This window comes from Lagenorhynchus albirostris, chromosome 2, assembly GCF_949774975.1.
Source record: "Lagenorhynchus albirostris chromosome 2, mLagAlb1.1, whole genome shotgun sequence".
Lineage (NCBI taxonomy): Eukaryota > Metazoa > Chordata > Mammalia > Artiodactyla > Delphinidae > Lagenorhynchus > Lagenorhynchus albirostris.
In genome coordinates this window covers 68,186,259-68,432,853 of record NC_083096.1, presented here as the reverse complement: position 1 = coordinate 68,432,853, position 246,595 = coordinate 68,186,259, and the positions used below count along the sequence as shown (strand labels likewise).

General features: G+C 40.9%; 2 protein-coding genes across 5 annotated transcripts; both read left to right on the top strand.

Annotated features, from left to right (window-relative positions):
* Positions 1 to 45,148: 45,148 nt before the first annotated feature.
* Positions 45,149 to 207,731, top strand: DDR2 (discoidin domain receptor tyrosine kinase 2). Of its 2 annotated transcripts, XM_060134332.1 has the most exons (18): positions 45,149 to 45,284; positions 67,404 to 67,551; positions 144,595 to 144,703; positions 169,599 to 169,701; positions 171,189 to 171,420; positions 171,734 to 171,881; positions 172,272 to 172,377; positions 176,376 to 176,559; positions 181,758 to 182,001; positions 185,345 to 185,407; positions 186,210 to 186,340; positions 188,997 to 189,207; positions 190,620 to 190,843; positions 192,084 to 192,211; positions 194,643 to 194,834; positions 195,128 to 195,362; positions 197,267 to 197,416; positions 200,829 to 207,731. In XM_060134332.1, exons 3-18 carry the CDS (start codon positions 144,622 to 144,624, stop codon positions 200,961 to 200,963), a joined length of 2,568 nt encoding a protein of 855 aa, XP_059990315.1. In that variant the 5' UTR covers positions 45,149 to 45,284; positions 67,404 to 67,551; positions 144,595 to 144,621; the 3' UTR covers positions 200,964 to 207,731. The 2 variants fall into 2 exon arrangements, with proteins under 2 accessions (XP_059990315.1, XP_059990304.1); XM_060134321.1 differs by lacking the exons at positions 45,149 to 45,284; positions 67,404 to 67,551 and adding an exon at positions 130,320 to 130,408.
* Positions 207,732 to 211,840: 4,109 nt separating this feature from the next.
* HSD17B7 (hydroxysteroid 17-beta dehydrogenase 7) lies at positions 211,841 to 244,325 on the top strand. Of its 3 annotated transcripts, none has more exons than XM_060142230.1 (9): positions 211,841 to 211,955; positions 214,259 to 214,462; positions 217,611 to 217,703; positions 218,788 to 218,902; positions 224,042 to 224,236; positions 227,792 to 227,896; positions 228,811 to 228,867; positions 232,272 to 232,370; positions 242,483 to 244,325. In XM_060142230.1, exons 2-9 carry the CDS (start codon positions 214,335 to 214,337, stop codon positions 242,582 to 242,584), a joined length of 894 nt encoding a protein of 297 aa, XP_059998213.1. In that variant the 5' UTR covers positions 211,841 to 211,955; positions 214,259 to 214,334; the 3' UTR covers positions 242,585 to 244,325. The 3 variants fall into 3 exon arrangements, 2 of the variants coding, with proteins under 2 accessions (XP_059998213.1, XP_059998212.1); XM_060142229.1 differs by having other exon boundaries at positions 211,858 to 212,000; XR_009539201.1 differs by lacking the exons at positions 218,788 to 218,902; positions 228,811 to 228,867; positions 232,272 to 232,370; positions 242,483 to 244,325 and having other exon boundaries at positions 211,849 to 212,000; positions 227,792 to 227,895.
* The last annotated feature ends 2,270 nt before the right edge of the window (positions 244,326 to 246,595 follow it).

The window sequence follows — 246,595 nt, the reverse complement described above, 5'->3', positions numbered from 1 at the left end:
TTACACATTTGTGGGTGGGGCCCAGAAATTTGTGTTCTAACAAGCCCTCCAGGTGATTTTGTTGCATACTCAAATTTGAGAACCACTGCCATAAGAGAATTCAGGGTGGCTAATCAAACGTTCTGAGATGGTACCAAAAAGAGAACATAAATGAGGGGAGAAACAGAGTTTCCTGGAGCAAGAATAGTTGAGCCAGAAACTAAATAGCTTTATTCTTTAAAATACCAAGGGAACTCTCTTGCATTCCTATACACTAATGATGAAAAATCTGAAAAAGAAATTAAGGAAACACTCCCATTTACCACTGCAACAAAAAGAATAAAATACCTAGGAATAAACCTACCTAAGGAGACAAAAGACCTGTATACAGAAAACTATAAGACACTGATGAAAGAAATTAAAGATGATACAAACAGATGGAGAGATCTACCAAGTTCTTGGATTGGAAGAATGAGCCTGTGAAAATGACTATAATACCCAAAGCAATCTACAGATTCAATGCAATCCCTATCAAACTACCAACTGCATTTTTCACAGAACTAAACAAAAAATTTCACAATTTGTATGGAAACACAAAAGACCCCAAATAGCCAAAGCAATCTTGAGGAAGAAAAACTGAGCTGGAGGAATCAGGCTCCCTGACTCCAGACTATACTACAAAACTACAGTAATCAAGACAGTATGGTACTGGCACAAAAATAGAAATATAGATCAGTGGAACAGGATAGAAAGCCCAGAGATAGACCCACACACCTATGGTCACCTTATCTTTGATAAAGGAGGCAAGAGAATACAATGGAGAAAAGACAGCCTCTTCAATAAGTGGTGCTGGGAAAACTGGACAGCTACATGTAAAAGAATGAAAGAACACTTCCTTACACAAAAATAAACTCCAAATGGATTAAAGACCTAAATGTAAGGCCAGACACTATCAAACTCTTAGAGGAAAACATAGAACACTATATGGCATAAATCACAGCAAGATCCTTTTTGACCCACCTCCTAGAGAAATGGAAATAAAAACAAAAACTAAAAAATGTGACCTAATGAAACTTAAAAGCTTTTGCACAGCAAAGGAAACTATAAACAAGACGAAAAGACAACCCTCAGAATGGGAGAAAATACTTGCAAACGAAGCAACTGACAAAGGATTAATCTCCAAAATATACAAGCAGCTCATGCAGCTCAATATGAAAAAAACAAACAACCCAATCCAAAAATGGGCAGAAGACCTAAATAGACATTTCTCCAAAGAAGATATACAGATTGCCAGCAAACACATGAAAGGATGCTCAACATCACTAAACATTAGAGAAATGCAAATCAAAACTACAATGAGGTATCATCTCACACAGGTCAGAATGGCCATCATCAAAAAATCTACAAATGCTAGAGAGGGTGTGGAGAGAAGGGAACCTTCTTATGCTATTGATGGGAATGTAAATTGATATAGCCACTATGGAGAACAGTATGGAGGTTCCTTAAAAAACTACAAATAGAACTACCATATGACCCAGCAATCCCACTCCTGGGCATATACCCTGGGAAAACCATAATTCAAAAAGACTCACGTACCAAAACGTTCACTGCAGCACTATTTACAATAGCCAGGACATGGAAGCAACCTAAGTGTCCATCGACAGATGAATGGATAGAGAAGGTGTGGCACATATATACAATGGAATGTTACTCAGCCATAAAAAGAAACAAAATTGAGTTATTTGTAGTGAGGTGGATGGACCTAGAGTCTGTCATACAGAGTGAAGTAAGTCAGAAATAGAAAAACAAATACCATATGCTAACACATATATATGGAATCTAAAAAAAAAGACGGTTCTGACGAACGGGGCAGGACAGGAATAAAGATGCTTACGTAGAGAGTGGACTTGAGGACACGAAGAAGGGGAAAGGTAAGGTGGAACGAAGTGAGAGAGTAGCATTTATATATATACATTACCAAATGTAAAATAGATAGCTAGTGGGAAGCAGCTGTATCCCACAGGGAAATCAGCTCGGTGCTTTGTGACCACCTAGAGGGGTGGGATAGGGAGGGTGGGAGGGAGTCTCAAGAGGGAGGGGATATGGGGATATATGTATGCATATAGCTGATTCACTTTGTTATACAGCAGAAGTTAACACTCCATTTTAAAGCAATTATACTCCAATAAGGATGTTAAAAAAAAATATACCAGTACAAATACTGGTAGAAGAATGGAAGATGGAATTTGCAAGGCCTGACCAGTACAATTGTAATCGCTAGAACAGTGGTTTCCAAGCCCTGTAGTTTCTCTGAATCACTTGGAGAGCTTTAAGAAAAACATACTCCAGTCCTAGAGATTATGATTCTCAGTCTGGTGGAAGGCCTGGGTAGCTAATTTGTAAAAAACATTCAATGATTGTAAAGGGCAGCCAGAAGTGAGAATCACTGACTTGGAGATGTTGACTTAATTTAGAAATCAACAACCAAGGGTGAGAGGGGAAAAGTTTGAATGTGTTCTGGCTTTGGAAAAATAGACAAGGGGTGGGGCAAAGAGTGAAGAAGATTTCACTTGACAAGAACAGCACAAACAGGATGGATGGATGGGGCCGGGAAACAAACATTCTGGAGACGATTTGATTTTGCAGATATCTCAGACTGCTAGAAAGGAACCACCCTAAATAGTGCTCTTTTTAAATTTTATCCATCTTTGGCTTAGCGTTTCCTAAAACAAGGGATGATAGGGGACAAGAGAAAGTTAATAATTTTGTTTAAAAATATTATATTTCAAGCTGAATGAGAAGTGAAAAGTAAAATGATGCATTAAGGTGATGGCATTATGGGTGGGGTGTTTTTCTCTCATAAATTTTTGGATAATTCATTCTTAGTAACTATGATGTTTTTCCTTTTATGAAGGCTCAAAGGATAAACCATGGGTATTCACATTAACTAGTTAGGTACAGCTGTGAGAGAACTTGGAGGTAAAATGGGCTGTGGTAAAGTTGGGGGGATATAAACGTACCTTCAGATAATGGAATATAGACAGTGCACTACTGTAGCGTAGAACAACATGGTCTTCATATGCTGTTCTCTCTGAGCTTGGGCATTACTTGGAACGTCTTTGTGAAATTTGATGATGTAATTCAGACTGATGTATGAAGCAAATATGCTATAAGAATTCAAGGTAATCCACTTGGAGTTAAAGCTTTTCTGCGAGAGGCTTAACATGAGTCCTGTAGCGTAATACATGAATTCAGTATTTTATTATGGCCTCTTAAAGATGAGAGGCCTAATAGGCTTGCCAAAAGCTCAGTGAGTCAGTGTTGACACCAAATATGTTTATATAGACATAGCGTTTTCAAAGTTCTGAACAAAGGACAATGTAAGAATGAAAAGTCTATCGTCATAGCTTCATGACTCATTGTTTCCACATCAGTTTTCTTATTTCTATCTCAGTGACTCTACTTCTCAGGAAGTGTTACTTCACAGATTTTCTTCTGGCAGGCAAAGTTTTTTTTTTTTTTTAACAAAATGATGTGTAGAACTCATAATATATATATTTTATATGGTAAAATAAATAACATAGGTGATACGAATAAGATTGAAATGAGACTTGACAGATTTCGTTTTAAAGTTTAAAATTTCTCCTAATTTACGTATTTCTAAAAGATCTGAAATTTGACAGAAGGGAGATTAAATCTCATGAACATACAAAGTGAGTAATTAAGTAATGATAACTATGCCCAGCATTTCATTATGGTGCTTAACCGTGAGCCAGGCATGTATTAAGCATGTTATGTACATTGTCTCATCTAATCCTTATTACTTTCCTATGAGGTGAGAACTCTTACTGTTTGGTCCATAAGGAAACTGAGGCTTAGAGGTTAAGTAAATTGTTTAAGATTTTATATCTATCCAGTAAGAAGCAAAGCTGGAAAGTGAACCCAGTCTGAATCCAGAGACCCACTCTTTTTGTTAATTTTTTAATCAGAAAATTTCAAACATACACAATAGTAGAGAACAGAATAATGACCCTTTGTTACTTAGTTCCTAACAATTAACATTGGCTAATCCTGTTTCATTTAATTCCCACTTCCCAAACCCCAGTGAGTTACTTTAAATTTAATTCTACATAAAAACCTTAATATAATTCTTTTATGTCATCTGCTATAGACCGGATGTTTGTGTCCTCCCAGAATTTATATATTGAAAACTAACCCTCAGTGTGATAATGTTAGGAGGTGAGGCCTTTGGAAGTGATTAGGTCATGAAGGTGGAGTTCTCATGAATAGGATTAGTGCCCTTATACAAGATACCCCAGAGAGTTCCCTTGCCCCTTCTTCCCTGTGAGGACACAGTGAAAAAAGATAGCCATTTATCTATGAACCAGTAAGTGGAAACTCACCAGACAGTAAATCTGCCAGCATCTTGGTCTTAGACTTCCCAGCTTCCAGATATGTGAAAAGTAAATTTCTGTTGTCTACAAGTCACCCAGTCTATGGTATTTTTGTTATAGTAAGCCTGAATGGACCAAAATATCATCTAATATCCAACCAGTGTTCACATTTCCCCAAGTATCACATATTTATCTTTTTAATATTGATTTATTTGAATCAGGCTCTGCTTGAGTTCATTTATTGCCTTTGACTATTTGTCTGTTTTTAACCTATCCAGGTCCTCCTCCCTCTTTTTTAAAAAGTATTTATTAGTTGGAAAAAATTAGTTGTTTTTCCAGTGTCATTTTGCAGATTTTGGATTTCATGTTCATGGTGTCCTTTAGCATTTTCCTCTATCTTCCATATTTCCTGAAAATTGTAGTTGAATCTGAAGTTTGATCAGATTCAGGCTTTTTTTTTTTTGATAAAAAATACTTTGTAGATGGTTCTGCATACTTCCAATACAACTTAAATCTGGATAATTCCTCCAGACCTCACTGAGGTCACCTTCAAATGAGATTGCAAGCCCTTTAAAGATAGAGGTACCCAGTGGTGCCCAGCAGTGGGAAAGGAGTCCAACTTGTCAAAGGAAGCCATTTCTCCAAAAAGCCTTGGTTCCTTTGAATAAAAAATGGTATTTAGATACTGTAAATATCTAGGCACTAGTAGTATTTATTGCTAGAGGTTCTAGACTCTTTTAGGAGACTGAGCTAGAAAATACATTTTGTCTGTTGTGAAAAGAAAAATATGATGTGTTATACTGATAATTCCAATTTTTAAAAATCAGGTACTTTTTGGACTTTATATTTGTGTCCCTTCTTAAGCTGAAAATCTTGGTTCCTAACAATCAGTGTAATTATTTATTTTCTTTATATTACTGTGATGGTTAATTTTATGTGGCAACTTGGTTGGGCCATGATGTACAGATATTTGGTCAAACATTATTCTGGATGTTTCTGTGATAGTGTTTTTGGGTAAGATTAACCTTTAAATTATTAGACTTTAAGTAAAGCAGATTGCCCTTCTTACGTAGGCAATCCCTTCAACTCCAATCACAGTTGAAGTCCCTAATAGAACAAGGACTGACCTGTCCTGGGCAAGAAGGAATTCTGCCAGCAGATGGCCTTTGAACTTGAACTGCAACATTGGCTCTTCCCTTGGTCTCTAGCTTTCTGGCCTACCCTACAGATTTTGGATTTACCAGTCTACAATTGCATTAGCTAATTACTTAAAACAAATCTCTCAATATATACACACATCCTATTGGTCTGTTTCTGTGGAGCTTAAGAGAGACTAACTGGGTTTGCCCTCCTACCTGAAACAACTAAAAAACCAGATTAAATAAATGAAACAATGGCACTGAAGACATTGGCCATCAGGCAGTGAAGGTCAGTAATCCCTGGGAGACAGGACATAAATGAAGTAAGCCCTGTGATTGTTCCAGATGGCTGCCTGGAGAGGATTTGCAGGCAATAGCGCAGGAAGGAGGAACTAGGAAAAATATGGCTGTCTCCCTGAGTTGAGGAAATAGAGCTAGGAGTTTGGGAAAGCCAAAGTAGCTGGAGTTCACAGCACAGCATACTAGAGAAGAGAGAGCTGCACAAAGAAAACAAGATCTGCAAAGGCACTTCTTTGAGTATTCAGTTGAGTATGATCACATGTGTGCAGAGAAACTACTTGAGGCTGAGGAAAGAACCATCTGAAAGGACAGTGCTTGGAGTGGAAAACCTCGTAATTCACATTATTGGGTAGAGTACTAAGAAAGTTCTTGTTTAGACTAAGTGCAGTTCCTGTGCAGCCTAACAAAGCTTAAAAGCAAGGCCGAAAGGATCAAGCTGTGTCCACATAATTTAATGATGTCTGTATTATTTTTTTATTGCTGCATAACAAAACCATATATATTTTCTTATAGTTTCTGAAGATTCAGGCTTAGCTGCATGGTTCTGGCTCAGGTTCTCTCATCAGGTTGCAATCAATCTGTCATCCAAGGTGGAAATCATCTGATGGCTTGACTAGGGCTGGAGAATCTGATGCTAAACTCACTCATGTGGCCATTGGCAAGAGTCCCCAGTTCCTTTGCTATGGAGCCTCTCCAGATTGCTGCTTATAACAGGGAAGCTGGCTTTCCTCAGCATGAGTGATCCAAGCAAGAGAGAGAGCAAGCAAGATGGAAGCCACAGCTTCTATAAGCTAATCTCAGGAGTCACACAGCAACACTTATTGAATTTTGTATTGGTCATTTATTGTGCAATACTGGAAGGGACTGCTTAAAGGTGGCAGAGATCATTAGGAGTCATCTTAGAGGCTGGCTGCCATGAACATAGGTGTAAAATTCTTAACATTTTAGCAAATTGAATCCAATGATATATAAAATGGATAATGTATTATAACAAAGTGGGATTTATCCTGGGAATGCATGATTGGTTTAACATTTGAAAATTAATCAATGTGATTCACCATACTAACAGCCTAAAAAAGACAAATTATAGATTAAGAAAATGCATTTGACATAATTCAACATCCTTTGCTGATAAAAAGTCTTACTGCACTAGGGATAGAAGGGATGAATGAGATAAACAAATGTCATGTATGTAGAATCTACAGTTTAATATCACAATGGTGAACGATTATATGCTTTCTCTCCCAAATCAGGAACAAGGCAGTATGTTCATCCTCACCACTTCAATGTTGTATGGAAGTTTTAGCCAGTGTGATAAGGCAAGCAAAAGATATAGAAGGCATCCAGCTTGGAAAGGAAGAAGTAAACCTGTCTTTATTTGCACATGATATGACCATCTACCAAGAAAATCCTATGGGATCTACATAAAAGTTATTAGAACTGATAAGTTGGTTTACTCTTCGAAGTTGTACCTCAATTAAGAAGAAAAAATAGATATCTTACTCCCTATGCGTTTTGAGTTTTAAAATACATTTAAAAATAATTCATTGATCAAAGAGAAAGTTTAAATAACATCTAAAATTCCGTAACTTAGTAGATGGAACAGTAGGAATGAAAATCCACCTCCATCTGACTCTAAAACCCCTGCTTTTCATTACTATGCTATCTGCTTCCTGCCGTGCCTTCTCCTAATCCCAACAACATTCTAAAAAATGCTATGTGCACCAACTATAGCTTTTGAAAGAGAAAAGTAATGTAATAGTTGTGTGTTGCAACTCCTAAGTTGTCAAGGTTGAGGAGGAATGGAAAAAACTAATAGTGAAGGGAGAGCAGTTGCTCTCAGTGAACTTCACAATTAGCAGTTCAATTGAAAGGCAACTTGGTAAGAGATTGGTTTGGCCTACAGTCTCAAAGGAGGAAGGATTTTAAGCACAAGAGAGATACCAGATGATGATCAGAACCAGATGGCTGTCGCCAGGGCCGTGCTCAAGTCAGTGTGAAATAAGGGGAATCACGACAAGGTTATGCAACACCAGTCCCAAGCCAATTACTGTTCTTGAGCCTACACTACATTTCCTCTTTATAGGAAAGCGTGTGTGTGTGTGTGTGTGTGTATGTGTGTGTGTGTGTGTGTGTGTGTGTGTGTATGTGTGTGTGTAGTTGCGGGGAATAGCAAAGAGCAGTTCTGGGAGTAACTAACCAACATTCGAGAGTAGACTTGGGCTATATTTAGATAAGTGTAGTTGTTTCAATGGAAAAGTTTTTCTCATACTTTTTCCCCCCTCCCTTTCTTGTATTCTCAGCCCACATCTGTCCACTGCTCATAAAAGCCATACTAAGGGGCAGTGCATTTGGCAGGCTGAATTTGGCACTGGTTGGGTTGTCTCAGCAGAGAAAAAGGCCAGAGGACACTAAATTCTATTCAATCCCATTTACTGAGCTGTTGGGAAATGGAATGGGAATCTTGATAACTTGCTTCTGGGGAGTGAGAAGAAAAACAAACACAAAGCTACAGTTGTACTTTGGGTTGCAGGTGGAAGTTGAAAACTTATCCCCGCAGAGAACAAAGTTGTAAGACTAACTACTTTGCTTATTGGCCTATTCTCAGAGATGAGAATACCCTAATGGTGATCAAATTAAGGGCCCATAGTACTCTTTCAACTAACGACTATTAGGAAAGTGCTTTTTTGCCTCACCCTATCCTTGTATCCATCTTTCAGTGGCCTTCCAATAGTGACACTCCCAGGGACTTGTTTCTGGAGTTTTCTGGAGTCCTCTGGAATGCGGCAGCAGCCCTTGGCCCCCTTGCTTGCCCTACCTTAATTTGCCCGGCTATCAGGGGGCTGGAGTAAGCAAAACTTGAGGGTAATGATGAGGTCATATCTGAAGTACTGGAGCAGAATGTATTTGCTTAAGCAGATTTTTATAGCTTGATTTTTCACTTGTTTTCTGACTGCATTATAGGTTAGTTCCTGTGACTCACTTGCCTCCCAGAGGGCCTTGTCCTGGCTGGCTTTGGTTCTTGGAGGCCTCCTAGCCTTCCTGGTGGGATTTTTTCTGTGCAGTAGAGGGCAGCAGTTTCAAATGCTCAGCCATTAGGAGAAAAGTGGGAACTTGAGGTTCCAGAATGTTGGAATATGTATGTGTATGTCAGAATGCCAGCATAAGTGCTCCGTGAGTCCACTTCCCGCTCCAGATCAACATTTCAGGAGGAGTCCTACCACAACCAGACCCACACAAACGTGTCTCCTTCGTTACCACTCTTATCTGCGGAAGGCATAAGAGATCACTCATCCGAGTACTTCACTTTACAGACAGGGCAACCCAGAGCCAAAGAGAAGTGACTCCCCCCAGGTCGCATGTCTCATAAGTGACAAAGTTCAGACTAGATTCTAGGTCTGAGCTGGAGTTAGGATTTGGGGGTCATCAACTTATTGAGAGTAATTAAAGGTCTAGATGTGGATAAAATGGTAATGACTGTAGAGTAAGACAAGGAAGGACAGAGTAGGACGGGGCCCGGACCGCGTCCCAGAAACAGTACCAACAGTATGGGTTAAAGAAATTTGTGAAATTTTCTTACTTTCATATGCTCTCTCCAGATTTCGCTCCAACAAAAGCCCTTTTGCGAAAAGGATCCGATAAATTTATTAATACTAAAATGATGCTTCACGGATTTCATTTGTTACTTCCCTTGATGTGTTTAGAAAATTAAGTGATAGTAAAAGGATTATTAAAACAATACTCATCTTCTGCCCCACTTCTACTGAACCTCCCTCCCAGTCCTGTTCTGTAGAAGTAACCACTTTAAATTCTTGTAGCTTTTTCTTCTGGTATTTACTTCCATATTTCCGTATACAGATTTTCCTCAACTTACGATGCAGTTACGTCCCAATAAATCCATCTCAGTTGAAAATATTGTAAGTTGAAGTGCATTTAATACACCTAGGCTACCAAACATTATAGCTTAGCCTCACCTACTTTAAATGTGCTCAGAACACTTACATTAGCCTGCAGTTGGGCAAAATCACTTAACACAAAGCCTATTTTGTAATAAAGTGTTGAATATCTCATGTAATTTGTTGAATACTGTACTGAAAGTGAAAAACAGAATGGTGGTAATTATATCCATTGTTTACCCTGATGATACTGGCTGACTGGAAGGTGTGGCTCACTGCTGCTGCCCTGCGTCACAAGAGAGTATTGTACCACATGTTGCTAGCTGGAAAAAAAAAAAAATCAAAATTCAAAATTCGAAGTATGCATTCTACTGAATGCATATTGCTTTTGCACCATCTTAAATTTGAAAAACCGTAAGTCAAACCGCAAGTCAGGGACAATTTACACATGTATTTGTATATGTATATACTATGATTTATTAATTTATCAATTTTAGATGTTATCCATTAACTTTCTGTTATTGTAGATGAGGAACTAGCTTTCTAACACCTTCTCTTAATTATCTCCCCTTCATTCTCTTAATATTCTCCTAATATAATTATATCACAATATTTATAGTCTTATGTTTATATAAATGTGTCCCATAATTGCTCCAAGTAGTATGCTGTGATTATGCTTTCTTTTATACGTAAGTTTTGTTTAACCTAGGGTTAATAATTTCCTCATTTTTTCCATTTGCTTTGCTTTCTACTTACCTACTGCTATTTTATCTGAATACTCCAAAAAAACTGTAATGTACAAACAATAGTATTTTCAAAATTCTCAAACACCTCAGAACTCCCTTCCACTTCCCTCTATGCTCCCACATGAACTGGTTGTTTTCTAAGCCTTGCTCATGGCTTTTGTCCAGGTTCTTTCTTTTGCACCTTTTTATTGTTGGATTCTCTGTTTCCATGTCTTCTTCACTGACTTACTCCCTTGCAATGATAGAGAACATACTCCAGTACCTTCCCAAGAAAGTGTGTATGACAGGTAAATTTTTTGAATCCTTGCATACTATAAAATATTTTTCTTTACTGCCATACTTGATAGATAGTTTGGTTGGGTACAATTTTTTAGGTTAAAAAGGTTTTTCCTTCAGATTTGGGAGGCATTGATTCATTGCCTTCTAGCTTCCAGTACTGCTGCTGAGAAATCTGGTGCAATACTGATTCTCAGCATAGATCTCTGTGTGTATTGTTTTCTCTCTATAAGCTTTGAGAATCTTTTATCTCTGTTGTTCTGATTTCATGATAAAATTCCTGTTATTGATTTTGCTGACTTCTTGAGGATGCTTTCAAACTTGAGATTCATGTCTTTCAATTCTGGGAATCTTTTGTAGTATTTCTTTGGTAATCTCCTCCCCTTTAATCTCCTTGCTCTTCCTGTTGTGAAACTCCAGTGAGATATTGGACCTGCAGAATTTATTCTCTAATTTCTCATATTTTCCAATCTATTTTTCTTTTCTTTTTGTTCTACTTTATGGGGGATTTCCTTGTATTTAGTCCCTAATCCCCTTTTTCCTGAATTTTTTATCTTGTCTATCATATTTATTTAATTTCTAGGAGCTCTTCCATAATCAATTATGTTTTAAAAAAATATATAACATCTTATTCTTATTTTATGTATATTCTTATTTTATGTATTTTCTTCCATAAAAACAAACTTTATCTTGAAGGTTTAAAGTTTTGTCTGTATTACCTCTGTTTTCTGCATTAGGTATATTTTCTCCAAAAACCCTTCTTTTTTGGTTTATTTTAGTGTATTTCATGTTAGAAGTTTTCCTCTAACATTTATTTATATACAGTAATTGTACTTGTTTTATTTATAAACATATTTAAGAGTAGCTCTTAAAAAAAAAGGGAAACTCCATGTGCACAGCAAGGCTTGTGTCCTTGTGAGTTTGACTGCAGGGTCTCGATGGGTTTTAGCTGGCGGTTTGGTTGGTTCAGGCTGTGCAAACAACTTCACCAAGCTCACTCTGCTTTCAAATCTGTGCTTTCTGCTGCCCTGTGCTGTTCCTGTTGCTCCTGAGCCCAGAGCCTATCTGATTAAATTTCCCTGAGAATGAACGTTGGTTCTCCCCTGGCAGAGTGGGCGCAAATTGGAGATCCTGACTGCTTGGGTTGTGGAGGAGAGTCTCACTCTCCTGTGAGCCCTGTGCCTCATCCCTGCCTGCTTGGCTACATGGGGCTTCTCAGTCCTAAGCTTTTCCAGTGCTCTCTGGGGACAATGTGGCCCACTTTTCATCCACATTTCCCTGTGGAGGCACTTAAGCTTTATGATACTTCAGCTCTGCTAAGTGTGTTAACAAATCCTAATTTATCTTCCTAAAATTTGTTGAAATCCTTGTTCACTATTGCTTCCTGTCCCACATGATCAACCCACCATATTTAGTTAGGAAGTATCATGTTTATATTTTAGAATTAGAACTTTAAGTCAGAGAAACAAATTCCTAGTTGTGTAATTTTGGATATAATGACAGCTGTTTCAGAGATTTTTGTGTTCGGGAGGGCAGGGAGATGGAGTGGGATATGTGTTGGGAGACTATAAAGAAATCTTTATTGAAAACTAAACAAGACACAGTAAAATCTTTTCTGTTTGCTGCCTCTTAGTAGTTTAAAAGGAAAAAAGAGTCTGTCTTTAAAAAAAATACAGGTGAATGAGTGAGGGCAGTTTGACTCAGAGAGGAACTAGTAGAGAATTATAAATGAAGAATATCATATGCTACTTTTCGAAAAAAATAAAATTTTAAAACACAAATAAAATTCCTCTGTAGAGAAATAAGCTATTGATGACATTTGGGAAGAAGAGTTGAGACTATTTCTAATCATAGAGAAATAGAAAAGTATTTTAAAAATACCTTCTCAATAGAAACTGCAAAGACATTAGGATTGCTATAAGATCTTCTAGTAGTCTCAGAATTGAAACAAAGATTAGAGCCTTTTTATAGCTATAAAGAAAGTGAAGATGTAGATACGTGAAACTTATAAAGTTACGGTAGACTGAGTACCCGTAAGCACACCCAGTGTCAGATCTTGGTTTCTAAATACCATTCCTTAGGGCTTCTTGGAGAAACAGCTGATTCTATGGCTGGGACAGGGAAAACACAAATGAGCATCTTGTAGTACCAGGAAGAAAGTACACAATCAACCAAAAGGATGGGGCATGTCAAAGGAACACAGGAGTCAACTTGAAAGAGCTCCTGATGATCAAAGCTGGAATAATTTGAGTAACAAAATAAATAATGAAGTGTTGGATTATAAACTAAGGTATGAAATAAAAATACATGAGTCCATACTGATATAAATGAGTGAATGAATGAATGGGGGAGAAGAGACAAATCTTTCTTAGAGAAGAATTCTAGGTGAAATATGCAGATACATCCTTCTCCAGGGGGTGAACCTTAATTATCATCCACCTGCCCTTGAGAGTGGGCTAGATTTCATGATTTATCTCCAAAGATTAGAGTAGGGAAAGGGGACACTACTAATTTAACAGTGGAACCCTGGCTTAACCAAGTGATGAAGGTTAACATCACCAGTGATGTCATGTGTGTGTCATCTATCATCTGATATGCAACAAGGCAACTTCAACTCTGTGCTATTTCTTCCAAAAACTTATAACCTCAGTATAGTCATGAGAAAAACATGAGACAAATCCAGGCATTCTACAGGATACTTAGCAGTACTCTTTTTTTTTTTTTTTTTTTTTTTTTAGCAGTACTCTTGAAGACTGTCAAAGTCATGAAAAATAAGGAAGGATTGAGAAACTCACAAACCAGAGGAGACCGGAGAGACATGACAGTTAAATGCAATGTGGTACCATGAATTGGATGCTGGAATAGAAAGAGGATATTAATGGAAAAACTAGTGAAATCCAAATAAATCTGAGGTCTAGTTAATAATGTTCCAGTGTCAGTTTCTACTTTTTGAGAAATGTAAGATGTTAACAATGGGGGAAACTGTGTGAGGGTCATATAGGACATCTGTGTACTATCTTTGCAACTTTTATAAATTTAAAATTATTCCAAAATAAGTTTATCAAAAGGAAAAAAATTAAAAGTACAGTAGAAAAAAGGATACTTTTATAATTTATACTGGAGCTACCTGTATGTCCCCTGCTCTCTCTACTGCTTTTGAATAGAATTGCTTTTGAAAGAAGTCAATGTATTTCCTTGGGATTTGCCAAGCCAAGCATTCCTGCTCTATCTTTGTTGTGTGAAATGCCCACAGGCCTTCCTGGTTTTTCTTACATTTATACTATGGAGAAAGCTGCCTAATTCATCTACCCTTAAAGCCAGGTCAAGTTACATGTAATGAGTAAAAACCCACCCACCGTCGGAGAGGTGCTAACATCATCCATGCTTGCACTCATCTGCCTTATTCTAGCAGATTAAGGGAATTCACACTCATTAAAGGAAACTCGGAAATGCAGAGGAATGGAAAGTGTATTTAAAGTCACCCCTTCTCTAATGCAGATGCTACTAATGATTTTGTGTTTTTCTCTCAGATATTTTTTCTATGTATTGATACTTTTAAAAAGTCTTTAAGTAATTGACATGGCAGCATATTATTATTTAATATTTATAAACCTAATTTTTATTTGCTGGATAATGTTTCTTTGGATGGATTTGTTGGTCTAACCTTTTCCTTAGTGTTAAACATTAATATTTTTCTTCTAGATTTTTGCTACTATAAATAATGCTGTGACAAATATTTTTTTTAAATAAGAGGTTTTCCATATTTATGACTATTTCCTGTGTATGTATTCCCAGAAGTAGAATTATTTGGTTAAAGGATATAAATACTCTTAAAGTTCTGATTACATATTTTAATATTGCTTTCCTACAGGATTTTGCCAATCTATACTTTTACCAACTATGTTAATTTTCTACTGTTACTGTAAGAAATTACCACAAACTTAGTGGTTTAAACTATATACCTTTATTATATTTCTGCAGGTTAGATGTCTGGTATGGCTCTCACTGGCCTAAAATCAGGTTGTTATTGGGACTTCATTCCTTTCTGTTGGCTCTAGGGCAGAATCTATTTCCTTGTTCAATCAGGTGGCAGAGTTCAATTCCATGGGTTTGGTCTGAGGTCCCCGTTTCCTTGCTGCTGGCAGCTGGCAGCTGCCCTTAGCTCCTAGGGGCCTTTCTCTGCTGCGTACATGGCCCCTACTTCTCAGCAGCAGCAATGGGTATTGAATCCTTCTCATCCTGCCATCTTCCAGCTGACTTTTCTGCATTCCATTGTCTCATCTCTCTGATCCAGCCAGGAAAAGCTCTCCATTTTTAAGGGCTCATGTGATTAGATTGGGTCCACTTGGATAATGAAGGATAATCTCCCCATCTCAAGGTTCGTGCTCTTAATCACATCTGCAAAATTGCTGTTGGCTGTGTAAGGTAATATATTCATGAGTTCCTGGGATTAGGGCATAGACATCTTTGGGAGCCATTATTCTACCTATCACACCAAAAATAGACAAGTTGTTTATTTCACCCAATCTTAACCTCACTGGGTAATATAATTCCAAACATTTTTGTGATAATCTGATAGGTTAAAAAAATGGTATCTTGTTATTTAAATGTGTATTTTTTATTTACTTGTGAGGATGAACAGTTTTCATACTTCATACAGTTATTTTTGTCTTTTGTAATTTTTGTTTATGCTTCTCTTGTTAGCAGAAGAACATATGCCTTTTCTATAATATTCCTACCAATTCTTCCTATTGCTTGGAATTTATTACATCTTTCTTCTTGAAGACACATCTACCTCTTTCTGCCACATTCTTCTTGAAATCACAGCTGTTATCTTTCTTGGTTTTCATTCTCAGTTTGCTCCAAGTGTCCTCAAGCAACATCCTCAGAAAGTGTGAATGAGAATTAAACTTTCTGAGTTCTTACAAACTTTATTCTCATACTTGATAGATATTTTGTCAGAGTAGAAAATTCTAAGTTGGAAAAAATTTTCCTTCAAAACTTTAACAATCTCACTTCATCATCTTCAAACATCTATTGTTAATGAAAAGCCTGATGCCAATCTGATTCTTGTTTATTTATAGGTAAATTATTTTCTTTTCTCTCGAAGATTTAAGAATTTTCCCTGTATTCTGGGAGATGAAATTTCACCACAATATGCCTAATAGAGGGTATGTATCCTGATACTCCCCCCCCTTTTTTCTGGTAGTCTTTTAAAATTAAATAGTTAATTTAAACTTTTTATTATGAAAAATTTCAAACATGTAAGTAGAGAAAATAGTATAATGAACTTACATGTATTCATGTACCCCTCACCCAATCTTGACAATGATCAATTTATTGCCAATCTTGTTTCATTTGAACCCTTCATTATCCCCCCAACTGAATTATTTTGAAGAAAATGAAAAGCATTATATCATTTTATCCTTAAATAATTCATTGTTTCTTTAAAAGGTAAGGAATTTAAAATTTATAAACCACACTAATAAAAATTCCTTAATATCCTCCAAATATCCAGTGTGTGTTAAACATTTCCCTGATCTGTCCTTTCTTTTGTTTTGTGTTTTTACAAGTTTTTTCCAATCAGGATTTAAGTAAAGTCCATATACTGCAATTAATTATATGTCTCTTAAGTCTTATTTAAGCTATAAATTTCACATCCCACCATCTCTGTGTGGGTCTCTCTCTCTTTACTCCCTATGTAATTTATTATTTTAAGAAGATGGTAAAGAGAGCTTCCCTGGTGGCACAGTGGTTGAGAGTCCGCCTGCCGATGCAGGGGACACGGGTTCGTGCCTCGGTCGGGGAAGATCCCACATGCCACGGAGAAGCTAGGCCTGTGAGCCATGGCCGCTGAGCCTGCGCGTCCAGAGCCTGTGCTCCACAACGGGAGAGGCCACAACAGTGAGAGGCCCACGTACCGCAAAAAAAAAAAAAAAAAAAAAAAAAAAAAGAGCTTCCCACAGTTTTGATCTTATTGATTGCAACCCTAAGTAACGAACTGCAGTATTTTTTTGTGAATTGGAGTGAGATGAGAGGCTTGATTATATCATATTCAATGTTTTTTTGGCCAGAATATGTCATAGATGGTGTCTGCCAGAAGGTATATAATATCTAGTTCTCTTTTCTGTTTGTTTTTTTTAAACTTGATCCTTCCTTCCTGCTGCAGCTATTCCTCACATTCTGGTAGTCAGCTGTTGATTTGTATTTAAGGGGAGGAAAATACAGCTGCCTGGGAACTCTGATTGTTTCTTTCTCCTAGTAGTCTTTATTTTAGTACAGATAGGCAAAGAGTAAGCTGTTACAGTAGTACCTCCCAACTGCCATAATGTGAGAGCTGTCTTGAGTACTGTTGCTTTTTAGTAAGTTTTGAAATTGGGAAATACGAGTCCTCCAACTTTGTTTATCTTTTTCAAGATTGTTTTGGCTTTCCTGGGTCTCTAGCATTTACATTGAATTGCTGGATCAGTTTGGTAATTTCTGAAAAAAAAAAAAAAAGCCTGATGGGAATTTCATAGGGATTGTGTTAAATCTGTATATCATTTTAGGGAATACTGTCATCTTAATGATAGTCTTCTGATCTATGAGTAAGGAATACCTTTCATTAGGTCATTTATTTTTCAACAACTTTTTTTTTGCAATTTTCTGTGTACAAGTCCTGCACTTCTTTTGCAAATTTATTCCTAAGTATTTTTCTCTTTTTGTTACTATTATAAATGAAATTGTTATCTTAATTTCATTTTTGGAGTGTTCATTGCTAATGTTTAGAACTACAATTGATTTTTGTATATTGATCTTGTATCCTGCAACCCTGCTGAGGTTGTTTCTTAGTTTTAACCATTTGTGTGTGCATGTGTGTGTGTGGATTCCTTAGTATTTCCTATATACAAGATCATGTTACATGAGAATAGAGATATTTTTTCTTCCTACATACTGAGCTAGATTCCTTTTATTTCTCTTTCTTATCTAATTGCTCTGGACCTCCAGTGTGATGATGAATCGAAGTGGAGACAGTGGACATCTTTGTCTTGTTCCTGATCTTAAGAGGAAAGCTTTCACTCTTTTACCAGTGAGTACGATGTTAGCTGTGAATTTTCATAAATGCCATCAGTCAGATTAAGGAAGTTTCCTTCTACTCCTAGACCGTTGAATGTTTTTATCATGAAAATGTTGGATTTGTTAAATGCTTTTTTGTCATTAATTTAGATGATCATGTGCCTTTTCCTTCGTTCTACTGATGTGATGCATTACATTGAATGATTTTTACATATTGAAGCACTCTTTCGTTCCTGGTAAAAATAGCACCTGGTAATGTGTAAAATCCTCTTAGTATATTGCCATATTAGCTTAAATTTTTTTAATTAATTAATTTGGCTGCATCAGGTCTTAGTTGTGGCACACGGGATCTTCGTTGTGGTGCGAGGGCTCTTCTTGCGGCTCGTGGGCTTCTTTCTAGTTGTGGCGCATGGGCTCTAAAGTGCGAGGCTCAGTAGTTGTGGTGTGTGGGCTTAGTTGCCCTGCAGCATGTGGGATCTTAGGTCCCTGACCAGGGATTGAACCTGTTTTTCCTGCATTGGAAGGCGGATTCTTAACCACTGGACTTCCAGAGAAGTTCCCATTTTACTAGTATCGAGGAATTTTTCTGTCTATATTCATAAGGGATATTGTTCTGTAGTTTTCTTTCCCATGATGTCTTTGTCTAGCTTTAGTATCAGGGTAATGCTGGCCTTATCAAATGAGTTATAAAGTGATCCCTTCTCTTCTATATTTTGGAAGAACTTGAGAAGAACTGACATAAATTCTTCACATGTTTGGTAGAATTCACCAGTGAAGCCATGTGGGCCTGGGCTTTTCTTTGTGGGTAGCTTTTTGATTCTTAATTCAGTTTCCTTTATTATTTTAGATCTATTCAGATTTTCTGTTTCTTCTTCAGTCAGTTCTTGTACTTTGTGTTTTACTAAGAAATTGTCAGTTTCCTCTAAGTTATCCAATTTGTTGGCATACAGTTATAGTATTCTCTTATAATTTTTAAAAATTATTTTTGTAAGGTTGATAATAATGTCCTTCTTTCATTTCTGACTTTAGTAATTTGGGCCCTCTCTCTTTTCTCTTGTCAGTCTAGCTAAAAGTTTGTCAATTCTGTTGATCTTTTCAAAGAATCCACCCTTGGTTTTGTTGATTTTCTCTATTATTTTTCTATTCCCTATTTTATTTATGTCTGCTCTAGTCTTTATTATTTACTTTCTTTTGTTCGCTTTAGTTCTCTTTCCTTTTTCTAATTTATTAATTAGAAAGAAGATAGAAGTAGAAGTTAGGTTATTTTCAATATTTCTTTTTTAATATATACATTTACAGCTGCAAATTTCCCTTTAATCATCTTTTTCTGTCCTTTAACTTTAATCTATATGTGTGTTTGAATCTAAAGTGGGTCTCTGGTAGATAGTGTGTATGTATATACAGACACACAAATGTACATACATATTTAATTTTGGCCTTTTAATTGGATGTTTAATCCACTTACATTTAATGTAATTATCAATAATGTAGGATTTACATCTGCCATTTTGTTATCATTTTCTATTTGCTTTATGTGTTTTTTACCCTCTGTTCCTACATTAATACCTTCTTCTGTTGGTTAAATAAGTATTTTCTAGTGTATCATTTTAATTCCTTTCCTTTTACTATATATTCTTCATTATTTTTTAGTGCTTTTCCTGGGGATTACAATGAACATGTTAACTTAAAAGAATCTGGTTCAAATTAATACTAACTTTATGTTGGAGAGGATGTGGTGAAAAGGGAACCCTGTACACTCTTGGTGGTAATGTAAATTGATGCAGCCACTATGGAAAACAGTATAGAAATTCCTCAAAAAATTAAGAATAGAACTACCATATGATCCAGCTATTCCACTTCTGGGTATCTATCTGGTTGAATATGGAAATGCTAATTCAAAAAGATTTATGCACCACATGTTCATTGCAGCATTATTTACAATACCCAAGATATGGAAATAACCTAAGTGCCCATTGATGGAAGAATGGATAAAGAGATGTTATACACACATACACATACACACACACACACACCAGAAGACAGAATACTACTTAGCCATAGAAAAGATGAAATCTTGCCTTTTGTGACAACCCAGGTAGACCTGGAGGGTATTATGCTAAGTGAAGTAAGTCAGACAAAGAAAGACAAATATCTCACTCATATGTGGGGAAAAAAATGAACAACAACAAAAACAACAAAAACAAACACATGGATACAGAAGGCAGATTAGTGGTTACTGGAGGGGAAGGGGGATTGGGGAAGGGCAAAATGTATGAAGGGGATCAACTGTATGGTTACAGGTAAAAACTAAACGTTTCCTGGTGAGCACACTGTAGTGTATACAGAAGTCAAATTACAGTATTGTACACATGAAACATATAATGTTATAAATCAATGTCAGCTCAATAAAAAACTACCAATTTAATTTTAATAATATACAAAACTTAGTATCCGCTATTGCTCTTCTCCTTACCCACTCCTTTCTGCTATGATTATCTATGCAAATTATATTGTTATATGTTATATAACATATTTTTATAATTCTTGCTTACGTAGTTATCTTCTAAATCAACTAGAAGAAAAGTGTTAAAAACAAAAATATGTTTATAATGTTTTCACATATACTTGTATGGTTACTTTTACCAGTGCTTTTAATTTCTTCGTATGGTTTTGAGTTTCTGTCTACACATATACTTGTATGGTTACTTTTACCAGTGCTTTTAATTTCTTCATATGGTTTTGAGTTTCTGTCTACAATTCTTTCATTGGAGCCCGAAGTACTCACTTTAGTATTTCTTTCAGAGAATGTATGCTAGCCAAAAATTCTTTCAGTTTAAAAAATACCTGGTAATATCTTATTTTCTTTCTCATTTTTGAAGGATGTTTTACAGGAGATAAAATTCTTGGTTGGTATTCTTTTGGTTTCAGCACTTTAAATATGTTATCCCACTGCCTTCTGACCTCCATGGTATCTGATGAGGAGTCAACATTTAATCTTAATTTTGATCTCTTGTTATGATGAGTCAATTTTCTCTTGATGGTTTCAAGATTCTTGAGTGTTTTAGTCTTGAGTGTTTTAGTCTTGAGTGTTCAATAGGTTGACTATGATGTATCTAGGTGTAGATCTTTTACGTTTATTCTCCTTGGAGTTCATTGATCTTGGATGTGTAGATTAATTTTTGTCATCAAATTTGATATGTTCTTGGGCATTATTTGTTCATATATTCTTCTTGTCCCTTTCTCCCTTGTTTTCTTCCAGGGTTCCCATTATGCATATGTTGGTACATTTGATAGTATCACACAGGTGTATGAGGCTCTGTTCCTTTTTCTTTATTATTTTTCTTTATATTTCTCAGACTGGGTAATCACAATTGATCTCTCCTCAAGTTACTGATTCTTACTTCTACCAGGTCAAATCTGTTGAGCCCCTCTAGTGAATTTTTGATTTCAGTTATTGTACTTTTCAAATCCAAAATTTCTACTTAGTTATTTTTGTAACTTTTATCTCTTTATTTATATTATCTATTTGATGAAACATTGTTCTCATACTTTTAATTCTTTGGATATAGCTTCCTTTAGTTCTTAAAAAATATTTATAATAGCTGATTTAATGTCTTTGGCTAGTAAGTTCAACATTTGGTCTTCTTCAGGGATAGGTTTTGTTGACTGCTTTTTTTCCTTTGTGGGCCATACTTCCCTGGTTGTGTTCATGTGTCTTTTTTTAACTGGACAATTCAGATATAATAATGTGGCAACCTAGAAATCAGGTTCTCCTCTCTCAGCAGGGCTTGTTGGTTTTTTGTTATTACTAGTTGTTTGTTTAGTGACTTTTCTTGACTAATTCTGTAGTCTGTATTCTTTGCATGTGTGGCCACTGGAATCTCTGCTGTATTAACTTAGAGGTCAGTTATTGATTGGACAGAGATTTTCTTGAATGCTTTGAACAAAAAGTCTACCACTCTTTGCTGAGGGGCTCTGTCTTGCACACACCTTCAATACATTGGTCATCAGTTTACAATTCTCCTTAAGTCTTTAGTTCCTACTTGCACAGAGCCTTGATGTTAGTTAGAGGAGAGAGTTTAGGTCTTTCTCAGATCCTTCCTGGGCATGCCTACAGATTTATATATGTGTGTGGCCTTCTAGGAATATTTTGGGACTTTCCAAAGTCCACTATGGACATAACATACCCAGATTTTCCTTTTCAGTTTTTTGACCAGCCTCTTGTTTGCCTCAACTAGTATTACTGTCTTACATCACTGCAGTGTTAAATCATTGCCACTGATTGATTTTTTTTTCATTTTTTTTTGCGATACGCAGGCCTCTCACTGTTGTGGCCTCTCCCGTTGCGGAGCGCAGGCTCAGCGGCTGTGGCTCACGGGCCTAGCCGCTCCACGGCATGTGGGATCTTCCTGGTCCAGGGAGCGAACCTGTGTCCCCTGCATTGGCAGGTGGACTCTCAACCACTGCGCCACCAGGGAAGCCCTTTTTCTTCTTTTTTTAAATAAATTTATTTATTTATCTTTGGCTGCGTTGGGTCTTTGTTTCTGTGCGTGGGCTTTCTCTAGTTGCAGCAAGCGGGGGCTACTCTTCATTGTGGTGTGCAGGCTTCTCACTGCAGTGGCTTCTCTTGTTGTGGAGCATGGGCTCTAGGTGCTCGTGCTTCAGTAGTTGTGGCATGTGGGCTCAGCAGTTGTGGCTCGTGGGCTCTAGAGCACAGGCTCAGTAGCTGTGGCTCATGGGCTTAGTTGCTCCATGGCATGTGGGATCTTCCTGGACCAGGGCTCGAACCCATGTCCCCTGCATTAGCAGGCAGATTCTTAACCACTGCGCCACCAGGGAAGCCCCCACTGATTGTTATTTATTTATTTATTTATTTAACATTTTTATTGGAGTATAATTACTTTACAATGGTGTGTTAGTTTCTGCTTTATAACAAAGTGAATCAGCTATACATATACATACATCCCCACATCTCCTCACTCTTGCATCTCCCTCCCACCCTCCCTATCCCACCCCTCTAGGTGGTCACAAAGCACGGAGCTGATCTCCCTATGCTATGCGGCTGCTTCCCACTTGCTATCTATTTTACATTTGGTAGTATATATAAGTCCATGCCACTCCAAAAGTCTTAGGGATAGGGTTTTATTACTGATTGAGATCTGAGTCAGATCAAGCCCTGTGAATGGACCTTTTCCAGAGAGCTATCAGGTAAAATAGTGACAGTTTTCTGGAGATGTTGCTTTTTGGAGAGCTCCAACCCACCTCTGTCCCTTCTAGTGGCTACTAGGGTGCTTTTTTTCACAGATATCATGGTTTTGAGGCTGCTGGGTTTTTTAAGGGTCACCACAAAGCTGGGCAAAAGGGAATGAAAATATAGCAAGTTAAAACTCTACAAAGCTCATTTACCTGGTTTCAGCCATTTTTCTTCAACAAGTACTCCTCAGATTGTTGCAAGCCTGTGGTTAATTTCCAGTTTTGAAAAAGGTGATTTGGACAATTTTTTCAGTGTTTTGTTTCTTTTCTGAAGTAGATTTTTGAAGGTGCTTACTCCACCACTCTGGAAGTGCTTTTCCTTTTCCTAACATTTGCATGCAAACTCAGGTGGAAGAAGGTACAAATGCATGTAAATACATCATCTTGAAATGGCTAAATTTATTTTTTAATAATTGAACCTCTATATTACTATTCCTCCTGAAATATACTGGCCTCAACACATCTCACACAGGCAAATTATTTTATAATCATGTCTCAAGGTTTGTGAACATAACCTTAAAATCTGGAGTTCTAGCTTAAAAGAGAACACATATCATGACTAATCTAGTGACTTTGAATTTTGGAGAGAATACAAACTGGTGGATGGCAATGCATCCATATGCCTTTTTTTTTTTTTTTTTTTTTTTTTTTTGCGGTATGCGGGCCTCTCACTGCTGTGGCCTCTCCCGTTGCGGAGCACAGGCTCCAGATGCGCAGGCTCGGCGGCCGTGGCTCACGGGCCCAGCCGCTCCGCGGCATGTGGGATCCTCCTGGACCAGGGCACGAACCCGTGTCCCCCGCATCGGCAGGCGGACCCCCAACCACTGCGCCACCAGGGAAGCCCCATATGCCTTATTTTTAAAGGATACCAGGTAAAAGATACAAATATTTTTCTCTCTTGACAGTTCCCTTAAATATATACAGACATTGTCCTTAATGTTCATTTTTATAAGTGGACAAACTGAAGCATTAAATTTTATGGTTCAGACCAGAATAATTTATAACCTATGGTTAGCTAAGAACCATTAATCTTTGAGCCTTTGTTCATCTTACTTGGTTTAGGTGAATGAACCAAAAAGGATTTAATGAGTAGTAAAGTTGGACCCAGAGCTTTGCTATACCTTTATAGGAATGCAAAAGATGAGACCCAGAGGCCTCTTTCTCTGCTGTCATTAAAAAATCTCCCAACACGTTGCTTTTCTTACTTCCCATACTCTGCAAAAGATTCTCTATAGAAAAAAGCTGTTTAACTCATGGAGGAAAACTCTACCTAGTATTTACAAATAAACCCTTGACTGAAAGCATAATGAAAACATCAATTTTCAGCTGGCAGACGAAATAAAAGTTCTATTTTAGACATTTTTTTCTTATTGTTTTTCAAGTGTGCAGCTGAAATTATGATGGTAGTTTCACATTTCTATAATCTATTTTTTTCTTTTTTTATATTGGGCCTGTTTAGGTCCCCAAACCCAGAACACCAATTTTATTTTCATTTGATTCTTCTTTTCTTTGAAAACTACAAATTAAGTCCCTTTATATTATTCCAAAAACAGGCTTCCTTTCTTTTCTCCATCCTGGTTTCTCAAATAATTGCTCCTTTGTGAAGAACCAAACAATAGCAAACCACTGGTAATCTGTTGTTGGTTTAAGTCCTATGTTTAACCAGCAAGTTGTTTAATCAGAAACATAATCTGACCCATTGGGTAACCAAATTTTGTTTAATATATCTGAGAATAATATATCTCCATTTCTAACTGAGACATTCTCATCTAGTTTTCCGTGGACAACAGAGACTTTTTAGTACAAAACAAGATATACCAAAATTATATCATTTGATAAAATTTGAAAGTGGAAAATTAAAAGTTTAACCAATATTTTGTTTTTATTTTTATCATTCCACAGAAGGTTTTTGTGTGGTTGCTTTTTCTACTTTTGTTTTCATTTTCTTTGAGACATTATTCTCAGATGTACATTTTGGGATATGATTATGATTATACAATATTGTGTTTCAGATTTGGATACTTTGTGGGTTGTTTCTAGAGCCACTGTCTTTTAGACTAATTTCAATATAGAAATAAAAATGCTGGAGGATTGAAACTGAGATATAGGAGGCCAGTTCAATGCAGCCGGTCCTCAGTAACCTTCACATCTTAACTTCTCTGAGTCTCCCTCTTATTCTACTAGTAAGTCACTTCAGATCTTGATCAGCTGGTTGGGTCACCTTTACAGCATTTTCTGTGAGATGGTTGCTCTACACTGGATTGGGAATCAAGATCCTTAGGTCCTCATCCTGCCTTGTTATTAACCAGGGTGACCTGGGATCAAGTTATTTATTCTTTCTGAACCTCAGGTTTCTTCATCTATAGAATGAAGCAGAGTGTGTGGCAGGGAAAGAGCTGGGTTCAGTGAGCTTTAAGTATATTATTCTATGACTCAAAAGAGAAATATTTCTAGTTATGCAATAAAAGCCTTAATTACCCAGTGCCTTTGACTTTTCCCAATTTCCTTGATAATCATCCTCTGTCTATATATATATGTGTGTGTGTGTGTATGTGTATTTCTGTCTTCTGTATTCTAGCTAGTTAACATTTATTGAGTGGTAACTATGAGGCAGATACTGTTGTAACTGCTTTATATTTATTAGCTCATTATTCCTCACAACAAGAATCCAAGCTCTATATCATGGAAATGGGGCTCAGAGAGATTAAATAAGTTGTTCAAGATCACTCTGATAGCAAGTAGCTTACCTCAAGATTTAAACTCAAATAGCCAGGTACCAGAATCATGTTCTTAAATGCTGCATTGTATCACTTTTGTGTAAGAATCCTATGCTACATCTTAATACAGCTTCAAACTACTATCTTTTTATTCTTTGCCTTTCACTATAAAATTGTAGAAAATATTATTCCTCATTCAGTGTTCTTTCTTTCCTCCAAATACTCATTCCTCAACACCTGGCAAGCTGACTCTTCATTCCCATTTTGAAGAGTTGTAACACCGAATTCAGTATCTCTTTCTCCTCCACATTCTGTTACCTTCTCTAACAGTACCTGGTTTTTACTTTTGCTCTGCCTGTCAACCACAAATGCCTTCCTCTCTTCTCTACTTCAGATACACGCAGGCATATTTGGGACCTTGTCATCGTTTCTTTTTGCCACTAAAATGTGGTCTGCACTTTCTGGCCTTGATATCTCTGTTGGCTTGGTTCTATCTGCCTGGAATTCCAAGTTGTATTTGTTCTCCAAGACCTTAAAAACTGCTATTTTCTCCATGAAGCCTTTGTGATCCATCCAGCAGGTTGTTCTCTCTTCTAAAATCATATAACATTTGATATAACCCTCACTAATGGCATTTATTTTCTACCATGCATTATAATTCTGCTGGCATGGATTGAATTCCTACTATGAGCTAGAGATACTGGGAATACAAAGATGAATAAGGCACAATATTAATTTTCAAGAGGTTTTGAGGATGGTGGAGGTGACAGTCATTTGAATATTCAACATGGAGATGTGGGAGGGGAGGGAGAAGGGACTATGCTAGGTAGGGGTACTGAAACTGAAGCTTCCCTGCAAATATGCCTCTGTGGGAGGGTTTCCTGGAGAGACTAATGGACCCCAGTTAATCATCATGTTCTGTGACTGTGTAGAGGACCCTTCTTTCTTTGGGAAAATTTCTGGCGGAGACACTCAAGGCTTATTGTAATCATTTAGGAAAGTAACTGTTATATTTTCCAGGTGGGAGCACTTAACACTTGAGAGGGAATTAAGACACTGATGGACTTAGATCTGGGTAGGATTGAAGGAAATGGTATTTGGGAGCCTGGAGTGAGCAGAAAGATCATTAAAGGAATTGGTCAAGCTTGCATTTAAGAATGATAATTATATTATAAAGGTAATATATAATGGTATAATTATAATTGTAATAATGGCTAATACTAACTGCGGAATTCCAGCACCATTATAGATTCTTGAAGTCTTGCAGCACCAACTCATTTATACCTATTAACATTTCCACAGGATAGATACTATTAACATCCCCATTTTACAGGTAAGAAAACTGAGGCCCAGAAAATTTAGGTCATGGGTAGAATGGCTTCCTTTTAAGTTGCACAGAATCCTAGAATGAAAACTTGCCTTGCTCACTGTGAGAATTTTGGTAAAAGTCTTGCCCAAATTCTCATTGTTAATAAGTGGCAGAGAAGATAAAGGGAAATGAGTCAAGGGAAACAAAGTTTTAGTTGTGCAAGAGGTGTAAGTTCTGGAGATCTAAGCTACAGTAGTATGAATATAGTTGATAATACTGTATTGTATACTTGAAACTTGCTAAAGGCTATATATCTCAAGTGTTCTTACTACACACACAGAAAATAACTATGTGAGGTGATATGTTAATTAGTTTGATTGTGGTGATGCTTTCACAGTGTATGGATATATGAAAATATCAAATTGTATACCTTAAATATGTACACTTTTTGTCAATTGTACCTTAATAAAGGTAGGGAAAAATGGTGGAACATGGATTAAAACACTGTAATTCTCAGGGACCAGCTAAGTCACCTGATGGGAGCATGCTCAGGGACTTGGCTGAAGCCACACACAACTGCACCCCTGGTGAAAGGCCTGCCAACTGCAGACTTGACTGCAGATCCAGCAACAGCTATAAGACTTGGGCCCTGCTTGACCGCAATTCTGGAGGCAGTCCCATTAATCCAGGGACCCAGCAGGGAAAGGTCTTTCAAAACCAGTCTGTAAAGACTGGAGGAGGTGTCTGCTCTCATGCATAGACACCAATGCAAGACTACATGGATCATGAAGAATGAGGCAAACAAACATAACACCATCAAAGGAAACTAATAAAGCTCAAGTAACCAACCCTAAAGAAATGAAGAGCCATGAACTGCTAACAAAGAATTCAAAATAATCATCTTAAAATCGCTAATGAGCTACAGGAGAACACGGATAAGTGAACAAAATTAGGAAAACAATACACAGACAAAATAAGAAGTTTAGCAAAGAAATAGAAACTGTTAAAAAGACCAAAAAGAAATCCTGGAGCTGAATAATACAATGACTGAACCAAAAAATTCAATAGAGAACTTCATTAACAAACTTGATCATGCAGAGGAAAGAATCAGCAAACTCAAAGACAAGTAATTTTTTTTTTTTACATCTTTATTGGAGTATAATTGCTTTACAATGGTGTGTTAGTTTCTGCTTTATAACAAAGTGAATCAGTTATACATATACATATGTTTCCATATCTCTTCCCTCTTGCATCTCCCTCCCTCCCACCCTCCCTATCCCACCCCTCCAGGCGGTCACAAAGCACCGAGCTGATCACCCTGTGCTATGCGGCTGCTTCCCACTAGCTATCTACCTTACGTTTGGTAGTGGATATATGTCTATGCCTCGCTCTCACTTTGTCACAGCTTACCCTTCCCCCTCCCCATATCCTCAAGTCCATTCTCTAGTAGGTCTGTGTCTTTATTCCTGTCTTACCCCTAGGTTCTTCATGAGAAGACAAGTAATTTGAAATGATCCAATTAGAGGAATAAAAATAATAAAAAAGAGGGAAGAATGCCTACATGACCTATGAGACAAAAGGAAAAGAACTAGTATATGCATTATGGGAGTCCCAGAAGGGGCAGAGAATAAGGAAGTGGCAGAAAGTGTATTTAAAGAAATAATGTCAGAAAACTTTCCAAATCTGCAGAGGGAAATGAACATCCAGATTCATGATGCCCAAAGAACCCCAAATAGACTGGACTTCAAGAGATTTTCACTGAGACGTATTATAATCAAATTTCCAAAAGTCAAAGACAAAGAGAGAATTTTGAAAGCAGCAAGAGAAAAACAACTCATCACATAGAAAGCGGCCCCATAAGACTAACAGCAGATTTCTCAGCAGAAAGTTTGTTTGGTTTCTTGAAAAGATAAAGTTGACAATCCTTTAGCTAGACTAAGAAAAGACTCTAATAAGATAGTAAAAGAAAGAGGATACATTACAACTAATACCACAGAAATACAGAGACTACTAGGAGCAATTGTATGCTAATGAATTGGATAACCTAGAAGAAACAGAAAATTTTAACAGACCAATAATGAGTAAGGTGATTGAATCAGTAACAAAAACTTCCCAACAAAGAAAAACCCAGGACCAGGTGACGTCCCTGGTGAATTCTACCATACATTTAAAGGAGAATTAACACCAACCCTTCTCAAACTTCCAAAAAAATAGAAAAGGAGGGTTCACTTCTGAACTCATTTTATGAAGCCAACATTACCCTCATACCAAAGCCAAACAAGGACACTACAGGAAGAGAAAATTACATAACAATATCCCTGAAGAACATAGACACAAAAACCCTCAATAAAATACTAGCAAACCAAGTTCAATAGTACATTAGCATGATCAAGTGGGATTTATCCCTGGGATGCAGGGCTGGTTCACCATCTGCAAATCAGTAAATGTGATACATCACATTAACAGAGTGAAATTTAAAATCATATGATCACCTCAAAGGCGCAGAAAAGCTTTTGCAAAATTCAACATCCTTTCATGATAAAACCTCTCAAAACCTTAGGTATAGAAGGTATGTATCTCAACATAATAAATGTCATTAAGACAAGCCTACAGCTAACATCATATTCAACAGTGAAAAGCTGAAAGCTCTACCTCTAAAATCAGGAGCAAGATAAGAATGCTCATTCTTGCCACTTTTTTTCAGTATAGTGCTGGAAGTCCTAGCCGGAGAAATTAGGCAAGAAAAAGAAATGAGGCATCCAAATTGGAAAGGAAGAAGTAAAATTGTCTGTTTGCAGATGACATGATCCTATATATAGAAAACTCCAAAGACTACCAAAAAACTGTTAGAACTAATAAATGAATTCGGTAAATTTACAAGATACACAATCAACATACAAAAATTGTTTGTGTTTCTATACACTGTCAGTGAAATATCCAAAAAAGAAACTAAGAAAACAATCCTAGGGAATTCCCTGGTGGTCCAGTGGTTAGGACTTGGTGCGTTCACTGTGGAGGCCTGAGTTCAGTCCCTGATTGGGGAACTAAGATACCACAAGCCACATTGTGTGGAAAGAAAGAAAGAAAGAAAAGAAAGAAAGAAAGAAAAGAAAAGAAAGAAAGAAAGAAAAGAAAAGAATCCCATTTAAAACAGAGTCAAATAGAATAGAATACTTAGAAATGTATTTAACTGAGGAAGTGAAAAATCTGTATACTGAAAACTACAAAACATTGATGAAAGAAATTGAAAAAGACAAAAATAAATGGAAAGATACTCTGTGCTCATGAAGTGGAATAATTAATATTGTTAAAATGTCCATACTACCCAAATCAGTCTACAGGTTCAATGCAATCCATGTCAAAATTCCAATAGCATTTTTCATAGAAATAGGATAAACAATTCTAAAATTTGTATGGAGCCACAAAAGATCCTGAATAGTCAAAGCAATCTTGAGCAAAAAGAACAAAGCTGGAGGCATCACACTTCCTGATTTCAAACTATATTACGAAGCTATAGTAATCAAAACAGTATGATATTGGCAAAAGAACAGATACATAGACCAATGAAAGAGACTAGAGAGCCCAGAAATAAGCACATGCATATATGGTCAATTGATTTTAGACAAAGGTGCCAAGAATATACAGTGGGGGAAGTATAGTCTCTTCAATAAATGGTGCTGGGAAAACTGGACAGCCACATGCAAAATAATGAAACTAGATCCCCATCTTAATACCATATACAAAAATCAACTCAAAATAGATTAAAGACTTAAATGTAAGACTTGATACTGTAAAACTAGTAGGAGAAAACATAGGGGAAAAGCTATTTGATATTGGTATGGATGAGGATTTTTCGGATATGATCCCCAAAACACAGGTAACAAAAGCAAAAATAGACAAGTCTGATTGCATCACACTAAAAAGCTTCTGCACAGCAAAGGAAACAACAGAATGAAGAGACAACCTATGAAATGGGAGAAAATATTTGCAAACCATACATCTGATATGTAATTAATTTCCAATATGTATAGGAAACTAAAATACCTCAATAGCCCAAAACCAAATAACCTGATTTAAAAATGGGCAAAGGATCTGAACAGACATTTCTCAAAAGAAGATATATTAATGGCCAATAGTTATATTAAACAGTGCTTAACATCACTAATCATCAGGGAAATTCAAATCAAAACCACAGTGAGATGTCTGCTCATACCTGTTAGGATGGCTTTTATCAAAAAGTCAAGAGATGACAAGTGTTGCCCAGAATGTGAAGAAAAGGAAACCCTTGACTACTGTTGATGGGAATGTAAATTGGTACAGCTATAATGGAAAACAGCATGTAGGTTCATCAAAAAATTAAAAATAGAAGTACCATATGATCCAGCGGTCCCACCTCTGGCTATATATCCAAAGGAAATGCAATATGGAAACAACCTAGTGTCCACTGACTGATGAATGAATAAAGAAAATGGGATACACACACACAATGGGATATTATTCAGCATTTAAGAAGAAGGAAATCCTGCTATTTGTGACAACATGGATGAACCTGGAGGACATTATACTAAGTAAAATAAACCAGACAAAGAAACACAAATACTGCATGATCTCACTTATATGTGGACTCTAAAAAAGTTGAACTCATAGAAGCACAGGGCAGAATGGTATTTTCCAGGGACTGGATGGTGGGACAAACAAGATGGTCAAAGGGTGTAAAGTTTCAGTTATATAGGATAAATGAGTTCTGGGAATCTAATATATAGGATGGTGACTATAGTTAATAACTCTGTATTGTATACCTGAAATTTGCTGAGAGAGTAGACCTTAAGTATTTCCATCACACACACACACACACACACACACACACACACACACACACACACACACGGTAACTCTGAGATGATGTAAATTTTAATTAGCTTGATTGTGGTAATCATTTGACAATGTATATGTAAATCAAAGCCTCACATGTAAACCTTAAATAAATACTATTTTTTATTTGTCAATTATGCTTCAATAAAGCTGTTAAAAATGAGCTCTGTAATTCTCACTCTAGAGCCCCTGCTCCTTACTGCTCTGTTTCCTGTACTGTTTTGGATTTTTCCTGCTGCTGGTGAAATGAGGGGACCATTGCTACATAGCCATAAGCTTTTATTCCTCCCTGGGTAGAATGCATTGGCAGGTGAGGGAGAGATGTGAAATTTTGGGATGCAGAGAAACGAGAACAAGGGTTCAGGGATAGCCCCTTTAAGGAAGTATCAGGATCGGGCTGGCCCCTAGTTTGGGTTCCCCCATCTCTATGAGTCTCATAAGGAGCGCATTTCCTAAGAACTGCTGGGATTTCAGGCTCCAGTAGCACCATGTTTTTCTTCAAGTCATTGTGACTCATCCTCCAGTGATGGAGACATAGCAGAGTGAATGATGCCTGGAATTCTTCATTCCTGAGTGAGAAAATCTTATTCTCTCCACTTATGCAAGCATAACTTGTTTTGAGGATAAGGAACAAAGCTCATAGCTAGCCTGGACCTATACTGGGATTTTCTGAAGGGATGGAAAGACTGCCAAACCCCAAAGTCTCCATCCCGATGTCCCACTGCTCCCATACTGCCACATACATGCCCCTGCTTCATCTTTATCTTTTAACAGATTATCTTTCTCCACTATGAGGTTTAGATACCTCATGCAGCACCAGCTCATTTGGCTTATTGGAGTAAGAGCTGCCGAAAGAGCTGGGTACCCTTTTTTAAAAATTTTATTTTGTTGAAGTATAGTTGATTTACAATGTTGCGTTAATTTCTGCTGTACAGCAAAGTGATTCAGTTATACATGTATATATTCTTTTTCATATCTTTTCCGTTATGGTTTATCACAGGATATTGAATATAGTTCCCTGTGCTATACAGTAGGACTCTGTTGTCCATTCTATATATAATAGTTTGCATCTGCTAATCCCAAACTCCCAATCCATCCCTCCCCACTCCCCTTCCCCTTGGCAACCACGGATCTGTTCTTTATGCCTGTGAGTCTGTTTCTCTTTCATAGATAAGTTCATTTGTGTCATATTTTAGATTCCACATATAAGTGATATCATATGATATTTGTGCTTCTCCTTCTGACTTAGTTCACTTTGTATGATAGTCTCTATGTCCATCCATGTTGCTACAAATGGCATTATTTCATTCTTTTTTTATGGCTAGGTATATTCCATTGTATATATGTACCACATATTCTTTATCCATTCCTCTGTTGAAGGACATTTAGGTTGTTTCCATGTCTTGGCTATTGTGAATAGTGCTGCTATGAACATAGGGGTGTATGTATCTGTTTGAATTATAATTTGTTTGGATATATGCCCAAGAGCTGGGTACTCTTGACCCCTACCTTGTTCATTTTAGTCCTCATTCCAGAATGGCCCTGAATGCTCTAGGAGCTTTGGTGTTTATCTCTCTCCAGGTGACTCCTAGAGGTGACTTCTAGGATGGGCAAAAGATATTCTCTCTGTTTTCTTTCTGTCTTTTTTGTTTAGAACACACACATTTCCAGCCCTCTCAGTTCTTACTGTGGGCATTACTTAATTAAGTCATTCAACATTCAATAAATATTTATGAGTTCCTACTATATGCCGAGAACAATTATAGACATTTGGGAATATGGTAGTAAACAAAATAAATAGTGTTTACATTCTAGTGGATATGAAGAAGTATATAGTGTGTTAATCAGTTCTAAAATGAAAAAAAAAAAGAAATGGCAGATAGAAAGTATTAGGGTAAAATATTAGAAATGGTGGTCAGATTTCACTGAAAAGTGGCATTTGAATAAAGTCCTGTAGGAAGTTAGGGAGAAATCCAGGTGACTAGGTGGGGAAGATTATTCCATGTAAAGGGAATAGCAAGTGCAAAGGCCCTGGGGCTGGTTATCTGATCTAAGGAGGCATACTGGCATATTGGAATAGTTGAAGCAAGTTGGAGCTGCCTTAGAAAGGCCATGGTTTAGGATTAGAAACATTCTGTGGAGAGGAGTGGTGCCTGGCACACTAAACCAGGTATAGCCATTGAAAGAAGGTTCAGGTGGCACAGCAAAGGCTGGCATCTAAGTAAGGAGGGCACACGTGGGTGGCAATCTGGACAAGACATTGGTAATGGGTGGAGAGTGTGTCCAAGTCGTGGTGATTTTGCCTGTTGTCTCTCAGCTTTAAATCCATTCTTCTATGCTCTGTTCTGTGACGCTGGAACTGGGTCTCAGAGATTCCTTTACCAACAGACCTCCTTTTAGATTCTGCCAATAAGAGGCAGGAGATGAGTGAAAGCTGGGAGGAGGAGAGAAGAGAAGAGAGTCATTTCCTGTTTCTTGGTATCAGAGTTGTTACTCCAGTAGTGGCCCTTAGCTCCAGCAGTAGCATTTCATGCCATCAGGGCAGTTTGGTCCAGGTTCCAGCTTCTTTCCACACTCCCATAACGAGCCTCAACATGTCATATCAATGGTACCATAAGAAACCAGATTATGAACCATCTTAGATATGTGAGCTGTAGTTACGTGGTGCCCCCTCCTTCCAGCTCCTAAGTTCTCATAGCCCAAACCCCTTTTTTTCTCCCAGTGTTAGCGTGGTGGCTGATTTCTGCAGTTATTATTTCTGATTGGTCAGTCCTCCAACACTTTTGTGGCCAATTCCTTATGTAAGATCCCTTCTGTTGAAATAGCTAGTGTGGTGTGTTTTCCTGACTGGATCCTGACTGATACAGGAGAAGAACTCAGACCACAGAACTCAAGAGGGAGATATTACTCAAGAATCCAGGCATACAAGTAGTTGGTCAACAAGTAGTTAGCCAAAAAGTTACTGGGAATGCCTAGGTGAGACTCTGAGTGGGTTTTCTTGTCAGTTATAATTGGAATAAGGATACCCACCTTCTATTCTTGTTGAGGTGTTAATTTACCAGAAGAGATGCCTGTGCAGAGGCCTAAAAGGAGTGTGATTTCAAGTTAAAGAAGCCCACTTGATGCAGTTTGAGCAATACATGTGAATGTATTATAAGGATACAGAGTGTCTTATGGGATCCAAGAGCAGGAAATGCATCCTGACCTTGGAAGGAGCTTGGGACTGGGAACTAGAAAACTGCCAGGATTCTCAGTTGCCTTTTCATTTTCTGTACATTGACTTCATTCTTTTCTCCCTGTAGACCAGCTGTCTCTGCTTCCGTGGTCCATGTGATGCAGAGACTATTACCACCTAGGGTTTCAGAGTCAAGATCTCCTCTTTCTAAGAAACTAGTTCAGACTGGATTTGCAATCCCTTGATGCATTTTCAAACTTTATGGAATGATTTCTTGCATTTTATGAAATATAATTCAAAAAACAGCTTGGATCACTAGCTTGGGTCACACACTATTCAGAAAATAGCTTGTATATTCCTGATCCCTTCAATTATGGCCAAGGAAGTGAAGGTTATGTAATACAAGCATGGATTTTGGTAGTCCACCCCTGTAGGAGAGAGGGCAGTACTGAGGTCACTGTGGATTGAGCAGACCTACAAATATTTACTATCCTCGTCCTCAGATAAAACTTGGAATCAGGGCCATGACAAGATGTAGGTCTTTAATCAAAGACAGACCAGCCATGACTGCACAGATCCTCCTATATCAGGCTCAGAGTGATTCTAACAAGGTCGGGGGAGAAGGGGGTGCAACCGAGTCTGCAGGTGAGGATCCAGGGGCCTCCATTGTAGGGAGTGGAAGGGATGCAGACTTAGGATCCATCTCTCCATTCACCTCTGCCACATCTCTCTCAAGTGTATTTAGATTTCTCATGACAAAATAATTCTACCTCTATCTAACCTTCATCCTGTTGAAGGAACTGGGGCTGCCCATGGGCAAAGCAAAAAACAAGAGATTGTAGGACTTCATCTGTGTTCTCAGAGACTGCTGACATCTCATGAGGTGATCTTCTCCAGACTCCATTCCCATCTGGCCACTCCCCTGGCCTTCACTTGGTCTACAGATGCTTTACCTATTTTTTCCTATTTATTTTGTTGGCCTTAAATATTTTAACTGTTTAAAGTAAAAAAGTATTCTGTGCAATTGCACGGTGCTTTGGAAAGAGTAATGAATAGGGACTCAAGAGATGTGAGTTCTATGCTGTGCTTTCCCCTCCTGTTTTGTGTGACCTCAGAAAAGCCACTTAACTGTGCTGGGACTCAGCTGTAAAACAAGAGCGCGAGGCTTGTTGACCTCGGAGGCTCCTTCCAGCTTACGCTGAACTGGGGTCAGCGTAGAAGAATTTGCCCGTGCTTTGTGTCGCACGGGTTTTACAACTGAAACTTGTCTTGCTAGTTGTGAGAGCTCTGTCAAAAGGCCACTGGAGAATTCTGATGGAGCCTGGCTTGGTGTAAATGGTTCCTCTCTGGGATGTGAAGGGCCCTGGAGAACGTGGATTCCATCCATAAGACTAACATCTGAGCTTTCCCAGAAGCACACAAGGATTACATGGAATCAGAATCTGGTCTTTATCTTGAAAGGCAATTTGAGTGCTGCTGGACATTCCAAACTGGAATTGTACATGGAAAAATAACATTGGCCTATAAATTCCTTTCCGCTTTGAAATATGTTGTGTGTTAGAAACAGAAAGGTGGTGTTTACGGTGTAACTCAGGGCAATGGGATGGAGTTATGCATTGAGAGATGAATGATAGGGCGTTAAGCAAACAAAGTCTCTAACGTGAGATATTTTAGAGGATAAAATAATATTTGATAATTCTGTAGAGCCTTCCCCCCACAAGAACTCAGAGATACTAATCTCTGAAGCTTCTCAGTGCCCTCCATAGATACATGAGGAAAGGAGGATGAATCCCTAAAAGCAAGACTCAAATAACTAAAAGTCCTTTGATTTTTCCAAGTTTCTTGGATCCCTAACAGGACAGTCAGTGGGGATTATGTTGTTCCTCTTCCAGACGCCGGAAAAACCCCAGCCTGGACGAGAGGCAGCTGAGGGTCTTCAAATTTCATAAGGAGGGTTATCATTATGTATAAGATGATTGCTCCAAACTGGGCCTGAGCGTGGAAAAATAATACTGCTGCTCAAACTCCACTCTGCTCTGAAATATGTGTGTATAAGGAGCTGGGAAATAATTTAGCTGAGGGTTATTTTCACTGAGTGCAGAGAGGAGGAGGTAACATGGTAGCAGGGGAGATTTGGGGTAGATAAAAAGCAGAACTTTTGACCCTGAGTGTTGGTAAACACGAAGGCTGTTGAGAGATCCTCTTCCCTTGGAGATATTAAAAGTAGGTTACTTTCTTATCTGACAAAGACAGTTTAGGTTTACAGACTTTAGCCCGGAGAAGGGTTACATTCCTAGGATGAGGCTGTGAAATGCATTGTTTTAAAAACTCTTTTTGTAACCCTCACTCTCCTTAGGAAATCTAAGGCTGAGCTACACTTCTGAGTTCTCCATGTCTGTTTTCTCACCCCTCATCTCAGAATTTCTACCGAGGTGAGGGTTTTGTTATTCTTTCTCCACGGTGAAAAAGGAAATGGAAGAACAGTAAAACAGGGAAACCAGATAACCTAGTTAACTAGAACTGGGTGTAAATCAAGAGGCTAGAGGCTCTCAGGTTTTTTGTTGATGGTAAATGGGCAGAAAGAGAACTGCGAAGCAGAGGAAATGGATTCAAACTCAGATTCTGCCATTTACCAGCAACAACTTCAAGTAAGTTACTACTTCCCTGAGCTTCATTTTCCTTATTTGTCAAATATCTGCACTGAGTACATATTGGGGCTGTCTGAGGATCAGATGAAGTCATGTCTGTGAAAGCACTCCTTTAAACTGTGAAATATTATATGTGGCATTGTTAAAAACACAAGTGAATAAGAACATTATTTTGGCCATTAACCTCAGCTTCCTCTTTACTTGACTTTTCAGCTCGTCCATGGAAGAGTCACAGACAGAATGATTTTAATTTTTAAAAAATTTCTCGGGCTTCCCTGGTGGCGCAGTGGTTGAGAGTCTGCCTGCCGATGCAGGGGACACGGGTTCGTGCCCTGGTCCGGGAAGATCCCACATGCCGCGGAGCGGCTGGGCCCGTGAGCCATGGCCGCTGAGCCTGCGCATCCCGAGCCTGTGCTCCGCAGCGGGAGAGGCCACAACAGTGAGAGGCCTGCATACCGCAAAAAAAAAAAAAAAAAATTCTCATTTCTTTCTCTGGTGGAAGTGCTAAGAAGCAGTGACACAAAGATGGGCTTCAGGGGAGAAAGAATGGAATGGAAAATAATGTAGATGGTTCTCCACATGGATTACCAGACTTCAATCCCTGAATAGCTAAGAATTGACTCTTTCCCACGCACTGTACATCTTTCCTGTTCACCCATAAACACACACACTTTACTCTCAACAAAGCACATATATACATACATGTGGTCTAGCTCACCAGGTATGATCCTGGGCAAGTTAGGATTTTTGTGCATTAATTTCCACATATGGACCTTGGGGAAATAATAGCACGTACCCCATAAAGTTCTTTTGAGAAATGAAATGATAAATGTAAAGTTCCTAGAGGAATGCCTGCATACAGTAAGTACTCAGCAAGTGATTCTTTTCTGATCTCATTTTATTCTCACAACCCTGTGAGTTGTGCATTCATGTCATCCTTCATTTTATAGATGGGAAAGTTAATGACTTGTTCAAGGTGACTCTGACCACAAGGGGTTTGGACGTGGATCCTCTTCCACTAAAGTCCATCAGAGAAGAATAGCATCTAGTAGTATGTAGAGTTAAGACCCAGCCCATTGAGGGAAAGATCTCTTAGGGTTAAGATTATCTTTGAGACCTTCAAATCACTCATAAATGTAGTATTCATGCTTTTGTGGATACAACTCCATAGGATAACTATTAAGCACCCTAAGATTCTTGAATCATGAGCTAAACTCAGGAAGAAACCAAATGAAAGTCTATATGCAGCTATCTGGACATTAAGACCACTCTGCTTTTAAGAAAATCAAAGTATATCTATTGCTTACAAGATTTCCTCTGTATTGATTTTTTCAAAAATTAAGCCTTTCTGACTTAATACATGTCAATGGATTTATCTGTTATGGACAGATTAACCAATAAAAAGACATCTTATTTAAAGGATTAGGTTCTAAAGTTGGTACTTAAGTTAAATATGTACACAATATGACTTCGCTGTATTCTTTGTCCTCTTGTTTTGTTTGGTGAGGTATAATTTCTTTAAAATCCAGGGATTGCTTTTGCGCAGCAAAGGAAACCATAAACAAGACCAAAAGACAACCCTCAGAATGGGAGAAAATATTTGCAAATGAAGCAACTGACAAAGGATTAATCTCCAAAATTTATAAGCAGCTCATGCAGCTTAATAACAAAAAAACAAACAACCCAATCCAAAAATGGGCAGAAGACCTAAATAGACATTTCTCCAAAGAAGATATACAGACTGCCAACAAACACATGAAAGAATGCTCAACATCACTAATCATTAGAGAAATGCAAATCAAAACTACAATGAGGTATCATCTCACACCAGTCAGAATGGCCATCATCAAAAAATCTAGAAACAATAAATGCTGGAGAGGGTGTGGAGAAAAGGGAACCCTCTTACACTGTTGGTGGGAATGTAAATTGATACAGCCACTGTGGAGAACAGTATGGAGGTTCCTTAAAAAACTACAAATAGAACTACCATATGACCCAGCAATCCCACTACTGGGCATATACCCTGAGAAAACCATAATTCAAGAAGAGTCATGTACCAAAATGTTCATTGCAGCTCTATTTACAATAGCCAGGACATGGAAGCAACCTAAGTGTCCATCAACAGATGAATGGATAAAGAAGATGTGGCACATATATACAATGGAATATTACTCAGCCATAAAAAGAAACGAAATTGAGCTATTTGTAATGAGGTAGATAGACCTAGAGTCTGTCATACAGAGTGAAGTAAGTCAGAAAGAGAGAGACAAATACCATATGCTAACACATATATATGGAATTTCAGAAAAAAAATGTCATGAAAAACCTAGGGGTGAAACAGGAATAAAGACACAGACTTACTAGAGAATGGACTTGAGGCTATGGGGAGGGGGAAGGGTAAACTGTGACAAAGCGAGAGAGAGGCATGGACATATATACACTACCAAACGTAAGGTAGATAGCTAGTGGGAAGCAGCCGCATAGCACAGGGAGATCAGCTCGGTGCTTTGTGACCGCCTGGAGGGGTGTGATAGGGAGGGTGGGAGGGAGGGAGACGCAAGCGGGAAGAGATATGGGAACATATGTATATATATAACTGATTCATTTTGTTGTGAAGCTGAAACTAACATACTATTGTAAAGCAATTATACTCCAATAAAGATGTTAAAATGAAAAAAAAATAAAATAAAATAAAATCCAGGGATTGTCAGGCTTTGTTAATTATTGATGTAGCAGATACTTTTGGCTTGTCTTTCTTTTTTCTTAAATGTATTTTTTATTGAAGTATAATTGATTTACAATGTTGTGTTAATTTCTGCTGTACAGCAAAGTGACTTAGTTATACGCCTATATACGTTCTTTTTTATATATTATTTTCCATTATGGTTTATCACAGGGTATTGAATATAGTTCTCTGTGCTATACAGTAGGACCTTATTGTTTATCCATTTTATATGTAATAGTTTGCATCTACTAACCCCAAACTCCCAGTCCTTTTCTCTTCCACCCCCACCCCCTCGGCAACCACAGATCTGTGCTCTATGTCTGTGAGTCTGTTTCTGTTTCGTAGATAAATTCATTTGTGTCATATTTTAGATTCCACATGTAAGTGATATCATATGGCATTTGTCTTTCTCTTTCTGACTTAGTATGATAATCTCTAGTTGCATCCATGTTGAAGCAAATGGTATTATTTCGTTCCTTTTTATGGCTGAATAGTATTCCATTGTATATATGTACCACATCTTTTTTTTTTTTTTTTTTTTTTTTTTTGCGGTACACGGGCCTCTCACTGTTGTGGCCTCTCCCGTTGCGGAGCACAGGCTCCGGACACGCAGGCTCAGTGGCCATGGCTCACGGGCCCAGCCGCTCCGCGGCATGTGGGATCTTCCCGGACCGGGGCACGAACCTGTGTCCCCTGCATCGGCAGGCGGACTCTCAACCACTGCGCCACCAGGGAAGCCCTGTACCACATCTTTATCCATTCATCTGTATGGACATTTAGGTTGTTTCCATGTCTTGGCTATTGTGAATAGTGCTGTTATAAACATAGAGGTGCATGTATCTTTTTGAATTATAGTTTTGTCCAGACATACTGGCTTATCTTTCAATGTATGACACCCCTTTTCTGAGAATTGACCCACCTGTGAACGTGATGGAGCAATTTTCGTATTACATGACCCATTGCCCTCACAGTTTAGAGATAGAGGATGAATACATGAAACACACCTGACCAATAGCATTCTTCATCTCAGGATTCCAGAACTGGGCTTCAAAAAACTAGTCATTCTTTCTCATTCACTTGAAGTGAGGAGATATATATGTATTTGAGAGATAAGACATCATTTTAGGGTAACCACATTTAATAATGTGTGAAAAGAAGTAGAAAAGTCTGGTCTGCTGAAAAAGAATAGGTTAAAGCAAGATGTGTAGAGATAAGGAGAGAGAGATGGGAAATGAATGAATGAATGAGACAGAGAGATATAGGGAGGGAGGGAAGAAGAGAGGGAGGAGAGGGAGAAAAGAAGAAGGAGGAGAAAGAGAAGGAAAAGAAAGAGAAAACAATTAATTAGGCATTAGGTTACTGGTGGCTAATTTCTGATTTTAATTCCTTGTGAAGCTTAAATGTACCAACTGGGTTTGGTTTCTGTGAATACCCATATAGCCTCTTAAGATTTGTGTGTGTGTGTGTGTGTGTGTATTTCTTAAACTGAGTTAGTTACGTTCCTTTTATTTCCATCCTTTATTTGACTTCCTATGGCACCACAAATGTATCCAACCCTTGTGAATTTGGAGACAGAAATACTATAGTTATTTCAGCTCTTAACACTTGTATTTACTTGAACCTTGGTTTGTAGACTAGAAAAGATCTTGAAAAGTAATCTTGCACATTTCTTCCAGTTAATCCTGCATCCTGACCATTCCAGATAGATCTATCCTATTTTTAGTGAAGTCCAGGTAATGGAATTCTATACTGTTTGTCAGTAATTCGTTTCTAGTGTGAAACAGTCCTCATAACTAGGATATGTTACCTCCCATGGAACATAAATAATTCTGATTGCAATGACTCATGTTTCCCAAGCCAGTCCAGGGGGCAAAATCTGTTCACAAAAGAGTAACGAAATCATATTTCTCCACATCTGTTCCCACAATTTTAAGAATTCCAGCCTTACTCAAAACTCTGTCAAATAATTATGAGAATCTCCAGGAAATGTTTTCTGTGTATTCTGCGAATCACTGCTTTCAACTTTGAAGTGGCATTTGCCATTGTCTTTCTTTTCAGCTGTGGCTTCGTGCAGCCGTGGCTGTTGTCATATCTGAAGGAGCATACCCCTCTCCCCCAACCAGATCTGTAGACTCAAATCTGATGCTCCCTCCTGATGCTTTCAGTATCCCTCAAATATTTTAGTAAAATACTGCTTTCAGCTTTTCCTTACTCTATTTTTGGTAGCATCTTCTTCTTAGAGTTCATGATTAGACCCCAGATTTGCATAAGAATAACCTGAGTTATAGACATGGTATTTTTCTTAGAGCTTCTCCTTACTTTTGACACAGCTTGGTTGCACTTGGTGCCTGTCTTTTGTCCCTTGGTTCTTTCTTCACTGAACGAGTTCTTCCCAAAAGTCTCCTTGGTCTGCATACCAGTAGACTCTTGACAGGGCTACCCATCCTTCCTCAGACAGACCCCAGTGTGTCAGTTTTGGAGTCAGCATCACTGGCTCAAGCTGGATTCCTAGTTATACACATACACAGAAAAACAACCAACCCTGACTATGGAGTAGAACCACCTTAAATACTGGTGTTTGAGGATTCATACTTTATCTGTCCTTTATTAGCTTCTGGCTTTATGAAATTATTATACTGTTTTCCGTATCTGACTTATAGTCTCACCATTTCTGTGAAATTATAGGTCAGGCTATCAGTGCGTTCTTCATGGTCATGCCAAAGAGGTAAGCAATTACAGGGCTAGATATTTGGGAGGATTCTAGGACTATTTCGATAACAAGATGTCTGTAGTTGGTTCAGGCAAGCACTCAGTAAAGTGCCTGATAAATGCTCAATATATATTTATTGAGTTGAGCTGAGTTGGTCACCCTCAGCTAACTTTGGGCTTTCTAAGTTATTTGAAGTCTTCTTAATAGGTTTATCTCTGCACTGTTTCTTCTCTTTGTAAAATAACCCTAGTTCTAGTGTTTCCTCTTAGGTCTTGTTTTCTAACTTTAATCATCTCTGTGGCTGCCCTCTAAGAACTCTGCGGATTCTCTGTGTCCTCTTCTATCTGGAAAGTACAGATATGAAAGGCCACTTTCTGACTGAGCTTAAGGGCTTTTTTAGGGACTGAACACTGGCAGCTTGTCTCCTCATGGCATCCCAGTTGGAGGTCTTCTTGCCTCCCTGCTCCTCGCCGGAAACACCTCTCGCTCCAAACTTACCATGGGGACGTCCTTCCATGATCTCTTTCCACTCTCCTCTTCCTGTTTGTCACACCTCTCTTCTTGCTCCTCATGGGGGCATGCAATCCCAGATTGCCTGCCAAAGTACAAGCAGAGAAGAGTTGGGGATAGCTTAAGAGCCCAGAGGCAGTAAGTCTCTTTACGAGGAGGCCAACTCTCAGAGGTGGGTTAGGTCTTTTTTTGTGTGTGCGGTACACGGGCCTCTCACTGCTGTGGCCTCTCCCGTTGTGGAGCACAGGCTCCGGACGCGCAGGCTCAGCGGCCATGGCTCACGGGACCAGCCGCTCCGTGGCGTGTGGGATCTTCCCGGACCGGGGCACGAACCCATGTCCCCTGAATCGGCAGGCGGACTCTCAACCACTGCGCCACCAGGGAGGCCACGGTTAGGTCTTCTTAACCTCTCTTTTGCCATCTACCTTTCTCTACAGATCTCCTGAACTTGAGTCTCTGCTTACCCTGCATTTCCTGTACTCACAGAGAATCAAGACCTCTAGGGCAGACCAAGCCTGTGCTTGGTAAAGAATGATCCAGGCTTGGAAGGGTTAATGCCAGGAGCCTTGATGGATGGGAAGAATTATTAGTTACTCTTTTTAAAGAGCCAAGGAAGGGTTCCTCCCTGTCACTTACACTCCCCTTTCACATGATCTCTCTTCATGGCCGTGGATAGGAAAAAAAAAAAAGAGGAAAATGAAAAAAGTTTCAAAATAATTTAGAAAGTCCTCACAAACGCTTGTGTTTCCATTTAGCAGCATGGATTCAGGACAGCCACAGACCCTCAGAGGGAGCAACCAACTGGGAATTGAGTGGAAAAAAATAGGAATCCTAGACTCTCAAACTATCCAGTTTTTTTTTTTTTTTTTTTTTTTTTTTTGGTGGGAGAGAGAGTTCCGGAGCAGGGAGGATTAAATCAAATCTTTTAGGGGAAGGGCTCAGCTCTGGGCTTTCATGGATAAAACACTAAAGATCAGCTCCATGTGTGTGACCCAACTGTCCTGGAAGCGTCAATTGGAAGAGAATCCAAACCTCAAGTTGTGCTCGTAGCTTCAGCTCAAGTAAGAAAAATGAGGTGGGGGTCACAGGGTGGGGACCAAGTCTTAGATGGAAGAAGGGGAGGGCTTGGGGATGGATGCGGTGGGGATAAGGCGGAAGGGAGCTATGTCTTTAAGTCTGTCCTATGGTTATACATATTTTTTCTTCTATGAATGGGTTTTGCTGTAAATTATAGCTTTGCCCGTGGTCCCTTGGGTCAAAAGAAATAGTCTCTAAACAGAAAACAGCTCTGATTGGTGACTTTCCTTCTTCCCTCCCCAACCCCCTTCCTAATTGAAACCAAATGTGCAATATATTGGATGCTGGGATCCCTGGCGCTTTCCCAGGAATCCTCAGAATGTGAGGTTTCTCTCAAAGGCATCTTGCATCAGCCTGTGGATGTATGCCTACCACCGGGCTCCTCCACCGGCAAAGTGGAAAAAGAAGCGTTTCACAACAGATTCTTCTTTTTGGGTTGGGGGAACGCAGTGGATTATAGCTCTGTTTTCTTCTTTCCCAAACTGTGCACTCCTGGATGAACGTAAGTTGTGTGTTTTGGGGCTTTTTTTCCCTTCATTTTTTTTTTTTTTCTTTCTTTTCCGAAAACGAAAGCTCTAAATATCCTTCTCCTGGTGTCTCAGGAAAAGTTTTAAAAAGGAGGCAGAAGGGGGTTTCAAGTCAGGCGAGGAAGGGAAGGGAATGCGGCACCCTAGGCACGAGAAATCCAAGACTTCACGTTTTGGGGGGGCTGGATTTATGTTATGGAGAGAAGAATAAAGCGGGGCTAACCAAAGAAGACTGAAGCATAATAAACGAATCCATCGCAGCTGCAAGATACAATAAACAACGTTCGCAGGGTTGAAACTGTTGGCAGGCAAGACAGGCCGATCACAGAGCTGGTTAGGTTTTCGGCATTTAGTAGCGGCGTTCGAGGGTCCTGAGTTTGGGAGAGGACAGCTTTTTGTATTTTTGATTTTTCAGGGGAGTCGTTGACTTAACTGTGAGAAGGACAACTTCGGGTGACGGGTGCCTTCACCTTGAGGTTTGGGGTGGTTGGGGGTCTGGGTGGATGGGGCATTTTCCAGTTGGTGATGATCCTTATCTTCCCCATTTCGCTGGCCTGGGTGCCTTTCCCTTTGTTACCGAATGACTTGGGACTGTTTGCAGTTGGGACCTCTGAGTCCTGGCTGAAGTTCAAGAGTCCCATCCAAGGGGAAAGAGAATTTTTCCAAGTGGCTGAAACTCTCAGGCCAGCCATTTGAGGCGGGAGTTCGCAGTGTTCAAGCCAGGAGGGGTTCAGCACCATTTTGCTGACTGCTTGCCTTCTGCCTCGTTTCCCTGGAGGAACGACAGAGTCAGAGTCTGTGAAGAGCCTTAGAGATCTCTTCTGACCTCCTCATTTCACAGGCGGTGGAAGTGACAGAAGGGGGGTTGACACATTCAGGGTCAACACAGCACGTTAGTAGTGAAGTTGCAGATGAAATCCAAGTTTTCTTTACTGCTAATCAGTGCTCTTTCCATTCCATACCTCTATGTTCATGTTCATTTCTCTCGAGACTGAGGTGATAGAGGCAGTTTAATTAACAAGTCCCCACAAGGACGTTAGTTATCAGCAAGAGAGCATGCTAATGGCGGTTCATCAGCAGGTGGTATCTATGGTCATATTTAGTTTTGTGTCTGTGTGTAAAATAAGAAAAGCTAAGTGCTTGCTCTGCATCAGGCTCCATGCTCAGAGCTCTACGTACATAATTTGATTGAATCCTCAGAGTTCCTGAGGCATTATTCCTATTTTATGAATACGGGCATTAAAGCTTAGAGAAGAAGAATGATTTGCTTAAGGAAGTACAGCTAGTAAGGTTGAGACTCATGCATGTCTGACTCTAAACTCTGTGCTCTGAATCACTCTGCAATAACACTGCCCTCCCCCACTCCACACACACGTTTGACTACTTTCCGAGTCAAGTTCCACGTTTCCCTCAGTGACTGGTGACTAGGAGGTGAAGGTGTCAGGCTAGGGGAGCAGTGCAGATCCTCTCTTGAAGGCCACTTCCGCACTTGGATGGGTATTTATCTGGATACCGGAAAGGGGCTGCGGGTGGGCAGCTCTCTGCATTAATTCTGGGTGTTTGGTGTATACTTACCTTTGTTCTGCAAAGAGCCTGGGATTTAGATTCCGAACCCAAGTTCAAGTTCTGGCTCTACCTTTTATTATTTGGCAAAGTTGCTTTACCTTCCTGCACGTAGGCCTCTGTGTTTATTACACGGTAAAAATAGCGATACTTTCAGTATCGTTGTTGTTGTTGTTTTTAAGAATTTTATTTATTTATTTATTCATTGGCTGCGTTGGGTCTTCGTTGCTGTGCGCGGGCTTTCTCTAGTTGCGGCGAGCAGGGGCTACTCTTTGTTGCGGTGCACGGGCTTCTCGTTGCGGTGGCTTCTCTTGTTGTGGAGCACGGGCTCTAGGCGCGTGGGCTTCAGTAATTGTGGCACGTGGGCTCAGTAGTCGTGGCTCATGGGCTCTAGAGCGCAGGCTCAGGAGTTGTGGAGCATGGGCTTAGCTGCTCCCCGGCGTGTGGGATCTTCCCGGACCAGGGCTTGAACCCGTGTCCCCTGCATTGGCAGGTGGATTCTTAACCACTGTGCCACCAGGGAAGTCCCCAGTATTATTGTTTCAAGAGACATTGGATGTGAATGCGTTCTGAAGGCTGTGAAGGCCTTTCCCATACCAGTTCTTGTGACAGTGACCCCTGAACACTGGAACAAAATGTGAGGCAGCCTCTGCCATGCTGGGTCATGCAGGTGGTGCTGATGCTGGCGTGAGGGTGGCTGTATTGGGCTGTGTGTGAAACCCTGGAATGGGTGGCCTTGGTCTTAGTGCCCATCTCTTTTGAGTGGAAGCAATCCCTCCTCACAGGGAATATTCCCAGGTTTTCTTTTTTAATTAATTAATTAATTAATTAATTATTTTTGGCTGTGTTAGGTCTTCGTTTCTGTGTGAGGGCTTTCTCTAGTTGTGGCAAGCGAGGGCCACTCTTCATTGCAGTGTGCGGGCCTCTCACTATCGCGGCCTCTCTTGTTGCAGAGCACAGGCTCCAGACGCGCAGGCTCAGTAGTTGTGGCTCACAGGCCTAGTTGCTCTCTCCTCCCAGACCAGGGCTCGAACCCGTGTCCCCTGCATTGGCAGGCAGATTCTCAACCACTGCGCCACCAGGGAAGCCCTATTCCCAGGTTTTCTATCTGAAACTTTCCTCTGGTGCCTGGCTTGGCCATGCTTCCTCACCCAGTGAGCTCAGTGGAAGCTGAAGGACACCATGGTGTTCAAGCTTCCCTTGCCTGGGTCTGTGTGGTCTCTGAACGAGAAAGGTTTAGTTAAGATCAGTCCACAAGTCTCTCCTCAAAGGAGATGGCTTTCGAGGAGCTTCATATCTAGTTGAGGGTAGATCCTTGACCCTGGATCTTCCTCATGTTCCCTCCTCTGTGCCTGTCATCAGAAGGAATGCAGCTGCTCCTGGGGGTGGGGTTGGAGGCCCAGCAGGGGGTGGGGAGGCCCCTGCCTCTGCTTCTGCTTAAGATCTGTTTGCTTTATAAACACTAAAGGTAAGGGAAGTAGGGAAGGCGTTTCCAGATTCTTTTACTTAGAATCCACGAGTTGTGACTCCAACAGTATCCATGTCTGTGACATATGCAAAAAATATATATTGGTCTCTTCCCCTGGCTCCTGGCACAGAGCTCCTGAAACTCTTGTAGTTTCCTAAGTGATAAGAGCACTAGAGCATCTTTTGTTCTAATATTTGGTCTCTGACTCCCATTCCTGACATAGAGCTCTTAAGTCCCTTGGAATTTCCTGGGTGAGAGGAGTGTCTTTTGTTCTAATGAGGTGATTTTGGGTGGGCTCCTGAATGGGGGCTTTGTCCCCAGAAAGACCAAGCCATGCTTAGAAGCTAGGAATTTTCAGCCCCACCTCTTCCTTCCAGGCAGGGAGGCAGGGCTGGAGACTGAGCTGATGATTAATCATGCCTACATGATGGAAATCCCCAAAGTATCAAGTTGGAGGAGCTTCTGGGTTGGTGAACACATCCATGTGTTGGGAAACTAGTGCACCCCAACTCCACAGGGACAGAAGATCCTATGCTGGGGACCCTTCCAGACTTTATATATCTCTTTGTCTGGCTGTTTATCTGTATCCTTTATTATATAATAAACTAGTACACATAAGTGTTTCCCTGAGTTTTGTGAGCTGGTCTAGCAAGTGATTGAATCCAAGGCTGGGAGTAGGGGAGGGGTCATGAGAACCTCTGATTTGTAGCCAAGTTGGAAAGAAGTTGTGGGTAACTTGGGGACCTACTACTCATAATTGGTGTCTGTGCTGCAGGGACGGTCTTGTGGGTCCGAGCCCTTAGCCTGTGGGGTCTGCACTAGCTCCAGGCAGTGAGTGTGTTAGTAGGGGAAAAAAGTGAGTTTTTCCTAGACGATGTCCAAGCACAGAGTGGGAGTGTCGTCCAAAGGAGTCTCATCACCTCCTCACTCTCCCCTCGCCTCTCTGTTAACTCACTGTTTTCTTCCCTTCTTATATAGTCACATCCCAGACTTTGTCATATGAACTATCTATCATATGCAACAAATCTAGTTCAGACCTTTCCATATGATTACACTTTTAATAGACACACTAAAAAATTAGAGGTTCCCCCCTTATATTAATGTCACACCATTTTAAATTAGCATTAACTCTCAGGCACTTCCTCCCAAGTTTCTTTGTAAGGTCCACTTTCAGGCGCTTTACATCACCCTCTCCTCAAACGCACATCTCACAGGCATTCAGAAAGCTAACGCCCCTCTGAAAACGGACCTCCACAGACCTGCTGATGTCACGCGCCTGCTGACATAAATGGTGACCTGCCCACAACTCAGACACGCTGGATTCTTTATGCCCCTTGCCCTGTTTGAAGCCGCGCAAGGTATGAGTGGACCCTCTCCTAACACTGACTACTCAGTCCAGATATGTGTCCTACATCCCCAGGCCTCCCAGAGCTTCTCTGAAGTCAGCAACCGTCCACAATGAGGGCTGCTCACCACTACGTTAGGAAGCTCGGGTAGACCTTAAGGATCAATTAAATTAGAGTATCTGAGGGTAGGGGTTGAAGTGAATACACTTCAGTATTTTGAAGTGTTCCCCATGTGATTCCAACCTGAACCTCTGCTGGTAAGTCTCCAAGTTTGTTGCCTCAGCCATTCCTCAGTGGGGAGTAAGGGCGCCCTTTATAGGACAATGCCACCCCTGTTGTCCTGTAAGGAATTTAACGGTCAGTGCCTCCCTCCTCTAGCTGCCTTCTTTGATCTCGGTCAGGACCACCTCATGGTGTCCACAACCTGCCTCTTCCCCTTAACACCTGCCTTTTCCCTGGACACTTGCCCAGGCCTCAGCCTCTTTCTGATGTGAAGTCAGACCTGATTTCCACTCCCAGCTCTATACGCACTGGCTGTGTGACCTCGGGCAAGCCGCTTCAACTCTCTCAGTTTCCTACTCTGTAAAATAAGGATCATAATTCCCATCTAATAGGTATTACAGATACCTCTTGTGAGTACATAGCATAATGTTTGGCATGTAGTTAATAAATGAAGTTGATGATGATTGCTTTTATTAATAATTTGGCACAGATGTTCAGCCACATAGCACCAGCCCAGCTATTTTTCCATAGCCTTAGTCCAAAAACATTCTTCCAGGCAGCAATGTTCACCCACCAAAATCCCCTTCTACAAATAATGCTCCTCAAAGTACTTTTGCAGTGAAAAGGATATGGGTTTAAATTCTGGCTTTGCCACCACTTACTAGCCGTGTAACCTTGGACGAGATCTTGAACCTCTCCAAGTCTCATTTTTCTTACCTCATAGGTTTGGTATATGAAATAGGGGCCATTAGATATGCAAAGAGGCCAACACAGAGCCTCATACGTAGCAGATGCTCTGAGTAAGTGAATGCTCACTCAGTGTCACTTCTCTTTCTTCTTCCGGTGGAATCTTCAATGCTTTGTGGTTTAAAAGCCTATCATGTGTGAACCATCGAGATTGTTATCTTGGATTGATCCCTTTCATTTGAACACTTTGGTTTGATCATGGATGCGATCTGTTGGAAATTTGCCCTCTTTGATTTGAAAAGACAGCTGTCCGTTCATCTCCTTGCCTCCACTCCCTCATCCATTCCCACCTCACTTTTATCCAACCTTTCTCTTAATGCTCAAAACACACTTGTGCATAATGCTGTCTTTACAGGGGAGCTAAACACAAGAGTGGATTACTTGGCTAGGGGTCTGTATAACACCAGAAGAAAAAAAGGAGTTGGCACTTCGGGGCAGGTAGGGAAGAAGGGATACTATATATTATATATTAGAAAAGATAATCCTATTACAGTGGAGAGATTTAGTGGGCAGTATAAAACAGTATGGGTCACAATTGCTACTGCTGTTGTAACTAAATGCGAAATGCATTCAGGAAAGGGACAGATGAGTTAACAAAAGAGAAATACAGGTTTTGTGCTTCTGTAGAAGTCATCCAGCAACTAGCTCGTCTCACCAAGGCCTCCAAGTTGGAGGGACCACTGGGGGAAAATTGGTCTTGACTTATGTTCACCATTTTTTTCTTCTCCTACTCCTAATGCCCAAGTCTCTGCCCCTTTTCCCCATCTGGCTACATTTCTCAGTAGTTCCTAACCTGTTTCTCTCCCTGATTGTTCTGGAATCCCTTGGCAATTCAATTTTATTTTACTTGCCTTAATTCTATTTAGCAAGGATTTATTGACTGCTTCCTAGTGTAAGGTACTCTGCTTAACATTTTCTAATAACAATAGCTTAATAAAGGAACTGAGATGTCCAGATGCCTGCCCGGGGATATTCATCAAAACACCAATCACCTAATGGCTAAAGTGATGGTCTCTCTAAACTTTCACCATCTCTTTAAATTTTATTTGCATGCATTTGGACCTGTTATGATTGAGCCTATGTTATTCAGATATGGTTTGGCTGAAAATAATTCTCTTCTTATTTTGATTTTCTTTCTTATTTTAGCTTTCTGTCCTTCCTGTTGTGCATGGAACTATTTGATGTTTCCAAGTTCTGTAATTCTCCAAGCAATGGAGATCCCAGCCTTTGACAAGTTGTATACTTATTAAATGGAATCTCACTTTGGTCTCTAAGCACCGAGAAAGGTTAGGTTTGAGCCAGCCCAAGTATCACTGAGGCCTGGAAGAGCAATGAAAAGGCAGAAGGGTTTTAAATGGTGTTTAGACTTACTTTGAAACTCCTGGGTTCAGCTAGGCTTCTCCAGGAGATTGGCATTGTCTATAATGGATTCACTCATTCAACTGTCTTGTGGCTTGTATTCTGTGCCTAGCGAGACCCCAAAGAAATGTTTGAGGAGTCCCTTGTACCTGCTGGTCAGAGGTTAATGCTGTGTGCTACGTGGTGTGGGTTTATAAGAATAGAACCTTGTGTGCAAAAGGTAGTGAGGAGAATATGCAGTAAGTTTTGGTCTCAGCACCATCATTTTCTAGATTTTTTACCTCAAAGAAGTCTTTTACCTTCAGTGGTCCTCAATTTCCTCATCTGTTTCCCTCATATACTTTTTAAATTTTTTTGCGGTACGTGGGCCTCTCACCATTGCGGCCTCTCCCGTTGCGGAGCACAGGCTCCGGACGCGCAGGCTCAGCGGCCACGGCTCACGGGCCCAGCCGCTCCGCGGCATGTGGGATCTTCCCAGACCGGGGCATGAACCCGCGTCCCCTGCATCGGCAGGTGGACTCTCAACCACTGCGCCACCAGGGAAGCCCCCTCATGTACTTTTATATCCTTTTTTTATGTTCAGAGAAGGTAATGTGTCAGAAGCTTTGTAAAGGGGAAAGCACTGTGCCTATGAAGATGGTAGGTGGGGATGCCCTTTTGAACGCATTTCATAGATAGCTAATCCAGCAAAATTTACTGTGCGCAAGGTTGCCTTGGAAGTGCTTATGCGAGCTATACCAACAACATGCCTGCCTTGCAGGACTGTAACTTCCCAGAAGCATATAAAACTTAGACGAGTGGTGAAGTTTACAAAGGCTGTTGGGGCTTGTCCTTTAGGATGTACTCTCTTGAGATTCGGGGGAACAAGTTGATCTAGAGGAGAGAGTAGTGGGAGTTAAATTCACTCAAGAGTAGCTAATCGTTCCTCAGACAGATGTAGTTCTAATTCTAGAATGTGTACACTATATAGATTTTTAAAATTGAGATAACAATGTTAAAATAATATCAAAGGAAATTAAAAATAAATCCTAATCCCCCCCAAAATCCTAGCAAGTTATCTTGTGAATACTGACAAACTGATTCTAAAGTTTATATGGAGAGGCAAAAGACCCAGAAGAGCCAACACAATATTGGAAGAGAAGAACAAAGTCAGAGGACAGAAATTACTTGATTTTAAGACTACTGTAAAGTTACAGTAATTAAGACAGTGTGGTATTGCTGAAAGAATAGATAAATAGATCAACAGAACAGAACACAGAGCCCAGAAATAGATCTATGTAAATATAGTCAACTGATCTCTGTCAAAGAAGCAAAGGCAATAAATACAATGGAGCAAAGATAGTCTTTTCACCAAATGGTGCTGGAATAACTGGACATCCACATGCAAAAAAACACAAATCTAGACTCAGACCTTACAGTCTTCACAAGAATGACCTCAAAATAGATCATGGGCCTAAATGTAAAATGCAAAATCAGGAAACTCCTAGAAGATAACATAGGAGAAAGCCTAGGTGGCCTTGGGTATGGTGATGACTTTTCGACACCAAACGCACAATCCTTGAAATAAAAAATTGATAAAGTGGACTATGTTAAAATTAAAAAGTTTTGCTCTGTGAAAACTAGTATCAAGACAATGAGACTACAAGCCATAGACTGGGAGAAAATATTTGCAAAAGACACATCCAATAGAGGACTGTCACCCAAAATATATAAGGAACTCTTAAAATTCAACAGTAAGAAAATGAATAGCTTGATTAAAAACTGGGCAAAAGATCTGAACAAACAGCTCACCAAAGAAGATATACAGGTGGCAAGTAAACATGAAACAATGTTCAACATTATATGTCATTTGGGAATTTCAAATTAAAACGACAATGAATTACTACTACCTACCTGTTAGAATGGTCAAAATCCAGAACACTGACTATACCAAATGCTGGTGCTGATATAGAGCAATAATGACTCTCATTCATTGCTGGTGGAAATGCAAAATTGTACAGCCACTTTGAAAGATAGTTTGGCGGTTTTTTATAGAACTCAGCATATTCTTATGCATGATCAAGAAATCGTGCTTCTTGGTATTTACCCAAACAAATTGACAACTTACGTTCCCACAGAAACCTACATACAGATGTTTATAGCAGTTTTACTCATAACTTCAAGACCTGGAAGCAACGATGATGTCCTTCAGTAGGTGAATGGATAAATAAACTGTGGTACATCCAGACAATGGAGTATTATTTAGCACTAAAAAGAAATTAGCTATTAAGTCATGAAAAGACAAGAAGGAACCTTAAATGCACATTGCTAAGTGAAAGAAGCCAATCTGTAAAGGCCACATACTATATGATTCTAACTATATGACATTCTGGAAAAGGCAAAACTATGGAGACAGTAAAAAGATTAGTGGTTGCAAGAGGTTACAGGGGAGGTGGGGATGAATAGGCAGAGCACAGAGGGTTTTTAGGGCAATGAAGCTATTCTGTTGGTGGTGGATACCTGCCATAAAATTTTCCAAATCCATAGAATGTATAATACCAAGAGTGAACCCTCATGTAAACTATGGACGTTGGGTGATAATAATGTGTCGGTGTAAGTTCATCAATTGTAACACATGTACCACTGTGGTGAGGGATGTTGATATTGGGGGAGGTTGTGAGTGTACGTGTGGAGATATATGTGAACTCTCTAATTTCTGCTCAATTTTTCTGTGAACTGAAAACTGCTCTAAAAAAAGTCCCAAATTCCCAAAACTCTGATTTTATCCTGGCTATTTCTTTCTTATTTGATGTCAGACCTTGTAATATAGTTATATAATAGACTCATAATTATTAATTTTGTTTCTCAGTTAAGTATTGCCAGTTTATCCTAAACTTTAATAATATTATTTAATCTAATGGAAGCAGAAACTTAAAATTATCGAGAAAGACTAATTCAACAGGTTAATAGCAGATATTTGGGAAATCTCTTAGTCACATCATTCAAATTAGAATAACTTATCACTTGAAAGAATATTCATTGAAATTGTTTTAACTAATGCCACGTACAAACATTCTCACTTAAAATCATGGTATGGTGGAAAGAGTGATGGGCCAGGAGTTAACAGGGTGAGATTTAAATTTTAACTTTGCCACCTACTAGCAGTTGAACTTTGTGCAACTATATTTTTTAACCTAATTGCACTTCAATTTTCTCATCTGTAAAGGACAATATAAAATTTCTACATTTTCCAGTTCAATTATGCTAATCACTGCCTATACCAGCACCCATACCCCCATATTCACTTTCATAGTTAAGTGTTGAATCATTTGTCTCCACTTCAGTTTTCACTACCCTTCCCCCCGCCCCCGCCCCATACTCTAAGTATTCGCCTCTCTCCTCTCATGTTAGCCAAATACCACCGTTCCTTAAAGGTTAGCTTAAGTTTCCGACCCTCTGGCCAACTTAGATCTTACTTCTTGGAATCCCTAGTTCTTTTGGTCAGTATCACCTAGTCTAGTAAAGGTCATGTCTTAGGCGATCTCTATAACTCATCTTAGAACATAACCCATAAATATTTACTGAGTTCTTAAGATATAGTATGTTAGAGACTTATTACATGCCTCGCATAGTAATTACTTGTTGCCAGAAAAATTCTTAGAGGGGAGTAATTGAAGCCTCACATACTATACTTTTTGTGGATTTAACAGGGCTTAAAAATTTTCTATTACTTGGTTATTCTGTAAGATTGGAATCTCAAGAGAGCCAGGTCATGGAGAAATGGTGTAAGCACTAGGTTTGCTATCAGAAGCACTGGGTTCAGATCGTGCTAGTTTTAGTTGTGAAAATTGCAGGCAGTCATGTCTTCATGAGTACAAATGTGGAGGAATAGATAAGCTCACATATGAATACTTGGTGTGTACTGGGTATAAAATGCACACAGGGCTATTTTTCTTTAAGCAGTAAATAGAAAATGGTTATTCCCAGAGGGTGATGATTGTCATTCTAGGTTTTAGGATACAGCTGCAGATTTGGTTTCCTGGTTTGACCATGGGCAGAGCTGGTGTCTTTCTCCTCGTCATGCTTCTTTCCTTATAGGTGTGTCCAGACCTCTGATAGTAGAAGTGCTTACCTTTCACTCTTCCCTTTCACACTGAGTGGTCTCTCTTCCCTGAGACCACTTTCATTAAAAAGAAAATTCTCATTTGATCATTTAGTGTCATGTAAAGAGTAAATTAACTGCTATTTAATATCATGTTTGGAGGTAAAGATTTTTCTAAGCCTTTTGTTCAGTCATTCATTAGCAAAGGGGTGTCAAGCTTCGATGTCAAGCTAGGATGTAAATTCTAGACTTACGTGGATCCCTCGAGGGAGTGTGAAAAGTTACTTTCTAATCCTTTTGTATTAGCTGTATTTTTGGTGATGGACTTGGCCTTTGCAGGGTAAAAGTTGATTGAAGCTCTTCCCATTATCTCTCCTTCACAACTGTGATGTTTACTTACATCTTTCATTTTCATGACTTAGGGTGCTAACTTCTTGCCCTCTCCTAGATCCACAGGCACCCCACACCCTCTATAAAAAGGGGGCTGTGCCGTGCCTTTTGCTCAGCTGTAGGGAGTTCCCCTTCTAGGCTCTCGGGTGCTCACTTTCATTTCCCAACTGATCAAGTATTGCCAACATTTACAAAACATATTCTGTCAAAGACCTCAGGCTGTCTAATGTTATCCCATATATATATGTAAACTTCAGTGACTGCATTTCCTGATGATCCTACAAGTACCTTCTTGCCTTGGGCATAAGTAATCTGGAAGAAAAAAAAGGAGCATTGCTTTAAATAGGGCAGAAGTTCTAATTTCCAGCCCTAATTTACTAAGTAGTACGGATATTGAAATGAATTTCCAATTTTTTAGATCTAAGTCCTTACTTGAGTTGGGTAGATTAGGGCAAAGAGAAGTCTGGTGAAGAAGTTCTTGGGCAGTTAAATAGGAAGAAAAGAGTGTGACACATAAAAAATGGCTGCATATTTGTTAGCAGACTGGATGCAACAAATGAGCCTTGGTTTCAAGTGAAATGATGCAAGTAAGGACCCTGAATTCACTTACAATGTTGCTTTACACGAAGGTGTTTAAGGCACTAGCAGGGACACCTCCAATTTCTTTTGGAAATAAATTGAAATTGGGTGTTCCAAAAAAGTTATTGAAACAGTCATAATAAAAAAAGAGGAACTCTACTGAATATTCTTATAGTTAATGCTACATTTAGCATTATTTTTTATAACAAAGTACTTGGTGAGGTGGAATGGGGAGGTTGCTATAATATTTTCAGCGCTTGGAGCCTCTAAAGGTCTGAATCCAGCCCTTTGTAGGAACAGAAGCTATTGTCATCCACAACTTGTTCCTAAATGTACTCAGTCACCATTCCTCAGAGCTACTGGGAAAAGTACTATGATGCTCTTCAAAAATACGTTCAAGGGCTTCCCTGGTGGCGCAGTGGTTGAGAGTCTGCCTGCTGATGCAGGGGACATGGGTTCGTGCCCCGGTCCGGGAAGCTCCCACATGCCGCGGAGCGGCTAGGCCCGTGAGCCATGGCCGCTGAGCCTGCGTGTCTGGAGCCTGTGCTCCACAGCGGGAGAGGCCACAACAGTGAGAGGCCCGCATACTGCAAAAAAAAACACAAAAAACGTTCAAGTCCATCCTTACCATGAGGATGTTATTATGGTTACCACTGCATGATTCAGTAATTGGTATTGGGGAAAAATACCCACCCCACTGATCATGGGGTGTTAAAATACTTTCTCGTGGATAAAGGAAGGTTAGATGAGAGTGGTGACAAAGAATTGGGATATTTAGGCCCATGTCATTTCCTTTCATCACAGCTCAATAATCTCCCCCCCATCACCAACCACACTTCTTAAGGCCAAGTAAATGGCTTCAAGTGTAAGGTAACTGCTGTTCCACATTCAAAGAAGTACTATCTTCCCCACCCCCACTCTCCCCAACATAGTAGCTTTGCTGCTGCTGATGGAGGGTCCACTGGGAAGATAGACAGCTGCTGAGGCTGTAGGAAACTGACATCTTGTAGCCATGGTTTTAGTCATGGGTTTCTAAATGAGCAGGTTCTCTACTGCTTCCCTTGGTGAAAAGGCAGGACAGGCTTTTTCAAGAGAGACAGAATAGACTCAGCGCTCTAAAAGACTTCCCTTAGGATTATCTAATTGGGTATTACCCAAACCTGAACAGTACATGGACCAATTTTATACGGAAATTTTTTTCAGCTCCTTAGGATGATGGATCGTTTGGACACTATTAAAACATGTACAAACATAAAGCTAGGTATACACTTAAATGAGGTTCCTGGACCCAATTTCCACATGCGTGTTGTGTGCGTGTATGTGTGTGGGGGTGTGGGTGTGGGTGTTCCCACACAACACCGAACAGTTCTCTGGACACCACCTGGGTGTCCTACAATTCAAATGAATTCTGACACTACCCAGAGATAGCATCAGATTCCCCAGGTTAAGGGTTCAGTCCTACAAGACTGCCCCCACCCCTTTACTACACCTCAGTTCAGAGGCCATTTGCAGGCTCAGGCTGCTATACCTGTGCTTCTGATCGACTGGCTACAAATCAGAGACTCCCAAGACCCCCTCCTTGGGTTTGATTAATTTGCTAGAGCGGCTCACAGAACTCAGAGAAACATTTTATTTGCTAGATGACAGGTTTATCATAAAAGGATTTAACTCGGGGACAGCCAGATGATGAGATGCATAGGGCAAGGTATGGGGAAAGGGAGAGGAGCTTTTGTGCCCTTACTAGGCACCATTCTCCCCAAATCTCCGTGTATTCTTCAACTTGGAATCTCTCTGAACCCTGTCCTTTTGAGTTTTTATGGAGGCCTCATTACACAGGCATGACTGATTAAATCATTGGCCCTTGGCGATTGATTCAACCTCCAGCCCCTCTTCTCCCTGGAGCTCAGTGGAGTGGGACTGAAAGTTCCAACCCTCTAATCACAAGGTTGGTTTCCCTGGCAACCAGCTCCCATCCTTAGGTGGGGTCCTAGAATCACTTCATTAACCTAACAAAAGGCCTTTATGGCTCTTGTCACTTAGGAAATTCCAAGGGGTTTGGGAGCTCTGTGGGCCTGCATCTGTGGATGAAGTCCAAATATATATGAGAAATATATTTTGGTCCTCTGAATGACCAGATATTTATTTATTTATTTTTAACATCTTTATTGGAGTATAATTGCTTTACAATGGTGTGTTAGTTTCCGCTTTATAACAAAGTGAATCAGTTACACTATATATTTCTTATAACTCACAATATCACAACATCTCTTATGCTTTAGTTCTTGTGCAACTATAAATCCAAAGCAGATTTATAAGTGAAATCAAATATAGTTATAAACTCAACAAAACATTATTTTAATGCGTGAGATGATTTGGTTTGTTGAAACTAACCACTAGTGTGGAGGTTGAAGATAGAGTGGACACATGTGGCCCCAGGGCCTGGTCTATATTTTATTTGGGTCTGTTTAAGCAATTAATACTCATGCACAAAATGCCTGTTGGAGTTAAACAGATAGTTATTAATAGCCTTAAGGGGTTATGCGTTGAGGGGGTGGGAATCAGACCTCATACTTACTTAACCAAAGCTCTGCTGGTAGGCAATAGTCAAATGTTAGTTTTAACTTGGTATCATTAGATAATTTGTTAAATTGTCTATTCACTTGAAGATAAGGTTAGCATGGGGGTGATAATGAAATAGCTATACAATGGGTATCTAATCTAATTACTAATAGAATTAGTGACAGAACCACTGTGCTTTGTGTGTTTATGCCTTATAGGTTTCTGCCTATAAACTGATAGGCTTCGGTATATAGAGTCAGAGCCTGCATGACACAGCTGCTTGCAGCATGAACACGGCACTGACCACAATGGCTGAGCGGATTAAACTGCCCTGTACCACCCAATGACTCAACTCTCCCACGGCCCGGCCCGTTTCCTCTGTTTCTAGCTTTGACTTGCTCCGGCTTTCATTTGGCATTTGGACGATTGTAAACACAAAGAAAAGGCAGGCCCTGAAATCGCAGGGCAGTGCTTGGTTACCATTAGTATGAAAAGTTCCAAATTATAGAATCAAAGGTATAAACTTTAAAAAATTCTAGAAATGTTGAGGACTGAAAGAATACATTTACACTTGGAGATACTCTGTTTTAAAACTAAATTCAAGCTACTATTTTTTTCAGGAAAACCTTTCTGATCTGCCCTTGTTTCTTTAAATTTCATTAATAATCAAAAATGTCTAGGGAATTCCCTGGTGGTTCAGTGGTTAGGACTCAGAGCTTTCACTGCTGGGGCCTGGGTTCAATCCCTGGTCAAGGGAACTAAGATCCTGTAAGCCAAAAAAAAAAAAAAGAAAAAACATCCATTTGTAAATTTATATATATAATAGAACCTATCATGACAACGTAGTGATGAGTGCTTATTGTGTACCAAGATTTATGTTAAGCACTTTATATACTTGATCTCATTGAAACCTTATAATAATTGTGTGAAGTGGGTATTTTTCTTATGTTATATATGAGAACACATGACACTAAGAGAGGATCGCTTGCATAGTGAATAAGTAGCAGAATAAGAATTTGAACCTAGGTCTTTCTCACTGCAACACCTAACTCTTTACCACTGCTTCGTTACTCTCCTTGAGCCTGTGTCATACCTTGTGGATATCTTTTTTTGCAAGTAGGCGCCACTGTTTTATAATCTTCTTCTTATATGCCTGTCCTTCCATGGAACCAGTGAGTCTCAAACTTCAGTATACATCAGAATCACCTGGAGTTCTTTTTAAAAATGCAGATCCCAGGGCTTCCCTGGTGGCGCGGTGGTTGAGAGTCCGTCTGCCGATGCAGGGGACGCGGGTTCGTGCCCCGGTCCGGGAGGATCCCACATGCCACGGAGCGGCTGTGCCCGTGGGCCACGGCCGCTGGGCCTGTGCGTCGGGAGCCTGTGCTCTGCGACAGGAGAGGCCACAGCAGTGAGAGGCCCATGTACCGCAAAAAACAAACAAACAAGCAAAAATGCAGATCCCAGGCTCCATCTCAGACTTGGTTAAATTAGAAATTTTCTGTCCACCAGAGAGCCTGTGTCTTTTTAACAACCTCCCTTGGGTGATTCTGTTGCAGGTGTTCCTCTGTCTGCATTTAGAGTAAAACTGCATTTGACTGTGGGTGCCTCGAGGACCATGATTGTTTTTTATCCACCCTTGTAGCTCACGGATTCACTCAGTAAATGTTTGTCAAATAGTTCAAAGAATGAATGAAGGAAGGAACAATTGTCAGTAGAGGATATGTTCTTGGAAAAAACATTCTTTTGGCTAGACCCGTGGAGAATTTAGAGATACATGTTTAAATATCACTTAATGTACTCAGTCTAGGCTGTCTCCTGGAGGCCAAGCACTGCAGGGAAACTATGAGAAGGAGCAAGAAAGCACAGCTCTGTCTGTAAAAAAAAAGAATGAAAACTCGCCAGCTGCCCCAGGATGGGGTAAAATCAATCTTCTTCCCCTTTCCTAAAACTAAGATCAATTGAACTAAAAAGGTAGAAATGCCTTTGAGGCGCAGAAAAGGGTTCGTTTTCCTAGTGTTTTGTAGGCATGAAATTTTCTGCTTAACTCTTTGTTCCGAGGTCAATAAAGGATTTATTCCTTTATGCAGCAAAAGGTTTGTTTTGTTTTGTTTTGTTTTTTGAGCATTTGCTAAGTGCCTTGACTGTCATAAGGCACAGTCATTTCCTGAGTTTGTTATCAGTTAGAAAATTCAGGAAATGGTAAAGGAAACGTGGGGCTAGTTGCTCAGTGTCTGCAAGCACAGGAGTGCAGGGACGGGGTTGTATTGTCAGGGGACTTGAGCTGGATGCTGGAAGTGGAGTAAGAATTGGATGGAATTAGATAGGCAGGAAGCAAAGAGCAGGAAGAACAGAGGCTTGGTAGTCAGACTGCTTATGACCCGCCGGCTCTGAACAGTGAGGATGTGAGCCTGGGGTGGTGGAAATTTGCACTGGAGAGCATGGAGAAATAGCCTTGTATAGATGTGTTTTATTACATTAAGGAGAGCTGTGGATGTCGTGGAGTTTTGAACATTTTCCTTTATCTTAAAGCAGGTGCAGTGCTGTTTTAAGAAGATTAATGTGACGGCAGCATGTCAGGGAAGTTGCAGGGGAGAAGGAGTTAAGTCGGGGAGACTCACCCAAAGGCTGCTGTCAGTCCTCCAGATGTGAAGTGACAGGGTTTCGACCAGGGTGGTGGAAGGAGCAAGGACAAGCTAGAGCCGCTGTGGATGTAACTTGAAGGACACTGATGAGAGAGTATTGCTACTAATGGTGGGGCTAGAGGCAGGGTGAAACCCGCACGCTAGCTGATGTGGAGTGTTTGAGAACCTGGAAACCCATTTTCCCACAAGAAGTCAAGGTTGGAGATGATTTCCACTTCAACTGCCTTAAGCTTATAACCAGGATCCTGAGTCAAAACTTCTCAAGTAGCTGTCTCGCCCTTTGATGTTGGCAGGGCAGATGGCTCTGGATGAGACTGGGGCTCTTTGTTGTTTCTCTTTCCTTCTCTGTCTCTCTCTGCTACCCCACCCGGTTCACACAGGGAGGACCTCAGTATTGGCACCACTTCTTGGGACCTAACAAAGGAAATCTTGCTAACTGGGCAAAGGTGGTGCTTCCCAAATTACAATCCTTGGAAACCAGTGGGTTTTTAAATGGAGAACGATAGGGACAGGGCCAGGGCCAGAGTTCTGTGGCCAAATAAGTTTTTGGGAGTATTCTTAGAGAATTGAGCAGGTTTCTTTACTGCAAGGACTTCCCAAGGTCTTTAATGTGGTAATAAGCATTTTGACCATCCAAGAGAGGTATAGCTTATAGCACTCCACAAACGTTTTGGACCATGGAGCTCGTTTTTTAAAGAAGCATCTTGAGGGGAGAGGGCTACATAGCATAATTTCAAGAAATTAAAGACACGAAACATTGTCTTAAAAATAAGTCTCTTGCACTAAAGGTTGGTAGTGTAATGGAAAGAAAAAAAGAGTTTGGAATTTTAGTCTGGGGTCTACTGCTAACTGGTCATCTGGTCATTGAACTTCTCTGGCTCTGTTTGCACAGGGGCTATACTAATACTAGATGAAATCTTAAGTTCTTTCAACTCGGAAAGTCTGTGGTCATGTGCATATTCAGAAGAGGAAAATAATCTGATTTTCCTACTCTGTAATAACGACGGTAGCAGAGACAGTGGTAAGGAAAGTGAGGGCAGAGGGACAGTGACAACAAGATGAGTAAGATGTGGTTTGAACCCCTGAGCTGATTATATGGTTGGGCAGGGTCACAGTGCTGAACTGATGGAGCAGAGGTAAATGAAGCTTCTGGTTTGCTGTCAGGCTTCTCTGAATCCAAGCATGTCATACGGTGCACATGCAAGTATCCAGTTGCTAAGGCAAGACTAATTCCCAAGTCCCTTCATTTGTCTAGTCTCAGTTTTGCTGATAAGCAGCTGTGAGGCCTTGGATAAATCAGTTAACTGTCTGGGCCTGAGTCTTCTTTATCTGTAAACTGAGGGAGCTGGGTTAGATCAGGGGTGCTGATGTTTTGTGAGGAGGAACTGTTTTTAAGTTGTCTTGAGTCTCACCCAGAGGGTAGTAGGGGAAGCAGAGACGTTCTTCCACCAGTCCGTGCAGATAGGCCCCAGGGTTCTGTCTTTAGTTTTCTTCTTTTCCTTCTTCCCAGATCATCTCATCTTCTCAGACTTTAATTATTGCTTTTATGGACTTGATGTTCAAATATGAATCCATAACACCAAACTCTCTCCTTTTTATGGCCGAGTAGTATTCCATTGTGTGTGTGTGTGTGTGTGTATTCTTTATCCATTCATCTATTGATGGAACCAAACTCTCTCTTGAAGGCCAGACTCAGATTTCTACTCCTCTGCTCGATGTATTAATCTGTTTCCATTGAGAGGAAGCCAAATTCTTTATGTTCAAAACCAAACTCACAATCATCCTTTGTGAACCAATTCCTCTTCCAGTTTTCCCAGGTTTTGTTAATACGTAGTGACGTGCTCCTGGTCACTTGCAGGCTGGAAATGCAGGCTTCCTTGACTCCTTCCTTCTTCCCTGCTGTAGCTAGTCGCTGAGCGATCCAGTCCTCGCCACCGGATTATTATCATACCTCCACGTTATTTCTTTTCCCTTCCTGATGTCATTGTTCTAGGTCAGGCTCCCATTGGTCACTCTGCCCCTCTCTCTCCTCTAAAGCATCCCACATGCCAGGTTAAGCCTTATAGAGCCTCCCTCACCCCGTCATTCCTCTTCCAAAGCTTTTCCTGGGTCGCCTGTTCTCACCTCTTGCCGGCATCCGTAGCCTCAACCATCTTCCAGCTCTAGCTTCAATTACTGAGCTTTTCCTGTCCTCCAGCAACTATTTATTGATATCCTCATTCCATAACTTGCCTATTCAAATTGTTCCCTTTTCTTAGACTTTTATTTTTACTTTTTCTGACAAAATCCCAGTTATATTTCAAGAGTCCACTTAAATGATGCCTTCTCCCTCCTTCAAGTCTTCCCTGAACATTCCACTGGCTTGATTTCTCCTTCTTTTAGTATCTTATTCTTTTCTATCTTATTATCTCACCAGCCCAAATATATATATTATGTATATATATATACTATATATAGTAATTATATCTATTATATCTTATAATATCCACTATATCTTCTTCTTCAAGGACAAGGAACATGTTTTCTTCATCTTTAACACTTATAGTAGTTGATGTATACTAGGAGCTAGAAATACTATTGGCTAAATTAAATTATTAATCTATTTTTTAAAATAATAATCTATAAATTGAAACAACCTATTAATCTTAATAATTGATCTAATCAAATGCAAATAAAATAAGATAATCTACAAATCCAAAACTAATAAAATATTGGTTTTGGTGTCCTGCCATTCTATTTTGCATCTAGTTGAGGTATGATTTTCTGAAGAATTTTGATTTTGATTTTTTACACTATTGGGTTAGTAAATCCTTAACTTACAGTTAAGGATAATTTCTCCCTCTGTGAGACCATTTCTGTGAAGCTGCCGGCCTTGCTATGTCGTGACAGGACTGGCTTCCTTTCTAGTTAGAGCATCATATGATGATGTGGTTAAAAATTTGAGCTTTGGAATAGGACAAACCTGGTTTTGAGTTCCCACCCTGCCCTTGTTAGCTGTGTTACCTTGGGGAATTTACCTAATGTCTCCAGACCTTAGTTTCTTCATCTGTAAATGGAGGTCATAATGATTCTGTCTGTAATTATTGTAAGTGCTGCTTCTACTCCCGGGAATTGTTCAGAAGTAAATCTCTGCTCATCCTCACCTGAGGGGCTCCTCCAAACCTGATGGATTTTTTGTAGATTCTGTGGGCCTAAAAGTGCAAACCATGCTGGCCTATATAATTTCAGAGACAGATGGAAAAGTTGAAACAGAAATGCCGGAAGTGTTGGTACCAGTTTTCCTGGCCTAGTGAGGAGGAAAGCAGACCTGTGTCTCTCATTTTGAATCAGACAGATGACAAACATATCACAAGAGGAAAAAAAATCTCCATCATCTTCTCTTGTCCCAGTCTCTTATAGCTCCAGACTTCCTAAAAGACTAGATTATTGGGGTTCCCTGAAAAGCCAGCTCAGTCCATGACATAAGATCAGTCTCACACATTATTTCTGCTCATGGAACAATAAAGGGAGAGGGCTAGCAGTTACTGAGCATTGAGCACCTACTATGTGGCAGGCACATTTAATAGAGAATTACAATTCTTCTTCTTCATAACTATGTGAGATAGTTATCATTATCTCCATTTTACAAGTAAGTAGAAGCTAAGTAACTCCCAAGATTATACAGCTAGTAAATCTCAGAGTGAGGAAATGAACGCAGGTAGTCTGCATACATTTTAGCATTTGAAGCCTGCAATGTAATTAGACCAAATTAGCCATATGAGGTGAGGGTTTCCTTCAGATGACAGGTTTTCTATGTCAGGGAAATTGTGATCTAACAGGGCTAACCTTTGTAACCTTAGTACCACAGGGAAATAGTTTTCAGAAATACTGTTTGGGGACCCTTGGACCCTGATCCTGCTTTCTTCCCCCATGATGATGTGGCACTGATGATAGTATGTTTCAAAAGAGGTTGATGTTTGTAAACATTCTGGTACAAACAGGCACAGAGATATTAGTACAGGTTTTTCTGGAACACTGAGGTAAGCCCCAAGTATAAAAGGACAGTAGTATTGCCAAAGTTGGGATATTTTCTCAAATTTTGAAGACTTCAGCTGCATGCCTTGTTAGGGAACTAGAAGTCAGAGGAAGGCTGTACTAATATATGTGACATTCATTCTTGCTCCATGTGGCCACTTTATTTGCATTAAGTTCTAAATCCTTCACTGAAGAAATTGGCAACTTATGGTAGCCGTTCAGCAACCCACTTGGACCCTGTGGCACTATGTAGAGTTATATATCATTGTATCCATTGAGTGGAATACTATAGACCTGTGAAAAGGAATGATGTAACTACATATGCTGAAATGCAACTGCCGCCAACATGTATAACAGAAAACCCAAGGTGAAATATATGGGATGCTAATACTTGATTTTTTTAAATTAAAAAATCCTATCCATCCATATATTTTTATATATGTTTAGGATAGTTCTAGAAGACTACTCAGGTAACTGATAACTAGCTGCATCTGAGGAAGGGGACTGATAGTCCGAGGTGGAAGCGTGACTTCTTTTGACCGTATGGAGCACTGGTTCCTGTGTACTCGGGGGATCCCTGCAAGTTCTTGAGACCCTTTCAGGGGGTCCACAGGATAAAAACTGTTTTCATAATAACACTAGGATGTTTTTGCTTTTTTCACTCTCATTCTCCCACAAGTATATGGTGGAATTTTCCAGAGGTTAAATGACTTGTGCTATTACTGCAACAAATTGAATCCAGAAGCAGATAGAATCTGTTTGATTAAGCCAGATATCAAAGAGATTTTTAAAAATGTAAAACAATGTCACTCTTCTCACTAAATGTTTTATGAAAAATTTTTATTCAAAATTCTTATTTGTGTTAACATGGAATTATTATTTTAATGAATTAATAAGTAATAAATTAAAAATTCAGTTTTTTAATTTCTAAATTGATAAATATAGATAGCATAACCCCCATAAACAAAAACTCTGAGGATTTGTCAAATTCCTTCAGTGCCAGGGGTCCTGGGGAGGCTTCTCTTCGATAGTGGTGGGCAGAAATGTCAAACAGGAAAGAAAACGTGAATGAAGAAAACGTCTGTAATAAAACATTGCTTTCTGTTTTTTCCCCCTCTGTAAAGGGAGATCTACAACTAGTCGGGGGTTCAATGCTCTAGAAAGTGCTGAGACTTGTGACTTGAAGCAAAGAAGCTACGATCACTGAAGCGAAGCAGAGGCCAGCTGTTCCTGAGGATCCTGCCCCGCAGAGGATGTTCTGCACCTGTTGATGTAAGTAGGGCAGTCACTGAAGCTGGGTCACCACAGGAGATTGGGGGTGACAGTGTGGCTCCCCTCGAGCCCCTCCCTTACCCTGGTAGGTGTCATGGGGGAAGGTGAGCCTCGGGTTCTGTCCTAGAGCTGACATCAAATGAAAAGATCATGGATTTGATTGTACAGGGAACCTGATATTGAATGTCTGTTTCCTCTTTGTACTTCATTGATCCAGTTGTAGCCAGCCCAGATTAGAGGCCCATCCTGGGGTGTCCTGTGTCCCCAGCTCCGAGTGACCCAGGATCTCTAGGTCTTCCCTGTCCCTATAAGACCCACTGGAATCTCTGGAGTTCCTGGATCAATCTGGGCCTCTTCTAATAGAAAAGATCATTTATAAATTTTTAAATAGATTGCCCTCTTCCAGCAATAATTTGAGGTGGTTTAGAGAAAAATAATACTTAACAGAACTACTAAAATCAGGGTAAGAGAACCAGAGCCCTGAAATAAGTTTTGGGAGAGTTAAATGTACAAGAAAACCTAGCCCAGGGATGCTTATTGCAGTTAAGTGTACTACTTAGCTCTGGGACCCAAGGCAGAAAGAGAAACATGATACACTGCAGAGCTTTCATGAGGAAACCAAAAACATTTGCACAGGTCTAGGTGGTCTGCTGTAGGTGAATTTTGGTCTGAATGGGACTTCTCAGTTCATGCTTTAGGAGACTCAAATCCCATCAACAAAACTAGAACGGTAGCAATTGCACGTGTCTGAGACCTTCTCAGTCTGGAGCTTATTGAAGGCAGAAACCACATCTCCTTCATGCCTGCATCCCTAGCATCTAGCATGGGGTCTGGCATGTGGAAGATGCTCATTGAGGACTCAGTGCCTTGATTTAGACTTACATCGCTCACAGCTTCTGTAATACTTGTTAAGTGAATGTGCAACTGAGTAAATAATGTGGACCATGTTTGGGATGAAGGATGAGGATGGGAGGGTAAAGTACTATTTCCTCACATTCCCCAGGAGATTTCTTCTCACTATCAAATGCTCCTGGGGTTATATACTCCTTTCTGTTTATTATCTAGGTCATCCTACCCACCCTCCCTGCGCATTACTCCTTAGCTTCCTTGTGGTGATAAAATATCTTGGGTCCCTTTATTCCCATAGATTGCCTTGAAACTAATTTCCTCTCTCCCTCCCTCCCTCCCTCCCTCCCTCCCTCCCTTCCTTCCAATAGACTCTTGATACTGGAGAGTTAAGCAGTCTTAACTTGAGCCTTCATGGTGTACATTTCAGAATGAATAATCCATAGCTACACTTAACCACTAACCAGAGGTTACTGCAGGTTACTGCAGGTTACTGCAGAGTTTCTCTATTCCATTTGACTCCTCAAACATTATTTATCTGTGACCCATTCTGCTTTACCTTTCAGAAGGGTAAAGTTACCTATCATTGTGGTCTTTTCTTCCCCTGCCACCCAACCTTAAATGACTAGTTCTAGAAATTATTATTATTATTATCTAAGCAGAGGTCTTCTTAGAAGCCCATATGATTTAAAGTTATTTATTTATTTATTCATGGCTGTGTTGGGTCTTCGTTTCTGTGCGAGGGCTTTCTCTAGTTGCGGTAAGCGGGGGCCACTCTTCATCGCGGTGCGCGGACCTCTCACTATCGTGGCCTCTCTTGTTGCGGAGCACAGGCTCCAGATGTGCAGGCTCAGTAGTTGTGGTTCGTGGGCTCTAGAACGCAGGCTCAGTAGTTGTGGCTCACGGGCCCAGTTGTTCCGCGGCATGTGGGATCCTCCCGGACCAGGGCCCGAACCCACGTCCCCTGCATTGGCAGGCAGACTCTCAACCACTGTGCCACCAGGGAAGCCCTAGAAATTATTATTTCAATATCCAAGGCACATGCTATAAATAGCCTTGGCTTGAGAAGCCTAATCTGGGTGCCTTCCCCACCCTTACCATCATAGTATTATGCCTAGAATTATCTCAAGTACTTTGGTTCTCCCAGGAAGGAGTCCTGGTTTCTTCTGGTCTCTTCTGGTCACCAATGCAGGCTTCCTCCTTTTCTGAGAATGATGAGACTAAGTATTTCAGTCTGTTTAGAGACTTAATAAGTTTCAGCTTCCTGTGTCTCTTATTAATAGGAAGCGTGAGTAATTTAACATCTAAACCGGAACACTTGTGAGGGAAAGGGGACAAAATTAACAGAAACTCTGGAACATGAGGCTTTGTCTGTATGTATGCTCACGGACTTTTCAAAGATCTTGCATCTCTAATGAAGGCTGAATGCAGAAATTTAACAAGAGCCTTTGGGGACAGACTCCCTGAATTCTATTCAGTTGTCTGTTTTGGGCCCAGGGGACTCTGACATACGCTTCAGAGCTCTGAGTGTTTCTAATAAGCCAGTGGAGAGCCTGTCCCCTGGTGGATGACACAGCTCCTGGGGGAGAGCGGCAGGGTTGCCGCAGAACTGGTGGCCCGTGTTAGTGAGACCCAGCGGTGCAGGCCCCTCCTCCTCTGCCTTTGCCACCTCCTCCTCTGCTCCCTTCTCCTCCTTTTGTTTTTGACCCTCATTCTCTTGCTCTGCCACCCACCTCCTTCCGGTTTGTGCCCCCCCCCCCCCGCCCTTATCTGTCTTCCCTCTTCTTTTCTCTTTTGTCTCCCTCTCTTTCACTATTTTCTGCTCTCCATTTGTCACTCACACTTCCTTCCTTTCCCTCTGTCTCCCAAAATGGCTCTTTCAACACTGCTGGAGGGCAGCTGAGAAGAGCACTGCTGCCAACGTTACTTTCTCCTTTAAAGGAAAATCTTGTATTTCCAACTGTTTTCCCTTTGCAAGTGGTCTGTTTCTCACGAGCCACTCTGATGGAAGGTTCTGGTTTCATGTGTCCTGGGGGACATGTGTGCTAGGGCATGAAGACAGCATGGGGGGGGCTGTTGGAGGGGGGAGGCCATGGGGGTGGGGGGAAGTTGGGGCCGTGACAGGAGCGAACCTGAGAGGCTTGTCACAGAATGGATTACAGTTGAGACGATTGAGACCCTGTGATCATGACGCTGCATAAACCCGAATGTCTGAGATTTTGGAGTTTGGGCTATGCCAGGATCATTTTAGAGAAGGCAAGGTCTGGGTCAGCATCTAACTAATCAGGGAGCCACAGGTATGGTGGGTGTGCCACCGCAGGACAGGGGAGGGGAGCCCAATAGAAATGGAGGAAGCAAACCTGGCCCAGGGAACTGGGGGTTAGATGTGCCAGAGGTTGATTTGGACGTTTCTGGATGAACAGGGCTCTGAAAATGTTCTGAAAAGGAGAAACAGAACGGACCATGGTGATCTGAAAAAGAACCTATGGGCTAGACAACATGCTCTTTTTTTGTTGTCGTTCATGGTTATCCAAGGACTTTGCATAGTATTTTTACTTACTAACATAATAACGCTGTTTATGGAGCACCTGTGATGTGTAAGTGACTCTGGAAGTGACCTGAAGGGATTCAAATATAAACAAGAGAGAACCCAGCCTGAGTTGCTCATGGCTAATACGAGAGGGAAGGAGCACAAAAGAGAAGTACGCTCCAGGGAGGTAAGGATGTATCAAGAGGGTGATGAAAGGTTGAAGGAAGGAGAGAGCACTTGTGTCCGGGCTGGTCAGAGAACAAATGCCTTGACTATGGAGGGCGTGGAGCTTGGGCCAAACCTTGGAGGCCAGGCAGGGATTCGATACTCAGAAAGGTGTGGGTCAGTCATTCTTGGCAGAGCGGACCTAGGCAACAAAGATGCAGAGTGACCAGTAAACAAGGATCGGATTGGGCACGTGGGTGGAGGGGAAGGAGGAAATAGCAATCTCCTGGGAGCAGAGTGTTGGTGTCGAGGAGGGGTGGAAGATAAAGCTGGAAAGGAGGGAGGCTGCCAGCCTGCGGAGGGCTCTCCCTGCTGGCTGGGCTGGGACATCTGGATGCCGTCCTCGGGACTGAGCATCTGTGTGGTACATGCTCTAGGAGAGGGGGATGACGTTGCTTTGGGAGATGCTCATTTCTGATGCCCCTCTTGCTGAGTGTGGGTGCAGTTCGGAGCCAGATTTAAGGTGTCGTAATAATAAGTCTTCGGGGGAAGTATCTGGAGGCCTAAAAATACATATGCATGAAACACTTTGAGCCTGTTTTCTAAAATCTCAGTCTCTCGTTTTTGCTTTGATCTTTGTACCTTTTAAGAGTAGATTTAAGGGTCAGCCACAAACTGTATTGCCCTCAGAGTTTACGTAAGTCTGGTAGAATCTTATTTCCATTGTTTTAATATTCAATGCCTTATAATTTCTCATATTACATCAGCTCTTTTATTCAGAGATTGTGGGCTGAAGGAATCGTGTTGTGTTCCTGGCTGGAAATGTTCACTGAATTTCCTCCTGACCCTGAATCTACTCAAAATTCCTGCTTCCTGGCTTACAGAGCCCCTGGTTCCTCCCTTTATGACGGATGGGAGGGATTGAGGGTCTTCCTGCTAGACATTCATAGCATATGTCAGGGTTTTTCACTGATGTCGTATTGTCTTACAAGAGACATTCATACAACCTCTTGTATTGATTACTTTTTTATTTATATGAGGTCCCCCCCTCAAAAGATTGTGAGACCCTCTTACTCAAGGTCTCAGTCTCTGTCAGATATTTTTGCTTTGGCATAACATTTAGCATAGTATTATGCATGCATTATTCTGTTTGGAGGTAGAGAAAGTGGGTGGGTAGTGGTGGGCTGCTGGTACCCACCAGTTCCCATGTCCTACCCCAGTATTGGGTTTTGTAGAGAATCACCAAAATAGATCTTTGCTAATTAAACATCATCCACTGACAGCATCAGTATCACCTGGTAGCTTGTTGAAAATACAGAACCTCAGGCCTCAGAATCTATCAATATAATTTGATTAGTATTTGAGACACATTGGTTTCCAGATGTACTGTATACAGATCACCTGGAGATCATGTTAAATGTAGGTTCTGACTTTTTTTAGGGGTAATTTAGGTAATGGTAGAACAAGTAGGCCAGGTTTTGTAAATAAAGTATTATTAGAACCCAGCTATGCTCATTTATTTACGTACTGTCTGTGAATTCTTTTGTGCTACATCAACTGAGTTGAATAGTTGCAACAGAATTCTTCTGGCCCACGAAGTCTAAAATATTTGCTATCTGGGCCTTTACAGAAACAAGTTTGCTGACCCCCCCCGCCCCCCAGCATATGAACTGAACCCTGTTTCCTTAAAGGAAAGGACGGTAGCTGTGATCTTTTGCCCCAGTGGCAACATTTGCAAGCCCATTTTAATCCATCATGGAGTAGCTGAATCATTAAATCTTAATTCCCAAGAGGGCAATGAAGGCTCTTGAGCCCCAAACTGATCCAAATAATGGTACCAAAGAGTCTGTGACTTTCCAAGGCCCATTTCATATCTCCCTTCTTAAAGAAATGACTGTGATTTTATTGATGTGACTCTCCTCCACAGACTGATTTCATCAATCGTTCAAAATAAGTTAGACTTTCCTCAAGAATTGGAAAGAGCCAAGAGGAAATTCTGAGTAGAAATGTTTGGGACCAAGGAATAAAGACAGCCTTGTATGGGTTTGGTAGAATCTGCCTTTTAACTACTGAACCAGTAGCCTTAGCCCAACCCACCCGTAGGCTGCTCACTGGGCAGCCAGACTCAGACGGCGTGGGCTTGGAGTCCTTTTAATTCCCTGGGAGAATCCTACCACCTGTCTCTTATTTGGGGTTTCTGAATTGTGCAATGATGGCACACACAAGCTCCAAGCTTGCTGCATGTGTATGCCAAGCACACGAAGACAGAAGGCAGAGATTTGGGCCGAGAAGCAGGAAGTGCAGAAGGGGGGTTGCTGGCACGGAGACATCTGCTCCACAAACACAGTGGAACAGGAGGTTGTGGGAGGAGACGGGCAGCCCCATGTAAACACTTGAGGATGTGGGCACATTGCTCTGATCTTCAAGTCTTCGAGATCCTGGCTTTCCTCCTTGCAGAACCAAATTTCAGAGGACGTAGGCGTAGGAGAATTAGGATCCATTTTCCTTACACAGAGTTATCTGGAGCCAGAGGGGTTTAGTGTGGGATTCTGTGGGAATCTTTGCTGTAGCACTAGGAACTCTGGTCTTACTTAGTTTCTTTTCCCTCTGTCTGCAAAGCCCAGGACACTAAAAAAGGTTTTTTGAGGCAGTGGAGTAGACAAAAGTGGTGCGTCCTCTCCTCAATTCTAGAATCTATCAACCAATTCTGAGAGATTGTAGGAGTGAATTCGGGCTCCATATGTTGAGAACCATCTGCCTTGTTGCCAGGGAGCCCTCCTGGAATTCCCTAAGGTGCATTAGCTGATTAGCTCAGCTGGTCAGAATGTGGGAGTTTTAAAGCCAAAGTTACTGTTTGGGCTGGCATTTCAGCCATTCTCTCCACTGGAAGAAGCATAATGTATTCATTCATTCATTCATTCATTTCTTCTGTTACTCAATGAATATCCATTGAAAACCTACCGTGTCACAGGATGGTGGGAAAAACATGAATTGGAGAGTTGGACAAACCTGAGTTTAAATTCTAGTTTCCCCACCTGTGAGCCAATGACTCAGTCAAGTTGTAGTTTAGTTGACATGTTTCTTCCCTCCTCACCCACTTTCTCTGAATCTCCCTGAATCTGTGGGTTGATCTGGATGATATCTTCTCTCTACTTGTGGTGCAGCTTCTGCCTAATCTGTCCTCACACCGTATTACGTCGAAATTATTCTTTTAGGTATCTCTCTCTCTCCCCAGATTGTAAAGTCATTGATGGCAGAGATCTTTGTGAATACTTGTTCACCCTTAATTTCTGACACACATTAGAATTTAAACATATGTCTGTAGCACAGAAAGGAACTGGCTATGTGACATAAGTTCCCTAAAGCATGGTTTTCTCATCTGTAAAATGAAGATGATAAGAACATACCTCGTGCTTTTGTTGTGAGGGTTAAATTACAACAAGATATTGTGTGAAGAGTTCGGAATGTTTGAAAGAGTGTTCTGTAAATATAAAGTGTCTGCAGTATTGTGGTTGTTCTAATGTCTGGATTGATTGGGATTTGGTAGAAGACCAGTCCAAGAGAATCATGAGGATACATGGGGATGCCCTAGTCCATTTTTCCTAAACTAGATGATTGAATGGGGGAGGACCTGGAGACTTAGGTTTCTGAGGCATGGTTTGGGTGTATGAGTTGACACTGGACAGGGGACACCCTCCTGCAAACTCAATGTCTCCTCCACTAGATTATCTGCTCTTGCAAGTGGGGCATGTCTTGTTTATTTCTGTACCCTTCTGTGTTCCTAAGCCCTCACTACTAGGAAAGTGATTAAGTAGATAGCTGGATTTTTAAAAAAAAAAAATTTGTTTGGCTGCACTGGGTCTTAGTTGTGGCACACGGGATCTTCGTCGCAGCACGTGGGATCTAGTTCCCTAACCAGGGATGGAACCCGGGACCCCTGTATTGGGAGCGTGGAGTCTTAGCCACTGGACCACCAGGGAAGTCCCAGATAGCTGGATTTTGATGGGCACTACAAGGCCGAAATCTCCTGACCCCCATATCTCCCTATATTCCTGGCTTGTATCTGTCTTGTCTTGAGAACCTGGATAGCGGGACCATTCTATAGAAAACGTAGATTGCAGGGGAAGAGAGTAAGTTCCGTTTGAAACAAGTTGAGTGTGAGAGCCAGCCGTCAAATATGCAGGGCTGGAGAACTGGAAGTCGGTGGGAGGGGGAGCCTTGTTATTTAACTTTTCACGTGTCTGTTTCAGCTCCCAGAACCAGACATAGAGCTCATTGTATAGCTCCCATGGTGCTTAGTGCTCACTCATTAACAAGCACGTGCTAAACATTTATTGATCCACTGCAAACTGTTGGGCCCTGTTTCGCATGTAGCTAACAAAGAACTGCTGCAGATGTTGGAGCAGAGTTGTAACACGATATGACTTCTGCTCCAGGAAGACCTGACCTTGCTGCGGTATATGAGAAAGATTGGAAGGGGAAGGAAGGAGGTGGAAGTGGGGAGCCCAGCAAGAGAGCAGGTGGGCAGTGAGGGAGTCTGAAGCAGAACTCTGCCAGGAGGGACGGAGAGGAGGGGGTCTGACTATACGAGAGGTTGGTGACTCATCTCTCTCCCTACCATTAGCCCTAGAGAAGTCTCCCTGCTCTGGGAGGAGCAATGACCAGCCTCGAGTGGCTTTTGGAACGAAAACCAATGACTGCATCCAAGGGAAGATAATGAGAAACACACAGGCCATGAAGATCAGGAAAGCACCACTAATCTTTTTTTTTTTTTTTTTTTTTTTTGCAAAACTTTACTTCCCGAAGCCCTGGGCAAGGGTGCAGAAGCCTCTGTGTGTGAACTTGGCCTCTTTACTGAGGTATACAGGATGGAGTGTCCCTTGATAAATCGCATAACTGATCATATCCAAGAATCTGAGAGGCTGGGAGAGGAGAGGGGTGAGGCAGGTTGTGAGGAAGGGAAGAGGGCTGTAGCCCTAATCAGAAGACAGGAGAAAGCAGCAATACAGAAAATGCCCAAGCGTGAGCAGACATTAAATTTCATGTAAAAACCCTCTGCCGCCCCCTGCCCTGCCCTGCCCAGCAGTCTAATTTTATAGAGATTGTTCTTTTCTTCAGATATGATATATTCTTGTAATTAGAGAAGAGCCATTAAAAAGGAGAAACTGCTTTCATTCCGTTAAAAACTCTAGCCATTCTCTTTATATAAAAAGACCCCCAGAATTATAAATCAATTCAACAAGATGAATGAATGACCTTAAAAATATGTCCATGCTATTTTATGTAGGAATTTAACTTTTATGACTCTGTTCTGAGAAAACATCCTGAAAGGGACAAAATTTACACACAGAGATGAAGCATTAGATGCAAAAAAGAAATAATGTAAGTGGCTAGCATTGAGGATATGGTTAAGTATAAAGGTTTTAAGCTTATGAAATGATAGTTTTGAGGATTTTAGACACCACAGGAAGGTATTTTTGGTTTTATATTAAGTAAAATTAAAAGTCACAAAGTTATATAAAGGTATGGGATCCGTTATATAAAACATGCAGAGGAAAAAAACCTCTAAAGGAAATATACCAGAAGATTAACCATCTTTGATTTTAAATGAGGAGATTACAGGATCATTTTTGGCTCTTCATACAACTGAAATTTCATAAATAAGCATGCATTACTTTTATATCAGAAAAAGACAGAAAAGAAGGTATGTAAGTTTTTAAAAAGGAAGATATTATAAAAGAGTATTTGTTCTTTTCAGAGAGAATATATGAAAAATCTAGGTACCCTCTTTCCTTCCCTGGGATTCAGAGATTATTTTTATTCTCAGGAAGATCTTTCCTTGCTCTAGTTAAATTATCCTCACATGTCAGTCTGTTTCTGGGGATGAAAAATAGCGAGTTTACAATCTGAGCTCTGCTCCAATATATGTGGTAGTTCTGTGTTACCTTCTTGGGAAAAATGGTGTAAACACATTGATATGGTATTCAAGGCCTTTCAGAACAAAACCCCACTCGATCTTTCCAACTTCATTTCCCATCAGTTTCCTACATGTATTTTAATTAATTGATTAATTATTTTTATTGAAGTATAATTGACCTACAACATTATGTTAGTTCCAAGTTTACAACATAGTGATTCGATATTTCTATTCATTACAAAATGATCACTATGATAAGTCTAGTTACTATCTGTCACCATACAAAGATATTACAATATTTTTAACCATATTGCCCATGCTGTACATTTCATCCCCATGATTCATTTATTCCTACCTGTATTTTCTGCTCAAACCAAAACCCCTCTCAGACTTGCTGTTTCTTGCCTGTGTCCCCAACATCCCGTTTCTGAACCTCTCCTTCAGGTTCCTGGGGACATGTTCACAGAACACGTATTAAACAGTCAAGCAGACCAGGGGCCTCTTTCAACATGACCAGGATGCTACTGCTGTGTGGTCTTTACAAGCCATTGCACCTCTCTGGACCTTAGATGGTACACCTGTGACATGAGGTAGGGTGATAGATGGTTGCCAAGGTTCCTTGCAGCTCTAGAGCTTGGCGAGCCTTGCTCCCTCATGGTCCTAGGTGGGCTCATTCACCTGCCTGCACCTTGTCTTGGGTTGTGACTGCTGCCGTATGTGCCCATGGCCCTCCTCTGCACCTGTCAGAGTCTACACTTCCTAGCTCATGTGCCTTGTCCTTCATGACGTGTCCCCCGCAGTTCCAATTAACAATGACTGTGTGTACCAGTCCTTTGGCCACTCATATGTACTGTCTCTTATGAAAACCATGTTGCATGCCAAGGATATAAAAGATACTATCATTTGAAAAATATTCAACTCCATGGGGGAAGAAAGACAAATTAAGTGAACTTTGAGATGAAGGTGCACACTTCTCTAAATCCTTTGTTTATGGTCCAGTAGGGCCCAATCTGTGATTCCCATATATATAAGGAGAGAGACTTATTTGCAATATTTAGACTATTTACAACATTCTGAAAATCCTAGGAAAAATCACCCATGAACCCACAGTAAGTCTGTGTTTCTTTATTTCGACTCAGAGGAATTTTTTCCTTTTTCACCAGCATATAAATGTGAACTTCACAGGAGCCATCAGAGAATAGTTCCCTGCTTCTATCAACCATTTGTTTAACCTTCAGTTCATGTATCACTTCTTCCACAACCAGAGCCTTCCACTCCCTTCAAATTTCTACAAATACATTGCTCCCCTCCTTTCTCTCCACTCACCATATGTTCAAACGGGACAAAAATAAGAGGTTGGTTGAGAAAACTGAAAATATGCCCAAATGTCGAGAGCATCTTTGCCATGTTCCAGCACAAAAGGGCACTTTAGAAGGAGCGGGTCAGAGTCATCTTCTGACTCAACTTCACAAGAGTAGCCGGGGCAGATGGACAGTTCCCCACTGTTTACTCTCTCTCTGCCCACGAAGCATTCCTTTTCCTTCCGTTTCTTATAAACAACAAAAGAGACTGTGAACTGCTGAAGGGCAAAAATTTTGCCTTGTTCATCTTTGCAGCTTCTTCTGGAACCAAGTGTGGTGCTAAACACAGGGTAGGCATTAGTAAGTGTTAGTAGAATGAATGAATGAACAAATGAAGGACAGACAGACTCTGATGGTGACAGGAGCAGTGTGAACTATGGAAAGAGGACAGGGTTGTAGTCAGAGTGGTGGATGGGTCATTGCTCTGACTTACTGGTTATGTAACCTTGGGCAAGCCCCTTCATCACTGTGACGTTAGTTCCCCCAGCTGTTGAAAAAGTGTGAGGGCTGTGTGTGTGTGTGTGTGTGTGTGTGTGTGTGTGTGTGGTTTGTGATGGAAAATGTGTACCTTAAGGAGAATATATGCAAAGTCATGTGGCACATGGTTGCAGCTAAAGAGCAGGCACTTATGTAGCACTGTTTTTCCTTAAATATTTTTAAATTAAAAAACCTGAAAATCACTCAGGAAACGCAACCCATAATCCCATCATTTAAGAATGATGTGAAATGAGAAGTAAAATTTCCCTTCTCAACCATCTCTTTTTTTTGTGTGTGTGGTACGCGGGCCTCTCACTGTTGTGGCCTCTCCCGTTGCGGAGCACAGGCTCCGGATGCGCAGGCTCAGTGGCCATGGCTCACAGGCCCAGCTGCTCTGCAGCATGTGGGATCTTCCCGGACCGGGGCACGAACCCATGTCCCCTGTATCGGCAGGCGGACTCTCAACCACTGCGCCACCAGGGAAGCCTAGCCATCTCTTTTAATTCCCCAGAGATAACTACTTTCCTTAACATTTAAGGTTTGATGCTCATCCTTCCTGATATTTTTGCAAAGTTGCATAGGCATGTCTATATGCACACATACCCACATTTTCAACACAGAACTATTCATATCTATTTGCCTATCAATTATCTATCATCTATCTATCTATCTACCTATCTTTCTTTTACCTACCTATCATTTATCATCTCTAAGCTGATTATTTTTTTAATGATAGCAGAATTATTCATTGTTTGAATATACCATAATGTATCACCATTGCCACAGTTGCACTGTTTTGTGATTACAAACAATGCTGCAATGAACTTCCTTATACGTATACATTTATAAGCTTTTGTTTAGCACTTACTTTATCAACAAGGCACTTAAACTTTTATTATTTTCTTGACTCATAACCACTATGAGAAGGAAGGGTAGATATTGTTTCTCCATTTTACGGATAAAAGAGAACAAGTAACAGCTGAATTGTGGCAGAGCCAGGAGTTCCCGGTGCCTTGAATTCTAGCTCAGAACTCCTCTTATCAAACAGTCAGGTGTGACGAAGCACTCAAAGCCCTAGTCAAGAGGGAACAGCCACAACCAGACAGAGAAGAGTGAGTCAGTGAGCAGGCAGCTGCATTAAAGTATATTAAACACACACACACACACACACACACACACACACACACACACACACACACACACACACACAACAGAAAACACAAGAAAACTCAAGGCTGAACATATTTAAAAGACATTATTTGGAAGAAATGCACTAGCAGCGAGTGGGGGACCAGCATATGATGACCTGTTCTTATCTAGTTATCATCTCTTTTGAAATATTCTCCAGGTGACATCGAAAAGGTGAGGGAGGCTTAGGTTGCACAGATGTGGCAGGAGAATTACAAAGGACACCCCAACAGTTCCAACAATGACATTACTCCCACCCCACCCCACCCCAGGGAAGTATCTAGAAAGGACCTGTAGACTTCAGCTTAGGATTGGCCTTAACTGACATCTTCCTCAATTATCTGCAGGAAATATCAAGTATGTTATTAAAATTCACAGATGCAGTCGATTGTCAGAGTCATTGGAGACCAAGCATTGTTTCACAGGCATCAAGACTGTTGCGGAGGCTGGCAGGAAGGAGAACAATTCAGCCTGGAAAAATGCAGACTAATGGATACAGTGGGAAAAGGCTTAGGGGAGCAGGGCTGGAGACGGGGTGAGTCAGGGAGGCACTCACTTCCGGTAGAACTTTAAAGGGGCTCTAGACACCCAGTGATCAAGATAAATAACAACATATTAAAGTACAGCAGCAAGGGAGATCCAAGCTAATTCTCTGACATGTGAAAGCCTTGGTTAAGCATGTGGAAGACATACCAACCTTAGGCTGTAATTTACAGAAAAAATACTCCGGAAGAAAAAGAATAAGTGGGTTTATTTCTGTTCGTTTCCTAGGGCTGCCTTAACAAGTTGTCACCAACTGGTTGGCTTAAGACAACAGAAATTTATTTTCACATAGTTCTAGAGGCTAGAAGGCCAAAATGAAGGTGTCAGCAGGGTCATGCTCCATCTGAAGGCTCTAGGGAAGCATCCCTCCTTGCCTCTTCTAGCTTCTGGTGACTCCTGCCGTCACTCCAATCCCTGCCTCTGTAGTCGCTTAGCCTTCTTCCCCGTGTGTGTCTCTAGGTCTCGTGCCTGAACCTCCCTCTCCTTTCTCTTCTAAAGATACCAGTCATTGGATGATATCCTAATCTAGTATGACCTCGATTCAACTTGATAACACCTGTGAAGATTCTGTTTCCAAATAAGGCCCCATTCATAGGTACTAGGGGTTAGGTCTTCTTTGGTGGGGGTGGGGACACCATTTGACCTACTACACTATTAAGCACTGTAGGAGCAGTTAACTTAGATGCAGCAGAAACATATTATCTGTTTGTAGGACTCTGGCAGCTGAGGCATGGGCCAATGCCTGCCATGATTTAAATACCTAAGGAAATATTTAAGGAAATATAGTTTGGTTTCTTTGGGGTACATATGTTATAGCCTCTGCTAATGGACAGGGTGAGAAATAGGTGCAGGAAGTTTAAGAGTAGTCCTGATTTCAAATATTCAAATAATAGTGACTGGAAAATCTTTTTGCTCAATTTTATATTTCTTTTGTTGACATTTTATTTTTTTCTATAAAAGCAATTTACTAATTGATTATGAGTATAATATGGATTCATGATATGAATATGATAACTTTTAGAGATTTTTCACATAAGTGCGCAAACTAGAGGAAAACAATCCTTTGTCAGACCCAGCATCCTGACTTTTGGTTCATGAAATATGGCTATTATGCCTCTAAGACCTGCTAGAAGGTGGTAAAACAGTGGGGATCTTTGGATGTCGTTTGCATTTTAAAATAAGTTGAGATGTACGTGGGAACCAAATCTTTTCCTCCCATTTTTCAGACACATCCCAGCCAAGTTCCAAAACATAAATGGGGCATATAGTCCTTTTGTGAACATTGTTGTTATTAACATGCTATATAAAGTATAGGTACAATTCGTTGTATCAGCAATAATAATAATATTAGTTATTTTGATTATTGTCTCAGTAATCCATGATTATTATATAATCAATAAATGTATCATAATTAAGTTAATGATTCAATAATAATAGCTAATATTTGAGTGCTTTTTATGTACCAGACACAGGGATAGATCCCTTTATGTGCATTATTTCACTTACTAATGCAGTAATTCTTTCTTAAGAACAGTATTCTGTTTACTTGGGTTTGAAATGGCCTACATATTTTTTCTGCTTTTGGTCAAGGATCACTAGCCCATTTAGAGATAATTCTGTACATAGGCTGTTTTCCATATGAGAGCATTTAACCTGAACATGTAGGAAGCATGACCAGCAAGGGCTGCTGGTACTGGTGAAGGAGTGAGTCCTGCTGTAATGAACAGAGAGAAGTCAGTTGTCACGAACATGCACATTGTTGATACATTCATTAAACTACTAAAACATTTTTTAAGAGCTTGAAAAGAGTTTACTTTTTCAAAAAGGCTAAACTTCTCTCTGCAGTGTAGTTTATAGAAGTGATTGATTTGCTTTGTAAACATTTTTTTATAGTACAAAGGTAAAATTGAACTTATTTTATTTTAATTCAGTTTATCCCTCATTATAAACTAAAATCAGTAGAAACTAAATAACTACATAATTTTAGAAAGTGTCTAAAGAATGAAGTCCCAGAATTTGAATTAAGTGACTAAAGGAGTTTTTTCTTTTTCACACACACACACACACACACACACACACACACACACACACACACACACTGTATTTTATTTTTACAAGAGATAAATCAACTGACACCAAGCATTGTAAATGGATGACCACAGCAAAAGCAACAATGATTGCAATTACCAAACAGGAAACACACTCATACTATGTCATAATATTGACATTCAGTCCAGGAATCCTTCACTGTAACAGCTCCTAAAGGAGTTTTTAGACTTTCCATTCCTGATGAAAATTTAAATTTGTTTAAATACCCAACATTTAATTGCTTTAAGTATGCACTTGTCTTGAGGCAGGAGAAGGGACTAAAATAAAGATTTGTAAATCTGAGGTTCACACACGAGGTCTCTGGGTAGAATTTGGAGGGGGGTGTTCTAGCCTTGGATAGGAAAAAAATTCTGTATTTGTTTTTCTAAACTCTGACCAAAATTTAGAATTTCTTCCAATTAGTAGAAATTTATAGTATTTTTATATCACATTATAATTTTAGCAACTATCTCAAAATATTGTATATACTCATCAGCCCTTTGAAACTATAGTGTTATTAGACCCTTGACTAGATCTTGTTATTTAATGGATTAATAAGATCTATTATTCTACTATACATTTTAAAATATTTTGATAACTGTATTTCAAATATTTTATAACCAGTATCATTCGTTTTCTTTGTAATCCTATGTTCTTTTTTTTACGCATTTAACATTATTCCTGGAAAAGGCTCAGAAGATTTACCAGACTGGAAAAAGGGTCCATGGCACAAAAGTTCCATGGGTTAGGAACTTCTGGGTTGGAGGAGCCCTGCTGGGCCCTTCTCAGCTTTGATTCTATCTGTGAATTCATGAGGGCTTGGGTGTGATGCTGTATTAGGATGTGTGTGTGTGTGTGTGTGTGTGTGTGTGCGCGTGCGCGCGTGTGTGTGATAGCAGGGTGTGGCCTTATAGATGGCTGATGGGTCAATAGGAAAGAAGTGAAATAGCTGTAAAGTTTTCCATTGCATGACTCCTTACTTAAGACGCCACTTTGCTGTCCACCTTCACCCAGGGTAGTGTGCAGGCATCAGAATGTACATTGACTTGGAGCAGAGAGGCAGGCATCTGATCTGCACCTGGCTGCTTTGTAAGTGTGTGACCTTAGTCTGATCAACCCCTCTGTGTCTTATCTGTAAAATGAAGTGAATAGCATCTCTCTTGCCTCATGTGATTGATCTCAGTGGTGATCGAGCAAGAGAGAGAGAGAGAGAGAGAGAGAAAGTGAAAGAGAGAGGGAATGGAAAACTTGCCTGTAAACTCCAAAGTGCCCTAGAAGCATAAGGGAGTCCTGTAGCAGAGAGCTCATCTGGACGCTGATCTAGTTTGACCCTGCAGCCTAGCACTATGGGACAGGCACAAGGAGAAGTGGGCAACTATACCTGGATGCTCTTTGGCCTGGGATGGCTGAGAGCAGAGGTAATCTAGTGGGAGAGGGCAAGGGACTTTTGGTAGGCTGAATGATGCCCCCTGAAGATGCCCGTGTCCTAATCCTTGGAACCTGTGACTGTGTTACCTTACATGGTAAAAGGGACTTTGCAGATGGATTAAGTTTGACCTTGAAATGGAGAGATTATTCTCTATTATCTGGGTGGGCCCGATGTAATCACAAGGGTCCTTAAAAGAGGGAGTCAGGAGATCAGAGTTAAAGAGAGAAGATGTAAAGATGGAAGCAGAGGTCAGAGAGGAGAGAAGATGCTATACTTCTGACCGTGGGCCCAGGATTGTAGGCAGCTTCTAGAAGCTGGAAAAGGCAAGAAAATGGATTCTCCCCTAGAGCCTTCAGAAGGAAGAGAGTCCTGCCAATACATTGATTTTTAGGACTTCTGACCTCAGGAGAATAAATTCGTGTTGTCCGAAGCCACTAAGTTTGTGATAATCTGTTAACAGCAACAGTAGAAACCGAATACAGGGCCACTGGGCCTTTTGTTGTGGCAGAGTGCTACTGGCTTGTACAGGGCCCTTCTTGCCACAGTGCTGATGTTACCTCAATTTTTTGACTGTCATAAGTTTCATATTTTTCTCTTGTTTTACCTTTGTTTCTTTAGGCTGGTATGGATAAACTTGAGTTACTAAAACAGCGAATAAAGAAAAAAAGTATTTTCTGACTGTCTGCATCCCAATTAGAGAATCACCAACTCTTTCCCTTTCGTGGCATTCAGATCTCTTCTAATAGCTTCAGGGATCCTTAGGGGACGTCTCTCCGGTGGTTCAGGAACACGGGCCTCTCATCTACCCCGAGGCAGCTCCATTTTTCTCCTCTTCTTTCCCTACTCGCGCATCTGCCCGTGAGGGCTCTGATGCCTGCACAGCAGGAGGGAAGGTGTCAGCTCCTGCCACTGCCACCACTGTTTCCTCTACAGCCACACCTCCTGCCCCAACCCAGCCCAGGGAATCACCCATGAATGTCCACCTCTGGCAGCTGTACCAAAGCCGCACTGAGACAACTCTGCTGGACCCCACCTGCCGAGTCTTGCCAAACTCCAACCCTCTTGATACCACATCTGGGTTTTTCACTGAAAAGGAGGTATCCTTTTCATCCAACTTTAATGCCAGGATCCAGCCTGTCTGGTGTTTTCAATGCCTCACAAAGAATATATATGTATGTGAGTGTGTATATATATATTTAAAATGAAAACAGATTTGTTTCAGCCTTAAGTTGAAGATCCCTCTCCCAGGTGCTCAGACACCAGGTGTGTCAGGGGTGGCTGGCGTGAGTATGACACACTGCACTGAACTCATTGCCATCCTCTCCATCAACACGGAGGTTGGTCAAGTGGCCCAAGCTTATAATCCTGATTCTCTCTTCCTTAGGAGGAGCAGTTTCCCTGGTGGAGCCTCGGTCCCTCATCAGACAGACTTCTAGAAAATTCCATCTCAAAATTCCTCCACCCAGGCTAGGACATATCTGAATCCCACACAGAACTCCACACAGGCTCTCTGCTGCACGTGTGCAGTGTGGAATCCCAGCTGGACCTTTGGTTTCAGCTGAAAAATCCGTGGGCGATCCAGAATTGCTGGACGCATATTAAAACGATCGTTCTGTTCTCATTTTGCCTGAGTTTCCAAGTGTCAGGGGTTCAAGTGTATACTCTCGAACTTATAACCTCTAAAATATATGCCTTAGTTGAGGCTAAAAAAAACCATCCACCTTTGCACTATATTCCCCACCCCCAACTGTGAAAAGAACATTTGAAGGTGGGATGCGTGGCAGGGTCGAGGTTTCAAAGGCCTGACCTAGGCTGGGTGGCAGAAGACAGAGTTTGTGTTGGATGCCCTGTTTTCCCTTTGGGCTTCTTCATCCTTTTGTGACTTAGAATCTACTTCCCTGAGCCCTGTGCCCAGGGCTGCTCTTGGCGACCCCTCCTAACTTCACTGCTTAGAAACCTGCTGTTTTTGTAGAGTTCTCCCTCATCTTAGGAAAAACTGTTCAAAGGTTTTACGTCTATCAAATGGATCCTATTCCCTTATTCCCTTTGGAGTGCACATTTATGAGACAGCTGGGAAAGGGGAGTTCCAGGTACTGTACGTGCATTTAAGAGGGTTTGCAGCAACCACCAGCACCAAAGGCGGGGTTTCAGGCTGGCATGAGAGGCACCTCTGGTGAGGCAGGCATCCTGGCGCTCATACACCACGAGATAACAGGCAGCAGCCCACTTCACCTGTCTTTATTCTGTTCCGTAGCCTCTCTGCCATCTAGAACAGGACGTGGCACCTGGTAAATGCTCAAAAAATATTTACTGACTGGGTGCATCTGTTCAGAGGTGATTCCAGATTGTGTCATTCAGGGTTCAAACAGAGAAGCAGATCCAGTGGGAGATACATATCACAAGCTTTATTGCAAGGATTTAGCTTGGATGATGGTGGCCACTGCCTAGGGAAGTCCAAAATCCACAGAGCAGACCATTAGGAAGGGCGGGCTGGAGCTGCTGTTTACAGTGGAATTTCTTCTTCAGAGAAATCTCAGCTCTGCTTTTAAGCCTTCCTATTGATCGAATTGGTTCCCTCCAGATTATCTAGGATAATCTCTAGGATTATCTAGGACAATAATTGATTATGGATTTTAATCAATTTACAAAACACCTTCACAATAACACACACAAAACTTTTTTTTTTTGCTTTTGAATCAGTATATTAAGGAGACATTCATACATTTCAAGAATTGCTTAAATTCTGATATCCAGATTTAAGCTTGTGAACATATGACTTTAAACATACAATTAAAGCTATTCATAATTTGCTATTCTACCAACATTAAATTACAGTTACTTTGGAGCATAAGTTAAATGGTTTAAAGTAATATATGGAATTTAAGAAAAAAAAATGTCATGAAGAACCTAGGGGTAAGACAGGAATAAAGACACAGACCTACTAGAGAATGGACTTGAGGATATGGGGAGGGGGAAGGGTAAGCTGTGACGAGGCGGGAGAGTGGCATGGACATGTATGCACTACCACACGTAAAATAGATAGCTAGCGGGAAGCAGCCACATGGCACAGGGAGATCAGCTCGGTGCTTTGTGACCACCTAGAGGGGTGGGATAGGGAGGGTGGGAGGAAGGGAGATGCAAGATGGAAGAGATATGGGAACATATGTATATGTATAACTGATTCACTTTGTTGTAGGGCAGAAACTGACACACCATTGTGAAGCAATGATGCTCCAATAAAGATGTAAAAAAACAAAGTAAGCCTGTAACATACCTGCAAAACACCTTCCTAACTCATACATGCAAAATGACTTCTCATCACTCTAACCTCTAAGTTACCCTGCTCCAGAAGTGACTACTCTAAGGCTTACTGTGGTCCAAAGAGAAGGAAGAAAAAAAAAAAGTAACCAGGACCAATAGCTAGATATATTAAAAAATGTTTAGTATTTGAATAGTATTTAGTATTTAAATAACTGGGCACTAGAGCGCAGCCAAGTTGACAGATCAAAAAGACTATGAACTGGTGATTAAAGAAACTTCCCTCTAGTTTCCTCTTGGGCACCGACAGCGTAGCTAATATCAACCTGAATACTTCTGATGATGTTGACTGAATTCAGCTTTGTTGCTCTCTCTGACTTCAGTTGCTTTAACCAAAAGTGCAAACCCTGAGCTTCTGTCATCTGTTGATGCTCAAGGGTTCGAGTGGTCTGGAAGGGTAAGTGGCTCCTCTCTGATTTGCCAGAAGCGAGTGGTTAGGTTAGCTGAGGAGCCAGCACACTAATTTCAGTGATTTGACTCTGGTACACGTTCTGCGGGGTCAGAGGGTGGGATGATGCTTTTGCCTTTGGCCTCGGTAAACATTTTATGCTTGTTCTGGTGGTTGAAATGCTGGATTTGATCTTTTATTTATGCGCCAGGAGGTTCACAGTAAATGAGGGGTGTGGTCTGTTAGGGGAAAGTGGCTGTGGCTTGGCCGCTGTGCACCCTGTCAGCACACACGCATATTCTGTAACATGTGAATGCATCGTGCGGGGGCTGCTCCTGAGAAAGTGTGGGCAGTGGTCTGGGGGAGGGGAGGGGAGGCGGTGGAGCATGGTAGAAACAGCACCGGCCTGGGAAGGAGTTCCTATTGCTCACTAACTCCTACTACTTCTCATCAGTCAGGTTTCTCCAATCCTCTAATCATTCCTTCATTCCCTAGGACATACTGAGTTAGTGCCAGGCTAAGCCATAGCCTTCTAGAATTCAATAGTGAACAAGACAGACCTACCCCTGTCCTTTTAGAGCTTACTATCGAGCATATACTATGAGTAATAATGATCCTATCCTTAGTACTTACTGAGGGTTATCCTGTCCTAAGCATGTTGGATGTGATGGAAGTAGCAGGGAGTTAGTGTACGTTAGGTCAGGGAGACTCTGGAAGATGACTAATTATTAATGCTTTTCCTACTTTGGACTCATGTCGTTTCTCTGACCTCATTTCCTCTGCTCTGTGTCCTGTCCCTTTGGCTGTTTCGGGCCACCCCCCGGCTTGTCTACTCTCTTCAAAGACCTCTCTCTGATCATCCTCTTTATCCTGACTTTTTGCTCAGGCTCTTGTCTTGAATCTCCAGCTGCGTGATGGACACCTCCTCATGGGAACCCTCAGGCATTTCAAAGGCATGACATCTGTGGAAGAACTCAACGTTGTCATTATTTTTTTTTCTTCCCTTTTCTGTCTCTGAGAATTTTATCACAATTCTTTTTTTTCATTATGTTAAAATCTTAGTCACCTTTGACCTACCCTCTCTATCACGCCTGCCAGTCACTTAGCCCTACCCTTAGTACCTGGGCAAGTTATTAACCACTGCGTTCCAGTTATTTCATCCGTAAACGAGTCGTGTCCATCTCATAAGGTTGTGATAAAGGTTAGATGAGTCAATGCGTGTGTAGTGCTTATTAAAGTGCCTGATATAAATAATATCAGCATTCCATCCAGGTACATCCTCTGACTCCTTGTTTCTCCATGTTCTTCCTCTTGTTCCTTAACTTTTTGCTTTTCTAACTCTGATTGTCTATTATATTTCTAAATTATCGTTTGCAAAGTAGTCCACAGACTAGTGGCTGGACCTACATGAACTGCATGATACATAATATACTTGTTTTTCTTCACATTTCCCTGAAAACTCTCTCTCTCTCACACACACACACACACACACACACAGGTATACATATAATTATATACATATATACTAAACTATAACACACGTATACACACATATGCATATAGGTACTGAACTATACAAACACACACACATATATATATAGATTCACATATACTCTCTTCTTTGTTTCTTAATTAATTGACTCAATGTTTTGATAATGCTTCAAAAAGAAAAAGACTTATTGTGTGATGGTGAAAGATTAATTTTTCAAAACTGTCCAGAGAATAGCTTTCCATCCCACTCATCATTTTATATATATATATATATATATATATATATATATATACACACACATGTATACATTTTTTCAATGTCCCAATCTTTCTGATAAGGGTGGATTTGCTGACTGGTCTTAGTGAAAATTATCTGGGGTGATATTCTCAGGGACTCTCTGTCCCTGTGAAATGGATCCACTCAAGAGACACAGAAAACGTTCCTTAGATAAGCTCATGTAAATGGTTTCTGTGATGAAAATAGCAATGTGAGGTAGTGCCAGGGATTTCAGGTTCACAGAGTATAGTTAGGATTTTTCCTGACTCATTGCACACTGTGATTTCATCATTATGTACATCTTTTAATTATGGGCTCTAATTGCCTATTTTAGTTCTGTAATTAGATATAAAGATGTTAATTTTGTAGATATTACAATCAGCTCAAATATACTTCCAGATTCTTTCCCCCACCCTACCTTTAAAGGAAATTAATATATCATTAAAAAGTTTGTGCACAGGGCTTCCCTGGTGGCGCAGTGGTTCGAACACGGGTTCGTGCCCCGGTCCGGGAAGATCCCACATGCCGCGGAGCGGCTGGGCCCGTGAGCCATGGCTGCTGAGCCTGCGCGTCCGGAGCCTGTGCTCCGAAACGGGAGAGGTCACAACAGTGAGAGGCCCGCGTACCGCAAAAAAAAAAAAAAAAAAAGTGCCCAGAAGGAGCGTCTCAGAGGGCAGCTTTTGGGAGACAGTGGGTGTTTTCATGGGAAGGATATGGGAGCATTACCCTGATTATATTCCCTGTAGACTGTGCAGCTTCATGTCAGAGAGACCTTGCTGGGTCTAGGGCAGTGAGAACTCCTTTTATTTATATAGAACCAATTTCTCTTGACTGGAATATTTAAGGTGACATCAATTCTTAATGAATCTCAGGAGAGGAAGGAACTAATGTTAGAGGAACTCTGGCTTTTCGTTTCTCTTGTGACTTATTATTTTTTTTACCTTTGTTTTTTAAAACAAATTTTATTAGAGTATAGTTGATTTACAATGTTATGTTAGTTTCAGGTGTACAGCAAAGTGAATCTGTATTACATATACATATAGCCACTCTTTTTAAGATTCTCTTCCTATATAGGCCATTAGAGTAGTGAGTAGAGTTCCCTGTGCTATAGAGTAGGTTCTTGTGACTTATTGAAGATGAAAAAGCATTTTAGATTCATGAAGTTTATAGCTTTTATTTGTGTATGGGCAGCTGATTATCTATCTATGTTTCTATCTATCAGTCTATCATCTCTGTATCATCAGAGAGAGGGAGAGAGAGAGAGAGAGAGAGAGAGAGAGAGAGAGAGAGAGCAATTGCCTTACATTTTTAGCAAGCACAGACCTTAATTAAACTAGAATTTATTTTATAAGAACTCTCAATAATTCAGATCTCTCTTCATTTCTTTCTCTAGCTATAGCACTTTAAAAAAAAGACCTAAAAGATAGGGTTTTTCCCTATGGGCCATACTATATATTCTACATATTTATCAAGTTGCCCCTATTTATAAATTTAAGCAAAAAGAGGAGTTTGGTAGAGTAGAAAGAGCCTTAGTAAGGGTCCTGGCCCTTTCATCTTCTCTTTTTGCATATATAGACTCTCTCTATTTCATCTCACTGGTCTCATACTTTAAATGCTGATTATATGCTTTTGTTCTTCAAATTTATATCTCTAGCCCCAACCTCTCCTCTGAGCTCCAGATTCAGGTAACAGTTAGAACTCTTGATATTCCCACTCGGATGACTCATAGGTATTTTATGCTTCTCGTGTCCAAAACTGAATTTACTTTTCCCCCAAATTCTTTGTTCTTCTATTCTTCCTAGACTCGGTAAATGACAACACCATTCACTCAGCTAGCCAAGCCAGAACCCTCAAAGTCATCCTCAGTGGTCCCTCTTTCTACACGTGAGCCATCAGCAAGGCTTGTTTTTTCTCCAGAAAATATCTTAAATCTGTCCAGTTCCCTCTTTCTCTGTTGCCAGAGTCCCAGTTCAGGCTGCCACTGCTGCTCACCTGGCTGACTGCAATAGCTTCTTGTTTTCTCCTCTTTGGTGCCTGTCCTTCTTCATCTTTCCCCCAATGCCAGCAAAAGCAATTGTTATAAAAACAAAACAAAAGATTGGGTCATGTCACTCCCTTGCTTAAAAAATTTTATGGATTTCCTTTGTATACAACTTGAATCTCTTACCATGGTGTATTAATCATTTCGGGCTGCCGTAACAAAATGCCACAGACTGCGTGGCCTAAACAACTGAAATTTATTTCCTCACAGTTCTGGAGGCTGGAAAGACCAAAATCAAGGTCCGGCAGTGTTTAGTTACTGGTAAGAGCTTCCTTTCTGGCTTGCAGAGGCTGCCTTCTTGCACGTGGCATAGAGAGAAAGTGAGTTCTCGGGTTCTCTTCTTATAAGGACACTAATCCTATCAGATCAGGCCCCCACCCTTATGATCTCACTCAACCTTGTTTACCTCCCTATGCGCCCTATCTCCAAATACAGTCATATTAGGGGTTATGGCTTCAACATATGGATTTTGGGGGAGACACAAGTCTGTCTATAGCCCCTGGCTTTGAAGCTTTCTGTGGTGTGGTACTCTCCACTCACCATGGTCATCTTCAATCTAGCCACTCTTAACCCTCCTTCGTTTCTTCAACAGGTTAATTTCTTTTCTGTTTAGGACCTTTATGCAAACTATTTTATTTGCCTGGAACAACTAGCATCACCCCCAGCTTCTGCCCTTTCTCCTGGTGATTCCTTTATACCCTTCAGGTCTGAGCTTTCACCTTCTCAGGGAAGGCCTTCTATCTGCAGATACCCTTATTATTCTCAGTCCCTGTGTGCTGGACGTTTCTGTCACAGGACTCAGCATGCCTTGTAATTATTTCCCCCAACATGTAAATTCCACTAGGGCAGCAATTCATATACTCACTGATGAGGCTATCCAGCATTTAACACAGAACCTGAAACATATTCTATACTTGATAATATATATTGAGGAATAAACGAATGAGTAACAGACACTCTGCCTCCTAGGAATGAATAATTCAGAGCAGGATTAGTGCATTTTCATAGGTAGTCAACGAACAGGGTAAAGTGTGACATTTACTTTTGGTGAGAGCAGACCATGCCTTTTGCTTTACTATTTCACCAACAAATCTCCCTTTTTTCCAGTTTTTTTCTTGTGATAAACACACATAATATAAAAATACCATTTTTAAGTATACAGTTCAGTGATATTAAATATATTCATAGGGCTTCCCTGGTGGCGCAGTGGTTGAGAGTCTGCCTGCCGAGGCAGGGGACGTGGGTTTGTGCCCCGGTCTGGGAAGATCCCACATGCTGCGGAGCGGCTGGGCCCGTGAGCCATGGCCGCTGAGCCTGAGTGTCCGGAGCCTGTACTCCGCAACGGGAGAGGCCACAACAGTGAGAGGCCCACGTACCGCAAAAAATAAACGAATAAATAAATAAATAAATATATTCATAATGTGCAACCACCATCCACCTCCATAGCTCTTTTCATCTTGTAAAACTGAAACTCTATAACCATTAAATGATAATTCCCCATTTTCCCCTCCCCTCAGCCCCTGGCTACCATCATTCTACTTTCTGTCTCTCTGATCCCCCTTTTGTTTTCACCAGTTCTTCTGAACACATAATTCAGTCAGAAGTCTGAATTTGAGTCCTATTTCTGCCCCCTCCCTCATATTCTGGTGGATAATATTGTACTAAACTTATCATTTGCTAATTACCTTGTAATTATTATTACTAAAGCTAATATCAACGTTGGAAACCCATCTGGATTTTCCTTTCTAGAACCACTTTAACAGTGAGGGATAAATACTGAAAACCAATTTTTCACAATTGGGAACCGAGGAGAAACACTGCTTCATTCAACAAGCACTTCCTAAGGGCTTCTCGTGGTCCAGAGACGATGCTGGACCCTCTGGATATGGGAATGGATAATACAGGGATCACAGGCTAGTGGGAGGATGGGAATGTAAACGAATGAGTGGAAGAAAGGGATGCTGGTGTTGGCACAGCACTCACCACACAGCAGAGTGGATGGGACCACAGAGGACATGTGGTCAGTTCTGTGAGGGCATGATGGTGAGAGAGGGGAGGCTGGTGATCATGTCACTGTCGGTGGTGAGTTTACCAGTCAAAAGGCACAGATGAGCAAAGGCTTGGAGGCTGGAAATAGGTTGGGGCTTTCAATGAACCGCACTTCAGCCTGCTGAAGCATGTGTTTCAAAGAGAATGTGCCTGGCCCAAAGACTTGCACATAGTAGTCACTTAGTTTATATTCAGTAAATGAATGAGTGGATAAAAGTGGCAGGGGGAGGCCAGAGACATTGGGAGAGGCAAGGTCATGGAGGGCCTCGTATGCTGTGCTGGGGCTGGTGATGGGAGTTGAGAGGTGGCCAGTGGAGTCTTCTTGAAGCAGGGAAGAGAATTGCAATTTTTTAAAAATCCCTTTGGCTGCAGAACAGAGGATGTATTGGAGAGAATGAGAGTGAAGCCATAAGCACAGACAGGAAGGGTCATAGCATTAGGTGGGAGCTGAAAGTGTGGACAAGAAGGGCCTTCAGAGATGGTTATATAATCCAGGGAGAAGGCCTGGGGCTGGCTGAGCAGTGTGGAGAGGTAGAGACAGGCAGGTGGAAAGCCACAATCTGGGAACTGATTGGAATGTGTGGGCACAATTAAGTTGCATGTGTGCATTAGAGAGAGAACGTTGGAAGGTGTGTGTGTGTGTGTGTGTGTGTGTGTGTGTGTGTGTGTGTGCGTGCGCGTGCACATACATGTAGGAATGTGCAAGTGAGCAGTCAGAAATGATTTCTACTATTGCTTATCTATTTGGCCTAAAGGCTCATGAAGTACTCCTTATGCCTTGCTCCCGATCACATACTCCTGATCACATGCTCCAAGTCACATGCAGAAATGGGCAGAACAGCTCAGCCCCGTAATTCCTCCCTGAATCACACTAAGCTGTTTCCAGCCAACTTAATTAATCACTCCCCCCTTATGCTCACACAGCACTTTCCCCCATTACACTTGTCACACCACTATTTTTACGGGTTTATATAATACTTTCTCCTTGTTAGCGAAAGGAGAAAATGTGAAATCCTTATGGATGGGAAAACGCGTCATTTATCTTTCTATCCCCAGAGCCTAACTTATTCAGGCACATAGTAGGTTCTCTAATGTTCGTTGAATAAGCTAACGGAAAAGCAGCAGTTTTGTAGCTTACTGAGCCAAAACCTACAGTCTCCAAAGCAAAGTCTCATTATTGCCTCCTGTATTTTGGAAACAATACTAATAATGGTTACCAACTTTAAAGAACCTGCTATGTGCTAGTTACGATGCCAGGTACATTATGTGCAATGTTTTTAGAGGTCCTTGGAGTTTAAAAACTCCTAGGAGATGAATAGTATCAACTGCCTTCTACAGATGACAGAGGGAGGCTCATGAAGGTCAAGTCACTTACCAAGTTACACACCTAGAAAGTACAGAGCTACAGCTGGAACCAAAGCCTGGCCCCTAACTCCTGTGTCCTGCAGCCTGCCGTTCCCTGTGGTGCCCCATCCCTGCACTCTGTTTCTTGCATGATGGCAAAAGTCACTGCCCTTCCTGTGAGAAATGAAAGGTTTAATCTGGTCAAAGGAAACAGTGTTTCCTCTGTGCTCAAGGAGGTTTGGCCAGTTGCAGAGAGGGAACCAAAAACAATATTATCCCAGAGATGTGGCCAGTTTGGGTTAACTCCAGTGCTGGAGGCTGGGTTCCCAGGAGCACAGGAGGAATGATAATCGTTCAGTTGAATTCCAAGCTCATGGCGGGTTGAGGATAAAGGTTCCCCTTCCCTCGAATGTTGGCCTTTTTCTTTTCTTCCCCTAGCATTCAGGCAGGATGCTTTCTACTCCGGGGGTGGGGGGGTCACTTACAAATTCTGCTGCTACTGGGTTGCAAACTCCAACTTTACTGAGGGTTTGCTATTTCCAACTCTAGTTACTATGGTGGATTCAAACAGAAAGGCAAAGACTCCCTATCTCCAGATCGCCTTGCATGTAGTTAGTATTCTATCAATATTTTATTTGTTGATGGGTCCTAACTGGCTGGTTAGTCTTTGCAAGGCTCCATTCATGGATAAATCACAGTTGGTCTTCCCAGGCTCTTTAGCTCTTTTCCCAGTGGGTTTCTCATTGTCGTGGGTAACCCAGGGAGAAAGAGGAAGCACAGAGGAGGCTCTCCCACATGGGCAGGTGGGGGTATCCAATGGAGGTGTTTTAGCTTGTTTTCTTTCTGCCTGACTTTTCTACACTCTCCAGTTTGGATGACTCATCCACACAGTCTTTTTATTTAGCATCTTGGGACTGAATAGCACCTCCCAGGGAGCCCTGGGAACTGGGCAGAAATGAACACGGGGGGGTTGTGAATTTTGGGCAGTCAGGGATTTAGGGGTTGCAGGGAGGTATCCTACTTCCAAAACCACTTCCCTCATCTGCTGGATATTAGCTTCATTCCCTTAGGCTTAGATCTCTACTTTAGACACACTGTTAATCACCTCTCTCATTTCATAGTATTTATACCTATGTGTTGGGGTTTGGGCAAGGGTTTAAAAAAAATTATGGAAGGGGATCCATGAAGAGTTTGGGCAACTTGTAGGGAAGGGAGAGGGTGAATTTAGTGAGACCTGAAGTCAGTAAAGGTCACTCATTTGGGAGACCCTGAGTTCTGCAGACAGATCTTCCAACATCTAGAAGGTATGTAAGATATATATAGTTATAACTGTTAAGAACATGGCCTTGCAGCCAAACTGGCTGAGTTCAAGAGTTGACTCTGTTACCTACCAGTTTTCTGGCCTTGGGCAGGTTAGGGAACTTCTCTGAGCCTTATTTACTTGTATGTAACTTAATGATAATAATCATTTTTACCTCATAGTGTTGCCGCAAGAATTGGATAACACGCTACATGTAGAAAACTCAGAATAGTACATGACACGCAGAAAACACTCATTAAAATGAGCTATTATTAATATTTGGTTTATCTAAATAAAGTCTATCCCACCTGATATGTCAGTCTCTCTCAAATAAACCCTCTGGGATTTAGTATTAGAAACCTAGGTTTGCAAAAAGTTAGGGGTGGGAGGAACCTTAGAGACTCTGTTTTGTAGTTGAGGAAATGTAGGCCCAAGGTCGCAGAGTGAGTCACGGAGGCATTAGCAAACAGTGTCCTGTCTGTTGCCCAGAACATGTTTCTTCTCACAGAGCTGCCTGTCGTTGGCCTGGAGGGCAGATGGACCAGTCCTCCAGGTGTGACCTCATATCTCCCAGTAAAGCCATCTCCTCTCAAACAGTGGCACAATTTCTATGGGAGTCTGTCAGATAACGTGGTATAATAGGTTGTGTTCAAAGACCAGTGAGGGAGAGAAACTGCCCCAGCCACTGATCCCCGGATTGAACTTGGTGAGGGGAGTTCAGTGGAGTCTGAGTGTCCTGGAGGCCTGTGTGTAAAGAAGTCTTTGATAGGGATTGAGGAACACAAAAGTTCTCAAAGATACAGTTGAACATATTTTTGAGTTGAGGACTTGGGAAATTTTGTCGTGATGGTTCCTGCAATGCTGAGGCCTGTTCTTAACAAAAATGACGCTCCCTAGCTCATTTCTTTCTTGTTAAAGGCCTCAGTTCACTAGTCTTAGACATATTTACAATGACGTTGGGGAAAATGGACTCCTTTAAGAAAAAAAGTATAAAAATAATACAGCCCAACCTTAGAGAAGATTTTTTTTCTGGCGGAGAGGACTTTACTCATCATCCTATCAGCTGAACACGTTTGAGTCTTTTTCTATAAACACAGTGTTTTATAAAGTTGAAATTATAGAGCTAAACATTTCTAAGAAAACTCAGGTCCTGCTCTTGCTGACTATTCTCAGGGTAGTCAGTCTGGCTTCTTTTGGGGGAGGAACATGTTGCATCCTTACAAATGGGAGCATTGGAGTCTATTTCTGTGATGGATGTGGTGGAAACCAGACTCTAAGCCTGAGCTCTGCTTCTGTGTTTGCTGGATGACCTTGAGAAAGTGTCTTCACCTTTCTGGATTTGCTTTCTAGCTTTTAGAACATAGGCTACTGATGCACGGGTGATAGTTACCAGCTGGTTTACTGTGCACTGTGCTCAGTCTTGACACAGGCAAAACGTTTCCAGAGACTCAGGCTAAATTCTCATCTCTGTGGTCTTTGACTGCAATTTAGTTGATTGATTTATATGATTTGTAATTGTGGATTGATTGAGAGCTTTTACTATTTGTTTTTCTTCTATGCTCCAGGTCCTCTCCTCTCTGTGGCAACAGGGTTCATTTACCAGATCATTTTGTCCTTCTATTTTCATTAATTAATCCACTTAAGCCAACCCAGATCCCAGGAGACCTTGCGTAGCTGATGGGGGTGGTAGGAGAGTGAATGTTCCCAGTGCAGAAATGTTCACAGCTGAAGGGAGCCATGAGCTGTGTGCAGAACTCCACTCCTCTGCCCTGAGTCATCTTATTTGCTGCTTCATTTCAAGAGAGGAAGGTTAATTTTGGGTCCCCTTTGGAACATTCAGGGGACTCTTGCCAAATCCAGGATAGCCTTGAACGGTAACCTCATGAGGCCCCTGGATGTGTCTGTGTGTCTGCTTTGGACCAGACCCAAGGTGCTGCCCTGTGTCCTATCCACAGTGAGGGTGGAGGATGGGGCTCAATGTTTATCTTGGTAGACCTCACTTGAACTGGACACTGCTGTTTTGTTGGCTCAGGTTGAAGTATACCTCTCTTTTTTTCATTGTTCGGAGACTCTCTCCCCTGAACTTGGTCTGCCGATGATTTTGACCCCTGTTGCTCAGGTCCTCTGGGATCATAAGGAGAGCACTGTTTCTCCCTGCCTGCCCAAATCTAATAGCAGTCACTTATGACCAGCATGCATGGCTACAAGTACTATCAGGTCAAAGGTCTAGCCAGTGAACTAGAACTTCACTTCTCTCCCTACTGGGGCTGAAGCTCCTGGGCAGGTGGACCTGTTAGAATACACATAGTCTGTGCCGAACTACTCCTGGGGCAAGAACAGGGTAGCCTGCTTGCTGCCTAGCTCAGGTTGTGAAGCACAGTGGAGGCAAGCAAGCATGCTGGTGCTAGGCTGGGTTCAAATGCCAACTCCACTGCTACCTGGATTTGTTAACTTAGGCAAACGTGTCTCAGTTTGCTAATTTGGTAAAATGGGTGTATTTTGAGGATATTGTATTGAGGATTAAATGAGCTAATACGTTAGATTGAAGCATATGTAATTGCTGATATTTTAACTAATATTTTTATTAATATTATTTATTTATAATTTATTAATAAATTATAATATTTATTATTTAATCAATAATTTAATCATTTATAATTTATGAATTATAATTATAATAATAAAATCAATAATTTAATAATTAATAAATTTATTAATAATTTACTAATATTTAACTAATATTTTAACTAATAACAAAGATTAGCAGAGTGCTGTATTTTTTTTTAAAGATTTTTCTGATGTGGACCACTTTTAAAGTCTTTATTGAATTTGTTACAATATTGCTTCTGTTTTATGTTTTGGTTTTTTTGGCCGCAAGGCATGTAGGGTCTTAGCTCCCTGACCAGGGATTGAACCCACACCTCCTGCATTGGAAGATGAAGTCTTAACCACTGGACCACTAGGGAAGTCCCTAGCAGACTGCTTTAAAAACATGACTTCTATATGCTGTCTAAGAAACTTACTTCAAATATAATGGTATAGGCATGTTGAAAGAAAAAGAATGAAAAAAGCTATATTATGAAAATATTAACCAAAAGAAAGCTGGAGTGGCTATATTAATAGATGTGAAAGTCCTCAACAAAATATTAGCAAATTAAATACAACAATGTATTTATACATTCTTTTTAAAGAATTGAATGCTACAACCAAGTGGGATTTATTCCAGCTATGCAAGGATAGTTCAATATGAAAAATCACATGATTACATTAATTGATATAGAAAAGTCACTTGACAAAATCCAACACCCACTCATGATAAAAACTCTCAGCAAGTTATGAATAGAGGGGAATTGCCTCACTTGATAAAGAATATCTATAAAAGGTCTATAGCAAACAGCATACTTAATAATGAAAGACTGAATGCTTTCTCCCTAAGACTAGGATCAAGACAAAGATGTCTCCTCTTTTTTTTTTTTTTTTTTTGCGGTATGCAGGCCTCTCACTGTTGTGGCCTCTCCCGTTGTGGAGCACAGGCTCCGGACACGCAGGCTCAGCAGCCATGGCTCACGGGCCCAGCTGCTCCGCGGCATGTGGGATCCTCCCGGACCGGGGCACGAACCCGCATCCCCTGCATCGGCAGGCGGACTCTCAACCACTGCGCCACCAGGGAAGCCCAAGATGTCTCCTCTTGACACTCTTATTCAACATAGTCCTGGAAGTTCTAGCCATTGCAAAAAAAGAAATAAAGGAATTGGAAAAGAAGAAATACAGCTATGTTTAAAGATGACAGGATTGCCTACTTATAAAATCCCAAGAAACCTACCAAAAAACCCCCCTCTTGGAACAAATAAAGCGTTTCAGCAAAGTCACAGGGTACAAACTCAACAAGCTCATAAGATACAAAAATCAGTTGTATTTCCATATATGACCATGTGGACACCAAAATTTAAAATACAATGACATTTATAATCACTCAAAAATACTTACATATCTATTTAATAAAACATGGACAGAACTTGTTTGCTGAAAATTATAAAACCTGAGAAGAGAAATCAAAAGGACTAAATAAATGGAGAAATATACTATGTTCATGGATCAAGACTCAATATAGTAAAGATGCCAGTTCTCCCCAAATTGATATATAGGTTTAGCACAACTCTTATCAAAATATTAACAATTTTTTTTAATGAATACAGACCAGATTACTCTAAAATTTACATGGAAAGGTCAAGGAACTATAATAACTAGAACCATTTTTAAAAACAATAATAAAGTGGAAGGAATCAGTCTACCCTGTTTGAAGACTTAAGTAGCTACAGTAGTCAAGACTGTGGGTACGGGCCGAAAGAATAGACACACAGATCAAAGGAGCACAATAGAGAATCCAGAAATAGACCCACACAAACATGGCTCTGTGTGGCTTTATTTTGCAAAAAAGCTCTAGATCCAGAGTTAGGAGGCCCAAGTTTAGGTCCCAGGACTACTATTAACTTGCTGTGTGGCCTTGGACCAGTGACTTCTTCCAGTTCTAAATGTCTTTGATTCTTTGGATCTAAATCACTTAACTTTTTCTGTCTCAGTTTCCTCTTCTATTTAAAGGGGACATCCTGTCCTCTTTTTTCCAACCCTCTGTTTATGGTGGGGCAGGGGGACAAAATACCTTTCTCTTTTATGTATCAAGGACTCTACAAGCCAAAAGAATTACTACGTTGATTGAATTCTTTTTTTTTTTAATGAAACTCTTTTTTAAAAAAAATAAATTTATTTTTGGCTGCATTGGGTCTTTGCTGCTGCATGCAGGCTCTTCTCTAGTTGCAGAGAGCGGGGGCTACTCCTTGTGGTGGTGCGTGGGCTTCTTGCAGTGGCTTCTCTTGTTGTGGAGCATGGGCTTTAGGCATGTGGGCTTCAGTAGTTGTGGCACGCGGGCTCAGTAGCTGTGGCTCGCGGGCTGTAGAGTGAAGGCTCAGTAGTTGTGGCTCACGGGGTTAGTTGCTCCGCGGCATGTGGGATCTTCCTGGACCAGGGCTCAAACCAGTGTCCTGTGCATTGGCAAGCGGATTCTTAACCACTGTGCCACCAGGGAAGTCCAACATTGATTGAATTCTTAATAAACCTCAACACCATCAGAACTTGACTCTGTGCCCCCAAAGTCAAATGCCAAGAACTTTAGTGTAATTTGTTAATTTGGTTTCTTTCTTTCTTTCTAACACCATCAATTCCTCATCTGGACTTCTTAAGGAGCATGAGGAATGGGACTCATTTTTGTGGAAAAGATTTTGGAGTTCTCCAAGGCCCAAAGTTCTGGGTTTGGCTACGTAATAAACTCCTGAGAATGTCTGTGAATAAGACATTTATAGTAGTTTATGAGAGGTTCAAAGATAGATGCTGTGTTTCCCAGTAGACTACTTCTGCTTGTGTGGGCAGAAAGATCTTGAAATAATTCAACCAACTATCAGCCAATCACCCAAAGAAGATTATATGTAAAGTCATGTTGTGTGGGTACTGGGAGCTTCAAAAGCCACATACATGGAATGCAGATACACAGATAGACACACACACACATACAGTCTCACACACACACACAGCAATAGCATCCTTAGCATCTATGCCACCTTCTGTGTTTAGTACCGTAAATACTCCTGGTTAAAACCAAGTAAGAAAATTTAAAATATATAGATGTCGTTAACACCCAAACTTTAACTGGGCCATGAGAACTTTTCTCTCTTATGCTACTGAGGCAGTACAGTATAGTGGTTAGAAGTATGAATTCTAGAGGCAGACTGCCTGGGTTGAAATCACAATCTCACCGTTTATTAGCTATGTTTTTAGACATATTATTTAACTACTTTGTGCCTGGTTTGCTCTTCAGTATAACTGGAATAATACCTATCTCATAGGATTGCTTTGAGGATTTGAAGAAATAATTTATGCTGAGCTCCTATGCATAAAACACATTTAGAACAGAGTAAAACAGACATAATTGTGTTCTTTCATATAATGTATGAATGGAGTGGGACAGTTGGAGGCCCACTGCCCTAAAATAATTTCTCCATATATCTCGTCATGGTACTGTTGCCACAATACTCCCACAACATGATTCATTTCTTTGTTTGAGTCACTAAATACAAAGATTTTTTTGAGGCAGGTCGGTGGGGTGATTTATAAACCAGCTTATTAGACTGAGGGGCAGTTTGAAGACCTGGGTTAGGGGCCTGGGTCTAATCTCTGGGCTCCTGTTAATAAGGTTTATAATTGTGGAGAAATCAGTTGGGAGTCCCTGAACCTCATGCTAACCTGTACACGGAGGAGGCTGAACTGTATGATCACTGAGGTCCTTTCTAGCTCTAACGTCTGAAGAGACAGGGTGCTCCTTAGATGAAGAGATTGTTCTCCTATGGAAGCTTAATAATAGTTAGATATTCATCGAGCACTGTTTCTGTAGCTGCCACTTTTCTGAGCCTTTTGACCTGTTTAACCCTTGCAGCGATCCTATGAAGAAGGCTTTGTCATTATTCCCATGTTATATATATGGAAACTGAAGCAGAGAGAGGCTAAATGATCTGCCCAAGGTCACGTGGCTATTAAGTGGCAGAACTGGGATTCATATCCAGGTAATGGAGAGCACACATGCTAGGCATTTTGTTCAGCAGCAGGCAGTGCTGGGCAAATGATAATTAAAGAAGAGGGTCTGTGTGAGAATACCTGGAGCCTCATATAGATCCTCAGTAAACATTTATCATTCTTGTTGTTGACTATGCTGATACAGATCTGGTGGGGATGGAGGAAATGCTTGAGGCACTAAACCAGAGGTGATAGTGCCTGGACCAGACTGGGGTCAGGGAAGAGTTTGAATTCTAAGACCTTGACCTCATCCATTTGGGCCCCAATATAGTTACTAACCTGATCCCACGATGAATAATGAGTATTTAGAGTACACATACCAAGCATTAATGGTGTAATTGAGTGGATCATTTTTATTTATTTATTTATTTATTTATTTATTTATTTATTTATTTATTTATTTATTTATTTGCAGTACACGGGCCTCTCACTGTTGTGGCCTCGCCCGTTGCGGAGCACAGGCTCCGGACGCGCAGGCTCAGCGGCCATGGCTTACGGGCCCAGCCGCTCTGCTGCATGTGGGATCTTCCCGGACCGGGGCACGAACCCGCATCCCCTGCATCGGCAGGCGGACTCTCAACCACTGCGCCACCAGGGAAGCCCGAGTGGATCATTTTTGTGGGTCCCCTTTTATAAGTTGGTAAAACCAGAGAAACAAGACATGATGTAGGTGGGCATCTGGTGTTTTCACTCGCAGCTTTTAGAAACTGCAAACCAATCTACTAAAAGTTTCCAGGCTGACTCAGTGCAAAGGTGACTGTTGTGGAAAATCTGAATGAAATTGGTTCAGCAACTCGGGTGTTATGCAAGTGAAGGGATGAAGGCAGTTGCAAGAACTTTTGCTCTGGACACATTCTAAGTGACTTTAACCAGGGGGAATACTTGAGCATGGGTTAAGGGTGAAACATGTGAGACTAACATAATTGTGCCGTCAAGCACCGGCACACACAAATGAACATAGTCTCTTGTTCTGTACAGTGTGAGACTTCTTCTGTGTTTCCTTTCTCTTCATGTGCACAGATGCCTTTACCACCCAAATGCCTTTACCATTTGTCAGATACTTCCTAAGTGTCTTACATGTTACCTCCTTTAGTCTCATGGAAGTCCTATGCCGTAGGTATAATTGTTATAGTTTACTGATAAGGCAGCCGAGGCTCAGAAAGGTTAAGATCTTACCTAAGGTAAGGAAATGGTTCAGCCAAGATTTGAAGTCAGGGGGCACCTGGCTCTAGAGTCTAGACTTTTAACCACAATGCTATACTGTCTCTATAAAATCTGCAAGGTTATTGAGTTTAAACTCTGTTAATCGCAAAGCTTTTATACTCTATTTCTGTTAAACATCTGAATTGTGTGTGGGTTATAGATCTGTCTGTAAGGAAGACTCTGCAGGGGGGTGTCAGTAGACAAGATAATCCAAAAGCTGTCCTAGGTTGAACTCACCTGTTACGGCTGCCACAACCCTGGCTGAAGAAGGTCCAGGAAACTACAAATGATGGAAAGGTAACCTGAGAATGCTCAGTTCCCGGGAGCCCCTGGGCACCTGCCAATCCGTGGCTCAGCTGGTTCTGGCTGTGGTGCTGGCTATCCTCAGAGTCTTGTCAATGAGTTGATATTTTGGCAGCTTCGTTTCCCCTGTGATTCCCTTACAGCGTTCTGCCAGGGAATCGCCCACATTTTGTTGTGTGATGCGGTTCCTGAATTCGGTCTGGTCGACTGGACTTTGTTCCAGTAATCAGTGTTGTCATATGTGTTATTCTGTGGAAATGGGCTCTGGAAGGATGGGCTTCTCTAACATACTGCCTTGCACTTCAGGCCAGTGTCAGGGCTGCCCTAGGGGTTGGGACCATGGTTCTGGTGCCAGCTGTAGCATGACCAACAGTTGCAAAGACAACCAATGGCAAGACAACAGCACAGTCCGTCATGTAGCTGAATTCATGGCAACACACGTGGATTCACATGAATGTCTGTTGTGTGCGGCGATGGCTATACTTGTAGTGCCATCCAAGTGCCAGTCACTGTTTTGTCCTCACCATGACCCTGTGGGTAGCTGCAGTCATTAAACTCGTTTTATAATTGTAGAAGCAAAGGCACAGAGAGAGTATGTCACTTGGCCTGGGTCACTCAGTAAACAAATGGAGGAATTAGCATTTAGAGCTAAGCAGTTGAGGCCTATCATCTGTGCTCTTGACCACCAGGCTATCCCAGCTGCCCTCTGCTGGGCTTCATAGGGTATGAAGTGACAATTAACACAGGACCTTCCCTCAGAGATGGTCTCATTGGCCTCATTTATTTAGGTTTTTGGTAGTCTTTGGGTTTACATTAAGTTGATGGACTTCTGGAAGAAATATAAAGTGTCATTTATAAGTAATGCTTCAAGGTTTTGTCTCAGGCAAATTTTCCAGAGGGTTTCCCAAGAATACAGAAGGCAATGCTGAGCCATTAGGGCATAAGATCATTTAGTCCCACCTTATTATCTGTGGTTGATAGTAACGGCACATCCTGTGATCTGGGCACTTCCTAAATACTTTATGTGTGTTTTCTCACCTTATGCTCGCAACTGCTTTCTGGGAGTGGATTATGATTATTCCCATCTTATGGAAGATGAAATTGAGGTTCAGGGGTGCTATATAAACAGCTTGCGGTCACACAGCTAGTAAATGGTAGGGCTTGGTCTAGGAACCCAGGCAGTCTGGCTCCAGAGTCCATGCTTTTAATTAACCACCACTTTAGGGTGGAAAGATCACTGGGGTTAGGACAGTCATGCCAACTCTGCCAAAATGTCAACATGTGTAATGCTGGCCATTTCTCCGGTTCTCATTCATTCAGTCAGCAACCGTTTATAGCACACCTACTGTGTGCCAGGCGTGGTTAGTGCTGGACAAATCCTGGTGAATAAGACAGACTTGGTCCATGCTTTTGTAGAATTTACAGTTGAATTATCAGTTTTCTCATCTGTAAAAGACAAGAATTAAAATATATTAACAACATTTCTCATCCTTTTGAAAACCCATGCCTCTTTTTTTAAATAGAAAATATTGCGCCTTCCCTAATGGTTTTTGAGATTTCTAAGTAAGTGAATTACCATGACTAAAAATAAATGAAAGCAATTATAATATTGAGTAATTTTTGTTTCGAATAACACAGGCCCTCATCTCTACCCCTAGGGAGATTCTTATATGCTGACCGCCCCCCCCCCCCACCAACCCTTGGCATTCTTTCGGTGAAGAATCATTGGGATGGTATTCTCACTCTAACAACAAAGGATCTACAGTTAAATTTTCAGTTGCTTTGAAATGTTGGCATTGTGTCTAATTTGTGTTCATTCTTTCGCCAAGTTTACGCTCTTGGGTTTGTGTGGCACATAAAACTTTACTCACTCCTTTTACTGAAAACCCCTCTCCCCATCCAGGGCATTGTCGTGAGTCATGAGCTCTCTCACCATCCGACGTTTCATCATCTTGTTTATGGAGGGAACACCAAGGAACACGCCCATGTGTCTGACACAGAGGCCCACAGGCTCCTCCTCTTTCAGTGGCCCTGTTAGGTGAAGCTTTTGGCTCTAGGAAATGTCTGGGCTGTTTGTACTTTGAAATTTGCATGGGAACGATGCTTCACAGACCTCTTGGGAACACCAAGTGGCTTATAAGTGCCTCTTGAGAAATGGGCTCTGGAAGGGTGGGCTTCTCTAACGTACTGCCTTGCACTTGCTTATGCGTTACCCGTGCTGCCTTCTCATTGCTTTGGGGACTCACATATAAACTCTCAGGTATGGTGTCAGCATGCATAGTAAATGAACACGACAGACATGCTAGTTGTGCTGAAGAAGCAGAGAGCAGGATTCTTCCAAAATTTTTTTTTAAAGATTTTTTTTGATGTGGACTATTTTTAAAGTCCTTATTGAATTTGTTACAATATTGCTTCTGTTTTATGTTTTTTTGGTGTTTTGGCTGTGAGGCATGTGGGATCTTAGCTCCCCTACCAGGGATTGAACCTGCACCCCCTCCATTGGAAGGTGAAGTCTTTAACTGCGGGACCACCAGCGAAGTCCCTTTTCTTTTTTAGTTTTGACCAGAACATGAAATCTATCCCCTGAACAAATTTTAAGTGTGTAGGACATTGTTAATGACTGTAGGTACCATGTTGGACAGCAGATCTCCAGAGTATGACCCTCTTACTTAACTGAAACTTTATGCCTTGTTGATTAATAACTCCCCATTTCCCTTCCCCACCTCCTCCAGCCCCTGGCAACCACCATTCCCGTTTTTGATTTTATGATTTTGACTATTTTATATTCTTTGTGTAAATGGAATCATGTAATACTTGTCTTTCTGTGTTTGGCTTATTTCACTTAGCATAATGTCCAATTATAATGAGAATTTATTTACTTGGGGTTCTATAAGGTGTGATAGGTGTTGTGAAAAAATGCAATTTAATTCAATAAATATTGGTGCAGGCATTATGTTCAGTGACAAGCGTATAGAGATGAATAATACCAGTGTCTAGTGGTATGCTGGCAAACGATTAACAACGGGCTCTGTGCGGGAGGGAGGAGCCCTAATGTGGAGCATTTGCTGACTTCCACACTGTGAAAATACTCTGGTTGATTTAAAATACCATGGTTGATTTCAAGCTACTGACATAATGTCAACTGGCTTGCAGACTTCTTGAAAATTTAATAGTTAGCTCTCGTGAGCCTGTACAAGCTGGTCCTGTACTCTGTTGCCAATGACTGCTTTCAAGAAGTTGTCAGTTTAGACTGGAACATAGATAAATTGCAATGCAGTATGATAAGGGCAGAGATAGAAGTACATACAAGGTAGAAAGCTGTTGTGGGAGACAGTGATTAAATTCTGTGATGGGCACGTCCCCTGAGCTGCAGGGGCAGGAAAGATTGTGTAAGGAAGGCAGATGGGTAGGTGGAGACAGGACCTTAAAACATTGCCATTGTCTTCAGGTCAAAAGGAAACACCTTGGCCAATTATAAGGCCCCTCTCAGTCTAGCGTCACCTTTCCTGGCTAACCTTTTCTTCTGGTCTTGGGAACACATCCCTGCCTTAGCTCACACTATATCCCTCCTTTGCAAAACACTTTCCCTTTGTCTCCATTTCCCTGCTTTCCTCACCCTCCTTTATGAACTCTTTCAAGTCTCAGAAAGTGTGAACCATAAAGGTAAAGATTGATAAGGCAGATTACATCAGAGTTAAGAATTTATGTTCATCAAACCTCAGTGTTAAGAAAGTGAAAGGCAAACAACAGAGTCAGGGTAAATATTTGCAGCAGTTCTAACCAATGAAGAGCTTGTATTTAGAATGTATTAACAGCCCTTACAAGTCAATAAGACAAAGGCAGAAAAAGGGAAAGAGACTTGAACAGGAACTTCACAAGCATTGATCCCCAAATGGCATATATGAAAAGATACTTACCTTCACTAGTCATTGGGGAGGTGAGATACCACCACCCACCCACCACTAAAATGAAATAGATTTGCACTACCAAGTATTGTTGAGGATATGGAACAATGGAAAATAACATACATTGCAGATGAGAGTTGGAATTGATACAATTATTTTGATAACTTTTAGGTAGTATTTATTAAAACTGAACATATCCATACTCTATGACTCAGCAATTATTTTCCTAGATATATAGCCCACCCTCCCTACCTTCCCAAATACATATGGTCACCTAAAGGTATGTACTGGAATGTTCATAGCAGTGTCAGTAGTAATGGCTCCAAATTGGAAGCAACCAGATGTTCATCAATAGTAGAAAGTAAGTTGTGGGCCCTTCATAAAGTGGAATCCCATACAGCTACAAAAGAGAAGGAAGTATTGCTCTGTATAAAAACATGGATAAATCTCACAAATCTAACATTAAGCGAAAGGGGCAAGACACAAAGAATACAAATGAAATTATTCCATTTATACATAGTTCAAGAACAGGTAAAGCTACTGATGGGGTTAGAAGTCAGTTTCCTGGTTACCTTTGGGGAGGAGCAAGGGGGTGAGTGATTGGGAGGGCCATGTTGGGGGCTCTGATGATGTTCTTTTTCTTGCTCTGCCTGCTGGTAACATGGTATATTCATTTTGTTATAATTCATTGAGCTGTACATGTCTGACTTGTGTACCTTTCTGTGTGTCTTAGAGTTTCACTGAAAAACAAAGGAGCTTCTGAACCAAAGTGTTACAAATAGAGGCAAGTGTGTGTTTTCTTAAACCACTTTTGTGTTTTCTCTTTCAGCGTTTCCTACCTTGGTGAATTTAATCATGAAACATTAAAAGATATGCTGAGGGTGACCATATGCCAGGAACTATTTTAGATACTGCGGATATATAGGGAACAAAATAGAAAAAAAATGATGCTATCATGGAGCCCACATTTTCATGGGGACAGAAAGGCGGCTTAACAAATACATAAAATGTCAGGTGGTGATAATTGCTGTGAAGGAATATTAGGGGTTAAGAGTATAGCGAGTAATGGGGCTGGGGGGAGAATTTGGGTACTGATTAAGTTTTGTATAGGATGAAGAAGACTCTGATAAGGCAGTAGTTGAGCAGGAGCCTGAATGAGGTGACAGAGGAGCCTCGGAGGTATATGGGTGAAGAGTATTCCAGGCAGAGAGAACAGTAAGTGCAAAGGCCCTGTGGTGAGACCCCCAGCTTCCCAAGCCAGAAACTTGGGCCTCACTCTTGGCTTCTTTCTCTCGTATTCAAACCAAACCACAAATCCATTTAATTCCATATGGAAACATCTCTTAATTTTTTCACTTTTTCTCCATCCTTAGTATTCTTGCCTATCCGGGCAACGGTTTCTTAACTCTGCCTTCTCATGTCCCATTTTTTTTGGAGTCCTCTGATGGGGTGCCCCTGTGCTCAGAGTAAATGCCCTACAAGACTCCTGCTTTCCTCTCTGGTTTCATTTCTTGCTGCTTGTGCCTTGTACCCCATGCTCCAGTCAGAAACGAAAATGAGTCCACTTCCCAAGATTCCCTCTGAGCCTCTGGTCTCTGGGACTTTCCACATGAGGGTGCTTCCTCTTTTGCAACATTCTTTCCCCTCCGCACCTACTTATTTCAGGCTTTGCACATCCTGCAGATCTTGCCTTGATATTGTTTATTCTGGGAAGTTTTTCCTGCCCCTTAACTGTTGGCCAGGTGTCCTCCCCAGGGGCTCTCATAGCACCCTGTGTCTCTCACTCATTGCTCTCTTATGTCATTCTGTAATTGCCTTTTAGTTTTCTGAACCTCTCGATAAACTCTAAGACACAGGTGGGAAGTAACTGTTTCTGTTTTGTGTCCCAGTGCTGAGCGCAGTTCCTGAAGTTTAGAAATTGCACAATAAATACTAAATGAATGAATGTGTGTTGAACTAGATCCCTGTGATATGACAACAGTCTAGGAGTGTTTTTATTAGTCACTGATAGAAATATTTTATAGTCAAAACAATCTTCATTAACTCCCAAAGGCCAGACCAGCTTTGTGTTTAAGTTCTTGTTCCTGGTAATTTTGTGTTCCATAATTTCTCAAACACATAAATACTATCTTTCAAATGTTAAGATTATCTTATTTCACTCAATCCCATGTAAAACTTCAATTCAGAGAGCTTTGAATCTATTCGCAAAAAAATTCAAATGTTGGGCTTCCCTGGTGGCGCAGTGGTTGAGAGGCCGCCTGCCGATGCAGGGGACACGGGTTCGTGCCCCCGGTCCGGGAAGATCCCACATGCCGCGGAGCGGCTGGGCCCGTGAGCCATGGCCGCTGAGCCTGCGCGTCCGGAGCCTGTGCTCCGCAACGGGAGAGGCCACAACAGTGAGAGGCCCGCGTACCGCAAAAAAAAAAAAAAAAAAAAAAAAAAAATTCAAATGTTGAGACCCAAATGTGTTGCTCTGGCTGCAGAGCAATATCGTTATTGTGACTTATTTCTAGAGTTGAGAATTTCTAGAAAAAATTTCCAAATTAAACTGTATTAGTTTTGTCAAGTTTTGGGACTGGTAGGTGGACATTCTTTCCAATTTATCAGGTATGGAAATGAAAGCTTTTAACATGAGAGAGTGGGAGAAGCAAGAGAAAGAAATAATAGAAACAGCAAAAGTAGTTCTTCTTATGCTGATGGTTTGTACTTAGGTGACAAGTGATGTGCTATTGATCCCTGTGGCATGAGAATTAGAAGAGAGTTGAGCTGGGACTTAAAACGGGGATGGGGCACTGTCCTAAAGCCTCTCAAATTGACCTTTAAAAATTGTTTTAACAGGATTATTTAGAGAATTATAAATATTTGAGCATCAGACACACTCATAGCTGCCATTTATTGAGTGTTTGCTCTATGCCAGGCAATATAACTGCTTTAAGCAGACAATCTTATTTAATTCTAATAACACTTGTGTGGAATCAATACCATTATATCCTCATCTTGCAGATGAGAATGTAAGGCTCAGAGAGGTTGAGTGATTTGCCCAAAGTTACACAGCAGGTCAGTAGTCATGCTGAGCTATGAACCCATTCTCTCTGGCTTGAAACGTGCAAGGGTCCTAAACACTAGGCTCTATTGCCTCCCGTATCAAAAGACAAACCATCTACTCCTTCTAAAGCAAAATGCATCTGACTTTAGGTTATCTATTCCTGTGGATTAACCATGGCATAATCCACCCATGACGCTCCTGTTCTGGTTAAAGCGTAGGAGAGAAGCAATAGCAAACTCCATGCAAATGTGGGCATCCGAACTACAGAAGACACGGAAGCATTATCTTTTTTCACCAAAAAACACTAAAAAAACTTCACCAAGCAAGGATTCGTAAAAGAAGATCTCTAAGTTGTGGGTGGGGCAGGTGAGTATACTCTTTGAGCAAAAATGAGTTCCTCCTCTTTGGGGGAACATTGATCCTGGAGAGAAAGAGAGAGAACGGCTGGCCATCTTTCCCCGAAGGGCCAGCGGCCCCCTCTCTGGCCTCTGGGCTCAGAGCGCTGGCTGAGGGTGTGTTTGTTTGGCTGTGACTCTTTTCCTGCAGTTCCCCTCTCTAGGTGTCATATTTCGTGAGCTCGAGGGCCAGAGCCTGCCACAGAGCTCCAGGCTCCCGCCTGTTTCAGCCTGAGCCCCTGGCTTTCATCCCTGCCTCCTTGGCCAAAGTAGGGTGAGGGTTTGAAAAATGACACTGATTGGATGCACATTTGATGGGAGTGATTGCTGGACAAGCAACTCACCCATCCCCAGCCCAAAATGAAACTGACAGCTACGCCCTCCTGGTTGGGGCCCAAACCACCACCTTATTAAGAGAGGCCCCTTCCCTCTCCTCCCCACTCACACCCTTGCAGCTTGCCCAGCTCTTCCTGCTGAAATCAGAGGTAGGCCATGTGCTTCGCAGCCTTCTTCCCTGCTCTGTCCTCTGCCCAGCCACTAGTTTTCCTCTGACAGAAAGCCCCCGCTTATTTAACTGGGCTAATCCTCCGCTTCAAGCTCCAGAATTCACTTCTGGATTTCTGGACCTTGCGTCCCTGTACTTAGCTGCCTAGAATCTCCATTTCCCTGCTGAGGTTTCCATCAGAGGCCAACCCAGAGCCCTCTCCTTGTGCCTCCACTCCTCATCTTGCTGAATCCCCCATCACCCCTCTGGGTGGAGGTGAAGGTAAGATTGGTGGGGACTCAGGCATCTGAGCATCATCTTAGGGCGAAAGCACAGAAGAGAATTAATAACACATTTATAAGCAACTCTTTCTCTGCTAATTTGTTTTTTTGAACTTCATAGAATTCATGGATTAAGTTTATTGGTTGGAGTGTGTGTTTCTTAGACAAGATGAAATTAGAGACTGTTTATTTTTTGTTTTTTTTTTTTTGCGGTATGCGGGCCTCTCACTGTTGTGGCCTCTCCCGTTGCGGAGCACAGGCTCCGGACGCGCAGGCTCAGCGGCCGTGGCTCATGGGCCTAGCCGCTCCGCGGCATGTGGGATCTTCCCGGACCGGGGCACGAACCCGTGTCCCCTGCATCGGCAGGCGGACTCTCAACCACTGCGCCACCAGGGAAGCCCGAGACTGTTTTTAAGAAGAACCAAGGACTGTCTTCCAGGAGTGCACAGAGCAGCTCAGCTATCGGAGACAAAGTGGTCTCCTGGGAAGGTCAGAGAACCCAGGTCGTGAGACCCCCTGACAAGAAGAAATTGAAACTGCAAAATCTCACATAATCATTTGCTGAAAGCTGAAGTATCCCAGTTACTTTATAACTAATGTAGCATTAGACATACTTGGAGGAATATATTCCAGGGAGAGAATGAATCTGGCAACTTTGCATGCTAACCTGGACGGCTTTTTGTTAGGGCCAAGGAGGCGGAGCTTTTCGTTTGTTTTTGGTATGTTTGTTTTTGCTGCCAAGGGGTTGTAATGTCATGATTATTTATTATTATACGGATGAGCCCTAGCCATGTACTAGGGATAGTCAAAATAGATTTACTATGAGATGAGACATGCTCCAGTCGTTTAAACATCTCCAGTTGTAATAATAATAAGAGCTACGATTTGAAGCCAAGCACTGTTCTAAGTATTAGATCACGGCGGTCCTTTTAGGAAGTTCTGCTGTTAGTATCCCATGTTTTAGATGAGGAAACTGAGGCCGAAGCATTACATAACTTACTTAAAATCACACAGCTAGTCAAGATCAGAGTAGAGATTTTAAGCCAGGCGATCTGGTTCCAGGGCCTGTGGCTCACCCACGGAGCTGTGCTGCTTGTTATGACTGTTGAAGGAGGGGTTACAGCAGTAGGCGGTCTAGGGTTCTCCATTTCCAGCCCTGAGGGTCTAGACTTACTGACTGGAATGCTAGCAAGTGCCAATTAAACAAATCTTCTCTGAGACCGAGAACAAAATCGAGGAATTTGTTGGTGACGGATGTTTGTCATTTATCTTCTTGTCCATGTGCCTTAGAACTGTCTTCTCAGGACACCTTGTTAAAGGAAACTGAACACTGAGACAGCTGACTGAGGGGAAAACCCAGAAGGTGGGAGAGTTGAGAAGGGGGAGAGGTCAGACAAATGGCAAAGCTCTGTGGGGTACCGTGTCCAAGCAGAGCAGTCCAGGGATTCAGTTCTCAGAAGCTGTCCAGGTAGATGCTCTGCTTACAGAGGGAATCAGCCCCTTGCTGTGTGCACGCTTGAGGCTGTTCAAAGCCCAGGGAACTATGTATATTCAGTATCTTGTAATAACCTATAATGGAAAATAATCTGAAAAAGTACAGGGAACTATATTCAATATCTTCTAATAACCTATAATGGAAAATAATCTGAAAAAAGTATATATTACTGAATCACTTTGTTGTACACCTAAACTAACACAATATTGTAAATCAACTATATTTCAATTAAAAAAAAAAACCCCACCACATCAGGGGAGGCACGGTCTCTGACTCATTTAAGGTGTTTAATCCTGCTGCCCCTTTAGGCCTGCCCAGCACGAGGATGTTTTAATTTACCCTTCCATCTCCTGTATTTTCACTCTGGATGTGCCGTGGTGATTGTTTTTCAGGGGAGAAGGAAGAATAGTACTTATCTCAAGCCGGGTTGAGGTCCAGCCCAATGATTGGGGTCGGGTTATTCTCCTCCCAACTCTCCCCTGCCTCCTGCTGTGTGGGTACAGCTTACGCATCTTCAGGGCCGGAGAGGGTCATGGTGAGGAACGTGCCCACCAGCAGAGGCTGACCGCTGGGAAGCTCGTAGGCACCTTGCAACACACAGCTCTCCTCTTGAACTATAAGGGCGTCCAAGGAGCCTGTTCAGAGGGCTCCTCCCTAACTGCTCCCATTGCTAGCTTTGGAGGGCTTCTCCCATCAGTCATGGGCTCCTAAAGAAGATGCTTTATTCCTAAAGGCCTGTCCTGGGTTTTCAGAGGAAAAGGAGGAGAGATTAGTAGGTTCTCCCAAGCCTGAAATTGCTCTGTTTGATTCACAGGGCGAGGAGCTTTTAATATGTAATCCTCTGGGGGCTTTGGGGGTGCTGTGAGTATATTTTCTGAGGCTCTCCATATCCTTATTTAACCAGAAGTATCTGCAACAGGATGCTTCCTTGGCAGGGAATGAAGAAGGCCAGCATAGACTGCTAACTTACATCAGTGCACCATGATGCCTGGGAACATGGGCAGAGGGCAAGGAGATTTTGAGAACTAACTAGAGGCATTTGCATTTGTCAATGCCGGGTAAAAAAAATGTTTGCTGAATTGAATTGAAACTTGTCTCATTAGTGTTATAATTCTAAATGCAGGCCTTGCTAGGCCATAACGATTTAATGATTGCCTTCATAAGATCTATGTTGGTTCCACTCACATCCATTTACATCCCATCGTTTCAATTCTGCATTAATTTTGGACACTTCCCTGATGTCAGTTGTTTGAAAAATGTTTACCCTGTCCTGCGCTGCAAATGCAATTTCTGTGAACAACTGACTGTCGTAGTTGCTCTAACTTGGGGTTGGTTACTTTTATGGACGTTGGCTTTGAAGAGTATGGGGTGTTGTTGGAGAACAGTTGTTGGAGGCTGAATGTGGTTGTGTGATCTGGTTCCTACAAACTGTCAGGCTGGTGGCTGGATACAGGATGTCATTCTCTATTTTGTGTGTGATTCATTTAGAGCATGAGAAAATAAAAGCCAAATGTAGAGTATCTTCAACGTGTTCAACTTCTCTTAAGTTTGTTTTTACTTCCTTTCTCTAAGAATCGCTCATTATTTCTACAAATGCCATCAATTTTATGCAAGTGAAAACCCAATTTTAGTTTCATGACACCACGGATATAAGAATAAGAGCAAAAGTTCTATACTAAAATTCTTAAACATCAATACCAAGAGTTTTGGGTTTGCAAAGAGTTTAGATAATACTCAGAAAGATCTCTTCTTCCTGATTAGCTCCCATTCTCACCTTGGCCTGTTATGTTAGTTGGTATGTGATTCAGTTAGTCAGGAAAGTGATGTCCCACACATGCCCTGAGTACAATCATAGGCATTTTCAAACAGGGATTGTTACTCATGAGAGAGCTTCTTTATTTTTTTCTCCTACCTTTTAATAATCTTTTATTTATTATTATTATTTTATTGAGGTATAGTACAATATTATATAAGTTTCAGGTGTACAACATCACGATTTTTAAAGGTTATATTTCATATCTAGTTATTATAAGATATTGGCTATATTTCCTGTGTTGTATAATATATCCTTGTAGCTTTTTTTTTTAAACTTTTTGTTTTATATTGGAGTATAGTTGATTAACAATGTTGTGTTAGTTTCAGGTGTACATCAGAGAGATTCAGTTATACATATACATGTATCTATTCTTTTTCAAATTCTTTTCCCATTTAGGTTGTTACATAATATTGAGCAGAGTTCCCTGTGCTATACAGTAGGTCCTTGTTGGTTATCCATTTTAAATAGAGCAGTGTGTACATGTCAATCCCAAACTCCCCAACTATACCTTTCCCCCTTCCCTTCCCCCTGGTAACCATAAGTCAGTTCATGAGAGAGCTCCTTTAAGCTGTCATGGACCACACAGAGGGGGCATCCAGCACATTGGCAGTGACCGTAACTTTACTGTGAGCCTATCTCTCACTATGTTTCTTGCTTGCAATAGTGTAGGATCCAAACCTTAGGATTTGCTGTCTTCTTTTCAGCCTTAGCTCACCCTTCACTTGATGTTCATTCAGTAGCAATACCCTGGCTTCCACTGGGAACACTATCTTCTGCCACTTTGGGCAAATGTGCTCCTTCCTCTCAGCCCTGGATCCTCTACCCAGGCTTGGGACTTTGTGAGTGCTCTGCCTATTGGGCTATCGTGGACCCTACAGCCATGACCTAGATCCCTGTGTGTGCTACACCTCTTTTCAGGGAGCTAGGTCAAGGACATCATGAATCTCATTTGAGTGCTAGATTGAAGATTTACACCCAGGTGAATATTTTGTTCTGGGCAGCCTGAGACTCTGAGACTCCAGGATTGTAAGGATAGTATTGAGCTTTCAGAATTTTTATCATATGATTTCAGCATTGGGATCCTTTGGTACATGCAAATCTCTACACAAGAGGAAGTTATTTGCATAGAAGCATGAGCATGCTTGAGTTGGGTCATTCTTTTACTTAACATGTTTAAATGTACATTCTAACCAAAATTTTAGAAGCAATGGCACTCCAGGACTCTAACATTGGGATTTGGGACCATGACAAGCCATTGGAAGAGATATTCTTGAGATGATGCAGCTCTGAGGTGTTACTCAGAGACATTAATTTCTTACAGGGCACTGTGAGGAACAGGACAGAGTCCATGCCCTCAAATGGCTTATAGCTACTGTGTAGAGACAGAAAAGGAAACTATACTCTGTGTAATTAAACCAGTATTTACCTTCCCATATTCTGTCTTCTACATATGTTGTGGTGAAATGAAATAAGAGAAACCCTGAGCAGTGTTGGCTTACATTTCAATGGTATTCAAGACCCTGATAAATAATTCAGGACTTAGGGGGATCAGGACATGAGAGGGGGAACTCAAAAACAAAGATAATTTACCCATGTATACTTACAAATTAAAACACTTGAATAACTAGGATTTTATGACTGACTACAATAAATCTAATTATTCTTTACAACTATTAAGTGGCATGAAATAGGTTGACCATATTTTCTTGGAAGAGTGATCAGTTTTGCCCTCCAGATCCACTTCTGACTGAAGCTCAAAGTTGCTGTAAACAATTTGGCTGTAGTAGAGAGTAGTCTTGTTACGCCACTAAAGTCTTGTCATGCCACTTTTGCCACAGAGTCTGGACCAGATGGTATATGCATAACAAGAAAAGTGACAATGACCAGCTGTGATGTGTGCATGTGTATGTGGTGTGAACATGTGAGAGACTCCATATGTCTACAGGCCATGTGACTCTTGGGCCGGAAGTTATCATTATGTGAGACTTCCAATCTGTATCAGCATAAATAAATTGTTCTTTCAACGCCTGGGTACCTCTCAGAAACAGTCTATATCTGGAAGGGAGGGATTCCATTGTGGCACAGTGGTTAAGAATCTGCCTGCCAATTCAGGGAACATTGGTTCGAGCCCTGGTCTAGGAAGATCCCACATGCCGTGGAGCAACTAAGCCCGTGCGCCACAACTACTGAGTCTGCGCTCTAGAGCCCACGAGCCACAGCTCCTGAAGCCCGCACGCACCTAGAGCCCGTGCTCTGCAACAATAGAAGCCACCACAACGAGAAGCCCGCGCACCACAATGAAGAGTAGCCCCCGCTCGCCTCAACTAGAGAAAGCCTGCGCGCAGCAACAAAGACCCAATGCAGCCAAAAATAAATAAATTAATAAAAAAAATTTGGAAGGGTTTTTCGAAGTTAGCTAGCACAGTCGCCTGCACAGAGAAGGACTCTTTCCTACAGTCTCCTAAATAAGATGATTATTCAGCCTTCACTTGAATGAACACTTCCAATAATGAGGAGCTCATATTCTCACAAAGAAATACACCCCAATTTCGGATGATTCTAATTTTTAGGATGTTCCCCTTTAGTTTTGGTCAAAGTCTTCCTCTCTGAAACTTCCTTAGTTATGATTTTGAATGTCTGTTGTATAGCCTGGATCCTTCTACTTCAGGACAGTGTATCATGTGTATGAAGACCACTAACTCCCAATGGAGTCTTCTTTTTTTTCCAGTTGGAACATTCCAAAGTCTCCTTCAGTGAATCCTTTTGTTTGCTTTGTAGAGAAATAACCTCTCCCCTCTTCCCACTCATTGTGTATTAAACTCCTTGAACCCGTGGATCCTGGAAGTTCTGCTTCCTTGGACTTCCACAAAGTCTAATACACCCTGTCTGAGGAAAGTCTCATTCTTCTTATTAGTTCCAGTTGTACAGTTTTGAGTTCTTTTCTTGATCCTCTTTGTCTTATTTTTCTTCTCAGCATTCTTATCACACAGGCATTATTGTGCATCGAGTACTGAATCATTTTTCTTATCTTTGCTCCTTTGCAGTTATTGTCACTCTGCCTTCCTTCTTGGATTATTTCCTCCATTGTCCTTTGAAAATTTTTAACTTCTTCATAATCTGCAGAAAAAAGAGATATCTTTAGTGTCTTTTCTTTCTCTTCCAGCTGTAAAACCAGATTATATTTACAGCTCATGAGTTCAGAAAGACCAAGAACAATGTAAAGTCTTATATTCACTCTCATTTTGCTTGGATGTTGTCTACCCAACTAGATTCATGTGTGTGACTCAGTATAGATGATTTGTTGAGTGTCTATCACTACTAAAGTCTCTGGGTATGCAGTTTGTTGATATGGGCTTAACAGTAGTTGCTTCTCTGGGTAGTTTAAATTTTACCTCCAAACTATTTCAACCTCATGGCTCTCATTTTCCTCTCAATAGCTATAGCAGTTTTACTTTCTACCACAGAATGTAATCACGTAAACTTTGGTACTGCTCATTGTGAAGAAGGAACAGAATATGAGAGAGGGCATGTCCTCTCTCTTTGGCAGTCCTTCCCTTTGTTTTGCAGATTAAGAGACAGAATCTCAGGGAGAATATTTGGTTCATCCAAGGTTACATCATTAGTTGAGCAAATGGTCAGATACTGTTTCTGCTAGACCACTTAGCTAACTCTTTTGACTTTAGTAGAGAAGGAGGCTTAAACTGTGATATTTCTGACCTCTGTTGTGTGCACGTGTATGTGTGTGTGTGTGTGTGTGTTCATCTTTTCCCTTTTGCCACCTAGCACATTGCCTGATATATGGTAAGTTCTCAATAAAAGCTGGTTAACAAATGGTTAAAGTCTTTTTTTTCTCCTTTTGAAAGTTGGGAAGATGTTTAAGGGGGAATAGACTATATTGAATAATGAGGAATTAAGTATAACTAAGGAAGTTGTATCTTGGGAGAGAGAGACTGTGAGTTTGTTCAGATAGATAAAGCATCATGCTGGGTGCCATGGTGCCTACAAAGCATGTGTAACTCAGTCCCTGATCTCAGTGAGTTTATAATGAGAGGAATATAATTGGCACTATACAAATGGGATAAAAATAGAGACAAGACTGCATCGTATGAAAAAAAAATTAACTTCCAGTCCAAGAGAGAATATATCAAGATCAGTGAGGAGCTCAGAGAAGGGAAGGTAATAGAGGGCTTACTAGTATGTTGTTCTTGTTGGAAGGGTGGTGAGTATGAGGAAGGAAGGGAGGCCAGATGGAAAGCGAGAAACAGGTGTGCCCCAGAACAGCGTTATCTATTTAGTTCCAGCCATGAGTGGCAAACAGACCACAAACCCACAGTCAGCTTAAGTTCCTGAGCCGGAAGAGATTAAGAATGTAAAAAAGGGAAAAAGAGTTTATTGGGCACCTACTATACATTAATTCCTGAGCACCTGCTCCATGGCAGGCAGTGTGTTAGGTGTTGGGGAGTCAACAATGATCAAGGGAGATGCTCTCTCTGCTTTTGTGGAACATAAATTCAAGTGCCGGTTAGGCCGTGTGCTAGGAACCATCTATTCCAGGTTCTGGTTTCCCTGTTTCATGGATTTTGCAGTAGCTTCTTTCCCTCCACCCAGCACCGGCCTTCTGCCGAGTCTCTGTCTTTCCCAGGCCTAGTTCTATCCTCTGTGGGCATGCTGGGATCCCCACGGATTGGTGACACCACCCGCCGTTGGATGCGTTGCTCGGTGCACATTCCTGTAGTTACTGCTGAGTGAGGTCCTGGCAAAAGGAGCTCAATCCTTCATTTAACTTCAGACCTTCCACTTCCCTTTGAAAATGTCTGACTGACATAGTTATCGAGAAACCTCAGCCTGAAAAGATCCTAAAGCTTAGAAAAGAGGTGCCCACGTGTGTTTGCTGTCAAGCACAAATCACTGGCAGCTCTCCTCTTCACTTCCTTCTCTGGTGGAAGCACCACGTATTAGAGGGTTCAGGGCATGGGGTTGGCGTGGTGTAGAAAGGGCACCTCCCTGGCCCTAAGCCCCATCTGTCCTAAGCGCCATGTTCCCTAACCACCAGGGGCAGCCTTGGAGCAGTGGAGTCACACAGCCTGAGAGCTGTAAGCGGCAGGGGAGCCAGGTTTGCAGAGTATGTGCGTGAGCCTTTTTTCCTGTCTCTGTGGAGGATTGCTTGTGTGCATGTCCTTCACCATAATTTGACACATGCCAACATCAAACAACTAACTGATGGGGCCTCTGATCAGTCACGGACCATTTTATAGAATGTGGGTTGACTAGGGACTCTTTATGGTGAGCTGAACAGCTTAGTTCTTGCTTCAGGGAGTGGGCCTTGTAGGGTCTGCCGGCTTCCCCTGAGTATTTGCCCTTTGGCTGTGGGGAAGCCCCGTGGGAGAAAGTCCTTTCCATGTCGCCACAGCTCCTTCCCTTCTGATGAATGCTTGGTGTTCTGCTCAGCGGATGCCTCCCAGGGCCCTGTGGGGGAGACCAGCCTCCTTTCTGTGGAGACCTTTGGCTGGACTCCTCTGGCTCTCCTAGAGGTGAGAGACCGCGGTTCCTGCAGCCTCAGGCCTGGCACCAGCTCATCTCTGGTGGATCCAGAACCCTGATCTCCACCCTCACTCCAGCCAGGGCCTCTGTGTCCCAGAGTGACCTCGCGGGCTCTCCCTCCCACTGGCTCTTCACAGCCCCTGCCGTCGTTGGTGATTTTCTTTCTAGACATGAGCCAATGGATTCCTGAAAGGGGTGTGTGGGCTCCCCTCACCATCTCTGCTCTGGCCTCGGTCTGGCGGCACTCTCCTCTGTGGTCTGGGCAGGGAATGATGATGAACCCGGGCTGCCCGTTGTTTTTGTTTTGTGATATTTAAAGCAACCTAAGCTCTCATTACTGTAATACAGTATGTGCCTGGGCTGGAGGGAGAAGCAGCATCCCTCCTGGACTAGGGGCGGTTCTGCGATGTTGCGGTGAAGAGCCTGGGAAAGTGCTTGGAGCCATGGCTGCTAGAGTTCAAGCACCAGGGCTGAGAGGGGCCGCAGAGCTCCCCCATTCTCACTCATCCCAGCCCCCTCATTTGAACCAGGAGGGAGCTGAGCCCGTTCGGGGAAAGAGATTGCTCAGGCAGTAGCGTGGTTAGTGGCAGAGCTGGGACTAGAGCTCGGGTCCTGAGGTGGGTTTGCTGATAGTGGGTGCAGCTTCTGCTTCTGCCCTCCTCATTAGTTCAAGATCCGTTTGAGGCCCTGAACTTAATTTTGTATTTGTAATTTTATATTATATTTCTTAATCAAATGGACCCTTCCAATGGTCTAAGCTTCGAGAGCCACAGAAGCATCTGCCCCTGCCCAGACCTTTCTACTACACTGAACTGCCTGTGTGTGTGAGTGGAAGGGGCAGGTGTGAACACTGAGCTGTCCCAGTGCTATGACGCCAAACGCAGCTCTGAGGTCCAGTACCTGAGAGGCTCCAGGTCAGCCAATGAGAAGCAAGGAGCACAAGTTAGAGGCAGGTGCATTGGATCCTGCAATTCCACTCCTGGGCATATATCTGGAGAAAATTCTACTTAGAAGAGATGCATGCACCCCAGTGTTCATAGCAGCACTGTTTACAATATCCAAGACGTGGAAGCAACCTAAATGTTCATCTACAGATGCGTGGATAACGAAGATGTGGTACATGTATACAACGGACTATTACTCAGCCATAAAAAGGAATGAAATAATGCCATTTGCAGCTACATGGATGGACCTAGAGGTTATCATCCTAAGTGAAGTCCGTCAGAGAAAGACGAATATCATATGATATCACTTATATGTGGAATCTGAAATATGATACAAATGAACTTATTTACAAAACAGAAACAGACTCACAGACATAGAAAACGAACTTACGGTTACCAAAGGGGAAAGGAGATGGGGGGATAAATCAGGAGTATAGGATTAGCAGATACACACTACTGTATATAAAATAGATAACCAACAAGGTCCTACTGTATAGCACAGGGAACTATATTTAATATCCTGTAATAAACCATAATGGAAAGGAATATGAAAAAGAATATATACATATACATATATATGTGTGTGTGTGTGTGTGTGTATCTGAACCACTTTGCTGTACACCAGAAACTAACACAAATTGTAAATCAACTCTAATTTAAAAAAGAGGTGGAGGCAGGTAGGGACTGCCTCCTGAAGACAGACTCACTTGCTGGCAATGTGATAGAAATCTCGCAAGTAGAGGAGAGCTGAGCATACCTTTGTACCCGAAGAGAATGTCCAATTAAACGGGACTGGGTGGGGAGAATGTGGCAGCACCCAGCTCCTAAACCTCATCAACCATCCATAGGTAACCACATATTGAAAGCTGTTGCATTTGCTACTTGTGTGATCTTGGGCAAATTATCGACACTCTGTGTCTCCATCTTCTCATCTGCAAAATGAGGATAAAAATAATAAAAACCTCAGAGAGTTTTTACGAGGGCCAAATGAGAAAATTCATATTGCCTGGTATATAATACGTGCTCCAGAAATATTTATTATGACTCTCATAAGCACTGAGAGATGAGAAATATTCTTGCCCTTCAGGAGCTCACAGTTTTACTGTGGAGACAAGATTTTCACAGACATATACAAGCACAACTAGGAAGCAATGTAAGTCACTGTATGGTGTCTGCTAAGTTACAGGGTATAGATGTGATGGAGTCGAGAGAGGAGACTCTGTTATGACCTGGAAGAAGTGCCAGGGAGGAGGTAAGAGACTAGTTGAAAAAGCCGGCACACGCCATATCTCAGCTGTTAGCAGTGAGATGGATGGGCAACTGCCACGCCTGGATTCTAAGGACCCCTCTGGTCATCCATTCATCTGCCCAACACATTCACTGATCATCTCTAGACTCTGCACCGGGAATTCAAAGAAGGCATGAAAAGGTCCCTCCCTGCAGGAGCTTACACAGTCTAGCTAGGGAGGGAGCATGCAGAGAAATATTGCAACTAACAAATGTTACGTTCATATCTATTTATATCTCCAAGCCAATCATCTGAGCCCAAAGGTGGGATGGGGCAAGTCAGACAGGTGTTCAGAACAAGAGTTTGAAGGAAAGCATGGATCTACTTGGTGAAAAGGGGCAACTCAGAAGCCATGAGGTCTTATTCAAAGAGCTGGTAGGTGTGAGTCTTTCTTCAGGAGAGGTGGAGTTGACTAGAACGTTCTGAGACCGAGACTGGGGGAGCTTTGAGGCCAGGATCGGGCAGGCTTTTGGTCTCTCACTTGGCCCTGGCAATGTAGGGTCTTTGAGCTGGGCTACGAATTGGAGAGGGTTAGGCCTGGCAGGTTGGAGAGAGGAGGCTCTTTACACATCAAGAGTAAGTACCAGGCCCTGGTCATGCAAAGGGAAACTTCCTGAAGTCAGATGAAGTCTGCAGATGTTTCATAGCCTTAAGTAAACTTATATTTTCCGCACCTCTTGGTTCAGAGGCTGCCAGTGAAAGTAACACAGAAGGGAATGTCCAGCTAGCAACGTGAAGGAAGCATGAAATAGAAATGGCTGGAGGCTGAACTTCTCTTCATCAGTGACATTATTATTTGGGCAAGGATTGCAGGAGCTGCAGGTGCAGAGAGAGTGACTTGCTTGAAGAAAACGGTAGCATCCAGGAAAGGAATCCCAGACACTTGGTCCTAACCCAACTGCTGAATGAAGTTTTCAGGCTCTGGGATTTGGGCAGGAGCTCCTGAGCTGTATTTGTCCAAGGTCTTGGGGCCCATGAGCCTTCACTCTTAGTGTCTATATGTCCCCATGCCAATAGTTGCATAATACCCCGTCTTCCACTTTGCTCTGCTACTCCTAAACTCAGAGCAAAATGAGAAGATTAAATTTATCACTACCGCTCCATGTCCTTGCCCTGCTTGTTTTTGCTAAGACTTTTGAGTCTAAAAAGACCTTCCAAGTCCCTGAGAGGGTCTACAAGGTGTCAGAGCCTGGTAGTGATGGCAAATAAGCTGGTCAGCTCTGAATTCCTCTTTCTCTTTTTCTCTCCCATCCTTGAAGGTCTTCGTGAGCCTTTGCCTCTTTCATTGGCCAGACCATTCAAACGTTGGCACTTTTTCATGATTCCTTATTTTGTATTTTTCCTTCTTGGTCTTTCCTAAAATCTATTTGTCCACGTCCACTTGTACATCTCCTCCTCTGTCACACCATCCCTGCAGCCATGGCCTGCCATGAACTTGCGTGCCTGCTATCTTTGTTTTTCCAAATGTTCACGCGTGCCAGCCATGTAAATCTCCTGATGCTTTTTTGTTGTATTACCTCCAGGTGACCCAACCTATCCTGGGCTCACAATAGATGCCCAATATATACGTGTCACCTTGACTACTGATCGTTTTTTCTTCCTGTACACCATTCTATTCATAATACCACTACTAATGGCTAAATCTTTTTTTTTTAACATCTTTGTTGGAGTATAATTGCTTGACAATGTGTGTTAGTTTCTGCTTTATAACAGAGTGAATCAGCTATACATATGCGTATATCCCCATATCTCTTCCCTCTTGCGTCTCCCTCCCACCCTCCTTATCCCACCCCTCTAGGTGGTCACAAAGCACTGAGCTGATCTCCCTGTACTATGCGGCTGCTTCCCACTAGCTATCTGTTTTACGTTTGGTAGTGTATATAAGTCCATGCCACTCTCTCACTTCGTCCCAGCTTACCCTTCCCCCGCCCGTGTCCTCAAGTCCATTCTCTATGTCTGTCTGCATCTTTATTCCTATCCTGCCCCTAGGTTCTTCATAACCATTTTTTTTTAGATCCCATATGTATATGTGTTAGCATACTAAATCTTAATAAGTACTTACTATCTCCCAGGCACCAGTGCTTTAAGTCCTTTATATACATCATCTCATTTAATTTTAATTGTGACACCATTTTCTACTTTTACCCATATTTCGTACTTTCCAGATCTATAGAAAAGTGTCCCTTTTTTTTAAGATTCCACATATAAGCATTATCATACATATTTCTCTTTCTCTGTCTGACTTACTTAACTCGGTATGACAATCTCTAGGTCCATCCATGTTGCTGCGAACTTATGGTTACTGGTGGTGGGGGAAGGTGTGGGGAGGGATGGTTAGGGGGTTTGGGATTGACATGTATACACTGCTCTATTTAAAATGGACAACCAACCAGGACCTACTGTATAGCACAGGGAACTCTGCTCAATGTTCCGTGACAACCTAATTGGGTAAAGAATTTGAAAAAGAATAGATACATGTGTACGTATTACTGAATCACTTTGTCATACACCTGAAACTAACACAACATTGTTAATCAACTATACTCCAATATAAAATAAAAAGTTAAAAAGAATTAATGTTGTGCCCAGCCAAAAAAGGAAAGCAAAGTGCCTTTCAACCCAGAGGTTTATTCATTTCTGGCTGTTTTAGAAGTGCTTGACCTGTATCATTGCTGAAAATGTTCACTACAGAATATGGCTGCAAAGGCCTAAAAGGTGAAATCCTTGCTTCCTTGTTCAGCTGATCGTTGCAGAGAAGGTGAGGGGTCTCCCTTCTCTTCGTGGCGAGAGCACTGGTGTTAACCCTCATATACAGGAGTCTCTGAATATGTTAAGGGAAAGACACCTAGGTTTCTTTGCTGAAAGGGTAGATGCTGGCTGGTGTCTGGGATCCAAGTGTCTCCCTGGAGTTCCTCCTGCAGGGAACTGGAAGCAGTGTTCACTGGCATCACACCAGATCTCTTCTGAGGTTCAGGAGGGTTTCCTATGGCTGGATGAGATTGAATTTATTCCTGTCCCAGAGGTGCTTCAAGCCCATGTTGATTGGGCCTGTGCAAATTAGTAAGAAGCCTGATAGAGTCACGTGTTCTTAAGAGGCCAGCACGGCCACGGAGCACAAGAATAGGGCAGGCCTGGTGGAAACAGCATGACTGGAACAAGTTCTTGGCCCTCGCGGCTTTGGGCGGCTGGATTGGAAGGTCTTGGGGGCGTGTGTGCTCTCTCACGCGGGAGCAGAACAGCACTCGATCTAGCAGTGTGATCACATCACTGTCCCCCAAGACGTGGCCACCGCCCTTCTCTCCTCAGCCCCAGGCTGGTTTCTGCTGTGCTGGCTCATAGTTAAGTGCATGAGTCTTTCGTGACCTCTGAATGACTGTCCATAAAGGGTCAAGTCACTTTCTCCAGAGGCAGCATCACTCAGGATGTACCCAGCAAGGTTTAGTGCGCTTGTCAAAGGCGAGGAGTTTGTACTGTTGTTCTTGCCTGTTTTATTACCATTGAAATGACCTGCCAAGCAACTGGCATCCACTGTGTAGGTGTCAGCTGATACAGATATAAGGAGACGGATGGGGGAGACATGCTTTTTGCCCCTAACTTGCAAATGTATTGAGGAGACAAGGCCTAGGCACAGTAAAAATAAAATAGAAATACAAATATACGTGAACAATTGTGAGCCGGGCATTGTTCTAAGTACTTCCTGTGTAATAACTCTTTCTATCCTCATGACATTCTACAGGAGCAGGTGCCATTATTGCTCTCATTTTACAGGTGAGGAAACAGAAAAACCAAGGTTCAGGGGTGTGTGTGGCCAGGTCTACATACTGGGTGCAGGAGGAGACAAGGATTCAAACCCGACAAGTCTGGCTATGGCCGTGGTGGCTGAGAAGGGCTACCTGAAGAGCTAGTCCTACCTCTGGGGTAGGGGCCCAGGTGCAATAGGAAGGGGGGATCCAGTGAGTAAGATGCTGCTTCGGGGTTCACTGCCAAGCCCTCAAGAGAAAGGCATCTCGTACGTGTAGACGGTTAGTCTTTCAAACTCACTTCTGGGTTTAATGAGAGAGCTGTGTCTCTTGCTTACCATTGTTTCCATCTGACCCCTTTACTGTGTGGCCTAAGTTTTCATTCGAGGCTTTGAGGCAATGGACAGATTGGTGATAAGTAAAAACTTGGCAGTGTTCAAAACCCAACACTTATATTTGCAAGGAGGCTGTGCCTTACTTACCCAAGGAGGTTTTTCCAGTTATTTCTTGCCGGGTAATAAATCACCTCACAACTTAGTGGCTTAACACACAACAATCATGTTATTGTTATCATTGCTCATGTTTCTGAGGTGACTGGCCTCAGCTAGGCTGTCTTGCCCGGGGTCTCTCCTGTGGTTGCCCCAGATGGTGGCTGGGACCAGAGTCACCAGAGAGCCTTCTTCACTCATAAGTGTGAGAGTTTCTTCTGCTGTCTGCAGGGACCTCAGCAACGGTATTGGCCAGAAGACCTACACATGGCTTCTCCACATGGCCTGGCTTCCCTCGCCACATGGCAGTGGGTTTCCAGGGCAAGTCTAAGAGAGAGAGAGAGAGAGCCCACTGGATGTGTATCACCTTCTGGGACCTAGCTGTGGAGTTTCACAGCCATCACTTTCACTGTATTCATTTTGTTAGAAGCGAGTCACTCAGTCGAGCTTGTATTCAAGAGAAAGGAAATTAGATCCTAGCTCTCCATGGGAGAGTGTCAGAGAATTTGCGGACAAATTTGAAAACCATCACAGAGGTTTTCCAAATAACTTCACTCTGGTTTAAACAAATCAGTTACTGAGATGGACAGGGCCTAAAGAAGGTGTGTGAGCTCAGAGTTTAAGGAAAGAAAAACAGGAGGTTGGGCCAGGGAGAGGCGGTGGCACCAGAGAACCAGTGCTAACCTGGGTGACCAGAGGCCTGGCCCTGCCTCTGACCAGCTGTTGACCTTGTGGAGGCCTGTCTGCTTTGGGGGCTGCCCTACCTTCCTCACCTTTAACCACAGAGGACTGAGAAAGATGGGCACTCAGATACCTTCAAGCTTTCGTGGCAGTGGGCCTATACTTTTGAGGACTAACATCTTCATATCATAACCTCCAAAACTCTCCAACTGTAGGCCCTCCTGCTGACGTCAGTGTGCTCAGTAGTGGTGCAGGCGGCCCTCTGATCACCAGCACATGCATCAGGGCTCCTGAGGGGCCTGGGGTAGAGGGTGGGATGCAGAAAGAAAATGAGAGGGGCTGGGTGGGACAGGTGCCCAAGTGTGGGGTAGTGGAAGTCAGGGGTGGGAGTGAAATATTCCCATGAAGAGCCCGGGGCTGCTAGAGCTCAGTGAGGTTAAATGAGCTGCCCAAGGTCTTAGCAGGCCCAGGGATACTGAGCTTCTAACGGACCCTTTTGTGTTTGGAAAATGCCCTGCCTTCACTTTGTATTTACTCTCCTTTCTCCTCTCACTAATCTCATGACGGCATTAGATTTGACATCACTAGTGCTTATACTATAGAAAGGATAACAGGCAAATGATGCCATGCCGTGGATGTTTTGTGGTCCATCCTGCCCCCGGCAGGGGGAGTGTCTTCTGTGACAGTGATTTCTTTCAGTGTCCTCTGCTCTTTCTGGATAGCGAGTGAGAGGATGAGATAGCTGTCTGGCCGTTCCCCCCCAACCCTCCACTGCTTTGGCAAACTCTAGTTGCCTCCAAAGAAGGTGAAAAGAGTGAGGAAAGCAAAGTGCTCTTCTAACAAAGGCAGGAGCAGAGCTTGCTGTTGCATCCTCCTCTGAGCAGTGAAGGTCACCTTGGGTCATCCTTTGTGCTTAAACACTTACAGATTGGGCCAGTCTGGGCCTTTGGCTCAGCACTGAGCAGCTACGTTTTGAGAAGCAAGAGATTGGGACTCCCAGAGGAAAGCTGGGAATGAGAAAGACATCAATAAATCCTTGGGAATCAAGATAAAACATGAGGGTGTTTGGTACAGCGATGGTGTGTGTGTGTGTGTGTGTGTGTGTGTGTGCGTGTGTGGCTCCTCTTCTGCCAAAACCAAGCTCATTTCTGCATATTTGTTTGCTGAGTATTAAATACTCCAAAGATTGCTCTTTCTATTTGTTGAATCTGAAATGAAAAATGACTCAGCAGAGAGGAAAACAAGCCTCGAATGCCCTGAATGGCCTCTGAATGAAAATCTACAGCTGTAAATCACGTGGCTTTTCTTCTCCCCACCGAGTCCTTCAACACACACACAAGCACAAGTACCACACACAGTTGTGCACACACCGCATCTCAGATCGGCTCCAGTCCGACCCAAGTCCCTTTATCTCATTTCCCTTCCCACTCCAGCCTTTCCAGGGCCCTACCCCTTCCTGTAGGAAGATCTGTCCGAGTTTAGGTGGAGGCAGCCTGGCTGCAGCCCACGGCTGATTTTCCAGAAGGGCAGACGCTTCCTATTTGGCCCCTTTCACGGGCTCAGCGTGAAGATCCCTCAGGAAGATCAGAGACTTTTTATTCTTCGACCAAGGGGTGGGCACCTCAGATTGTCTCTAGCTTTCGGACCTGGAAAGATGGATTGTCTGGGGAAAATGACCGTCTGCCCAATCAGATGTGCCCTGCTTTGTATAGAAACTGTACTCCTGAAAAGTTGAGTACAAACCAGATTTAGGTATACTGAATCATATTCTGAATTGCTGGAAGGATTTGCTGTCAGAGGAACCCAGTCGTGGATCCCTTTGTGAAGTGAATTATTTTGTAATGTGGAGACTCCCTCAGTGATTTATGAGTTTGGTGAGTAGATGGAACATTATACCGAATGTTATTTTAAATGTATTGTGTGGAAACTTGTTATTCCAAGGTACCCAGCACTGAAGGCTTGTTCAAAGAATTATTCTGTAATGTGGATAAACATTTCATGATTTATGAGCTTGGCAAGTTCAGACATTTCTTAAAGTGGGATATACCTCTAGCACTGCTTCAGAGAAAGAGGTGGTTTTTACTAATAATCAGACCTGGGGGAAAAATGAGAGCTCTACTATCTGTAAGTTACAGTCACTTCAAAGGGGCTTGGGAGAAACAAAGAACTCAAACTTTCCGTTCTGTTAAGGCAAGAAATCCGAAGGGTTGCCTGCTTTGCTTACTTTCCTTATCACTGAGGGGGAATAATGGGGCTGTTTTTCCAAATAAATGCAGTTAACTATTATAGCAACACTTATAAAAGTGTTTCTTTTTATATTTAAGTCTATATCATCTGTCTACCTCTCTATCTATCATGTGTCTATTATCTCTCTCTCTCTCTCTCTCTCTCTCTCTCTCTCTCTCTCTCTCTCTCTCTCTCTCTCTCTCTCTACCATCTATCAGTCCTATAGTAAAAAACAGACACTGTAGTAGGGCGTGTGCTTTGGAGCACAGAAAGCTGTTTCTCCACTAGTACAGAGAGCCTCATACCCTGAGATGTCTGCGTGTCTGAGTTAGGTGAGAGACCTTAGCTTCCTGCTCACCCTTTCTCACTCAGCAGTTCAAAAGTCATTTCAGCACTTATCTCCCAGGGTTCGCAGCTCTATCCTCACTCACTCTCCTATTTGGGCACTAGAATAGAGCTTATTACTAGGGATGTGGTCTGACTCCCCCCCCCCCAGCTTTATTGAGATATAATTGACATATAACGTTGTGTAAGTTTAAGGTGTACAGCGTGTTGATTTGATACAGTTATATATTGCAAAATGATGATCACCATAGCATTAACTAACACTTTCATCCTGTCCCATGATTACCATTTCCTTTCTGTAGTAAGAGCATTTAAGATCTACGCTTTGGTACAAAATATAATATCATTAGCCATAATCACTATGCTGTGCATTAGATCCCCAGAATTTATTCATCTTATAACTGGAAGTTTGTACCCTTTGATCAATACCTCTCCATTCCACCCCACACCCAGCCCCTGGCAACCACCACTCTACTTTCTGATTCTCTGAGTTGGGCTTTCTTAGATTCCACATATAAGTGATAGCATAAAGTAGGAAATGGTCTGACTTTTTAAGGCAGTTGGAAAGGAGGAGTTTGTTACTGCCTCAGCTGTGTATAACCTGGAGCTGCAGGAGACGCAGGACTGACCAGGAGCGAGCCCTATCTGTGTGAACTCTCCACAGAATGGGATGGTATCAGGCAGGATGTGCTGATGACTTGCTCTTAAACCATGATGTGGCCCTGACTGTGTTTCAGAAAGAGGCCTTTGAAGCTCACCCAAGTACAGAAATAACTTGTAAGAAATTTGATTCTAGGTTCTTTTAAAATAATTCCCGATAATTCCTGGCTGTGGCTGTCACACTCCCATCTGCCTAACCTTCCATTTACTTCCTGGTTTTTGCGATGGCTTTGACCCATAGCCTGTCTAGATCCTGGTGTGGGCAGTCCTGAGATGGAGAGTCAACCATCTCCCATCGGATCTGGGAGGTCCTGAGTCGTGGCTCCTTTGGAGTCAGTGTGGAGTGTTCATCCAGCTTGGCTAGGGCAGGCGATTTTGACTGTGAAGCGGAAGTGGGGTTTTCATTACACAGGACATATACTCTCTGAGCTACATAGTCATTGACATTCCTTGGAAACTATTGGGCTGTGGGTGAAGTAACACTGGCCATGGAGTCAGAGGAACTGGAAGAGTTTTAACTCTGTCTCTAGTTTTGTGACCCAGGCAAGTTAGAATTAATCTGATTTTGATGTAGAGAGAAGCAAGACCCCTAACCTTAAATGACTCACAGTCTGGCTTGAAAGACAGACAGAACTGTAATTCAGCGTGATGAGTGGGAACCAGCAGCCAGACCAGGTAAGTCTGCCTAGGCTGTGGGTGAAGTGACTTAGGGACTCACTTTCCTGCTTTGTAAAGGCAGGTGGTAATCTCTCCTTTCAGGCTTATGGTAAGGCTTGATGATTATGCGTTTGTAGGTATGTACTAAGGGGCAGGTGTTCTAAAAAATGAAAGGTATAAGTAGCAACTCTCAAACTTCTTTTCTTTTGCTTCTCTATTTATCTGCAAGATATACTAATCAATAATATCTCTCAATACTGCAAGTGATTCTCAAAATATAAGACAGGTTCACCCAATACCTTGAACCTGTGGGATATGCGTGGTTGGTTGGAAAGCATCCTCGAGATTCTGATAGACTGCCTCCAGGAATTTTTTTTTTGTCAGAGAAACCAATGTGAATGACATTAACAGGGAACATATTTTCTTTGTTAAAATCAAAACATCGCAAACAAGGCTAGAGTTTCCCTTTGATCACCATTTCCAATCTCCCCTGCCAAACACTATGATCTCTGAGGGAACTACTATTATCAGCATTTGCCTTCTAAGGTTCCTTGCTCTATCCTCACATACCACCCTATCCGAGCACTGTAGTGTGCACTAGATTAAAGTTTATCAGCATGGTGTTTAACTTTCTAGATCTTTTATGTACATATAAATGTATGTGAATGTGTGTATATATCCATAAAAGTATATAGTGTGCTTCATATAAATCTTGAAACCTGCTTGTTCACCTAAAAACCATGTCATGGACATCTAACCATGCAATTACATGTGGCTCTAACTCATACTTTTAAGCTATTGAATAGTATTTCATAGCAGGAATATGCCACAGTTTATAGTACTCCCTTATTGATAGAAATTTTTCCAAGTTTTGTTATTTAAAAAAAATATTGTACCCACGGTGTTCAAGGGTTCCAATTTCTCCACACTCTTGTCTACACTTATTGTCCTTCATTTTTTTTTCTTTTTTGATAATAGCCATCATGACAGATGTGAGGTGATATCTCATTGCGGTTTTGATTTGTTTCTCCTGATGATTAGCAGTGTTGAGCATTTTTTCATATATCTGTTGGCCATTTGTATGTCTTCTTTGGAGAAATGTCCATTCAAGTCCTTAGCCCATTTTAAGGAATTTTATTAGGTTTTTTGTTTTTGTTTGTGTGGGTGTTTCCTTTTTTTCTTTTTTGCTATTGAGTTATATGAGTTCCTTGTGTATTTTGGATATTAATCACTTATTATATTGTTTGCAAACATTTTCTCCTTTTCTGTATGTTGCCTTTTCATGCTGTTGATTGTTTGCTCTGCAAAAGCTTTTTGGTTTGAGGTAGTTTCACTTGTTTATTTTTGTTTGTGCTGCCAGAACTTTTGGAGTCATATCAATGTAGTCATTTCCAAGGCCACCATTGTGAAGCTTTTCCTCTGTGTTTTCTTCTAGAAGTTTAATGTTTCAGGTCTTACATTTAAGTCTTTAATTCACTTTGAGTTGATTTTTGTGTATGGTGTAAGATAAGGGTTCAATTTCATTCTTTTGCATGTGGGTACCTAGTTTTCTTAATACAATTTATTTAAGAGTCTCATTTTTCCCCATTATATATTTTTGACGTCCTTCTTGAAGATGAGTTGGCCACAACCTCTATGGAAAACAGTATGGAGATTCCTCAAAAATTTAATATAGAACTACCACATGACCCAGCAATCCCACTTCTGGGTATTTATCCAAGATAGTTAAAATCAGGATCTTGAAGAAATATTAGCACTCCCATGTTCATTGTAGCATTATTCACAATAGTCAATATGTGGAAATAAACTAAATGTTGACAAGTGAATGGATAAAGAAAATGTGGCTTCTACATACAATGGAATATTATTTAGCCTTAAAAAAGCATACTTTGCAATATGCAACAACATGGATGAAACTTGAGGACATTGTGTTAAGGGAAATAAGTCAGTCACAGAAAGACAAATAGTACATGATACCAATTATGTCAAATTCATAGAATTAATGAGGGGAACAGTGGTTGCCAGGGGCTAAGGGGAGGAGGAAATGGAGAGTTAATCAACAGGCAGAAAGTTTCAGTTAAGCAAGTTGAGTAGGTTCCGGAGAGCTGACGTACAACATTATACCGATAGTCAACAAAAATGTGTTGCACACTTAAAAATTTGTTGAGGCATGAATGGATTAAATGCTCCAACCAAAAGAGACAGGGTTGCTGAATGGATACAAAAACAGGACCCATATATATGCTGTCTACAAGAGACCCACTTCAGACCTAGGGACACATACAGACTGAAAGTGAGGGGATGGAAAAAGATATTACATGCAAATGGAAATCAAAAAAAGCTGGAGTAGCAATACTCATATCAGATAAAATAGACTTTAAAATAAAGAATGTTACAAGAGACAAGGAAGGACACTACATAATGATCAAGGGATCAATCCAAGAAGAAGATAAAACAATTATAAATATATATGCACCCAACATAGGAGCACCTCAATACATAAGGCAACTGCTAACAGCTTTAAAAGAGGAAATTGACAGTAACACAATAATAGTGGGGGACTTTAACACCTCACTTCCACCAATGGACAGCTCATCCAGACAGAAAATTAAAACGGATACACAAGCTTTAAATGACACAATAGAGCAGACAGATTTAATTGATATTTGTAGGACATTCCACCCAAAAGTGGCAGAATACACTTTCTTCTCAAGTGCACATGGAACATTCTCCAGGATAGATCACATCTTGGGTCACAAATCAAGCCTCAGTAAATTTAAGAAAATTGAAATCATATCAAGCATTTTTTCTGACGACAACGCTGTGAGATTAGAAATGAATTACAGGGAAAAAAACGTAAAAAACACAAACACATGGAGGCTAAACAATACGTTACTAAATAACCAAAAGATCACTGAAGAAATCAAAGAGGAAATCAAAAAAATACTTACAGACAAATGACAATGAAAACACGACGATCCAAACCTATGGGATGCAGCAAAAGCAGTTCTAAGAGGGAAGTTTATAGCTATACAAGCCTACCTCAAGAAACAAGAAAAATCTCAAATAAACAATCTAAACTTACACTTAAAGGAACTAGAGAAAGAAGAACAAACAAAACCCAAAGTTAGCAGAAGGAAAGAAATCATAAAGGTCAGAGTAGAAATAAATGAAATAGAAACAAAGAAAACAATAGCAAAGATCAATACAACTAAAAGCTGATTCTTTGAAAAGATAAACAAAATGGATAAGCCATTAGCCAGACTCATCAAGAAAAAGAGGGAGAGGACTCAAATCAATAAAATTAGAAATGAAAAAGGAGAAGTTACAACAGACACCGCAGAAATACAAAACATCCTTAGAGACTACTACAAGCAACTCTATGCCAATGAAATGGGCAACCTGGAAGAAATGGACAAATTCTTAGAAAGATATAACCTTCCAAGACTGAACCAGGAAGAAATAGAAAACATGAACAGACCAATAACAAGTAATGAAATTGAAACTGTGATTAAAAATCTTCCAACAAACAAAAGTCCAGGACCAGATGGCTTCACAGGTGAATTCTATCAAACATTTAGAGAAGAGCTAACACCCATCCTTCTCAAACTCTTCCAAAAAATTGCAGAGGAAGGAACACTCCTAAACTCATTCTATGAGGCCACCATCACCCTGATACCAAAACCAGACAAAGATACTACCAAAAATGAAAACTAAAGACCAATATCACTGATAAATATAGATGCAAAAATCCTCAACAAAATACTAGCAAACAGAATCCAACAACACATTAAAAGGATCATACACCATGATCAAGTGGGATTTGTCCCAGGGATGCAAGGATTCTTCAATATACGCAAATCAATCAATGTGATACACTATATTAACAAATTGAAGAATAAAACCATATGATCATCTCAATAGATGCAAAAAAGGCTTTTGACAAAATTCGACACCAATTTATGATAAAAACTCTGCAGAAAGTGGGCATAGAGGGAACCTCCCTCAACATAATAAAAGCCATATACGATAAACCCACAGCAAACATCATTCTCAATGCTAAAAAACTGAAAGCATTTCCTCTAAGATCAGGAACAAGACAAGGATGTCCACTCTCACCACTATTATTCCACATAGTTTTGGAAGTCCTAGCCATGGAAATCAGAGAAGAAAAAGAAATACAAGGAATACAAATTGGAAAAGAAGAAGTAAAACTGTCACTGTTTGCAGATGACATGATACTATATAAAGGGAATCCTAAAGATGCCACCAGAAAACTACTAGAGCTAATCAATGAATTTGGTAAAGTTGCAGGATACAAAATTAATGCACAGAAATCTCTTGCATTCCTATATACTAATGATGAAAAATATGAAAGAGAAATTAAGGAAACACTCCCATTCACCAATGCAACAAAAAGAATAAAATACCTAGGAATAAACCTACCTATGGAAACAAAAGACCTGTATGCAGAAAACTATAAGACACTGATGAAAGAAATTAAAGATGATACAAATAGATGGAGAGATATACCATGTTCTTGGATTGGAAGAGTCAACATTTTGAAAATGACTATACTACCCAATGCAATCTACAGATTCAATGCATTCCCTATCAAATTACCAATGGCATTTTTTACAGAACTAGAACAAAAATCTTAAAATTTGTATGGAGACACAAAAGACCCCAAATAGCCAAAGCAGTCTTGAGGGAATAAAACAGAGCTGGAGGAATCAGACTCCCTGACTTCAGACTGTACTACAAAGCTACAGTAATGAAGACAATATGGTACTGGAATAAAAACAGAAACATAGATCAATGGAACAGGATAGAAAGCCCAGAGGTAAACCCACACACCTATGGTCAACTAATCGATGACAAAGGAGGCAAGGATATACAATGGAGAAAAGACAGTCTCTTCAATAAGTGATGCTGGGAAAACTGGACAGCTACATGTAAAAGAATGAAATTAGAACACTCTGTAACACCATACACAAAAATAAACTCAAAATGGATTAGAGACCGAAATGTAAGACTGGACACTATAAAACTCTTAGGGGAAACATAGGAAGAACACTCTTTGACATAAATCACAGCAAGAGGTTTTTTTGATCCACCTCCTAGAGTAATGGAAATAAAAACATAAATAAATGGGACCTAATGAAACTTAAAAGCTTTTGCACAGCAAAGGCAACCATAAACAAGATGAAAAGACAACCCTCAGAATGGGAGAAAATATTTGCAAATGAATCAAAGGACAAAGGATTAATCTCCAAAATATATATACAGCTCATGCAGCTTAATATTAAAAAAACAAACAACCCAATCCAAAAATGGGCAGAAGACCTAAATAAACTTTTCTCTACAGATAGCCAAGAAGCACATGAAAAGCTGCTCAATGTCACTAATTATTAGAGAAATGCACATCAATAGTAAAATTAGGTATCACCTCATACCAGTCAGAATGGGCATCATCAGAAAACCTACAAACAACAAATGCTGGAGAGGGTGTGGAGAAAAGGGAACCCTCTTGCACTGTTGGTGGGAATGTAAATTGATACAGACACTATGGAGAACAGTATGGAGGTTCCTTAAAAAACTAAAAATAGAATTACCATATGACCCAGCAATCCCACTACTGGGCATATACCCAGAGAAAACCATAATTCAAAAAGACACATGCACCCCAATATTCATTGCAACGCTATTTACAATAGCCAGGTCATGGAAGCATCCTAAATGCCCATCGACAGATGAATGGATAAAGAAAATTTGGTACATATATACAATGGCATATTACTCAGCCATAAAAAGGAATGAAATTGGGTCATTTGTTGAGATGTGGATGGATCTAGAGACTGTCATACGGAGTGAAGTAAGTCAGAAAAAGAAAAACAAATATCATATATTAACGCATATCTGTGGAACCTAGAAAAATGGTACAGATGAACCAGTCTGCAGGGCAGAAATTGAGACACAGATGTAGAGAACAAACATAAGGACACTGAAGGGGGAAAGCGGTGGAGCGGTGAGGGGAGTGGTGTGATGAATTGTGCGATTGGGATTGACATGTATACACTATGTGTATAAAATTGATGACTAATAAGAACCTGCTGTATAAAAAAATAAATAAAATTCAATTAAAAAATTAAAAGAATAAAAAATTTGTTGAGGGAAGGTCATATTAATTGTTCTTACCGTAATAAAATAAAATTTTTTAAAATATTGCAAAGTACTTCTTTGTGCCTACCTCATTGTGCACATATGTAAATATTTCCCTATGGTAAATAATAAGTGGAATGTATGGATCAGAATCTATATATATGTTTTAATTTAAATTATCTTTTAATTTGTATACCCAGTGGCAGAGTATGAGAGTATCTATTTCTCCACACTACTGCCAAATTTCATAGTTTCACACAAAATTTTTGCCAATCTGATGGATAAAATTGGTATTCAACTACTGCTTTAATGTTTGTCTTTCTGATTCTGGTGAGGTTGAGTGCTTTTAGATTTTTACTGACATTATATTTTTTACTCTGTTAAATGCTTTTAATTGACTTGGCCCATTTTTCTAGTGTTTTTTAAAAAATGATTTATAGAGGTTATTTATTTATACTAGAAAAATACATACACATTATTTTGTTCTAAAATTTCAAATATTTATCTTAGCCTGTTGCTTCTCTATTAAGTTTATGATGTCATTTACCTCAAAGATGTTTTGAATTTTGATGAAAAAATTTATTCTTTTCATTTGTGGATTTTGCTTTCTATGTCTCATTTATGCAGGTTTTCCTTTAGCTTGCAACAGATTCTCAGTATTTTCCAGAAATAATTTTATAGTTCTATTTTTACATTTTGGGCTCTTTATTTTTGTGTGAGATACCTTTATTTGTTTTTGAAAATGCTATTGAATCATCTGAAACTTTTCACTGATTCTAAATGCGCCTTTTCTCATATAGAAAGTTCCCACTTACATATGAGTCTTTTCTTGTGTATATGAGTATTGTCTATTCGCTTCATTGTTCTATTTATCTATTTCTTTGTCAATCCTGTATTTAGGGAGGCCTTTCCTGACCACCTTACCCGAAATAGCCCTCATCCATTCTCCATCACATTATAGCATTTTATTGTCTTCATGGCATGTATATCTCTTTAGGTTTCTTATTTATTTACTGGTTTGCTTGTGTATTATAAGCTCCATGATGACAGGGGTCTTCTCTGCCTTTTTTAGCACCTAGAACAGTATCTAATAGACTTTCAGAAAATAGTTGCTGAATGAATGAATGAAGGCCAATGACTTTTTAAGATTTGAATAATTTTTTTGTCAAAGGAATTTGCACTGTTAACCAAAGAAGTGGGTAGAGAAGGACCTTTTATCTTCTTGAAATTCTTCCATGTATGTTTATGGATTCTATTCACGTGTCACATTGCTTAAATATTGAACCTTTGGAAAAATTCATTCAAAGAGGCAGAAAAGGGTGATGTCTGTTTATTACAAGCTTTGGGGATACTTCCTTTTAGGGTAGGGAATTTGGAATAGCCAGATAGAATCACTGAATATGTGGCTCAAGACAATCAGTAATTCATTCTGCAACTATTTATCCAGCACTCTGGTAAGTGCTGGGAATGCAATGGTGAGTAAAATAAACATGGAGCTTATGGGGGTGCAGACACTGATAAGACAACCACAACAATGGATATACAATTATAAACTATGATCATTTCTATGTAGAAGGATTATAAGATTCTTTCAGTGCCTGTACAATCAAGGGGGTAAGGGAACATTTCACTGAGGAAGTAACCATTGAATGGAGATTTGAACCAGATGAAGAGAGGAATGAAACTTTTTAACAGAGGCCCTAAGGTGGTAGGAAATGAAAGAAAAAAATGTAAGAAGTCTGAAAGTAGCTAAATAGAAAGGTTGGCAGGAGTGTAGCTCTGGTGACGTAGCAGAGGCCAGATCAAAGGAGAGTGTAGTTTTTTAAGGAACCTCCATACTGTTCTCCATAGTGGCTGTACCATACGACCCAGCAATCCCACTACTGGGCATATACCCTGAGAAAACCATAATTCAAAAAGACACATGCACCCCAATGTTCATTGCAGCACTATTTACAATAGCCAGGACATGGAAGCAACCTAAGTGTCCATCAACAGATGAATGGATAAAGAAGATGTGGCACATATACACAATGGAATATTACTCAGCCATAAAAAGAAACGAAATTGAGTTATTTGTAGTGAGGTGGATGGACCTAAAGTCTGTCATACAGAGTGAAGTAAGTCAGAAAGAGAAAAATAAATACCGTATGCTAACACATATATATGGAATCTAAGAAAAAAAAAAGGTTCTGATGAACCTAGGGGCAGGATGGGAATAAAGACACAGACCTACTAGAGAATGGTCTTGAGGATATGGGGAGGGGGAAGGGTAAACTGGGACGAAGCGAGAGAGAGGCATGGACATATATACACTACCAAACGTAAAATAGATAGCTAGTGGGAAGCAGCCGCATAGCACAGGGAGATCAGCTCAGTGCTTTGTGACCACCTAGAGGGGTGGGATAAGGAGGGTGGGAGAGAGACGCAAGAGGGAAGAGATATGGGGATATACGTATATGTATAGCTGATTCACTTTGTTATAAAGCAGAAACTAACACACCATTGTAAAGCAATTATACTCCAATAAAGATGTTAAAAAAATAAAAGGAGAGTGTAGTATAATGACAAAGACAAAAACAAAATAAACAACAACAAAAGGACCTAAGTGGATTTTAGAGTAATACAAACCCTGGGTTCATGTATGAGTTTTGGTGCCTATCAGCTGTGTAACCAGATCAGTTTTAACCTCTTCCTCCTCAATTACCTTACTGATGAAAACAAACCTCATTGGGTTACTGTGAATATTACATGAGATAGCCCTTGGCACGCGTTAGATATCCATGGTATAGTTATAGTACTCCTAGGTTTGTTCATGGTTCTTTTGTGTTTGTTAGCTGCTGGACACCCTAATTTTAAGCAAACAAACAGAAATAATCACTGGTATTGGAGATTCACAGCCTGCAACCAAGTAAGAGTTTCCAAAAGGAAATTCAGTCAACACTTTTTGAGCAACTTGTGAATCCTTAGTTCAGTTAAAAACTGTTTTTGAGCACCTCCTTTGTACGAGATATAATGTATTCTTTTGGAGATACAAGAATGAGTTATTTTGAAGCTAATGATTAAATGGGTAATTTTATAACAATGTTATGGAGGATCTAATAGAAGCAAATTCAGTGTGTGAAGGGAATGAGGTGTAGGAGACAGTCCTTAAAGAAGGAACCACTGGGGAAGGTCATGGAGGGGAGAAAGTAATGGCCAAGAACCCACAAAGAAGGTGTCATGAAAGAGAATTGTAGCGCTCTTCTTCAAAAGGCTGCTAAGAGAGGGTGGTTACCCAAGGCAGTGCTCGCAAGGCTGAATGGCTGCTCACAAGGAGCTCAGATCTTTGTAGAAGGACATCCTGGATCATGGTCATGGGTTAGTGCTAGACTACAGCCAAGATCAATGTCTCCAAGGTCTGCCTGTGTGTTTCTTTTCTGGGCATGTTTGTTTGTGGACTCATTTATAGAAACGCAGTGTTCCTGCTGCTGGCAGTGTGTAGGCACTGAGACATATTTTATCTCTCCAAATCAATGCCATGAAACTATGGTCATCACCCTTTTGTGGTCTGTGGGTCACTTGCCCCTGCCCCCTACCGTGATGCCACTTTAGTCTTTTGTATTTGATTAGTTTCTGACTCTATCCTCTTCAGGCAGAACTATCTGAATACCTATTTTTTTTTCTTACCATTTTGGGTGGGTCAGAGTTCTACTACCTAGAAAACATCATAGAAAGCTCCTGTTTCCTCAAAAAAGTGTCTTAGCTATGTCATCCTATTATTTACTCTGTTCCCATTATTGCCCATTAAAATCTTGTTCATCCTTCAAGAATCTGATCAGATGCTGATTTCATCATGAAACCTTCTCTGATCACTCAAGCTTAAAGGGATTTTGTCTCCCTTTATAATTTTGTTTTACATATTTTTCCTAACAGTGGATCCAGTGTTTGTTGACTATTAGTGTTACCTGGAAGAGAGTTTCTTTTTTAAATAAACTTTATTCTTGAACAGTTTTATATTTACAGAATCATTGCAAAGATGGTACATAGATTTCCTATTTACCCACTACCTAAGTTCCCCTATTATTAACATCTTACATTAGTGTAGTACATATGTCATAGTTAGTGAACCAATATTGACACATCATTATTAACTAAAGTCTCTACTTTATTCAGATTTCCTCAGTTTTCCCCAAATGTCCTTTTTCTGTTCCAGGATCCCATCCAGGATGTCACATTACCTTTAGTCGTCCTGTCTTCTTTGGCTCCCTTAACTGTGTCGGTTTCCCAGACTTTCTAGTCTTGGGTGACCATGACAGTTTTGAGGATTATCAGGAATTTTGTAGAATTTCCCTTAATTGGGATTTGTCTGATGTGTTTCTCATGATTAGGCTGGAGTAATGGGGTTTTGGGAAAAAGACCACAGAGGCTAAGTGCCATTCACATCACATCGTATCAAGGATACATACTATCAGTGTGACTTAACAAAGTTGATGCTAACCTTGATCACCTGGCTTGAGGTAGTGTTTGTCATGTTTCTCTACTGAAAAATTACCTTCTCCATTTCCATACTGTACTCTGAAGAAAGTCACTGTGTGCAGCCCACACTTAAGGAGTCGGGGGTGGGGAAGTGAGAGGGGTGGTTATGCACCACCTCTTTAAGAGTAGAGAGTATCTACATAATTATTTAGAATTCTTTTGCATGAGAAATTTGTCTATTCTCCTCCATTTGTTTATTCAATCATTTATTTATATCAACATGGACTTGTAAATATTTATTTTATATCTTGAGTTATAATCCAATACTACTTGACTCATTTTGTTGCTTAAGTTGTTCCAGCTTTGGCCACTGGGAACTCTTTCTGTTGGCTCCATGTTCCTTTGCCATAAACCCATCATTTTTTTTTTTTTTTTGCGGTACGCGGGCCTCTCACTGTTGTGGCCTCTCCCGTTGCGGAGCACAGGCTCCGGACGCGCAGGCTCAGCAGCCACGGCTCACGGGCCCAGCCGCTTCATGGCATGTGGGATCTTCCCGGACCGGGGCACGAACCTGTGTCCCCTGCATCGGCAGGCGGACTCTCAACCACGGCGCCACCAGGGAAGCCCTCCCCATCATTTTTGTGTATGCTTTCTCAACTTGGGGCACTAAAAGATTCTGCAGGCTCATCTGGCACTAAAATATTCTCCAAGATCATCATATTTCCTGCCCCAGTCCTGGAATTAGCAGTTTCTCCAAGGGAACCCTGGTTCCTTTTATTGGAGAATGGTATTAGAAATCAAGATCTGGGTACTAGGTTTGCTCGTTGCTATTGGGGTATCATTGTTTCTAGGCCCTCTTAGCTTATATAGCAAGGAGATAGATATATGTGTGTGTGTGTGCTAACCTATGTGTACACATATCTATAAATATTTCCATATGTGACCATCTATATCTCTATTAAGCTAAACGTGAGTTCATGCTGATGTCTCAGCTCTAATCCACTAATAACATGGATTATTCTGGGGGAGCTTAAAAATACAGAATTTCAGGTACCATTCTAGAGCTAATAATTCTAGAGCTAAAAAGGATAAATATTGACCTTACATCTTTTGAAAGGCAAACACATTAACGTCATTGAATGTTTTTCTTGATTTAATACTGGAATCAATATTAAAATTATGAAAAAACATTGTAAATGTAAGTTTTACTTTATCACCATTCACAATTTGGGTAAGTATTTATCTTACTAAAACGTTGTTACCCACCTATAGTTTGGCTAATTTTAATTCCATGAGTATATGATCTAATAGAGTTTGAAAATTCTTATATTACATAACTATTGAATGTCCCAGAGTTTGAAAATTCTTATAGTATGTGACTATTGAATGTCCCATTCAAGTATTAAACTCCATGATTTAAAGTTCTGAATACAGAAATAAACACTGTAAGAACACAAAGATGCAAGTTGTGTTCATTCATGTTGAAAGTATCTGCCTCACTCATTTCCTCTCCTTCTCTTTCTTGTTTTCTTGCATTTTTGGTGGGCTGCAGGCTCCAGTTCCAACACCATCTTCTGAGATGATCCTGATTCCCAGAATGCCCTTGGTGCTGCTCCTGCTGCTGCCTATCTTGAGTTCTGCAAAAGCTCAGGTTAACCCAGGTAACACAGCCATTGCTCAGCCCCACGCTGGAAGACAGCTGAACACTCAAGCCCATCAAGGTTCATCTTGGGAAAGGCACTGCTAAGGGGCCCAAAAGGTCATTCCTCCCTCCCTTTTTTTCCCTCCATGGTGAAACCTGGCCATAGCAGGAACAGAAATTACTATACTCTCTCTATGACATATTGTGAAAGGGCTTCTTATATGGAGTAGGGTAGAATAAAAGGAAAATGTTTAAAAATGGGAGGTGGAAGAAACAAACATTTGCTTCTGCATTTTCTGGGACACCGAAGGAGAGAATTTTTAGATGCCTTGGAGAAATTCTGCAGGTTGGTTTTCTAGTTATGTTTGGCTGTCTGAGGCCTGTATTTTACTTGGATGTCATGTTATGTTTTGGGGACCCTGGTCTTGTAGGATCTCAGGCAGTTTCTCTTTCCTACAGGGTGTGGCCATGCTCAAAAATAGGTATGTTAGTCCCCTTCCCCCAATTTTTTAAATTACATGTGTATTTTAACTTTAAATTGAAGTATACAGTTGTATCACTTGTCTATTACCATAGTAATGCCGCTTAACAACTTATGCAAAACTGGTGATTTAGTCTGGTCTTTGTTGGACTATTCTTCTTGTCTCTTTTGGATTCATGCACATATCTCGGAGTAAGCTGGTTATTGGCTCATTGAGGATGGCCTTGGCTCTGACAACTGGGGCAACTTTGCTGTGCTCTCTTCCAGCAGATTAGTATAGATATGTTTTAATGGAAATTGCACAGCAGTGAGAGCAGAAAGGGAAACATGCAACATGTTTCAAGCCAGTGCTTGAGTCATGTTCTCTGAGATATCATTGTCCAAAGCAAGTCACATGGCCAAGCCCAGAGTCAGAGTGGGAGAGCACAAAAAAATTACACAGGGAAGGTCTGAATACCTTCAGGGAAGGGAAGGGTGAAGGGTTGAAGTCATTTTTTTCATCTTGCCACAAATATAAATATAGGAAAGTAGATATAGCATAAGTGCTCAATTTGATGAATTTTACAAACTGAGCACATCGATCTAAGCAGTATCCAGATTAAGAAACAGAACTGTACCAGCACTTCAGAAGCTCTCCTCACACTCTCTTTCAGTCACTTTTCCCCACCCTCCCCCCAAGGGTAGTCATTATTTTGTTTTCTAACAACATAAATTCATTCTTCCTGGTTTTGTACTTTGTTTAAGTGGAGTCATCTTTTGTGTCTGGCTTCTTTCATTCAATATTTTGTTCATGACATTCATCCATATCATTGCATGCAGTTGGTGACTGTCTCCATTGTTGTATATTATTATTTTATTTGAATATTTTATTTATTCAGTCTACTGTGGATGGGAATTTGGATCATTTCCAGTTTGAGCTCATTATGAATAAAGCTCCTATAACCCTTCTTGTAAAGGTCTTTTGATAGAGATATATACTCAAGTCAAAAGACTTGAGTATATACCTAGAAGTGGCTTATACGTTTCATATAATCTGTTTTTCTACGTGTGGCCAAAGAGTTTTCCAAAGTGATTTTACCAATATATCACCCCATGGCAGTGTATGAGCGTTCCAGTGGCTTCATTCTATATTTGGATTCCTGAGGGCATTTTCATTTCCTCTTCTTCATATAGCATGAGTGTACATTTGTGAAATGCTCACCTTATTACTTTCTTATAATAAGCTTAGTTGGTGTATCCCAGATCTGAACTTTGACACCATTCTTTCATTTTTCTGCTTTGTATTCCTCTCACCTAGTTGAAGTCTGGTTGCCTCCTACTACATTTACCAAGCCCAGTGTCATTCTCCCTGCTTTGGTCTCCAAGGAAGAGTTGCTGTGAATGCACAGAATGGTAGGATGTTTTGGTGCTTGGCACACTCACAGAGACTGGTATGACATGAGGCTATTTAAATGACTAAACCAAAAGAGCTAGCCATCTGTGTTTGACAACATCGCTGTAGCCCTGAAACAGAAAACAGGCTGTTTGAAGACAGCAAGCAGTTATCTTTAAAACGTTTTCCCCCATTCCTGGCATCAACTATTTCTGCTGGCTCTCTCTGCCAAGGAAAAAGAAATAAAGGTCTTGACTTGCAAAGAACTTTATAGGAACATGGAATATTTGAGGTATGCTGAGGGGATAATACTTCCCTCTACCATTTCTTGTATTTTACCAGGTTAAGCTGGAGACAAGCAATGGGAAGCAGTGAATCTAGTCACAAAGCTTGGGGCTCATGGAGGCTTAGGGCTCGCACACACTGATGAACTCAGAGTAGGTACATAATAAATGCATGTTGATTTAAGGATGACTTTTCAGAAGTCCTTATTGGTGTCACCGAAGGACTGAAAGTAATAGAGTAAATCCTTGGCCAGTTAGATTTTCCCCACAGGCTGGCCATTTGGTATAAATAGATGAAATGTTGGAGTTAAGTCAGGAGAATTGGGTAGTAAACAAATCTTATATACAATCTATTGTTAAATATTGAAATATGTTTTAATGGATTATTAAGTGTAAATATTGTTTGGCAAATAGTAACTGAGCTAAGTATTAAATTCAATTAATATATAAAGTCTAAAAAAAACACTGATTTAAGCTCATTTTGAAGATTTCACCATGGCCATTGGTCAGTGAGCCTTCTGTCTTAGTATGACTTATTCATAATAAGGGTATTGAATATTTAAAAATATCAATCTAGACAAAGAAGCAGAAGCCAACAGAGGGTGAATAATGTTGCTGTTTAGAGAAATTCTCTACAATTGAGATCACAAGTGTCCTGCAGTTGCCACCCCCATGGAGGCTGCAGAGTAGTGCTAGTGTGATACAGGTCAAGGCATGAGGGCAGTTGGGCTGGTGGCTCACTGCTCTGAAGCACTGGAGTTTTGACAGTGGTAGCGAAGCAGGTAGTGGGTCAGGTGATATTAGTAGCATTTCCAGTAGTGGCAGTGTTGAAATTGGTATTGTCACTACGGGCTGCTGTGGAAGGTTTGCAAGTCCATATGGGAAATACTGACGTACAGGTGTGTGTACATAGTCTTGAAGTGTGAAAAGTGTGCCTAGCTCTCTTCTAGCTGCAACAGTGCATCAGGGATTGGGACCTACTGACTGTCAGTTCAAGGAGGAAGTCATTGGAAAAGTTTGAGGCAGTTCCCTCTGTCAACATCTTGTCTCAGGAGAATCATTTAGCTATTGGCATCTGCATCAAAGAATCATACCAACAATTTCTGAACAACATTTCTACAAATAATTAAATGATTTGGATATTATTAGAATATTCTAATGAATAATTTGTAGTTCATTTGGAAGATAATATTTAACTCACTTAGAAAATTATTTTGAGAACAATCCTAGTTACAATCCTGGCTTTTTTTTTTTAATTGAAGTGTAGTTGCTATACAATATTATAGGTGTACAATGTAGTGAGTCACAACATTTTAAGGTTATACTCCATTTATAGTTATTATAAAATAGCGGCTATATTCCCCATTTTGCACAGTATATCCTTGTAGCTTGTTTTATACCTAATAGTTTGCACCTTTTAATCCCCTACTCTCCCCTCTGGTATTGCCCCTCCCCCCTTCTCTGTCCCCTCTGGTAACCACTAGTTTGTTCTCTATATCTGTGAGTCTGCTTCTTTCTTGTTATATTCACTAGTTTGTTGTATTTTTTAGATTCCACATATAAATGATATCATACAGTATTTGTCTTTGTCTGACTTATTTCACTTAGCATAATGCCCTCCAGTTCCATTCATGTTGGTGAAATGGCAAAATTTCATTATTTTTTATGGTTGAGTAGTATTCCATTGTATATATACACCACATCTTCTTGATCCATTCATTTGTTGAAAGACATTTAGGTTGCTTCCCTTAGCTTGGTCTTAAATTAGTTGCATAACACTACTAAGTCATTATATTTTTCTTTGTACTTTCTTAATCTTTTCACCAGTAGTAAAATGAAGTTGGATTAGATGATGTATGAGATCCTTTGTCACAAACCTACTATGACTTAGTGGTATAGGAACTTTACTGCCCATATTGGAAGATATTGCTAGGCTTTGGGCTTGGAAACAGGGTCCCTGAACTTGCATGGCTATTCTTTGTAAGAAAGACCATTTGTCCCCAGCTCCCTGCCACTTCCCAGGCTCAAGGATCTAAAGTCTGAACTTGAGAAGAATCTTGCCTTTAAGGCTAAGCACATAAGAGATAGCTGATGAATATTTTTACAATTTAAATCCTAAAATGCTCCCTAGTGAGAGGTTGAGTCCAGAAACCCCGCCCCAGCCTAGCCTGCAGGAGCTTCATAGTACTAGAAGCCACCTTCTCTAGGGAATCTTTTTCTCTAGAGGTGGGTCCAAGAGGAAACCTTTTAGACAGAAGAAATAGCACAAGCAATGGCTGGGAGGGAGAGAGAGTACACATGCAGGGTGATGAGCAAAGGACCCAATAGGGCAGTTTTCCATCCTCCGGTAGGGTCCGTGGGTCAAGAACCCTCTTTCTTAACTTGGGCTGGGGCTACTGGACTTAATAGGAGAGCCAAGGCTACCTCCATGGGAAATGGACACCTCTAGACTCCACAATGAAGGACAAGAATACTCCTGGCTATTGAAGTTGTTTGATCAGTCACCAGGGTCAGGCTCCTTCAAAATGTATAAAACGGGTGTTTCAGTGGACATTAAGAGTCCAGAACCTTGTGGAGTTCCAGGTAGGAGGAAGTAATAGAAGTAACCTCGTTATTCTGAAAACCTAGTCCTGAAAACCTGAAGTCCGGAGGACTCACTCAGCCAACTAGATCACTGCTGTATGTGAAGAGCATGGGGGCAATTGTCCCTACAATCCTGACTTGGCTTGTGACAACTACTTGTGGTTGGAAAAGGGAGAAACACCTCTTCTCCCCAACAGGCAACCCAGGCATTTAGGATCCATGGTACAGAGCCAGGGCAGGGCAGTGCTGGGACTTCCCATTTCCATCCTGGATTTTCCCCTCATAGGAAGCAGGCAACTTGCTAGCAGTTCAGAGCTCTGAGGTGGGGCAGTCCTCCTTTGGTATCTAGAATGTTCCCACTTTGAAAGGAGGAACAAAGACATTAAGGGTTTGAGATTCAGAGAGGAGTTCTCCTACTGGCTCCAAATTGGTTTTCGGTTCATCCCTGTGGTTTTATTCTTTCCAGCATCAGTCCTGCATTCAGTGAGTTCTTAGGGCCTAGGGACCTAGAATCCTGGGCTATTCATGCTGCAATGAACCTTAGAGATATTTAAGTCCTTCCTTCTCCTTTTACAGATAAAGGAACTGGGCGTCAAAGGGGGTGAATGATTTTTCCATGACTGCATACATAGCTAATGGCAAAGCAGGGACCCCCAGCTCCTGTCTCCCAGCCCCAGGTTTCTTCCACCAGACTACCCACTCCTCTGGGAGCCATTTGAGGAAATGATCTTTCTCTAATTATCATGTATAGCTGGGCAGCCTCATGGTTTCCTTTCTGTGACTTCTGATGTACATTTATGGGGGTGAGAGGTAATTTGGGTTTGAGGGACAGCCTGAAGCCAAGGAATAGGTAAGACAACAGGATCCTATAGAGGTCACACTTGGAACCTCGCTCTTGTTAGCACACTCAGCAAGCAAGGCTAGAGCTAGAAGCCCTTCAGGACCAACTCACCCTTGCAAAGAAACCAAAGTACTGGAGATGCTATGGTGCTTTCCGCACAGAGTTGTCCCCTTCTCCCCACTCCCTCGTCTCCCACCAAGGCTGATACCTGCTACATTACCAACACACGTTTCCATACTGAAAAATCATTTCTGTTTCCCAGGGTTCTCATTATTCATTTTCTCCAGAGATGTGCTGAGAGGGTTTATGGGACCTCAACTGTTAATCAGAATGTGGTGCTAGTTCCAGGTTTCTGAAACCAGGCCTGAGGTGCTAAGGCTGTGTGTTTGTACGTATGTGTACGTGTGTACTTCATATGGTTTGAGCAGGGCCCTGGGAAGCCACCTCCTGGGTTGAATTTCTCGTAAGTGAACAATGCTAGCTGCTGCCCAGATTGGCTCTTTCTTGCTTGTATGTTTGTTTGTCGAGTCTAGCCTCAGGGTGGCCTTTGGTATCCTTCCTGCCAGTAAAAAGATCTCTCTCTGGGGATAACAGGAACTCATTTGCCTCTTAAGCACTCTTAGTTGTGCCAAATGGGGGAAAAGAGAATGCAAATTTTGAAGAAGAATACCAACTAATATTTAATGAGCACTTAATATATTCCTGGTACCATTCTAAGTGGCGTCAACAAATATAATCTTCACAGTCATCTTATGAAGTAGGTGGTATTGTTATTCCAGTTTCACCGAGGGGAAATTGAGGCCCAGGAACATTAGGTAACTCAAGATTATAGACCTAGCCAAGTGGCAGAGCTGGGATGTGATCCTCCTCCGGGGAGCACATTCTTGACCTCTGTGCTCTACTGCCTCCTGGAGTGTTAGACTCATTTTATGTTTGTGCTACCCAATCACATCAAGTCTCCAATGTCAGGCTGGCTGAGATGGTGAAGGTATGAGAGTGACCCAGAGATAAAGGAATTTGCCAGTCTCAGTGAAAAAAGGAAGGGAGAGCACTGAGCTCAAGTAAAGGCACAGAGCCACAAATAGCAAAAACAAGAGGGTGGAGGTGGTTGTCACTGAGGGGTCATAGGGCAAAGATGAGGTCAAGGTGTTGCCAAAAACAGGAACCACATGATTTTGGGATCCTCGGTATGTGACAAGTGCTTTCTGATCAAAGGCTTTGCCTTCACCCGGTGATAACAAAATGCTGTGCCAATGTCTTCCCTCCCAGGATGCACGTTCCTTTTGCTGTAAAATTTCAACAAATCTGGGATCAAGACTTTCTAAAATCTAAACAAGCAATAAGCTTCTCTGGGCCCTCTTTCTAGATTGTCCCCTAAATTGGTGTTTCTTCTTGACCCTGAGGTCATATTACAGACAGCGTGGAGAGTATGTGCTGACAGCAGAGTGTGATGACAACAAAGATGGTGAAGAGACCACGGCAACTGAGAGGTCTAGATTCTAGTTCCAGCTCTGTCACTATCTAGCTTAGTGACTTTAGCTAACTCTCTGCACCTCACTTTGCTCCCTTATAAAATGGGAAGAATAAACTCTGCTTTCTGCACTTCACAGGGTTACTATAGGGAGACCAAATGAGATAATGAAGTCAATGGGCTTTGGAAAGTTATATGCAAATATCAAGGGTTGTGATTTGTTACTTTTGGAAGAGAAGGAAATTAAAATAACCCAAACACTATAAAACAATAGTTTCTGTCAAGCAGATGATGGAGGAGGAAAGAGAAAAAGCGTTCATTAGTGACTATTATCATCTCTTGTGGTCTCCAAGAGAGACTCAAGTTACCTTTGGAGAATAGGGGTTTCTAACAACCCTGAACTCCGGCCATCCTAATTCCAAGGGATTCAGGGCCGTGTGCCCAGGCTGAGCATATCCATGACGGTGTATTTTTTCTGGGGAGAATAGTGTGATTGTTGACTTAGCTCTTGGTCTTAGCCAACAGGACTCTGAAGAGCATGGATGTGGTAAGATAGCCCTCCCAGAATTTTTCAGTGGTTTGGACACATACACAGTAAAGTAAAGCAAAAGTTAAGACATTCAAAACAATGTGGGTTTTGGAGTGGGGGGGGGCTTAAGTGGGAGGTGATGAGTTGTTAAAAAGTATGCAACTTCTTTTTTTCCTGCTTCACAGATGTTTATGACTTTGGCTATTGTCTTATTTGGTGTGGTTGATCTCTTGTGTCCTCATGACAGACACCTATCACAGTGCTTGGCCTATAGAGGCAATCAATAAATATTTGAGGAATAAAAAGAAGGCAGGAAAGAAGGGAAGTTGAGAAGCTCCCAGGCTTCTCTGTTTTTTTTCTCCAAAAATGGATCTAAATTATGCCATGTGAGACTTGATCTCACAAAGATGTTCGGAAGCTGAGAAGAGGCTATACGATATCATCCCTTTAAGTGACAGGAGTGCAAAGTAGAAGGATGATAGACTGAAGTTCCCTGAGCTGCAGCTACTAATGTGCAGTAAAGAGGTCCAGCCTCTGATGTCCGAGGGCTGAGAGCCCTTCACCTTGCAGAGGTAGAGTGCAGCCTCTGCTTATTCCTAAAAGCTTAAGGTCTCCCTCCTTTGGCCTGTGGGCAGAGCATTTTAGTGGATATAAATAAAGAAAAATGTGCTTAAGTTTACCCAAATATGTGTAAAGCTTTTACTCTTGACTTTTCAAGGGAGGGATTCAGATTTAATCTTTTGGGTGCTGTAAGCTGCAGTCAATATATAAGTTCTAACAATGAAGAGTATCTTCTATGTATAAGCATTGCTAACTTAAGAAATGGTTCATCCTGGCATAAGAGAAGCCCTGGCTATGGGGACAGGCTAAAACCACCTTGAGAAAGCTATAATATTAGTTTGTTTGTTTTTAGTAGGTTAGACCAATACTTAGGACTTTGTCATAGCTTTTCTTATTGAGGAACTTGCTCAATAGTGATGGATGGCTATCCTACTACTACTACTACTACTACTATAATACTAGTACTGCTACAGCTACTAATTATAACAGCAACAACGACATGGTATATCTATGGCTACTGGTTGTGTTTCTTGATTAAGTAAAATTAATCCTTCATTTCTTTTATGAGGATGAATCTAAATTCCTCTCTTGAAGTGCCAAGAGTAAGAAATTTACAAATACTGGGGTAAATTCAAACATATTTTTCTTTATTTATAACCACTAAGATGTCCTGAAATTGACTTGGCCCACTTCTCTGTGAGGCTGGGGTGGTCTTCTCTTTAGAAACGTGTTTGGATCTTTGATTTTCTTAAGAAGAGGTGAACCCAAAGTCCAGATTGGCCAACAGTGAAAGCAGTTGGATCTGCCTTTACTTGGTGGGGTAGAATTTCTTCACTCTGGGCAATTGGTAAGGGTATAAGCTTGGATTCTTGGTTATTCAGTGCTTTTTAAAAACTCCTGTGTTTTCTCTGTGGCCTCTCTTCCTGGTGGGTCCTGAACTCTAATCTTTGTTTTGTCAGACTCAAAAACTCAGTTCAGCCTTTCAGAGGGTTTCTCCTTAGGTTTCTCCACTGCGTCTCTACACAGCCCCATCATTTGGCAAAGAAAAAAGCCGCCTGCTCGGAGGATCCCAGGTCTACTTCAAAAGCTCTTAGATTTTATCCTCTAGTGACCCTCTAACCAGTGCAAAGCCCAGAGTCAGCCTCTTGCCCTTGCCTCCAGTTGACAAAGGGCTACACATGACTACAGAAGTTATGTCACCTGTCCGATTCTCCCTTCTCTGAAGCTTCAGTTTCTCTGTTCTCACTACCTCAGCATCAATCAGATACTTTCAGGTAGATGATTTGTGAATTTTATTCAGTTCTTCCAGTTATCCTCAGGTGGAGGGTTACTGTAAGCTACTCCATGCCACCTGGAAACAGAAATAAAAAGTTAACTTTTATCTCGTTGCCATTGTGATTCATATTAGCTGATTATGCTTTGCTTTTCGAATTGGCTAGTAGGAAGCTTAGAGACAAATTTGAGGCCCATCACCGGCAAAAGGTATAGAACCAAATGTATTATTTTGGATACAAACCTTAGCTCCGTCTTATCTTATTGTCCCTGTTCTCTTTCCCCTTACCCACATTTCTCCACTTATTTCTCTGTTTATTTATTTACTTAGTATCTTATACAGCTTTGGAAGCCAATTCCAATCTTTTTTTTTTTTAGAATGAATCAGTAAAAATAGTTAAGAAAATAACACCTAACCTTTATTAAATGTTACTGTTCTAAGCATTACTCTGCTCTAAACATTACTATCTAGGTACTTGACATATATAACTCATATTTTCTTACAACATTCTTATGAACAAGTACTATTATTACTGTTAAACTGAGAGGCTTAAAGCTTAATTAATCTTCCTAAGGCCATAAAACCTTTGAATTGCTTAAGAAAACGTGAATATAATATCCCCTCTCCTTCTCCTATATCATTTACTGAGCCCTATTGTCTTCCAGGAAGTGTGCTAAGTTCTTTGCATACATTATATTAAATCTCCACAACAACCCCGCTTGGCAGGCTTATTAAGAGACTAGGAAGTTGAGGTTCGGAGAGGCTTAGTAACTTGTCTTGGGGGTCGCGCAAGAGTCAGGTTTTAAGCATAGACCTGTTTTGATTCCAAACTATGCCGTGGCTTTCTTCTCAACTCCTGACTCATGGCTACCCAGCTGTGTCTTCAGCCTACCTCCCTGTTGAGGGAATGAACACACTATTTTACTACAAGTCTTTCGCTGACTTTGTTAACCAGGAAGAAGAACATATCTTGTCTGGCCCTCATCTGAGTACCCGGAAATCCAGTATAGCTTGGGGACCCCTCTTCTGGAGCTCTGCAATAACTGTTTCTGGAAAATATTTGGGGCTTTTAGGAGAACTGCAATTCTAAAGAACTGTTCCTAAGGGGAATTTAGACTTGGGCAAAAGAGGTCTTGGCAAAATAGCTTCATTGTACCTAGAGGAACCCAAATAATTTTCCTTGGCACCTAGCAAGATCCCTTTATGTAGATATTTACCTGCACAGCGAACCAGTCTGAAGTAGCCTGCTAGGTAGAGCTTATGGAGAGAAAGGGCCCAAATAACAGCTTCTTTAACTAGACCACCTTGTCCTCTCTGGAGCTAAAAAAACTAGGTCATGGTAGCCTGAGCTTGAAGAAAGAGGAACCAGGGATCAGGGGATCTGAATTTCAGTCCTGATTACCCTAGTCAGCTGTGCATCCTTGAGTAAGTCAATTCACCTTTCTGGGCCTCAGAGATTCTAATTTTTAACATGGAGCCGTTAAAGGGATTGGTTTCCTAAAGTCCTGGCTCTAAAGTTTTATGATTGCAAATGTTCCTTTAGGCCAGAGACTGTCTTGGGTCTCCTGGTTGACCCTAGTAACTGCACCCCGCCCCCGTCAGTCTTAACCTTGCCTGTGCCCAGAGAGGCCCAGCTGTCAGCTCTTCGTGCCTCAGGCCTTCTGTGTGTCGTGTGTGTGTTTTCTTGGAAGCTGCATATAGGACACTCATTGATGGGGGCCTGTGGTCTGGAGCTAACAGTGATATGGTAAACATCATGGAACAAGCAGCCCTTTCAGGCTCTCAACTTTGGCAGCACAGTGTGAAAATAGTTCTTGGAAGCTGGGGCCTGGTGGCCGCTGCTTCTCCTCAGCCTGCCTGCCAGGTTCTACCAGAGCTCAGGATGGACCGAGCTCCCGCCTGGGCATGTAGCAGCCAGTACTGGTAGTTTTCCACTCTGAGAAACTGGAAAAGTGAGTTGGCTTCTCTGTCCAGGAGACTGGTGGATAGTGGAAGCGTCAGGAAACCACCAAGACAACTCAGCAGGCAAAATCAGGTGATACTTCTTTGCTGCAGGGTCTCTTGCTTCCCTTGCTATTTTCTGCCTTTTCCTGCTGCTTTACATTTCATAATGTGGAGCTCAGAGGCAGATGGATGGGCTCTGATAAACGATGAGGTAGGCTTGGGGGAAAGTAAGGGGACCTGACAATTAGGACTTGGCAATTCTGAGTCTTTGCTATTGGCTGGGATCCCTTCCACAGAAGGAGTTTACCAAAAATAGGCATATTCAATAGGAAAACCACACTGGTACTGCTAAGAAGGGCCACGTTGGCTGCCCTGGGCCAAGGTTCATCCTGGTTCCAAAGACCCACTAGGATGAGAAAGGCCATCCAAGATCATCTTGTCTATTTTCCTGTGTCCTTTCTCGGAGGCCCCTGGCAAGACTGATTCATCAAGACACTTTGCCTAATGGCTGCTTTGCTGGCTCTTGTCTCTGAATTCCCTTTCCTCATCCTTATATTCCTTGGTCTCAACTTCTAGACCTCCAGCCCCACTCCATTGTCTGAAGAGGGTTTGTAACACTTGTGGCCCAGAGCCTTATCCTAGCTTGAGCTGGGGATCCTCCACTGACTAATATTCAGGTCAGAACTTCTCTTCCTTTCATGCAAATGCCCACAAAGCCCTTGAAAGAGCATCCCTGCCACTCTCTGTCCTCTGGAGATGGTTGTGAGCTGGGAACAAGATGGCACTCACTCTGACAAACCTTGACCCTTGTTGGGGAAATGCAACTGAGCAGGGTATTTTTTCAGCAAACGTGGGCTGAGTATCTTTTGTGGCCAGGCACTTTGGGAGGTTCTGGGGCAGAGAAATGAATCAGTTGCAGCACCTGCTCTGAAGAATTCAACTTGTGGTTAAGTTCACAGTCTCCATTCATCCATCCTTGCATTCATCCTTCTGTCCATCTACCCATCTCTCTACTTCTTTGTCTACTTATTTATTTGCCAAGTGTGTGTTGAGCATCTAATGGTGCTCTGTGTTGGCAGATGGTGAGGGGGAAAAGAAAGAATCTGATGTGATTACTATTCTCAAAATTGCTTACAGTTTCAATAAGCAGGTAAACAAGCACAAGTAAAACGGAAACTCTCTGATGAAGGTTGTTACCTAAAAGAACCCCCCATTTTCCCCACCATCACTTTTATCCTCATACCATGTTTTAGTGTTTTCCATAGTTTTGTCACACTACCTGAAATAGTAATAGCTAATAAGAGCTATAGTCAAATAGACAATTTGATTGCCTATTTTAAAAAAAATTTATTTATTTAATTTATGTATTTTTGGCTGTATTGGGTCTCCATTGCTGCGCACGGGCTTTCTCTAGTTGCGGTGAGTGGGAGCTACTCTTCCTTGCAGTGTGCGGGCTTCTCATTGCCGTGGCTTCTTTTGTTGTGGAGCACGGGCTCTAGGCGCATGGGCTTCAGTAGTTGTGGCATGCAGGCTCAGTAGTTGTGGCACGTGAGCTCAGTAGTTGTGGCTCTCGGGCACTAGAGCGCAGGCTCAGTAGTTGTGGCACACAAGCTTAGAGGTGCTCCGTGGCATGTGGGATCTTCCCTGAACAGAGCTCGAACCCGTGTCCCCTGCATTGGCAGGCAGATTCTTAACCACTGTGCCACCAGGGAAGCCCTGATCGCCTATTTGATTGTTGAAAATCTATTGCCTTTTGTCTGTCTCCCCTACCAGAAAGTAAGGTCCATGAGATAAATCATTTTCTCTATCTTGTTCACTACTGTATCTTCAGAATAGTACCTTACACATAGCAGAAACTTATTTATTAAATAAATACACAAATAGTCATTAAATAAATATACTTGTTAAATAAATCCATGAACAAATCCATTAATAAATCCATGATAGGTTGCAATAAAATATGTAATGGCCCAGGCTTACAAGGAAGTCTCAGATGTCTGCTGCCTGGTTAAATGTCATTAGTAGGGGCTATCCTTCTCTAACTTCCCAGGCCTTTGTTTTTAAGTTCTGTAATAATAAACAACATAAAACTCTTCTTTTACCACTTTTTCAACAGATATTTATTGAGGACTCAGTTAACGCCAGACACCCTACTAGAAACTAGAGAGACAACAGAGAGAAAGATAGACAGGATCCTGCCCTCAAAACATGTACTGTTTGGTGGGGAGACTGAAATTAAACAATTATTTGTTCTACACGTGTGAAAGGTGCTATAAAGGAAAAGCAGAGTGTTATAAGCATTTAACAGAGATTTCTAATTTAGCTGGGGGCTCAAAGGAATTCTCTAAGGGAGGCGTGGTCTGAGAGCTGGAGGAATAGCAGGAGTTAGTAGGTAAAGGAGGGGAAAGGAAGAACATTTCAGGCAAAGCGTACATCATGTTTAGAGAGACCTCGAGGCTGGAAGGTACTTTGTGTCGTTGTGAAGTTGAAATAAGACCAGTGTGCTGGGATATAGAGAGCAAAGATCTGGGATGTCCCGAGATGAGGCCACATTATCCAGAGAAGAATGAGAAGCTGTTAGAAGGTTTATGCTAGGGTAAGGCTTGAGGAAGCTCACCTGTGCTACTATATGGAGAAGGGACAATAGGGGAACCAGGAAGAAGAGCTAGAAGGCATTATAGTTGTCCACAAGTGAGATGGTGGAGGTTGGGCCCTGCATAGGAGGTGTGGGGAAGGAGAGAAATAGCTGGACTTAAGAAATTTGCAGGTGATACATTTGTGGGTTTTACTGATGGGCCCAGTGATTCTCAGAGGCCAAGTTTACATCTCACCCCTTGATCGCCTCTTAGCAGAGGTAACATGTCACCTATCATCCTGAATTCCTCTTCTCCAATAACTCTATATCCATCTCCAGGCAGAGGTTCAGAGACCCTGCTCTTGACTCAGGGAGAGCCCTTCTAGTTTTCGTCAATGTTGTTGCCACTCTGCTGTCTACACACAATGGGCTTAAACCCTTCTGTGTGATGCTTCGGTGTGATGGAAGGGCTGGAGGGGATGAAGACGAGGGGAGCTCTGACACATTTGCATTTTTTATGTGGAGAGCTGAACCCTCATCTTCTCCCCCAGTTCCTCTAATTATTAAACTTGATTGTGCATCAGAGTCACCTGGAGGGCTGGTGACACCATACTTTGCTGGGCCCCATCCCCAGAGCGTCTGATCCAGTAGGACTGGGATGGGGACTGAGAATTTGCATTTCTACCAAGTTCCTGGGTGATGGTGATGCTGCTGGTCCTGGGAGCATACTTTGAGGACCATGGCTCTAACACAAGGATAGATAAGGAGAACAGAGCCTTCGGGAGGGAGTTGCTACTCCTTTACACCCAGGAGAGTATCCTATGTGGGATCTCTGTGTCTCTCTCTCCCTCTTTCTCTGTTAACTAGGGTAAGTTCTTGTAAGACTTTAGTTAGAACACAAAATAGAAAGGATCCCTGAGCCCGGGAAATATAATGGAACTGAAATGTTCCATGAAGCAGCTATAGCAGCAGCATCTCTGTTGAAACTTCTTGGTTGCTGTTCCCAGGATAAGCAGCGCCTTGGTGGGGAAGTTCTTTGCAACAATGTCATGATTCACCCCATGCGACCCTCCTTCCCCATTTCTAGTTTACTTTAGATGTTCCAGGAAGCAGTTCTCATTACATTCATGGCTCAGTGAGTAGAGATACATGATAGCCAGGAATGAAAGCCCAGTGGGACTGTGAATGAGGATTTCTCTGGTTGTCTGGCAGAGTCCCAGAGGATCATCCTGGGTCCAGGCTGGGAGGGATCTGGGAGCCATGTGGCTGCACAGCAGAATCACCCGGGAGACTTTAGAAATATGTAGGTTCCTGGGCTCAGCTTCAGATATGCCAAAAACAGATCTCTAAGACGAGGCTCCTAAATATGTATTCTAGAACCTTCCCAAGAGATCCTAAAGTAATTGGTCCATGGACTGGCTTTTGAGAACCACTGCCTTAGAGAACGTCTCCTCTGACTCCCTTGTTCCCCTCAGGAAGAAACTGAGATCTAAAGAGGGTGTGTGGAGTTTGCTCAGATCCCACATGGTTTAAATCAGGGGTCCCCAACCCCCAGGCCTCGGACCGGCACCGGTCCGTGGCCTGTTAGGAACCGGGCCGCACAGCAGGGGGTGAGCAGTGGGTGAGCAAAGCTTCATCTGCCGCTCCCCATCGCTCCCCGTTGCTCGCATTACTGCCCGAACCATTGGTCGCATTACCGCCTGAACCATTCCCCCATACCCCCCACGCCCCACCCCCTCCCTGCCCCTCATCCATGGAAAAATTGTCTTCCATCAAACCAGTCCCTGGTGCCAAAAATGTTGGGGACCGCTGGTTTAAGTGGTAGAGCCAGGAATGAATTTGAAATCACTTGATTTTCAGAGGTTGTATAGTTTAGTGAGGTCACAGCCTCTAGAGTTAGATTCTAATCTGAGTTAGTAAGGTCTTGGGCAGTTATTTAAACTCTTACCAGTAAAATGGGTAATAAGTGGGAAACTTGAAATAATGAGTGACAAAATGCTTATCTCGTTGCCTGCACTTGATAAATGCTTCTAAATGGAGGCTATTCTTACCATATTTCATCGAATTTAAGAAACTTCTGACTCTAAGATGTATCATTACTTTCTGTGCCTCTAAGGAAAAAAACAAAACAAAACTATCTATGACTCACTATTTGCTTGCAAGAGGCACTCAGATTTGTAGAGATGTTAACATGTGGGGAAAAAAAAGGGAAATGTGGTATTCCAATTCTCTTTCCTCCACCCTACGAAGGTTATTATGTTATTAAATTAAATACTTCAACAATAAATGCAGATTTCTGAAGAAGAAGCACACAGTGTGCTAGAAGAACAGCAAAGAGGCCAGCGTGGCTGACGGGAAGGGTAGGGTGGAAATGAGGTCCAGGACACTCAGGGCACAGATGATGGGTAAGGTTTTTGAATTTTATTATGAGTGAGATGGGAAGTTAATGGAGCGCTTTGAGCAGAAGAGTTACATGATCTGATTTACATTTTAGTAGATACATGGGACAAAAGCAGGCCGGTAGGAGGTTCTTGTTCTCTTCTTGGTGATAGGGGACAGTGAATTGGCCTAGATTGGTAGCACAATATTTGTAAAAGGTAGGTGGGATACAGGAATATTTTTAGAGTAGCTAATAGGATTTACTATTACCTGATGGACTGGATATGAAGTATGAAAGGAGTCAAGGATGGGCCTCAAGATCTTTGGCTCAAGTCATTGGAAGAATGGAGTTGGCTGAAATGGAAAAAGCTAGGGAATGAGTTTTGTAGGGAGACTATATTTTACTCAACTTTCTTCTTATTCCTGATCTATATCTATCTCAAAGGTTTACCTTCTGTTTTCGATAGTTTTTTTTTTTTTTTTTTCCCAGTACGCAGGCCTCTCACTGTTGTGGCCTCTCCCGTTGCGGAGCACAGGCTCCAGACGCACAGGCTCAGCGGCCATGGCTCACGGGCCCAGCCGCTCCGCGGCATGTGGGATCCTTCCGGACCGGGGCACGAACCCGCGTCCCCTGCATCGGCAGGCCGACTCTTAACCAGTGTGCCACCAGGGAAGCCCTCGATAAATGTTTTTTAAGCACCTATTCTCTCCCCTGATGTGCAATGAGAAATAAAAGAAATAAAAACAAACAAGATACAGTCCTTTTATTTTTCCCTCCAAAAGTTTGGCATCTGTAGGGGAGATAGGACTCACAGAAATAATTATATTACATAGCAGTCTGTACCTACTGCTATAACAGAGATGTTGAAAATGTCAGAAATCAGAGGAAGGAGAAATTTATTGGAAGTGGTACTATCCTCCCTCAGAAATGCTTGCTTTAGTTGAGTATGAGTTCATTAGCCTGCAAAGGGAGGGTGCTAGATAATAACTTAGGTTAGTCTTTCCACTGCAGGTGCACTGACCTTGCTGTACCTCCAGCAGCCAAGAACGCTCTTTCCTTGCATTTCCTGTGCCCTTTACACGAAGCATGTTCCCCTCTGGAGTCACCTGGCTTGCTGTCTTCCTTCACTGAGCTCTCTGCTCAGTCAGCTTATCTCAGAGGTCTTCCTGATCTCTTTAGTTAAAAGAGAACCTATTCCCTTTCTATACTTTATTTTCTTCACAGCATTTACCATCTCCTCCCCTACTAAATTTTTATTTGCCTTTTGTCTTCTCTCCCACCCTAGAATGTAAACTCTGTGACGAAAGGCACTTTGCTTTGTTTGCTGTTGTAACCCCATAAAGATCCCCCCCAATCATTGGGTGAATGAATTAATAACAATAGGATATTTTTAAAACCATGGATTTAGTAAGCAACAAGCAAACAAGTAGATTATCATGCTGTGGGTGATGTTGAGATTGGACTGGATTCGGGAACGACCTTTGGTTTCGGAAGGGACGGAGGGTGCCACAGAGCAGCTCGCTTACTGATCAGCTGAGCTGCCATCAGCATCCTGTCATCTTGGGAGAGACAGCTTTCCTCAGGTCATTCTTTTGGCTAAACCAGAACGGGGCAGTCTGGTGCACTGGGACAAACTTTGTGTTAGGACTCAGAGATGTGATCTAAGTCAAACCCCTATCGTTTAATAGCCATGGGACTTCAGATGGTTTCCTCATATACAATTTGAAAATAATAATACATGCCCTCCCTACCACATCGGGTTACTGGGTGGGTAGAAAACAGGTAGGCGGGCTTCCCTGATGGAGCAGTGGTTAGGAATCCACCTGCAATGCAGGGGACACGGGTTCAAGCCCTGGTCCGGGAAGATCCCACATGCCGCGGAGCAGCTAAGCCCTCGTGCCACAACTACTGCAGACCGCGCACCTAGAGTCCATGCCCCGCAACAAGAGAAGCCTCCGCAACAAGAAAAGCCACCACAACAAGAAGCCCGCGCACCGCAATGCAGAGTAGCCCCTGCTCACCGCAACTAGAGAAAGCTCGCGCATAGCAATGAAGACCCAATGCAGCCAAAAATAAATAAATAAATTTATTTTTTAAAAAGTCATTATAAATATTGGCTATATTCCCTGTGCTGTCAAATTTAGAAAAAGAGGTAGGCAGTTGGACAGCACTTTTCAAATTGTGAAGAATTGTATTTTAGGGGTCAAGATGGCAATTGGGGGCACTATGACATGGCTGATAGCCAAAAGAGCCAGGAATGTCTGCCGTGGCGAGCCAGGCCCCGTCCCCAGGATGTCTCTGAGGGAAATATACACACAGGGGACGGTGGCAAAGGGAAAGCAAAGTTCTACTTTATTAGTAGCTGGGCTTGTGTCCTAAATGCCAATGCAGGTGCTCTGGTAAACTGGACTGGGGCATGTAGCATGTGGGTTAAAGGCCTCCAGAAGCCTCTCCTTGCCCATTAAGTCACTGACGCTAATGACTAAAACACTTAGCACATGCAACAACATGTAGGAAAAACTTTGAGGAGGGGACCAGAGCAGACCTTTAGTCAGGGCGTGGCCTTTGCTGCCTGATGGGATGAAGCAGAAGAGAGGACAGTGCCCTGTGTGTGACTTTGAAACATACATTGACCTCACTCATTGGTAATTTTGGCCTCTTTGGGATCCTGTATTAGTATTTCCTCATCCTTACTCCTCCCTTCAATTTCATGTTCCAGAGTTTTCAGATTTTGAGAATCTGATGCTTCATTCCTGAACCTCCCAGATTCAAGCATAATGATTATCTGCAGAACCAGTCACCTCTGATGGAGAAATTATATATTTGACAAGAATAGGCAAAATGATACTTTCAAATCTGACTTGGAAAATGCAGTGGACAGTAACATAGAAGAGTTTCAGTTGGGTATATGGCCATGTTTCTTGTCAAAGCTGCCTGTATATGGTTTTGCTTAATCATACTGTTTCTTAAAGTGTCAGCTGGCCCTTGACTCAGAGTCATCCTTCCCTTTCCTAGGGTTGGACAAGAATCCAGGAACTTTTCTGGGTGTGATACGGACAGAAGGGCTTCTTGCCTTCAGCTTGTCATGATTATAGTGGATATACTTATTCTCCAAGCCCTCCATGTTCTTCAGGGACAGCAGTTTGGCTGTTTCTGTGCCAAACTTGGGCACGATGCTCACATGAAACCATTTTCCCTTTGATGTTTTGCTACCTCTCCAGGGAACTTCTAGGAAAGGAGCTTGGTTCCTGTTAGCCCTGTAAGTTGCCTACCTTTGTCTTCTTCTAGCCTAGGGAAACCTCACCCATCTTCCTGCCGCCTCTACTTCATCCTACGGTCGCTTAATGAGCGCAGGCTTTCCAGGAAGCCATTAGTCTTCAAGCAGTTTCTTATTTCTGCCCAGTAAACATAAATCTCCCATGGGGCAAAGGAGCAGGAAGGCTTTGGCTATCAGCTTTGGAAAGGGGCGTGAAAATATACAAATAAAAATCTCAATATATTATCCTACCCCAGAGGTTACTTTTTGAAAAACAGCTTCACTGACATATAATTGACATACAATAAACTACACACATTAAAAATGCACAATTTGGGCTTCCCTGGTGGCGCAGTGGTTCAAAGTCCACCTGCCGATGCAGGGGACGCGGGTTCGTGCCCCGGTCCGGGAGGATCCCACATGCCGCGGAGCGGCTGGGCCCGTGAGCCATGGCCGCTGAGCCGGCGCGTCCGGAGCCTGTGCTCCGCAACGGTAGAGGCCACAACAGTGAGAGGCCCATGTACTGGGAAAAAAAAAAAAAAAAGCAGCACAATTCGATCTGTTTTGACATGTGTATAAACCTGTGAAATCATCACCATAATCAAGATTATGACCATATCCGTCACTGTCAAAAGTTTCTTTGTGTCCTCTTGTAATTCCTTCTGCCCACTCCTTCCTTCCCTAGGTAACCACTGGTCTGCTTTCTGTCACTGTAGATTGACTTGTTTTCATTTTCTAGAATTGTATAATATACAATATAAATGGACGCATACGGTATATACTCTTTTTGCCTGGTTCATACTCTTCTATCCCTCAGCACAATTATTTTGAAATTTATCTGTGTTGTAGCATGTATCAATAGAGCATTCTTTTTTATTACTGAGTAGCAGAGATGGGACTAGGGTGAGGCAAGGGAGGTGCCTAGGGTGCAAAGTGCAAGCTGGTGCTCACCCTCGGGATCCTGCAAAGGCAGCACTGGGACTTCCATGACCCTGGGAGTGGGCACCTCCTTGTATTTTGCACCCTAAACACCTCACTTGCTTTGTTCTAATCCCAGTCCTGCTGAGTAGCATTTCACTGCATGGATATATCGCAATTTGTTTATCCATTTACCTGTTGATGTCATATGATTGTTTCCCAATTTGCGTTGTCTGTTACAAATAAAGCTGTTAAGGACACTCCTAAGCCTTTGTATGGACTTACACTTTTATTTCTTTTGGACAAATGCCTAGGAGTGAGTGGCTGCAGGACAGAATCAGTGTATAGATATATGGGTCTACTTCTGGACTTTCTCCTGTTTCTTTGGTATGTTTGTTTATCTGATACCAACATCCCACTGTCTTGATTTCTGTAGTTTTATAATGTTTTAAAATCTGATGTTAGATCTTCCTCTTTGATCTAAAAAAGTTGTTTTGACTATTCTGGGATCTTTGCTCTTCCATATGATTTTTAGAATCAATTTGTTCGTTTATACAAAAATGCCTGCTGAGACTTTGATTGGGTAGAATGGACATCTTAATAGTATTGATTCTTTTGACCCATGAACTTGTAGTATATTATCTCCACTTATTTAGATCTTTAATTTCTTTTTGCAGTGTTGGGTAGTTTTTAGTACACAGGTCTTTCACATTTTTTGTCTTGTTTATCCTTAAGTATTTTGTAATTTTTGATGCTACTGTAACTTGTAATTGTTCACTGCTAGTTTATAGAAACACAGCTGATTGTTGTACATTGATCTTATGTCCTGAAACCTTATTAAACTCATCTTTTAGTTCTAGTAGTAGCTTTTTTGTAGATTTCATCTGATTTCTTACATAACTTATACTGTTATCTGCAATTAAAGGCAGTTTTATGTCTTCCTTTCCGATATGGGTGACTTTTACTATTTTTTTTTCCTTGCCTTATTGCTTTATCTGGAAATTCCAATATAATTTTTAAAATTGAGTTATAATTGACATATAACAGGGTACTAGTTTCAGGTATATAACATATTGATCCTATATTTGTATATATTGAGAAATGGTCACCATAATAAGTCTAAGTTAACATCTATCACCATACATAGTTACAAAAATAATTTTTTCTTGTGATGAGAACTTTTAAAATCTACTCTCTTTGTAACTTTCAAATATGCAATACAGGTTATTAAGTCCCATGCTGTACATTGCATCCCTGTGACTTACTTATTTTGTAACTGGAAGTTTGTCCCTTTTGATCCCCTATACCCATTTGGCTCAACCAATCTGTTCTCTGTATATATGAGCTTTTTATTTTTTTTGGTTGTTTGTTTTTTAGATTCCACATATAAGTGAAATCATATGATATTTGTCTTTCTCTGTCTGACTTATTTCACTTAGCATAATGCCCTCAAGATCCATCCATGTTGTCACAAATGGCAAGATTTCATTCTTTTTTATGGTTAAATAAACCATATATATGGTATGTATGTGTATATATATCACATCTTCTTTATCCATTCATCCATCAATGGACACTTAGGATGTTCCATAACTTAGCTATTGTAAATAATGCTGCAGTAAACATGGGGGTGCATATATCATTTTGAGTAGTGTTTTCATTTTCTTCAGATAAATACCCAGAAGTGGAATTGCTGGATTACATGGTAATTCTTTTTTTAATTTTTTGAGGAACCTCCATATCATTTTCCATGGTCACTGCACCAATTTACATTTCCACCAACAGTACACAAGCATTCCCTTTTCTACACATCCTTGCCAATACTTGTAATTTCTGATCTTTTTGATAATAGCCGTTCTAACAGATGTGTGCTATCTTGCTGTGGTTTTGATATACATTTCCTTGATGATTAGTGATGTTAAGCTCTTTTCATGTACCTGTTAGCCTTCTATATGTCTTCTTTGGAAAGAAGTTAGTTGAGGAATAATTGAAATCTCCAGCTATAATTGTGGATTTGTCCATTATTTTGTATTTTTTTTGCTTCATTTGTTGTGAAACTCTGTTATTAGATACATAAGTATTTAGGACTGTCATGTATTCTTGATGAACTAGCCCCTGTATCACTGTGAAATCCCATCTTTATTCCTTGTCTTGAAATTTTTTGTGTCTGGTATTAATATAACCACTTCACCTTTCATTTGATTAAGTTTTTGTAGTATATTTTTTCCATATTTTCTTGTGACTTATCTGTGTTTTTATATTTAAAGTGTGTTTCTCATACACCATATGTAGTTTAAACTTGCTTTTTGAAAAAAATCCAGTCTGACAATCTCTACTTTCTAATTAGGGTATGTAGACCATTTATATTTAATGGGAGTATTTATATGATTAACTTAAAATCTATATTCTTGCTATTTGTTTTCTATTTGTCCTGTGCTCTTTGTTTCCTTTTCTTCTGCCTTCTTTTCAATTAATTGAATTTTTATGATTCTGTTTTATCTTTTCTTGACTTATTAGCTATAAGTCTTTTAAAAAATATTATTTTTGTGCTTGCTTTAGCGTTTGCAGTATACATCTTTAACTAAAGTCTATCTTCAAATGATATTATACCACTTCACATAGAGTATAAGAACCTTTCAACAAGATAACTTCCATTTTTCCCTTTAAGCCTTTGTGCTATCGTTGTCATGCATTTTACTTTTGTGTATGTTGTAAACACCACAATATGTCGTTATTTTTGTTTAAGTAGCCAATTACCACTTACAGAGATATAAATAACATTAAAAATCATCTTATATATTTACCATGTAATTGCCATTTTGGGAAATTTGCTGTCGTCTTTATCTTTGGTCCTCGGTGCATAATGTGTCCTTTTCCTCTAGATGCTTTTAAAATTTTCTCTTTATTATCTGCTCTAAGCAATTGGATTATGATATACTGTAGTGTAGTTTTCTTCATGTTTCTTGTGCTTCAGGTTGTTAAGTTTCTTGGGTTTATAATTTTCATCAAATTAAAACAATTTTCCACCATTTTTTATTCAAATAATTTTCTGTCTTTCTCCCTCCTCTTTTTCAAGGTATCCATTTACATGTATATCTAGATGTTTGAAATTGTTTCACATCTTACTAATGTTCTGCTTTTTGTTTATTGATTTATTGACTGATTCTCTTTTCTTTCATTTTTTCATTTTGGATAGTTTCTATAGTTGTCTTTATGTTCCTTTTTTTTTCCTCCAGTATGTAATCTGCTTTTAATCCCATACAGTGTATTTCATCTCACACATTCAAGTTTTATCTCTAGAAATTTGACTTACTTCTTTTCTCTATCCTCTATAGCTCCCCTTATATTTCTGAACATATGCAACACAGTTATAATTATTTTGGTGTTCTTCTTTTCTAATTTAACTTCTATATTAATTCTGAATCAGTTTCAACTGATTTATTTATTTTTCTTATTATAGGTTCTATCTCTCTGCTTCTCTTAAAGCCTGGTATTTTTTTTTTTTTTGGCATGGGACATATCTGTACTAAAAAATTATTCATTGTTTATCTGAAATTTAAATTTAGCCAGGGATCCTGTATTTTATCGGCAATCCTACGTCCTGAGAGCTCTAGTCCCCTTGACCTCTACAGACTCTTACCTTTGTCTTCTGAGCTCAGGGAATTCTCCAGCCTCTGCCGGAGTTTTCACTCACTGTGCTACAGCCTGGACGTTCTCTCATGGAAGTAAGCTTTTGCAGTTGTAGGGTTCATCTTCTTTGTTTCCTGTCTCTCAGGGATTGCTGCCCTTTGTTGTCTGATATTCATTATGTTGAAATCCAATTTTTCATATACTATTCCCGTTTTCTGGTTGTTTCACCCAGGAGAATAAATCTGGTCTTTATTACTCTGTCTTGGATGGAGGAGGAAGTCCAATTCCAGAGGTTATTATTTTTACCCAGAGTCTAAAACATGGTACCAATGGGGGCCAAAGCTGAGAGTTCAGTACCTTTATAGGAGAGGTGTTTTTTTTAGCTCTGCTCCATAGTTTCATGAAATCAGCTATCTAGGAAAAGAAAACGCTATGGATCATAAAAGGTACCTAGTGATTATGAGGACGGCTCACCACTGTTGGGAAACTGATTAGAAATGCATGTCTGCTAATAAGGAAATGGGGATGGGCCATAGAGTTATTACCAAATAAAAGAATAAATCAGCACATAACAGTATTGTCAGAGTTTGGACCAAAAGATAAAGTTAGCTGAGGTTCAAATGCTTGGAAAATTGAACGCTAATAAGTTTGGAGGCAGGGCCAGGAAGAAAAGGCTGAGAGAGTCATAGCGGTCAAACTGGGGTCATAGAGGGGCCTAGTCCCTCTTTCCTGTCTAATAATCAATTGCATTCTAGCTGGGGGTCTCTGAAAATAAAAGGATTTCCTCTCTTTTCTCTTTGGTTTCTCTTGGTTCAGCCATATGCCGCTATCCTCTGGGCATGTCGGGAGGCCACATTCCAGATGAAGACATCACAGCTTCCAGTCAGTGGTCAGAGTCCACAGCTGCCAAATATGGAAGGTGAGAATGGTTGCCTCAAGAACACCTGAGTTCTGGGTTGGACAGAATTACTGACTCCAGGTCTAAGGAAGAAGCGTGGTACTTGGTGGGAGCTGGTGGGAATGGGGGAAGGACATCAAAGTGGACCTGCTCTGCATGTTTTCAGGTAGAGAATTTGGGGCCCGGCAGCACGTGCTGGTCTAGCAACCTCACCCTAACCACAGGGGCCCTGGAGCCACACCACCCACAGCAGGTCGGCTTATTGATATGCAGTGCACTTTCTTTATCTCACGTTCTCACCATGAGCTACTGCAGGAAGTGGACTACAGTGGTACCTATGAAAAAGTGCAGATTAGGTAGGTCACTGAGAGTTAGGAGACATGGCCCTCTTCTCAGTGGGTGTTTGTGAAACATCAATCACAGTACAAGGCATCAAGGCCTTAAATAGACATTGAGGCATCCAACAAATTCTCCCCTCCTCTCAAGGATACCTCACATAGAAGGGCCACCCTCATCCATAAACAAAGTGTGTTGGGTTTCTTGTGGTCTAATATCAGGGGTCCTTTAAAGCAATAAACTATTGCTTGTCAAAAATTATTGTCAAAAACTATTCAGCTTGTTAAGAAGTAACCTTCTTCCTGGAATCTAGTTCTTTTGGTGTAAAGCATTGATTTCTGTTAAAAATGGAATCATCCATAGGAAAAGCAACCCTGTAAACCTCCTCCATGATTTCTGGCTTAGTGTATGCAAGATTAGAGTGATGTTTGGTGGGGTTGGAAGGGAGCAACAATGAGCAGGTGCCATCTATGAGAGAAGGCACATTCCAGGGAAGAGGGAAAGGGGTAAGAGGGTCCCAAAATAAGCCTTATAATGATTTCACAGTTTTGTTTGTGGGTAGCTCAGCCTGGAGGTGGTAAAATGAAACCAGATTATTTACTATTCCCTGACATACTCTTACCCCTCACTTTCACCATAGGTTTCCATGGCTTTTTGCTGAGCTGCCATGTTCACCCTGCTGGTTAAAATTCCACTACATTACACAACCCACACTGCAGGTCTTATGATTCCTCCCTCCCCACTCTTATAACTTGATATCCAGGCAAGGAATGGTTAGCCTTGTTATGCTGAGACTGAAAATGGGGGCTGGGGGTGAGGGTGGTAAAATAACTCAGTGGGGAATAGAGGGTAGGAAGGGTTTCACTGCATGGGACCTCCCTTGAGATCACTAAATCAGGATGGGAAATAAAGGCTCCATGTCATCTGAAGGCTTCTAGCTCCCTGGTGGTGACTGTCTTTCTGGGTTTCATGGTGCCCCAGGAAGAGGGAACTGACCACAAGTGGGTACTGTGGTGACAGTCAGACTGGTAGGGAGAGCCCAAAAAGTCCATCTGGACTGGACTCCCAGCCTGCTGTCTCTCTTCAGCACTGGGCAGCTGCTTGCTGGGGACTGGTAAATAACTCTGTGGTTTCGTGGTTCCTTCCTCTACCCCCAACCCTCGTCAACCAAGGCTGGACTCAGAAGAAGGGGACGGAGCCTGGTGTCCTGAGATTCCAGTGGAACCTGATGACCTGAAGGAGTTTCTTCAGATTGACTTGCACACCCTGCACTTTATCACTCTGGTGGGGACCCAGGGGCGCCATGCAGGGGGCCATGGCATTGAGTTTGCCCCCATGTACAAGATCAATTACAGTCGGGATGGCACTCGCTGGATCTCTTGGCGGAACCGGCATGGGAAACAGGTGAGAAGAAGACACATTCAGACCCTGGGATGTCTGGGACCATATTTTGACTTGGGCTAGAAGAGGAAGTACACAGGTTGTCTATGTAGGTATGTGTGTCTGCAGACCTGGGATGCCCTTGTAAATGTGTGACCCAAGATGAAGGAGGGTGGGGTGGGGGGCACACATAGGGATATCAAGGCTGCTGAGTGGATACATTCTGCTCCTTGAATTAAAAGGAGAGGTTCCATCAAAGAGATTATGACTTGGGGAATGAAGAAGGGTCAGCATAACTTCATAGCATCTTCTCACTCTTTCTTTTATCTCTTCTCAGGTGCTGGATGGAAATAGTAACCCCTATGACATTTTCCTAAAGGACTTGGAGCCACCCATTGTGGCCAGATTTGTCCGCTTTATCCCAGTCACTGATCACTCCATGAATGTGTGCATGAGGGTGGAGCTTTATGGCTGTGTCTGGCTAGGTAGGTCTCTAGAGAGAGCGTGTAGACCTTATTAAAAACCCCGGCCCCTGGGAAATAAAGGCAATCAAATCAGAAAGAGGAATTACTTTCACCAAGAATTTCACTGGAATTACTAATCACCAAGAAGTGATCCCTTTTGGTTAGAGTAAAGAAAGGAATATTATTCATCCACCCAGGACTTGGTGCCCCACACCTGGCATACTGCATTCCAAGTCACTTTGCTGACTGCTGCTGAGGAGTACTCCCTGTGTGCCCAGATTGAGTCCTAGGTGGACACATTGCTCAAGATTGCAGTCTTGAAGCCTCAGGTAGTTCCCTGGGATAGTTGTTCTGAGCAGCAGGTGCATCTCCTTCCCAAAGGCACTGACACATCTGTGTTTCCTTTGGCAGATGGCTTGGTGTCTTATAATGCTCCAGCTGGACAGCAGTTTGTACTACCAGGAGGCTCCATCATTTATCTGAACGATTCTGTCTATGATGGGGCCGTTGGGTACAGGTAAATTCTGTATTGTTCTGGGAACAATAATCAATGACTCAATCAGTCAACTAGCCAATGTTTATTTAGCCCTTATACTAGGCATTGTGAGATAAATTTAGACGAAGTAAAATATGTAGTCTTTATTTGGAAGGAACTAAGAGCCTAGTTTGGGAAGACAAAGTAATCAGAAGGAAAACAACAAATTATACAAAGTAAGGGCTAAACTTTGTGGTATGGCTCTAAGTACGGTAGCCATAATTTTTGACCCTCAAAACAAGATGTGTGGTCTGACAAAAATAATAGCCTACTTATGGAAACAAAGGGACAGAAGATTTGAAGTTACAAGTATAATAAACTGGACAGGTAAAGAAGTTCAGAAAGAATGAACCCCAGAAATGTAAATGCTTTAGAAATTGTGAAAAGAAGGAGACTATTAAGGCTTACAATAGACAAGAAAAGATTCTAGGATGAGATGATAATTGGAGCAGAGGAGGTAGGTAGAGGGGAGCAGAAGAAGGGAATCAGGGATGAGGACCAGAATGGCCTGACTGTAGCAAAAGCTAGAACTGGGAACAGCAGAAGGGCCAATGGATACATGAAATGAACCAAGAGGGGGCCATGGTGAAGTATGTTCAGATACAGAATGAACTTAGGGTTGGATAAGAGATGTTCCCACCTATCCCAATTCACTCCAAGTCTTGCCGTTCTTCTTCTACCCCACTTCAACACTTTTCTCTCTTAGGTTAATCTTTGTCTGCAAAGATTGAGCCTGGCAGAGAAGTTAGACCATAGTGAAGTCCACACCAGATGGTGGAGGTTGCTGGTGGTTGAGAGAGAGATTATTGAGTCTCAGGAAGAGGAGTGTGGAATTACAGCACTTCCATTGTCTTGGGTGTGAAGAATAAACTGCTGCCCTCCAGCTTCCATGCCTTGTGTGAAGCTTCCATGCCCCACTCATCCAGTCTTCTATTACTAATCACTTCCTCTCCATCTGCTTAGTCGCTGTTCTTCCCCTTTTACATAATCTGTCTTGGCATCATTTCACTTAGCCACACCCAACTGCCATCAACTCAAGGCACAGAGGAAATCAGAGGTCAATTGAATTCAGTTTAGTTTAGTGAGTGTTTGCTAATCAACTGTTACTATGTGCAAGGAATTTGGTAGGGATTCAAATATAATAAAGTCATTGGTCCTACCTTTAAGAAGCTCACAGTTAGGAATGGGGACTAAACCAGGATATAAATTACTATGATACAAGCATAAGAGTAAGAGATACACAATGAGTGCTTTGGGATTCAAAGAAACAAGGAAGCTATAGAAGGAAAATAGAGCATTGGGAGTGAAAACACCTGGATTCATGTCATAAAATTATTTCTGTTTGCTATGAGGCTGAAGTGATAAAAAAAAAGTATATAAGGAAAGCATTTTGTAGAGATAATGTGCTATATACATGTAAGTTATTATCTGATTGGAGGACCAGTTAAAACATAATAGAATAGAGGAAATCTGAAATGACCCCAAAGGATGGGTAGAACTTTCACAGGCAAAGAATCTTGAAATGGCATTTTAGGCAGAGGGAATACCATGATGACAAAAGAATCATGGTTGTAAAATTTAGGGGAATGTCTGGGAAAGATCAGCAGTTTAGTTAACCATGGGCCATATTTATGTAGCAAGGCAGTAGATTAGAAGCATAGCAAGGCGGATTTTGTCATATTTTGGAGGAACTTGAATGTCAGGACCAGGAAGAAGAGGGGAGGAGGAGTTGTTCTTTACCAACATCATCAACGCAATGTGTCACTGAAGGTTTTTAAAGCTGGGGAAGAGCATGATGGGAGCTGTGCTTCAGACAGATTAATCAAGCTGCATTCAAAGGTTAGATCTGAATAGGAAGGGAGGAGATGAGGGGGACATTTTCTAATTCCAAATTCTGTCAGATGAAAAGAATTAATGACCCAGGCCATAATGCTGACTGTGGGAATGGGAATGAGAAAGATACTCATTTAGGGAATATTTGTAGTCTGATTGGATACAGGGGGCAAGACAGTAATGTGAGAAAAAGAGTTAGATGAAACAATAGTCTAAAACAATGGAGACAACATTTATTCATTCAACAAACATATTTTGAATGCTTATCATGTGCCAGGGACTCTTAGTGGATATGGAAGAGAAGTATAATTGACAGAATTGGGAAACCTAGGTGAAAGACTTAGTTTAGAAAGGGATGATGATGGATTCAGTTTGGAATATAAGTTCAAGGGACTGACAGGACATTCAAATAGAGAAATAAGGCAGGTAACTGGAAATATGCCTCTGGATGAACCCCAGAGGAAAGATAACAAAATAATCACAGAGATTTAGACACAGCCAGCTTCCACCTAATAATTGAGGTCATGAGCTATCTAGCTGGGGGGTGGCTAAGTGATGAGATACAGAGTTACCTAATTCGAGCTCTCAGGAAATAAATAGTCATAGTAGCAAAAGTTACTTATTTAAATTTTAAAAAAATTCTAAAAGTAATATATACTGTTGTAGAAATTCTAACAATTCTAAAGTATATGAAGTAAACAGGGAAAGTTTCTTTCCTTATTGATTAAATTTTGATGAAAGAGAAATTGAATAAGCATTCCTTCTAATTTGTACTGCTTTTCTGAAGACTTTCATGGGGATTTATTTTTCTGGGGATAATGGGAAATATATTCATTGCAAGTAAACTTATGTTCTCCTAGCCTTCTGATCTGTAGAGAGAAGAAAAAGATGGCAAAACCTTGGAAGGGAGATCCAGGCTCTGGTCACTGTGGATAAGGCCAGTCAAATTTTATAATTTGCCAAACATTTTTCAATGAACAAATATATTTAAAAATGTACCTGTAAGGCTGGCATAATCACTCTTAATCCTTTTTTTTTTTTGGTAATTCACAAATTTTACATAACATTGGTCTGCCTATAACCTCATGGGTCATATAGATTATTGCTTGAGTGTGAATATCCCAATCTCTTCATTTGGGAGACTCTTGACATATCTTCCAGAGCTCGAGGAGAGAGAAGTTCCACACGATGGGTTCTTGTTCTGTCCCTCCATAAACAGAAGGAAGGAGGTCTCTTTATGTTCTTCACATAGTCAAATTAACATCAATACACATCCATCCCACCCAGCAGTCAGGCTTCTGGCAAACTCAACCATTCAAACAGAGCCTTACACTCGGAAGTGAAAAGGGTGCCAAGCTAGAAAATAAAACGAAATCCAGTGCCTGAGACTCTCATGTGGTCCATGCATTTTACTCCATGAGTAAATTCTTCAAATGTAATTCTTCAAATGTATTTAAATTTACTCCATGAGTAAATTTAAATGTATTCTTCAAATGTAATTAAAGTTAAATGTAAATCAGTATTTAAATTTGTTAGAAGTTACTTTTTCCCCCTTTTGTTTGATATCGAATCAAGTTGTTGGAGATGTGGGGTAGAAGAAGGCATGACTGGCTTCCCTGGATTTGATTCACTGAACAATGACAACATGCAGTCAAAGTAGAGTCAGAAAAGTTTCCAACCAGCTCTGGGACCATTTATTTAGCGATGAGCAAGTGCCACCATGTGCTGTAGTATTTGTTCTATGCATTCATTCATTTACTCCTTAATGGATGAATTAGTCAAATGCATTTGATAATATTGAATCATTATATAAAGACTTGTTAAGTATATAAGAACAGGTAAGGATACAATAGATCATAGAAAGCTTTTCATATAAAATGATTTTAAAAAGGTGTTTCAAAGCTTTGCTATTATAGAGTTAAGCATCAAATAGTTTGTAAAATTCATTTATATGAAATTCTTAGTTCTCCACTGATGCAGGATAAATGAGTCAAAATATACTGGATTTTTCATAATTCTTCAACCTCCGAGATAATCAGCTCTTACAAAACCTGGGGTGAAGAAACTGGGTAAAAGCTCTTCCATGAATATGTAATTAACTCCAGGTTCCTCTCTCCCTTTTCCTTCTCCTCTTTTGGCTTGAGCAGCATGACTGAAGGGCTGGGCCAATTGACCGATGGGGTGTCTGGCCTGGATGATTTCACCCAGACCCATGAGTACCATGTGTGGCCAGGCTATGACTACGTGGGCTGGAGAAATGAGAGTGCCACCAATGGTTACATCGAGATCATGTTTGAGTTTGACCGCATCAGGAATTTTACTACTATGAAGGTCAGTGGAGTTAGGCGTAGAAGCCAAAATCATGGTGTAGGGAAAAAGCATGCTGGAAAGAACCCTAGGGTGGTACCAGCAGAATGGCATTCAAGCACATATTCTGCTGCTAACTAGCTGCACGCATTTCTTGAGTCACTTCATCTGTCTGGGCTTGTTTCTTCATTTGTAAATAAGGATGTTAGATTAGGTCACTGTTTCACAATGTATTTGGCTGTTGTTGTTGTCTCAACACCAGAGTGGACATATCCGTTATGCAAAGTGGGCACAGTGTCTGGGACCCACGATACTTGTAAGGCCCATGGAAATGGGCCTTTAACTTCTTTTACTGTCAGAATAAAAGAAAAGAGCCTTAACGTTGAAAGTTTTTACCTTTTTAACAAAACAGTTGTAAAATATAATTTTAACATATTTTCTGTGGAGGGAGTGGCCCACAAAGGCAGTAGTGATGAGGGCCCTTGGAAGTCATTCCATGGCCCTACCCAGCCCTCTGCAGGGAGGGGACACACTCTTACCAGTAAGCGTGTCTCATTGCAGCTCTGATTCTCAATGGAAGAAGAAGGAGCTTTGTATTTTGAACCACTTCCCATCCCTGAGTGTTTCCTCCATGCCCACAGCACTAAGAAATCACGACAGAAGATCCCATACTGTTCTGTTCCCAGAGTTCTTTGTTTCCTATCTATTATCATTTATCTGTCTATGTGTCTGGTTCTCTTACTAGACCTCAAGCTCCTTCTCAGACTCTGCTTTCTGGTCTTTGTACCCAAGCGTCTGACACTTAATATATACAGGCTCAATAAATGTTTGCAAGTGAACAAATGATATACTTTATTGCCTACTCTAGCCATTTATGGTTATAAATATCTCTGCCACCTGGGGTAGAAGGAGGAGGAGATATGATGAACATCAGTAGGACACTGAGAATATAATAGTATTTTCCTAACTATAAACAGAAACTTGAAGAAGGACTGGGGCCAGGCAGGAGGAATCACTGTGACTCCTGGCTGGGCCACCATCCGGATTCTAGACCTCAGGCCCAGGGTTTCAGTTTGTCTTCTCTGTGGGACCTCCGTGACTCTTTGCCCAGTCAGAAGAGTTGGTTATCCAATGAGTGAGATTCAAGGGTGAAATGAGGTGGTTTTTCTAAGGCCTCAAATGTAAATTATTAGGTTTTTGGGTTTGTTTTTTCTGAAACACCATCACCCAGAAGTCTGTATTAAAATGCAAGTATTTTACCTCAGGGAGAGTAAAACAATAAAAAAAAATTAATGTCTTAAATGCAATAGCAGAAGTTATTTTATCAGTTAACTATTACAGAGTAGTTAAGAGTGAGTAGGTAAATTTCATTGAGTACTTGGATGGAAGCTGAAAGACCTGGGAGAAGCCCAGACTGGGTGTGCTCTGGAGAGAGGTAAGTGCAGACCATGAGAAGAACTGGAGGGGGGGACTTAAGGCCTGATTTCCATTTTCTCTGGGGTAGGGCCTTTCAGGAGAGCCTACCCTGGATGTAAGGGTTGAGGACCTTTCCGTTGGTATGGTGAGTTTCCTGATACTTAGCTCAAATGATAGTTTTTCCTTTTTTCTTACTCAATCCCAAGTATGTTTCAGAGAGAAAGGAATGGAAGAAAAGTCCATGCAGAAAGTGACCAGATTAGACGTTAAACCTGAATTCTAGGTTCTGGGGGTAAACAGATGAATAAGAAATGGTCCCTACCTTGGGGCAATTTGCAGTTCAGTGGGGGAAGACACTATTTATTTGCAAAAGAAGATATGTAGAATGACATGGGGACACTGAAGAAGGGAAACTGTATCATTCCCAATAAATAAAAATTTGTTATTCTTGGCACAAACCTGGAGTCAAAAAGAAAATGCATGTCTACTACATCACTCTCACATGTTAAGATGATAATATCACCTAGTTGGATTAATAGCTATTAGTTAAATGATGAGAACAGAAGGATCAACACATACCCAATCTGCCAGTGTGTTGCTCAAAATGGCTCTTGGGAAGTTGTAAAATGTGTGTGAGATCGTGTGTTAACACATTATTCTTTACAGGTTTGGGGGGGGGCGTGGAGGGAAATATGCCCAATAACAAAACTATGTATGCTTCAAGGAAAAATTTATTTGTATTGCTGAATAATGTGTATACCCAATATGTACCTATGAACATGTGTATCAATTCATTATAGATCATTGGGAGAATTTCTAGTCACAAAAATAATAAAATGTATTTTAAAGTCCCCATAAAGTTATAATATTTGCTCAATTGACTTTGATCTTCCTGAGTCCCCAGGAGCTCCTGTTTAACTAGTTTATCACAGATCAGAATTATTCAAAAGCGTATGTCTGCATTTAGAAGGTGCCAGAAACCTCTCAGGAGCTGACTCAGAGCTAGTCTTCTCAGGACTAGCAGGCCAAGCAGGTGTCTACCATATTTTAATTTTTCTGAGACAAATGAAAAGTAAAAGACGACTTTCAGGTCACTGAAGTCTTCTAGAGAGTAGTTTTTTACTTCTTAGGCAAAGTACTGCGTATTTCCCTCCCTGCTCTGATTATAGTTAAAATACAGCATTTAAAAGAAAATCAACAACCCAATCCAAAAATGGGCAGAAGACCTAAATAGACATTTCTCCAAAGAAGATATACAGACTGCCAACAAACACATGAAAGAATGCTCAACATCATTAATCATTAGAGAAATGCAAATCAAAACTACAATGAGGTATCACATACCAGTCAGAATGGGCATCATCAAAAAAGTCTATAAACAATAAATGCTGGAGAGGGTGTGGAGGAAAGGGAACCCTCTTGCACTGTTGGTGGGAATGTAAATTGATACAGCCACTATGGAGAACAGTATGGAGGTTCCTTAAAAAGCTAAAAATAGAACTACCATATGACCCAGCAATCCCACTACTGGGCATATACCCTGAGAAAACCAAAATTCAAAAAGAGTCATGTACCAAAATGTTCATTGCAGCTCTATTTACAATAGCCTAGAGATGGAAACAACCTAAGTGTCCATCATCGGATGAATGGATAAAGAAGATGTGGCACATATATACAATGGAATATTACTCAGCCATAAAAAGAAATGAAATTGAGCTATTTGTAATGAGGTGGATAGACCTAGAGTCTGTCATACAGAGTGAAGTAAGTCAGAAAGAGAAAGACAAATACTGTAAACTAACACATATATATGGAATTTCAGAAAAAAAAAACTGTCATGAAGAACCTAGGGGTAAGACAGGAATAAAGACACAGACCTACTAGAGAATGGACTTGAGGATATGGGGAGGGGGAAGGGTAAGCTGTGACAAAGCGAGAGAGAGGCATGGACATATATACACTACCAAACGTAAGGTAGATAGTTTGTGGGAAGCAGCCGCATAGCACAGGGAGATCAGCTCGGTGCTTTGTGACCGCCTGGAGGGGTGGGATAGGGAGGGTGGGAGGGAGGGAGATGCAAGAGGGAAGAGATATGGGAACATATGTATATGTATAAGTGATTCATTTTGTTATAAAGCAGAAACTAACACACCATTGTAAAGCAATTATACTCCAATAAAAACAAAACAAAACAAATAAAATAGAAAAGAAAATCAAATCCACAAAGCATTTAGAAAATGAAAAATTACATATATCAAAACAAATGGGATACATATAAAACCACACTGAATAAAATTCATGATACTGAATACATTCTTTATTATTTTTTTAAATCTTTATTGGAGTGTAATTGCTTCACAATACTGTGTTAGTTTCTGTTGTACAACAAAGTGAATCAGCCATATACATACATATATCCCCATATCCCCTCCCTCTTTAGCCTCGCTCCCACTCTCCCTATCCCACCTCTCTAGGTCATTGCAAAGCACTGAGCTGATCTCCCTGTGCTATGCTGCTGCTTCCCACTAGCTGTCTATTTTACATTCGGTAGTGTATATATGTCGATGCTACTCTCACTTCGCCCCAGCTTCCCCCTTCCCCCCTACCCCATGTCCTCAAGTCCATTCTCTATGTCTACATCTTTATTCCTACCCTGCCACTAGGTCCATCTGTCTAACATCAAAGATAAATGCATAAACCAATTAATTAAAGTCAGAAAACTATAGAAATGATCATAAATCCAAGACCTTATTTTTGGAAAAATAGAAAAAATTTTACTGTACAAAAGAAAAAATAAATTGAAAGAGATTCTGAAACATATATATTTATATATAAATGCATTTTAAAATATATTCTATTTATTACATAAATATGTTAAGTCCACAGGAGAATGAAATCCTATGCTATTTACTTGCATTCTAGAAGGATTCCCAAAACATCTGTAGGAAAGATTATTACCTTCCCCACAGGCTACTTATCCAACACTTTGCAGATTTCAAAACATCTGAAAAATGTATTGAAGCTGTAGTTGGTATTTCTTTGATTTTGTTCTTAGCCTTGTTCCATTTACTTGTGTTCAATAAACTAGAACTGTTAATTCATCCCAAGGAAGGTACAACAAAAAAGCTACCTTCCTAAAGGCCTTTTTTTCTCATCTCAGAAAATATCTATGAGGAAGATTTGAGGCTTTCATCAGAATGGCTTTACCTAAGCTGAATTTAATTAAGAGAGATAATTAAGTTTTGTGTCTCTGGCTGACAAATGCTAATACCCGGCAGTGGAAATGAGATTTCTAAAGAGAAAGATGAAATTATATTGGATTGTGTATTATTTCAGGTTTCTCATCGAAACCTGTTGAAAGAAGTGGACTGGCTTTGGAATGTACATAGGAGAAAGTAGTTCAGAATAGCTCCATTCTGGGCAGATAGCAACCGTGGTTGAGAGGACTGGAGTGGTTGGGTTATAGAGCAGAGAGAGTTCAGGGCAAGGAAGGAACTGAGAGGATGCTGGTCCAGCCCTCATTTAACAGATAAGGACGCTACTCCCAGCAGCATGCAGTGAGGTAGCCAGGGGAGCACAATTGCAAAGAGGTGACTGGGATAGCAGCCCAGGTTTTATAAGGTATCACTGCCACTGTGAGATTCCTAGAAGGGAAAAACGCAAGACTGCAGAGCACCAATTATTCACCAAGGGTGGTGATCAGAGAAATTTGGCAAGTCTAAGATCTTACTGGGTTAGGTTGCAGTGTGTCCCTAGTGCCACCCAACAGGGTCACCCTGTCACTCACATGCCTTTTTCTCTGCCAGGTCCACTGCAACAACATGTTTGCCAAAGGTGTGAAGATTTTTAAGGAGGTACAGTGCTACTTTCGCTCTGAAGCCAATGAATGGGAACCTAACGCTGTCTCCTTCCCCCTTGTCCTGGATGACGTCAACCCCAGTGCTCGGTTCGTCACGGTGCCCCTCCACCACCGCATGGCCAGTGCCATCAAGTGCCAATACCATTTTGCTGACACCTGGATGATGTTCAGTGAGATCACCTTCCAATCAGGTTGGGAGCTCGGGGGCCCCTTAGGGAACTGGGAGCAGGGTGGTGAAGGAGGAAGGCAGTGTCCAGAGCTTCTCACTGGCGGGTGTCTGAAAGGAGGACGGTTGTACAGGTGGCTTCTCATGGGTAGATAGAGGGACTCTTTTCTGCGACTAGTGTAGTTGTGGAAGGGTAGGGATGAGGATGTAGAAGTGGACAGAATGTTTACTTGGCTCTCACACACATTTGTCTAAAAGAGATGTAAGATAAAGGATTAAAGAAAATGAGTACAATGTGTTAAAACCTTTATGTAAATCAAGCCAGTTAAGGGGAAGAGCACCTAAACATTATTAAAATATTTAAATGAAGATGTCTAAATAAAAGTAAAGAGAACAATAAACCCCCATCCATCACCTAGCTTTACTAACCATTGATTTTTTTTTGTCATGCTTGTTTCCTTTATCCCTCCCTTTTTGGTGTAGTATTTTGAAGCAAATCTGAGACATTATTTGATTTCACTACTAAAATTTTAGAATACACCTGAGAAAATAACATTACCTTCATAATAATGCCATTATTACATCCAACAAATTTATTAGTAAATAATTCCTTAATATAATATAATAGCCAGTCCACATTCAAGTATCCCTGATTATCAAATAGTGTCTTACTACAGTTGGCTTGATTGAATTAGGATCCAACTAATTAGGCCCTCTTGGTGTATTTCCTTTATTATATTACTAGGTGGTATCTCTGTTAACCTAAAACAGTTTTTTAAAAATAATTCCATTCTGGTTTTGCTGATTACTTTCTGTGGTGTAATTTTACTGGAGCTTCTATCCTCTGTCATCCTGTGGACTGGTGGTTATATCTACAGGTGAACTTGATTCAAATTCAGTATTCATTTTTGCCAAGGATTTTTCATGGTTAGTGCTGTGTACTCTATGCTGAACCTCATCATGGGGATGTTACGTTAGAATCTCTTACTTTTAGTGATGCTAAGATTGATCTCTGGGCTCAGGTGGTTATCCTTTCATTGAAAAGTTCCCAATGACCTTTCTCCTTAGGTTTTATCCTCCATTGATGACCAGTGCTTAAATTATTTCATTAGGAGTTGCTAAATGGTGATTTTCTAATTCTTTTACTCCTTCTGCATTTATTACCTGAGTTTCTTCTGAATAGGAGAACTATTCCCCATATGCTTGTTAACCCTGAAATACAGTTCATGTTGGAAGGGCAGCATACATAATTAATTTTTTCATCAATTTACAGAGTAATGAGTCAATGCTCTAGCAATCTTCAGTGGTATCTAATAGATTTTATTTTGGTTTTCATCCTCACTAACATTAAAGAGGACACATTTTTAGAGGTGTGTTTAAAAAAAGGATTTTTTAAAAATTTACTTATTTGGTTGCGCTGGGTCTTAGTTGCAGCAGGCGGGCTCCTTAGTTGCAGCTTGCAGGCTTCTTAGTGGTGGCTCGCCAGCTCCTTGGTTGCAGTACATGTGTTCCTTAGTTGCGGCATGCGAACTCTTAGTTGCAGCGTGCATGCAGGATCTAGTTCCCTGACCAGGGATCAAACCCAGGCCCCCTGCATTGGGAGTGCGGAGTCTTATCCACTGTGCCCCAGGGAAGTTCCCTCTGAGGATTTAAATCTTATGACAGGATTCTTTACCTGCCTTAGAGAAGCATCCATCTCTTAATCAAAATAGAAGTCACTAAGTATTATATATGTACAGTTGACCCGTGAACAACATGGGTTTGAACTGCACGGGTCTATCTCTATATGGATTTTTTTCCACAGTAAATATTACAGTACTACACAATCCACAGTTGGTTGAATCCATGGATGCAGAACCTCGGATATGGAAGAACCATGTACATGGAGGGCTGATTTTAAGTTATATGCAGATTTTCCACTGCGCAGAGTACTCAGTGCCCCTAACCTGCACGTTGTTCAAGGGTCAATGGTACATCTCAAAGAGGAATATAATTACTTAATTCAGTACAGTTTCTTCCTGAGAATCTCTTCTTTTTTATTCTACTAACCAGAGTCCTTTTAGACACTGTCTTGAATCTCAGTCTTAAGGATTTGACTTTACAGCACTTATCTAATTGTTCCTTGTATATCTCCTTCACTGTTACTTCCTCTTTATACCATATACTACTTACAATGAACATGTGTGCATTCATGCATAAAACATTATTGAGCATCTACTATATACCATGCACTGTCTTATTTATTAGGTTACAATGACAAACAAGACAATGCCCTTGACCTAAAGGTGCCCAATGTTTCATAGAAGATGGATGAGTAAACTTAAAATATGAAACACTGTGGTATGTACTAAATGATATAGGCACTGGGTACTACGTAGACAAAGAAGAAGTAAATCCAAATCAGACTTAGGCAGGAGTATATTATTTGGGGTAGGGTGGGCTACTGTAACAAATACTCCAATAACTTATTATTGCTGCCTAATTATTATTTATTATTACTGATAGTCTTTGCATATTCTAATTCTTGACCCCCTTGATTAGACAAGCCAGAGGGAAGAATTAGTTACCAACATCAATCTGTCAAATACACTTTTGGGAGCTAGTCCTAGAAGCTTCAACATCACTGTAAAGGGTACTCTATTTCTAAGGAAGAAGGCTTAATTTATAAATTAAAGAGCTAGGGGCTTCCCTGGTGGCGCAGTGGTTGAGAGTCCGCCTGCCGATGCAGGGGACACGGGTTCATGCCCTGCTCCGGGAGGATCCCACATGCTGCGGAGCGGCTGGGTCCGTGGGCCAGGCCCACTGAGCCTGCGTTCTGCAACGGGAGAGGCCACAGCGGTGAGAGGCCCGCGTACTGCAAAAAAAGCAAAAAAAAAAAAAAAAAAAAAAGAGCTAGGACTCTGAGGCATAGTGAAAACTCTTTTGTAAAACACTGTAATTTCCTTGAAGGGAAAGCGCATCTGAACCCTATGTCTGTCCTATGTCTACTTACCCATTGTATTCTCTCTACTTACCTGTCCTATGTCTACTTACCCATTGTATTTTGTTGAATTTGGATCTCACTTCCTATGCATGATTCATGATAATGTGTGGTCACAGCCCTCTGATAACTCTCTTTAACTTTTTTGTACCATGACACTTAGTAGGTAATAATTGAAACAAAATTTTTACAAAAGAAAAGTTGCCCTTACTATTTAGATGAATGGCAATATTTTTTACTTAATATATTATATGATTTAATTTCTAAGAAAGGCTTGTAGCAACCCAGTAAATCGATTTCACAAAGTGCTAGCTTACAACCTGCCTTCAGAAAAACCACTACCGAGCTGTCTTCTTCCCAGCTCTGACTCACCCTTGTTTTGTGACAGATGCTGCTATGTACAACAACTCTGGAGCCCTTCCCACATCGCCTGTGGCACCCACAACCTATGGTATGTATGCTTCTTGGTTATAAAAATTAAGTTGAAGGGACCTCCTGGAGGATGAAGAAGGGTGGAGATTTGCAAAGGCTTGATTGTGTAGCAGGCTTGATACCAGGTGGCTTTCAATGAAGAGTAGCTCTGGAAAGATAGGACAGACCACCTCCAAAGTTAAGGGCCCAACCTCACTCTCTTCCCTGCTGGTCCATGTGATTCTTCTGCTGAGGCAGAGTCTGGAGCTGTTCCAACTGCTTCTTAGAAGTTTGGGAAGCTTGGAGCCAAAACAGGGAAAGGGCTATTTCTAGGTGAGACCCATTGTAGGGATCTCAATGAATGAATGGAACAAAAAGCTAGTCTCTCCAATTGGAGAGAAATATGGAAAAGTGTATGCATTGCTTCAAACAGTCACTGGCTGTATAAGTCAGCAATCTGGGAAACACGTGATCAAGTGTCTCCAAAGAGGACTCTCAGCTGCCTTGGCATGTCTCAATGCAGAGTGAAACTGATTCTTCACCTGTTTTTCATGAGGTGTGATTAGGGGCTGTGGTATAAAGGGAGCAAAATTTTGGGAGGAATGGAAAACCTCTCCATTATCCAGTCTAATACATGAGGAAGAGGAAGCTACTGTCCCATGGAGGAGGGCTGTAGGATATAAGAGCACAGGAATACAAGAGTAGCAAGACCAAGTGTTAAGTGGCATCTTGTGGAATTATCCTGAAGGAATAGGTTCTGCCTTCTTATCTCTAGTCCAAGCCCTTATGCTCTTCCTTGCCCCTTGAGATGATAATATTCTTCGTCCTTTTCCTGGTTACAGATCCAATGCTTAAAGTTGATGACAGCAACACTCGAATCCTGATTGGCTGCTTAGTGGCCATAATCTTCATCCTCCTGGCTATCATTGTCATCATCCTCTGGAGGCAGTTCTGGCAGAAAATGCTGGAGAAGGTGAGGAGGTGCAGGACAATCCCGGGGTAGGAAGCTGCTCCATCCTTTCCAGTGCTGCTTCATTAATATCCAAGCCAAGTTTCTCACAGTCCTATTCCTACTTCTTTTTGTACTTGAAAGTTATGGTTGGGGAGAACCTGCCAGTCCAGTGGTTAGGACTCTGTGCTTCCACTGCAGGGAGCACATGCTTCCCCCCTGGTTGGGGAACTAAGATCCTGCATGCCACATGGTACGGCCCCAAAAAAAGAAAGTTATGGTTATGCATCCTTCTGAGTGCCTCCTCAGATTCTTTTAGTCTAGGCCAAATGATCTATTTACTTTCTATTACATTTGTCTAACACTTTACAGTCTGCAAAGACTTTTTCCTTGATTTTACTTGAACCTCACTGAATAATTGTGAGTTGGGCAGAGTAGTTATATTTAACCGTTTTGCTGATGAGAAAATGTGATGTGCTCAAGGTCATACAGTTAATGTCCTGCTTTCTATGCTTGTTCTAATTGTCAGTCTTGAAATTTGTTGACTTCTTTTCTTCTAAAATATATACCTTTCACCACGGATGGAATATCTATGACTTTTCTTGGTGTCTTAGACCAGATAGTAATTCTGGGCACTGCTGCTAAATGTGTGATACTCTTGGGGTTGGCTGATGATAAAGTGTTTCTACCTTTAGTCATGGACATTGTCCCTGGTCAGTGAGCTCAAATGGATGTGGACTGTGAGAGATCATAGATACTCTGGGCTGTGAGGCTTTGAGGTGCCCATCGAGGACAGGGAACAGGAGGGAGGGAATAGGCTGATTGTGTTTATAGCCTAAATATTTGGGGATGGGATCTCAGAGGAGACCAGTGCCTATGTAGAGTACATACCAGACAAAGGGAAAGGGCACCGTGAGAATGGACTGGAACCTTCTGAACTCTTTGTGGGTAGGACAAGAGGAAGGGGCTGAAATCAGAAAAGTGAGGGGAATGACCCAGACAAGTAGCACGCAATTCCTTCTGATGTGTTACACATTCAAGTTCTGAGATGATTGAGGTTTATTTTAAGGATTTTAGGCAGGAATATTTCACAGAAGAGAGGGTCTCTTTGCTTCCCACAGAGACTTCTAACATTAGTCTAAAAATAAATTAAAGGTTTCAATCCATAAATAGTGACTGAAGGCTGAAAGGCAGAATCCACAGAGAGCTCACCCACTGGCGTGATGAGGCAACATCAAAATCTTTTGTCTTTTAGAATGCTAGAACACACGTGGTATCTAAATTCCAGGATGCGGGGTAGCAGAGAGTGGTGGTGGTAGCAGCTGATGGTCCGATGGTTCATTGGACAGCTTGAAGCTGTGTTCTTACTGAACAGTCTGTTACGACTGCATTTTAGTTGACGGGGGAGAGTCTGTGTTCTCTTCTCTGTGAGCTATTTTTCTCTTTATTTGAGCCAGAATTTACCACTCTTTGAGTCTTTCTTCTGAGTCCCACTGGCATATATTCATGGTCTGGGAGAAGAATTTTGGATTGGAGACTCTCCAGGTAAAAGGGAGAACAAAAATTTTGCCCTTGAATATTTAACTTGGTCCTTCAAGAAATTCTTTCTGTCCCTGTACATCCTGAGTAAGATAACTCAAGATGCTCTGGAATGACACAGGATTTCTTCTGGGGGAAAGAATTTTTTTGTAGAAGACCCTTAAGCATACCTATGTATTCCAAATACATTGCTCAAAATAGCCTTATGCTGTAGCATTATCTGCAGGATACTTACAGTGGTGTCCTCAGAATTCTCTCTTTGAGAGAGTCAACCGATATTTATTGAGTACCTAGTATGTGCTGGGCTCCATGCTCAGTACTGAGGATATTACTGCAGCAAAGGAACTCTCAGTCTAGGGTATGGAGCAGACATCTAAGTTTCTCCACTGAGCACCCAAAGTGTGTTTGTTGGAGTAGAACGTTTCATGTGTTTAAATCCAAATAGTCACCTATACTTAGATTATGAGATTTTCCTTTTGAAGGAGCAGGCAGGTCATATTAAATAGAATGACAGAACAATTAGCTGTTTTATTCTTCTTATTCCTGTGTTAGGTATAATTCATGTTAGTATCCCTAGCACCTAGGGCTTTCCTTTCTTATTTTGTAGCCATTTTATTTTTGGTTAGTAAAAATGCGGGGTCAAGGGGGTATTACCCTAATCTACAATGCCAGAGTGGTCAGGTGAACTACAGATTCATCATGTTACAGCACATTTGTTGCGTTAATAAGCATTTTAATTTATGCCTACACAAAATCAATCAGTTGAGTGGTGTCAGGAAAACCCATTATTTAACAGAACATTGAAAACTCTAAGACTGAGAAACTCTTTGATTGGCTACTGATAGGTTCTAATGGTGTCACGTGAATAATGCTTGTAAGTGTTTCAATGGAAGTTCATTAATGTTGGCAGTGCAGAAATTTGGAAGTCAAATTCTGCCTTGAAGAAATGAAAGATGATTCTGAGTTTCTACAACACAGGCATTTGTGGAACCAGACTGAAGCCCTGTCACTTGCATTGCTTCTGGAGTTTGAGTATTAGAGAGTTATTTCATCTGAGTGGACGAGCTGGGTTTAAGAAGAGGAGGGAGTGATGATCCCTTTTGTGTCAACATGCCTTTCTCCCCTGTCCTTCTCTTTCAAGGCTTCCCGGAGGATGCTGGATGATGAAATGACAGTCAGCCTTTCCCTGCCAAGCGAGTCCAGCATGTTCAACAATAACCGCTCCTCGTCGCCAAGCGAGCAGGAGTCCAACTCCACTTACGATCGCATCTTTCCCCTTCGCCCTGACTACCAGGAGCCGTCCAGGCTGATACGGAAACTCCCAGAATTTGCTCCAGGGGAGGAAGAATCAGGTGAGGATGAAACAGTGAGCAGAAAATTGAGGGACAAGATTTATGAAGGTGTGACACTATTGCTTCTACTCAACCAAGTCTAATTTTAGCCTAGAGAAGTCCACCTTCTCCTGGGAAGTCCACACTGTCTTTCTAGATTTGATCTACTGCTGCTCCTAATTGAATCTGGACATCTCTCCTTTGCTACTGCACGTAGCAGATGTTTGGAGGGACCCACATGTCAGAAGAAGAAAAATAAATAAAATGCGTTCCTAAGGCATTAACACCAGAAGAACCTAAACAGTCCAACTAGTCCAACCTTCTCATTTTTCATAGGAGGAAAGTGAGAAGGCCCAGATAAGATACTCACCCAACATCAAACAGCAATAGGGGTAAATTCAGGACTAGAATTTCACTTGGAGAAAAACAACGAAGCTAAAGAGATCCTAGAATCCCCAGGTTTTAGTCCCTTAGATAATTGAGTTATTTAACTTTTGTTCATTTCTCTTTGGTGAAAATTTACTTGACTAATACAAGATTTTATTATGAGAGCAAATATTTCTTGTCTTTTCTCAATAAAGCGTTGCTTCGGTAAAATGGTGCCAATTGATTCACATTCCAGTGTCTTTTAAAAAGAGCTGCAGAGTGACATCAGAGGGGATGCTGGGGCCATCGCTGAGGCTCAGAGCAGCTTTTCTGTCTATAATGTCAGCATCCGAGGAGTGACCCCAGTCAGTGGAAGAGGACTGATGGTGTTCAGGGGAGAAGTAGCAGGACTAACCATGAGAGCAGAGGCTTTTCAAGGGAGTCCTTCCAAAGGAAGAGAGGAAACTAATGTGTATTTACCACTCAGTGGATAGCAAACATTGAAGGAGCGTATTGAACTATGGGAATTTTACAGAGACAGCAAGAATAGGGATGTAATTTATTTCCTAGGCTGAACCAAAGTGATCTACCTACTTTCTGAAGTCTAAAACATCCCCCCTCATATTTTAATATTTTTTAAGTTAGGATGTGTCTTAAGCTAGATCATATAAATTTAATCACAGTTTTTAATCCCTGAAATAGGTTATTAAAATCAGCGATTATATCTTAAAATTAAGGAAATATGCCATTAAATCCTAAAACTTTAATACTCCTACCCTAACTAGTATAGCGAGCCTTCCTGGAGCTTCACCACAATTCCACAAGATTAACCAAGGAGGTTATTAATGATCACGTAGTTATGAGGAGAAGATAAGAGATAAAATGGTGCCTACATTCTGGAGGCCACAAGAAAGAACCTCCAGAGGAACCATTCTCCAAGTAAGAATGTCATGGCGTAGGTTAGGCTGTCTTGGGGGCATGTTTTAGCTCTCCTCTCATATTTCCTTTCTTGAAGGTATCTCCAAAGAGGCCCCTTGGAACGAGACTCATTGTCCTTGTCTTCGCAGGCTGCAGTGGCATTGTGAAGCCAGTCCAGCCCAGTGGGCCTGAGGGTGTGCCCCACTATGCAGAGGCTGACATTGTGAACCTCCAGGGGGTGACTGGAGGCAACACCTACTCCGTGCCTGCCATTACCATGGACCTGCTCTCGGGGAAAGATGTGGCTGTGGAAGAGTTCCCCAGGAAACTCTTAACTTTCAAGGAGAAGCTGGGAGAAGGCCAGTTTGGGGAGGTGAGCTGATTCTTTGAGTGGGGCCTCCAGTCCTTGGTCGTTCAAAGGAAGTGGTTGAATAAAAATGGTCAGTAGAGCAAACTGTCCCATCCAAAGTGGATTCACACCAAATGTCTCCTCCACTTGTCTCTCCTTGCATTGTTCTCTAGAAGACTAGTATTGGTCAGCCTCATCTTTGTCAAACAGCTCCGGAAATCCTGGGAATTCTGATTTCTATATAAGAGTTTTTAAAGCAGGAAAGTCACTAGACTTAGATATTCTGAAAAACGTTCAATATTTTCAAAAATTTTTACAACAGGTTACAAAGGGTGGGGACCCATAAGATGTGATCATCTTTTATAAACTGTCCAAGAACATCCTGCTATTGGATAGCCACTTTGTTTTTTCCCTTTTAATTGGAGTTACATGTAAAATGGTCAGAAAACAACCTCGCCCCTGCCTTTGGTCCCAGAACCAACCACTAGGGAATGAATCACTAACCAAGATAAGGAGGAACACACTTCTCAATTGCCCTCAGAGTGATGCATGTAATATTTGACTTTTCACTCTTACATCAGTCACATGAGCCTTCTGAGAATTCAAAGCAATGATTTAAGTGGCAATAGAAGCTCTTCAACACTACCATCTAAATTCCAAATATAATTTGGTTTCATAAGAATATGTTATTGGTTTCCAGCATGGGTGGCATGCTTTAACCTTGGTTAGGTTTGGTGGTGGTGGAGGTAGAAGGGTCCACGGCATCTGTTTGTGGTGTTATATACACTCATTCTGTCTCCTGGGTTGAAAACACAGGCTTGTTATACAGTTACTAATGCCTAGAGGTTCCCGATAATGCTAATCCCATACTAAGGGCTTACCTTAGAGAAGAAATTGCCTTATGTTTTGCACGATCCCGTAACTAAACTTCCTTGAATCAAAGTTCAAGTATTTATACCGAATGACATTTTATAGTGGGCTATGCTTTAATAAAATACCATGTTATAGATTCATTCACATATTTAATGTTCCAATCAATGTATTTCTTTTATAAAGCAGTAACATATCACTTAGCTGGGTACCTTACCATTTTCTTAAATCAGTTATTTGAGTCAAAGATGTGTTGCACGTATCTTCTTACTGGTCTTTTTGATTATTTTGCCTGAGTTGTAAGAGTTAGTTTATCTCCAGGAAATGCCCAGCAAGAGTACTGAGACATCTTCAGGAGAAATGATGATGCTGAGACTAGATGACTTTTGTCTAGGTTCATCTCTGTGAAGTGGAGGGAATGGAAAAATTCAAAGACAAAGATTTTGCCCTAGATGTCAGTGCCAACCAGCCTGTCCTGGTGGCCGTGAAAATGCTCCGAGCAGACGCCAACAAGAATGCCAGGTCTGTGGTCTGCATTTTAAATTTTCCTTTATGTGTTTCATCTTCAGGATCAGGAACCCTCCTGGAAACTTCTGAGCAATTTGTTTCTTTTGAGATGGGAAGGTCTGTGAGCTTCCTCACATTTCCATTGTTGTGCTTTATTTTTCTGATGGCTCAGTAGTCTTCAGCTTCATTCTCATCTCTCTCAAAAACAAATGTACATTTTCTGTTGGATATGCTACGCATTTACTTCCTGACCCCCTTTGCACAGCACTGTACACCCCAACACACACTAAAGACTGAATACGTACCTCTTCAATCATTATACACAGGCACACGCCTGAATGTCATTACCTCCCCTTGCAGACTTTTCACAATCACACACATCTTTCTTGCTAAGTTTCTCCCATTCTCCTTTCTCCCCCCACATCTCTATTTACTTTCTCATCCTCTTTTTTCTCTTTTATGCTCCTTTTCTTCTATGTCCAGCAACCCCCCAAATGAGAAGCTACCTCTACTTGGAAAAGTATCCATGGACCTCAAAGCAAAAGGATCCACAGTCCTTTAGCAGTTTTCCAAACTGGCTAATAATCTCTTGGATCCTTTACTACATAAATTGCAGTTTCCAGCCACACTGCGTTGTCTGACAGCCTTTCCATTACAGTAATGGTGAGTTAATCCTCACCCAGAGAGGCATGCTGGTTGAAAGCTGGTTGTATGTGTCTCAGAGAAATCTGCACATCTGGGTAACATATGTATTTCCCCATTTGTGTTGGCTTGATGTGTCTCACTGATATTCAAATTTAGAGAAAGTTTATGATCCCTATTCCTTAAATTATCATAAATTCCAAAAATGGTGTTAGGGTTTTATTAAAAGTCTTGCAATTGAAAGGATATGGCATGAAGAAGAAAGAAAGGCAAGGGAACAGAACTGTGGAGGTTTTGGAATTTTAACTGCAAGAATTTCAATTTAAGGATACTAGTATGAGTGAAAAGGGACATCCTCTGGGTCCCATAGAGAGATAGAATATTCCTGATATTAATCTTAGCACGTGATTGGAGAAGGTGGCAAGATGAAAGAAAAAAACTATGGGATGTGACAAAGCCTTTGCCCATTGTTTTTTTTGGTGACGTTTGGTGTCCCACCTGTGCCCACTCCAATTTAGCAGTGATGGATGGCTTAGGCTCTGAGCTCTCCCAAGCCATGGACCCCCCCGCTGGGTTTGAGATTGAAGGGGTAATGAAAGAGGAGAGGTGTTGTATCAGGACCACACTGATTTCAAGGATTTTATATTGACATAGTATGACTTCCAGTCCAGGATTCCTAGGAAACTCACAGGAGACTTATAACAGGTCTGCTTCAATAGTTTTGAGAATGTGGGCTAGTCTCACTAACCCAAATATTGCTACTTGGAAGGTTATAGCCCACTTTGTGACTCAAGGGTGGTTGTCACCATCTATTCAAACAATTATTAGTTTTGGCCAAGTGAGTACTTCTTTTGAAATGATGCTGCATTACCACTGTGAACTTTAAACAGCTGTTTTGAACAGGCTACTAAATATGTGTTGTGACTGACTGCTGGCGCACCCTGCATTAAAAGAAACCAGTATGAGAAAATAAAAAATTATCAGATTAAACCAGAGGGTGGTTATTCACTTTATAAAAAGTGCCTTCACTTTACTTATAGAGTGACTCCACGGCTTTTTGTTTGTTTTTCTCTTTTGGGGGGTGCTGCATTGGGTCTTTGCTGCTGCACGTGGGCTTTCTCTATTTGTGGTGAGCAGGGGCTACTCTTCGCTGCAGTGAGCGCACTTCTTGTTGTGGTGGCTTCTCTTATTGTGGAGCACGGGCTCTGGAGCGCAGGCTTCAGTAGTTGTGTCACACAGGCTCAGTAGTTGTGGCTTGCGGGCTCTAGAACGCAGGCTCAGTAGTTGTGGCGCACAGGCTTAGTTGCTCCGCGGCATGCGGGATCTTCCCGGACCAGGGCTCGAACCCGTGCCCTCTGCGTTTGCAGGCAGATTCTTAACCACTGCACCACCAGGGAAGTCCCTTCATGGCTTTAAAAAAGGTAAAGACCCCAGTGCACTTAAGATATGACTTTCAGTTGAAGGTTTTATTTTTAAGACTAGTTTTTAGCAACATATATTTGATTTAGCAAATATTAATCACTTTCTATGGGGCAGACCTTCTGTTGGATACTAGGGATGCACATGTGAATGTCATGGTCCATGTTCCCCCCGCCAAATTATAGTTGAATAAGGGCACATCGCATTCCAGGATGAGTAGAATGAGACAGTTTCCAGGTACCAATTTCTCTGTTCTCTCAAAGGTTATCCAAAGGGAAACAAGACTCAGTATAATGGTTAGGACTAGACTTTGCTGTGTCTTCTTTGCCCTCTTGATCCTAACTCTGGCAACCTCTGGGTTTATCTATGTCTCTGTCCTCCAAAGGAATGATTTTCTTAAGGAGATAAAGATCATGTCCCGGCTCAAGGACCCAAACATCATCCGTCTCTTAGCTGTGTGTATCACTGACGATCCTCTCTGCATGATCACTGAGTACATGGAGAATGGAGATCTCAATCAGTTTCTTTCCCGCCACGAGCCCCCCAGTTCTTCCTTCAGCAACGTACCCACTGTCAGGTAAATACGCCGGGTCTTCTGTCTCTTCCCTATGTTCATGAGACTAAGCTGGGATCTGAAGTGGGGAGCAGTGAGCCTTAAAGTTCATCATTGTTCTGGAATGGTTGGGGAGGTTAGTATGCAGGGAATAATAAAGCAGCTGCCCTTTAGGGGAAAGCAAAGAGATTCATAAAGAATAGAGAAGGGATGTTGAGGTTGGAACCCTAGTTTGTTGGTACCAACTATAGGGTGTGTACCTTTCACAGCTTCTTCTTTCCAGAGGCTACTTTCTCTCTTCCTTTATATTTCCTCAGTTATGCCAACCTGAAGTTTATGGCTACCCAGATTGCATCTGGCATGAAGTACCTTTCCTCGCTTAATTTTGTTCATCGAGATCTGGCCACACGAAACTGCTTAGTGGGTAAGAACTATACCATCAAGATAGCTGACTTTGGGATGAGCAGAAACCTGTACAGCGGTGACTACTACCGAATCCAGGGCCGGGCAGTACTCCCGATCCGCTGGATGTCTTGGGAGAGCATCTTGCTGGTGAGTTTCCTGTGTTTCTGAGCTCTGCCGTAGCAGCTGGCATGTAGGCAGATGCAGACGGTGTGTAGGGGTGCACCTGAGACAGCAGGAGGCAGACAATAAATAGACTTTGATATTTTCTCTGACTTGATATGATTTACTTTGTGTACTAATTATTATTTTTAACACGTGCCTGTTTCTGCTGATAAAATATAACATGCTTACCGTAGAAAGTATGGAGGAAAAGGTTAAAAATATACCCATAATGAGAAGAGATTTAGTACCATTTTTTTCATCTCTACCCTTTCCACCTACTGACTGATCTTAATTAATTTAGAGTATTAAAATCTTGTCATTTGAAGAACTGTTATCCACACAAAATATTTTTCTTCTGTATTAATTTCATAACCATATTTCTAATTAATTATTTAGATGGATCTCTATATTTGTATTTTAATGATTTTCACCGTTTACTTTTTAAGGTCCTCATTCTTTGCTTTATAATTTTTATCCAGCTCTTGGTATTCTGGACCACAAGTGAATACGTTTTTTTCAAACGCCTCTTAGAAATATATCTTCTGACCATGCGTATTCGGGACAATTTACTGTTGATTTTATACCACTTAGCTGATTTATAGAATTATTAGACTTTAAACTTTTACTTCCTGCAATGCTGTGCATGTGTAATTTTGTCTTTTGTCATTTAATATTGTGGAGAAAAGCCTGATAGCAATCTAGTTTTGTTAATTTATTATTAATCTGTTTGTTTCTTGTTCATATCTTATAGGGTTCATAATTAATGTTGAAATAAGAAATGTATAGTTATCCCCTTCCTCTCACCAAGATAACCACTATTAATATTAATATTTTAGTGTATTTCCTTTGAGGATTTTTTCTATACATGTATTTCTCTGAATATATGTATTATATATATAATTATTTTACGTATTGGGATGATACTATGCACATACAATTCTCTCTCACTGGCAGTAAATATTCTTCAAAAACATGATTTTAATTGCTGCATAATATTCTATTGTGTGGATATATCCTATAATTTAATAATGTCACTATAATTTGATATTTAAGTACTTTCCAATTTCCTTCGATTATAAATGATGCTGTGATATATACCATTTTATGTAAATCCTTATAAAGATCTTTATCATCTATATAGATGAATCACATATTTTACTCATTTCTAATGCGATTATTAAGCTTTGCTCCCTTTAAAGGTATTGTGTGGTGTTGTAAAAGATTATTAGACCAAGATTCAGAGGGTTTTGGTCCAAATCTCAGTTTTTCCATTATTAATGGTCTCGTTAACCAGGGAATTTTAGTAAACCTCTTGTCTCACTTTTCTGACCTGAAAAATAAGGATAAATAATATCATCTATGTCAGCACTGTATTTATTGAATAGAACATATGCAAGTATTTAATACCTGCTGATTGCATCTGAATCTCATTGCTGTCACTCGTTAGTCTATCCTTCAAGGCTGTGACGATTATTGAACAAGGACTACTCGGTGCACTTACACTAGATTTCCGTATCTCTCACATAGAAACAATTGCTTCCCATTCTAATTTTGCCTTTCCCCTGGGCATTTCTCCAAGGCTACCCTAGATCCTAGAGTTTGACCTTCTAACATGCACTGGGAGAGTCAGATAGCTTACGGCTGCATCCTTTTCAGCCCTTGGATCTCACCTCCAAGAGAAGTATACCTCAGCAGAGATCCTGAGGGTGAGAAAAGGGCCTGTAGCTTGGCATCGAGACAACTTCCTATTGTTGTTTCCAGATCGCCCATGAGTATCTTGGCAGTCCCAGTATTCCTTGCCCTGGGTTGTAAAAGTGGCAAAACTCCAGATTATGAAAACCTAATCAGCTCTTGTTATGCACAGATTATTCTTTTTCTTATTTAAACAGGGCAAATTCACCACAGCAAGTGATGTGTGGGCCTTCGGAGTGACTCTGTGGGAGACCTTCACCTTCTGCCAGGAACAGCCCTATTCCCAGCTGTCAGATGAACAGGTCATCGAGAATACTGGAGAGTTCTTCCGAGACCAAGGGAGGCAGGTGAGAACTGTTGGGGTTGGAGAGATGTGGCCTTGGGTGCTCTTGAAGGAGAGAGAAAGAAAAGTTCTGACTTAACAGGATAGGTCTGAGCTGGAAAATGGGCTACCTGGATCATAGTTGTTTGTCACTAATTATCCAGCTAATGTAAAAGACCAAGAACTTTTGTCACTAATTACCCAGGTGATGTGAAAGACCAAGGTCCTCCCTAGGCATCCATACACTCTGCTTTATCCATGTGTCAACCCGTTGGTCATTGGAGAACATGAGGGGTCCCCTCAGGCTGCTCCCCAACTCAAAGATACCAGAAAATAAAATCCTATCTCTCATGTTTGATCTATTTCCTGGTCTAGGCTCTATGGTTTGTCTTCCTGGTTGAGAAACATAGGAACAAAAACGTAAGCTTAAAAGTGAATAAGGGATTTATTAGCATTCGTTAAAAATTTGGTTTGGACTGTCTAGAAATGTTTCTTGACTTACATGTCCAGAGACCTTCAGGTACATCCTGGCCTTGCTGTTCTTGGAAGGCACCTCTGGGCCCAGCTGCTGTGGCATCTCAGGACTCAGGAAAAGCTGGGCTTCTTAGCTTACAAGGGCCCCAATTCCTAGTTAAGATACTACAAGTTTCCTTTGGATGACTCAGTGTTTAAAGTTCCTGTGAGACGTGGGATTGAAAGCTTGCTGGTGGTGGGAGCACTGAAACCCCAGAGTGGCCTGGCTACAGCACACACTTGGAGTGTGGCATCTCAGGCAGGAAGATGATAACAGTTGAGGAGAGGGAGAAGGCTCTTGCAGAAGATTAAAAGTAGATCCTCTGTGGCTTAAATGGATCAAAGCAAGCAAAAGATAAGGGAATGACTAGAGATTGTACAATATGCAGCTTAAAAATAGGAAGGAGGGGTCCTAGAATTTTATCTTGATACTCTGTAGATGTTTTGGTAGCAGGAGATCTAAATTATCTATCTCGGTTATGGAGTAATTGCCTTCTTACCTTGGCAAAGGGCAGATTTACTCCGGTGTGCATGAGATAAGAGAGTAGAACAAGGAAAAATGTTTTTTCTCCTGGACTAGTAGCACATCATGGCCACCTGGTTGACCTACTAGATTCTTGTGGCCAATTAAAGGCGGTGCATTCAATTAGAAAGTGTAATTTTATTATCATAATGATTCTAACTCGAGTACATCCTAGAATTGTAGGCAAAGGGAGGAATATTTTAAACCTTTCAGTTTCCCTCCTCTTATTATTCAGTGACTGAAATCCCACATGGAAAAAAAAATTTACACGAGGCAAAATTGAACTATCAAACAGTCAGGCAAGAAAGGCATGCTTCCCCTCCCCCCACTTCATATCCACTGTCTGCTTTGCATTTGAAAAGTAAAGTCAAATATTTGACTGAAGCCAAGGCCAAAGCCAAATATTACCATTATATGCTAGTAAGCTTTTCATCTATAAGTTTAAATTTTTGATAAAAGTTTATTTAATTTAACATATGGACTTACTAAACATAATTTATTAAATTTGTATTTTATTACAATTTACAAAATTTAATTACTTTAAATTTTATTAAAATTTCAGTATTCAAATTTTAAAAGTTTGACATTAGAATTAAGGACGGTAATTTCTCAACACTATCAGCTGCTAGATGGATTTTATGGTCTCTAGACTACACATGTGTGATCTAATTTGTTTTCACATGGCACAATGTCACCAACTTGTTGAACATAGCAGATATAATGCAGAAGAAAACTTTTCAGTAGCACAAATTCTAGAAAGAATCTTATACTTAGGGCTCACAGCTTAAGCAAAGCTTAAATCTTTTGTATTCAATTGGAAGTCTATAACAATAATTTCAATAATTTTAAAATGTATTTGACATTTTTGTTTTCAATTTATTTTTACAAACTGTAAAGAATTCTCAGATAGCACTTTTCTTAAAAGCTCATGGTCTAAATGGAATTAAATAATTAAAAATTGGGACTTCCCTGGTGGTGCAATGGTTAAGAATCCACCTGCCAGTGCAGGGGACACAAGTTCATGCCCTGGTCTGGGAAGATGCCACATGCCGCGGAGCAACTAAGCCCGTGCGCCACAACTACTGAGCCTGTGCTCTAGAGCCCGCGAGCTACAACTACTGAAGCCCGCATGCCTAGAGCCCATGCTCCGCAACAAGAGAAGCCACCACAATGAGAAGCCCACGCACCACAACGAAGAGTAGACCCCGCTCGCCACTAGAGAAAAGCCCATGCACAGCAACGAAGACCCAATGCAGCCAAAAATAAATAAATGAATGAATGGATAAATAAATGAATAAATAACTAAAGTTTAAATTTAAAAAAATGAATGCTCAAAACCATCATAAGATATCATCTCACAACTTTAGAATGGCTGTTATCAAAAAGACAAGAAACAACAAGTGCTAGTGAGGATGTGGAGAAAAGGGAACCCTCATGCCCTGTTGGTGGGAATGTAAATTGGTGCAGCCTCTGTGGAAAACAGTGTGGAGGTTCCTCAGAAAATTAAAGATAGAGCTTCGTTATGATCCTATGATGCATGACATAAGCTGGTGTTGGTGTGTGAGAAGGCAAGATGGAAATAGTTAATGATTTACCAGCTGCAAATGTTGGACCCATGTTTCAAAGCGCTTGAGAAATTTAGGTTTGCTTTAGGAATATGTCAATATACCAAGGTGTTAAAAAACGTAGGTAAGGAAATGACAGCAACAGATTACAGGCAAACAGAAGATGACCTGGAGTCAGTAGAGTGGCATCTTGCTGGTGGAAGCAGTCAGTAACTGGTTCTTTGGGAGTAGAGCCAAATACAACTCTAGGCTGGAATTCAGGGCAGGGCTGTAGAGGGGATAAATGTACAAATATTGGTGAATAATGTAAGGAAGAAGTCCAATCTTCTCTCCCTGGGCCAGTACAGGAGAGAGGGAGCACAGAGAAGGTTATGGTTAGGAGCTACATGGATATATCCCACATCTCAGTGACTAGGGTTTTATTCCAATAAAGGAGCTGAGGCAGCTAGTATACTTTCTGCCCTTTTGCCATGATTGGCTCAATCAGAATAAATCTCATTGTGGCTAGGCTATAAATAGAGGTTTGGTGTTCTAATCACTTGCTTTCCAGTCTAAGATGTCTTCTTGCTTCAGTTTCATCTTTTGCATGGTGGTAGGGACCACAGGATGGCCCATCAGGAAATTCTGCTCCAGAGAACTGGAAAAGACAAAAGGAATGAAAAAGGGACTGATGGGATTTAGAATCCTCATGAATAGGAAGAATAGACACCCCACTCATTTCACTTTCCAAGTCCAAGAAAATGGGGAGTGGGCAAATCATACTATGATGCAACTGCTCTTCCTTTCTCTGCGCTCTTCTTAATAGTCTCATTTTTTGTTCATTTTTCTTTCCAAAGACTTACCTCCCCCAGCCTGCCATTTGCCCTGACTCTGTGTATAAGCTGATGCTCAGCTGCTGGAGAAGAGACACCAAGCACCGTCCCTCATTCCAGGAAATCCACCTTCTGCTTCTTCAGCAAGGGGACGAGTGATGCTGTCAATGCCTGGCAACAGGTCCTCCTCACAAGACCTACCACTCACCCACGCCTAAGCCACTCCATTTGGACATTGAATGGACCTGAGAGACAGAGGCTTGTTTGCCTTTATCTCTTTCTGTCCCTCGTCTCCCTCCACTCCACTCTCCCACTCTCTACCCCGACACATATATACTTTTTTTTACATTAAAGAACTAAAAAAGAAAAAAAAAAGCCTAGGGCAGAATAGGGCAGATAAAATCTAGTAAAGAATCTTACTTGATATACTAAAAAAGTTGGATAACAAAGGCTAGATAATTGAGATAATTTATAAAGGTTAAATATGCTTGTGTTTATGAATGTGCAGATTCTACAATATGTTTTCCATGTCATCTTTTTAAAAAAAATGGTTTCAGAAAGAAAACACTTGAAGAATAGTAATGTCTTAGGAAACATGAGATTAGACTTAGGGAAAATACTTGGTAAGTGTGGAGAATCTGATGAAATGGTATTCAGTAACTAGTCACCAATGGTTTAATTTCCTAATTCGGCCTGTAGACATGTCCTGAACTCTGCATTTTCCTCTCCTGGCAAAGTAGATGTTAACATGCTTGAAAAAACCCACCTTCTTTGAATGGGTGTTTTGTTTGTTCATGGGCAGGGATCAGGGTTGAGATCTATATGCATAGGAAATACAGAGGATGTACATAGGAAAGAATATCTACTGCAAGGCTACATGAACAGGAATCGTCATTTGCAAAACAAAAACAAAAAAAGCCTCGTGCATGGAAATATTCTTGAATAGAGAATGGACACAGGGAAAGAGACCTGTGGAGGACAGGTAACAGATGTGATGTTCACTACTGTAGAGGGTCCTCCTCTTGTCTTGTTCAGACATTTTCAGGTGTGTGTTTTAGTGAGAGCCTGATTTTGAGTCGGTACAAACTGTTGTTTTTTGATATCTTGATCCTAGGCCTTTTGGTTTATCTTCTCCAAATTTTCCAACTCTTTTAATGGATGAATACCAAATGGAACCCAAGGGCTGGTGATTGAATTTCTCAGGCATAAATCTGAAGGCCATGCACAATAGGGAATAGATATGTTCTGAGCACTCCCAAAGGGTTGACTGAGGACCAATGAGGGGAAGTTACAGGGAGATTGATTTCCACTCCTTACTAGGGAAAACATAACCAGAGATAGAACATGCAAGGATGAATGGGCTGCCTCCAGAGATGGGGAGTCCTTTGTCACTGTCCTTTTGTCAATAGGGTTTCAAACATAAGTGGTTGTGGGAGATGATGTTTAATGTCCTTTTAACCCTAGGAGTCCCTTGAGAGGAGCAGGTTGAGCGTGGAGGAGTCATTCGCTGCTGTTGCTTGGTGTTCACACTCTTGCCTTGGAGATGGTATGACCAGCAGAAAAAGAAAGTTTGAGGTTCTGGCTTCAGAATCCATGGATACTGATAACACTGTCAAAGAAGAGTCCCCTCAGAACAGATTCTGAGCTTTCACACTCCACAGATCCTCAGATTCAGTAGGAAACAGGGAAAGAGAACCCTCAATTCCCTCTGAGGAGAAACAAGAAAAGATCACAATATAAGCTTCCCAAACTTAGAAGAGATAGACCTGACCCCTTGGGTCTGCTTCTGTTGCCTTCACCCAGCCCACCTTCTACACAGTCTCTCAGGAACTTGAGTGTTTCCCCCTGTCCAGCCTTCAGCGTTGCTCCAGGCCACAGCAGAAGCATAAATCCCCAATCCCCAAGGTTCATTTTGCGGGTCATCTTTCTTCCCCTAGAAAACACCCTTTCCCCATGGTTGTCTTGTGAGTCTGGCCTTCAGTGTCTCCCAGGACTAACTTTGGAGAGAACATCAGTTTGGGAGCTGTGACCCTATTTCTGCCTCAAGCCAAGTGTATCATCTTGGACAAGTCACTTTGCTTCTCTGGACTTTTGTTTCTTTATTGGAACAAGTTAGATGAGATGGTCTTGAAGTCTCTTCCAGTTCTGATACGTTCAGTGTTCATTGGATAACTGGATGTACAATTGATGCAGACTCAGTTATCTGATCATCTCCTTCTCTGAAGATCGTGGTCAGCAAAAGAGATCATGTAGGGAAGCCACTATAATAGTAGTAATAGTAACACCTGTCATTTGTTCAGTGCTTTAAAGTTTACCATGTAGTGTACCACATACATTATCTCATCTGATATATGCAGGGCCAGACATGTTCTTTTATACTTGGGGCCTGCCACACTCTCTACATTCCCAAGATCAGTGTTAACTTCATGTATTATTCAGAGTTCTCCAGAGGAACAGAACTAACAGACTATATATGTATATGGAATTGGGGGATTGGCTTACACAATTATGGAGGCTGAGAAGTCCCACAATCTGACATCTGCAATCTGGAGATCCAGGAAAGCTGCTGGTGCTGTAGTTCTGAGAACCAGAAGGCCAATGGTATAAGTCCCAGTTGAGGGCAGGAGAAGACTGATGTGTCAGCTCAAGCAGTCAGGCAGAGAGGGCAAACTCCCCCTTACTTTTTTCTTCTATTCAGGGCTTCATTGGTTTGGATGATGCCCACCCACATTGGAGAGGGCAATCTGCCTTACTCAATTCACCAACTCAAATGCTAATCTCATCCAGAAACACCCTCACAGAAACACCCAGAAATAATGTTTAATCTGAGTGCCACATGTCCCAGTCAAGTTGACACGTTAATCATTCCATTTCAGTAGAATCATAGGGACTTGAAATCAGGGCCTGTAGCTTATTCTCCTTTATCCACGTACTTCTGGCAGGAGTACATCCAGACCAGGCCATGACTTCCTATGTGGCAAGAGGAAAGACATAATTTCCCCTTCCTTCGCCTTATATCTCTCCACTTACTTCTTTTTACAATTCTGCGTCAATACACTGCATTTCATGATCCCATAAAAAATCATATTTAAAATGAATTTAGTATGTCTGGATTTTTCTGGCCTTGAGTCATAGAGGTAATCTATTTCAAGCAGCTGGCAAATATGTATTGTCAGGTACAGTTATCTTTTTCTGAGATGAGGAAGGCACCATTTTCTGGTGCTAAGGCTTTGGTACTACAGATACAGTTTTAACTTTTCCCTTAGTCAGACCCATCGAGTTTAGCAGCACAAATCTGAGAGACCCAACAGAGCGCAATGGCGAAGGCTTAGTTTGTAGACTTTAAAGGTAGCTGGAATCCAAATTGGAAGAATGAAGCTAGGAACTATGTAGAAAAGGAGATAGGAAAAGGGATGAGAAACTGTGGGGCCTTGTTACCTTTCTAGGAAGTTATCCTCTTCATGATATATGTGAAATATTTTATGTCCAGATTGTGGTTTTGGGGTATTCAGATTTAAATGTATACTTTTGCTGGTGAATGTGCTGATAGCTAAGTCCAAATCTTGATGTGCTGTCCAGACACATACGTGCTCAGAAAAGATCTGGAGTAGAAAGAGGCCCCCGAGGGGGAAAAGTGGTTTTAATGCAATGGAAAGATCACTTGCAAGTGTATAAGACTATATGACAAAGGGCATTGTATGGAAATGGTGCAAAGGATGAATAAATGAACGTGCATGTGACTGGACCGGCCACGTGGGAGTTAGAAAGAAGACTACATAATAAAGGATAATGGAGAGTGCGTGAGAAGGATGGGGGAGGTCAGGGCAAGCAAGATAGACACAGGGGGTGCTGTTGAGAATCCATTCTGAAGCATGAAAGCAGATCTCTCTGAAGAGAGAGCTGAGAGAGGACAGAAAGTAAGTGTGTTGAAGATAAAAGATAGATGTATATGGAGAGAGAAGCAATTCTGGATGATAGAGATTATAAAAGTAGTTATTTAAAAAATGAAAAGTCAGGTACAGAGTATGACATGGAAGGGAGCTTTTCAGAGATTTAAGAAAAGGACAGCCCAGCATGAACATAAAAACACACAAGCAACCACCAGGGAATGACCTTTTCATCTCACAGGAAGTGGGAGAGGGAGGCAGTTTGAACACGTGTGTTCTAGACCACCTCAGGTCCTGGGGTTTAATGGTGGTGAGAAGAAATCAACTCTTTGTCTGAACAGGACATGGCTTTCCCAGTGCTGCTTTGGAAATGAAGACCAAGAGATGGGGAATTTATGTTAGCTCATGAGGCTTTGTGTTCCCTTCTTTGCTTCTGTTAATGAAATCCATTTTAAATAATGCTCATCGCTGTTGTACCTAGAAAGCCCACAGGGAAATATTGGAACAACAGGCTTAAGTTAAACTAGACTGAATCTTGTTTGGTATCTGCACAAAGAGGTACATGCCATGTTGGAACCATGTGTTTTTCTAGTCTCATCCAGACTTCCTACAAGAAAGCCATGATGTGGGGCTACGCCGTATGTTTTGAGTAAAGGAGAACTGAAGAAGGGGAAAGAGATGAAGATGTTCCAAGGAAATAGTCTAAAACAGAATAGCATCTGTTTTGCCCAAATATACCCCCAAAATGAAGAAAATTACAGTTAAGGCTTAAATTACTCCCAGTATAGAGGTAGGAGGGCTTTGATCCTAAATTGAGTTTATAGACCTGGAATTTGCCATCTTAGTCTTTTCAGTAAGACCTCTGACCTCTGGCAGTGCATATGGTAGGTTTCTGGAAGACACAGATCCAGATCTATGCTGGAATTTCCTTCTGAATTAAAATTTAACATTTTTATAGAAACAGATGAATGTCTTTTCCACTTGGTAAATGTCTTGGAATGCTAAATTGAGATGGAAAGAGACTGGAATGGTTAATGTTTATTGGATTTCTGGCATTTTGAGTTCTCTGCTACAATTAGCTACATTGCTTGGCTCAGACCATGGTGGGTAATTTGTTTAGTTGCTGTATCCTTTTTTTTTTTTTTCAATTTGTTATTTTGAAATGCTTTAAGACTCCCAAGAAAATAGTACAGAGTGGCCTTTCCCTAACACCAGGCTTTCCAATTGATAACATTTTACATAACCATAGTCCAGTTTCAAAACCAGAAAATTGACATTGGTATAATACTATTAACTAAACTACAGACCTTACTCAGATTTCACCAGTTCTTCACATGTACACATTTCATTTCTGGATAGTTTTAACCCTTGCTGATTTGTAACCTGGTCTTCTTGGTTGCATCAGGAAAGACATTGTCTGGATACAATTCTATAAAATCCTAAAGAGAATATAACAAAATTAATCTGTTCCTTTATCAACAAGCAATATCCTACCTAGACTGTTTCCACATTTTCTGACTAGTTTGGCTGTTCAGCATCTGAAACATTCCAAGAACGGCTTAGAAAAATCAGGCAACACAAAGGACAGTAAGACCCACAGCTCACTAGCTAGGATAGAAGGAAATTAATTATAGGTGGTTTCTGCGGTTCCTACGAGTAGGATTTGTATGATGGCAAGGAGAGGACTTTAGAATAAATCAGAATTTTGGTCAAGAGCTAAGGTGGTACTTCCTTAATGGCACCAGGGAGAGCTTTTGGAAGGAATAGAGTACAAGGGTAGAGACCCCTAGTGAGTAGCAAAACACTATTCTCAGAAGAGTAGAGAAGTTTCATTTGCCTGAAAGTCTATTCTTAAATGGAATAGCAACCACATTGGACCAAATGAAATGCAAATACAGCTGCAACCTGTAGGTTGCAGCTGTAGCCCAGAGGTTTGGAGGGGACAGGGGAGTTGAAACTCTGGTTTTGTGGATTACAGCTTTGAGTTTTATGATGGCATGTTTAAGCTGCCCTGTTTAAGGGTCACAAGATTCTACGTGAGTTCACCTCTGTATACCCCATGTCCTGTAAAGTTCCTAGCACATAGCGAGCACACCACAAATATTCGCCGAATGTTGTTTTTTGAATGAATAAAAGGTAGAAGCAGACACTTGTCATCCGGCATAACTGGGGTGAATTTAGGGAAAATTGCTTTGCTCTAATGTAGAGGGTTTATTTTCAAAGGAGGAAGGAGGAAAAGGTGCCCAGACTTGTACCTGTAAGTTACATCCTCCATTTCTAGGTTTACTGATGGTGAAATTGGTCTATGGAAATGTCTTATCCTTTGAGGTATTTAGACAGAAATGCAAGGTACTTCTCTCCATGGCACCCCATCAAGAGCAGGGAGCGACCCTGGCCCCAAACCCAGCTCTTTTGGAACAAGATTTTTAGTTTCTCTTGCAAACACCTTGTCAACAACTTCACGGGCCTGCAAAGGAGAAAGATGGGAGTCCCAAGCTAGCCCATGCTTACCCACATTCACAACTGCATGTAAAGGAATTTGCAAAGAGACTCAAGGGAAAGCCCAAAGGGATAGGTAATCACTTGCAGTGAAAAACTGTTTTCTTGAAAAGAGGTTTGGAAATAATTGAAAGTTGAGTGGATTCCTACAAACGCACCAAGAGTTTGTAATCTAGCCTATTCATTTTATGTCCTTTACTATTCATGATATCCTATTCTTCTACCCCGTTGTCTGGGAATTTTTTCTGAGGATTGACTTTCTGAAGCAATGTGGTGCACTCTTCCTATGAGGAGGAAACATCTGGGCTTTATTCTGCAGGCTTTGGAGGATGATGTGTCTTGTCAAGGGGTAAATAGCAAACTGATTTAATTTTTGCTTAAAACTATCTTAGTCATTCCAAAATAGAATGCATAAAAATTCTCTGTATTAGAAAAAGAAATGAGATATACCAATTGTATATTGTCTTTTCTTTATTTATTCTCTGTAAGTCTGTCAGATGATAAATTGTAAATAACGATGATTAAAGAAATATGCTACTGACGGATCCTTTTTTCTGTGAAAATAGCACTGTTTCTGGGTTTTATTACCCGTAACTCCTTACTCCCTTACATCCTTTTTGGAGAAGTGATGGGGGGTGGGGACACAGTTAAGGGGTGTATGTGGTGGGGATGCCTGTTTGTTGAGGGTTATCCGACAGAGGGTTATTTACGTAGGCCTCGCATATATTAGTTGATTGTTTATTGGAAGAAAATTACTTTGGTCCCTGGCATATCCAAACATACTAGAGATTGGGATCTTATGTTTTCACATTGGTCCAGTTCCAGGGAATCTAGTCCAGAATTAGGGATCCTTTATTATTGTTGTTACAAAGTTGTCTTGTTTGATACACAGAAATCCCTTCTAAATCCAAATATCGTCTGTCTCAAGACTGCTCACGCATACAAAAAGCAACAAAAAACTATGAACAACCAGAATACAGACTCAGTCTTCATAATAGAGTGTAGGATGGAACCACCCAAAACAACATATGTCTTACCTGGTCCCTGAAGAATACATTTATACTTTTAATAATCTGAGTAATATGAACTTATTTTTTTTTCAGTGACAGCCATAGTAGGTAAGGGAATGGATATAAATACCCAGAGAATAACCAGAGGACTCATGAATGTACACTCTGACCACCAGAGTGTCTGGTTTGATTCTAGGACTAAAGGCCAGGTGTTCAAGTATCTGTGTAGTGAGAGTGGGGTATTGGGGGTGAAGGAGAAAAAAAATAAACAGGAACAGCAGAGATGCTCAAAGAGGTACAATTCTATTCTCAACACCTATTGCCTAAGTTTAAAGATAGACATGAGTGATACATTTGCGTCCATACGTGATAAGCCATAGATACGTATTATGCATATATCTGAAAATATAATTCATTACTGAGGACGGAGATTATGTCTGCTTTTTTACATTTTAACTAACAACTTGAAGGGCACTGCATTTTTCAAGTGCTAAGAACTAGAAAACTGATATATCTCCATTTATAACTTTATACTCATTTGTATTTGAAAAAGTAATGTATACACTTATAACATCCTCTGGTTCTTGAGTCCTCCGGAACAATAGCTTCTTATGCATAAGCAACAGATGACCTTTTACTATCTAATGAAATGGGTAAAATCCCACTCTCAAAGTAGTGTTGCACCAGGCTGGTTGTATAGTGATTTGAAGAAAAAAAGAGATGAAAGATATCTACAAGAAAAGTCACATGACCCCACTGGCAGCTGTTCTTTTGCCCCTGTTTGCAAACCAGAGGGAAGTTAGTTCTGGAGAGAATTATAAGGGCCCAGAACAGAGCTCTGTTATGGAGGCTAAAGATAACTTTACTCATCTTTATCTACCTAAGAGCTATTTCAGGCACGATAAAAGAAATCAGAGATCAGTTTCAGGGTTTAGGGTAAAGGCAGATTTATTATATGAAGTAGCGAATAGACAGTCAAAGGTGAAGTGGCTACATTTACTCTTCCAATCATGGGGCCAAGGATTGGGATAAATGGGATCACTGTGCATCATGTTTCCTTCTGGTATTTCCAGGAAAATAGTCCATGAACAATACAAACTCAAGGTGACTAGTTTGAGATGATAAAAAAAATTACATTTACTTGTAAATAAAAATGCATTATGACTCTTACTGAGCAGTATCCTACATGTGATAAAATATTTTTAAAATACAAAATTAAATAGCTGTCATCAACAGAGTTCTATTCTCCTTGTCTCTCTGGCACCTCTAGCAGTTCAGCCTGTCTTTCAAAGGTTGCAGAACCTTGAAAGTAGCAACTTTATTTGAAAGAAGAGGAGACCAAGGTCTCCTCACTTGGCTTGGATGGACATCATGATGGAAGGAGAGACTGCTGGTCTTGCTCTGAAGTCTTCAGGCCTTCACTTAAGTCACAGTCAGTCCTACAATGGTTGTCACCCTAAGATTGTGAAGATGCTGCATCTTCACCTTATTTGTAGGAATGAGTTTTTCATAGGATAGCCACACAACACTTGTGTCCCCTCTCTTATTCGTTTTACAAGTCATCTCAGAGCTCTAAGACACTCTAAAAGGAGACTTTGGGTCTAGATTCTAAAGTTTGGGGTGTACCGTCAGGCCTTATAAGATGGCCTCTCTCTTGCTCTCTGTACAGCCCTGCCCTACCTGGCCCTGCCTCACGCTTACCTTATGCACATGACTGCCTCCTTCTCCTAAGCGCAAAGTTTAATTAGTAACTACCTCTATGATCAGCCCAACCCCCAGCTAACTATTGTTCTAGCCCGAGGACCAGAATGACTCCAGTATGTTTGATCATCAACAAGAAAATCTGGCCCTTGCAATGGTTGCTAAACCAAAGAACAAGACCTTCCAGCAGTCCCCCTGGCAACCAAGGAGCTCTTTTGATGTCAAATCCCCTATTACTGATAACCTTCTCCTCTACTGTGTAGCGAAGATTGCTGCCTTGTCCTGCCTGCTGTTGGCCATACACAGTGGGGTGTCACTCCAGGATCATTGCCTCTGACTTGTAAGGTTCCCTGTGCAATAAATCATTGATGTCTCTGTAGCTGACTTCTGGTTCTTTCTTTGGTCTAGCGACTGGGCAGTTGCAAGGATTGCAAGACTGCAGGGTGCAGCCCAACATGGGGTTAATTTTACCCCAAGACTTTGAGAAAATATTATTAAATTGTGGCCTCTTAGAATAATTGAAAGTGGGATTAAGGATAGTAGCTGAGTTTCACCCAAATAATAAAGAAGAATTGATAATTTAGGAATCAAATCTTTAATAATCACATTTATTCTTTCAGTCTAATTTTATTGGTATAAGATTTATCTCATACTAAACTGATACCAAATTAATCAAAACCTCTAGGGTATTCAAAAGCCAATATAAATGATCTCAGTCATATCTTTCAGAGATCATTGCTGTTTATAAATAACTAAAATTTTGAAAGAGGCTGTGAAATAAAGTGTGTTCCACAGAGTTTGATACATGATGCGCAGTATTCCTTAGTGTGGACCGGGACTGGTGATGGCCACATTGTTAACAGTCCACAATAATCCAGAAACCTAAAGTAAGTTTTTTTTTTTTTGCTGTACGCGGGCCTCTCACTGCTGTGGCCTCTCCCGTTGCGGGGCACAGGCTCTGGACGTGCAGGCTCAGCGGCCATGGCTCACAGGCCCAGCCGCTCCACGGCATGTGGGATCCTCCCGGACCAGGGCACGAACCCGCGTCCCCTGCATCGGCAGGTGGACTCCCAGCCACTGAGCCACCAGGGAAGCCCCTAAAGTTTTTATAGCAGTTTGGCAGAGTATCATCTGTTGAAGCTAATAAAAAAAATTGGGGCTTGTATGCCTTTTGCATTTTATTTCATTTTTCTAGTATTTTATTTTTATTGTATATTACAAAAGTACCCATCTGGGATGGCTTTGAAAAACAAAGCGGGTCTTTTACCACAAAGAGTTTGAAACATAATGAAATAGGAGGTTACAGTACACGACCCATTGCGTCCTACGGAGTTCTGAGATTCTCTGGTTCCATACCATATTCCAAGTTTTGAAAATTGGTACTTCATGCATGATTCTACGTAAAGTTCTTAATAAAACAAATGTTCATTTTCGCGAAGATGAGTTTTTTAGAGGAGGAGGAGTTCTGGGGCAGCTGGGCTGTTAAGTGGCACAGTGCCTGGATGGAAAACTAAGTAGATGATAGTCCCCAAACTTCAGTTCCTAGATTCAAACCTTTCCTCTAAAATAAGGAGCTCTGGTGCAAATATCCTGAGGTCTTCCTGCAGTGAAGCGCCAATCGGAGGCGCCAGGGTATCGACCCTGTGTATACCACGAAGCCCGTACCCTATCGCTCTGCTGGGAGCACAGCCCAAGCAAGACAAACGCCTTGCGCCACCGGCGCGCGCAGGGTCTGGGGCGGGACACCTGCTCCGCCGAGGGGCGGGGCGAGCAGGGTCAGGGGCGGGGAGAGCCCGGATTGGCTTGGGCCTTGGGCGACATGCGGCTCCGCCCCTCGGCCTATCTCACTCCATCCCCGCCCCCGCGCCGCGAGCGGAAGGCGGGCTGCGATGGAGGAGGGGCCCAGCGCGAAGTAGATGACGCAAAGGGAGGCGGGGCCCCGCCGGGCCCTGATTGAAGGGCTGGGGGCGTGGCCGGGGCGGGGATACGGGTCAAAGTATAATACTTGTGAGAAGCCTTGCGTGGTACCTGCTTCCAGGGTGCGTGGTGATAGGGTGCGTGACCATGCGGAAAGTGGTTTTGATCACCGGGGCGAGCAGGTGAGGGCTCCATCGCGATACTGGCGGCGGCGGCGGGGTGGAGTGGGGGGGCGGTCCGAGGGAGCAGGAAGTACCGGGCCAGGAGGACCTGCCACAGACCGACCCTGGGAGCTCCCGTCGCTGACCCTGCCTCGGTGGGGACTATGGCCGAGACCCTGGCCCGCTCTTCCCTGGGTCCCCCACTGCGCGAGGTACCGGACTTGTCGGCCCAGTGAGGGGCTCAGTAACTGGTGCTTTGAATTAAACATGACAGCGGAAAGAAAACTAGAGCGCCACTAAGAGATGAGTCTCTCAATGACGATACTGTCTGTATCCAGGGAAAGGGCGCTTCCCACGCAGACCTCGCCTCCTTCCCGTCTTTGACTTTCTCATCACTGGTAATTTAATCGTGACCAGGTTGCCATATTTTGTACTCCAGCTGTTTTTTCTGTGCTAGGCTTCTGGTCCTAGGTAAATTTCAGCGTCCATGAGCGTTAGAACACTGGGGGGGGAAATCTCATTCCATGTAACACCGTGCTAGACACCTAGTATATATACTCTTCAGAAACTCAGAGAAAAGCAACTTTTTCCTGTTAAGGCATGGAAGGAGTGCAAATAACCATACTGCCAATGAGTAATTACTCCAGGGTTGGGCATTTGGATTCAGCCTCTTCTAGTGCCTGTTTTACTTCTCATTTGCTATTAAGTGAACAATGTGTGGAGGATGAAAGTAACCAAACCATTTTTCTAATTGTTGCATTTAGAGTTTGGGGGGGATTAAGACTGAGGATATGTTAAATGTCATTTAAAATTAGTTCACTTTCAGTTATCTGGCCATGTCCTTGTTGACTAAGCCAAACCTGGCAGGTGTCTGTAATGGGCAGAATTTTAGCATGCCCTCACCTGAGTAACTTTAACAACTGGTTCAGTGCTTCCTATGTGGAAGTTGCTTAAATAAGTCAGACTTGATTTTGTGTGTTTGTTTCTTTTACAAATATTGTGATACGTGCAGTTGTATATTTGTAGTAAAGGCCTATTCTCAAGTGGGGATGAATAAACATAGCTATATTTGATGCTCAGGTTACTGATGGTACTAGGCTTTTTGCCTGGAATCAGCTTAAGTCTTGGAAGAAAACCCATTTACCCAGGTTTTCATTGTTATCAGCCAACCTGGTCTGAATGCTGTCCCCATTATGTGGTTTCACAATGCTCTTTCTGAAGGAGGTCATTTATCTTTGACACTTGTACTCATTCCTGCTTCTCTCTCCTGGTACCCATCTTATATGTCCCATTCCTATCTTCTACTTAATCATGTTGAGTTCTTTCTCTTCCTGTTGGTTATTCAATCGTAGCAGTTGAGAGGGACTTGTATCTCCTGCCATGTTACTTATACCTTTTCCTTGAAAGATTCATCCATTCCTTATCAGGAATTTCTGGTGCTCCTGCTACTGGCCATGATACCAACAGATAGTAGAGCCCTTGCCCTCGAGGAACTTAGCGGAGTAAAACATGCACACCGGAAAACACTAATAAGATGTTCTTTTCCACATTTGCTGGTGAGGTACTGAATCACTTTCATGAGTGTCATAATCAGTGTAAAGTGATAACCACTGGCAGGATGAACTGTCTTAAAAGAAATGCTAAAGGAGAACTCTGATTTGCAGTCGAGTTATTTGGGTCATCGAGCTTTTACAGAATGAGAGAGACAAACGGGACAGCGTCCTGAGCCAGTGACTATTAGAGTTGGAGAGTTCCCCTTTCTTTACATAATTTTTTTTTCTTTTACATTTTTTTATTGCAACATTATTATTTTTTTATTGCTTTACAATGGTGTGTTAGTTTCTGCTTTACAACGAAATGAATCAGTTATACATATACATATGTTCCCATATCTCTTCCCTCTTGCATCTCCCTCCCTCCCACCCTCCCTATCCCACCCCTCCAGGCGGTCACAAAGCACCGAGCTGATCTCCCTGTGCTATGCGGCTGCTTCCCACTAGCTATCTACTGTACGTTTGGTAGTGTATATATGTCCCAAAATGTTCATTGCAGCTCTATTTACAATAGCCCGGAGATGGAAACAACCTAAGTGTCCATCATCGGATGAATGGATAAAGAAGATGTGGCACATATATACACAATTTTTGAATTCTTTCTGTCTACCTGGGCTCCTGGTTGGGGCTCAAGCTGACAAAATCAGTCTTCTGAGCCAGGGAGAAATGCTTCTATTTGGCACCATCTCATTGAATGCATATTCTGTATCTGAATTGTCCTTTCAGTGGCGTTGGCCTAGCCCTCTGCAGGCGGTTGCTGGAGGAAGACCATGAGCTTCACCTGTGCTTGGCGTGCAGGAACATGAGCAAAGCGGAAGCCGTCCGCACTGCTCTGCTGGCCTCCCACCCCACCGCCGAGGTCTCCACCGTGCAGGTGGATGTCAGCAGCCTGCCGTCAGTGTTCCAGGCCTCCAAGGAGCTCAAGCAAAGGTATGCCTCTTGTGGATGGCTTTTCTCTCATGTGATTGTGCAACACAACAGCTAATAGAATAAGAAAGGATAGGAAAACCTAAAAAAGAAATAGGTGCAGTATTAAAAAGAAGTTACTCTGAGGAAATCTGTATAGAGTGACCTGTTATTGCCTTGCCTCAGTACCAAAATTTCATTCTCAGTCAAAATCATGACCATTCCATGAAGATTAATTTATCAGTGTATTTTGACATGTGGTCAGTTGTGAAGCTTTATGTTAGTGTAAGTCCTTTGATGTTTGAATGCATTTTTTGCATCTTTCCTTCACATAAGAACTTCATTAAGTGGTAGGGCAGGTACTGACAAGTGAAGAAACTTCCCCAGGCCACTAAAAATTTGTTCATACCTGGACAGTAATTGGCATGTAATAAACATTTGATAAATATTTAGTATATGAAGGGATAGAGTCCTTGGAAGTATAAATTCCCAGAAAGTGTGTACAATAAATTGCATATGGGTGCACAGTGCATTTTTCTGGAGAGAGAGGCCATGCTTTTTATTAAATTCTAAGAGGAATTTATGATCAAAAAGTCAAGAACCCTGCACTAGTCCATGCTGAGGCCTAGCAATATCTGGAATAATTAAATTTAATCAGTCATTTAATTTAATCAATAAATTATTAATTATATTTTTGTAATTGAGGCCCTTACAAAGCAAGAGCTGCTTTATTTCCTTGGACAATAAAATGAACTTCAGTATACATAAGGAAGACCTTCTTGGTTAAAGCGTTGGCTGAAGAATAATAGTTTGCTTTTGTTTTGTTTTTGTTTTGCGGTACGGGGGCCTCTCACTATTGTGGCCTCTCCTGTTGCGGAGTACAGGCTCCGGACGCACAGGCTCAGCGGCCATGGCTCACAGGCCCAGCCGCTCCGCGGCATGTGGGATCTTCCCAGACCGGGACACGAACTTGTGTCCCCTGCATCGGCAGGCAGACTCTCAACCACTGCGCCACCAGGGAAGCTCAATAGATTGCATTTTGTATATGTTTATTGATAGCAATTTGCATTACCCTGTTCCACATGTACAAGTTACAAAGTGAAACTGGTTTTCTTCGGCACAGTTTTCCCTGCAGCCTTAGCCCTTTGTAAATGAGGGTTTGCTCTCCTCTACTGCTGAGCTCCTAGAATTTTCTGTCACACTGTCTTTCTAAAAACTGAGCTTTTCTAGGTTTCACATCTACTTTTCCATAACTTGTCTCCAAGTCTGTGAAACTATACAGTCAGTGTCCTTGCTGATTTAAAAACCCTCAAGTCGGGAGAGCAGTTACGAGTTTCAAGTCGTGTTTGCAGGCTTTCTGTCCCCAAACCTTCTCAGCCAGTTGGCTCTCTCATCCTGTTTTGTACAGATTTAGTTATTTCCTTGTTTAGCAGAATAGAACCTTCATCCTCAGTTAGTCGTAGCCCATTTCAGTACAGTTTTGAGATTTCATGTTGTGACATTCATAGTACTGACTATTCTCAACTGCCTTCAGAGGCTCAGGATAGCTTATCACAGTTTTAATAATTTAGTATTCAGTAAGATATTTAGTAATTCGACCCAAACGTAAGGGGGGAGGCTGTGGGGAAGAAGGTAGCACTAAGATGATGAGTTGTCCCAGCTGCCTGTCAGCATTTAAGTGCAGCATTGATGTATTTATTTAATCCTCAAAACAGCTCTCTTTGAGGTGGGTGGTATTATCCGAATTTAGGAAATGATTGTTGTAGTGATACTGACAAATTTGGGAATATGTGACAGTGTCCAGATAGATCTCTTGCTTATACGAAAGATGTCTTGCACTTCATGGCCCAAATGGATATCTTCGACTGTGGACCTAAATTTAGAGGCTAAGAGAGCTTGAGAAGGGCCCTTTCCAGTTGGCTGAAGCAGCACCATTCCTGATGCTGGTCTTTCCACCTGTGATACTCTGTTCTATTAGATTTGTGCCGCTGAAAACTGATAAGGAATAGTGGTTCCGTTTTATCCAGAATAGAGCACTTGTGTCAATCATTTAAGCTTTCAAGGGTACTATGCTGTTTAACTGCAGCCAGACCTGAATTTGGAAATTTGCCATTTCCACTCTTTGCTACACATTCCCTCTCCATTCCCAGCGAGATTTGTTAGTATACTTAGATGAAAGTTTGCAAGTTAGATAATGGAACAACTAACAATAGCTGGACCCATACTGTCTTTGTGGCTCTTACATGGATAACCTGATGGTATCAGTATGAGCAATTTAAACAGTCAGTTTATAATTAGAGCCATGCGGCTGTTGATTACTTATAGGATGATCAGGAAATGTTGTGTGTGGTGTGTATTGGTAACCATGTATGATCCTGAGGTACCAGCTTTAGTAGCTGTGGCCCGTGTTGTCCTGGATTATACGGAGGACAGGGAGACAGTGTGGTGCACAGAATTCTAGGCGACATTTTGAATATTCATAGTGTCTGTAAGTGTAATGAGCACGGGCTCTACTTACCTTGAATCTAGTTCAAAAAGAATACACTTAGATCAAGGTTTATGTTGGTGAAAAAGGCTTCGCAAGTCAGCATTTCACACGTGTCCTGGAGGGAGCCTATCGGAAGCACCTTACCCCCATTCAGCTTCTATAATCTCACTGTATTCTTGTGAGCTTTCATCATTTTATGACACAGAGCACCTGGCCATGAGCAAGGAGAGGTTTCCACATGGATCTAATGCTCTAGTGGATATCTTGGCGTTCAGATTCCAGCACTGATGGATCAGATTATATAGATTTCACTTGTCAATGAGGGAAGATGTGAATTAAAAAAAAATGCAAAAAACTTTCTAAGACCAGAAGGAGAGTGGGTTTAATAGAAAGTTGCTTCAGTGCCTTGTTGGGAGGACTAAGCTGGAAGGGGCATTGATCAGAGAAGATTGGACTTCAAAGCCCGTTATAGCTCTCCAAATTCTGTTTGAAGCCACCATCAAAAAAAGGAATACTCAAATATTTACCATGGCTAAAGAAAAACTGTTGAGAATGTAATACTGATGCTTTAGCTTGCTATGGCCATCTTTCTGGTTCAGAAAGTACTTTCTGTCCTTCATAGGCCTTCTTGATTCTAGTTGCTCAAAGAGATAACTAACGATCTTTTCTTGGTTTTACTTGCAGGTTTCAGAGATTTGACTATGTATATCTAAATGCTGGGATCATGCCTAATCCACAGCTAAATATCAAAGCACTTTTCTGTGGCCTCTTTTCAAGGTAATTTCCGTCTTCTAGGTGAACTGATTAGAAGGAAGGTGTTTATTACTTTGCCTAGTTTTGCCCTCAGTAGGATAACTTGAGATGAGGGGGTGTTGAGAAGGATGAAGACAGAAAGGGCATGTTGCAGCCATGTCATGAAAGAAGGTTTCATCTTTGTGAGGAATGTTGCAACTCATGATTCTTATTGTGTTCTTGGTCCCCAGGACATTCTGAGTGGTTGGACGTTTTGGCAGGTCAATTTTGGTCTGCCTGACTGTGTCTGTTAGCAAGAACATTTCAGAACTAGGCAGAATTGTCAGTGAGACTCTAATACCCAGGAAGGCAACTTGAGAAGCATTTCTCAGCTGTATGCCAGGTGCCCTGACCAGTAGGCTGGGGAAATGTACAGACCTAAATACCTTCCCGGGAGATTCTCTATATGCATTATTAGAGTGGCTTCCAAAAATGTTTAACCACAACCTACAGTAAGAAATAAATCTTATTTTGTGACCCAGGGTACTTATTCATAAACAGATATTACTCTCACTGCATGCTATTTCCTATACTGCTACTTTTGTTTTACTTCTCTGCCATTAAACAGAGCCCTACACACAAAATTCCATGCTGGTCTTGACCTACGACATAGATCTCACAGCAAATCAATTAGTATATTCGATGCTTCAAGAATTCCTGATAATAAAACAGCCTGTTTAACTTTGTTCAGCAGTTAAAAGTCAGTGTTCAGGGGATGACTTTTTCTTCTTGGCGTAGCTGTTATTTCCCCAGGGCAGCTGACTTGTAACCTGGTTTGGAAAGAGGTGACGAGAGTTTTTGCAGCAGGTTTTTGAGAGACTCAGGTTCCTATTGGTAGTATGAGCTATAACTATGTAAGTCCTTCTGTGAATTGGGGCAAGAAAGCATTTTTGCATTTGATTTAGTTCTCATGATAACCCACTCTGAGAAATAGGTATTTTTGTTCCTGTTATTACAGAATCAAGGAAAATGTAGTTTTAGGGTGGGGGAAGGCAGGAGGGGGTGTCTGTTTAGTATCTTCAGTTAAAAAAGCTTTAAAAAGTCATGCAATTGTCTTCTACTGTTTCAGAAAAGCGATTCATATATTCTCTACAGCTGAAGGAGTGCTGACCCAGAGTGAAAAGATTACTGCCGATGGCCTCCAGGAGGTGTTTGCAACCAATGTCTTTGGCCACTTTATCCTGGTAAAAAGGCTTTGGGCTTAATAAGCCAACACTTAGTACTGTGATCCTAAACACTTGCACAGATAGATCACAGTGCTGTTTCGTTAAGCTCATTAGTTTATGGCTAGCATTAAATCTTTGCGTGTTTAAATAGGGTGATCACTCTACTCTTTGAAGATATTGCTTAAAGCAGCCTACCGGTATATTTTTTCTTTTGACATCAGCTTTAGAGATCGGAGAGAAAGTAAGGTATAAACACACAAGCACCTTCAGAAACAATGTACAGAACTGGGTAAGTGCACCAGTACTGTTCTAAATGGTCTTTGAAACTGGGCTTTGCATCAGATAGGATGGGGTGACAGGGAAGCCATTATTAAACACTACTTCATGGTTAATCTTTTACTATCTTGATTTGTGATTTTTTTTTAAGCATCCAGTCTGGTGTGCCACAATTTCAGGCAACTATAAAGTTAAGCAAGGGATGTGCAACTTGTTTAGGTTTTCTGTGCTTTTTCCTCAGGTTTAGTCTCATAGGACAGCTTTAATATCTAGATTAAGTAATGGCCAGATATGTTGCCAGTTGCTTTTAATTCCTTGGTGCGAGAAGAACTCCTTCTAATGCTGGGTTTGCTTGCATAGAACTTGTATCTCTGACACTTTTATATTCATGATCACTTTTTTCACCTTAAACCTAATTTCCCTCAAAATTGGACCTCCTTGAGGACTAGCCTGAATATACATAATTTAAGATATACATAAACATTGGAATATTGTGAAACCACTAAAAGAAATCAGATAAATATTTTGCACTTACATGGGATAGCCTCTAGTATTTCATTATTGAGAAGAAATAGCAGGTTGTAATTTGTATAGTGTGATCTCATTTGTATAAACAAACAAAAATATATATCTTTACACATTGTATATACATGTATATACTATTTCTAGAATGATACAGATGAAATTGGGAACAGTGGATACCTTTGAACTGGGGTGCCGGAGCATCAGGGATGAGTGGGAGATTCATGTTTCATTCTAGGTCCTTTAGAATGAAACATGAATCTTAAAAAAAAAATGTGGTATTACCTTTTCAATGACAAAAGTTAAAATATAGTTCAGGATGGGATTGAATTCTTATATGGTCATGTTTTATAACTCTACAGGGATTCATTATCTAATATTTCCTTTATCTTTTCATAATCCTCTCCTCTTTGCTCTCTTTTCAAATTATTAAATTAATTGGCAGTGGTAGAGGGTAAGTTAATTGTTGCTGTTAATAGTCTGTTAATTTTTTGATGAATCTATTATTTAAAAAATTAAGTTGTTAAGGATATCTAGTATTGGGGTAATCCAGGTTGGGGGAATGGCAGAGGAGAGTTGTGGCCAAAGGCACAGTTATTACAGGTGTCCTTGTGACATGACTTATCTTTGTGTATCCTTATATAGGTAGGCCTATCAGCAGGGGTTTGGGGATTGATTTATCAAATAAAATGATAGGAAGGTTTATGATGCCTTCCACTCTCTCCAAATTAGTTTTAGGAATCTTACAACTTTTTATGGATCACAAACTTGGATTCTATGTCCAGATGTAAATGCATTATATAAATGGATCCATCCCCAGTTTGATTATAAATGACCAAACTTTTAGGGCTGTTAAAAGAGTAGAGAGAATTTCTGTAAAGTTCCAGGCACAGTGCAATATTACAGTTGTGGAACCAGGTAACTGATGTAATCTCATGTTCATGAGTTCTCTTGATTGTGTTTGATGTAAATGTTCATTGCACATCTGGAAGCTTTCCTAGATTTTTCTTTAATAAAACTTTAGTTTTAGGATAATCTTAGATTTATAGAATTATTGCAAAGAGAGTTCCTGCATACACTATGCCCAGTTTCCTCTATTGACATCTTACATTAGTATGGTAGATTTGTCACAATTAGTGAACCAATATTGATACATTACTATTAATGAAAGTCCATACCTTATTCAGAACTCTTTAATTTTGTGTGATGTCCCTTTTCAGTTCTAGCACCCCTTCTAGGATACCACATTACATTTAATAGTCAAATCTCCTTAGGCTCTTCTTGGTTGTGATAGTTTCTCACACTTTCCTTGTTTTTGAAGACCTTGACAGTTTTGGGATTACTGCTCGGGTATTTGTACATGGTCCCTTGATTGGGATTTGTCTGTTTTCCTCATGGTTAGATTTGAGAAAATGTGTTTTTAGGAAGAAGACTACAGAGATGGAGTGCCATTCTCATCACATCCAATCAATATGTTTTATCAGTATTGATGTTCTTTTTTTTTTAAACATCTTTATTGGAGTATAATTGCTTTACAATGGTGTATTAGTTTCTACTTTATAACAAAGTGAATCAGTTATACATATGTTCCCATATCTCCTCCCTCTTGCGTCTCCCTCCCTCCCACCCTCCCTATATCACACCCCTCTAGGTGGTCACAAAGCACGGAGCTGATCTCCCTGTGCTATGCGGCTGCTTCCCACTAGCTATCTATTTTACATTTGGTAGTGTATATATGTCAGTGCTACTTTCTCACTTCATCCCAACTTACCCTTCCCCCTCCCCATATCCTCAAGTCCATTCTCTATGTCTGTGTCTTTATTCCTGTCCTGCCCTTAGGTTCATCAGAACCTTTTTTTTTTTTTTTTTAGATTCCATATATATGTGTTAGCATATGGTATTTGTTTTTCTCTTTCTGACTTACTTCACTCTGTATGACAGACTCTAGGTATATTGATGTTCTTTTTGATCCCCTGACTTGAATCAGTGTTTGTCAGGTTTTTCCACTATTAAGTTACTTGTTTCTTTCTCCCTTTACATACTGTACTCTTTGGAAGAGTTACTATGTGTAGCCCACACTTAAGGGGTTGTGCTTGACCTCCTTAAGAGTAGAGTAGTTATTGCAAGTAGCTCTCTGCAAGGGAGATTTGTCTATTTTCCTCCACTTAAATCTTTTTCCAATCACTTATTTATTGGCCTATTATTCCTCAGTAAAACTGAAAAAAATCATTTGTTATATCCATGCAGATTCATGGATATATGTTTTTCTCCTTTGTATTATAAATACTACTTTATTTTCTTGCTCAAATTATTTTAGTTTGGGCCATTGGGAGCTCTTTCCGTTGGAACCTCTATATCTTTTTTAAAAATTTGTTTATTAAAAATTTTATTGAAGTACAATTGATTTAGAATGTTGTGTTAGTTTCAGGTGTACAGCAAAGTGATTCAGTTATACGTACATGTATGTGTGTGTGTATATATGTATACACACACACACACATATCTTTTTTTTCAGATTCTTTTCCCATATAGATTATTACAAAATATTGAGTATAGTTCCCTGTGCTATACTTGTTGGTTATCTATTTTTTATATGGTAGTATGTATATGTTATTCCCAAATTCCTAATCTATCCCTCTCCCCCGACCTTTCCTCTTTGGTAACCATAAGTTTGTTTTCTGTGTCTGTTTCATAAATAAGTTCATTTGTATCATTTTTTTAGATTTCACATATAAGTGATGTCATATGATATTTGTCTTTCTCTGACTTACTTCACTTAGTATGATAGGTCCATCCATGTTGCTGCAAATGGTATTATTCCATTCTTTTTTATGGCTGAGTAATATTCCATTGTGGCATATATATCTATATCTATATCTATATCTCACATCTTCTTTATCCATTTATCAGTCGATGGACATGTAGATTGCTTCCATGTCTTGGGTATTATAAATAGTACTTCAATGAACATTGGGGTGCATGTATCGTTTTGCAGTATGGTTTTCTCCAGATGCCCAAGAGTGGGATTGCAGGATCATATGGTAGCTCTATTTTTAGTAGAGCTCCTCCATACTGTTCTCCATAGTGGCTGTACCAGTTTACATTCCCATCAGCAGTGTAAGAGGGTTCCCTTTTCTCCACACCCTCCCCAGCATTTATTATTTGTAGTCTGGTATGAGGTGACACCTCATTGTAGTTTTGATTTGCATTTCTCTAATAATTAGCGATGTTGAGCATCTTTTCATGTGCCTCTTGGCCATCTGTATGTCTTCTTTGGAGAAATGTCTATTTAGATCTCCTGCCCATTTTTTGACTGGGTTGTTTGTGTTTTTTTTGATATTGAGCTGTATGAGCTGTTTGTATATTTTGGAAATTAATCCCTTTTTAGTTGTATCATTTGCAAATATTTTCTCCCATTCTGTAGGTCGTATTTTTGTTTTGTTTATGGTTTCCTTTGCTGTGCAAAAGCTTTTAAGTTTAATTAGGTCCTATTTGTTTATTTTTGTTTTCATTTTCATTACTCTAGGAGGTGGGTCCAAAAAGATATTGCTGCAATTTATGTCAAAGAATGTTCTGCCTATGTTTTCCTCTAGGAGTTTTATACTATCTGGTCTTACATTTAGGTCTTTAATCCACTTTGAGTTTATTTTTGTGTATGGTGTTAGAGAATGTTCTAATTTCATTCTTTTACATGTAGCTGTCCAGTTTTCCCTTCACCACTTATTGAAGAGACTGTCTTTTCTCCATTGTATATTCTTGCCTCCTTTGTCTTAGGTTAATTGACCATAGCTGCATAGGTTTATTTCTAGGCTTTCTGTCCTGTGGAACCTCTATATCTTCGATGTGCCCTCATCATTATGGCTTTCTGGTTTTGTTTTGAGCACATCCTTTCTGGCATCACATGATGTTTAAGACTCATCTTACGTATTTCCTATCCCAGTCTTAGAATCAGCCATTTTCCTAAAGAGATCTGTTTCCTTTTATTGGAGAATGGTATTAGAAACCAAGGTCTGGGTGCTTATTGCTGTTGAGATAGCATTTGCTTCTAGGCTCTCAGCTAACAGAGCAAGGATGTATCTATGTGCATACTAACCCATTTATGTATAAATATCTGTAAATATTTTGTATGTAACCATCTGAATCTTTATTAAGCTAATCATGAGTTCACACTGATGTCTCTGACTCTAATCCCTTACCACATAGATCAGTCTAGTCTCTTCTCTTGTGTACCTGTGTCCCATTCTACCAATGACATACCTGTTCAATTCTAGTGTACATTTATATTGGTTTCAAAATTGTTATCTTGTATTCCCCCAGTATATTTTGATACATTTTTTGTTTCTTTTATTCCTCATTCAGATTCGGGAACTGGAATCTCTCCTGTGTCATAGTGACAGTCCATCTCAGCTCATCTGGACATCATCTCGTAATGCAGTGAAATCTAATTTCAACCTTGAGGACATCCAGCACAGCAAAGGCCAGGAGCCCTACAGCTCTTCCAAATATGCTATTGACCTTCTGAGTGTGGCTTTGAACAGGAACTTCAACCAGCGGGTGAGACCTGTCTCAGTGATATGGAAATGGCAGGGCAGTGATTTCTGAACTACCACTGATTTCCTAGTAAGATGGCTGGCTTTCTAGTAACTCTTGTAGTTTAGAAGATGAAATATTGTTTCTTGAGCAGGATTGCTATGAGGACAAGATAAGACATGATGAAGACTGATAGTTGGTGTATAGGAAAGTTTTAGGGCCGAGATGATTAGCTCCTGACCTTTTAGATATATGGGGGTTCACTCACCATTCCATAGCTCTTCAAGAGCTATATTTTATATAACAGAATGATACTACTAACAATGTCAGTAGTTACTGTTAAGCATTTGCTATGTTTTAGGTGCCGTCCTTTTTATCTATGTATGTCATTTAATACCTTTCCCATCATAGTAAGGTAGGTCTGAGTATTCCCATTTTCATATGAGGACACGAAAGATTGGAGCCCTTAAGTCATTTACCCAGAAGTCACGCAGCTAGTAAAGGGTAGAGCTCAGAGTTGAGCCCACGGCTAACTTCATAGCTTGGATTTTTCCCACTAAGCCATGCGGCCACCCAGTGTTTATTATATCTGATGTTATAGGACAGTTGGTACTTAGAAAGCCTTCTGGAGCGTGGTGACCTTTGGTGAGGCTGCAGAGCTCTGTCTCTGTGAGGACCCGGGTTTTGAGAGCAGCTGTTGTCAGTCATGCTGGCTCCTTGTGTCCTCTGTGGTCTGGAACTTAGTGCTTCTTTGTGTGTCTCTCTTGCCCAGGTCTAAAATCTTAACTGGAAATCTCTGGTCTTTCCCATGGGCATTTTCCTTTGTTTGCTTTGACTGTGTTTTTTGAGTGTGGGACTGGGGAGAAATTTAATTCCACTAATATTTACAAAAGACTGACCATTTTTAGGGTACTGGCTCAGGCTCAGAATCGAGGAGGAAGGAAAAATAAAAAGACAGTGCAGAAACTATCTGCCCTTAAGGGACGTTCTTTGATCACACTTTAGGTACAGCAATCTAAGCCTTACATAATGGTCTAGACCTGGTTGATTCTGCAATGGAGACCTTCATCAGGTGGAATTCTCACTTCTGAGAACTGGCTCTTAGAATCAAGCCTCTTAGTGAAGAGGGTGGTATAAAAGTAGAGTCTATGAGCATATTCTCTAGAAATGCATTTGAATCCTTGGTTTGTCACCAGCTTTGTAAACTTGGACAAATTATTTAATCTCCTTGTACTTCAGTTTCCTTATCTGAGAAACAGGGATAATAATAGGGCCTGCCTCATAGATTTGTTGGGAGGCTTGAATGATGGGATTGGTACGAAGCAGTCACAGCCATGCTTTGTGCTCAGAATGTGTGTGTGTGCTTGTGTGCGTGTGTGCATGTGTCTGCACACATGTGGGCGTGAATGCGTGGGGGGTGGGAGGGTGTGTGCTTGTGTGCATGCATACACGTGTGAGTGTGCCTATCCACATGCACGTGTGGTTTTTTGGGTGTGTGCATATGTATATGAATGTGATTGTATATGTGGTATGTGTGCTTGGGTATGGGTGTCTGTGGTCATGTGGTCTGCACCTGTGTGTGCATGTGCTTATGTGTGTTTGTGTGTTGACTGTTCTTCTTCTTGTTATTATTTGAGCTCAGTGTGTTGGTCCAGTTGTGAGCCTCCTCCTGAGATTTCTTGAGATGTTTAAAAACTTGTCACAACTGCTTGTGCTCTGGAAACTCCCTTTTAGGGGTAAGGTCAGAGTGGATTAGCTTCTCTTTTCATAATAAGCTCTGGGATTTTGCTTGTCTTAATTGTCAAATAAGTTTTGGGATTTCATCTTTTACAGAAAAGGGAGATTTAGCTAATGCTGCCGCCTCCTAAAATCTGTGTGATTATTTTGCAGCCTGTGATTTTTCTCCTTGGCTTTTATGAATAGAGAAGTAGCTAATAAAGAACTACCTCCCTTTGAAGCCTTGTATGACTGGAAATGTTGTTAGGTCTGTACAAGCTACCTGAAAGACTAACCATCCATGAATGGCCCCTCACACAGGCCTTGTGGAAGTACTCAGGGTCGTCACACTCATTCCCTAGGATTAAACGTGGGGTGACTGTAGTCTTGGATAAGACGGCCTCCTTGCTTGTTTCTTTTGTTGCTTAATGTCAGAAAGTTGTATGTGTTGGAAGCCCTGGATTTTAGTTCACAGATGTCTTCATTTAGGGCTGAAAAGGCCCTAACTGTTCCTGGCTAGTTCCCAGAATAAGAAATTTTCCTTAGCTATCTTTGGGGCAAAATATTCTTGGGAAGAATTTTTGGTCTCTAAGACTCCTGACTTTTTTCAGAGGACTGTTGGTAAATCAGGGGGACTCTCGGGGGCTGGATTATCCGTGTCAGGCACCTCCAGGCCCTTGCAGCACTGAATAAAGAAGAAGACCTTCCAGCTTTTGATGCTCAGGGTACTTTCTGTCCACTGAACTGACTGTGCTACACTGGCATTTTCTATTTTTGTTTAAAAGAAAAATAATAAGATTAAAAGTAATAAAAATATAAATTAAAATGGTCAACATCAAAATAAGGTAAAATGCAGTGAAAATTAAACCAAATAAACTAGTAAAACAAATCCCAGTGCTCCAAGGATTACTAAAGACCACCCAGGGCCTCTTCTATTACTAATACGTGCTGTATGTTAACTGGGGCTCTCTTTATAGAACAGATCTTTCTAAAATGATGAGTCCTGAGCTAAGAACCTGATTTAGAGATCTTCAGTTGGAGGAGGTCTTTGTGGAACCACACACAGCCCTCATTCCTCTCTGATGCCAGGAGCTCCCAACTCAAGCTGGAGATATGGACCTTATATACCTGCAGGGAAACAGACACAGTTGAGGTTTAGTTGTATTTACTAGATCAGAAACTTCTTGCAGGCAGAGACTTTACTGTGTATGTCTTTTTTATCTTAACTGCTTATTATTTTTTTAACATCTTTATTGGAGTATAATTGCTTTACAGTGGTGTGTTAGTTTCTGCTTTATAACAAAGTGAATCAGTTATACATATACACATGTTCCCATATCTCTTCCCTCTTGCGTCTCCCTCCCTCCCACCCTCCCTATCCCACCCCTCCAGGCGGTCACAAAGCACCGAGCTGATCACCCTGTGCTATGCGGCTGCTTCCCACTAGCTAATCTACCTTACGTTTGGTAGTGTATATATGTCCATGCCACTCTCTCGCTTTGTCACAGCTTATTTTGATTGGTCAGCTGATCTTCAATTAAACTAATAACATGGAAAACTCAGGTAACCAGGTCCTGCTTTTCTCGTCCAGCTTCAAGCTTGGTTATTCTTTTTTCTCTAAGTTTCTTGAGAATAGAGACTTTATCTTACTATTTTTTGCATCCTGAGTGCCTCTCATTGTGAGTTCTCAGTACATGATTCTTAAACTGAAATGGTCTACCCAGCTTCAAGGACAACTTAGAGCATAGATCCTTGATGCCCTGGTTTGCTGGCTCATTTGTGTATCTCCTTTATTAACTAGCACATAGGTGACTCAAAGTATATTGAATTAAAATTAATTGCTACCCCTCTCTGTGTTCCCAGGGTCTGTATTCCAGTGTAGCGTGCCCAGGTACGGTGTTGACCAATTTGACATATGGAATTATGCCTCCCTTTGTGTGGACGTTGATCATGCCAATCATATGGCTGGTAAGTGATGAATACTTCTTGTCTTAGTTTACTTAAGCTGTTCGAGTTGGAACCAAAAAGTTGTGTTTAAGGGTTGGGAAATAAGAAATTGAATCTAAAGGTGGCAGAATTCCATTTCATTCAAGGGTTTTGACGTTACTTAGTATGTAATCTCTGCTTCATACTATCTGATATTCCGACTGTACCACCATCTGAGTGTCCACTTTTCTTTAAGGGAATGTTTCTTTGGTCATGCACCATAGATCCCAAGAGTTCTATGATTATATAATTTTGGGAAACCTGTGTTCACATATTATTGAGACGTATATTATGTCTCAGTAATATGTTATATACGTCTCAGAGACATATTAATACGTCTTTTGTTACCCAAACGTTATTGACTAGAGACGTTTCAATATTCATAACAAATTACCGGCTACAGGCATTAGTTTCTGCAAAAATCCCCTGGTCAATAACGAGTTAAACGATATCAAACTGGATTTCTCTGAGCTTTTAATGTAGTCAGATGCATTAAAAGTTCCCCAAAAGTGTATGATTGTGCATTGTATGATCATAGAATCATGTTTTTGCTTGTTTGTTTTGTATTTTGACCATCTTGCAGGACCAGTGTCCTCCAGCACACATTAGAAAATGTTGCTTTTAGGAAATGTCCCTCCTTGTAGAGCTCAGGAAAAAAATATCCCTCCATTATAGCAGGCAGAGAAAAAAGATGAGAAGGAAATATGCCTTCATGTTAAAAGTGGTTGATTGGAGTAATGGAGATTAAGTGATATTTCTTATTTAGATTTCTTATTTTTTGAAACTTAAAAAATGCTCTATAATAAGAAATGCAGGTTGTCTTTTATTAATATTTAAATGAATAATGCTTTTGTGACTAAACCACCACGAAATGACTATGGTTTTCTTTTTCTTAGTTCCGCTTTTTCGCAAATGCTTTCACGTTGACACCATACAATGGAACAGAAGCACTGGTATGTTAACTAGAGTTTTAATATATTGTATTCACTTCACAGATGTAGACTGTAAGTTCACTGGTTTAGAAACAATCAACAGAAAAGATAAGAGAACAAGCTCTGAATAATCAAGGTCCTGTTTAGGACTAAGTTCTGAGCATTAGGAGTGCACTTTGAAAGTTTAGTATGTTTCATGGCACTGGATACCATGGTTGTGGGGACAGCACTTCTGTAGAAGCAAAATACATGAGCAGCCGGAGGAGAGCACAGCGTGGAATACTGCAGCGGCAGGCAAAGCAAGACGGTGGCTGGGCAGTCAGTGTGAGATTTCCTGTGGAGAAGGTGTGTTTCATGGGTCAAGAGTAGAGACAACGAAGTCCAGCTCCATTTCCTTATGGGAAGGTTCTCTTTTCTCTGTTAATATTCGAGAATCGAGTTGTTACTTTATTAGAAAACAAGTTCGTTTCCTTATATCGCACATGTGTGGATTGCATGTGTTTCCTCATCAATGGCAGACATTAGTAATGGATCATAATACTCTGTTCTGTTTACATAAATGATGTCTCTGAGTGTTTTTCAACTCAAGGCCCAAAGACATCCACTACTAATGGATCAGAATCATCATACAAGATGAAATTTATTTGTCCTCTGTGCTTTACACCATCTGGTTGAAATTCTATTGTACTAAAGTCAGTTCTGTGTGTGTGTGTGTGTCTCCCTCACTCCATTTAGCTCCCTCAGGATTTTTGCTAGGCATCTTGAAAACCCGAGAGCCTAGCACTGTAGTGCTCATACTTAACAGATTCTTAAATCGTGGCTGAATTGAAATTAAGGCAAACGTTAAGGGAATTGACTTGGCACTCTTCTTTTGGTAAACATTGCAGAAACAAATGCATTGATTGTAGAGACACACAGTAGAAGCAAGTACTTTTAAACTAATTTTAATTATTTCTTAAGGTATATGTCAAACTATTTAAGATAATGAATAGTCCTTTAGGGCACTCATTCCGCACATTTATGTCACTGAAAATCAAGTCTAGAGGTCAAGTATATATTGAGTGTCGGTGGTGTGGAAATAGAAGTCAAAATCTAGTTAGAGGTCAAAAAAGTTACTAAGGAGCTTAGAGTCATGTTTAGAAAAAAAGAATGAATAGAGAAAATAGACAAGAAAGTCAGACATTCTGTCATCTGGTGGCAAGTACTGTAGGAATAATCAGAAAGGAGGATCACAGTGGGGCTGGAGTAGTTGGAGGAGGCTTTGTTTGCTGAGTCGGGCTTAATCCGGGCTCTGAAGGATAGGTTGGATTTGGATGAGATGAGCAGCATGACCCCAGTGTCACAGTTTTAAAAGTTTGTTGTGACCCTGCTGTAATTTCCTTCAGTGTGGATGGGTAGGAGGTAATTACCACTTAGTGATGGTTATATATGCTGGTGGATACAAATGAGGGTTTGAGCACACCACGTGTGTAGCAAGAATCTCTTCAATCTTTGGATAAGTTTTATCTCCTTAAATGGTTTGAACCTGAGTGGCCTAAAGCACAGTGGTTAAGAATGTGCTATATATAATTCTATTACTATAGAATTATAGTAATTCTGTTCAAATTCCATTTCTCCAGTTTCTGGCTGTGAACCCTTGGGCACATGTTTTTCACTCATCTAAGCCTTTTACTATTAACTGTAAAATAGGAATTATAGGAGTAAATGAGAGAAGGCTTATTGTAAAGGATTCTGTGTATTTCAGCATTTGAGATTTTAAAGAAGACCATCTTAATGAAACAAGTATAGTTCTGGCATGTGAACTGACAGATCAATGGAACAGAATAGAAAGTTGAGAATAGGCCCATAGCATACAGGGATTTGGTGTATGATAATGATGGCCTTCCAAAACAAGAAAAGATGGTTTATTCAGAAAATAATAGAATAGGATCTTTTCTAATTACCTTACTGTCAAAATTCTAGGTAAGTTAAAAGATCCATAAAAATTAAAATATATAGTTACTAGAAAAAAATACGGGGGGTGGGGCACTAAGATCCTACAGGCTGCTTGGTGCTGCCAAAAAAAAACAAAAACGGGGAAGTTATAAAATAATTTAAGAGTGTGGAGGCTTAGCTACGCCCAATAACCATAAAAGAAAAGACTGAAAATTTTGATTTAATAAAAGTAAAAAAATTATACATGACTAAAATTCTCACTACACATATACTCGAAAGAGTAACCACAAAGTGGAAGAACGCCTGCTACTCATACCATAGATAAAGGGTTACATTTTCTTAATATCTAAGGAGCTTCAACAAATCAAGAAAAACAACCTATTGGAACAATAGGCAAAGGACATGAACAGAGAGTTTTGAAACTGTTTTAATCATATGAAAAGATGCCTAATCTTACTCCTACTAAGAGAAATGCGAATTAAAACTATAATGAAAAACTGTTTTTCAACTCTGATTAGCAAAGATTAGAAAGTTTGATAATGTACTATATTGGCACTGGTCTAGGGAAATAAGCAATCTTCTACATTGCTGGGGGAGAGTAGACTCATATAGCCTCTATGAAGGACTCTTTGACAAGATCATTCAAAATAATAAACACACATACCCTTAACCCAGCATTTCTATCTTTGATATTTATCTTATAGATGTACTCAAACTTATATGGAATGATGTATTCATCATTCATCACAGTGAGGTTTGTAATAGTAAAAACTGGAAAGAACCTCTAGGTCTAGCAGTTGAAAACTGATTATATAAAGTGTGGCACATCCATGAAATGGAATACTGTGCTACTTTAAAAGAGAATAAAATTTTCATATACTGATTTGAAAGTATCTCCAAGGCCTGTTCAAGTGAAAAATGCAAAGTGTGGAGTAGTGTGTATATTTTGCTTCCATTTGCATAAGAGAAATGGATATATATGTTTTTAAGCAAATAGACTTCCTTAGAAGAATATACAAAACAGTAGCATGAGTGTTTGCTTCCAGAGAGGAGAGCTGGGTGGCTAGAAAATTGGGGAGGAAGACTTTTTACCACGTACATCTTTTGAAAGTTGTACGTGTGTGTGCTTATCTATTAATAAAATATCACATCAGTGACCCATACTTTACTGTGGCGTGAGCTGAGTATCCACTCTGAATAAGCTCCAGACCACATGCCATGAACTTTAATCTGGGGATTAAGAGAAGAGACAGCTAAAATATGGTTTTTTGCTTTAAATAAAAATTTCACAGGATGCTATTAAGCAGGCTGCCCTACTGTCTTCCTTCGAATTATAGTAGTGGTTCATGAAGGCATCACAGTGAGCTGATGCTGTTCAGGAGGACTTTTAGAATTTGTCTGGGGCTCTGTAAAGTGCCGATTGTACATCCCCTCCAGCCTCACTCACCTTGGGCAGAAGAGAAGAATCCTGACACCCTCTTCTTTTCCAGGTTTGGCTTTTCCACCAAAAGCCCGAGTCTCTCGATCCTCTGGTGAAATATCTGAGTGCCACCACTGGCTTTGGAAGCAATTACGTAACGTCCAAAAAGGTGAATGTTTCCTTTGTTTCACTGAAGAGGTTGCTGCTGGGTTCCTGACCAGCCCTACCAGCTGCCCAGCTTCTCTCTCCTGGGCCTCCCGTCTCCGCTCGCTGGCATCATGTGGGCCTGTTTTCATTTCTTTCTGCTCTCTCCTGCCTCTCAGCCATGGCACACCTTCTCTCCACCTAAACTGCTCTTACCCTTCTTTCTACTGATTCATTTCTACTGTTTATCTTTAAGATCACAGCTTTCACGTGACCTTTTACATCAGGTCAGATGCTTTCATGCTAGGCTTTTTTGACCTCTTATGCCAGTTCTGCGTAGTATTCATTCAGTAGCGGGCCCCCTTGTCCAAGGATAAGCTCCATGAGGAGCTTATCATTCCTAGCATGTTCCCTTGCACATGGCAGGTGCTCAAGAAATGTGTCACAAGTTGGATGAAATATAAAGCTTCTTTCTGAGTGAAGTTAGCCTCCCTTTGAGTGTTCAGTTCCACTTATGACAACTGTTAGCTTTAACAGACGGGTGTTTTGAGGAGGTACGGGATGGAGTTTGGAAAAAAAATGAATGCTGTGTTTTGTAGACTCTGTGTAACCTAAAATGAAATTAAACATAGTTACAGGAGCCTTCCCTGGTGGCACAGTGGTTAAGACTCAGCACTCCCAATGCAGGGGGGCTGGGGTTTGATCCCTGGTCAGGGAACTAGGTCTCGCATGCCACAACTAAAAATGATCCCGTATGCTGCACCTAAAGATCCCACACGCGGCAACGAAGATCCTGTCTGCTGCAACCAAGATGCGGCACAGCCAGATAAATAATAAAAATAAACCTAGTTACATATTAGAAAAATGAAAAAAGTTTTATTTTGACCCTGTAAGGGATTAATTTTGTTGTTTTTTTTTTTTTTTTTTTGGCTGCATTGGGTCTTCGTTGCTGCACGTGGGCTTTCTCTAGTTGCGGCGAGCGGGGTCTACTCTTCCTTGCAGTGCACGGGCTTCTCATTGCAGTGGCTTCTCTTGTTGCAGAACACGGGCTCCAGGTGTGCGGGCCTCAGTAGCTGTGGCTCACGGGCTCTAGAGCACAGGCTCAGTAGTTGTGGCGCACGGGCTTAGTTGCTTTGAGACATGTGGGATCTTCCTGGACCAGGGCTCGAATCCGTGTCCCTCGCATTGGTAGGTGGATTGGTAAGCGGATTCTTAACCACTGCGCCACCAGTGAAGTCCTAATTTTGTTGTATTTTTGTCATGAGTAAGGTTTACTTTAGCTTCCCATTTTTCACTGCCTATCTTATTGTGAGGAGGAATCGGCATAAAATAAAATTAGATTGAAGCAAATAAGTTAGCTAAGTCAGAGTCAAAATTGTCAGTGATCTTGTCTATGTCAGTAGCTTGAGGTCTAAGGGGAACCAGGCTCTCTGCTTCCCGTGGTATATGTTTACTGAAAATGAACCTATGAACCTCCAGTGTTTCCCAAAATACCTTTTGTGGGATAGTTCCTTGAGAAGATTTGCAGAAAGCAGTTTGTCAGCCAAGTAAATTTGAGAAATGCTTCATATTATATGTCCCTCTTTCAGAGACATGCACAATGCACATTAGCCCAGTAAAGACTTTGAGAAGTTGATACAGTTACGAAATATGCGTGACGTGTTTCATCCTGCTGCTTGCAAGCTATTCTTGACTATACAATTTTTTCTTTTCTCTTTAAATTTTACATAATGCTTAACATCATCCCAAAGAACACACTTTGGGAACTCTATTGTAAACTAATGAGCTTACTTTTAGGCCCTCAGAATTTGTTTGGACTTACTATCAATTGATCTTGAAGGAATAATTGGTTTACCAAGGGGAGAAAATGTTTAATTCTATAAACCAAAGTATTTTATTAGCATTTCATAGAAATGCATTGCAGAATGTTGTTTTTTTTAACACATTTATTGGGGTATAATTGCTTTACAATGGTGTGTTAGTTTCTGCTTTATAACGAAGTGAATCACTTATACATATGTTCCCATATCTCTTCCCTCTTGCATCTCCCTCCCTCCCACCCTCCCTATCCCACCCCTCCAGGCGGTCACAAAGCACTGAGCCGATATCCCTGTGCCATAGGGCTGCTTCCTACTAGCTATCTATATTACGTTTGTTAGTGTATATATGTCCATGCCTCTCTCACGCCCTGTCACAGCTCACCCTTCCCCCTCCCCATATCCTCAAGTCCGTTCTCCAGTAGGTCTGTGTCTTTATTCCTGTCTTACCCCTAGGTTCTTCATGACACTTTTTTTTCTTAAATTCCATATATATGTGTTAGCATATGGTATTTGTCTTTCTCTTTCTGACTTACTTCACTCTGTATGAGAGACTCTAGGTCTATCCACCTCATTACAAATAGCTCAATTTCATTTCTTTTTATGGCTGAGTAATATTCCATTGTATATATGTGACACATCTTCTTTATCCATTCATCCGATGATGGGCACTTAGGTTGTTTCCATCTCTGGGCTATTGTAAATAGAGCTGCAATGAACATTTTGGTACATGACTCTTTTTGAATTTTGGTTTTCTCAGGGTAAATGCCCAGTAGTGGGATTGCTGGGTCATATGGTAGTTCTATTTGTAGTTTTTTAAGGAACCTCCATACTGTTCTCCATAGTGGCTGAACCAATTCACATTCCCACCAGCAGTGCAAGAGGGTTCCCTTTTCTCCACACCCTCTCCAGCATTTATTGTTTCTAGATTTTTTGATGATGGCCATTCTGACTGGTGTGAGATGATATCTTATTGTAGTTTTGATTTGCATTTCTCTAATGATTAATGATGTTGAGCATTCTTTCATGTGTTTGTTGGCAGTCTGTATATCTTCTTTGGAGAAATGTCTATTTAGGTCTTCTGCCCATTTTTGGATGGGGTTGTTTGTTTTTTTGTTATTGAACTGCATGACCTGCTTGTAAATTTTGGAAATTAATCCTTTGTCAGTTGCTTCATTTGCAAATATTTTCTCCATTCTGAGGGTTGTCTTTTGGTCTTGTTTATGGTTTCCTTTGCTGTGCAAAAGCTTTGAAGTTCCATTAGGTCCCATTTGTTTATTTTTGTTTTTATTTCCATTTCTCTAGGAGGTGGGTCAAAAAGAATCTTGCTGTGAGTTATGTCAGAGAGTGTTCTGCCTATGTTTTCCTCTAAGAGTTTGATAGTTTCTGGCCTTACATTTAGCTCTTTAATCCATTTTGAGCTAATTTTTGTGTATGGTGTTAGGGAGTGATCTAATCTCATACTTTTACATGTACCTGTCCAGTTTTCCCAGCACCACTTATTGAAGAGGCTGTCCTTTCTCCACTGTACATTTCTGCCTCCTTTGTCAAAGATAAGGTGTCCATATGTGCGTGGGTTTATCTCTGGGCTTTCTATCTTGTTCCATTGATCTGTTTTTTGTGTCAGTACCATACTGTCTTGATTACTGTAGCTTTGTAGTATAGTCTGAAGTCAGGGAGCCTGATTCCTCCAGCTCCGTTTTTTGTTCTCAGATTGCTTGGGCTATTCGGGGTCTTTTGTGTTTCCATACAAATTGCAAAATTTTTTGTTCTAGTTCTGTGAAAAATGCCAGTGGTAGTTTGATAGGGATTGCATTGAATCTATAGATTGCTTTGGGTAGTAGAGTCATTTTCAAAATGTTGATTCTTCCAATCCAAGAACATGGTATATTTCTCCATTTATTTGTATCATCTTTAATTTCTTTCATCAGTGTCTTATAATTTTCTGCATACAGGTCTTTTGTCTCCTTAGCTAGGTTTATTCCTAGATATTTTATTCTTTTTGTTGCAATGGTAAATGGGAGTGTTTTCTTGATTTCACTTGCAGATTTTTCATCATTAGTATATAGGAATGCCAGAGATTTCTGTGCATTAATTTTGTATCTTGCTACTTTACCAGATTCATTGATTAGCTCTAGTAGTTTTCTGGTAGCATCTTTAGAATTCTCTATGTATAGTATCGTGTCATCTGCAAACAGTGACAGCTTTACTTCTTTCTTTACGATTTGGATTCCTTTTATTTCCTTTTCTTCTCTGATTGCTGTGGCTAAAACTTCCAAAACTATGTTGAATAAGAGTGGTGAGAGTGGGCAACCTTGTCTTGTTCCTGATCTTAGTGGAAATGCTTTCAGTTTTTCACCATTGAGGATGATGTTGGCTGTGGGCTTGTCATATATGGCCTTTATTCTGTTGAGGAAAGTTCCCTCTATGCCTACTTTCTGCAGGGCTTTTATCATAAATGGGTGTTGAATTTTGTCAAAAGCTTTCTCTGCATCTATTGAGATGATCATATGGTTTTTCTCCTTCAATTTGTTAATATGGTTTATCACATTGATAGATTTGCGTATATTGAAGAATCCTTGCATTCTTGGAATAAACCCCACTTGATCATGGTGTATGATCCTTTTAATGTGCTGTTGGATTCTGTTTGCTAGTATTTTGTTGAGGATTTTTGCATCTATGTTCATCAGTGATATTGGCCTGTAGTTTTCTTTCTTTGTGACATCCTTGTCTGGTTTTGGTATCAAGGTGATGGTGGCCTCGTAGGAGTTTGGGAGTGTTCCTCCCTCTGCTATATTTTGGAAGAGTTTGAGAAGGATGGGTGTTAGCTCTTCTCTAAATGTTTGATAGAATTCGCCTGTGAAGCCATCTGGTCCTGGGCTTTTGTTTGTTGGAAGATTTTTAATCACAGTTTCAATTTCAGTGCTTGTGATTGGTCTGTTCATATTTTCTATTTCTTCCTGATTCAGTCTTGGCAGATTGTGCATTTCTAAGAATTTGTCCATTTCTTCCAGATTGTCCATTTTATTGGCATAGAGTTGCTTGTAGTAATCTCTCATGATCTTTTTTATTTCTGCAGTGTCAGTTGTTACTTCTCCTTTTTCATTTCTAATTCTATTCATTTGAGTCTTCTCCCTTTTTTTCTTGATGAGTCTGGCTAATGGTTTATCTATTTTGTTTATCTTCTCAAAGAACCAGCTTTTCGTTTTATTGATCTTTGCTATTGTTTCCTTCATTTCTTTTCCATTTATTTCTGACCTGATTTTTATAATTTCTTTCCTTCTGCTAACTTTGGGGGTTTTTTGTTCTTCTTTCTCTAATTGCTTGAGGTGCAAGGTTAGGTTGTTTATTCGAGATGTTTCCTGCTTCTTAAGATGGGCTTGTATTGCTATAAACTTCCCCCTTAAAACTGCTTTTGCTGCATCCCATAGATTTTGTGTCATTGTGTCTCCATTGTCATTTGTTTCTTGGTATTTTTTTATTTCTTCTTTGATTTCTTCAGTGATCACTTCGTTATTAATTAGTGTATTGTTTAGCCTCCATGTGTTTGTATTTTATACAGATCTTTTCCTGTAATTGATATCTAGTCTCATGGCGTTGTGGTCGGAAAAGATACTTGATACAATTTCAATTTTCTTAAATTTACCAAGGCTTGATTTGTGACCCAAGATATGATCTATCCTGGAGAATGTTCCATGAGCACTTGAGAAAAATGTGTTTTTGGATGGACTGTCCTATAAATATCAATTAAGTCTATCTTGTTTAATGTATCATTTAAAGCTTGTGTTTCCTTATTTATTTTCATTTTGGATGATCTGTCCATGGGTGAAAGTGGGGTGTTAAAGTCCCCTACTATGAATGTGTTACTGTCGATTCCCCCTTTTATGGCTGTTAGTATTTGCCTTATGTATTGAGGTGCTCCTGTGTTGGGTGCATAAATATTTACAATTGTTATATCTTCTTCTTGGATCGATCCCTTGATCATTATGTAGTGTCCTTCTTTGTTCTTTTAATAGTCCTTATTTTAAAGTCTATTTTGTCTGATATGAGAATTGCTACTCCAGCTTTCTTTTGGTTTCCATTTGCCTGGAATATCTTTTTCCATCCCCTTACTTTCAGTCTGTATGTGTCTCTAGGTCTGAAGTGGGTCTCTTGTAGACAGCATATGTATGGGTCTTGCTTTTGTATCCATTCAGCCAATCTGTGTCTTTTGGTGGGAGCATTTAGTCCATTTACATTTAAGGTAATTATTGATATGTATGTTCCTATTCCCATTTTCTAAATTGTTTTGGGTTCGTTATTATAGGTCTTTTCCTTCTCTTGTGTTTCTTGCCTACAGAAGTTCCTATAGCATTTGTTGTAAAGCTGGTTTGGTGGTGCTGAACTCTCTCAGCTTTTGCTTGTCTGTAAAGGTTTTAATTTCTCCATCAAATCTGAATGAGATCCTTGCTGGGTAGAGTAGTCTTGGTTGCAGGTTTTTCTCCTTCATCACTTTCAGTATGTCCTGCCACTCCCTTCTGGCTTGTAGGGTTTCTGCTGAGAGATCAGCTGTTAACCTTATGGGGATTCCCTTGTGTGTTATTTGTTGTTTTTCCCTTGCTGCTTTTAATATGCTTTCTTTGTATTTAATTTTTGACAGTTTGATTAATATGTGTCTTGGTGTATTTCTCCTTGGATTTACCCTGTATGGGACTCTCTGTGCTTCCTGGACTTGATTAACTATTTCCTTTCCCATATTAGGGAAGTTTTCAAGTATAATCTCTTCAAATATTTTCTCAGTCCCTTTCTTTTTCTCTTCTTCTTCTGGAACCCCTATAATTCAACTGTTGGTGCATTTAATGTTGTCCCAGAGGTCTCTGAGACTGTCCTCAGTTCTTTTCATTCTTTTTTCTTTATTCTGCTCTGCAGTAGTTATTTCCACTATTTTATCTTCCAGGTCACTTATCCGTTCTTCTGCCTCAGTTTTTCTGCTATTGATCCCATCTAGAGTATTTTTAATTTCATTTATTGTGTTGTTCATCGTTGCTTTTTTCATCTTTATTTCTTCTAGGTCCTTGTTAACTGTTTCTTGCATTTTGTCCATTCTATTTCCAAGATTTTGGATCATCTTTACTCTCGTTATTCTGAATTCTTGTTCAGGTAGACTGCCTATTTCCTCTTCATTTGTTAGGTCCTGTGCATTTTTATCTTGCTCCTTCATCTGCTGTGTTTTTCTGTCTGCTCATTTTGTTTATCTTACTGTGTTTGGGGTCTCCTTTTTGCAGGCTGCAGGTTCGTAGTTCCCGTTGTTTTTGATGTCTGTCTCCAGTGGCTAAGGTTGGTTCAGTGGGTTGTGTAGGCTTCCTGGTGGAGGGGACTAGTGCCTGTGTTGTGGTGGATGAGGCTGGATCTTGTCTCTCTAGTGGGCAGGTCCACATCTGGTGGTGTGTTTTTGGGTGTCTGTGGCCTTCTTATGGTTTTAGGCAGCCTCTCTGCTAATGGGTGGGGTTGTGTTCCTGTTTTGCTAGTTGTTTGGCATAGGTTGTCCAGCACTGTAGCTTGCTGGTTGTTGAGTGAAGCTGGGTGCTGGTGTTAAGATGGAGGTCTCTGGGAGATTTTCGCTGTTTGACATTATGTGGAGCTGGGAGGTCTCTTGTTGACCAGTGTCCTGAAGTTGGCTCTCCCACCTCAGAGGCAGAGCCCTGACTCCTGGCTGGAGCACCAAGAGCCTTTCATCCACACGGCTCAGAATAAAAGGGAGAAAAAGTAGAGAGAATTAGTAGAAGTATGAAGAAATAAAGAAAGGAGGGAAGGAAGGAAGGAAGGAAAGAAAGAAGGTAAAGTATAATAAAGTTATTAAAATTAAAATTAATTATTAAGAAAAAAATTAAAAACCAAGGACGGATGGAACCCTAGGACAAATGGTGGAAGCAAAGCTATACAGACAAGATCTCACACAGAAGCATACACATACACATTCACAAAAAGAGGAAAAGGGGAAAAAATCATAGATCTTGCTCTCAAGGCCCACCTCCTCAATTTGGGATGATTCGTTGTCTATTCATGTATTCCGAAGATGCAGGGTACATCAAGTTGATTGTGGAGCTTTAATCCGCTGTTTCTGAGGCTGCTGGGAGAGATTTCCCTTTCTCTTCTTTGTTCTCACAGCTCACAGGGGCTCAGCTTTGCATTTGGCCCTGCCTCTGCATGTAGGTCGCTAGAGGGTGTCTGTTATTTGCTCAGACAGGACAGGGGTTAAAGGAGCCGCTGATTCGGGGGCTCTGGCGCACTCAGGCCGGGGGGAGGGAGGGGCACTGCGTGCGGGGCGGGCCTGCGGCGGCAGAAGCCGGCATGACGTTGCACCAGCCTGAGGCCCGCCGTGCGTTCTCCCGGGGAAGTTGTCCCTGGATCCTGGGAACCTGGCAGTGGCGGGCTGCACAGGTTCCCCGGAAGAGGGGTGTGGAGAGTGACCTGTGCTCGCACACAGGCCCCTTGGTGGCGGCAGCAGCAGCCTTAGCATCTCCCCCCCGTCCCTGGGGTCCGTGCTTTTAGCTGTGGCTCGTGCCCGTCTCTGGGGATCGTGCTTTTAGCCACGGTTCGCGCCCGTCTCTGGAGTTCCTTTAAGCAGCGCTCTTAAACCCCTCTCCTCGCGCACTAGGAAACAAAGAGGGAAGAAAAAGTCTCTTGCCTCTTCGGCAGGTGCAGACTTTTCCCCGGACTCCCTCCCGGCTAGCCGTGGTACACTAACCCCTTCAGGCTATGTTCAAGCCGCCAACCCCAGTCCTCTCCCTGTGCTCCGACCGAAGCCCGAGCCTCAGCTCCCAGCCCCGCCCGCCCCGGAGAGTGAGCAGACAAGCCTCTTGGGCTGGTGAGTGATGGTCGGCACCGATCCTCTGTGCGGGAATCTCCCCGCTTTGCCCTCTGCACCCGTTGCTGTGCACTCCTCCGTGGCTCCGAAGCTCCCCGCTCCGCCTCCCGCAGTCTCTGCCCGCGAAGGGGCTTCCTAGTGTGTGGAAACCTTTCCTCCTTCACAGCTCCCTCCCACTGGTGCAGGTGTCGTCCCTATTCTTTTGTCTCTTTTTTTTCTTTTGCCCTACCCAGGTACGTGGGGAGTTTCTTGCCTTTTGGGAGGTCTGAGGTCTTCTGCCAGCATTCAGTAGGTGTTCTGTAGGAGTTGTTCCACGTGTAGATGTATTTCTGGTGTATCTGTGGGGAGGAAGGTGATCTGCACGTCTTACTCTTCCGCCATTTTCCCAGCACTGCAGAATATGTTTTAACCTTTGATTAATTTGGGGAAGTCAGCTCTCTGCTCTGTTTAAAGGTTGGGTTGAACTAAAGAGAGCTATAATGTCTTTTCCAGTTACAACATGAAAAAACACTAATATGATTGAACGAATAGAAATATTTTTTCCAAAATGTTATAAAGTTTTCTTTCATTTTTTAGCCTTTTAGCTTCATGAAGAAAGAGGCTTTTTTTAAGTTTAGGCTCTGTGTTGACTTGGAAAGAGATAACAAACACATGATAGGGGCTGAAAGTTTGCTTTTACATACAGTGTGTAAGTTAAAATTAGATTTTCTACATAAAAGAGAAGAGTGTAAAATAATAGTGGATTAAACAAGATAAAAGCTTAGGTTTCTCGCATGTAAAGCAGTTTGGAGAGGCAACCTTAGGCTGGCCTGGCAGCTCTGCAAATTATCAGGTGCCCAGGTTCCTTCAGTCATCCCTGAGGTGTGGCCCTCATCCTTATAGCTCAGGGGAGCCACATGGAAGAAGGGAGAAAGAAAGGGGTGCCCCATTCCTTTTAAAGAGAGTCCTGGATAGGTACCATACAACACTTACATCTCATTGGCCAGAACATGGTCACCTGGTACCACTAACTTCAGTGTAGGCTGGAAATGTAGTCTTTCATCTGCAGGGCAGTGAGCTCAGCTAAGATCAGGGCTCTTTTTACTAAAGAATGTGGATATTAGGAAGTAAGTAGCAGTTGGAATTAAAAAAAAAATTTCTTGATTTTCCTCTCTTGGCCTTTTTTATATCACAGATGTTTGGTGTCTTCTGTTACTAGATACACAGCAGTTAGGGGAGACAGCAAAGCTCAGATCTTTCAGTCTTGCTATTTAAGGGAAGCATCAGTAGGCTTGGTGAGTGTTGGAGTTTGGATGGAGAGCTAATGTGTCCTCAGGATTCCTAACATTCCCCACATGGCTGCCACCACAGCCCATTCCAACTGGCCCTATTTTGGGTTCTCTTACCTGTGTTATTTAAATGGCTCCCTTTTATTCAAATACTATTCATTTCATTTTTCCTTCGTAGTCATCCCTATCTTTGTTTCTTTTCCAGATAGACCTAGATGAAGACACTGCTGAAAAATTTTACCAAAACTTACTGGAACTGGAAAAGGATATTAGGGTCACCATTCAAAAAAGCAAAAACCAGAGCTGAAAATGGTGCTCTCTGAGCACCATTTTCATGCCTTCTGTGGATTCTGGAGCACCTGGGTTTCTGAGTTGGACGGTGTGCATTTGTGGTAAACTGTGAGTTCTGATTTTCTCTTTGTTTCAGAATTACCTCTATGACTGTGTGTGTGTTTGTGCATGTGAGAAAAAGATTGATAAAATATAATATATTCTTAAGAATGGTGTTATATCAAAATTGTCCTAAGTGTCCATCATTGGATGAATGGATAAAGAATATCTGGCACATATATACAATGGAATGTTACTCAGCCATAAAAAGAAACGAAATTGAGCTGTTTGTAAGGAGGTGGATGGACCCAGAGTCTGTCATACAGAGTGAAGTAAGTCAGAAAGAGAAAGACAAATACCGTATGCTAACACATATATATGGAATTTAAGAAAAAAAAATGTCATGAAGAACCTAGGGGTAAGACAGGAATAAAGACACAGATCTACTAGAGAACGGACTTGAGGGTATGGGGAGGGGGAAGGGTAAGCTGTGACAAAGCAAGAGAGTGGCATGGACATACATACACTACCAAACGTAAAATAGGTAGTGGGAAGCAGCCGCATAGCACAGGGAGATCAGCTCAGTGCTTTGTGACCACCTAGAGGGGTGGGAGGGAGGGAGACGCAAGAGGGAAGAGATATGGGAACATGTGTATATGTATAACTGATTCACTTTTTTATAAAGCAGAAACTAACACACCACTGTAAAGCAATTATACTCCAATAAAGATGTAAAAAAAAAAAAAATTGTGCTAGTCACAATTTGTTTATTCTGTGAACTGCAGCCCAAGCTACACTTCATGGGATGAGGTGTAGACTTGAATAATCATGACACAGACACACACTGGTTCTCCTTTTCACCTGCCCCAGCAGGAGGAAATACTGCCCATTCTCTGAGTGGCCATCTTAGCCTTGTTCCTTTCGAGTAGTTTTCCTAGGTCTTGTACCTTATTTCTTCTTCCACATGCTGCTTTTACCAATCCTAATACAGATGCCCATGTAATTAATCATAGTAACAAAGAATATGTATTTGGGCCACTTGAATTATTTTTTTCTTATTTTAAAAATGTCTTTTATTGAGATTGATTTAGTCCATGTTAATAGTGGGCCTGACCTTTAACACAATTTGCAAATTTGTTTATTACTTACCCACTCGTTTTCATGACATTTTAGTGGATGTAATCTTGCAGCAAAAATGATTTATTCAGATTGTTTCAATGAAATTTTCCAATTGAATAATTACTGGTGGAATGTCTCCTGGTATCAGTAGTGGTCGAAAGTGGTTAGGACTTAGTTTGCATGATATGAAGACAAAATGCTAAGATGCTTAGATGTTTCAACCAACACCTGTAATATAACAGTTACAGTTTGAATGAGTTAATGTGAAAAATTATATGTAAATATAATTTCTTTACATTTTAAAGTATGGATTTTTGGTTATACTTTAAGTTTGTTGCTAAAGATATTTTTAATAACAATAAACGTGAAAATGAGGGCTGAACACTGTCTTCAAGAAAGAAGGGTAAAGTTGGAGAGCTGAAAGCAGAGCTGGTTTTTGATCTTCTGTTCACTCGCTGTTAATTGGGAAGAAGGACTTTGTTATGGATCTCAAACTCTTCATCTGTGAAGGAATTATCTTTCTGCTTCCTTTGTTCATGGGTATGAAGTGAGCATTAAATGCAATAATATGTGAATGAATAAAGAGCATTTTTTGAGAATGATGACTACAAAGTTTTTATTAGAGATTAATAAGCCAGAGTATCATAGTTGAAATATTACTGTGTAAGGCACTGAGTGACCATGTCCCACCTAACTGAGAGTTGGTTCTGTTTCCTGAATGTTTTGTTTTAAATTGAAGTACAGTTGACTTACAGTGTTTCAGATGTACAGCAAAGTAATTCAGTTATTTATATATATGTATATTTCAGATTCTATTCCATTATAGGTATTACAAGATATTGAATATAGTTCCCTGTGCCATACAGTAGTTCCTTGTTGTTTATTTTACACATAGTAGCATGTATCTGTTAATCCCAAACTCCTAATTTATCTCCCCCAGCCCTGCTATCCCCTTTGGTAACCATAAGCTTGTTTTCTTTGTGAGCCTATTTGTTTTATAAATAAGTTCATTTGTATCATATTTTTAGAATCCATGTATAAGTGATATCATGTGATATTTGACTTTCTGTCTGACTTACTTCACTTAGTATGATAATCCCTGGGTTCATCCATGTTGGTGCAAATGGCATTATTTCATTCTTTTTTATGGCTGAGTAGTAGTTCATTGTATATTGTATGTGTGTGTGTGTGTGTGTGTCTGTGTATCATGTATTCTTTATCCATTCATCTGTCTATGGACATTTAGGTGGCTTCCATGTCTTGGCTATTGTGAATAGTGCTGCTATGAACATAGGGGTGCTTGTATCTTTTCCAGCCGGAGTTTTCATCTTTTCCAGATATATACCCAGAAGTGGGATTGCTGGATCATATGGTAACTGTTTTTACATTTTTAAGGAACCTCCAGACTGTTCTCCATAGTGGCTCTACCAATTTACATTCCAACCTACAGCATAGGAGGGTTCCCTTTTCTCCACACCCTCTCCAGCATTTACTATTTGTAGACCTTTTTTTTTTAATTTGCTTTGGCTGTGTTCAGTCTTCATTGCTGTGTGTGCAGGCTTTCTCTAGTTGCAGTGAGCGGGAGCTACTCTTTGTTGCGGTGCATGGGCTGCTCACTGCGGTGGCTCCTCTTGTTGCAGAGCACGGGCTCCAGTAGTTGTGGCATGCAGGCTCAGTAGTTGTGGCGCATGGGCTTAGTTTCTCCACAGCATGTGGGATCTTCCCAGACTAGGGATCAAACCCATGTCCCCTGCGTTAGCAGGTGGATTCTTAACCACTGTGCCACCAGGGAAGTCCCTATTTGTAGACTTTTTGATGACGACCATTCTGACCGGTGTGAGGTGATACCTATTGTAGTTTTGATGTGCATGTCTCTAATTATTAGCAATGTTGAGCATCTTTTCATGTGCTTTTTGGCCATCTGTATGTCTTCTGTGGAGAAATGTCTATTTAGGTCTTCTGTTCATTTTTTTTGATTGGGGTATTTGGTTTTGTTCCAACATTGAGTGGTATAAGCTATTTGTATACTTTAGAAATTAACCCCTTGTCAATCACATCATTTGTAAATATTTTCTCCCATTCTGTAGGTTGTCTTTTCATTTTATTGATGGTTCCCTTTGCTTTTAAGCTTTTAAGTTTAATTAGGTCCCATTTGTTTATTTTTGCTTTTATTTCTTTCTTTTACTTTATGAGATGGATACAAAAAAGAATTGCTGCAATTTATGTGTTCTGCCTATATTTTCCTCTAGGAGTTTTATAGTATCCACTCTTAGGCATTTAATCCATTTTGAGTTTTGTTTTGTTTTTTGTATAGGGTATTACAGAATGTTGTAATTTCATTATTTTACATGTAGCTGTCCAGTTTTCCCAGCACCACTTATTGAAGAGACTGTCTTTTCTCCATTGTATATCCTTGCCGCCTTTGTCATAGATTAATTGACCATAGCTGCATGGGTTTATTTCTGGGCTTTCTATCCTCTTCCTTGATCTATGTGTCTGTTTTTGTGTCAGTACCATATTGTTTTGATGACTATAGCTTTGTAGTATAGTCTGTAGTCAGTGAGCCTGATTCCTCCAGCTCCGTTTTTCTTTCTCAAGATTCCTTTGGCATTTCAGGGTTTTATGTTTCTACACAAATTTAAAATTTTTTTTGTTTTAGTTCTGTGAAAAATACCATTGGTAATTTGCTAGGGATTGTATTGAATCTGTAGACTGCCTTGGGAAGTATGGTCATTTTTACAATATTGATTCTTCCAATCCAAGAACACATTATATCTTTCCGTTTGTGTCATTCTCAATTTCTTTCATCAGCATATTATAGTTTTTGGAGTACAGGACTTTTGCCTCCTTAGGTAGGTTTATTCCTAGG

What these genes read in the sequence shown, in the direction of transcription:
- HSD17B7 (XM_060142229.1), top strand. Translation starts at nt 211,966, where the DNA reads ATGCGGAAAGTGGTTTTGATCACCGGGGCGAGCAG. An exon ending in TCTTTGGCCACTTTATCCTG is followed by an intron (nt 218,903 to 224,041) that starts GTAAAAAGGCTT and finishes TTCCTCATTCAG; the next exon opens with ATTCGGGAACTGGAATCTCT. An exon ending in ACAGGAACTTCAACCAGCGG is followed by an intron (nt 224,237 to 227,791) that starts GTGAGACCTGTC and finishes CTGTGTTCCCAG; the next exon opens with GGTCTGTATTCCAGTGTAGC.
- DDR2 (XM_060134321.1), top strand. An exon ending in TTATGGCTGTGTCTGGCTAG is followed by an intron (nt 171,882 to 172,271) that starts GTAGGTCTCTAG and finishes TTCCTTTGGCAG; the next exon opens with ATGGCTTGGTGTCTTATAAT. An exon ending in GATGGGGCCGTTGGGTACAG is followed by an intron (nt 172,378 to 176,375) that starts GTAAATTCTGTA and finishes TGGCTTGAGCAG; the next exon opens with CATGACTGAAGGGCTGGGCC.